The sequence below is a fragment of the Pinus tabuliformis genome, chromosome 3_1, assembly GCF_031772625.1.
Source record: "Pinus tabuliformis cultivar Carrire ecotype Pingquan chromosome 3_1, CPIR1, whole genome shotgun sequence".
NCBI classification, from domain to species: Eukaryota; Viridiplantae; Streptophyta; class Pinopsida; order Pinales; family Pinaceae; genus Pinus; species Pinus tabuliformis.
In genome coordinates this window covers 16,588,513-16,876,870 of record NC_142301.1, presented here as the reverse complement: position 1 = coordinate 16,876,870, position 288,358 = coordinate 16,588,513, and positions in this window count along the sequence as shown.

Here is a 288,358-nt window from a genome sequence, read left to right as displayed (position 1 = left end):
TATGAGTTTTATGTGTTATGCTCTCGCATTGTTTCTTTTCTGCGTTTTAGAATTCGTATGCAGGTAATTTCTGTACGGGGTTAAAACCTACACATTTGCCAATTTTTATAGATCTGGACGAGGTTCATGTATATAAGGGGCATAGGCATTTTCAACTCTTCTATTAGAAATAATATGGTGAGGGTCATATGACCATTTTTCACCCAGCTGTAGCTTCATACCTTCAAGAATCTTTTGCACTTCTTCCATGGCCTGCTTGTTGTTCACAATAAAAGGTCCCACTGTCTTTGGAAATTTGAACAAATGTCCCTTCTTTGCTGGGACAAAATGCACTTGATCAACATTTAAACTTTGCCTGATGAACTCCAAAGAAAACAACCTCATAGGCACAAATATAGGGAGTCTGTAAGGGGCAACTTCAGCTCCATATAGTCTAATCTCAGCATGATCTTCAAACTGGAACCAATCACCCACTTTAACATATTTTCTAAGTTGAAGGAGAGATTGAGCCTTTGGAAAAATACAAGGTATGGGAGAGCTATTGATAATGGAATAAGAAATTGACAAGAAAGAAGTAGTAAAATATATAAACCCCTCATAATCAACATGACTTCTTATAATATCTGTCCAAAACACCATTGATTGCTTGTTTTTATGTAAGTCCATTATATTCAATCCCAAGTGCATGAATCGCTCCACACGAGTATACAAAAAGAGGAACGTTACCAATGAGGGAAATCTAAAACATCCAGTGAGAGCAAGGTCTGTTAATTGTGAATTAATCATTATCCCAATAAGCAGGTATATCAAATATTGTCTCAGGCTGCAACATCAAATTAAACATCCCCAAAATGGCCCAGTCAATGACATGTGTATCCTCCCTTCCTAAAACCTTGGAAATAATTTGCAGAACCAACCTTACATCTTCGGTAAAAGTTTCAAGAGAAAACTCAATAGGTTCCATAGACAAATGTTGTCTCGAGGGCATTAAAAAGAAAGTCATCTGGGCATAGTATTTTGCAGATAGGTTTTGAAAGGTTGACAACAAGATTTCCTCTGAAAATGATGTGTAAGAATTTGAAGAGGGAAAAACTAGGGCTTGTTGAATTAGGAGAGAAGACACTTGGAAAATATTTTCACCTAATTTTTTCATCACAAAGCATTTCTGTGGATAGAGAGAAGAGACCAACCAATAGATGAATTCAGGGAAGACATAGGTTTGGGGAATTATGGCAGCAAGAAGACTAGACCTGATGACTGTATTATACACTGGGGATTATTTCTAGTTGATTAGGATAAATTGGCGAAGTTCCATTAAATCCAGGGAGAAAATTGGGTCGAAAACATCCCTCTCGGTGTCCATGAGAGGAATGTGAGAGGAAGACCCTGCTAACACTGCTTTCTTTGACATTTTGACAACTGGAACAAATAGGAATGACGTGTAAATACCTGGTTACTAGACGATTGATGCTGACTTGAGGTCTGATTTGGACAAGTGCGTCGTATTACAGATACAGTAAGCTAAAAATGATAAAATGAGGGGAATGAGGGTAACGAGATTTATGGAGAAACGAAAAAAAATGGGGGTGGGGGGGGGGAATGATAATAAATGTGCATGTGGTAGATGACATGGTGAAATGAATGGATGATGTGATGAGATGAGTTGGAAATGACATGGTTGTGATAGGGTGAAGTGGCGATTATGGAGTAGTGACGAGGTGGTGACACCATAGTAATACATGCTTGCTTTCTGTGTCACTATGGGGGCACTCATCAGTACAAAGACATCCCACTGGGGTGCTCCCATAATGGATTTTGATTGTTGATCTGGAGTCAACCCCGATCATTGATGGAGGTTTACGGGGCCACCAGATGGCATAAACAAGGTGCATGTTGTGTCGTCAGGTTTGCGCCATCGGATGGGCCCGACAACCTCACTTAAGTCCGCCAGACAAGTTGTTCGAATTTTATCTACATTCAATTTTAACACACTCGGGCCCACCATATTACATATTAACGTTGCAGTTTTGATTTAATCAACAACTAATCCACCATTAGTGTTTAATCATAATCATAATGCTAAAACTTAGTTTTGATTTGTTCTTTTTCTTTTATCTTTTTTTTTAAATACACATACATATATTTTTTCTTTTTCAATATATGAGGAATATAAAACTAGCTACAATAGAGGAGTACATGGACATCTTCACCTCACCCACTAGAGTATCCCTGCACTGTTAGGTCAAACACTCCATCGATTTGACCCCGGGCTACCACTACCCAATGGACTGATCTAACAATGCCATGTTCCAGAGAATGATGAAATTAAGAGGAAAATTTATGATATGTTTTCGAAAGGGCACATTAAGCCAAGTTCATCACCCCGTGGGATCCTGATCGTGTTGGTACAGAAGAAAAACAACACCTGGAGACTCTGTACTGACTATCGAGCATTGAATAAGATCATTGTCTGGAATAGGTATCCAATCCCACTAATTGATGATCTTTTGGACAAACTCAAGGGGCCTAAATATTTCATGAAGATTGATTTGAAGTTCGGTTATCACCAGGTGCCAATCAAACCCTCTGGTGTGTGGAAGACTACCTTTAAATCCAAGAAGATACTTTTTGAATGGATTGCCATGCCTATCAGGTTGACAAATTTCCCCACAACCTTCATGAGGCTGATGGACAACATCTTGTGGTGCTTCACCATCTCATTCATGGTAGTGTATTTATACAACATCCTGATCTTCAGCCAGAGTTGGGAAGAGAACCTACACCATATTCAGTAGGTCCTCGAAACCTTGCGATAACACAAGTTGTGTGCCAATTTGGAGAAATGAACTTTTGGTATGACTGAGGTTCAATAGATGAAGTATATCATTAATGAGAGGGGTGTGCAATTGGACCCAACCAAGATACAATTTATTCACAATTGGCCAGCCCCAACCACTCTAACAGAGCTACAAATATTTCTGGGTCTTGCCAATTTCTACCGTAGGTTCGTGTTGGGTTTCTCTCATATCACTAGGCCTTTGAGTCAAGTCACCAAGGGCAAAGAGAAAGCAAAGTTTTTCTGGTCCAAATCCCAATAGAAGGAATTTGCTGAGTTGAAGCATCACCTATGCTTTGCATTAGTTCTCACATTACTAGATCTGCAGCAACCATTTGAGATTGAGACAAATCCCTTTGACTATGCTATTGGGGTATTTCTTACTCAGTAGGGGCATTCGGTGGCATATCACAGTGATACACTTTTAGACACAATCCTAAAGTATCCCACTTATGAACAAGAGATGTATTCCATATTGTAAGCCTGTCAACAATGGAAGAATTATATTCTGGGGAAGGAAACGATCATCCACACATACCACCGACCCCTGTAGTTCATACAAACACAGGAAAAGTTTTTGTATTTAGGATTCTGTGATCCATAATGAATTAAGCAAAGTCTTTCTGTAGAAATCACATAAGAGAAATTTTTTGGCCGACACGTTTTGAAGCAAGTGTGGTTCATCATCAGGATGAGATGAAGAGGTAGACCATCACAAAGGCTTAAATAGAGAGTAATGTAGAGACATAATTTCAAGTAACGACTATATTTTAACAATAATATTTAAATTATGATATTAATTTATTAATATATTAAAAACAAATATTATTAGTGGCTCCTTTGAGACCCATTGTCAACACGATAGGAGGGCCAACTTATCTTCTTGCTAAATATTTAGCCCAAAAGCTTAAGCTCCTTGTTGGCCATACATAATGCTTCGTCAAGGACTCTGCATCGTTTGTTAATGAGTTAAAGAGTTTCAAGCTTGATCTAGATGACAAGCTTGTGAGATTTGATGTGGTCTCCCTCTACACTAATATCCTTATCAACGAGGCCATCGAAGTCATCAAGCACATCATGGATCCTGATACGGCTTATTTAGTTGGTATTTGTCTTCTACTTTCTTTTCATTCGATGGGGAATTATTTGAGCAAACTTGTGGTGTCGCCATGGGTTCACCCCTCTCCCCTGTGGTAGCTAATCTATTCATGGAGGATTTTGAATCAAAGGCCTTAGCTTCTTCTTGTCTTCTGCCTAAGATGTGGAGGAGGTTTATGATGACACTTGTGTCATTTGGTCCCATGGTAAAGAAGAGTTGGAATTCTTTTTCCTCCATCTTAACAATCAATCTAGTTGTTCCATAAAGTTCACTATGGAATTTGAATGTAATGGTAGTTTTCCCTTCCTTGACGTCATCCTCTCAAGGAATGATGATGACTCTTTTTCTCATCAGGTATTTCATAAGAAAACACATACGGAACAATATCTTCATGCTAATTCTCATTATTTCCCAGCTCAAAATCTTGGTGTTCTCAACACCTTAGCGACTAGAGCTTTAAGAGTTTTTTATGACAACCATCTCAATGAATAGAAAACACATCTCCTAAGTGCTTTCTTTAATAATGGGTATAGTAGACACCAATTTACTAAGGCTTTCCTTAGAGCTGAAAAAGGTTCTAGTACTAAGAAAGATACCAAGGATCAATTTTTTGGTGTTCATCTTCCTTTTATCTAAGAGACCACTGACAATATTGTGAGGATCCTAAGGAAACATAAGGTAGCTTCAACCTTTATGCCTTTATATACCATCTGGAGCTCCCTTAGATATGTAAAATACCCAGTGGACCCCAAGAATATGAAGGGTGTTTACGTTATCCCATGCTCTTGTGGGACTCCCTACATTGGTGAGACTAGTCACTCGATTAATCAAATGATTGGTGAGCATGCCACTAACATCAAGCATGGCAGGACCCGCTCCTCTACTTTGGCAGAGCATGTAGATAAATCTAAGCATCACATCTGCATTAAGGATGCACAAGTCGTCGCTAGTGTTAGTCATTTCCATCATCGGAAATTGAGGTAGGCCCTAGAAATTGAAAAAAGACCCAATAATTTGAATAGAGATGATGGTTGGAATATTAGTAGAAGTTGGATCCTTGTCGTGTCCTCCTAGTTTTTTAGGCTTATTTTTGGGCTCTATTTTGTTTGTTTGTTTATTTATGTAGGTATTGGCATCCTTTTTATAGTATTTGTTGTTGATTTATTCTTCATTAAGGTTTATTTTCTTGATCCTTCGTTTTTTTATGTATTTTATCATCCTATTCGTTCTTAACAGCTTTTAGTATTATTGTTATTTGTTTAATGGGCCTCAGCCCCATATTTTATTGTTGAACATGTTTTATTTATTGATTACTTTTCTTTGAATATATATATATATATATATATATATATATATATATATATATATATATATATATATATATAGATATATATATATATATATTTCTTTTGACTTGTGTGTATTTTTGTTTAATCTATTTATTTTTCCATCAATTATTTTTAATTTAGTTTATTTTATTTTCATTAATTATTTTACTTATTAAATGATCTTGTCTCAATTAGGGTCTTGACTCCTCTTTATAATTTTTTACTTCCCTCGTTGTTTAGAGTTTGACTTTGATTTTTTCTATATTTTTTTTTAATAAATTAATTTAAATATTATTTTTCAAAAACTAGTAATATTTGGTTTTAATAAATTAATTTAAATACTATTATTCAAAAACTAGTCATTTAATATAGCCGTTACTTACTAATATTTTTAATAAATTAATAAACTAATATCATTATTTAAATATTATTTTTCAAAAACCAGTTGTTACCTATTAATAATTTTTAATAAATTAATAAAATAACATAATTATTTAAATATTACTTTTCAAAAACTAACTGTTTAATATAGCCATTACTTAATAATATTTGTTTTTAATATATTAATAAATTAATATCATAATTTAAATATTATTGTTCAAATATAGTCGTTACTTGAAATTATGTAAGCCTTTACAATGGTTTGCCTCTTCATCTCGTCCTAATGATGAACCACACTTGTTGGTTTGAAACATGTCGGCCAAAAATTTCTCTTATGTGATTTCTACCAAAAGACAAGAAAAGTCCCAGAATGATTACCATTAGAAATGGTCCACATACCTACAACAGTTCCATTTGAACATAAAGTACAAGAAGAGACGCACCAATAATGTTGCAGACTACCTCACTTTACCGCTAGTAATAGTGTTGACCATTGTGCTCGACTCTTGTGGACATGACAATTTGGAATGGCCACATCTTTACAAGAGTGATAAAAAATTTGGCATCACATACCAGATGCTCCTGGAAGGTAAGTAAGTTCCAAAATTTCACCTCCAGGACACACTGTTATGCCACCTGGGACACCTATGTGTCCCTTCAAGTGAGCATGCCAAGATGATTTGGGAGGCGCACTACAGTTGGGTCGCTAAACATTTTGGGGTAGAGAAGATAGTGGCAGTGCTGCAAAAGTATTTTTATTGACCGATCCTTCAACACGATGCTAGGAATTACATTAGATCCTACACTTTCTGTGCCATTTCCAAACCTAAAATAGAGAAGCAAGGTCTGTATACTCCCCTCCCTACTCCTAGTTGACCCTGGTAATCCATCTCCATGGATTACATGTCGAGCCTTCCTTCTACCAAGCATGGAAATGACTATGTTTTCATGGCAGTTGACAGATTCTCTAAGATGGAACTTTTGGCGGCCTGCAAGAAGACTATCACAGTGGAAGCCACTACCAAACTCTTGTTTGAATGAGTATGGGTACACTTTGGGATCCCATAGTCCATTATCTCATATCGGGACTGTTGGTTCCTAAGTGAATTCTGGTCACGCCTCTGGTCGTTGTTGGATACCATGCTCACTAAGTCCATGAACTTCCACCCCCAAACTGATGGCCAAACAAAGGTCATCAACAAAATGATCGTGCACATCTTGTGCATGTACAACTTGAAGCACCCATGCACATGGGATGAGAGCCTTACATATGTTCAACACAACTACAACATAGCTCTCCACTGCTCAACTGGCCACAACCCATTTCAAGTGGGATGCAGATTCCAACCACTATTTCCCATTGTTTTTTCCATACCATTTGCAACTACTCAGGAAGATTCAACTCATGTCTAGTTTGAAGCTGACAGGGTTAACAACTTAATTGAGCGCATTCAACACATCTATTTGTAGGTCCATGTTGGGGCCTTCGTTTTTTGGAGGAATTAAGAAGTTTTGGTGATGAGTCAAAAGGGTGACAACAAGTGGTGGAAATGGATGTTGGAGCGCTGCAGGGGTAACAATTAGGGAAAAGGAAGGAACTCATGGAATACTGGTAATTCCGGAGGGACGGTGGGAAGGATCAGACACAACTGAGTGGGAAAGAGCATGGACAATTGAGGAATGAAAACATCGAAGCAAGGGAGAGGGCAAAGAACCCGAGAAGGAACTGGTAGTTGAAGTTGGTGTGCAGAGAAAAGGAAGAACAAGTGAAAAGGTAGAAAGGAGAACACTAAATGGTTGTTTTTGCAGATCTAGGGGGGTCGCTTTGTATCTGTTGTTTAATATGCTTATGTATTGTTATTTCTAGAGTTTTTGTACGTTGGAAAAGAGGCCTTGAGCCTGATGTAATTCTATTTCTACTCATATTAATGATGAAGGCTGCTATTGGAACCATCATGTCTTAGTTGCATCTTAATCTAGATCTTTAAATTATTGATATATGTGTATATTTAAGTAATATCTCTTTTACAAGTATGTATGGCCTATTGCAATCAAACTTCTATGTACAATGATTCAATTTTCATTGTCTCTTAGTTATCTGATATAATTCCTCCCGATACTAAATTCCAACTCCCATCTAACTAAGGTCATGACACACCTCGAGTGAGACTCCTTACCCATTCTGGGTATGGTGAAAATGCCTACGTTGTGATAGACTACAATAGAGCTTTGTTGGCCCCTGTGCCTGAATACAGGGTCTCAACCCTGTTGCTATTTCTACGCCAACAAATGGTTCTGATGCCGAGACCTTGGAATTTCAAAAGGGGGATTGAAATATGGTATCGAGGATCTTTAAGAAAGAACTGCAAAAATGGTGGAATCAACAAGTTGACTAGTTTGTTTCTCAGCAAGCTCAACTCCGCTGATGAAGTATTGGGAAGTTGAAGGAAGAAATCTTGTACTCAGAATTAGCTAGTGATCAATATGAGATCTTCTGGTGTAAATTTTCAAAATAACTTTACAAATGGTTGCAGATATTGCAAGTGAAAGGACAACCCAATGGACAAAATCCATCTCGTCATGCGTAGACTCAAGCATACCTTATTGAACTACACCACCTTGATATAGATCTAACAATAGCGAAAAATTTATGGGTACAGACCACGCTAGAGGGGTACATCATTGAGTTTGCAGTAGAAATTTTTCAGTCTTTTTCAAAAGCTAAAGCCATGTTTTGATTGGGGTTGCGAGGGAAGCTACTGAAGGAGGTTACCCTATGGATTAAGGTTCTAATGGTGGAAGAGAGCTTGTCGGTGTTCTAGAACCCAAGCATGGTAGCGTAAACACCTAGTACTAGGGGAAGGACCTAAAGGGAGGGATGATACCAAGAGGGGAACTATGAGAATGTCATGAGGATGGATGTAGATGAATTTCGAAAGGCCAGGGATCTAAGAGCTTAAATAGAGGAGAAATGGATGGAAAGGGATACATAGGTGATTGAAAGGTGGAAAAAGAGTTTTCAACAAGAAGGAACAGTGTTAAGAGATTCAGAAGAGGAAGAAAGTGTGGCAGAAATTCCAGCACGAAGGGAAGAGATGATTGGAACAATTGTTGGTCTGGAAGGTGACAAGGATCCACCCCCGCTAGTAGAAATGGAAATGTTAGATTGAATGGGCCGCCTAGGTTTGAAGGAAATCCTGGATGATGACATGCACTTTGATATAAGGAGACTATTTGTTGAAGATGATGCGTTGAAAGGAATCAATGATCTACCTCCCCGAAGCTAATGTAGTGTCTCCCCTAAGCTTCTCCTGGTACTCTATCATAATCCTGACAAATTCCTATCTAAATTAATCAAAAATATAAGAGTTCATAGTGTGCATGATAATTACAAATCTAGTGCTAGTAGTAGTGGAACTAGTAGTAGTGGTACAAGTCTGTAAGGACCATTACAACCTAGGTTGCGGGGACTTGTACTCCTATCACAGGCTCAGTAAAAAATGGCGGGATCATTCACTAGGAATATCGAGTTCTCTGGTAAAGGGAACGATGATGTAGAGCAACATTTTTATATGTGCGAACCCATCTAGAGGGTCTGTCAAACGCCAGATGGTGTGAAGTTAATTGAATTCCAAACCAATTTGTAACACCCTCCTCCCACATCCACACAAGTAACCATGCCAACTAGGGTAAACATGAGACAAGAGGCTACTCTGATCAGATTCAACCTCCTATGTGACCTTAAGGAGGTGGAATCGATGGAACATCACACACATTCATCCAACATCATCAACAAAAACCTAAGGAGACAAGTCAGCCACTCAGACAACCTGTCCCTGGGTCCCACTATTGTTCTAGATCTCTTAGTCCATAGTCGATCTGATGCTATGGGCAAGGGAGAGACCAGAAACCCAAATTTTCTCTCACAGGATTTCTTGCTAGCGACCAAAGACTAAAGTTTCTAGTTCTGTGCCAGTGACCCTAGGATATACGACACTTTCTCAGGCCCATAGCCGAGGCCACTACCTAGAATGGAGTGATAGCTTAGAATCAATAAAAATACAAGGAAACAATGATGAAAAAGCAATAAACTGAACAAGACCATAACTAGGTCCCCACTAGCCATGACATGCATTTCGTCAAACACATCATCAACATTAAACCTACATGTGTAAACAACAAAATTAAGTGTATGGATCTCATACTTACCTGAGAAATGCTATGATCTATTGTTCCCTAATGTCAACTGATGCATTATCCTCTATTAGGTCATAGACACATTATCCATTCGTATACAAGTAAAAACATGCCGAGAGCCATACATAGTTGTTGTCATAAAATATACATATAACCAACATAATAGGAACAAAAATACCATAAACATATCAGCTATCAAATTCCACATATACGATACATTTACACATGAAAATAAAGGGAATTAATTTCTAATTAATGAATACAATGAACCAATCAGAGATGGGACTACCACATTCCACCCGACCATAGATTGGCTGAGCCAAGTCTCTCTTCAGCCAATCACCCCCATGCCATATTCCAAGCATGCATGGGGGACTCATAGAACACATCAAAAGCACCAATCAACATGGATGCCACCATAGTTCTCCACCTACACCATGAGAAATTTGAGTGCCTCCTAGTCTCTTAGGCTTTATTGTGCATCCACAATCTGATCCAGGGATCACTAGGCCCTACACCAAGACATACTCTCTAGGCTTTCCTGTGCATCCCATCTTGGGATCACTAGGCCCAAGGGAGAGGAAATCCACCTCTTGGCTTTACCATATATCCCACCATTCATCAGCAAGGATTCCTAGGCCCACCGAGGCACATAATATGGCTTTACCGCAACCCATAGTCTAGTTCAGGGGTTACTAGGCCAGTGGCTTTGTGATCCTCAGTCTGGTTCAGGGACCACTAGACCATGTGTTTGTCAATTCAAAGATTGTGGTGAAGTAAAATTCTAAGTGCAGACACAAACAATTCCTCTAGCCCGAGAGTGGGTCTAGCCACAAACAAGACATTCTATGGAAGATTTCCTTAGGTTAGAACCAATTAAGAGGGCCTACCTCTTAGTATTCTTATCCCGTTTGGTGATGACCTTGTTTCCTCGCTCCAACTATCTCCCATTTCCTTCTTTGAGCACCTGAAACAAGTAAACAACAACAAACAACAACCGTGATAATAGACAAATTGTATTCAACCTACTTAACAAGTCAAGAAACATTAAGCCATAAACATGTGAGATGACATATTATGTAGGAAATCAATCGATAGTTGCATATATATTAAATCAAGAAGAGATTACAACCATTGTCTTGATGTTGTTGTTCTCCTCCGACAAATCCAGGTTCCCACACACTTCCATTAGCATTCCATGATGGCCTCAAAAATGGTAGTTTTAAGGCTCTTCCCTTTAGTGTTCACACTTCTCCCTCACACACAACTAGAGAGCTACAATTATGAATAACTTACTGATTACTCCACAATCAAAACTTCAACCAAAGCTTATTTTGTACTAGCTTGTGCCTGGGAAAAAGGGAGGTTTATATAACATGGATGGGAGGGAGATGGTTCCTCTTCTCATGGGAAAAGGTCTTATCTCTTGAGGTAGTTCCATACTCATAGGGGAAAGGAGCCCAAACTAACCTCCTTGACTCCATCCGGCCTAACCATTTACCAGACTTCTGTTAAGAAGCTTCTAGAGCTGGAAGCTTCAGCTCCTTATTTAAAACCTTTCTAAAAGAGGATCTACATGACTGGAAAAAGGCTCAGTCACTCTAGTCGGTGCTAGGGACAGTTATAATCCCTGCATATTGGTACGACGAGGACACGTGTCATTAGCGCCAATCTTGTAAACTAGGAAAAACAAAAGTTTTTTGGGAAATGATGCAAAAGGGAATTGTTTTGCTCATGAAGAGGGACACAATGGGAGTTTCTTCATGAAGGGAAAGCATGTAGGGTTCACTGTAGAGATCCTCCAGGATCATGGAATGGGGAGTACGGGGACAAGACAAAATGTTGTGTAACAGATGCCGCCTAAAAAGTGAAGGTCGAACTAGAGTGAGGGGTGAAATGCTTTATGAATCAGTGCAGGGAACTAGAGTCTGTCTTCGTAAAAACTGCAAGAAAGTACAAATACATATGCATTACTGAAAACTCTGTCAAATGGTATGGACGCAACCATCCAGAGAATGATCATATAAATGGATCCATGCATGGGCATAGCCATTTGATAAAGAGGATCATATCGAAACCAAGGTATGGTTACAGCCATCCAATAATGGGAAGGATCGCATATGACAACTCATGGTATGGTCGTAGTTGTCCATCTGAGAGAGACATGCATCACCAATTTTTTGTGAAGTAAAATTCTAAGTGAGGACACAAACAATTCCTCTAGCCCGAGAGCGGGTCTAGCCACAAACAAGACATTCTATGGAAGGTTTCCTTAGGTTAGAACCAATTAAGAGGGCCTACCTCTTAGTATGCTTATCTCGTTTGGTGATGACCTTGTTTCCTCGCTCCAACTACCTCTCGTTTCCTTCTTCGAGGACCTGAAACAAGTAAACAACAACAAACAATAACCGTGATAATAGACAAATTATTCAACCTACTTAACAAGTCAAGAAACATTAAGCCATAAACATGTGAGATGACATATTATGTAGGAAATCAATCGATAGTTGCATATATATTAAATCAAGAAGAGATTACAACCATTGTCTTGACGTTGTTGTTCTCCTCCGACAAATCCAGGTTCCCACACAATTCCATTAGCATTCCATGATGGCCTCAACAATGGTAGTTTTAAGGCTCTTCCCTTTAGTGTTCACACTAAATGAAATTCACACTTCTCCCTCACACACAACTAGAGAGCTACAATTATGAATAACTTACTGATTACTCCACAATCAAAACTTCAACCAAAGCCTATTTTGAACTAGCTTGTGCTTGGGAAAAAGGGAGGTTTATATAGCATGGATGGAAGGGATATGGTTCCTCTTCTCATGGGAGAAGGTCTTATCTCTTGAGGTAGTTCCATCCTAATAGGGGAAAGGAGCCCAAACTAACCTCCTCGACTCCATTCGGCCTAACCATTTACCAGACTTCCATTACGAAGCTTCTAGAGCTGGAAGCTTTGGCTCATTATTTAAAAAACTTTCCAAAAGAGGATTGACATGACTGGAAGAAGGCTCAGTCGCTTTGGTCAGTGTTAGGGACAGTTATAATCCTTGCATATCGACGCGAGGAGGACACGTGTCATTAGCGTTGGTCTTGTAAACTAGGAAAAACAAAAGATTTTTGGGAAATGATGCAAAAGGGAATTGTTCTGATCATGAAGAGGGACACAATGGGAGTTTCTTCATGAAGGGAAATCATGTAGGGTTCACTGTAGAGATCCTATAGGATCATGGAACAGGGAGTAGCGACAATGACAAAATTCTTTGTAACAAAGATCCACCCCACTCAGCGTTAAATCCAATCCGACCATCCCACATAAACCGAATAAGAGAACCCATCTCATCAAAGCTATTAGGAAATGACAAGGCTAGGCTAAAAATACTGTCACACCTGGAAAAAACCATGCCATGGTAGAAAACAAATACATGCAATCACATGCATGCAAAATTTAGCAAGGAAAATACACATGCAAGTCGATACTTGCAATGAAGCCTATTGTAGCTGCTTGATCCTACATTTCCCTACTTTATCTTTTCTTCCTCTTGCCTTCTTTTCCTTTATTACTCCAATGCCAAAGTGCTCCAAGAAAATCTAAGTGTCCAAGAGAGAGAGAGAAAGAATAATAAGAGAGCTCCAAAACTCGATTGACAAAAGGTTACCAACTGATCCCCAAAAGCCTTTTTATGAATGAGGCCTCTATTTTCTTCATTTTCCTCCTCACATGCAACCTGTGGCCTTTCACCTCCCTTTTCTCCTAATTTCCATTATTTTCATAAATAAATGTGCCAAAAATGCCATTTTACCTTCCCAAAGCCTTAGTCATTGCCTTTGCAAATTTCCTTAGCCATAAACAATCAAATGAACACCCCCCTGGGATGTCTTGCCCAACATTCAACTTGGAATAAGTGTCCCATCAATTGTGGTTATTGTTTTTAAACTTTATTACATGGAAGTTTCACCAAGGATGTTACACAATCTTAGAGAAAGGGGCTTGAGATGGTTCATAAAGTGGTCAGAGTTACACCAGAATCCAACTGTGGATGATGTTAAAAGAGAATTTGTGCAAGAATTTAAACTTCCCCAAACCAATCAGCAAGGGTTGTCAGAACTATGGGAAATAAAACAGTGGGACGGAGAGACCATATGGGAGTTGATGTACTTATTTAAGGATACAATTGGTAAACTAAGCTACTTGATAGATCCAAATCATCAACAAGACTGGTTTATCAAAGCACTATTGCATGTCACCCTTACGACATTGACACAACATAAAATTGATACGCTACAAGATGCTCTAGAGAAAGAAACTCAGATTGAAGCTATGGTAGGATACCCACATGAGTATCGGGGGGAGGAGAAACACCTCATGATCTGTCCATTTTAGGTCTACAACATCAAATTGTGAATCTGACAGAGAATTTGAAGGATCTGCAACCAACACTCCTGACGTGACCAAATGTATGGTGTACAACCTGCTTAGTGGAAGGTCATGTTGCTACAAAATTCCCAAGGTTGCGAGGCACAAATACTACATCTACACCAGTAGGACCACCTGGGTCTACACCTGCAGTAGGAGTTGTACAAATAGGGTCACAACTTTTATACACAGGGCACATCAAATTTTAGGCATTCTTGAATCAACAAAGTTAAGTGAAACCATAGTATTGTGAGGTATGCATGGAATATGGGTATCCCCCTCGTATGTGCCTGATATTGCAAAAATACTCCAACGTTCCAAATAACACTTACTGTGAATTTTGTGTTTTGATAACTCACCATATTGATCATTGTAGAACATTGGATGCTCTAGCTGATCGATTAGATCAATCAACCTTCCGAATCAACGAGACTCCTCGAGGGCGAGGAGGAGGAGGAATAAGGGGAGGAAGGACATGAGGTAGATGCCCAGTTGGTTTTTACAACTATGATCAGGAAGGGAATGCTATGTGGGATTCCCACTACCAGGAATACCATGGTGCTCTCAGTGTAGGATCAACAAGCATGCAACAAAGGACTATACATAACTGATTACAAGATGGGAAGAGTGAAACCACCAGAGGGGAGAAAATTTAATTAATGTGGAGCCAAGGTTTCTAGAGGCAACCCCCCTCTCAAATATCAATATAGTCACACGTCGATGAAAAAAGGCCAGAGTTGACTTGGGAGACATAAAACAACCCAATATTATAAAATTGGCCTCCTTAATGTGCTCATATGACCCTAGGTAGCAGAAGAAATATTAAAAGGAAGCCACATAAAATTTCAATAATCTAATAGGAGGTGGAGGGCCATAGAAGGAGCAACGAGGATCTCTTAAAGCTAAGAGCCTGAACCTACCACATTTCGATGTTTGTCCCATTGAAGAATGGTTTAGATTATTTCTACAAATCGTGAATGATGACCAGATGTTGGGGAAGTTACGGAAAAGTCTGAAAGTAGCTATCCTAGATGGGGCAGTTGAGGGAGGATTCATCTCTGTCAACCTACTTGAAAGACACTCTAGGAGGGTGCAGAGGAATAAGAAGAGAATGAGAAGAGAGTTCTAGATTGATGCTCAGATTGTGAGGTTCCAGATTAATGACACTATGTTGGATCTAGGCTCAGATGTCAACATTTTGCCAAGAAAAACATGGGAAGCCCTAGGAAAACCTTAGTTGATGTTTTCACCAATCCAACTGCGTATGGCGAATCAGTATTTTATCCTCCCAATTGGATGACTGGAAGTTGTGGAAGTTGATATAGCGGGTGTGAAGACCCATACAGACTTTGAAGTCATAGACATAATGGGGGAAAAGGACCCCTACCCAACATTGCTTGAGATAAACTGGGCCTTTGAGAAGTATACCATAATCGATTTGAATAAGGAACTAATGAATTTTTAAGTAGAAGGGGTTAGGGTGATTCAACCTCTAGAAACCTATCAAGGACCAAGATTTACAGAACTCAAAAATGATAGGGAAGAACCAAGATTGTTGGATCAACTGTATAGACTAACAATAGGAATAAGGGAGGACAACATCAACCCAATGGCTGAAGGGTTGATCCAAAATGGATCCAACATAGACTTCTAAGTCTAAAAATCTTCCTCATAGAGGAAAATGAAAGTCAAAGTATTCTCTTGATAATAGTCTCATTGTGTAGATATTTTCAATATGAATCTACTGTAACTTGAATGGACTAGAATGGACTCTGGACGAAGGAGTTATGGTAAAAAGAAGATTTCCCATTATCCTTAGAAAAGGAGGCAATTTCTTATAAATGGGACTTAATGGCTCCTTAAAGAATATCGCATCGCAAAGGCATAAAGGGCAGGCTCTATATGTAATATCGCATCGCAATGTTAAAGAGCGGAGCAACAGGCCTTAAGGATCCCCGACTATGACCTCTAACATATCGCATCAGAGATAGGTTGCCATGCGATATCGGAACCCGGGTGAGCCGATAAAGTGATTGCGATAGGCGTCAAGCGGTGATCAGCGATCGACGATGTATATCGCATTGGAGCAGTCCACGGGATGTTGTATAGGCCTCGGGCCGTTGCGACTTGCGATTGCGATCAGGCTGATAAAGCGATTGTGATGGCATATTGACCGTCGGATCTAGGAGCAGATCAACAGTCGGGAATTAATCACTAATCGCAATCAGAGGTGTCAAATGATAGCATGTGAGGAAGCGATCGACGATCGACGATTTACGACGGTCATCACATCGGAACAAACCATGGGTTGTTGAATGGACCTCGGGCCAATGCGATGTGCGATTGCGATATGCAATAAAGCGTGGACCCGATGGGATTATAAACATGACTGCATATAATTTTGAAATCCGGATTTTCGGATTTTCAGTGTATTTCCGTGTATTTGGGTTTTTGGACCTTACACAATGCGATTGCGATATGTGATCAAAGCACGGACCCGAAAGGTTTATAGAGCCAGCTTGATATTATTTGAGTTCCGGCTTAAAGGCTTGTAATGTGTTTTCATGAGTTTTGCCTCTGTTTTCCGTTATATTGCTATTTCCAGGATTAAGGCAAAAGAGAGGCCGTTGGTTCCTTTTCAATTGAAAATTGCTCCTATTCTTAAAGCGTTTTGTGCCACGCTATCAGGGGGCATTGTGGAACAAGAATGCGTTATGGAAAAGCCACAAAGATGGAAAGGAATGATTCCTCATGATTGGGGACAGAGGAACAAATGGAAACCACAGAGTCAGAGGATTCCTCAAAGGCCAAAGAGCCAAGCGAAGAAGCTAGTCTCCCTTCAGGGAGCTCACAGCTGGGCAAAAGGGCCACAGAGCTGTAGAGTCGTAGTTCCAGTGAAAGCCAGAGAAGCCACCAGAGGTTGGAGAGATGGAAAAGGGGTCATTTCCCAGAGAGTTAAGCGCAGCAGAGTTGTAGAGCGCAGAAGGCCAGAGAGCCGAGAGCTAGAGCCGAGAGCCAGAGCCACGAGCCAGAGACGAGAGCCAGAGCTGAGAGCCAAGAGTTGAGAGCTGAGAGGAGAGAGAGGGAGAGCCAAATAGCCAGGGATAAATATGGCATTCTAAGTGCATTGATTCAGTTGTAAGCCTATGGATTTGAGTGTGGAACTTGTAAAAGAATTGAAGCCATAATCCCAAAGAGCCTAATCGAGGAGACGTAGCCCAAGATATTAGGGTGAACTCCATATTATATTGTTGTCTTTATGGTTTTTTGATTTGTTGCATTGTGTTGTTATGTGTGTTTATATATATCAACTTAAGCAAATAAAATTAAGGCAATTAAGCAGTTAAAGGAAAACACAAGCATACACCTATTTCAAGTGATTATTTAGGCAAATTATCAATCATCAGCATAGATCTTGGAAATTGTTTAACCTTCAGATCAGGTGGTATCAGAGCATCAGGTTGATACCCCACCTTCAAAGAAGGTGGTATCTGAATTGGTTAGATCAGAGTAAGTTATACCAGAGCAGGTTGTATCATGAAGCAGGTTGTATCATGATGCAAGTGGTATTAGATCAGAATGCTTGATTGCCACAGCAATCCATATGCTTGGTTGACTTGAAAGGTTTTATATTAATTGTAAACTAACTATTGTTTGATTTTGCAGAGATCAAGGAAAAGCTATTGATAGCTAAGTCCAGGAGAGGACAAGAAGGAAGAAGGGCTGAAGGCATTCTTCTTATCCCAAAGGACCTCAAAGCAATCCGTGAAGTACAAGAGGTTTTTTGCAAAAGGTAGATTGAATAAGCTCTTTGTTAAATCTTGTTTGAAGTTCTTTTTTTCATTCTGATAATGAAAACTTCTACAAGTGAGTCCTCAAATTCTTCTTTCTTCACAATATTCTTTGATGAAGACATGAAGCAAGACTTGTTCACGATGATGGATATGGTGAGAGAAATGTATGAGGATGGAAGGAAGAGCATCATACTTAGAAATCAGTTGAATTCCATGAAGGAAGAGAAGCAGTTGCTTTCTTACAAATTGCAGGAAATGGAGAGGCAACTTCATATTGCAAATATGAACCTGAAGAGGATGCATGAGTTGGAGACATAGCTCCTTGTTCCCAAAGAAGCCTTAGTCAAGTATCAGCTTGAAGAAGAGGTAAAAAATTCTTGTTTGTCTTTAAATTCTTCTTAGAATGGTTATGTTGGTTCTTTTGAAAAACATACCAGAGGCATAGGGTCCAAGTTAATGTCCAAAATGGGCTATGAAGGAAAAGGATTGGGAAAACATGCACAGGGTATTGTTGAACCAATAATGGTTGAGGAAAGGCCTAAGTATTTGGGTCTTGGCTATGGACAATCTTATGGAGAAAGTTCCAAAGCTGCCATGAAGACAATTGAAACAGTTCCAAGAAGGAGTTTCATTTCAGGTCTTCTACCTCAAAAGTGTAAAGATTGTATTCATGGGGAATGCAATAGCTTGAAACATCATTTTCAAGAAGAAGATGTTCATAAGCATACACTTGAATCAGAGAGTTGTGGAAACTCTGAAACCATTGAAGAGGTTGATGGTGTTCCAAAGGGAGCCACTTCTTCATTCAATTCACCTCCTCATGAAGGCAATAAAGGTGAAAGAGAAAGGTATAAATCTAGTTCTAATCATATTCCTTTTGATTATGTTAAGCATGATAAATTTCCATATAAGCATTGGAAAAGAATTGCATGTTCCTTTTGTGGGTTGGATAACCATAATGTTTCTAGATGTTGGAAAAGAATGGCCACATACAAGAAACTTTTGAAGGAAAAGAAGCAAGAAGCCAAAGGTCCATTGGACAAGGCAAATCATGATGTCAATAGGATGCACATGTGTTGCACTTACTGCCATAAGCAAGGAAATATTGTTGCAAAATGTTGGACTCTGAATCCAACAATGCTTCCACGAAAGTTGGAGAAGGTGGAAAGAGAAAATGGAAGGAATGGAAAGAACGTTTCCATAAATGATGTGTTTCAGGATGATTCACATGTTGATGCTGATGTGCAGACAAAGGTAGCACCTTTGAAATGGATTGGTAAGAAATGGTTAGATTTCTTATCCAATTAAGGTGTTGAAGCCCCAAAAATCGGGTCTACAACAAGGGGGATACCCACCCGGTCCGGACCTTGAAAGCAGCTCCTTTTCCATTTGGGATGGTGGGTCCGACTGGGGATAATGGGACCAGTTTCCCAATTTGTGTGTGTTGATAAGAATTGATATTTCTGTTTTCTAAAGATTTCTAAGTAAAATGCTTTTAATCTAAGTCTAATTTAAAACATGCAATTGTATTCTAATGAACAGAAATATTTAAGTCTAAAACTAACCTGGGATTCAACTTTTTACTTATGCGATCTAAAATAATTTCTAACAGCAATTGGTAATAAATATCATTCAATCGCTACAAGAAAAGAATTCGATAAAAATGAATTGTTTTGTATAAAAAGTTAGCTGAAACAATTGTGAGAAGCATATCACATAATAAGTCATTCATATATTGAGCATAAACAGAATAGTCATTACCATACAAAAGTGCCAAATAATAACTCAAACATTCAAGCTTTCATATATAAATAACTGAGCATAAAATATTACTTGGACACATAAGCAGAAATCATTAAGAGATAAAAGTACCATTGATAACAAGTTCTACTCATGAGCTTTAGCAATATAGATTTATCTCTTCCTAATTCAACATCTACTAAGAGTACAAAAGTGCATTTCAGTAGCAGATATTAAACACAGATATCAATAAATCTTGTTCCATTCATTCATCAAAACCTCCTCTGAGGGTGCAGAAGTGCATGTTTTGAGGAAATTTTTTTGAAAAATCTCAGGACCCCTCTCTAAATGCATGAGAGGGGTTAAAATACTACTTCCTAAATACTAAAAATAGTTTATTACAAAAAAAGGAGGAGGTTTAAATGACCGTCCTCATCTAAGGCAAAAATAAATCAAAACTAAAACTAAAACTGAATCTGGAATTAACTATCTATGTATCTGTTCTCTGAGATCGCAAGCATTCAACATCGGCTTGAGGAGTGTGAGTTGGCTAACCTTCAATTTTAGTTGCCCTACAAAAACATAATCGGCAAGTGCTGGAACTATCTTCTTGGCAAAGTTTGTAAAGCATTTAAGAGTCATGCATTGACTGTGCGGTTTAACTAAGTACTGCCAGTAAGTTTCCCAATTCAACTTGGTTAACTTCTTGATGGATTTTGCCCTTTCCTTAGCTTTTTGTTTTTAGCTTGTCTACAATTTCTATGCCTTTGAGAGAAATCCCGATGCAGTCTCTGAAATGATGTTTTCTCTGTGCAGGTTTTCATTGACACAGTCAATGACGTTGTTTGCCGCTGTAGCTGCTTCTTCCGCTGCCACGTGTCGGGTGCTGAATGGAATCACTAGGTTTTAGCCAAATCCGCTTACCACCCAAGGGTGCACCCGATATATACCGTCAGTTTTGGAGCATGGGTCCTGCATTTAGCCTTTATCACTTTTCCCTGTGGTTTTTCTAGCTTACAAGCGACTGAGTGCTTGGGGACTTTCCTTCTCGAGGGGTTTTGCCCAGAGACACTAATTGTGCATCTAAAACTGCTTCCTTTTCCCAATCCGGGCTTCCCAGGTGCTAGTTTCACCTCATGTGTGGTCTCGATGGGCCTTGGTTAGCGCACTTTCCCTTTTTCAATGGTTCTTCCCTTACCGACCAGTTCTTGGTGCATTCCGCCAAATCTTCATTTTCTTTGGCAAACTTCTCCACGAACTATTTGTTGTAGGTTGCCTGCAGCTCTGGTAGATGATACATAAGCCTTAAATCTTGTGAAGTGAATGAACCAATGAGGTCTTGGCCTCGAGACTTGAATTGTCTATTTGTTATGTCGGCACTGTCCAGTACCCACTTGACCATGTTTGTGTATGGAAGAATCTTCGGTCTTGCCGCTATTCGATGAAGGAATGAACATGCAAGTTCAGTGATTGATGCCTCAGACGACCCACGTGAGTCTGTTGTTGCTTTAACCTCCATAACTTTGGGCTTTTCTTCTTCGAGCAGACTGTACATGCCTTCCCAAGTAGTTATGCCGACATCTCTATTGCAGGCGGTGTCTGTGTATAAGGGTGTCATCTCTTTGTCCTTTGCTATCAAAGCTTTTCCCTTCTTTCCCATTACGTTCTGCACACTGCTGCATATATTACTCTGCTTGCCGCTCCTGCAAATTTACAAGCAAGGAAAGAATAATGGTAAAAGATAAGGTGACGGGAAAGCTCTTAATGCCGAAATCATATCAAATATATCACCTTACGTGAAATAACCTTTCGATCAGATTTAAATCTTATCTCATAAATGACCATCAACTAACCATTAAATTGACATTAATGCCCATAACTCAGTATTGGATTACGAGAAATACTTTATTGAACTATGAGCCCTGCAGATTTGCGATAAAGCGATTTTGCAATTTGCTTCGCAATATCGCTAATCCGTTTAGTCAACAATCATTTATCACCTTATGCGTCTGTGAGATGTGATTTGCGAGATGCGTTATCGCATATCATCGGATTAGGATATTTTACCTTAGGTGATACTTGCAGCATATGAAATCTGCTATGTGCGATGAGTATTTAAGGCATGCGATCTTGCATCGCGTTTTCGCAATTTCGAAAGCTTGCTTATATGAGGTCCTCCATTATCCTTTACGATGCAATGTTTTATTGTTAAAAGAATGATTTTATTCGGAACTTATCATAAAACTTAAATTTTTTAGGTTTAGCGGGTGTTTTCCTTAGTTTATGATGTCATGTTTTATTCAAAGGGAAACATAAGTGCTGGTTTTTTATTTTTTAGAAGGGTCCCCATGTATTTAGCTTTATTACTAAAACTAAATAAAAGGGGGGTTGTTGTTGGCCACAACAATTGGCGATTCACTAGGAAGAACCAATTATCTTTGGTTATCTTTTGAATTTTCTAAACTTCCAAAACAGAAATGTTTTCTGGAAAACCAAACTTTATTATAGAAATATAAAGTGCATCATGCTTTCAGCTGTCAATGTAGTTTGTTTCTCCTGTGTTAACTCTGATTATTTACTTCCCAAAGCTAGTCATTGTATTTACATCAGCCACTACAGTAAAAAAAACAAAGACTTCTCTGTAGATCAGTTTTAAGTATGCTCATTTGTCGTAGGTAGAGCCTTTGTTGCCAGCAGGCGTTCATAGCCTCGACAAGGTTACCTGTTACCCAACAATTATCATGTATCCTACTTGGAGAAATATACAATTTTCAAAGATAAATCCACATCCACACTTGTTGTTTTTTGTTTTTTTTTTAATTATTAAAGAACAATGTCTTGGTTTGGTATCCAAATTATGACAATTCCAGTCACTTGATTTATAACTTTGTTGAACACGTTGGCTCGTGATGAGACCCCTTGTCTTTTGATTGCAACAATCTTGAGCCATTGCCCTGTTGTGGTATGCAGTTTTGGCAATGTCAGCAAGTCATAATATCTATGATCATGATAAGTCGGCTTGTGATGAGACCTCTTATTCTTTAAGCTTAGAGTGTATCATTGGATTATTCCTTGAAACTCGTAATTCCCTAGGTGGGGAGGAAGTCATTGGTTCCTTAAGAATAGCTCTGGATGACAATTATAGAGTTTTTGGAAACAACTTTTCTACAGAGAACCTTTGTTTTGTTATTGATGCTTTTCATTGACTGATATAAAACAAATTCTCGCTAAAGGTTGTTTTTCATCAAAATTCGTAAGGCTGAAACTAGTAGCATTTTCAGGCTTATAGCATTTGACTGTATTTTTCAATAATAATGGTCAATTTTCCAAATATACAAGCGAAAAAAAAAAAAAAAACAACAACAACAACAACAACAAATCTTTTTCGTGAATTTCCAAAGTTAACCATTTACAACCTGTTTTATTATCAAAATAAAACTATAAAAAATAATTTACAAAAATAGGAGAGTTCATCTTCTATGGAAAGTATTTTTTAAGGCTCTGCCCATTAACAGGCAAATGTTCTTTTTTCCCTGCTAAATCTTGCAACATGAAAGTGGATGGACTTATGATTTTAACAATATGGAATGGGTCGAGCCACATTTGTTGGAATGTTTGCAACCGTCTTAGTTGTAAAGATAAAGTTGGCATTTCGTCGATAAATTGAACTAAGGCCAAAGAAGGAATTGCTAGATGAAATTGGAGAACTACTTCTTTCCCATGAACTAAATTAAAGGGAGAAGTGCCAATGGAAGCCTTTTGGGTTATTCGGTCTACCCATAAAGCATACATCAAAGATTTGTGCCAATTTTTATGATTCTGATCAATGGTTCGCTTAATGATTCTGATTAAGTTTTTATTTGTTGATTCGGCCAACCCATTCCCTTGTGGGTAATAATTGGCAGAATATTTAAGCTTAAAACCTCTTTTAAGTGCAAATTCAGTCATAGCATTGCCAGAAAAATATGATGCATTATCAAACATTAAAGCATAGGGTAAACCAAACTTGGTGATTATGAACTGATCTATGAAATCAATGATATGTTCAACATTGGTTGTCTTGAGTGGAACTGCTTCTACCCATTTAGTAAAATAATCTGTAGTTGTAAGGATATACCTATGCTGTTTAGAAGAGTGAGGAACAATCTCACCTATTATATCCAATCCCCATTGATCAAAAGGTTGATCGATATTGACTGATTGCAAAGGCAATGATGGTTTCTTTTGTCTTCTGGTAGCAGTTTGACAAACTTGACATTTCCTTACATAGCTATGCGCATCTTTAAATAGCGTAGGCCAATAATATCCTGTGCGTAAGATTTTATGTACTGTAGCATCTCTCGCATAATGTCCACCTGCTGGTCCATCATGGAGTTCCTGCAACACATTTTCAGCTTCAGGTTTCTCAAGACATCAAAGGAGAACAAAATCATAATTCATCCTAAAAATTACATCATTTATGAGTTGATATTGCTTAGCCTTCAATCTTAGGGCTCTTTTCTTTGTATAATTCAGATTTGAAGGAGCATATTTGTTCTTTAGATAAAATTATGATATCAACGTATCTTGATTCAATATCGTTTAGGCTAACCTCATACATTTGTACCTCTTGATTTGAAGATGGTAGTTCATAAATAAGCAATGCTCCAGACAACATCTTGCAAAAGCCTTGACCTTTTACAATATTTGTTGGTCTGATCTCAGCGTCATATTCTTGTAAAGCAGTGACCCAATTTGCTCCTTTTTCACCCACATCTTTCTGTACTAAGAGATTTCCTACCACTGGAAATGGCACTGTGATCTTTGTATGGGTTTTAAGAAGAAAGGGTCTAAAGTATTGATCGCTTTGAAAACAACATAAGCTTGTTTCTCAATGTCAAAATAATTTAATTCAACCCCTTGTAGATTTGAAATAAAGAAGGAAATTGGGGCTTCCGCCTTGTCTTGATTGGCCTGAGTGAGTATCGCAGCATATGACTTATCAGAGGCAAATGTATACAAAATAAAAGGATCAGAAAAATTTGGAGTTGCTAAGGATGGGGCATTAATAATCGCTTGCTTAATCAGATTGAACGCTTCATATTCCTCTTGGCCCCATTTGAAAAGTGAATTCTTTTTTATCATTTCTTGTAATGGTGACACAATCCTTGAGAAGTCTGGAACAAATCTTTTAACAAAATTAATCTGGCCAAGGAAGGATTGCATGGCTTTCTTATTATGTGGCAAGGATATTTCGGAAATCTCCTTAATTCTATCAAGATCAATATGGATTCCAGATTTTGACACTATAAATCCAAGAAGTTTTCCTTCACTTAATGAAAAAAAGGAATTTTTTGGGTTAAGTGAAATCCCATACCTTTGGCAACGTTGGAAGATTTTCTTTAAGTCTCTAAGGTGATTACCGCGTTTTTTAGAATATACTGTTATGTCATCCAAGTAAATCACCACTGATTTGTTTATTAATCCCTTAAATGTGATATCCATGGCCCTTTGAAATGTGGCGCCAGCGTTAATCAAACCAAACGGAATCTTTTGATATGCGTAAGTACCCCATTTGGTTCTGATTGTGGTTTTTAGCTAATCATCAAGATGGACTCGAACCTGATTGTAGCTAGAGAAACCATCTAAAAAGGACATTAATTCTGATCCTGCAACTACTTGCAATATTTGTTCCATAGGAGGCAGGGGAAAATTATCCTTTTGACAGGCTTTGTTAAGATTTCGAAAGTCAATACAAATTCTAATATCTCCATTTTTCTTTCTAACTGGGACCATATTGGAAACCCACCTAGAATGTCGAACGGGAAAATAATTTTGGCTTTCAATAATTTATTAAGCTCGGACTTAATATGACTTTCCAGATTAGGATGAATCTTCCTCAACTTTTGCTGGACAGGTTTTTCATCAGCTACCATTGGGATAGTATGTGGAATGATTGAAGTATCGTAAGTCTTAAGATCATCATAGTTCCAGGCAAAGACACTTTTGTATTGTTTTAAGAGCTGAACATAGGCTAATTTTTCTTCTGGGGTTAGGCCAAGACATAAGTTGATGTTCTGTGGCTTGGTATCCATCCCTAGATTTACTAATTCATAGTTTAGAGTTGAAATCTGGAGTTTTGAATTGGTAGATCTTTTAAATCGGTCTTTCAAATCATATAGGTCTTCCAACTTGACTACCGATTTTGGTATAGCATTATTAGTGCTTTCTTGTTGTACCTACTTGTCATGTTGATCCTCATCAATTATCTGATTAGTGTAAGATCCTTAAGATGTCAAGAAACTTACAATATCAGAATCATCGTTGAAAATTCTCCTGTTTGTAACATTATCGGGGTGTTGGCCAGATAAATTGATCTTGCAGACAAGACCGATCTCCCTAGTATCAGAAGATAGTCTAGCAACAAATAGACAAATAAATATATCTTTCTCTAGACATATACGATTTATAAATAAATACTATAAAGGTGTTAAGACCCTATCTTATATCCAACACTTGTTCATAGTAGCCATCCTTCAATCGTTCGAAAGAGTTACGTTTGAGGACATGCAATCACAAAAAAGAAAACATTAAATAGCACCTGCATAGCAAATATCATAGATCATGTCTATTATGGTGATCAAGGAATGCATAAAATAAACCATGAATCAACAGCGTATTGAGAAAAACAAACTTATTTGTATTAACTTTGAAGTAGAAGAACCTTACAACCTTTTTAGCCTTGATGTTGAACAAGCTCTTCCTGGGGCCCGAAATAGGAATTTCCTTTACTTTGACAAGCCTTTCACTCTTCCAAATGAGATCTTAGAGGTATGTAATCTTTCCTCATAAAAACTCAACTAAAGAAGACTAAGTTCCAACAGCATTTCACCTCAAAAATATTCAGCTTCTAACCTCCCAAGTAACCAGCCTAATGCTTCATTTTATAGTGCAAGGGAGGAGGTTATAGGTCCACCTATGAAGGGATAGAATCCTCCTTCAAAGGGATAAGCTCCTCACATCAAGGGGTTAGCTCCTTAAGGTATGGGATGCATGAACCTTAAGAGAGCGAACTTGCCACCTCAAGATTCCTTCCAGAAGCTTCTAGAAATGACTGAAAGTGATTTTTTAGAATATACTTGCGCCTTTTTAACTTTTACAGGGGTCTGCACCCATAACACAAAGACAGAGCGGTCAGGTGCGCAGGAGACATGACCATTAGGTGCGGGACCACAGGTAATGCAAAGAGAAAGTGTGGAACCAGAGTTTTAGAGACTTTTGAGGGCTTTCTCTTATTTTCAAGGCTTGATATGAGGAACTGAGGCTTAAGACTTGCAAAGGAGGAAATTATGAGTGGTAATGGACTCACACAAATTGCAGAATGTCAAGGTGACAATTTTTAGTGCAACAGATTGCCCCCTAAAGTGCGAAGTCTGTGATAGATGAAGATAGAGTCTGTCATTTATGAAGAGTGAAGTACTTTCTCATTTCAAGGATCATCCTGTGGACACCCCAGTCGGAACTTGTAAAAACATTCAATGCAAAATATATATATGTAGACATATCATCGCTGAGGTAGGCATTCCCATACTAGTAGTCTATGTTTATTGTTTGGCCTAGGAATCTGTTATAGACATTTTTGGGCACTGCAACCCAAATAATACATGTCCATAAACCAAGGGCTCCTAAGTCCCTAAAAGTGTTGCTTCACACCCTAAAGGAACAAGATCAGCCGATTACATCATCTCCCAGAAGTTCTCCACAGGCAACTGCTCAGAACTGGTCAAAGCTGGACCATACAGACTGCCCAGTGCAGAGGGTGTGATGCATCTCACCTGCTCAGTGTAAAAGGTGTGATGCATACTGGAAATCCCTTCTGTAGGCTACGATGGGCGAGAGTAGACAAATGGCAGAGACAGTTTGCAAGGTGGATCGTCATGGAATCTTCCAGAAACTTCTCCTGTGACACTTGCCTCTCTGAATTCGCCCAGGGATGAGTAAGAGATCATCAATCTCTAAGTGGAATCAAGAACTATCAGAGAGAGGACACTAATCAAAATCCCAGAAGCTGTCTCACCCCCTTGCAATCATCTATATATGTGTGGAGCGATAAAAAGGTGTCTTATGAACTCCTAATTACCTCACATTAATTATCAACCCAGGGACGACTTTTTATTTCAAGAGTGTACTCTGTCTGAGGCGGCTATTTTCTTAAGAGTAATGTTTTGCAGTATAGTGCTTAAAACCCACAAGTAAATGAATGCTTGAAACAAAATCTAATTGGAATAGCAAGAAACTAAATCATTCGTTCAAACAACCATCAATCGAGGATATAGTAGCAATAACTCTTTCCTCTAGAAATTGATGCAAAAGGAATTAGAGTATGGATCATGGTTCTGGGAGCATAATAGCGTCTGCTGTGTCTCACGACAGCCTTGATCCTCCTCTCACACCAAAGCAATAAATGCAAGAAAAATGAAATGGCAAAAAGCAGCATGAAATGAAATGGACAGCAGTAAAATGAAACAGCAAGAAAGAAACTAAATCTCGCGAGTTCAACACTCTCAATTCTTGGCATCAACTTACATACAAAGAAAGAGCAATCTTTTGTAAATGGAACAGCAAATCATCATCCGTATGTACATGTTCTATACTACTATAGCAATCTGAGAATAACGAATAATATGATTACGTTTCTGAACAAAGTAATATTGTCTTCAAGCCTCGCAAATACTTATTTTATATGAATCCAATGATGATATCATTTATACAAATATCTTGCTATGGAAATAGATGCAATTCAAATAGATTCACTTTGCATAATACAGAGACATGAGTTAAAGAACTTATTCAGATTCAGATATTAAGTATAAAGCATAGTCTATCATATGAAAGATATATCAGATTGCTGAAACAATAGAAATAAGCAAACCAAACACAATTTACCGTATAACAATACAACGGCAAGTGTCCGTTGGAGCCGGGCCCGTAGCTTCCAATGGCACCGCCGTAACTTACTTCAGATGCAGGGACGAATTGAACACCAAATCCTTTATATTAATTGCATTAACAAAAGTATACAAAATCAGATCTCAACAAGACTCCATGATCACAGTTGTTCTGAAACTTATAATTACAACAACAGTCGTCATCTTCCGCCTCCCCTCTCTGATCTTTAGTTTCATTTAAATAGAGAGATCAGAGAGCATAGATAATTACAACATGATTTGTTTTACAAAATTGGATTGATTCTAACTTCATCTCTTCAACAAAAACAAGACGAATTTGGGTTTGCAGCTGAGATTTGGAGGACGGCTGCAACTGCAAATCTAAGAAAATCGTGCTCAAAGAACCCTGTGTTTCTCCCTGTACAAGCCGAATTTGGGCAAACTGTTCTTTATGAAGATAATTGGGCCCGTTCTGGACAAAACCCATGTTCCGGATTTTCCAAATTCGTCTTTATTTGCTCAGAATCTCAACCGCAAAACTGTCACTCCTTAAACCAGCGAATTTCTGAGTTGGTAGATTTTAAAAATCAAATCTTCAATCTGGAAGTTACCTTGGAGGCTAAAAATGGTGAATAATGTTATAACCAACTTATTAGCACTATCATTGGTAAAATAATGCATAATAATCAATTTATTAGAAATAAAGGAGAATAAATAATATTTATTCATGAGAGCATAAATAATTAATAAAATGGATTTAAATGATAAATTATAATAAATGACATGATGAAGAACGGTAGAAATGGGTGGAATAAGTGTTCAAAAGTGACAATAACAATGGCATATTAATGACTCTACACACCCCCACACTCAATATGTTGCATGTCCTCATGCAACGAAAACTGAATATATTGCATGTCCTCATGCAACCCAAAGACAAAAACCACGTGTTAATCAAGCAATAAAAATTTGAGAATAAATGAATGCTTCCTTAATTAATGAATATTCAAGTTTAGCAATCTCGATGAAGGCATAACAATTTTTACATTGACATTCAACTATATGTATGAAGTTGCAGCAAAATATGACATAGATAACAACAAACTTCATTAACCATTTTCCCAAAAACTACAAACCAGATTTTGTTGAAATGTTGCAAGTAGATTTGTAATATATGAAGGCTTCTATGATCCAAAAATCAGATCGTTTTGATGCATGGATCATAAGATATAAACAAAATGGCTGTAGGTGAGAGTGCATGATTTCCGAAATTCTATGAACCAATTTAACTTGAAATGATCTAGGTTTGTATATTTTAATAGTATGTCTGTGTTTCCTAGAGATCACAAGAATTGAGTTCATAGTTTTAAAAATATTATGGAAATCAATTTCTACACTGAAATTGTATGACTGAAATTGCATGCCTTAAATGAGAAAGAAAATAGGAAACATCCATCATGCGTAGCAATTCCTCCCCCTCTCTGAAAAATTAGCATGTCCTCATGCGATGCTAGAAAACAAATAGAGGTGGTTGCTACCAGCTATTGAATTGTACGCTTGGTGTAAAACAAGATGAAATAAGGGAGGTGTTGAGAATGAATAAGAAGAGCAATGGATGATAAAGAATATGAATGACATGGTCATAAGAAAAAAATGAATGAGAGGAACACTCCCCCATACTCGAAAATGATATGCTGCTGAAAAAGGGAAAGTGGTAAAGATGTGAAATGAAGGATGACAAATAATGCTCAAAATGGATTTTCATTAGATTCTCCTAAATTTATAATAAATTAGAAAACTATGCAATTTTACCTCAAGTTTTACCTCCAAAAATGTGGAATGACATATAAATACTGGCAGTTGTTGAAGCTGATGTAGGCAGAGTTGGTGCTAAAAGTGATGCAAAAGGTAGAATCCAGGGAAGCACATCATGTCTGAAGAATTGTTCACGTTCACGAGCCTCTACTGTGAAGTGCAATAGTGTGGTCATGCTACGAATAGAATTCTGCCCATACTTGTTGTTCTCCTGTAAACAAAACACTATTTTGCATACAACGTTCTTGAATCCATAGTGTTAGCTTTGAATAGCAACAGAGAAAATGCATGCAAAATTGCAATTAGAAAAACTTATGTATACATGCAATACTACTATGTTGTCAAATCAACAAGGTATGGCACAATGTAGTAATCATATCGCATGCAATCCCATAATGCATACATTCCCCCCTCCAATTGGAAAAAGGGTTCCATAACCATAAAGCATATGAGAGGGGTGGTGCGGACGGCAAGGCAATGGAATGAACAATATATCAATAAGTGAAGCAGAGTACACGTATTAATGATAGGACGGTGAAATTATGGTTATATTGAGAGCAAAGTGTGTAAAGAGAGTTATGAATAAGAGATAGGACGCTTTGGATTGATGATAGTTTATACAAAACGAAAAAGGACAACAATATGCTAAAAAGATGCTTTGCTGATAGTATTCTAGCTGAAAATGATGCGGTTGATCATAAAACAATTGCTCATGCATAAAGGTTCAAAACAGGGAAAAAGTTAAGGAAATAACTTCTCTGATAAAAAGAAAATAAGAAAAGGGTATTATAATAATAATTGACGAAAAGATATAACTTCAATACCATAAGCAGAGCCGCTGCTGCCAGCAGGCGTCCATAGCCTCGGCAGGGTTGCTTTTTAACCCATATGAGCCAGGATCCTCAATTTATAAATGGAGAGTTTTAGTGCTGTTGTACAGAAGAGATCAGTGTGCTGGCGTGGTAACCAGACAACCACACTGCCATTCACTAGGAGGTAGCAAAAGTGATCAGGCCGGCTCGTGATGAGACCTCCTGTTCCAAGGATAATTTGGCTATCCAATGGATCATAACCCTGGTGTGGTGGCCATAATGGGAATGTCACTTTGTTACAGCCTTATGAACATGGTAGGCTGGCTCGTAATGAGACCCCCTATCCTCCATCTGCGAACAAAATTTTGTTGTTATTACACATTTTTATGATAAAAAGAGGGAGACTCAGTACTCCTTAAGAGCAGGGATGGCGGAAGAAGTTGAACATGTCAATATAAAAAATATACCCATAATCTCATTTATTACAGACAGAGAAGATTATAACCAGGAAGGGTGGAACCAGCATGGTATTAAGATGATCAATCAATATCATGTACAGCAGAAAACAATGCAGTAAAGGAATATATAAATAATTGTGTCCCTTTTAAAAAGAATCTATCATCAAGGAGCTGTCCTTTTAAAGATCATAACGTGAATAATATTAACTTTGCTTCAAAAGAATCCATAATTCCTGTCCTCATAAAAGTAGTGTACTTCATGCCATGAAAGAGAATCAGGAGAATGTGGTTGAGCTGAACTATGAATAATCCCACAAGAGAAAGGAAAGGGTTGCCCTCAAAAATATTCCCAAAGTGTTGCTCTTTTGAATGAACAGCAAAAACACTCAAAAAGTGGTGTTCCGTGTAGGGAACATCAAAGAAAATGCACACCAAAAAACAAAAATACACACAGAAAACGCGAAAATGCAAATGTCGTTCCTTTTGAAAGAGAAGAATCCATGCAAGAAAAAACTCGAACTGCTGTTCCTTTTGAAAAAGGAACAGCAAAAACTCAAACTGCTGTTCCTTTTGAAAAAGGAACAGCAAAAAAACTCAAACTGCTGTTCCTTTTGAAAAAAGGAACAGCAAAAAACTCAAACTGCTGTTCCTTTTGAAAAAGGAACAGCAAAAAAACTCAAACTGCTGTTCCTTTTGAAAAAGGAACAGCAAAAAACTCAAACTGCTGTTCCTTTTGAAAAAGGAACAACAGAAACACACCAAATGCTGTTCCTTTTGAAAAAGGAACAGCAGAAACACACCAAATGCTGTTCCTTTTGAAAAAGGAACAACAAAAACACACCCAACGTGAAAGTGCAGAAGTGTTGTTCCATTTCGAAAAGGAACAGCAGCTGTTCCATTTCGAAAAGGAACAGCAAAATGTGAAAGTGCAAAAAGTGTTGTTCCATTTCGAAAAGGAACAGCAAAATGTGAAAGTGCAAAAAGTGCTTTTCCATTTCGAAAAGGAACAGCAAAATGTGAAAGTGCAAAAAGTGTTGTTCCATTTCGAAAAGGAACAGCAAAATGTGAAAGTGCAAAAAGTGTTGTTCCATTTCGAAAAGGAACAGCAAAATGTGAAAGTGCAAAAAGTGCTGTTCCATTTCGAAAAGGAACAGCAAAATGTGAAAGTGCAAAAAGTGCTGTTCCATTTCGAAAAGGAACAGCAAAATGTAAAAGTGCCAAAAAGTGTTGTTCCATTTCGAAAAGGAACAGCAAAATGGAAAAGTGCAAACGTGTTGTTCCATTTTGAAAAGGAACAGCAAAATGAATTGTGAAAAAGGAACAACAAAATGTACTGTGAAAAAGGAACAGCAAAATGAATGGCTGAACCAAAAAGTGCTATTCCTTTAGAAAATAAATAGCAACACGACAATGATGTCCTTTTGAAAAAGGAACAGCAGGAACGACAAAAAATGCACACAAATGTTGTTCCTTCAGAAAAGGAACAGCAAAATATACAACCATAAAATGCAAGCACGCAAAGAATGAATTAGCTGTTCACTGTATTGAAGCTGAGGATGGGTCACAGTTTGAATGAAGCAACACCTGAAACACAAAATATAAGAGAAATTAGAAAAGAAACAACAAAAATCAGTATGTAAATAAATAAATTGAGTTACAACAACTATGATGTTATGTCAAAAAAATGATCTATTTGAAAAATGTTTTGGCAGCAGTGACAAGACATGAATCTTGAAATTGAAATCAATTCTTCATTTGTTCTATTATGAATCCGTTGGGTAATGATTTGGATAAAATTCCTTTGTTTTATAAAAATTTCTTTGAAAAATCACTCGTCCATAAGTTGACCTTCTTTATTTTCCCAAGACCTGCAAAAAACGAGTATCTACCTGCAATAAAACATTAAATCATGAAGAAAGAGAGGTGTACGGGCTCCCTTAATCCAAGAATTATGTAAAAAACTAACAAGTAGTTACTCTATATAACAAATCCATAGAGAAAATAACAAAGTAAAGTTTATTTGTTACCTGCGGGAGAGCAGTGGCCAATCATACTAACCAGCAGTGTTTTAATCACAACTTCTTTGTTTTTCGTCCAAATTGAGTGATTCCAAAGCCAAATGAAAGCTAATTCAATGGTGTATCTCCAATAGAAACAGGTTTTAAAAACTCAATGATATGATATGTCAAATTTGTTTAGAACAACCTGCATAATAGAGTCATCTTCGATTACCCGGCTTAGACCAACAGTTGATATTTCAAGCGTAACTTTTTCGTTTGATGTCGGATTCAAATGATTCAAATTGTAAATGAAAGTAGATTCATTTATTTATCTCCAATAGAAACATGTTTTGAAGACAAGAAGAATTGATAGGTCAAATATTGTAAGGAACAGCCGGAAAAACATAGTTTTAAGGGTGCTGATTTACGATAGACAGTCAGTATTTTGATCATAACTTCCCCATACGATATCGAAAATGAGTGATTCCAATTGCATTGTAAACTAAATTCATAGGGGAATCTACCATAGAAACAGGTTTTAAAAATTCATCCATTTAGGCCTCCAAAAAGTGACTGTCCCAACTCTGTTCCTGAGCTGCCCGCTAGACATCCGGTCAATGTTTTGGCTCTAACTTTTTCGTTTCAAATCCAAATTGAGTGATTCAAATTGGATTGGAAAGTAGACATCAAGGGCTATTTAGGATAGAAACAGGTTTTAAAAATATTCACTTTTGGTCCCTCAAAACATGACTGTCCCGACTGTTTTTCCAGAAAGTTCATCAAGCCCGCAAGCCAAAAAAATGAAATTCAAGCATTTTTTCAAATTGGTGATAAAAATGAAAATGAGTGTTTGTAGAATTTATTATTTCCATTATGATTCATCTACATACACAAATTATAAAAAAATTATCACCGATGTTGATTTGCATAGCATGTTGCAACAAAAACCCTAGTTTTACAAAAGAACAAAATGCACTTATTTATGTCCTTATTTTGTTTTATTTTATTCACTAACCTACTTTGATTGAAGGATGAATATGACTACGTGTATGAGTACTTCCAGTGAAGCCATTTTCGAAACACGGCTTCACGTATGCACATACCCAAATTTGAAAAATGCATATTAATGGATATTAGGGTATGAGAAGGTGGCTTCCCTTGAAAAAATGATATCAAAAATTGTTGAAGCATAGAGTGATGTTGCAAACAAATGATGGAGTGAAACCAATCTTCAATGTATCCTTTATTTTCTTGATTTCGCATAGCCATCATATCATGAAGTTCTTGAGCTTTTAAAATAGCTTGTTGATGCATAGTAAAAGAAACCTCATTTTCTTCCATAACTTCTACAATTTTTGCATTTGAAACATTTTGAATCTCATTGTAGGTTTTCTCTAATGACACATGTGAGATAGAATGGGTGGGAAGGGTGGGTAAATTTTCCAGCTCAACATTGTAAGCATGTTGTACTGGTTTATTATGGTGGGGGTGTGAAATTAGTTGAGCAGGAGCATTTTGATGATGTGGCTGATTGGGTTGTGTGAATGGGCAAGCAAGGTGTTGTGAAAGAGCTGGTGGAGAATATGGAGAATGTGCTTGTGCTACAAGATGAGGGAGAGTAGTCATGCCATCATAAGATGAACCATGCCCAACTTGTAAACAAGATAGGTGGTTATATTGACATGGCTGCCCTAACACATTAGCATTCCATAATGGATTATGCAAGTATGACGATGGAGAAAAAGTGTTTTGAACCATACTTGTAGGCCATGATTTCTGTGGTTTTGACCTTGTTGCAGCTTCCTTACCTCTTTGATATGCCACTTCCATCATAGATAAGGAAGAGTGAGTATCTATGAGATGCTCCTTTCGGTCATGAGAACAAAACACTTCATCAAATTCTTCATTTTTATGAACCTGCAAAACATCCAATTTTTCTTTTAAAGAGCTAATAAAATCCAATTTAAAATTTTCAAATAAAGCATTGATTTCAGCTCTTATGTCTCCTATTCTTGTAGCATATTTGGAAAAGGAAAAACAAACATCTCTAAAATTCTTACCAGCCTTGGAGATTCCTCTTGAATACCTTATGCACAACTCACAAACATCATCATATGATAACTGAAAAACATCACCTTTTCCTATCAGATTTAGGGTTTCTAAACATTTATCTTTGATTCCTTTAAGAAGGCGTGTTTTTAAGATCTCTTTTTCCAAATGCTTATATTTTGATTTTTGAAGGTTATAATGAAACCGATCTACATAGTCCTCCAAAATTTCATCTTCCCCTTGTATCATATAGAAAATATCTTCATTGGATTTGCAATAGTCTTGGTACTTCTTCAAGAATATGTTCTTCATGTCCTCCCATGATTGGATGCAATTCCCACCTAGGCTCATGAACCATCGGAGAGCTGCTCCTTTTAGAGTAAGAGGAAACACTTTCAATCTTTGATCGTCAGTACAATAATCATATCCTCTACAAAGTATTTCAAACTCAAACAAAAATGTATGTGGATCTTCATTTGCTAAACCATGAAAATTTGGTAAAGATGGGGGAATTATGTGCATTTGTGTCACTCCTAGGTCTTTGATAGGAAATTCAAAAGTAGAAACGTGAGCCATTTCTTACCATAATAGAAGATGTTCTTCATGTGTTTCTTCAAGGCTCCTTCTTCAAATGTTTTTGTCAATTAGTTAATGAAATGGGTGGTGCTTACATCACCACTTAAGTGAAATCATGTGATTCATTTTTTTTAAAAAGAATTTCTATTTTTCCTAATCATTCACACAAAAATTCAAACATCTATCTCTACCCTAGGTTCTTTAACAGTCCTGCTGGAAAGCGGACGGGGGAGCAGGGCTTTTACATGCTCCGTACGCAGGTTCTTACCTTCCGTTTTTAAGATCCAACTCTTCCCTAGCAGGCACTCATCAGATTCACACTACTCTTTAGAAATGGCTACACCCTCCCCGGCAACGGCGCCAAAATGTGGAGCGATAAAAAGGTGTCTTATGAACTCCTAATTACCTCACATTAATTATCAACCCAGGGACGACTTTTTATTTCAAGAGTGTACTCTGTCTGAGGCGGCTATTTTCTTAAGAGTAATGTTTTGCAGTATAGTGCTTAAAACCCACAAGTAAATGAATGCTTGAAACAAAATCTAATTGGAACAGCAAGAAACTAAATCATTCGTTCAAACAACCATCAATCGAGGATATAGTAGCAATAACTCTTTCCTCTAGAAATTGATGCAAAAGGAATTAGAGTATGGATCATGGTTCTGGGAGCATAATAGCGTCTGCTGTGTCTCACGACAGCCTTGATCCTCCTCTCACACCAAAGCAATAAATGCAAGAAAAAGGAAATGGCAAAAAGCAGCATGAAATGAAATGGACAACAGTAAAATGAAACAACAAGAAAGAAACTAAATCTCGCGAGTTCAACACTCTCAATTCTTGGCATCAACTTACATACAAAGAAAGAGCAATCTTTTGTAAATGGAACAGCAAATCATCATCCGTATGTACATGTTCTATACTACTATAGCAATCTGAGAATAACGAATAATATGATTACGTTTCTGAACAAAGTAATATTGTCTTCAAGCCTCGCAAATACTTATTTTATATGAATCCAATGATGATAACATTTATACAAATATCTTGCTATGGAAATAGATGCAATTCAAATAGATTCACTTTGCGTAATACAGAGACATGAGTTAAAGAACTTATTCAGATTCAGATATTAAGTATAAAGCATAGTCTATCATATGAAAGATATATCAGATTGCTGAAACAATAGAAATAAGCAAACCAAACACAATTTACCGTATAACAATACAACGGCAAGTGTCCGTTGGAGCCGGGCCCGTAGCTTCCAATGGCACCGCCGTAACTTACTTCAGATGCAGGGACGAATTGAACACCAAATCCTTTATATTAATTGCATTAACAAAAGTATACAAAATCAGATCTCAACAAGACTCCATGATCAAAGTTGTTCTGAAACTTATAATTACAACAACAGTCGTCCTCTTCCGCCTCCCCTCTCTGATCTTTAGTTTCATTTAAATAGAGAGATCAGAGAGCATAGATAATTACAACATGATTTGTTTTACAAAATTGGATTGATTCTAACTTCATCTCTTCAACAAAAACAAGACGAATTTGGGTTTGCAGCTGAGATTTGGAGGACGGCCGCAACTGCAAATCTGAGAAAATCGTGCTCAAAGAACCCTGCGTTTCTCCCTGTACAAGCCGAATTTGGGCAAACTGTTCTTTATGAAGATAATTGGGCCCGTTCTGGACAAAACCCATGTTCCAGATTTTCCAAATTCGTCTTTATTTGCTCAGAATCTCAACCGCAAAACTGTCACTCCTTAAACCAGCGAATTTCTGAGTTGGCAGATTTAAAAATCAAATCTTCAATCTGGAAGTTACCTTGGAGGCTAAAAATGGTGAATAATGTTATAACCAACTTATTAGCACTATCATTGGTAAAATAATGCATAATAATCAATTTATTAGAAATAAAGGAGAATAAATAATATTTATTCATGAGAGCATAAATAATTAATAAAATGGATTTAAATGATAAATTATAATAAATGACATGATGAAGAATGGTAGAAATGGGTGGAATAAGTGTTCAAAAGTGACAATAACAATGGCATATTAACGACTCTACAATATGGATCCCTCATCCCAGAGATCTAGAGGCTAGAATTTTGTTTCTTGTAAGAAAGTGTTGTTGGTTTCTTGGTGGAATATCATAGTGTTGGGTGATCTAAGATTTTCATGAGGTGAAGAAGGGCTTTCATGCTGGGAGGATGATGCTGGGTTAGGACAATTGGTTTTAATCCTCTTTGCTATTCTTGATATTAATAAACTTATTCAAGTTTTCCTCCACATTCTTGTATGTTTGATGATATATACATTTGTGTGGTCAATATATATCTGGTCCTATATTGTTTATGATTGTAGATCTCTGTTCTTCGATAGTATTATGCTGCTTTGATTCCAGAGGTGCTCTTTCAAGATGGGTAGACGAAGGAAAAGCGGCAAGGATCTATCAGAAGAGAGAGGAACCAAGAAAGGAACTAAGCGCAAGACTGAGGTTGGTGTCCTTTGTTCCCCTCTTATCTACTTCTCATAAAGGAAAGCGAAAGTAGTTTTAGTTTGTTTGTTTCTAAGATAGCTACCAGTATTAGTGGGACTAGCAGCTCCGAGTGGACACTAGATTTCCCGATAACAAAATGGTGACTCCATTGGGGACCGAATAGATTGTTTGCTTGTCTATATTTATTTGTTTTATAAACTTATAGACGGAGCCTGAAGTTAAGCCAGCTAGCCTTTGAACTGCATTTGCTATGCAAGTGCAAAGTAGATCAATGCTGCTTCAGTCTATCTCCGAGTTTTGTTTATAAACTAAAAAATCGATTTGCAAACCTTCTAATTTCTCTAGTGGTGGCTCTAGTAACCTCATTAGATCAACCCCTGTGATTTATATTTACTGAACATCACTTACTCGGCCTAAATCCCTAAACTGAGCTGCAAACTATGACCAAGAGCCAAGTAAAGTCTCGTCCTGGTACCATCACACCCTCTCTTCAAGGAAGTTTGTATGCATCGCACCTCTCGTGTGCAGTAGGTGGGAATCATACTGGTTTCCCTGTGTTACAGGTGCGATGATCAGAAAAGGCTAATTTTGCCTCCAGGTTTTGGTTTTTCTTCACTCTTTTCAACTCTATTTAGGAGTTTCGATGTCTGTGATCAGTATACCACTATGGAAATCCCCTTCCTTTCCATCATTCCGCCTCCATTGTGCAAAGAAGTGTGAATGTTTTTATGTATTGTGTGCCGTTTTCAGTTCTCTTTTACAAAGTAGTAGCGTAATCGAACTGTCGTTTCTTGATTTGGAAGTGTCGCAAGTGTCGTTTTCAGTCATAGAAAATAATTCTATTGTTCTTGGTGGTCGATTATACAGTTACTCTTGTATTTGATTTGAATTAGTAGTTTTTCAAGTGTCGAAAGCAGTTTTCAATTCAAAATCGCAAAGTGTCGTCATTATCTTCCTTTCGTTTTTGAAGAGAAATTTGTTAGTATTGTCGCTTTGAAAAGATAATTCAGATTTGTACTTAGCATTCTTCTTGTCATTCACACATTAAGAACGCTGAAAACAAATACATGCATGTGCATTTTCATTTAGACTGCTTATTGGTTTGATTTAGGATAGTGCATCTAGTGTGCTCTCTGCTCTATGTTGAAAGAATATCATCTCTCTTTCTTTAGTAGCTAGGATTTTCATTGCAAAAAGAAGATTAAACAATTGTTTATCATCTTAGATTGCATTTTAGAAATTATATATCTACATCACGCGGTGAACCTGAAAGGAAAATTTCTTAAGAAAGATCAACTGTAAAATAAATTCAATGAACATAAAAACGCTTTGGAACCTAACGCACAACATCCAGAAGTCTAGGCTAAAGATGTATTCCGGCATCGTAAATCCTGTTAACTGTCGCTTTCACTGTTGGTTGGGTGATTCCTCCTCTTTGAGACGACAAGTTCCAGTACAGACTTGTGCTCCCACGTACCGTCGAGTATATATTTGGAGACCACAATAGGCTATATCCTTTATCCATAGGAAGCCGTGTCTACCGCCCTATCGATCACAATGCACTGAACACGACATTCGGGAAGACTGACTGCCATACCGTAAAAAGTATTCTATAGTTTTGTGATTGGTTTGGTAATCCCTCTATCTAGATTTTTAGAGTAGTCTCTTTCATTCCTTTTCAGACTCCTTAAAGGAAAAGGTCCATCTGAGCACTTGTCACTTCAGGCTCATTAAAAATCGAAGGCGACTAGAGTCATCTTTTGTTTTTTCTCGACTCTTAAAAATTGAAAAAACAAGTTGTGTCAAAGCATCTAAAATTTATTTTAATTGGAATAATATCACCATTCCCGCGTTGGTCTCAGGTTGAGAAAAATGGAGTCCACCAACCAAGGATTTCCACTTGGAGCAAATCCTAGTCCTTTCTCCTCTTGGGGAGATGTTGGTGCACCTCATATGGCCACATTGTCACTTCCAAGATTGACGATTGGCTTGCCAATATGTCTCTTCTCGACCCCTGTCGTTCAGAACATCGTGATTCCCAAATAATCGAGTCAGCAATTGGATGATACTAAAGTTACCCCCCAACCTTCTACTTCATCCGATTCTCCCTCTCCTCCTTCCTCTTCACTTGATAAAGCTGGTAAAGCCAAAAATCAAGTAACTAAGAAGGGGAAGAAGGGGAAGGAGAAGAAAGAGAAGAAGGAGAAGGAGCCAAAGGCAAAAAGGGGTAACTGGGCATCGTCTAGTGAAAATCCACACACTGCACTGTCCAAGCCTAAATCTCCATGTGTCATTTGCAAAGGAGACCACTATCATCGAGATTGTCCTTGCATCCCTCGGATCTTAAGGGATTGGTCTCCTCGTTTGCACAATCCGGTGTCATCAACCTCTGAAAATCATGTTGAAAGTACACCATCAACTAGTGAAAGCGAAGCATTTGGGCAGAAAAGGAAATGTAAATTTCCTTGTAAACTGTGTGAAGGCGATCACGTCGTCCACCGTTGTCCCTTCCTAAACAAAGCTAAAAGAGCCTTGGATAACCGTCCTGCTTCACTGCTACGGCTTCCTCCTGGATACAAGAAACTCTTGCCGAGTCCATCACTAGTTGAAAATCCGACCGACACGTCATTATGGTCGGTCGAAGCATCTATCATTGAAGATAAACCCATTGAGTCCATACTAGACGAAAGTCAAAAGGTTGAGGCGGCAGTCGACCCGGTCTTGTCTTCAGAAGGTCCATCTTCAGATGATACAATCACCGAAGAGAATGAGAACGACACCGTTCAAATTCTTTTCATAGACGCAGACTCCGATGAACACGGGGGAAATCTACCCGTTCCTTTACCATAGGAATGAAGTTCATTGGAGTCATATCCGGCCGTCTATTCGGTCCCACCTCCAAGCAACCTAGTCGTTTCCTTCGATTGGAATCTACTAGGCAAACCCCGTTTACCGGCTAATGTACCATTCTGAATCATTGAACAAGCTTACAAAATGATCATGGTCGGTACCATCATAGATGAAGGGGCTTATGTGAGTATCCTTTCCTCAACTGCTTGGGAAGCGCTTGGTTCGCCATCACTTCTGCCTGAGATGAGAAATCTGACAAGCTTTGACAAAGGAACCAGTCGACCGTTAGGGATCCTTCCCAATGTGCCCATAACATTGAGAAGGAAAACCGTTTACATGAACGTAATGGTAGTCCAAGGACCTCTAGATAATCTACTCCTTGGGCACGACTATATTTATAGCATGGGAGCCATTGTCTCCTCACTCTTTAGAGTAATGTGTTTTCCGCATGAAGGCCGAGTGGTCAAGCTCGTAGACCAACTTTCGTTCCCCGGCTCACACATAGCTGATAGTCAAATGCCATCCCTAAATGGTCTTTTCACGCAAGGAATGTCTCATCAATCTCCAGTCCGTCCACCTGAAGAGCATGAGTGATTTGGGAGGACATGACTGAAACCCAGGGGGCATGCACCCTGGTCTGTTTCAGCAGGAAAACCTTGGGTATAGGGTAGGTTTCCACGAAGGATATATGACTAGTTTGACACACCCGTCCATTTAGGAAAATGGGATTAGACTGGAATAAGATTCCTTCGTCAAAGTTATGTGAGTGGAGGCGATCGTGCCACTCACCTTTGTCTATTTCGGTAGACATCGCCAAGGAAGTGTTTTGTCTACAACGCGGATGGAGCAATCTTATAGTAACTTGGAAACTCTACTTTGCTATGCTTGGGGGCATGCAAACATTTTTGCCTGAAAGTAAAGGGCGACCATTTATTTTCTTAGTTTGTAGTTTCTCAACCCTTTAAACTCGTAGGATTGGTCGTTCCTAGCTTGCATAATGAAAGGATCTGGAGAAAAGTTTTGAATGGTGCAAGCTCCCTAAAAATTGAACCTATCGATGAGACATCCTTATTATACGACCGGCACGAGCAGTTTTTATGTGGAGTTCAAGCTCGTCAAAAATTAAACCTAAGCAATGAGCAAATGTTTCCCCAGAGTTTAAGCTCATTAAAAGATGAACCAATACCTAGTAAATAACCATTGTGAATGCATTATCATCAGCTTTTGAGCCCTGGTCGTGTTCTCATCATCACCTCCACTCTATTTTAGTCGATCATTCACTTCCATTTGATTGTTTACGCCTTTTGAGGAACAACTGCAAAGAGTGATCCTGTTAGCCATCCTTGTGAAACTACCATGATTGGAAAATTCCAAACCTTAGCTGGAATTAGCTGCTACCTGAAATTATCACTCGTTCCTCAAAAGACGAGTCTCCTTTAAGCTCTTTTCATCTGACTCGTAAAATATGAAAAGATTGCCAAGCAGTTAGCCTCTCCAATTTCTTGGAAATACATTCACGCTCCATTCTTTCATGACCGCCACCCTGAACCCTGTATCATCAGATCGTTTTCACCTCCAAAAATCATTTACTCCGTTCCGTGTCGTAGATTTGGGATTCATTAAGGCCTTCCTACGATGGGTCGCTTCTTGTCAACATCAGCTCATTATCCAAGAAGTCGACTTAGGGACAACCCTTTCAGTACTTTGAAGCTTGCATGCCTCAATGGCAAGTTTCTCACTTCCGGCGACAGGTTTACATCAATGACCTTCGACCAAAAGATTTTGCGTGGTGTTCGACGCCAAGTCCCTTTTCACACCACGCAAATTGTACTGTAGTACCTTGAGGGTCATCATCATTATCAGTTATTACTCTCGTGCCTGTTAACAACTTACATCATTGGCTGGTAATCAGGCGATGTCTTTCCATGTTCGAATCCAGAACATATTTCACATGGATCGACTTGTACTCCGAGTGAAGATTGGATGAGTTTGAAGACCCCGGATCTAGTTTCATCCATCCGGGCTGCGATATATTCAGGAAAATAAAGACATCAAATGTACATTGTTGCTGCATAGATGATCATCCAAATCAAAGGATGATGACTCTATCAGAATCATCAGTCTGCCACATAGATGGTTGTCTGTCTTATGTACATGAAAATGAATTTATAAAGCTGAGCATGGGAACGTCGCCTCAGCTAGATCATGAAAAATATTATGAAGATAATGTATTGTATTGTATCTTATTACAGGTCGCCTTCCAGCTCGAAAAAACTTCGGATCCTCATGATAAAGCATTTCACCCGACATCAAAAGATTAACGACCTCATGCTTTAGGGGGCAATTGTTATAGACATTTTTGGGCACTGCAACCCAAATCATACATGTCCATAAACCAAGGGCTCCTAAGTCCCTAAAAGTGTTGCTTCACACCCTAAAGGAACAAGATCAGCTGATTACATCATCTCCCAGAAGTTCTCCACAAGAAACTGCTCAGAACTGGTCAAAGTTGGACCATACAGACTGCCCAGTGCAGAGGGTGCGATGCATCTCACCTGCTCAATGTAAAAGGTGCGATGCATACTGGAAAGCCCTTCTGTAGGGTACGATGGGCGAGAGTAGACAAATGGCAGAGACAGTTTGCAAGGTGGATCGTCATGGAATCTTCCAGAAACTTCTCCTGTGACACTTGCCTCTCTGAATTCGCCCAGGGATGAGTAAGAGATCATCAATCTCCAAGTGGAATCAAGAACTATTAGAGAGAGGACACTAATCAAAATCCCAGAAGCTAACTCACCCCCTGCAATCATCTATATATGGATCCCTCATCCCAGAGATCCAGAGGTTGGAATTTTGTATCTTGTAAGGAAATGTTGTTGGTTTCTTGGTGGAATATCATAGTGTTGGGTGATATAATCGTTTCATGAGGTGAAGAAGGGCTTTCATGCTGGGAGGATGACACTGGGTCAGAACAATTGGTTGTAATCCTCTTTGCTATTCTTGATATTAATAAAGCTATTCAAGTTTTCCTCCACATTCTTGTATGTTTGATGATATATACATTTGTGTGGTCAATATATATCTAGTCCTATATTGTTTATGATTGTAGATCTTTGTTCTTCGATAGTATTATGCTACTTTGATTCCACAGGTGCTCTTTGAAGCTAGGTAGACAAAGGCAAAGCGGCAAGGATATGTCAGAAGAGAGAGGAACCAAGCAAGGAACTAAGCGCAAGACTGAGGTTGGTGTTGGGTGTGGAGCCTGATTATCTTCTATATTCAAAGGTATCGCCACATAGGACCCCAGTTCAAAATTGGGGCAGCAACGCCGCCCGTAAAATATTCGCTGCAGGGGGGGTCCTGGCGGGGGATTTCGGGGGCAGCACCCCCGAAGCTAAAAACAGCTGTCAAATTGCCTTGTAAAAGTATAGTAATTTCTAGTCAATCTGGGTCGTTCATTAGGCGGATGATCTGACAGTAGAACTTATGTTTAGTTTAGGGTTTTTTTGCCCTAGAAGGCAACCCCTCTCTTTGCATGAGGGTATTGTATTTGAGGCTGTGAGATAGATGTGTATTCTGTGAGCGAGAAACAGAGAGGTGAGACTGTGAGAGAAAACAGAGGATATTATAGTGGATTTGCTGTAGGTTGTGTCTATTAATTTTGCTGGATAATAGAAAGGAAGGACTGGTTGTTCGAGGTGGACGTAGCCCAAACTGGGTGAACCAGGTATATCTGTGTCTCTCTTGTTTTGTGCGTTTTCTGTGTTTATATTTCTGCAATATTTTATGTGTTTCATTGCTCCATAATATATAATTTTTCTAACAACTGGTATCAGAGCCGAAGGTCTATTTGGCTGATAAACTCGCAGGAAAGAAGGGTTCCTGGTTCGAGTGGGAGCAATGGCGGAAGATGGTAAGTTTAGGGTCGAGAAATTTAACGGCCAAAACTTCTCGTTGTGGAAGATGCAGATGGAAGATTATCTGTATCAGAAAGATCTATACCTACCATTGGGCGGAAAAACAAATATGCCGACGGGTATGAAAGACGAAGAATGGAACCTTATCGATAGAAAGGCACTCGGAACAATACGGTTGTGCCTTGCTGCGTCAGTCGCCTTCAACATTTCGAAGGAAACCACGACAGAGGGTTTGATGCAGACGTTGTCGAAACTATATGAAAAACCGTCGGCCTCAAACAAGGTATTTCTTATGAAACGGTTATTTAATATGAATATGTCGGAAGGTGGATCTGTTGCAAACCATTTAAATGATTTTAATACAGTTACAAGTCAGTTAAGTTCTGTAGGGGTAAACTTTGATGATGAAGTTAGAGCTCTGTTATTCTTGTGCTCATTACCAGAAAGTTGGAATGGTTTGGTAATGGCCATTAGTAACTCCGTTTCTGGATCTAGTACTTTAAAGTTTGATGATGTTGTCGGTGCTATCCTTAGCGAGGAAATGCGACGGAAAAGCTTCGGTGAGACATCGGGAAATGCTTTGAGTGGAGAGTCTAGAGGAAGAAAAATGGAAAGAGGAAAGAGCTCAGTATATCGCAGTAAATCAAGGAAAGGCAGATCCAAGTCCAGATCGGGGATAGTGTGCTAGAAATGTGGAAAGAAAGGACACCTAAAGAAAGACTGTAGATCTCGGAAGGGAAAAGAAGGAGATGCACAGCAAGAAAACAATCATGAAGCAAATGTGACAGGTGATGTGTTACAAGATGCTTTGATTCTTTCTTTCGAAAATATTACTGATTCCTGGGTGGTAGATTCAGGGGCTTCATTCCATGCCACACCTGATAAGAAATACTTTCATGACTATGTTCAAGGAGATTTTGGACAAGTTCGTCTGGGTGATGATAAACCCTGTAAAATTGTTGGAATGGGTAAGGTTCTCGTAAAACAAAAGAATGGAAACAAATGGCTATTAAAGGAGGTAAGGCATGTTCCAGATCCAAAGAAAAATCTGATTTCAACAGGGCAGTTAGGCGGTGAAGGTTGTGTGACAACTTTCACAGATAAATCTTGGAAGGTCACTAAAGGAGCCCTGGTAATAGCAAAAGGCGAAAAGGTTGGTACATTGTATTTATGCAATGGTATTTGTAACTCTGTTAATGCTTTAACTTCCAGAGGAGCAGATGCAGCATTATGGCATCATAGGCTCGGACACATGAGTGAAAAGGGGATGAAGATTCTTCACTCAAGGAATTTGTTGCCGGGTTTGAAGAATGTTGATTTGGACTTCTGTGAGAACTGCATTTATGGAAAACAGAAGAGAGTCAGATTTCTCAGAGTTGGGAAAGAAAAGAAGAACGAAAAATTAGAGCTTGTGCATACAGACGTATGGGGACCTGCTCAGGTATCATCTCTCGGTGGCTCTCGTTATTATGTTACTTTTATTGATGATGCAACTAGAAAAACTTGGATTTATTGTATTAAGAATAAATCTGATGTATTTGATACTTTCAAGAAATGGAAAGCTTTGGTTGAGATTGGGACAGGAAAGAAATTGAAGTGTCTTAGATCAGACAATGGAGGTGAATATTGCAGCAAAGAGTTTGATAGGTACTGTTCAGAGCATGGAATTCGCAGAGAGAAGACAGTTCCAAGAACACCACAAGAAAATGGTGTGTCAGAAAGGATGAACAGAACAATCATGGAGCGTGCAAGGTGCATGAGATTGCATGCAGGATTGCCTTTACAGTTTTGGGCAGATGTTGTAGATATTGTTGTTTATCTAATAAACAGAGGGCCTTCAAGTTCCTTGGATGGTGGTGTTCTAGAGGAAGCATGGACAGGTAAAAAGGTAAACTACTCTATTTTAAAGCCTTTTGGTTGTGAGGCCTTTGTCCATATTGATAAAGAAAATAGAGCATAGCTTGAGGCAAAGTCAAAGAAATGTACCTTTATTGGATATGGTGTTAATGATTTTGGTTATCGCTTATATGATTATGAAAAATAAAAAAATCATTAGGAGAAGAGATGTAATATTCAATGAAAAGGTCTTGTATAAGAATCAGTTGCAGGAAAAGAAAACAAGGAATACGCAGTTCTTGATGAAATCACTGAAAAGGTAAAGGTGCCTGAAAATAATAATAATCAACAACCACAACAACAGCAACCACCATAATAGCAACAGGTACCCCAAACACCTGAAAGTGGTGTTAGAAGATCTACCAGGATAGGTAGACCCCCTGAACGATACTCTCCTTCATTATATTATTTATTGTTGACTGATTCCGGTGAACCCGAATGTTATGAAGAAGCAATGCAGGTTGAAAGCAGGAAGAAGTGGGAGGTAGCCATGGAAGAAGAGATGGACTCCTTAATGCATAACTAGACTTGGGATTTAGTCAGGTTGCCTGTAGGAAAAACTACATTGAAGAATAAATGGGTTTATAGGCTGAAGGAAGAAGATGGAGGAAAACAGAGGTATAAAGCTAGACTTGTGGTGAAGGGGTTTGCACAGAAGAAAGGTATTGATTTTGATGAAATATTTTCTCCTGTTGTTAAAATGACTTCAATCAGAACTATTTTAAGTCTTGTAGCAGCTGAAGATTTGCATCTTGAGCAGTTAGATGTAAAGACAGCCTTTCTCCATGGGGATTTGGAGGAAGAGATATATATGCAGCAGCCACAAGTATATGAGGTAAAAGGGAAGGAGAAACTAGTGTGCAGTTTGAAGAAGAGCTTGTATGGCTTAAAATAGGCTCCAAGGCAGTGGTATCTAAAATTTGACAAGTTTATGTCTAAACAAGGTTATACTAGATGTCACTCTGATCATTGTGTTTATTTGAAAAAGCAAAATGATGGCAGCTATATTATATTGTTACTGTATGTAGATGACATGCTTGTTGCAGGATCTAACATGCAGGAAATAAATGTGCTCAAAAGAAAATTGGCAAATTCATTTGCAATGAAGGATTTGGGAGCTGCGAAACAAATCCTTGGTATGAGAATAACTAGAGACAGGAAAAATCGTAAATTAACATTGTCTCAGAATGAGTACATACAAAAGGTGTTGAAAAGATTTAACATGCACAATGCAAAACCAGTTAGTACACCTTTTGCTAGCCATTTCAAACTTAGCAAGGAAATGTGCCCAAAGACCCAAGAAGACATGGATTATATGTCTAAAGTTCCATATGCATCAGCAGTTGGAAGCTTAATGTATGCAATGGTATGCACAAGGCCTGATATTGCACATGTAGTGGGAGTTGTACGCAGGTACATGAACAATCCAGGAAAGGAACATTGGATGGCAGTGAAATGGATTCTCCGATATTTGAAAGGTACCACAAATCAAGCATTATGCTTTGGTGGTTCAAACATCTCCCTACAAGGATATGTTGATGCAGATATGGCAGGTGACAGAGATAACAGGAGGAGCACTACAGGATATGTATTTACTGTTGGAGGAATAGCTGTCAGTTGGGTTTCAAAAATCCAAAGTGTTGTTGCACTTTCAACAACAGAAGCAGAGTATGTTGCTGCTACAGAGGCTAGTAAAGAAATGATTTGGTTACAAAGGTTTATGGGTGAATTGGGTAAGGAGCATGATATGGGAACGTTATACAGTGATAACCAAAGTGCCATTCATCTTGCAAAGAACTCAGCATTTCATTCCAGGACTAAACACATACAGCTTAAGTACCATTTCATACGATCAGTGTTGGAAGATGGAGAGTTGAAGCTGGAAAAGATACACACTAGCCAGAATCCTGCAGATATGCTAACAAAAGTTGTAACCAAGAAGAAACTAAGAATATGCTCAGTTTCAGTTGGTCTTCAAGGATGACGATGAAGATGAGAAACAGCCAGGTCCAAAGAGGAGTCATTGTCCAACAAATGGAGCAGCGGTGGAGTTGCTACAATCAGTCTCCAAGTGGGAGATTGTTGGGTGTGGAGCCTGATTATCTTCTATATTCAAAGGTATCGCCACATAGGACCCCAGTTCAAGATTGGGGCGGCAACGCCGCCCGTAAAATATTCGCTGCAGGGGGGGTCCAGGGGGGGGCGGCTGCAACCTTTGGGAGCCCCCCCCCCCTGGCGGGGGGGTTTCGGGGGCAGTGCCCCCGAAGCTAAAAACAGCTGTAAAATTGCCTTGTAAAAGTATAGTAATTTATAGTCAATCTGGGCCGTTCATTAGGCGGATGATCTGACGGTAGAACTTATGTTTAGTTTAGGGTTTTTTTGCCCTAGAAGGCAACCCCTCTCTTTGCATGAGGGTATTGTATTTGAGGCTGTGAGATAGATGTGTATTCTGTGAGCGAGAAACAGAGCGGTGAGACTGTGAGAGAAAACAGAGGATATTACAGCGGATTTACTGTAGGTTGTGTCTATTCATTTTGCTGGATAATAGAAAGGAAGGACTGGCTGTTCGAGGTGGACGTAGCCCAAACTGGGTGAACCACGTATATCTGTGTCTCTCTTGTTTTGTGCATTTTCTGTGTTTATATTTCTGCAATATTTTATGCGTTCCATTGCTCCATAATATATAATTTTTCTAATAGTTGGTGTCCTTTGTTCCCCTCTTATCTACTTCTCATAAAGGAAATCGAAAGTAGTTTTAGTTTGTTTTTTCTAAGATAGCTACCAGTCTTAGTGGGACTAGCAGCTCCAAGTGGACACTAGATTTCCCGATAACAGAATCCCTTGAGCGGTAATGGCGAGATTACAGTAAATATTGGTTGTATAGATGAGGGTTTTGGGCTTATAAATCCCTTTAATGGTAATGAGAGGATATGCGGTAAATATTGAGGAATCCTTGGTTGTTTTGTTGTGAGCCCCACATTCATGCTTGGAATATGGCACGAGGGTGATTGGTTGAATGACAAATTTGGTTCAACCCAATTTATGGTTGGGAGGTACATGGAAGTCCCTGAATTGGATGGCTTTTGATATGTTAATAAGAGATCTTTACTATTGTACTTTATCAGTATTATAATTGTTATTATGTGGCTTTTATGGTTGTTCTATAATTGTTATTATTCTCGTTATATGATGGTTATATGCAGGGTTTTATGACAGACTTTAGTTATGGATCTCATCATGTTTTGATTAGTAAATGAATGTTTGATGAATTCATGGCGTAATGGATATTATTGCAACTATTGTGAGAGGGCATTGGACCTTCTTGATGATTTTCAGATAAGTATGAGACAATTATGTTCAAATATGTAGATATGACCTATAGATTACATGTTCACAATGTGTTTGAGTGCATGTTTGTCATGGTCAGGCCTTATTAGGTCATGTTCTTATATAAGTTTTGTATAAATGGCTTGTCCTTATGCCATTGATCATTCTGGAAATTTCTATAAAGTTTTGGGTAGAGGTCTGGATCCTAGCCCTGAAAATTTATCTTAAATCTCGGGCTCACAAGAAAAAAACTGAGTAAATTAGGCTACATTATGTTGGAAATATATTCACTACTAACAAGGGGGGTGAATCAGTAGTGAGGGAACTTATAAACTTTTTTTCAATTATTTAATCTTTACCATGCATAAATTGAAACATATAATCAAAGATTAGTGCAACACAAATAAACATGCAACCACAAAATCATCAACACAATGACACAAGTGTTTCTGGTGGAAAACCCATCCTGGGAGAAAAACCACCCTACTGTTGTTGCGCTGCTCAATTATATTATTAATAGATAAAAAAATTATACATGGATAATCTCACTCCAATGAGCCTTGAATACTTTCTTTCACAGTATTCTGGTCCTTTCAGACAGGAACTTGTTTCTCTCTTAGATCTTCAGACTACCATCTATTGAAGGCCACCATGATCAGTCGATCCTCGCCCCACTCCAATGGGGCTATCCAAATCCTATTGGATGGAGAAAATCCTTACTTCTATTGAATCCACCAAGTCATTGTCTACTTGAAACATCCATGTCTCCACTACCTCCATGCGAGCCTCCTTTCATCTATTTTCAAACCGGACTCTGAAAACTTGCTCAACATGAGCACTACAGCAACATAATATCAAAGCACAAATAAATTTGTAGCGACTGCTACCATCAAAATGGCATACAAAAATTTCCAACACAATAAGAAAAGAAATCTCCTCAATCACTACATTAATCTAACATTAACACCACACACACTGCATAATGTTATGGTTGAAATGTGCTTCAGTTCACTGCTTCCACAACTACAAACTGATTCAGTAAATATGCATAATATGGCTCACACATTTTTCAAGCTCTTCTCCAAGCTCTCACTCACTCCACACACTAGTGCAATCAACCAACCAAATAGACTCAATGTCTTCCTCTATTTATCAAATTCCTAAGATGATTAACTCAGTAAATGCTACAAGTTATGGAAGACTCAATAACTCCTTTCACATGCTTCAGATTTGGTTTAGGAAGGAATCTTGACCAAATCAAGCACTAATTCCACTATCCCTTTGATATCTTCAAACTTGATCTACTTCTAGAGACACCACGACCTTTTCCGACCACACACTCAAAATTTTCGATCAAGATATAACATAAAAACCAAATAAAACATTTGAGGAGCGTGAGAAACATAGAGAAAACTCATCTACAGGCCTGGACGCTCTCATGACACATTGTGCATGCGTTCAGAGCCTTATACGCTCCCACAAGCCTCTGTGTCAGCCTCCATGGATTTCTAGACGCTCCCACAAGCCTCTATGCCAGTGTCCAGGGCAGAGAACCTTCTTTTTCTCTCAAAATGGACCAAATTTCAAAAAAATGCTCTCAAAGAAGATAATTAGGTTTGTTATGAAAAAATCCCATGTCTAAGAATTTTGATTCATCTTCATTTTCCGAGAAAATCCAATCCAAATCTGCCACTTCTATCCAAACACCATACTCAACAATTGGGCCAAAAACTGAAGTAAAACATTTGTTTTTCAATCCATAACCTCTTCCACTTGATCCATCATCTTCCTCTTCTCCTGTACACTCCTCTAAGCCTCTACAATAGGTATACAACTAATGAATAGGAAATGAAAAAGTCTAATACATGCTAGACCTATTCTTCCAAATTTAGGATCAAGACCAACACCTCCAAGTCCTCAAGAAACAACCTTAATATTTCTAACACCTATAGCAACATCTCTATCCTCTGTAGAAGCATCCTCAATTCTTGCAGCATCAATAATTCTTGACCTACGAGAAGATGCCGGAATACTGAATATACGAAGACATACAACCCAAAACACTGAACAAAATGAGAAAAAATAGCAAGTATTTTATTATTCAGAGATGAAAGAAATGTCCACTTGCCTCTTCAAGGGGGAAACCTCCAACAGAGTAGAGCTTGATTACAAAATAAGACATGATGCTCCTCAATGGGGAGTCTCTATCCTTTATATAGGATTCATACATGCAATACCATGGGTCAGTACCATGGTTCTCTCAATACCATCTATCTAATACCATGGTTCGTTTGTAACTAACTGTGGTCCTTTTATTTAAATGTGGGTCAACCACTTACAATTATTAATACATGCTTTATTGACTCTTTAACTAACTATAACTATGACTCAACCCTATTGTATAAATAAGGGGGTTAGGGTTGGACCCTAACATACCCTCCCCCATAAAAAAAGCCTTGTCCTCAAGGCTGAAGCTGTGCAAACTGCTGAAGAATAGTGGTTGGTTCCCATGTCGCATCTTCTAGAGAGGTGTCTTTCCACTTGACGAGGACTTCCTTGATCGTGCGGCCATGCAGATGTCGTTCTCAGGCATCGAGGACCTTTTCAGGTTGGAGCCAGAGTGAACGTTCTTCATCCAATTCAGGTAGACTGATTTGAATTCTTCAATTATTTCCCACCACTTTCTTGAGGCCTGATACATGGAAGACAGGATGGATTTTTTCAGTTGGTGGCAAGGCTAGCTTGTAGGCTACTTCTCCAATGCGCTAAAGTATTTGATAAGGTCCGTAGAATTTTGGAGCTAATTTCTGACAGCCCTTGTCTTTGAGAGATGTTTTCTTGTATGGTTGTAGCCTCAAGAATACTTGATCACCTTCTTGAAATGTGCGCTTTGAATGATGTTGGTCTGCCTGTTGCTTCATGCGATTATGAGCTTGATGGAGATTATCTTTGAGACGGGCTAGCATGGTTGCACGATTCTGTAGGAGTTGATCCACTGCTTTCACCTTAGAGCATCCAGGGATATAAGGAGTAGGTGAAGGTGGGAGTTGAGAATACACTACTTCATATGGAGTCATCTTGGTGGTGGCATGATAGTTAGTATTATACCACCATTCAGCTAGAGGTAACCACTATACCCATTGATGTTTCTTTTCTGAAGTGAAGCACCTTAGGTAGGTCTCCAAACATTTGTTGACTACTTCAATTTGACCATCAGTTTGGAGATGATAGGAATTACTTAGTTGGAGTTGGGTGCCTTGTAGATTGAAAAGTTCTTGCCAAAAGTTACTGGTGAAGGTCGGGTCACGATTAGACACAATGGAAGTGGGCATGCCATGCAGTTTGAAGATCTAGTCCATGAAAGCTTGAGCCACCAAAGTGGGGGTAAATGGGTGGGGTAGGGTGCAAAAATGAGCATATTTAGAAAGTTTGTCCACAACCACCATGATGACTGACTTGTTGCCTGATTTTGGAAGACTAGTAATGAAATTCATAGAAACATCCATCCAGATTGAGGCAAGGATGGGAAATGGTTGTAAGGTGCCTGGGGACTTGACTGTTTCTCCTTTGTGGCGTTGACACACATCACATTCAGCTACAAAAGTAAGAATGTCAATTTTCATGTTTGTCCAAAAGAAGGAACGATGAGTGTGAGCATAAGTCTTTTGAAAGCATGCATGGCCTACAGTGGGAGATGAGTGCAACTCTTCCAAAATGCGCATTTTTAGGGTGGATGTCAGTGATATCACTACTCTATCCTTATAGCAAAGAATCTCATCCTTCCAAGAGTAGCCCATTGTGGAATTAGGATCTGCTCTCAAGTTATTAATTATTTGGGAGAGAGAGGGATATGAAAACCATTCCTTGCGGGCTTCTTCAATCCAATCTGGAATGGGAAGAGATATTGATAGAAGGGTGTTGTCATCCTAAAATTGGTGTGATAAAGCATCAGCTACTACATTTTCACACCCTTTCTTGTAAATTATCTCATAATCATATCCCATCATTTTGGCCAGCCATTTATTTTGTTGGGGCGAGGATAGACGTTGCTCCAAAAAATATTCTATGCTTTGATGGTCTATGCGGATTTGGAAACGCCGCCACAATAAGTATGGTTGCCAGGCATCTACTGCATGTAAGATGGCCATCATCTCCTTCTGATAAGTAGATTGTACCAGATGTTTCCCACTTAGTTGTTGGCTTGTGAAAGCCAAGGGTAGACCTTCTTGCATTAAGACAACCCCAATATCCATGCCTGAAGAATCACATTCAATCACAAATGATTTGGTGAAGTCGGGTAGTGCAAATATGGGAGTGGAACACATGGCTTGTTTGAGAGCCATAAACGCCTATTGTGCTTCATCAATCCAGAGGAATGAATTTTTCTTGAGAAGGTTAGTGAGGGGTCTAGCAATGCGACCATAATTGCGGACAAATTTGAAATAGTAGCCTGTGAGACCCAAGAATCCCCTCAAAATCTTCAAGGTCTTTGGTTGGGGCCAATCTTGCATTGCCTGGATCTTTTTGGGATCCACCCTGACACCTTCATGACCCACAATGTGGCCCAAATACTCGACTTCTTCCATGCCAAAAGAGCACTTGGACAATTTGACAAATAATTTATGCTTCCGGAGCAGTTGCAAGAGAAATTCTACATGTTGAAGATGTTTTTCCCAGGTGAGGCTGTAGATGAGAATGTCATCAAAGAAAACGAGGATAAATTTTCTAAGATATGGTTTGAGCAGGTGATTCATGAGGCTCTAAAAAGTGGATGAGGCATTACAGAGACCAAATGGCATGACCAAGAATTCATAATGGCCTTCATGAGTTTGTAAAGCAGTCTTGGGAATGTCTACTTCTTTCATGTGTATTTGGTGATAGCCTGAACGAAGATCTAGCTTAGTAAAGAATTGAGCACCATTTAGTTCATCCAGCAAATCATCAACAACCGGGATAGGGAATTTATCTTTGATCGTGAGCTTGTTGAGGCCCCTTGGTCTAGACACATGCACCATTCCCCATCTTTCTTAAGCACCATGACCACTGGTGATGAATAAGGACTGATGCTAGGATGAATGACACCGGCTTCCAAGAGTTCCTTGATGATTTTTTCAATTTCATTCTTTTGGGCGAAAGGATATCTATATGGGTGCACATTCGATGGTTGTGCCCTTGGGACCAAAGTGATGCTATGATCATGTTCCCCTCTAGAGGGTGGAAGCTCTTTAGGTTTGTCAAAGACCTGCTAGTGGTGGTTTAAGACCTGTTGCATCTCAGGATGAATATGAAGAGTAGTGGGCTCGATGGCCTGGATGGAATTAAATTGGGTGATAACTCCATGATGGCCCTTTTTCAACAACTTTTCCATTCGATGTGAGTTGATGATAAAAGGAGCACTTGCCTAGAGTCCATGGAGGGTATGCATTTGGTCATTCTGCTTAAAACTCATATGTAACTCCTGGAAATCCATTGCGATTGGGCCTAGTGTGCAAAGCCATTCAGCACCCAAGATAATGTCACAACCACCCATGTTGATGGAAAACATGTGGGTCTTTAGGTGGTAATCTCCCATTTGAAGTTTGATATTTTCACAGTGGCCTTCACATTTCATTATCCCCCCATCAACAATATGGACCTGGAAATTAGAGACTACCCTGACAAAACAATGAATAGCTTCGGCGACTCTTTGATGGATAAATTTATGAGTGCTGCCACTATCAATCAATACTACTATAGGGAAATGTTTAATAAAACCTCTTATTTTGAGAGTTTGGGGTGCAAAAGTGCCTACCAAAGCATGTAGCGAGATAACTAGTTCTTCTGGCATAGTTAGGAGCTCATTGTCCTGCTGTGTGTCCTCATCTTCCTCCTCTGGTCCCTCAAGGGGTGGGGCTTCCTCAGATGAGCTGTGATCAGTAACATCAATTTGAAAGAATTTGGATTCCTTTTATTTATGCCTCGGGGAGTATTTGTCATCACAGTAGTAACACAATCCTTGTTTTCTTCTTTCAGCCATTTCTGCGGGGGACACCTTTTGAACCTTAAGTGTTTGGGTAGTGCCCTAAGCCTGGGTGGGGCATCCCTTGGCTATGAAATTTGGACGAGGCTACTGGGTAGCTAAAGCACGTTCTACTTCAATAGCCTCTTTACAAGCGTCCATCTAGGTGGGTGGGTGGTGCATCCGAACATGGGCATGGATGGCTTCTTTGAGACCACTTATAAAACATTCCAAGTAGAATTCATCTCCCAGACCTTCTGTGCATATGGCTAATGTCTCAAAGGCTACAATGTAGTCTTTTACTGTGCCTGTCTGTCGGAGCTTAGTAAGACGACCCCAAAAATTACATTCGCGGTCAAAGCGGTCACAAATGGATTTTATGAACACCTACCAAGTAATGTTTGTGAGATAGCATTTCCGCTGCCACTGCCACCATTGCCATCTCTCTTGGTCCAAGTAAAGGCCTCCCACACGTAGTTTAGTTTCATCATCTACAATATGATTTAGAGTGAAATATTGGTCCATTTGTGCTACCCATACTATTGGATTAGAGCCATCAAATTTGTACATGTCTAGCTTGGGTGATTGAGGGTGGAATGTTGGTGATTTCCATGGAAGTGAAGATGATTTTTAGATTCGCCTTCAATGTCTTCATTAAAACCATGTGCCTTCGATTGCAATGCTGACTTGCCCCTTTTGAATGTGTCGATGAATTGTTGCATCTGGTTTGCTAGGATCTTGAAAGAAGCCAACTGTTTTTCCAGGCTCTTGATATTTTCATTGGCCATGGCTTGAACTCTGGTTTCTACCATACACAGATCGTGGTCACTTGTTGTCACTTTGAAAAAAATTGGGACCACCCAAAAATTGAAGTTGACAAATGAATGGTACCACCTCGATCAACTCATCGTCCTGGTTCTTATGGGATAAGTCTATTATAAGCATCCCGAGAAGGCCTCAGACCTTCTTTTTTTTTGTACTCCGAAAGGAGTTTTACTCCTTTCTTATCAATACTATAGTGGTCAATTTCTAGAAAACTTAATCCTACCCAATGTCCTGCGAAATCGTCCTAGGATATAGGAGCCACAAGCATCCTCGCACAAATGGTCAATTCTGCCTACGAAACCCTTACTTCTAAATGTGAGTTGGACTGCGGCGGTGACAGAACCCTAGCTGCTAGATCTGACTGGTACTGTGGCGGTAGACCCTCAACTAGTGGATCTGATTGTTCCAGCGACGACAGAACCCCAACTGTTAGATCTAATATGACAAAGAAGATAATGGGCGATCTTCAGAGAGACGAGGGAACTATGGTCTCAAGGAGTGTTAGGTGCTACAAATCGCAATATACATAAGGGTCCAACAGTAGTACTCGATGCAATCTTTCAGGGTACTAACTAAGGAGGATCAACCGTACCCTTAGCCGTACTATTCGACTATGCTATCGTACGCGTGAGTGATATCCCCAAGTGTTGTTCTCGATGTACTGTAGTAGCAAGACAGCGGACAGTTTATCTAAGGCAAGGTTTCAGGTGAGCCTAGGGGGATTCTGATATACCCAGAGGGTATGTGGAAGATAGTCTGTGCACGATTCTGTCTAATGCGCTACTACTCGAAGGGGTACCCACAGGGGTTACAAGGGAGTCCAACAAGCGTTACCACCTCTTGTATTTCCTGCGTGCACGCCTCCCCAAATCCACAGGTTTATGCGCTCATTGACAAATCCCGTGGTTTAAAGACGCTGGAACACGTCTTTAACCTAAAAAAAAATCTGCTAAAAATGGAGATACCACCAGCCCTAGAAAGCACTCTAATACCACTTGTTATGCTCTTGACCTGCGAGAAGATTCCAAAATACTAAATATACGAAGAAATACAACCCAGAACATAGAACAAAATGAGAAAAAATAATAAGTATTTTATTATTTAGAGATGAAATCAATGTTAACTTTCCTCTTCGAGGGGGCAACCTCCAATAGAGCAGAGCTTGATTACAAAATAAGACACGACGCTGCTCAATGGGGAGTCTTTATCCTTTATATAGGATTCTCTCAATACCATGGTTCTCTCAATACCATCTATCTAATACCATGGCCCGTTTGCAACTAACTGTGGTCCCTTTATTTAAATGCGGGTCAACCACTTACAATTATTAATACGGGCTTTATTGACTCTTTAACTAACTATAACTATGACTCGACCCTATTACATAAATAAGGGGGGTTAGGTTTGGACACTAACAAATAACATGCCATACAACTACCTCCAACACTGGTGGAAGCACCTCCAACACAAGTAGCCTCAAACCATCACATTAAGTAACAAACCAATGTCTCCAAGAAGGGTAGAGACTATGCAATACCAATATATCAACACTCCAACCACTTGTAGTAGCATCATCTCACACCATAAGCATCTCACCATCCTCTTGCAGGTTCAGAGTATATACGCAGGTTCAGAGTATATACGCAGGTTCAGAGTATATATGCAGGTTCAGAGTATATACGCAGGTTCACTATATACCAAGTAGGGCATACACGGAGGTTATACACAGGTTCACTATGTACCAAGTCGCGTATATATGTAGGTTCACTATATACCAAGTAGGGTATACACGCAGGTTATACACGCAGGTTATACACGCAGGTTATCTATATACAAAGACGTGTATACACGCGGAATTTCCGATCAAAAGTCGCGTATGCGTATGCACATACTTTCATGCACGGAAAAGTGCGTACATGTGGGAAAGCTTATTTTTGGGTCTGTGGTATTTAGACCTATGGTTTTGGTCCTTGGTATTGCGTCTGAAGTGTTGAACCCAGGTATTGGGTCCCTAGTATTAGTTCTCAATGGTTTTGAACCATGGTATTGAGTAAGGCCTAAGACTATAAAAGGAGAAGAAGATCATTAGGCAGAGGCATTGAGAAAGTCTTGAATATCTGATGAAGTATGAGATCCAGTATGTAGGTTATGGGTTTATGATTCATTGCTTGATTTAAGCTAAGGAGGAATCTCAACGGTTGATGGAGAACAAGATCCAAGGATAGATTAGTATCTAATGGCTTGGAATGAATCATCTCTATATGATTTGATCTTGTTTATTCTAGATCTATATACTGACGCATGTAATGTTTTGTAAATGTTATGGGTATGACTGATGTCTGGTACAGCTTCAAAGTTATGAGAAAATATTTGTAGATTTGTAAGCGGGTTGGCTTTGGAAAGCGCGTATATATGCGGGTTTGATTCATCATTGTAGTGTATACGTTATAAAGTATGATGGTTGAAGTTGCAGTTGGGTCTAATTGTTGTTACAGAGTTTTGTTGTCTGCTCTGTGTTCTGGTGACTGTGTTGTTGACAGGGTTTTAGTGTTTCAGTGATTCAGAAATTGATGATGCTAGTATTGATTTTTTTGTGCTTCAATGATATTGATGGGTCCAATATGAAAATTGGATGAAACGTGGCCTTCAGATTATAATTTTGTGCTTCAGGAGTATCCAGTCTGAAAATGTATGAAATGTGGTCCCTGGAGGATGAAAGGAGATTGTAGGCCGACGCCTACATACTAGTACATCATCTAGTACAAGAGCAAAGGGGGTGGTTGCTCCCTTCCAGTAGCAGCTGGAGAACGAGTAAAGATTGGAGCATTCAGTAGGCAGGCACCTACGTACTAGTAAATGGATCGGCTAGTACAAGAGCTAAGGGGGTTGTAGCTCCCATCCAGGAGAGTCTAGAAGACGAGAGAGGGTTGTAGCCCTCTGCAGGTAGAAGCTTGCGTACTGGTATAAGAGTGCACCAGTACAAAACTATTGTAAAATGAAGTTTCTTATTAAAATAAGATAGAGACGACTTGCAACAGGTGGTTTTCACCCACATTGGGTTTCCACCTTATATCATGGTGTTCATGTGTGCTTCTTGTGTGTGTGATGATCTGTTCTGTTTTACTGCACCTGCTTACTGTTCATATGGTTAATTAAGTTCTGATGCACTAACTAAAGATCAACATTCAATGGATTAACTGAATCATAAGTATTCTGGATATACGCTAGTTGCATTAGACACAGTTGCGTATACACACGGGTTCTACTAACTGAAGTAGCATATATGTATCTAAGTATGGAAATGAAAAAGTTTTATTGATTTAATAATACTGATTCACCCCCTCTCTCAGTATTATTTCCAACAATTGGTATCAGAGCAGGTCCTTTAGTAGAAGCTTGATCGCTTGAAGGAGATCCATGGATCAATGGGAAAGAAGCTTAAGAAGAAAGCGCCTAAGAAGAAGAAGACATCTCAGAAGAACTATGACAGTGGGAGCATCGATTGGGGATTATGTGGAAGAAGCACTTCAGATTCAGAATCACTTCAGAATGAAGATGAACAAGAGCTATCAGGTATTAATTTGTTATCCTCTGGTGATACATCTATTTATCCATTTGAAGACGATGAAAGTGATAGCGAAACAACTGAATTTGCTCTTATGGGTGAGCAAGAAAGATATCAAATAGAGGCAGAATTTAAAAGGCTAACAGACAAAATTAGAGATCAACAAGATCTATTGAACAAAAGGGAATGTGCCTTCAAGGAAGTAGCTACCAAACTAAAGGCTCAACTAGAGGAAGGTAACAAGGTAAGGAAGCTATTCAAGGAAAAATATCAGAAGTTGTAGGATGAAGTGGCATCATTAAGAAATGAAGTAAATGAAAAAAGCACAACAATCAAGAAACTCAGAGATAGATCCAGTTACTATGAATGGCTTGAAGCTACGATACTCGCTAAAGGAAGATCTTGAAGAATCAAAGAAGCAGAATAAAGAACTACTCCAAGCTCATGAAAAACAAGAAAATGAAGTTCGTGATCTAAGGCATCAGTTGGAAGAAGGAAGAAATGTTGAAAACATGAAGAAGTAGTATCTCGAAAAGGAAGAGCAACATCAGGTTGAGGTAAATATTCTAAAAGATAAATTAGAAGAAAAAGATAAGCTCTTACGATTTCAAGATAGCACTAAGATCTTGGATGGTATCCTTAGTATTCAAAGATCTCCTGCTATCAAAGCTGGTCTTGGTTTTCATGAAGAAGAATCTAGTTTACAAAGTAAGACCAGGGAATCTAATGCAAAATCTAAAATGCTCAACAAGGAGATGAGAGGTCAACCCCATCAACAGCCAAGGAAAGAAATTCTTTAAAGAAAATCTTTTATTCTTCCAATGAATAATGTTGAATGTTATGTATGTCATAATCTTGGACATGTTGCAGCCAGATGAAGAAGAAGAGTGGTTCAAGACTGTCATGTAGAAAGATCATCACATTCCAGGTACTTTAATGGATATTTCTTTTCTTGCAATATGTTTGGTCACAAAGTTGCTGATTGCTACAGGAGGAATATGAAACATATGAGATGTTATGCATGTAACAAGCTTGGACATATAGCAAAGGAATGTAGGAACAAAGTACAAGCACCATACCAAAAGGAGAAAACATCATCACTCTTGAAGATATGGAAGAAGAAGGAAGTACAGTCAGAAAGATGTGGCACAACACAATATAATTAGACACAGCACAGTACAGACATAACAGACTCAGGGGGAGTTGAAAGTGTAAAACTTCAGTGTCCTAAATCTAATACGCAAGTTTCATAAAGGGAAGTCGCGTATATACGCGAGTTAGACACTGCAAAGTCGCGTATATGTCAATTTGAGGAAAAGCAGTGGGGACAGGCTCAGAAAAAGGGACTGATATGATCTAGTCCATTATTTGCTCTGATTGATAATGGTTACAGCCTGCTAATGATGTGTGGAAATGTCTTGATACTTGTAAGATGTTTAGGAATGATTTGATCTTAACTTGATGATGATGATGTCGTGATACTTCTTGATATATGCATGATCAGATCTGACAGTAAACAGATGGCACAGGTTCAGGGGGAGTTTATGTTTTGAATAATGCATTGTTGGCATTATGGTTAGTAGTCCTTGGTAATAATGCTTATATGGATAAATGATATATCTTGCTATGATATGGTTATGAGTTATCCATGACAAAATCTCATATGATTCTTGGGATTACATAGTTGATGTTCAGATCAAATTTGTGGTGATGCATATATAGTGTTTACATGGTGATCTTCATAAGGATAAGGACAAGTAAAAAGCTTGAATACTCTCATATGTTGTTGTCGTCATATGCATAAAGATCATATAATACAGTGATGATGCAGGATTCCTATAGTTCTTGGCGCTCATGTGGCTAAGGGTTGTTGATGTTGATAATATAAAGAAGTCTTGACAAATGATCTTGAGCTCAAGATTCATAGTGCTGGATACATGAATGATTACTCAAAGTTGCATTGTTGGAGACATGATGATGATGAGTTCTTACCTATATGATGATAGGTTAATACTTACATATGTTGATTGATGCAGATGTTCCCAAAGTGATGATACTTGGATCATGCAGATCTTGATGATGATAAGATGACTATGGTGTTTTTCGCAAATGTTATAATGTGAATGATTTTATGATGATGAGTTGATATCTATATGCAGACATACTTGTTACAAGACATCTACAGGTTGTTGATATGGAAATGGTTGTACGCGAGTTTTATGAGGGACATCCGCGTATATACGCATGTTTCGGTGGATACAGTCACGTATATTTTGGAAATCAGTGGGCCAGTCTCAGGATGAGAAAAGTATGTTATGGGTTTGATAGAGACCATCTGGAACAGGTGCAGAGGGAGAACATGATTGCTGGTCTAGATGTTGTTGACATATGCTTATGGAGCAGATCATACATTGTGTATGATAGTTGCTGATGACTATCATGGTCTTATTTAGATGTTTTGTAAAGGTCATATCAAGACTCATGATGTAATAGTGTGTCTCTATCTATTGTAGCCATTTGATGAAATCTCTTCTGGTCATATGATGTAATTTGTACCCCCACTATGCATAGGAAGGATGATGAAATATTTCAGTCATGTATTTCTTTTATTATCAAGGTCATGTAACGGCCTATGTTGGTTTCCCCACTATGCCTGGGATGGATGATGTTATACTCTTGTGTTATCATGTGTAAACCTTGATGTATCCCCACTTGGTTGGGTGGATGAGTCAATATTGGTATATCCCCACTAGGTTGGGAGATGGATGTATGTATGAGTCCTTAGTGATAGGAAGGTCATTTATGATAGAGTCATGTTCTTCTTGTAGAACATCTTTTTGCAGACCTGGCTTACAGCCAGGGGGAGCATGAATAACACACTTCAGCAGAGAAGAGACTTCAGCATGTACTCAGAGGGAGCATGGTCAGATTGGTACACCTTGGCATATACAAAGGGGGAGCTCATTCAGAAATTTCAGCAGGTACCCAGGGGGAGTATGGACAGTGGAATGTTTATCAAGGAAAGAGAATATCTTGGTTCGCCCTTTGCCCTTGATGTCAAAGGGGGAGAGTGATTTGGTGTTGTTGCCATCAAGTCCAAAGGGGGAGATTGTTGGCATTATGATGCATGTATTGTACTTGATGGCAACCCACTTGTAGAAGAACAACTCACTTATATATATCTAGATAAATCTACAGAAGAGATATCAGATGTGACAAAATACATGAGATGCAGGACAGCTCAAAGGAATCAGATGACAATTCTCAGTATGACAAGTTAGCTTTGCCATCAAGTCCAAAGGGGGAGATTGTTGGCATTATGATACAAGTGTTGTCCTTGATGGCAACTCACACAGATGGCAGATCATACTGCAGTAGATCAATAGCAAAGAATTGATGATCAGACTACAAAGAATGAAGAAAGAAGAGTATATATGCAGGTTCAAAGTATATACGCAGGTTCACTATATACCAAGTAGGGTATACACGGAGGTTATATGCAGGTTCACTGTGTACCAAGTCGCATATATACGCAGGTTCACTATATACCAAGTAGGGTATACATGCAGGTTATACACGCAGGTTATCTATATACAAAGACGCATATACACGCAGAATTTCCGATCAAAAGTTGCGTATGCGTATGCACGCACTTTCATGCACAGAAAAGTGTGTACATGTGGGAAAGCTCATTTTTGGGTTCGTGGTATTTAGACCTATGGTTTTGGTCCTTGGTATTGCGTCTGAAGTGTTGAACCCAGGTATTGGGTCCCTAGTATTGGTTCTCAATGGTTTCGGACCATGGTATTGAGTAAGGCCTAAGACTATAAAAGGAGAAGAAGATCATTAGGCAAAGGCATTGAGAAAGTCTTGAATATCTGATGAAGTATGAGCTCCAGTATGCAGCTTATGGGTTTATGATGCATTGCTTGATCTAAGCTAAGGAGGAATCTCAACGGTTGATGGAGAACAAGATCCAAGGATAGATCGGGATCTAATGGCTTGGAATGAATCATCTCTATATGGTTTGATCTTGTTTATTCTAGATCTGTATACTGACGCATGTAATGTTCTATAAATGTTATGGGTATGACTGATGTCTGGTACAGCTGCAAAGTTATGAGAAAATATTTGTAGATCTGTATGCGGGTTGGCTTTGGCGAAAGCGCGTATATACATGGGTTTGATTCATCATAGTAGCGTATACATTATAAAGTATGATGTTTGAAGTTGCAGTTGGGTCTGATTGTTATTGCAAAGTTCTGTTGTCTTCTCTGTGTTCTGGTGACGGTGTTGTTGACAGGGTTTCAGTGTTTCAGTGATTCAGAAATTGATGATGCTAGTATTGATTGTTTTGTGCTTCAATGATATTGATAGGTCCAGTATGAAAATTGGATGAAACGTGGCCTTCAGATTATAGCATTGTGCTTTAGGAGTATCCAGTCTGGAAATGTATGAAATGTGGTCCCTGGAGGATGAAAGGATATTGTAGGCCGGTACCTACATACTAGTACATCAGCTAGTACAAGAGCAAATGGGGTGGTCGCTCCCTTCCAGTAGCAGCTGGAGAACGAGTAAAGATTGGAGCATTCAGTAGGCAGGCACCTACGTACTAGTAAATGGATCGGCTAGTACAAGAGCTAAGGGGGTTGTAGCTCCCATCCAGGAGAGTCTGGAAGACGAGAGAGGGTTGTAGCCCTCTGCAGGTAGAAGCCTGCATACTGGTATAAGACTGCACCAGTACATAACTATTGTAGAATGAAGTTTCTTATTAAAAGAAGATAGAGACGACTTGTAGCAGGTGGTTTTCACCCACATTGGGTTTCCACCTTATATCATGGTGTTCATTTGTGCTTCTTGTGTGTGTGATGATCTGTTCTGTTTTACTGCACCTGCTTACTGTTCATATGGTTAATTAAGTTCTGATGCACTAACTAAAGATCAACATTCAATGGATTAACTGAATAATAAGTATTCTGGATATACGCTAGTTTCATTAGACACAATTGCGTATACACACGGGTTCTACAAACTTAAGTAGTGTATATGTATCTAAGTATGGAAATGAAAAAGTTTTATTGATTTAATAATACTGATTCACCCCCCCTCTCAGTATTATTTCCAAAAGATAAATGTAAGAGACTACTCCGCATGACTGTGGCTCCTATTGACTTTGGACATGATACACAATTCATTAAAATACATAATGCCTCATGAAGCAAATACATGGTTGTGACATATACACAGGACTTGACATATGAATCCTCTATAAAACCTCTTATCACCAACCATGACTCTATGGACCCAAGTTTACATCATTCAACCGAATGTGTGGGGCTACATCAATTATATACATCATAATACATGACTTGGACATCCATTGACCCATACATAGTAAATGACAATACATACTAGCCACCATGGGTCTCTACATGAAAAAATTGCCCAAAAGATGATATAATGACAATACATGGCTTTTACATCCGCACACGATGGTGCTCTCATCAATACATGCCTAATAAATTAAATAACATGAGTACATGGAAAAAGTGAGCAATGAATATGCTCCATATGGCAACAACAATACAATGTGATACATGGCATATTCCTCCAACACAAGGCCTCCATGTGTAATAATATACTATCTCAATGTGTAGAAGCAATATAGAAGCACTATCCAAAACATGTGCTAGTGCATGGCCACTCAACACCTTGGTCAACAACATCCTAACAATGAAGATCTTGCAACAATATCATAAAATCCACTAGCAACTGACACCATACTCCACATGTGCATCGATAAAATCATCTACTAACAACAACATAGGAATATGTCATAGAAGAAATAACAAGTATAGACCACATCATCATTAAGCCCATAAGCATAAAAAATAATGCATCATCAACTAAACATGGATAGCACATCAATAGGTAACAAAAATAAAATATCATGGGAAATCTATCCATGAGTGTAAAGGTTGAGCAATAATATTCATCATGCCAAACATCATGAGCAACAAAAAATGCATAGCCTCATCATATATTAACAACATATTATCAATAAGGCATAAGCGACAAATTGGTGAGCAACAAATCATGTATACTGCATGTTTGAGTAGCCAAATATAAATCATCATGAATACACAATATCTCAACCATCAACGTGCATCGTACTATCATGAACAGTAGAAATTGTCTTCCTCATATCTTATCCATCCAAAAACATAACAACAACATGCATAGTGCATCTAGATAAAAACATGAGCCATAAAGTGCACAATCTAGATGAGCCAACAAATCTCCATGGAAGCAACATACACATGACATAATATCACCTATAAATATGATCATCATCAAAATACCAACTATGTCATGAAAACCATACTATCTCATCCAACATGCAATGTGTGGCAACAACAACAAAAATCTTCCTAAATAATGAACATAATTCCAACACATTCCAAATCCATTTGGAAGCACAAATGCTTCCCATGAATGTGTGATCCCATATCACACCTTAACAATGCATGGCTTCCATATCACATTAGCATCATAAAACCAAAACATATAGCTACTCCAAAACATGGATGCTCCAACTAAAAATATATTGGAATAGAAATAGAGAAAAAATGAAAATAATGCTTCAAACCTAAAGGACTACCCCTGAACACTATCCCATATGGCTGCATAATTAAAAATTTACATGCAAATCATAATGCAACAATATGCTCCCCCTAAGACCATGCAAGCCTTAATTTTTGGTGGGAGTACCTTGTTGCCCTTTTCTCCTCCATACTTTCATTTGTTGATCCTTCTTCTTCTTATGTGGTTGGCTTTGCATAATCTCCTCTCTCTGACTGGATCTTCTGAAATACATGGGCAGTTTGCAATCCTTGGCCTTGTGGCCAATATTGTCACATACAAAACATCTAATGTGACCAAGGAAATGAGGAATAGGATGATATATTATGTTAGTATAATTTTCATTCCTTGCATGTGCCCTACAGTCAATAGCCCCATGGCCAAAATCATTGCATGAGAAACAACAACCATAAAATGGACTATTATAAAAAATTTCTCCAATTATTTGATCTTTAGCATGCATAAAATGAAATATATAATCAAAGATTAGCACAACACAAATAAACATGCAACCACAAAATCATTCAACACAATGACACAAGTGTTTATGGTGGAAAACCCATCCTTGAAAAAAAACCACCCTGCAGCTGCTATGCTACTTAATTCTATTATTAATAATTGAACAAATTATACATGGATAAGCTCAATCCAATGAGCCTTGAAGACTTGTTTCTTTCACAGTATTCTGTTCCTTTCAGACATGAACTCGTTTATCTCTCGGATCTTCAGACAACCATCCGTTGAAGGCCACCATGATCAATCGATCCCCTCCCCACTCCAATGGGACCATCCAACTCCTATTGGAAGGAGAAACGTATTCCTTCTACTAAATCCACCAAGTCACTGTCTACTCAAAACATCCATGTCTCCACTACCTCCATGCAAGCCTCCTTTCAACTATTTTCAAATTGGACTTTGAAAACTTTCTCACAATGAATACTGTAGCAACAGAGTATCAAAGCATAAACAAATTTGCAGCAACAACTGCTATCAAAACTCCATACGAAAATCTCCAACATAATGAACAAAGCAATCTCCTCAATCATTACATCAATCTAACATCAACACCACACACACTGCATTCAACTCACTGCTGCCACAACTATAAACTGATTCAGTAAATATGCATAATATGGCTCACACAGTTTGCAAGTTATTCTCCAAGCTCTCACTCACTCCACACACTAGTGCAATCAACCAACCAAATAGACTCAATGTCTTCCTTTATTTATCAAATTCCTGAGATGATTAACTCAGTAAATGCTACAGGTTATGGAAGAATCAACAACTCCTTTCACATGCTTCAGATTTGGTTTAGGAAGGCATCTTGACCAAATCAAGCACTAATTCCACTATCCCTTTGATATCTTCAAACTTGATCCGCTTCTAGAGACACCACGACCTTTTCTGACCACATACTCGAAATTTCTTATCAAGATATAACATAAAAACCAAATAAAACATTTGAGGATCACGAGAAATACAAAGAAACTCATCTATCGGCCTAGAAACTCCTATGACACATTGTGTATGCGTCCAAAGCCTTAGACGCTCCCAAAATCCTTTGTGCCAGCGTCCATGGATTTCTAGATGCTCCCACAAGCCTCTATGCCAGCATCCAGGGTAGAGAACCTCCTTTTTCTCTCAATCTAGACTGAATTTCGAAAAACCACTCTCAAGAAACTTATTGGGTCTATTCTGCACAAAACCCATGTTTCAGAATTTTGAAATTCATCTTAATTTTATGATAAAATCCAATCCAAAACTTCCACTTCTATCCAAACACCATAATCAACAACTGGACCAAAAACTTATTTAAAACTTCTGTTCTTCAGTCTAGAACCTCTACCACCTGATCCATCATCTTCCTCTACTCCTGTACACTCCTCCAAGCCTCTACAATAGTTATTCAACTAATTAATAGGCAATGAACAAGTCTAATACATGCTAGACCTATTCTTCCAACTTTAGGACCAAGACCAACACCTCCAACTCCTCAAGAAAAAACCTTAATATATATGAGACCTATAGTAGCATCTCTATCCTCTATAGAATCATCCTAAATTCCTGAAAAATCACAACATTCCATACAATTGCCTTCAACACTGGTGGAATCACCTCCAACAGAAGCAGCCTCAAATTGTCACATTAAGCATCTCTACGACAAGTAGAGACATATGCAACACCAAGAGATCAACACTCCAACCACCTATAGCAGAAACATCTCACACCATGAGAAGCTCGCCATCCTCCTGCAGCAGCAACATATCCAATCAACACGTCATGTGGAATCCATGTCCACTCAGTAACCACAACATCATCTCTACTAGGTCTAGTCATAAGTATGTTGACATCAATGCCAACTAAACAAGACCATCACCAACATGCATCCATCACTCATGCATATGACCAACAACACCAAGACCTCGTTGACATCAATGCCAACACCATAATTCCAACACAGTCGTTGGGAGGCATGGTTATCCACGCGACTAGAGGATTACAAGCACTAGCTTTCCTTTTTATGAATGTGACTGGGGGATCACAGACACTAGCTTTCCTTGTTATGCATGCAACTGACAGCCTAGGTTAGTGAAAAAGCAAGTTAACGTAGGGTTATGGCACCTAGAGTGGTTGTTTGGCTCCTGGGGGTCCTGTAGCTCCTGAGGGTGGTCAGTAAAGTTTTAGTTGGATGATTCCACTTCCTTAATTGTACCTAGGAGGTTGAGTCATATCATAGTAACTCTTCGTTACATATTTACCCCAGTGGACTGATGAACTTGGGTAAGTGCGAGAGGAGGGTGTTATAGAAGTCATGTTTGAGACACTTATTCAACATAGGCACTCCATTAAAAAAATTACAATGAGATTAATGTTATTTTTTCCATAATTGAATACCTCTAGACCATGCAATTAGGAGGAAACCATGCATTTCCCTCTTCGACCCATTCATCCACAACATTGCCTCCACAGGGATCTCAATTTTCATTGACGTGAACTCTCTAGCCTCAATTAAAGCATGGAATTGTTGGAAATTTTAGTGGTTTATTATATTAGTTTTAGGCATATCCTACAAATATTATTCAAATTAATCTCAATTTTGAATATATATATATATATATATATATCCACTTTCATTAGTCGGGAACAATGGTAATTTTGAACCAAATTTTCTAGAAACACTCCTAGTTGTACCTCCAAACTTTGTGCTTTTGTTGTGTCCCCTTTACAATGATTTTTCTAATATATGATATCCACTAGTTTCAATGAAAATAATAATAATAATAATAATAAGAATGTGAATAAATAATGAAGATATGGTCTTATAGCTAGAAAGAAAGGCCATAAACGACAATATTATTCCAAGGGGAAGGGCGTGTAATATCTCAATTTTGAACCTTGAATTATAATATGTTGATCATTTATTATTTGAATGATGAGATTATAACATAGTTACCAACTTCAATCCGAAAATGAGAACTCTAGTCCAAAAACCTATATTTTTGGGTTAAAAACACCAAAATAAACTCTCCAATAAAAAAAATGGTGTTACGAGTAAATTTTGATCCTTAAATTATAATATGTTAATCATGTATTACATGAATGATGAGATTATAACATAGTTACCAACTTAGACTTCAAAATGAAGACTCTAGCCCCAAAAACCTAGATTTTTGGGTTAAAAGCACCAAATTTAACTTCATAATAATAAATAATAAATAAAGTGCTAGGAGTAGCACTTTATAAGGGGAAGGGTGCTTAAAAATGTGACTAGTTTGAAGTGTCGGTTTTGCCCAATGGTATTGGTTGTTAAAACTACGATTTCAAACAAGTCACAATTTTAACCATCCCACAAAAAATGGTATTGCTAGTAGAGCCACTTTTTGAAACAAGATAAAAACAACTACTGAATATTACCTCTAAAAAAAGAGCTCAAGAGGGATCTAGTCAAGTTGGTAACTTTGTTAATATGACAAGACCAAAGCCATCTTGGTTGAGTTAAATGATATTGTGTATAAATAATGTATTTGTAGAGTAAATATTCCCAATGTAACACACAAAGACCAAGGCTAGTGAAACAAATGTGAATGAGCTCCAATGGTGAGGTGGGATCATGACATGATTTTTTCATTTTTCATGGTGTGTTGTGTTATGAAATTCATGTTAAAAATAATATAGAAAATAATGTAATATCTACCAAAAATATTGTTTGAAAAGAAACAAAGGGACAACTATACCACAAGAAGGGAATATGAAAGGGGATGCTTTGGTGATAATACTTGACACTTGTCCTTTGAAGAACAACCTTCTTTTCCCATTCTTTTTTACATACATTTCCAATAATATTCGAATTGGGTAGTCCTGTGGATGTTTCTCCATCCTTCTTGAAAAGGATGCACTTGTCTTATGCAAACTCTTGGGAAAAAACCATTATTGATCCTTATGGATGGATCATTCTTACATTCCTTCATTTGCATTAGAAGAAATCCTATCATATATTCTTTCCCCATACTCCCATATGAAGGTTTTTCTTCCCTTTACTCATGAACGGGCTTAGGGAAATATATGGTTGTTTATACCTAGGAATAATAAGAATATTACCATGAAATTATGGTTAGTAGGAGCCCACAGGGACCAAGGACTTGCTATGAGAATTCAAAAAGGAAATGGAATAGTTTTAGGATAAAACAATTGTTTGAATGTCAATCAAAATTGGAAAAAACATCAATAAACTTACATCCCCATTAATGTTTCTCATGGATAGTTGAGCCAAGTGATCTCCTCGAGTCATTTAAAGTAGAAAGCCATTAGTATTGAACTCTCTCTTCTTGCACTAAAATGGAGTAAGACCCCAAAGGACTATGGAGTAGAGAAAGGAAAGATCTTCCTTATGTTGTGAAGAAAAATATAGTGTCATGGCGGATTGATTATTGGATGGATGTTTGAAGTGCTTAAGATTTAGCAACTTGGCTTTGTCATGAAAGAGATAGGTTGCACCAAGTGATATTAGATCCATCTAAGATATTCCTTCACCTGATGGTATCATGGTTTAGGTCGCGAGTGGAATTTGTAGTTGGTTCCTACAGTTGGTAAAAGAATCACTCGTCTACAACTAGTTTAGTAGACTTGCATTTGTTATAGTCAAGTAGTCATAATTAATTTTATGTGGAGTGCTTCTTGATTGTAATAATTATATGAATTCATGTAATGAATGTGTAATTAACGAATTTGATGTATGCATGGTTATTTCCATTGTTATTTATTTGTAAATATGAATTAAATGTTGATTCTAACCTATATTATTATTTGTTGCAAACATATTATTATGAAAAACAGATCAAATGCAATGACATGCGTTCACATGCGCACACACAATCAATACATAAATTTTACCCTACAAATCCAAACTAAAAAACCATAAATCTTTTTCGGTATATTATATCTTTACAATGCAAAAATATAATATGTATATCCCATGACGTTCATAAACCCCTAACTCAATAACTTCAGATTATATTATAGCCATAGTTCTTTCATTAAAATTAGAAAACCATATATTAAACTACCATACACTAAAAAAACTACAAATATATATGTATTGAAAACAACAACAACAACAAAAGACCAAAAAAATATATAACTCCACTTTTTGTGAACTCCATTACCCTAAATACAACATAAAATACATGGAACTAGTCATATCAAAAATATAACCCGTACCCAATATTTAAAATAGTATTATTGTTAGAATTTTATTTGATACCTAAGTAATTGAAAAAAGAATTCTGTAAAGATTCCATTAATGTGGAAGCAAATAATATAAATCATAAAGATTTATGTGTATATTATAAATAATACATATGTGTGATAGATTAATGTAATTAATACATAAAAAATATCTATAGTTTGTTTATATTCACATACACACTTCAAATATAAATCTCATTCGGTAAATATTCATTGATATTGATATAAAGTCTAACTGGGGAAAACTCCACAGTTAAGCGCGCTTGAGCCAGAGGCAATCTGGGATGGGTGACCTCCCGGGAAGTCCTGGTTACTGGGTGCAAGCCCCAAAAGTGATGATTGACGCTATGTGATTCATTTCACTAGTTTCAATCCCACTTCTTCACCCCTGTGAGCATCACCCGATGCAATGAGTGCTAAGTGGACTATTCAAAAATCATGAGAAATTAGTCAGTTACGACTACCTCTCATGGAAATGGTCATAGATGAATGACTTTCTTAACGCAGTTGAATCCCAAAAAATGATATCTAATATAATGCACTGTGAAAGACCCTCAATACTTAAATACATAAGAGTGAAGGGAACTCTACTTGAATGGTTCATGAGGCACAATACTTGCTAAGGTTTTGCAAATGGGGTAGCAAGCTAAGTGGGCTTGATTGTGGGGAAAACTCCACAGTTAAGCGCGCTTGAGCCAGAGGCGATCTGGGATGGGTGACCTCCCGGGAAGTCTTGGTTACTGGGTGCAAGCCCCAAAAGTGATGATTGACGCTATGTGATTTATTTCACGAGTGTTATAGACATTTTTGTGCCTTACAGCATTGAGCATGAAATGTCCATAATCTAAGGGATCCAAAGTCCCTAAACATGTTGTTCCTACCCCTAGAGGAACAAGGCTAACAAACCACAGCAATTCACAGAAGTTCTCCACCAGAAACTGCTCAAAAACAAGTCAATTCAGGATCATTTCAGTGACTACACTAGCTGTTTGCGCTGAATGTCAAAGCCAACACTGGCTACCTGCATTGAATGTCAACTGGAACACTGGCTACCTGCGCTGAACGAGAGTGGACAAGTGGCAGGCTCATTTCTCAAGGTGTCAAAACCCAGGAAGCTTCCAAAATGACACTTGCCTCAGGGAATTCGACTGGTGATGAGTAAGAGGTTCCAAACCTCCAAGTGGAAGCAAGAACCTCCAAGTGGACTCAAGAACTGACAGAGGGAGAGGACACTAGTCAGATCTCAAGCTGACTCATCCTCTCTCCAAACATCTATATATGGATCTCTCCTCCATGAGATCGAGAGGCTGGAATTTTGTTATTGCAAAGAATTGTTGTTGGTTTGAGATTGGAATCATTGGGTGCTTAATGCTTTGAAAGGGGTGAAGATAGGAATTCCATTTGCTGGGAAGGAGACGCTGGATTGGAGCCCTCTGGGTTGTATCTCTTCCTGAACCTTGTTATTCATCAATAAAGCTATCTTGGTTTCTCCTATATGCTGATGTACTTTTGATGTATGAATGTATTAGCATGTTTAGTTTATTTCTAATCCTAAACTAGTTATGAATGTGAACATCTGTCTTTGAGTAGAGTTCTTCTCTTGTCGCAAGTAGCTATTCTCTTGTGATCTTGCAGGAAATTGAAGCTGGAGAAGCAAGAATGCAAGTAGTTTTGAACTCCCAAAGAGAAGAGAGATCGGATCGAGGGACAAACGGAAGACACCGGTAAGTCTATTGATCTCTCTTCTTTCACATTTCATAAAGGAAGAAACCAGAATAGCTGTACTCGTTTGTTGCTAAGGCACTGTCACACCTTAGGTGGATAGGATCGTCGTGCATATGCATTTTTCCCCACAACAAATTGGCGACTCCGCTGGGGAAATTTGTTTAGTCATTTTATTTGTGCTTCTATCATTGATTGTTTAATAGACTTAACAACAACAATCGAACTGCATCTTTCCCGGATGCAAAGTAGACAGTTGTTGCTTTGATCCAATTACTGGACTTGTCTATGATCTGAACAATGGATTCACAAATGATTTGATGATCCTTGTGATAGATCTTAGTATCCCTTCAAAGCATCCCTTTGATTACACCTTGCTTGTTGCTTTTATTTGGCCTAAAACAGTGAATTAAAGAGCAATCTGTGACCCAGAACCTGATGGAAACGAGAGTTTCTCCTTCAGCGCAGACCCAGTGAAGGGATTCTGCATTTCAACGCAGGTCCCGTGAAGGCTACCTGCGCTGAATGTCAAAACCCCTGTGTTGAGGTTGCGCTGAACCAGTTTGTCCTTGTGCAGCTGGGGTTCTCTGCTCTGTTTTGCCTTGTTTTGATCTCTGATTTTTGCAGCCTGTAACCAGCATAGGTACCAGTCTGATAACTCCTTTTCTCTGCTTAGATTCCGCCTCCTTTTGTACAAAAAGACTGTGAGTGTTTTTATGTGTTTGTGGCGTCATTTACAGTTTTCCTTTGCATGAGTGAAATAGTCATCCTGTAGCCCTTGATTCAGATCTGTTGATTGTGATCTTAGAAGAGAGTTCATTGGCTGTTTGCAGATTGATTATACATTTACTTTTGCTTATTGGTTTGAATTTGTCTCTTTTAAGTGTCGAAACAAGTCTTTATTTCGAAAATCGTTAAGTATTGTAATCTCTTCTACCCTCTCTGATTTCGAAAAAGTAAACTTGTTTGTATTGATCATTTAAAAGCAAATTCAAAGTTGTACAAAAAGCTTTCTTTGTAGGCATCAATACTAAGAAAGCAGAAAACAAACACCTGCATTATGCATTTGCATTTGATGGTTTGCATGTTGGATTTAGGAAAAGTGCATTAGAGTGTGTTGATTGCTCTTTGAGAAAAGATGGTGTCTTTCTTTTCCCTTAGTAGCTAGGATTTTCAAAGTTGAAAAGATATAAAGCTTGCTTATCATCTTTAGACTGCATTTAGGAATTTGTATCATACATCTCGTGGTGAACCTTGAAAGGCAAACTTTAAAAAGATCAACCTAAAATAAATTGAATGAACTTAACAACGCTTTGCAACATAACGCACAACATAGAGGTCTAGGCTAGAGACGTGTTCCGGCGTCGTCAAGCCTGGTGACTGTCGATCTCGTGGATGGTGGGTGATTCCTCCTGAGGGACGATAGCGCCAGTATGGATTGTGCTCCCACGTACCGTCGCGTATATATTGGGAGACTCCTATAGGCATAAAACCTTTATCCTTAGGAAGCCGTGTCGGCTGCCCTATTGATCGCAATGCACTGAACACAGCATTCAGGAAGATCAACCGCCCGTACCCTAAAAAGTATTCTACGGTTTTGCGAAAAGTTTGGCACACCCTCTGCCTAGAACTCCAGAGCAGTTCCTTTTGGCCTTTTTCAGGCTCTATAACGGAAAAAGTCCATCCGAGCATTTGTCACTTCGGGCTCGTTAAAACATCGAAGGAGACTAGAGTCATCTTTAGCTTTTTCTCGACTCTTTAAAACTGAAAAAGCAAGTTGTGTCTAAAAGCGTCTAAAAAATTCATTTAATTCAGAAACACACTTTCCCCTTTGTATTTTGGTTGATCGAGTAATCCGCAATCGTGGAAGAAACTAAATTGAAACCCCGTCGTTCGCGGAAGCTTACGAGTCAACCGTCTTTGTCTCCGGAATCGAAAACAGTACGGACAAAGCGAACTCGTTTAACCGGTTCGAAATTTCCTATCAAAGTTAGAACAAGTGTTCCAACCACATCTGAGATTTCGGTTACTCCAAACATTTCTGGAAACCCTGCCTCTATAGAAGAAGTTCAACAGCCACAGAGGGACAATAACACTGATCCTAGTCTAGGAGCAAATACTTGTGTTACTGAACCAGTTCCATCTGTAACCGGTTTAGAGAGTATTGCTCCTCAAACAACTGTCGCTATCGATTCAACCCCTTCTTCGGCACCAGAAATATTTTACGGACCTAACGGTCTTCCTCTTCCACCGGGTTTGATTGCGATAGAGGAAATTGTAGAGGATCCGCAAGCAAGTACTCCAACCCATTTTGGAGTCGGGGTCACTCTATTTCCATCATCAGAAGTTAGTCCACCAACATCAAAATGTCTGAACAACCATCAACATCTAGGACTGTGTTGAACGACACAGCGACAGCAGAAGCCCCTGCCGTCACTCCGACAATGTTTGCCGGCATACCATCTGTCCCGACTAGCTCACAACCGCTAGAAGGAGTCCACCAAGGGACTATTTCGACAGTGTGGTCCGTTCCAGTTTGTTCATCCGGAATAATATCTGGCAACTCTTATGTTGAGACTCGCCAGATTGATCCATTTGGAGGTCAATTTGGGCAATCCAGTCCCTAAGGACAAACAATCCCCTTGAGTTTCGGATTGCTACCGTATGGGGGGCAGTATGCCCTTTCATTACCCCCTCCGAGAGGGTATCCATACGGGAGTTCACAACAGTATTCAGGTTATACTGGAATTACATCAAGTGGTTGGGTACCTATGCTACCTCAACAACCAAGGGTTGTATATTCTATGCAACAGTGTGTACCTATGTCGAACATCCCGACCACACCGGCTATTGTAACAGTGTCACAAGTTCAAGCAATGCCTGTTGTATGTCAGCCTCAGGTTTCTCAGGTTGTAATGCAACAGCCCCTTGACCCTGGGACACAACCACAATCGCCAACTGGTGGGGCGACACAGGTCCAAACGGGTACAATTACCCCACACCTTGGTCCAACGGTTAGTATAGCGCAACAGAACATGGCTTCACAACCGTGGCTGGTGCAATACCAACAACCACAATTCCAGCAAGTGTACCAAGGTTCTGAGCAGCAGATCTTTGCGAATAGTGGACAACCGTATATTCAAAACGGTCAAAACCAACCGCTTTACAGTGGTCAAGTCCACCAATCGTATCAGTCATACCAACATCAATTACATTATGCTGGTATGCAAAGGCCCACTGCTCAGGCAATCCCATCGTACCCTGGGTATGCTTCACCTAACTTGAATCAACAGTTACCATTCGTGGCAACTTTAGAGTTACCCGATTTACACCGGTTAACCAACGATCCGATTGCTTACGCCCCTTGGTGGCCAGCGATTCCTCACAAACTTCCATCTGACATTCCTAAATTCAATGGAAATCCAGGTGAAGACCCATCGAATCATGTGATGACTTTTCATCTGTGGTGTTCATCAAACACCCTAAATGATGATTCGATAAGGCTTCGCCTTTTCCAGAGGACGTTAACGGGTCCAGCGGAAAAATGGTATATTGAATTGCCTAGAGCCTCGTTCGACAATTTTAGCTCCCTAGCCACGACTTTCTTAACACATTTTCAATTACCGATAAGGTATGAAACGGGAACAGAAATATTAACCAACTTCAAGCAGACAACTACCACTCATATATCCGATCATATACATGAGTGGCGTCGTCGTCATAGGATGGTGAAAACATACGTTCCCGATCAGATGTTAGCTGAATGGTTTATAAAGTCGTTACTTCCTTCTATAACAGAAGATGTGGCAAAGGGGGGAGTCGTAACAGAGGAGCAAGTTATTACTCGTGCGCAATATCTAGACTTAGTTTATACTCAGTCTGGCACGCTCTACGACAAAATACCTGACGCCCCTAGACCGGAATTTTCAATTCCTCCTCCTCCTAAATCAAATAGTGACTCTCATGCCGGCGATGGCATGATTGGCATGGCAAACGCGAAATCGACAAAGGCTTCGTCTAAGAAAGCCCATAAGAATTCGGATCAAAATGCAAAAGATGAAATTCTTGCTTCGGAAGTAAATGCCGTATCAGCAGATAAAGGCAAAGAAACCAATCAACCAGGAATCAAGAAGAAGCAAAACAAAGGGAAGAAGAAGAAACAGAGTGAGTCATCCCCCGGAAAAACTTCTTCAAACCCTCCTAGGAAAGGGAAACCAAAAATTCCATGCATGATATGTGACGAGGATCATTGGACAGCCGATTGTCCATACAAAGTTGAGCTTAGAAGGTTCTGCAAAAGTTTGCAAACCTCGGCTGTGTTAACTGATCCGTTCCCAAACCCAGGTCAAAATCTGGTTGATAGTGGAAATGCTTCCCCGTCGCAAGTTCTTATGTTGTCAGTTTCAAAACAGCAGAATGATGCTTTGATTTCGACAAGGAACAAAGATTACGGGAATCCGCAGTTGTCGAACGACAAAGGTAAAGATCAACCAAGTAGTTCGACAACAACTTCGATAGAAGTTGTACCGCCCATCATTCTTGAATTAACAATAAAACCGCCAAAGGGAGTAGTACACAAGTCGACGTTTAATCCTCGCGCCAGAGCGGCGCAGCATTATAACATAGTGGAAGATTTGGCCCAATCGCCATCCGCTATGTCGACTCTTGAAGTACTACAAAATTTCCCATCCCAAAGGCAGGCTTTGTTATCGGCTATTGGTGGGGTTGATCCTAAGGATTCCAATCTTGTATCCTTTGACCACAAAGGATACGATCCTCAGTTACCAGCTCAACTAGCTTTCCTTATTCAAGTGAAAGCCCTCAACAAAACTGTTCACCGAACGATTATTGATGAGGGGCCATCTACATGTATTATGTCGATGAGTTGCTGGAAAACTTTAGGATCTCCAACCTTGTCGCGATCTTCGACGACATTAAAAGCATTCGACGGAAAGACATATACCCCGTGCGGTATCCTTAATAACTTGAAAGTTGAACTAGGAGGAAAAACAATAGAAATAGATGTTGAAGTCATCGATGGGAATCTGGACTACAACATCCTACTGGGAAGACCGTGGATATATGCCATGGCAGCTGTTGTGTCGACTTATTTTAGGAAGATCGCATTCCCTTTTCAAGGAGGGATTACGATCGTCGACCAACAAGACTTCCTCCCTAATGGTTCACAAGTTACAAGAAGCATTCCCATGATCCATGGAAGCAACCACTCGCTTCAAGACATCGGAGTAGGCCTACTGAAAGACCCCACATTAATGGGAACTTTCGCACTTCCGCCTCCATTCTATATAGGAGAAGTAGCATTCGTAAGAGCCTGCAACATGATATCTTCCACGAAGATCTCAGAAGACGATGTCGAAATGGATCATGCAATGGTTTTTCCCCCAAGCCCCATTGAAATATTGTAGCAATCAATGTTTCGAGCATGGGAGGCGAACCCAAATCAACGCTCATCAAGCGTTTGGGTAGATAGGTCTAGAGAATATGGTACCCCGTTAGATCCTTGGTCGAAAGTACATGGGACTGACGAAGGAATCCTACAATCAATGTTGATTGAGGGGGCACCATGGAATGATTGCCACCATCGTTCCCTTCTTCCGGAATATGAAGAAGATACTCAGCATGACCTTTACCACCCTTCAGTTTTTGAATTCCTATCAAATACTGTAAATACGGTGGATTCCAAGCGAAACTTATCCAATATTGAAGAGACTATAGCCATAAATATCTCGACTAAAACAAATGTTGTAGAGAATATTTATGTCGGCAAAGGATGTTCTTCTTCAGAACTGGAAATATATAACGCTCTTTTTCGCGAATTCAGAGATGTCTTTGCTTGGTCATATGATGAAATGCCAGGCATTGACTCGAGTATCGTTGAACATGAAATTAAAATGTATCCTGATGTCAAACCAGTAAGACAACGGCTTCGGCAGGTGCACCCCAAGAAAGTCGCTGCCATTAAGGTAGAAGTTGAAAAACTTCTCCATGCTGGCTTCATCTACCCGGTTCCTCTAACCGATTGGGTATCGAATATTGTCCCTGTTATGAAGAAACAAGGGACAATTAGAGTGTGTGTCGATTATAGGGATGTAAACCAAGCTTGTCCGAAGGACAACTACCCTACACCCTTCATCGACCAGATAATTGACGAATGCGGCGGATGTGAAATCTTTTCATTTATGGATGGATTTTCCGGGTATAATCAAATAAATATCTGCCCATAGGACCAGTCAAAGACTGCATTCATCTGTCCGTGGGGCACATTCGCTTATCGAAAATTACCCTTTGGTTTAAAGAACGCAGGGGCGACGTTTCAGAGGGAAATGAATTATGCCTTCCATGACATCAAGAACATCGTTCAACCTTATCTCGACGACCTTTCGGATCATTCGCGAAAGCAGACTGATCATCTGCAGAATTTAAGAGCGATATTTCTACATTGCCGACACTACAAGATAAGACTCAATCCACACAAATGTGTGTTTTGCGTCGGTTCTGGTCGCTTACTTGGCTTTGTAGTCTCTAAGGATGCGATTCGTCTCGACCCTTACAAGGTTCAGGCAATCATTAATTTGCCTCCACCTTCAAATTTGCTTCAGATTCAAAAACTCCAAGGGAAAGCAAACTTTCTGAGGAGGTTCATTCCAAATTACGCATAACTTGCTAAAGGTTATACTCGTCTTTTGAAAAAGGATGTACCTTTCGTCTGGGATCAGGTGGCGCAAGCTTCCTTTGATGCTCTGAAAGATTCTCTAGTAAAAGCATCATTAATGTATGCCGCGGACTATCAAAGAGATTTTCACCTGTATCTGGCTGCAGCAGATACGACCATTGCGATGGTTTTAGTTCAAGAAGTCAATGGAATTGAACATCCTATATATTATTTAAGTAAAAACTTGAATGATACAGAAAGCAAATATTCTTATGTTGAAAAACTAGCACTCGTTGCTGTTCAAGCGATACAAAGATTTCGACATTACGTCCTCTTTCGGAAAACTACCATTCTATCAGATTGCAACCCCATGACTTATATATTATCGCGACAGTTGCTGGGGGGCAAGTATTCAAAATGGATAGCGATCCTTCAAGAGTTTGATCTGGAATTTGTCAAATCCAAATCAAAGAAAGCTTTAGTTTTCGCAGAATTATTGTGCGATCTCCCATCGTTGTCCAACGATGAAACATCAGAAGAGTCAATCGTGGACGAAAGTTTGTTTCTGATATCTGCAAGAAATAGTGGTATGGGGATATAATAATTTATCTCCAAACCCAAAAATTCAGGCCTGGCACCTCTCACTCAGAACAGAGACGTATATGATACCAAGCGAAAGACTACATGATCGTCGGTGATACGCTTTACCGTCGTGGTATCGATACAGTTCTGAGGAGGTGCCTCACCCGTGAAGAGGCTGAAAAAGCCCTGAATGAGTTTCATTCAGGCGCGTGTGGGGGCATCAATCTGGATATGCTACAGCACAGAAAATCTTACGAGCAGGATACTTCTGGCCAACCATGTTCAAAGATTGCATAACCGCAGTCAGAAGTTGCCATGCTTGTCAAATTTTCGATAGCAAAGCCAGAAGACCACCCGCACCTTTACAGCCAATAGTTGCTGTTGGGCCTTTCGCCAAATGGGGCATCGATTTCATGACATGTAACCCCACCTCGACCGGGGGGCATGGGTATATTATAGTCGTTGTTGACTATCTTACCAAATGGGCCGAGGCGATGCCTACATTAGATAACACTGGTGAAACAGCTGCCCTTTTCTTTTTCAATCATGTAGTCGCCAGGTTCGGCGTACCACAGGCCATAGTTACAGATCATGGATCACATTTTTGAAATCACATGATGGTTGAATTAGCTGCCAAGCTAGGGCTATCTCACGACAACTCTACCCCGTATTATCCGCAAGCCAACGGACAAGTTGAAGCAATCAACAAGGTCCTGAAGCGTATGTTGCAAAGGATGATCGGGGTTCACAAAAGAAGGTGGCACCTAATCCTGTACTCAGCCTTGTGGGCTTACCGAACATCGGTAAAGAACACAACCGGGTTCACACCTTTCCAACTGGTGTATGGCCTGGAAGCAGTCTTGCCAATCCAGTGTGAAATTTCGTTGCTTAAACTCGCAATTGATCTCCTCCCCGGAACTTCGGAAGAAGAGGCTCGTTTCTTGGAATTAATCCAATTGGATGAAACCCGTCATGACGCCGCTTTGGCTAACGAAGCCCATAAGAAACGAGTCAAGGCGCAGTTCGACAAAAATGTCAAACCCCGTGTCTTCTCAGAAGGTGACTTGGTCTTGCTTTATGACCAAGAATCCGATAAATTGGGAGCAGGTAAATATAATTCTTTATGGATGGGCCCCTATATTGTTAAACGAGTGTTAGCAAAAGGAGCCTACGATTTAATGGATTATGACGGAATTCCACTGGCGCAACCCCGTAATGGATTGTACCTCAAGCGTTACTATGCTTAAATAGTAACCTATATGCTTTTGTTGTATTTTGTTTTCGCTAAAGTGTTTGTTTTGGTCGAGTGATCCACCTTTTTACATTTATTGCAGATGTCAAACCTTCTGGAGACATGTGTTGGATATGCCGACGGAGCAAGTCGTAGTTCGCGGAACCTTTCCTCCGCAGCTTGGGCCATTTTTTGATCCAAGCGGCGAGTTAGTAAGTTTCAGAGGTGTATGTATTGGGAAATCAACGAATAACATCGTTGAGTATAGCGCGTTGATAGAACTAATCTCTGATGCCATCACCCATGGTATACGCCGACTAATTTTCAGGCTAGACTCACAACTCGTAATACTACAACTCAATGGTATATATTCCGTTCGCAATCCAGCTATTTATCGCATGATCCTAAGGGTTAAAATTTTGGAAAGACAATTTGATTCAATTCAATACCAGCATATTTCCAGAAACTTAAACACATTAACTGACTCATTAGCAAACTATGTGTTAGATAGACATTTGCAACATTTATAAAAAGAGACACATCATCAATGTTGTACATATGGATCATATAACTCAACCAAAATAAACCTCGAAAACCAAAATATATATGAAAGCTGTTTATCGTTCATACATAATGTTCTGTAACCAAGACAAAAATCGGTCATATGACCCAAAAACTCAAAAATGCTAGGGGGCACCCTAGCCTAGTGATGCTCATGATAGCACGTCACAGCCTGTGCAATCATGCGCAAGAGACGAGTCCATCGTCTAGGCACGCCAGTAGTATGCCGCTGCAACTGTAAAGGTAACTCATCAATCCTCACATCGGGAATGCCGAGAGTAAGGCTCTCAACCTGCTCCTGCACAGCTGTAAGGGTCTCGGCTACGTCAAGATCGCGAAGGATAACTCTCCCAGCAGTCTCCCCTGCTGGGGCAGCAACTGGCGCTCTCGGGCGAACTGTTGGACGAACAGGACCAACATCTGCATGCACACATGAGTTTGATTAAAGTCTTGATAGAATAAAGCACAAGGACATTATAAATAAGAACAGTAAACAGTAATATGGTCGAAGATTTTACCAATAGCGCCCCACTGTTCGCCATCCGGCAGTACCAAATCCGGATCACCTCGGAAATCCATACCAACATATGGATACTCGGAATAGACCATCTCCTGACGCTCGAACCACCTGAAGAAGGTATCAGTGAAAGAAATCTGAGATTGACCAGCATGCCTAGACATGTGATCAACCCATCTCTACATGCGTGGCTCAGTAGGAGAAGGCAAGTCGAGTGCAATATACTGAGGCTGCATCAGTGGTATTTTCTCCAAGGCAAAGGCAGTCAGAATAGAACCAAATCCAAAGTTCTTCAGCTTCCCGTCCTTTACCTTGTTCAACTGACTTTTCATCTGAAGAAGTACTACATCACACCAGTTGAATACTTTCGGTTGGAGACACTCCAAGGCGTGCTTCACATAAGATCTGTTGGCAACATGTAGAGATGCGCTACCGGCCATCCTACCAATAGTATACAGAATGGACCTGAGAGACCTGTCAGTAATCTCACGGATAACAACCTTGTCGTCTCTGCTCAGCTGGGATCCCTCCCTGCAATACTGGCGGACATAATCTCTCACGGAGTCATTCCCTCTGGCTGAACCTGACAAAGAAATGGGGGCACCCCGCCTCGACAAACCAGTCAAGAAGTAAATGTCTACCATGGTCAAAGGGATGGATTTGCTCCTGATCTGAAATACTTGGTTAATAGGATCCCAAGCATCAAGCATATACTGCAGTAAAGAGATCTGTGCTCTCATACTAGAGATACGGAAGAACTTCAGCAGGCCACAGTTCCGCAGCGCGTTCACCGTGACAGGGTCATGGAGGGAAATCATGTCCTCTTCTTCATGTTCTCGTTCTCGCCATGTGAGGGTCATTTTGCTCAAAAGTCCCTGCAAAACAAACAAGAGAAAGAGTAAGATCCTGGATTTGATGAAAAACTGGCAAAATTTCATCAAAAACTGTGCAATAGAACTGCTTTTCTATGATCAACGCAACTGGCTAGTGTCCCACCTGCGTTGAAGGTCAAACTGCCTTCATGCAACTTGACATTCAACGCAGGTTTCGAATGGACTGCCTGCGCTGATGGCAGAGCGCCCTAGCAAAACCCCAGGGGCTCATGGGAACAGGAAAACAGGCACAGAATGGAAAAAGGAAACCATGAAAAGAAAGAGCTAGAGTTTAGCTCCTACCTGGTCCAGACGGCGCCGAAAATCGTCCGCAGGATCTCCCGGAATCAGCTGGTGAAAATCAAGAGGGAAGAGGCACCTCCAAAACTCCAACAAACCAAGTTCAAATGAAATGGTAAAATGAGAGGTAAAAACACCTTTTAATTGCTTTTTACATAGTTCAAAGCGAAATATTAGGGTTCTAATCTCATTTTCATGCAAATGTTATTCATTTCTAACTAGTTTGATGCAGCAATTGAGGATACAGTACTATCTTTGAAAAGGGCAAAGCTAGTGATGGTAAAAATAAAAAATTTGACCATATAATATCAAGCAGTTTTAGCACAAAGTTCATGCTCGTTAAAAAATAAACGCAAGATCCGAGCAGTTTTAAGGCGGACTTCATGCTCGTTAAAAAATAAACATAAGCAATGAGCAAGTGTTTCCACCAGCGTTTAAGCTCATTTTAAAATAAAAAATGAACCTACCCGGTAAATAACCACCGTGAATGTAACCTTATCAGCCATTAAAGCCTTGGTCGTGTTTGCGCCGTCACCTCCACTTTTCATTTGGCCGATCGTTCACCTCCATATGTTTGTTTACCCATTTTGAGGAACAGCTGCGAAGAGTGATTTCACCTAGCCATCCTTGTGACACTGCCGTGATTGGAAAATTCCAACCCGTACCTGGAATCAGCTGCTATCCCTGTTTACCACTCGTTCCTCAAAAGACGAGTCTTCTTTAAGCTATTTTCAACTGGCTCGTAAAATATGAAAAGATTGCCGAGTTTTGGCCTTCAAGCTCGTTAAAGCGACCGGAAGAGCTATCCCTCCTCTAGATTTTAATCTTTTTGGACCTGAGGGATTATTGCACAAAAAGATCGAGCGCTTGTTTTATTCGGCTCGTTAAAACTATCGAAAACTCATCCCTTTTGTATTGTTTTATACTTTTTCATACTTAAGGGATTCGATGACGAAAAAGGACTTTTGGAGTTAACTTTATGTATCTTTTCAGACTCTCTAAAAATGAAAAGAACCGAGTTATCCTTGTCGTTAGACTCGTTAAAATCATTAAATAGCGACAAACTTGTCTTTAGACGAGAACGAGTTTCACTATCGCTAGGCTCGTTAAAACATAGCGATGGGCTTGCCCGAAGGGCAGGTTATAGAACAAGCATATGTTATCCTCCTCAAGCTTGACAAAAATAAAGAGGTACTGGTCAACAATGACTGGGGAAAAATTGGGAGAAACTAAAGAAAACTTTGATGGTAGCAAGTCGCTCTTGAACATGACACTTTTCCTCCGTACCACAATCGGGTTGTGTTGTTTCATTCACCGGTCACATCCATGGTCTCGCCATACCATCCATATTTGGGGTAATGCTACCAATCCATCGCATCAGTGCCGCCATATGTTCAAGAGAAGTCGTTCAGAAAAGTCAACCGTGTCCCATCCACTGCCATACATTATCCTTCATCCTTTCATGACCGCCACCCTGAATCATATGTCACAGATCGTTTTCACCTCCATTAAAATCATTAGCTCCGTTCCGTGTCACTGATGTGGGATTCATCAAGGCCCTCCTTTGACGGATCGCTTCTTGTCGACATCAGCTCATTATCCAAGAAGTTGATCTAGGAACAACCCCTTCAGTACTTTGAAGCTTGCATGCCACAATGGCAAGTTTCTCACTTCCGGCGACAGGTATACATCAATGACCTTCGACCGAAAGATTTTGCGTGGTGTTCGACACCAAGTCCTTTATTCACACCACGTGAATTGTACTGCAGTACCTTGAGGGTCATTATCATTATCGGTGATTCCTCTCGCGCTTGTTAACGGTTTACATCATTGATAGGTAATCAAGCGATGTCTTTCCATGTTCGACTTCAGAACATTTCTCACATGGATTGACTTGTACTTAGAGTGAAGATCGAACGAGTTTGAAGACCCCGGATCTAGTTTCATCCATCCGGGCTGCGATATATATTCAGGAAATATAAAGACATTGACATGTACATCATTGCAGCAGATAATCATCCTACTCAAAGGATGATAATTTCATCAAAATTATCAGTCTACCATCAGACGATTGTCTGTTCTATGTACAGAAAAATGAATTTATAAAGCTGAGCATGGGAATGCCCGCCTCAGCTAGATCATGAAAACAGTATGATAAATAATGTATTGTATTGTATCTTATTACAGGTCTCCTCTTAGCATTGGATGAACTTCGGATCCCCCTGATAAAGCATTTCACCCGATAAACAGCCTCATACTTTAGGGGGAAACTGTTATAGACATTTTTGTGCCTTACAGCATTGAGCATGAAATGTCCATAATCTAAGGGATCCAAAGTCCCTAAACATGTTGTTCCTACCCCTAGAGGAACAAGGCTAACAAACCACAGCAATTCACAGAAGTTCTCCACCAGAAACTGCTCAAAAACAAGTCAATTCAGGATCATTTCAGTGACTACACTAGCTGTTTGCGCTGAATGTCAAAGCCAACACTAGCTACCTGCGCTAAACGAGAGTGGACAAGTGGCAGGCTCATTTCTCAAGGTGTCAAAACCCAGGAAGCTTCCAAAATGACACTTGCCTCAGGGAATTCGACTGGTGATGAGTAAGAGGTTCCAAATCTCCAAGTGGAAGCAAGAACCTCCAAGTGGACTCAAGAACTGACAGAGGGAGAGGACACTAGTCAGATCTCAAGCTGACTCATCCTCTCTCCAAACATCTATATATGGATCTCTCCTCCATGAGATCGAGAGGCTGGAATTTTGTTATTGCAAAGAATTGTTGTTGGTTTGAGATTGGAATCATTGGGTGCTTAATGCTTTGAAAGGGGTGAAGATAGGAATTTCATTTGTTGGGAAGGAGACGTTGGATTGGAGCCCTCTGGGTTGTATCTCTTCCTGAACCTTGTTATTCATCAATAAAGCTATCTTGGTTTGTCCTATATGATGATGTACTTTTGATGTATGAATGTATTAGCATGTTTAGTTTATTTCTAATCCTAAACTAGTTATGAATGTGAACATCTGTCTTTGAGTAGAGTTCTTCTCTTGTCGCAAGTAGCTGTTCTCTTGTGATCTTGCAGGAAATTGAAGCTGGAGAAGCAAGAAGTCAAGTAGCTGTGAACTCCCAAAGAGAAGAGAGACCGGATCGAGGGACAAACAGAAGACACTGGTAAGTCTATTTATCTCTCTTCTTTCACATTTCATAAAGGAAGAAACCATAATAGTTGTACTCGTTTATTGCTAAGGCACTGTCACACCTTAGGTGGATAGGATCGTCCTGCATAGGCATTTTTCCCCACAACAACTAGTTTCAATCCCACTTCTTCACCCCTGTGAGCATCACCCGATGCAATGAGTGCTAAGTGAACTATTCAAAAATCATGAGAAATTAGTCAGCTACGACTACCTCTCATGGAAATGGTCATACGTTTGAATGACTTACTTAACGCAGTTGAATCCCAAAAAAATGATATCTAATATAATGCACTGCGTAAATCCCCCATACTTAAATTCAAAAAGAGTCAAGGGATCTCTACTTGAATGGTTCATGAGGCACAATACTTGCTAAGGTTTTGCAAATGGGGTAGCAAGCTAAGTGGGCTTGATTGTGGGGAAAAACTCCACAGTTAAGCGCGCTTGAGCCAGAGGAGTTCTGGGATGGGTGACCTCCTGGGAAGTCCTGGTTACCGGGTGCAAGCCCCGGAAGTGATGATTGATGCTATGTGATTCGTTTTCCACATTTCACTAGTTTCAATCCCACTTCTTCACCCCTGTGAGCATCACCCGATGCAATGAGTGCTAAGTGAACTATTCAAAAATCATGAGAAATTAGTCAGCTACGACTACCTCTCATGGAAATGGTCATACGTTTGAATGACTTACTTAACGCAGTTGAATCCCAAAAAAATGATATCTAATATAATGCACTGCGTAAATCCCCCATACTTAAATGCATAAATTGCCCTAAATGCAAGCTTATTCTATCATGCAAGCAAAAGAAACTAATCTAAATCCTATCTTAATTAGGCAGATATAGATCTAACCCAACTAAGAGCAAGATAATTAAAATATTGGGATTTAAACATGTCTTGCTTATAATGAATATCAAGTTAATGAAGTAGTTCAATTAACTGATATTATGGATATCAAAACAAATCCTATTGAGACCTTTTAACTGAAATAATAAACCAACAACATTCCAGGAAGTAGTTCACAAAAATGATATTGATTATCAAATCAATAAATCCAATAATTAAACAATAATATGCAGAAATAGTTCATAACACATTACTATTTAATAAATCAATTTTATAAGATAGATTTCTGAGCAAGTAGTTACTCAGAAATCAGAATTTAATTTATAAGAACAGAGATACATAATAACAACATTGAGACAAATTACCCATATTGACAAGAGTGCACAAACATGAATGAAATGAGACATTTCTGTTACCATAAAAATGAAACTGATATTTGAAACAATAGTATTAGAAATACCAATTTATTGCATCCATTTCTCTTACCTTGGTCTCCAATAGTCCTTTACATTGCTTGAACTTCTGCTTTCAAAACTAGAGCCACAATAGTGCAAACTCTGCCTCTCATACATAATTCAAGATGCAAAGTAAAAATCCTCAATAATCCCCAGATCTGAGATTTTCTCTCCTCCCCTCTACAATTTTAAATTCCTATTACAGTAGTGCGTTTAGAAGTCTAAAATTGCAGAGCAGAGCAGCCCCTTATTACATTTTGCAATATGTTATTTATAATATTTACAAAAGAATTCTTGAGAGGAAAGTTTGTTGAAGAGAAATCTGTCACAGAGCTGGTAGGAAGAACAAGAGTCTGTGTACTCCGAGTGGCTTGAGGAATCCAAGAACCACCCTGCCAAGCAAAATTTGCTTCAGGAGAACTCATATTGATTCCCTGCATTGTAATCTCTCTACTGAAAGACACAATAAAACAAGTCCACCACTGAAGTTGGACCGGAGACGTAGCCCTGGAAAGTAGGGTGAACTCCTTATTAAAAACTGCTTGTGTCTTTGTGTTGCTTACTATATTTCTCTGTTGTCTTTCCCTTTATTTTCTGTGTATTGGCAATCTGATTAATTTGTTCTTTCAATAACACAAAACACACACACCATCACGTGGGTCTGTAATACCTTTTTGTTTAATAAATCTTCAACTGAGGTCACTCATAGGGTGATTATAAGATCACTTGGACATCCATTGACCCATACATAGTAAATGACAATACATACTAGACACCATGGGTCTCTACATGAAAAAATTTCCCAAAAGATGATATAATGACAATACATGGCTTTTACATCCGCACACGATGGTGCTCTCAACAATACATGCCCAATAAATTAAATAACATGAGTACATGGAAAAAATGAGCAATGAATATGCTCCATATGGCAACAACAATACAATGTGATACATGGCATATTCCTCCAACACAAGGCCTCCATTTGTAATAATATACTATCTCAATGTGTAGAAGCAATATAGAAGCACTATCCAAAACATGTGCTAGTGCATGGCCACTCAAGACCTTGGCCAACAACATCCTAACAATGAAGATCTTGCAACAATATCATAAAATCCACTAGCAACTGACACCATACTCCACATGTGCATCGATAAAATCATCTACTAACAACAACATAGGAATATGTCATAGAAGAAATAACAAGTATAGACCACATCATCATTAAGCCCATAAGCATAAAAAATAATGCATCATCAACTAAACATGGATAGCACATCAATAGGTAACAAAAATAGAATATCATGGGAAATCTATCCATGAGTGTAAAGATTGAGCAATAATATTCATCATGCCAAAAATCATGAGCAACAAAAAATGCATAGCCTCATCATAGATTAAAAACATATTATCAATAAGGCATAAGCGACAAATTGGTGAGCAAAAAATCATGTATACTACATGTTTGAGTAGCCAAATATAAATCATCATGAATACACAATATCTCAACCATCAATGTGCATCATACTATCATGAACAGTAGAAACTGTCTTCCTCATATCTTATCCATCCAAAAACATAACAACAACATGCATAGTGCATCTAGATAAAAATATGAGCCATAAAGTGCACAATCTAGATGAGCCAACAAATCTCCATGGAAGTAGCATACACATGACATAATATCACCTATAAATATGATCATCATCAAAATACCAACTATGTCATGCAAACCATACTATCTCATCCAACATGCAATGTGTGGCAACAACAACAAAAGTCTTCCTAAATAATGAACATAATTCCAACACATTCCAAATCCATTTGGAAGCACAAATGCTCCCCATGAATGTGTGATCCCATATCACACCTAAACAATGCATGGCTGCCATATCACATTAGCATCGTAAAACCAAAACATATAGCTACTCCAAAATAATCAATAGATGCACATGGATGCTCCAACTAAAAATATATTGGAACAGAAGCAGAGCAAAAATGAAAATAATGCTTCAAGCCTCAAGGACTCCCCCTGAACACTATCCCATATGGCTGCATAATTAAAAATTTACATGCAAATCATAATGCAACAATATGCTCCCCCTAAGACCATGAAAGCCTCAATTTTTGGTGGGAGTACCTTGTTGCCATTTTCTCCTCCATACTTTCATTTGTTGATCCTTCTTCTTCTTATGTGGTTGGCTTTGCATAATCTCCTCCCTCTGACTGGATCTTCTAAAATACATGGGCAGTTTGCAATCCTTGGCCTTGTGGCCAATATTGTCACATACAAAACATCTAATGTGACCAAGGAAATGAGGAATAGGATGATATATTCTGTTAGTATAATTTTCATTCCTTGCATGTGCCCTACATTCAATAGCCACATGGCCAAAATCATTGCATGAGAAACAACAACCATAAAATGGAATATTATAGAAAATTTCTCCAATTATTTGATCTTTAGCATGCATAAAATGAAATATATAATCAAAGATTAGCACAACACAAATAAACATGCAACCACAAAATCATTCAACACAATGACACAAGTGTTTATGGTGGAAAACCCATCCTTGAAAAAAAACCACCCTGCAGCTGCTACACTTCTTAATTCTATTATTAATAATTGAACAACTTATACATGGATAAGCTCAATCCAATGAGCCTTGAAGAATTGTTTCTTTCACAGTATTCTGGTCCTTTCAGACATGAACTCGTTTCTCTCTTGGATCTTCGGACTACCATCCGTTGAAGGCCAGCATGATCAATCGATCCCCTCCCCACTCCAATGGGACCATCCAACTCCTATTGGAAGGAGAAACGTATTCCTTCTACTAAATCCACCAAGTCACTGTCTACCCGAAACATCCATGTCTCCACTACCTCCATGCAAGCCTCCTTTCAACTATTTTCAAATTGGACTTTGAAAACTTTCTCACAATGAGCACTGTAGCAATAGAGCATCAAAGCACAAATAAATTTGTAGCAACAACTGCTATCAGAACTCCATACAAAAATCTCCAACACAATGAACAAAGCAATCTCCTCAATCACTACATCAATCTAACATAACACCACACACACTGCATAATGTTATGGCTGAAATGTGCTTCAACTCACTGCTGCCACAACTATAAATTGATTCAGTAAATATGCATAATATGGCTCACACAGTTTGCAAGTTATTCTCCAAGCTCTCACTCACTACACACACTAGTGCAATAAACCAACCAAATAGACTCAATGTCTTCCTCTATTTATCAAATTCCTGAGATGATTAACTCAGTAAATCCTACAGGTTATGGAAGAATCAACAACTCCTTTCACATGCTTCAGATTTGGTTTAGGAAGGTATCTTGACCAAATAAAGCACTAATTCCAATATCCCTTTAATATCTTCAAACTTGATCCGCTTCTAGAGACACCACGACCGTTTCTGACCACACACTCGAAATTTCTTATCAATATATAACATAAAAACCAAATAAAACATTTGAGGATCACGAGAAATACAAAGAAACTCATCTATAGGCCTAGACACTCCTATGACACATTGTGTATGCGTCCAAAGCCTTTGATGCTCCCAAAAGCCTTTGTGCCAGCGTCCATGGATTTCTAGATGCTCCCACAAGCCTCTATGCCACCGTCCAAGGCAGAGAACCTCCTTTTTCTCTCAATCTAGACCGAATTTCGAAAAACTACTCTAACAAAACTTATTGGGTCTGTTCTGCACAAAACCCATGTTTCAGAATTTTGAAATTCATCTTAATTTTATGATAAAATCCAATCCAAAACTTCCACTTCTATCCAAACACCATAATCAACAACTGGACCAAAAACTTATTTAAAACTTCTGTTCAGTCCAAAACCTCTACCACCTGATCCATCATCTTCTTCTACTCCTGTACACTCCTCCAAGCCTCTACAATAGTTATTCAACTAATGAATAGGCAATGAACAAGTCTAATACATGCTAGACCTATTCTTCCAACTTTAGGACCAAGACCAACACCTCCAACTCCTCAAGAAAAAACCTTAATATATATGAGACCTATAGTAGCATCTATATCCTCTGTAGAATCATCCTAAATTCCTGAAACATCACAACATTCCATACAATTGCCTCCAACACTGGTGGAATCACCTCCAACAGAAGCAGCCTCAAACTGTCACATTAAGCAATAAACCAATGTCTCCAAGACAAGTAGATACATATGCAACACTAAGAGATCAACACTCCAACCACCTATAGCAGAAAAATCTCACACCATGAGAAGCTCACCATCCTCCTGCAGCAGCAACATATCCAATCAACACGTCATGTGGAATCCATGTCCACTCAGTAACAACAACATCATCTCTACTAGGTCTAGTCATAAGTATGTTGACATCAATGCCAACTAAACAAGACCATCACCAACATGCATCCATCACTCATGCATATGACCAACAACACCAATACCTCGTTGACATCAATGGCAACACCATAACGCCAACACAGTCGTTGGGAGGCATGGTTATCCACGCGACTAGAGGATTACAAGCACTAGCTTTCATTTTTATGAATGCGACTGGAGGATCACATACACTAGCTTTCCTTGTTATGCATGCAACTGACAGCCTAGGTTAGTGAAAAAGTAAGTTAACTTAGGGTTATGGCACCTAGAGTGGTTGTTTGGCTCCTGGGGGTCCTATAGCTCATGAGGGTGGTCAGTGGAGTTTTAGTTGGATGATTCCACTCCCTTAATTGTACCTAGGAGGTTGAGTCATATCATTGTAACTCTTCGTTACATATTTACCCCAGTGGACTGATGAACTTGGGTAAGTGCGAGAGGAGGGTGTTATAGAAGTCATGTTTGAGACACTTATTCAACATAGGCACTCCATTAAAAAAATTACAATGAGATTAATTTTATTTTTTCCATAATTGAATACCTCTGGAACATGCAATTGGGAGAAAACCACGCATTTCCCTCTTCAACCCATTCATCCACAACATTGCCTCCACAGGGATCTCAATTTTCATTGACCTGAACTCTCTAGCCTCAATTAAAGCATGGGATTGTTGGAAATTTTAGTGGTTTATTATATTAGTTTTAGGCATATCCTACAAATATTATTCAATTAATCTCAATTTTGAATATATCTATCCACTTTCATTAGTCGGGAAAAATGGTAATTTTGAACCAAATTTTCTAGAAACACTCCTAGTTGTACCTCCAAATTGATTTTTCTAATATATGATATCCACTAGTTTCAATGAAAATAATAATAATAATAAGAAGAATGTGAATAAATAATGAATATATGGTCTTATAGCTGGAAAGAAAGGCCATCAACGACAATATTATTCCAAGAGGAAGGGCGTGTAATATCTCAATTTTGAACCTTGAATTATAATATGTTGATCATTTATTATTTGAATGATGAGATTATAACATAGTTATCAACTTCAATCCGAAAATGAGAACTCTATTCCAAAAACCTATATTTTTGGGTTAAAAACACCAAATTTAACTTCATAATAATAAATAATAAATAAAGTGCTAGGAGTAGCACTTTATAAGGGGAAGGGTGCTTAAAAATGTGACTAGTTTGAAGTGTTGGTTTTCCCCAATGGTATTTGATGGCCCAGCCCTTCGGTGACGTGGACACACAGTCACGTGGTCTCACCTCAGGCCCCGGTGGTCACTTTGCGTGCGGACAAAACTCCCACGGTTTTACCTGGCCCCCAATCCGAGGCTCATTAAATCACGCACCTGCCGGTTGAAAGGTTTAGCCACCGGCTTGTTCCGTTACCTCCCGCCTATGTTAAACCCTAAGGACTTACCTTTGGCTCATTTTCACTTATCACTCTGCCGCTGCTCTCTCTGCGTTCCTGTGGCGATGCTCCCGGTTTCGAACCCTGGTCACTGTTCTGTCCAACAGACGAACCCTGTACTCGGTCAATGGTTACAATGGTTACAGTTTCTGTTGAGGAGCTATTCCTCTGTCTTCGATGCTATCTATCGAGGTGCGTGGACCTGTATGGCTCAGTGGTTCTGTTCTGAGGTTATGGTAAGCTGCTTTATATTTTCGTGGGTTCACTGTAAGAGTCTTTGCGTTCTCTGTTACTGAGCTATAATTTTTGTACAGGTAACTGCGACCTTGAAGCTGCCGCTCTTCCAATCTCTTTCCACCCTCGAAGGTAAGCTAGCGTGCTATGATTCACCCTGCACGGTTATCTTTTATCGACACTTACAGGTTCTGTGCCTTTTTCAGTTTGTGGAATGGGGTTCTGTCTCAACAGCTCTCCGTCGACCTGTGGGTGAGTTTACATCTCCTTCATGCTCGCATTTGTTTGCTCCTTCGTTCTCTTATACTGATGATGATTCTAACCTCTCGTTGTTTCTATGTGCAGGCTTGAACAGAAGGCTCGCTCACGAGGGTTTCAAGTTGTGCAATCTTCGAATCCTTTCGACCCTGGTACCCTTTGCAAACGGGTAGGGTTTACTCCTGCTCCAGTATGTCTGTAGATTGTTCAATATGGCTGTAGATGTAGATACCAGCTTGTTTAGGTTGTCTAGGGTTCGGCCGTGCCCTTTGCCGGCGTTTGCGGTCTCTGTGCTTTGTTCTTTTGCATCAAACTACAATCTTAACGTAACAAGGGTTTGGCAATTTGTGCTTTACGGCGATGCCGGGGTTTATCACATGATACGGTAAGATTTATCGATCTTTCTGTGTGCAATGACTATGAAATACTTTAATTAAGTTAATGGAAACAGAGTGGTTTGGTTTGATACCTCTTTCTTGTAAGCTTGTATATTGATTTTATGTGGCCGCGTTACTCCTCGTGCTTGGCATACTGGTTCTGTGCAATATGGACTCGTGGTCTTGATTTGATGCCTGTAACGTTCTTGAAATTCTAGTTACAGTTAAACTCTTTCCATTTCAATTCACTTTTAAAAATACAGTAGATACACAGTAAACACTTGTGTGCACAATATGGGAAAATGTCAGCAATAGATTATCTCAAACAAATTTACACTAGTTCTGTTACAGAGGGTTTCTTGATCAAGTTTCTATTTCTCTCTTGTTCACGAAGGGAAGAAGTCCCTCTACATTTGCCTATTTTGCTTTTTAATCTACATGGAAACATAACTAATTGACAAACTGCCCTACCTGAATCCTAACTGTCATTTAGTTATTCTTTAACAAAACTTAACTAAACAGTTTTCCCTTCCTGGGCTTAAACAACTTTGTAATTTAAAATGCTATGAGATAAAAGGAAATAAAACAATAATTAAGAAAACAATAACCAACTTGGTGGTCTGTCCACCCAATCCTGTAGCCTCTGACTTGTTTCTGTTCTCCCGTGAATCCGTCAATAGTCATTCGTCTCCTCGGAGCTGGATGCTCCTGCATCAGTATTGGTTGTTAAAACTACGATTTCAAACAAGTCACAATTTTAACCATCCCACAAAAAATGGTATTGCTAGTAGAGCCACTTTTTGAAACAAGATAAAAACAACTACTGGATATTACCTCTTAAAAAAGAGCTCAAGAGGGATCTAGTCAAGTTGGTAACTTTGTTAATGTGACAAGACCAAAGCCATGTTGGTTGAGTTAAATGATATTGTGTATAAATAATGTATTTGTAGAGTAAATATTCCTAATGTAACACTCAAAGACCAAGGCTAGTGAAACAAATGTGAATGAGCTCCAATGGTGAGGTGAGATCATGACATGATTTTTTCATTTTTCATGGTGTGTTGTGTTATGAAATTCATGTTAAAAATAATATAAAAAATAATGTAATATCTACCCAAAATATTGTTTGAAAAGAAACAAAGGGGCAACTATACCACAAGAAGGGAATACGAAAGGGGATGCTCTAGTGATAATACTTGACACTTGTCCTTTGAAGAACAACCTTCTTTGCCCATTCTTTTTTACATACATTTCCAATAAGATTTGAATTGGGTAGTCCTTTGGATGTTTCTCCATCCTTCTTGAAAAGGATGCACTTGTCTTATGCAAACTCTTGGGAAAAAATCGTTATTGATCCTTATGGATGGATCATTCTTACATTCCTTCATTTGCATTAGAAGAAATCCTCTCATATATGCTTTCTCCATACTCCCATGTGAAGGATTTTCTTCCCTTTACTCATGAAGGAGCTTAGGGAAATATATGGTTGTTTATGCCTAGGAATAATAAGAATATTACCATGAAATTATGGTTAGTAGGAGCCCACGGGGACCAAGGACTTGCTATGAGAATTCAAAAAGGAAATGGAATAGTTTTAGGATAAAACAATTGTTTGAATGTCAATCACAATTGAAAAAAAACATCAATAAACTTACATCCCCATTAATGTTTCTCATGGATAGTTGAGCCAAGTGATCTCCTCTAGTCATTAAAAGTAGAAAGCCATTAGCCTTGAACTCTCCCTTCTTGCACTAAAAGGGAGTAAGACCCCAAAGGACTATGGAGTAGAGAAAGGAAAGATCTTCCTTATGTTGTGAAGAAAAATATAGTGTCATGGCGGATTGCTTATTGGATGGATGTTTGAAGTGCTTAAGATTTAGCAACTTGGCTTTGTCATGAAAGAGATAGGTTGCACCAAGTGATATTAGATCCATCTAAGATATTCCTTCACCTGATGGTATCATGGTTTAGGTCGCAAGTGGAATTTGTAGTTGGTTCCTACAGTTGGTAAAAGAATCACTCGTCTACAACTAGTTTAGTAGACTTGCATTTGTTATAGTCAAGTAGTCATAATTAATTTTGTGTGGAGTGCTTCTTGATTGTAATAATTATATGAATTCATGTAATGAATGTGTAATTAACGAATTTGATGTATGCATGGTTATTTCCATTGTTATTTATTTGTAAATATGAATTAAATGTTGATTTTAACCTATATTATTATTTGTTGCAAACATATTATTATGAAAAACAGATAAAAGGCAATGACATGCGTTCACATGCGCACACACAATCAATATATAAATTTTACCCTACAAATCCAAACTAAAAAACCATAAATCTTTTTCAGTATATTATATCTTTACAATGCAAAAATACAATATGTATATCCCATGACGTCCATAAACCCCTAACCCAATAACTTCAGATTATATTATAGCCATAATTCTTTAATTGAAATTAAAAAACCATATATTAAACTACCATACACTTAAAAAACTACAAATATATATGTATTGAAAACAACAACAACAAAACCAAAAAAAAAATATATATAGCTCCACTTTTTGTGAACTCCATTACCCCAAATACAACATAAAACATGGAACTAGTCATCTAAAATAATATAACCAGTACCCAATATTTAAAATAGTATTATTGTTAGAATTTTATTTGATACCTAAGTAATTGAAAAAAGAATTCTGTAAAGATTCCATTAATGTTGAAGCAAATAATATAAATCATAAAGATTTATGTGTATATTATAAATAATACATATATGTGTGATAGATTAATGTAATTAATACATACAGAATATTTATACTTTGTCTATATTCACGTACACACTTAAATATAAATCTCATTCGGTAAATATTCATTGATATTGATATAAAGTCTAACTAATATAATATCATTATGGATTAAATAATTAATTTTAATATATATGGAAAGAAATATATTAAATTTTATATTTTTTTTGAAGGATTAGTTTTTAAGTGTGGTTTTTTAAAGTTTTTAGTGGATTTTTAGTTGGAAACTGATGAAAATATTTGTAGTCAAATTTCGATTTGTGTTGTTTAAACTGGTTTTTTGATTGTATATATGGATTCAACGTCCTCAAAAATTTTTGAGGCACTTTGATTCTGAAGAGTTCACTTATCAAACTTATAATTTCAATTAATCCCTACCGAGTTCTAGGCAAATTAGATTGAAAAATATTCCCAAAAACTTTCCAAAACATCACGCATAAAAACACTCAATTTTTTTAATGTAATAATAATAAATTAATTATCATATAAAATATAATTTTTTATAAATAAAAGATTATACCAAAATATAATCATTGAATACTTATACTTAAAATTAATCTACCCACAATTTTGTAGGATGGAACATAAGAGCAAGAGTGTTAATAGAAGAATAAGGGCCTAAGATATCATTTCGAGACTTGGAATTCATATAATTAGTTGGTAGGTGAGTGTACGAAAAACTATTGCATGCATTTTGTGGCACCAAGATATTAATTGTTGTACATTAATTTACAGCGGCCCAACATTTAACATATAAAATAATATGTCGCAATCATTAAACGCACATAATGATGTCGCATATTTGAAATTTATGAGTAAAATTTTAAAATAATATTTTTTTAATAATGAGAAGTGAGCAAATGCAATAGCAATATTATGTAACATAAAAGACAAGCGAAGGCTAAAAAGTCGTTAAAAATTAAAATGTAATATTAATTTAAAAATCGGTTTATATTTATTTTAATTTCGGATTTATTAAGATCAATTTTTTTCATTTTAAAAAAGATTTGTATTTCAAGAAATTTGATTCTTTGATGCTTAGTAAATCTGAGTTAATATAAATTTAAGATGATTTAATTATTAGTTATAATTATAGTTTTATTTTATTTTTATGTAATTTGATCTGGTCAAAATGTTTTATTAATAATTAATTATTAATTATTTTATTTTGACTTAGTCAGAATGTTTATAGGACATTACATTACATCTCTACCATACTGGGCTAGAGAGCGCCTCTTAGTGCAATAATAAGCAACCTAGACCCATCTTAACTATGAATCTACCAAGTGCCAAGAGGGATCAAATCTCTTTAGATGGAAACATATTTTAGAGTGAACAGAAATTTGATCCCTCTTAGCACTTGGTAGATCCAGAGTTAAGATGGTTTTAGGTTGTTTTAATTCCCCCCTAAATAGGCTATATTCCATATGAATGAGCTCAAAAGCCATTGGTAACTTTGACCAAATCAATTTTATCTTAACTACCTAACAAAAATTAATAAATAAATAAAAAATAACATAATTTATTTATTTATAATTTTTCCCATGTCAAAATGTTTACATTACATTACAACATTTCTTTAGGATAGAGAGCGCCGCTTAACACAATAATAATAATTTAATGTATTGATTTAAAAAAATTAAATAACTATATGAATGTAAGACATAATGTGAAGTTAAATTAATTTCATTTCAGATTTAAAAGTATATTCTTGCTTTGATTTAAAAAGTATAAGATCAAATAAAGTAATAATAATGAATATTGAAATAGAGAATTGCTTTTGATTTTTAATTGTATATTTGTTATTGATATAAAGAATGAGTTTATAATGGCATAGTCTAACTTATAGACAAATGACCTTTTCACGACATTTTTTTCTAGTTAATTTTAATCAAAATCCTGCAAATATTTTAAAAAAAAATTTGAATTTAAGGTGTTTAATAGAATTAGAGTGCCCTAGGGGTTTTCAGGGTGTGAATCCATTTATGCATTCAAAAATTCATTTTAAACAATAACAAAAACACATTTTTTTCTTCAAATTGTTTTTGAATTCCGGTGAAAAAGTCTATTTCGTTTATAAGTTGGATTATGTGGTTTTTAATAGGCCAAGATTAAAGTATGGGCATGGAGTTTGTCCTAAAATTGCTTATGTTGGGCTAATAGTTCGTCTTCCTTGGATGTAAAGAAACAAGTTAATGGCCCAAGAAAGAGTGAAAGTCTACTCCCTTAGGGTAATTCCAAGTGGCGTGGTTTTCCTTGAATAACAATGGCAAGTGAACATGCATTTTCATATAGCACTCACTGATGGTTGTCTTCACTACTGATTTGACAATTGAGTTATGATAGATTTTCTAATGTTAAAAAAAAGGTAAAGATTAAAGTAATGTGAAGGTTTGGTTTGATTTTTTTTTCATTTATAAAATACATGTTTTAGCGTTAGTAGGATAGTTCATTTGACAAGTCCATATTATGAAATTATGTAAGTGATGAGAGATCAATGTTTAATCTTTTGAATTGACTAGTCTATGTGTTGTTTATAGTTTACAAAGACAAAGTGATTGCACCTAAAAATTATAGTGATAACAATCAAAATGAACCCCTAATCACACAGATACAATCCTAACCTAATTATTAATTCTTTTAATATAAAAATATTAATTAATATATGTTTTTGTTTACAATAATAATAATAATAAATATGGCATATATTCTTTTTAAATTTTATATATATATAATTTATTATAATCTAAATTTTAAAAAGGTTTTTATTGAGTTCAGTTGTATAAAGGATATTATACAATTTAGAATCATCATAATGGAATTGTGTGTTCAATTATTTATAAATAACATAATATATACAAAGAAGTAGACAATTAAATGTATTAAATAAAATTATTAATAATAATAATAATAATAAACGATATATATTTTTTAAATCTCAAAAGTTAGTATTTTAGAATGAACATCAAATTTATATTAGTGAGTAGAGAAATTTATTCTATAATCTAGTATGAGGGGATGTGTAAGTTTGTTCGTCTGTCCGTGCCTTCTTAAAATGAAAACAAAAAACAAAAATTATGTTTTAAATAAAAAAATAATGCCGGATATAGTAAAAAAGTGAATATGTTGGAAAGTAATTAGAAATAAGAAAAAATAATATGTTATGACGTAATTAGAAGTAAAAAAATGTGTTAGTAAAATCTTATATTTTTAAAAAATATTTCAACAATAGATTTAAATAAACTATTTGAAGATCAATCTAAAGGAATTTACCTCCACCAAATTTGACTCTATGACCTCCCAACCCATTGACCTAACCCCAAAGGTGTCAAGGAGATTTGACTCCGTGACCTCCCAACTAGCTAACGAAGTACTTAGCAATGGGAACTTGACCAACTGAGCTAACCCTTGGGGCTTTCAACTTCATATATATCTATATATAGAAAAAAATATTTTAATGTTGTATATAATAAAATATTCAATATGGATTATCAATAAAATATTTTAATGCAAATTAATATTAACATATACTTAAAAAAACATTAATAATAAAAAAACCGTTTTAATTTATGTGATAAAATTTCTCGATATACATATTATGTAAAATATTTTTTTTTTTTCTCTGTAAAAACTATCTAAGCATTATATTATATATACAAGAAAGATTACAAACTGCATGACATGCCTTCCAGAGCCTGAAGAGTAACCCTGGGAATCCTGACTGTATTATGTAAAATATTTTAATATCCATTACGTATATATTATATATTATTTAAAAATATATATACTTATATCATGAAAAAATTAAATTTTTATGATTAAAACATTTATTTAATCCTATATATATTTCATTAAACATTAAAAAAACACAATTTAAACCATATAAATAACATTATATTTTCCACTAAAAATTTTGATCTCTCAACTCATATTTAATAGCTCCTTATCTAAACCCAATATATACCTTGAATAATCAAATTAATAATATATCTCTTAAACCTTAAAATTCATTCATTCAGATTTAAGAAAGTCATTCAGAATTAGGGTGTAACTCCCTCGCCTATCACGTGAAACATAATCAACTCCTCACACCGGGATATTAAATTAGGGTACTAACTTCCTCGCCTATCACGTGAAACATAAGCTCATGGTTATCCATTAGAAGTCAAAGGCGGTGGTTGTATAGAAGGAATCATAGAGATGCTTTTCATAGTTTTGGGATTATAAAGGTTTTTGCGCAGTTGTCTATAACGCGACTTTTTGAAAGCTTTTCCGGTGGGTTTTTCGGTCGAAATCCGGCAGGAATTTATTGGAATCGCAAGTTTGATAGCTAGTTTCTGCACAATGAAAGTGTCCCAGGGTTTTCCAGGGTGCTGAATCCAAATATGCAGTTAAAAAACCATTTTAACTGCAACAAATCAAGATTTAACCTCAATTTCTTCCGACGAATTCCGTCACCGGAATCTCCAAAAGGTCGCATTATAGACAACTCCGGTTTTTGGAGTTGATGTTTGCAATTTGTTTTTGGGAATTCGTATCCACTAATTTAAAACTTAGTTTGTGTAGTTTTTTTTTAAATATTTGTGAGTTTATATTTATTTTTATTTTGTATTTATTAAGTATGAGAGGATTAAATTTTTTCATTTTAAAAGATTTTTATATTTCAAGAGATTTGATTATTTTTACGCTAAGTAAATTTAAAGTTGAAATGAATCTAGGCCGGTTATATATATGTATGTATGTATATACGTACATATACATGTACATATATACATATACGTATATATATACACACACACAAATATATATTCTTACATAAGAATGCTATTAGCGAAACCATGGGTTGTCAAAACCTGGAGCCCAAAAACCACCAATGTAAATTAACTAATTTACCTTAATTTTATTTTTATTTTTATTTTTATGTAAATTTATTGAGTCAAAATATTTACATAAGACATGACATTTACAACATCTCTTCCATATTGGGTTGGAGAGCGCCTCTCTGCACAATGACTAAATGGAAGGGTGGCAACTATTTTCAGATCAATGTAGCAATGGGAAGCCCTTAGGTTGTTGACCTATATGAATGCAAGTGAAATTATGGTTAATCATGTTGTTCCATGGCTTTGCAATGTTGAGATGATATTTATTTATTAGTGTGATTATTTTTTTCTTAATATTTTAAGAAAGTTTTGGATTATTATTATTATATTTTGAGAATTGTAACTAATTGTATTACTGCAAAAAGATTACATGTCATTTCTCTCCATAGTCATGCTCAATATATTCAAACATCTAGGCTCATCATTACTAATGAGAGCGCAAAGAACCTCACAACGAACATAGACCAATTTTCGAGCTTCCAGGAGGCCAAAACAAAATGCAATGGCAAATTTAACCCAATTGTGGACGAATAGATCCAAGATATTGACCATAATAAAAAAATCTCATATCCAAAGACAAACACATAACACCAGATACAATCCAAAAAGAGGAGACTCGTGTCCCTTTTGACACAATGCAATAGCCAAATGGAACTTCACCCAAAGATGCAAAGCTTAAACAAGATATCCACTTCACCAATCCAAGGTTGTAGCGAAGGTCACTGCAAGATATGAGCACCAAGTATTGAAGACAGAAAAGTGCTGATGCAGGAGCATCCAGCTCACCATGACCGGGTGAAGTCTCTGCCAAGTTGGAAAGTTGTTTGAGTATTTGGATTGTTTTTTTTTTATGTTTAGTTTATCAGGAAATGGGATAGGATTTTATTTTGTGTTATTGTTAATTGTTGTGTTAGTCAAAGTTAATAGTTGGTTAGGGTTGTTATTTGTCCAACAGAAATAAACAACAGTTTAATAATTGTTCTGTCAACTTAAAGAGGAAAAGGCAAAGTTGTCTAAATGAAGATCTTGTCATGTCAACCGAACTGAGAACTAGTAGTTACACAACCATATTATTTCTGTTCAACTGAAAGCAATTACAGTTTCAATTAACTGTAAACAAACAATGTAGCAATGTAGCAATGTAAAACAGGGAAAAGGTTCAACAGTTTCGGAGTCAAGAAATAAAATAGAGACAGATCATTTTTTCTAAATTTTCCATCTGTGTCATTGCCTACTTACTGTACTATTATATTTCCTTTCACTGAATTGTTAATAACAATGCTAGCAGACAGAGAATGACCACTGTAGGTCGTGTTTCCTTGTGTTCTCATCGAACAACAAACAACATCGAATTCATACATACGTCTAGAATTAGAGCGAAGAACCAACGAATCGAGCCCACGGCCAGAACAGTAAAGCACAGCAAGTCGACTAAGAGGATAAAACCGGAAATAGAGTGCCAGGGAAAACAAACCATAGCAGAGGTACTTTCGAACGAATCTTCATATTTTCATAAGTAAACAGAGATAACAAAATTATGTTCACATTGCTGTTGATCTGAGAAATATAGATGTATTACATTCGTTTATAAACAAAAACAAGTGCGAGCGTCCACAGAGTGGAAAAACCCTAGCCTAGGTTTTGATAATAGTGAACACCCTTAACTCAAACGAACAGCCAACCAGAACAGAAAATGATGCCAGACTTGAGCTTCATCTTCGAAAGCGATTCACACTGAACACGAATGCAAAACGGCAAGTGACAAACCCTACAAAAACTTAAAGACCCTAACTGTAAATTGACAGACTTTAGGAGCCAGAGCCTACCGGTAGAGGGTTGCCACATTTGGAGACCGAACCCGTAAGGAATCTGCATACCCAGGTCGAGCCATTGACCTGCACATACCAAACAGAGCTCAGTCAACATACCTGTATAGTGAGACCTGAAAATTGAAGCAGATTAGAATCAGAAGGGATATATAACTTACTTGAGTGCGACTGGACCAAAGGGATTTGCGGAATAGAGTCGCTGACGAATCGAAGGAGCCTAAGAGAGAAGGAGTAGGCCTGGTCAGTGTCAATGCCAGACGAAGGTCAAATTGAATCAAGGAGAGGACTATTTACCTGTTTGTAGCCACGGAAGACCATCACCCTGTTACCTAAGTTCATGGACACCAGAAGTTAACCGATTTGCATACTGAGTAGAAACAAAGGCGATAATAATAACAGCAAGTGACAATCATCAGATGAGAGACCTTATCCCATAACCAAACCATAGAAGAACGAGCGCACGAAATCAAGAAACTTACTGTGTGAAAAGAGTTCGAGCAAGCGCACCTCTAAAGCTAAGATAGGCTCGTGCCACAGGAGAAGTCCACAGACAACCACAAGTTTGGAAGGTCGGCATTCATTTACAACCATACCCAAAGAAAAACTAGAGATTGCCATACGCATCGAAGCAAAAACCATATAGAGTGACAAACAAACCCTTGCAGAGTCGCTCAACAGAACAGAACCATCGCGAATGACCAAGAAGCAGAACCATTTTGGGCATAGACCAAACAAAGGGAATCCAGCCCGAGGATCATAGATGGGCATTGAATAACGCATTAAATCATTCCGACTTTCCAAAACAAAATATCTGTTATCCACATTACATACAACCGCCGGAAACAACAAACAAACTCAGCACGTTATAAAGCCCGAAACAGGTGTAAAGCCAAGGCTACATGGAAGCGTGAGCTGGGTCACATCAGAGTGGTATCAGAGCAGTTGTTTATGTTAGTAGGAGGAATGGAGAGAGGAAGGCGGGGTCGTGGCAAAGGTGCTTGAAGATTGGCAAAGGAAGGATTAAGAGAGGAGATCAGAATTCTTGCTGCTCGTTTGGAGGCAGTAGAGGCAGGGAGACGCAGAGATCCGGAAATAGGCGATGACAGCGAAGAGGAGACTGAACCAGCAGCAGATGGACCAGAAGGTGAAAGCCCAGAAGTGAGATTGTTGAGATCTGTTTTAGTGGCAAGCAGTAAACCCAAGCCAGAACTCCCGACTTATGATGGCAGCTTGTCTATCGAAGTTTTATTGGATTGGATTAGCAAGATGGATAAGTATTTCGAGTGCGAGGAAGTCAGCGAAGACCGTAGAGTGAGGTTCGCTGCGACGAAATTGAAGGGACACGTAGCCCTGTGGTGGGATAGTGTCCAAAATGAGAGGAAAATATTGAACAAGTTGCCAATTAAAACTTGGTCAAGGATGGTGGCCAAGTTAAAGGGCAGGTTTCTGCCAAAGGACTATCAGATTGCACTGCACAAGCAGGTGCAGAATCTGAAACAAAAAGGATTGACAGTAAGGGAGTACACGAAGGAGTTCTATCGAGTGAATTTGCGAGCCAGATATACAGAGGATACCGCAGAAAGAACAACCAGGTATGTCAATGGGTTAAGGTTAGATATTTTGGACGAAATCAGTATTTTGTCTCCGAAAAACACTGAGGAAGCGTATCAGAGTGCGATGAAAGCTGAAGAGAAAATTACCAGAAGGCAGAATGCCCGGAGAGGACGAGGAACCGACAGGGGAAAAGGCCAGTCATATGGCAGAGGTCGGACTGCTAGTAGCAACGAGGAAGGTAGCAGTTCCAAAGCTTCTGGATCATCAAATAGAGGTGATAGCGTGAGAGGCGGTAGGTCATCCCAGCGAGGCAGGGGAAATGGCCGAGGTAGAGGGGCTGGTTATCAGTGTTATAGATGTCATAAATGGGGACACCGATCGTTTGAATGTCCAGAAGCACATCAAGCTGGACATCGGGGTGCATATGTGGCACAACCAGAGGAAGCAGTGGCACCTCCCTAAGAAGCAGAAAATGCTCCAGAGATAGGGGAAGCTCTGGTGCTGCACAAGGTGTTGTTAAAACTAGTGAAGGAGGTCACCGAACAGACGTAGCGGAAGGCTTTGTTCAGAACAATTTGTAAGTCATGAGGTAAGTGTTGTAAGTTAATTATTGACAGCAGTAGTACTGATAATTTAGTGTCCACAGAGATGGTAGAAAAATTGGATTTGAAACGCTTGAAGCATCCCAACCCTTACAGAGTTTCATGGCTGCAAAAAGGCCATCAGTTACTTGTGGATGAACAGTGCGAGGTGGAATTTCAAATAGGCAGATATAAGGATAAAGTTGTTTGTGACATCATGCCGATGGATGTATGTCACATACTGCTTGGCAGGCCTTGGCAGTACGATAGGAAAGTGGTACACGATGGATTGACAAACTGTTATAAATTTGTTAAGGATGGAATCAAGCATATGCTTGTGCCCATCAAGGAAGAAGGGACAATAGAGACAAGTGAACCAAGAGCATTGTTGGTTAGCGGAAAATAGTTTCTGAAACAGGTTGAGGATAGTGATATAGGTTACACAGTTGTAAAGAAAGAAAGGACAATATTGTTGCATACAGAGGTATCAGATTTACCTACAGAAATCCAGCAAATGTTGCAGGAATTTGCGGACATAGTTGTAGATGACTTGCCAGACAAATTACCCCCCAAAAGGAGCATAAGTCATCATATTGACTTCATACCCGGAGCCAGTTTTCCGAACAAAGCGGCATACCGAATGAGCCCCAAAGACAATGAAGAAATTAGGAAGCAGGTGCAAGAACTATTGGACAAGGGGTTTGTTAGAGTCGGTATTTTCATCCCTCCATCAGGGATCAAATCCTCTTGTTGCATTTCATATTAGGTGTCCCGCCCAGTCATTTGCATTCCATTAGGCGCATAGACCATCTGACAGTAGTGGCATTCCTCCAGTTTCCCTCATGTTATCTACCTGCTGGCTCATTTTTGCTCATTAAAAAGCATAAACAGTCTTCTTTTTATCTTGAAAATTGCAAAGGTTGTCTTTAGGGTTTTATGGTCAATTAGGTCTAGGGTTTCATTAGGGTTTCGTCAAAAAATGTTTTAAAGTGTCCAATAATTACGAGCAGGCCATGAGGAGATTTTAATATCAATAAATTTCATTGCTAAGTGTTCGAAAATGTGTTTTCCTCAAAACTCTTGTTTGAGGAAAAAATAGAGTATTTAGCTTTATTGTACAAAAATCATGAAAATTTTGTTTTCCTCATTGTAAATTTCTTCATCTGTAATCTTGGTTTCCTTCCTTAGCCAGAAGCTCCATCACCTGCAAAACAAGCAAAGCTCAGGTCATTTAGTTCATCACAAACTCAAATGAAGTGAAAAAGTACAAAAAACAGAGTTTGAAGATAAAGTCATTTGCAAAACATTATGAAAGTGGGTTTTGGAAAAATAAAATTTAAAAGCTCCATGTATAAATCATTCCTCCAAGTGTTTGAAGTTCATTTGTACTCCAAGAGCAAAGAGAAGCAAGAAAAAACGATTTTGGTGAGTGAGTGACAAGTGTGGGTGAAAATCGACCGGCGCGGCGCACTGGGTAGGAGGCGCGGCGCACTCACCGGGCGCGGCGCATTGGGCCTCATTTTGCAGTGTAAAACAACACGGGCATGGCACATACGGAGGGCACGACGCATTGGGTTATATGCGCGGCGCACACAGCCAGAGAGCCCGAAACTGCTAGCATTTTCTCCAAATCGCCAAAAATCGCACGGATTTGCCTTGTGACAAGTAGGTAGAGCCTCCATAATTGTTTTTTATCCAAGTTTGTGCTTATATCATGGTGGTTGATGAATGGTAATGGTTTAAAAACAAATCAAACCCTACCATTTGAAATTTCAAGAAACTTGCTGCCTAGGGTTTGATTAACTATTTTGCTACCAAGTTTATCATCCCTCCATCACTCCCTTATCCTATTTATCCCTTGATTTCATTGTTCCCTAAGTTCCCCTACCCCCTAAATTCACTAATCCCCTATCCTAAGTTCCCTTTCCTAAATTTCCAATTGTAAAATCCTAAACCCTAACCCTATACAAAAACTCCCAAAACATCCCATATTTCCCAACAGTCCCAAAATTCCCACTATTTTTCCCTCCCCTTATACTCCCTCATTTCATTGTTTTCCCTTGGTGGCAGAGGTCAAACACATCACCAAAAAGTAGTCCAAGACAGTTTGACATATCAACACCTACTTCTCCAAGGCAGTTTATCTACCAGTAGCTATGGCATCTGATCCTTCATATGATTATGAAGAGGAGACCCAAAGTGACTCACCCACAGAGGGACATGCACCCAGGAGGCCTCATAGAGGTGGCAGACATATCAGAGAGGAACCAACCACTCTTACTGAATTACAGGCCTGCCCTCTTGCCATTTTGTGTTTCCAGCATCAGTCATGTTATGAATTTTGTAAGAAGGTTGCTAATATTCAGTTTCATCATGAGTTAGCCCGCTTATTTGTGTTGCATTTACATGGTGGTCAAGCCACTCTTGCTGGTGTCACTTTCACATTAACACCAGAAACCATTTCATTAGCAACCGGCATACCAAACATTGGAGAACCATGGAACAAGAGGTAGAAGATTGATGGCAGCACTATGAACCATACATCAAACCCGGTTTTTTGAGACAGCTCAAGAGAGTGTTTCCTTTTCGGTGCCTCAAGGATGAATATGCTCCTTTAATGAAACTCGTCATGAAGTATTTCACCTGTGAGGTCCAGTTCTCCCGCTTGTATGCTTATCACATCAGGCTGCTGATGCATTTTACTCGAGTACGGATGATGAATATTCCTTACTTCATATGCCGAAACATAGAGAAGATGACCACTCTTGTGTAGCACAAGACCCCTCAACAGCAGTTCAACAGTATTTATCATTTTGCTCTCATCAAAATTCTAGTCGTTCATCAGCTTGGTTTACAGGGCATCACTTGGGATGACTTCATCTCTTGTGAGTTTTTCAGAGCTTCACAGGGACCTTCAGAGGTTGGGCATGAGACAGGTGGACCTTCTTAGCAGCATGAGGGTCATGAGACTGCTAGTGTGCCGGTGTTCATCTCCTATCATAGGGGCACTAGACGGTTGTTTGCAGCAGCAAAGCAAGTGTTATCTCCACCCGGGGTGGAAGGGGCCTCGCTTCCATCATCAGCACAGCAGGTTCAGGACTGAGGCAAGAGGCCACTACAGGAGGAAGGACCATCAGGTGAGTGGGAGACTGATTTCATCCTCATTGAGGGTGATGATACTAATGCGAGCACAAATCTTAGAGAGATCATTAAGGAGCAGCAGGCAGAAATTGATGCCTTGTCTACCAACTTGGATAGAGCCCAATGGACTATACAGTACTTGGAGCAAAGGAATGAGCAGCTTGAGGATCAGCAGGTGGTTATGGAATTGCAAAACATTTGGCAAAACCGCCAAGTTGCCCGAAGGAGGAGGGTGGAGTTTACTTCATTGGAGAAAGATGTTAGGGTCCCACCCTAACCCCCTTATTTATGTCATGGGATCACATCATAGTCTAGAGTCAATAAAGCCCATATTAATATTTGTAAGTGGTTAACCTGCAATTAATGACAGGACCACAGTTAGTTGCAAATGGGCGGTAGTATTAGATAGATGGTATTAATAAAACCCACGGTATTGGCCCGTGATATTGCATGTATGAGTCATATATAAAGGATAGAGACTCCCTGCGAGGAGTATCGTGTCTTGTTTTTGTAATCGAGCTTTGCTCTATTGGAGGTTGCCCCCTTGAAGAGGCCCGTGAACATTTCTCTCTGAATAATAAAATCATTGCTATTCTGTGTTCTGGGTATCTTTTCTTCGCATATTCTGTGTTCTGGGTATCTTTTCTTCGCATATTCTGTGTTTGGGTATTACTTTGCAGGTTAAGAGCATAACAAGTGGTATCAGAGCACTTTCCAGGGCTCGGTGGGATCTCCAATTTTTAGCGAATTTTTTTTTGGCTAGAGACGTGTTCCGACGTCTTTAAACCACGGGATCCGTTGTTAAGCGCATAAACCTGCGGATTTGGGGAGGCATGCATGTAGGAAATACAAGAGGTGGTCACGTATGTTGGAATCCCTTGTAACCCCTGTGGGTACCCCTTCGAGTAGTAGCGCATTAGACAGAACCATGCACGGACTGTCTTCCACGTACCCTCTGGGTATATAGGAAGCCCCCTAGCTCCCTTGAAACCTCGCCATAGATAAACCTTCAGCCGTCTTGTGGCTACAGTACACCGAGAACAGCACTCGGAGAGATTACTCGCCCGTACGATAGGGTAGTCGGGTTGTACGGCTAAGGGTACGGTCGATCCTCCTTAGTTAGAGCCCTGAAACATTGGGCCGAGTACTACTGTTAGACCCTTATGTATATTGCGATCTGTAGCACCTGACACTCCTCAAGACCATAGTTCCCTTTCTATCGGGGGATCACACATCATCTATTCCAGATCCGCAAGTGCAGCAGTAGAAGACATCAGTCCCGCAGCTCCATCAGATCAGTAGCAGTAGTTGTTCCACCATTCAGATCTCTCAGATCCACCAGATCGGAGTAGTTGTGAAGGGTTCCTGTACCTGGATATACTTTTCGCAGGACTTTTGGCGGCATTGACATTTTGAGGATTTGGCGACTGCAACATTGATCAAGGAGGAGTAAAACTCTGTTAGGAGTTTTCCAAAAAAAAAAAAAAAAGTCTGAGATCTTCCGAAGCGCTTATTTGTGATCTAGCCCATCAGCATCAGGACGACGAGCTGAGCACGGTGGTACCATTCAATTTATTAGAAAAAAAAAAATTGGCGGTCCCAATTTTTCATCAAGTTGGTGTATGGTAGAAACTAGAGCTCAAGCAATGGCCAATGAAAGGCTAGACAAACTTGAAACAGATATGAACGAGCTCAAAAATATGATTAGCGGACTAACTAGCTAGGTACGACAAGCACTCGATAAGGGAAAGGAGCCAGCTCTCGAGGAATCGTATAATGGCCATGAACACCATGAGGGTGAGTCTAGCCACTCTCCTCACGTCTGGCACACCCATTCACCACCCAGTCAACGACCTCCCAAGTTGGATATGCAGAAATTTGACGGTTCTCACACGTCCGCATGGATAGCACAAATGGACCAGTATTTCAAATTGAATCGTCTCCAAGATGATTGGACTAAGCTTATGGTGGGGACCATGTACTTGGACAATGAACGATGGCAATGGGCGGAATGGCATCAACGTCGCAATGAACCTTTTCCAAGTTGGGCCCAATTTTCCAAAGCTCTTCGAGATCGCTTTGAACAAGGAGACTCCTTTTTGGGCCATCTCACTAAGCTCCGACAGACGGGTACAGTGGATGAATATATCACCGCTTTTGAAGACTTAGCCTTCCGCACTCAGAGTCTCTCAGATGAGTTCTACACGGAATGTTTTATCAGTGGTCTTAAAGAAGCCATCAAAGCTCAAGTTCTACTCCACCACCCTCCCACATGTTCGGAGGCTTGCCAGGTAGCCCGTAAGGTGGAACGTGCCATAACAACCCAATACAGCCGCCCCAATTTCCCCACTAAAGGTCGTCCCCCACAAGCTCACAACACGACTCAGACACTTAAGGTCCAAAAGGTGTCACCTCAGGAAATGGCCGAAAGAAGGAAGCAAGGACTATGTTACTACTGTGATGAAAAATATTCCCCTGGTCATAAATGCAATGAGCCCAAGTTTTTTCAAATAGATGCCACTGACTACAGCTCCACCGAGGAAGATCCACCACTTGAGGAACCAGAGGCGATCGAAGAAGACAACCAAAAGGAGATTGTATCTGACGAACTAGTTATTTCGCTCAATGCGTTGGCAGGAATCTCTTCCCCTCAAACTCTCAAAATCAGGGGTTTTCTTAAACATCACCCAGTAGTAGTCTTGATTGATAGTGGAAGTACCCATAATTTCATCCATCAAAAAATCGCCGAAGCAGCGCATTGTTTTGTACGAGCAGTTTCTAACTTCCAAGTCCAAATTGCATATGGGGGCACAATGAAATGTGAAGGCCGCTGTGAAAATGTCAAACTTCAAATGGGGGATTATCAGTTGAAAACCCACATGTTTGCCATACACATGGGGGGATGCGACATTGTCCTAGTGTTGGGTGTGGAGCCTAATTATCTTCTATATTCAAAGGTATCGCCACATAGGACCCCAGTTCGAAATGGGGGCGGCAACGCCGCCCGTAAAATATTCGCTGCAGGGGGGGTCCAGGGGGGGGCAGCTGCGACCTTTGGGAGCCCCCCGCTGGCGGGGGGTTTCGGGGGCAGCGCCCCCGAAGCTAAAAACAGCTGTAAAATTGCCTTGTAAAAGTATAGTAATTTCTAGTCAATCCGGGCCGTTCATTAGGCGGATGATCTGACGGTAGAACTTATGTTTATTTTAGGGTTTTTTGCCCTAGAAGGAAACCCCTCTCTTTGTATGAGGGTATTGTATTTGAGGCTGTGAGATAGATGTATTTCTGTGAGCGAGAAACAGAGAGGTGAGACTATGAGAGAAAACAAAGGATATTACAGCGGATTTGCTATAGGTTGTGTCTGTTCATTTTGCTGGATAATAAAAAGGAAGGACTGGCTGTTCGGGGTGGACATAGCCCAAACTGGGTGAACCACGTATATCTGTGTCTCTCTTGTTTTATGTGTTTTCTGTGTTTATATTTCTGCAATATTTTATGTGTTCCATTGCTCCGTAATATATAATTTTCTAACAACTGGTATCAAAGCCGAAGGTCTATTTGGCTGATAAACTCGCAGGAAAGAAGGGTTCCTAGTTCGAGTGGGAGCAATGGCAGAAGATGGTAAGTTTAGGGTCGAGAAATTTAACGGCCAAAACTTCTCGCTGTGGAAGATGCAGATGGAAGATTATCTGTATCAGAAAGATCTATACCTACCATTGGGCGGAAAAACAAAGATGCCGACGGGTATGAAAGACGAAGAATGGAACCTTCTCGATAGAAAGGCACTCGGAACAATACGGTTGTGCCTTGCTGCGTCAGTCGCCTTCAATATTTCGAAGGAAACCACGACAGAGGGTTTGATGCAGACGTTGTCGAAACTATATGAAAAACCCTCAGCCTCAAACAAGGTATTTCTTATGAAACAGTTATTTAATATGAATATGTCGGAAGGTGGATCTGTTGCAAACCATCTAAATGATTTTAATACAGTTACAAGTCAGTTAAGTTCTGTAGGGGTAAACTTTGATGATGAAGTTAGAGCTCTGTTATTCTTGTGCTCATTACCAGAAAGTTGGAATGGTTTGGTAATGGCCATTAGTAACTCCGTTTCTGGATCTAGTGCTTTAAAGTTTGATGATGTTCTCGGTGCTATCCTTAGCGAGGAAATGCGACGGAAAAGATCCGGTGAGACATCGGGAAATGCTTTGAGTGCAGAGTCTAGAGGAAGAAAAATGGAAAGAGGAAAGAGCTCAGGATATCGCAGTAAATCAAGGAAAGGCAGATCCAAGTCCAGATCGGGGATAGTGTGCTGGAAATGTGGAAAGAAAGGACACCTAAAGAAAGTCTGTAGATCTCGGAAGGGAAAAGAAGGAGATGCACAGCAAGAAAACAATCATGAAGCAAATGTGACAGGTGAGGTGTTACAAGATGCTTTGATTCTTTCTTTTGAAAATATTACTGATTCCTGGGTGGTAGATTCAGGGGCTTCATTCCATGCCACACCTGATAAGAAATACTTTCATGACTGTGTTCAAGGAGATTTTGGACAAGTTCGTCTGGGTGATGATAAACCCTGTAAAATCGTTGGAATGGGTAAGGTTCTTGTAAAACAGCAGAATGGAAACAAATGGCTATTAAAGGAGGTAAGGCATGTTCCAGATCTAAAGAAAAATCTGATTTCAACAGGGCAGTTAGGCGGTGAAGGTTGTGTGACAACTTTCACAGATAAAGCTTGGAAGGTCACTAAAGGAGCCCTGGTAATAGCGAAAGGAGAAAAGGTTGGTACATTGTATTTATGCAATGGTATTTCTAACTCTGTTAATGCTTTAACTTCCAGAGGAGCAGATGCAGCATTATGGCATCATAGGCTCGGACACATGAGTGAAAAGGGGATGAAGATTCTTCACTCAAGGAATTTGTTGCCGGGTTTGAAGAATGTTGATTTGGACTTCTGTGAGAACTGCATTTATGGAAAACAGAAGAGAGTCAGATTTCTCAGAGTTGGGAAAGAAAAGAAGAACGAAAAATTAGAGCTTGTGCATATAGACGTATGGGGACCTGCTCAGGTATCATCTCTCAGTGGCTCTCGTTATTATGTTACTTTTATTGATGATGCAACTAGAAAAACTTGGATTTATTGTATTAAGAATAAATCTGATGTATTTGATACTTTCAAGAAATGGAAAGCTTTGGTTGAGATTGAGACAGGAAAGAAATTGAAGTGTCTTAGATCAGACAATGGAGGTGAATATTGCAGCAAAGAGTTTGATAGGTACTGTTCAGAGCATGGAATTCGCAGAGAGAAGACAGTTCCAACAACACCACAAGAAAATGGTGTGTCAGAAAGGATGAACAGAACAATCATGGAGCGTGCAAGGTGCATGAGATTGCATGCAGGATTGCCTTTACAGTTTTGGGCAGATGCTGTAGATACTGCTGTTTATCTAACAAACAGAGGGCCTTCAAGTTCCTTGGATGGTGGTGTTCCAGAGGAAGCATGGACAGGTAAAAAGGTAAACTACTCTATTTTAAAGCCTTTTGGTTGTGAGGCCTTTGTCCATATTGATAAAGAAAATAGAACAAAGCTGGAGGCAAAGTCAAAGAAATGTACCTTTATTGGATATGGTGTTAATGATTTTGGTTACCGCTTATATGATTACGAAAATCACAAAATCATTAGGAGCAGAGATGTAATATTCAATGAAAAGGACTTGTATAAGAATCAGTTGCAGGAAAAGAAACAGGAAAAGGAAAACAAGGAATACGCAGTTCTTGATGAAATCACTGAAAAAGTAAAGGTGCCTGAAAATAATAATAATCAACAACCACAACAACAGCAACCACTACAACAGCAACAGGCACCCCAAACACTTGAAAGTGGTGTTAGAAGATCTACCAGGATAGGTAGACCCCCTGAACGATACTCTCCTTCATTATATTATTTATTGTTGACTGATTCCGGTGAACCCGAATGTTATGAAGAAGCAATGCAGGTTGACAACAGGAAGAAGTGGGAGGTAGCCATGGAAGAAGAGATGGACTCCTTAATGCATAACCAGACTTGGGATTTAGTCAGGTTGCCTGTAGGAAAAACTACATTGAAGAATAAATGTGTTTACAAGCTGAAGGAAGAAGATGGAGGAAAACAGAGGTATAAAGCTAGACTTGTGGTGAAGGGGTTTGCACAGAAGAAAGGTATTGATTTTGATGAAATATTTTCTCCTGTTGTTAAAATGACTTCAATCAGAACTATTTTAAGTCTTGTAGCAGCTGAAGATTTGCATCTTGAGCAGTTAGATGTAAAGACAACCTTTCTCCATGGGGATTTGGAGGAAGAGATATATATGCAGCAGCCACAAGGATATGAGGTGAAAGGGAAGGAGAAACTAGTGTGCAGGTTAAAGAAGAGCTTGTATGGCTTAAAACAAGCTCCAAGGCAGTGGTATCTAAAATTTGACAAGTTTATGTCTGAACAAGGTTATACTAGATGTCACTCTGATCATTGTGTTTATTTGAAAAAGCAAAATGATGGCAGCTATATTATATTGTTACTGTATGTAGATGACATGCTTGTTGCAGGATCTAACATGCAGGAAATAAATGTGCTCAAAAGAAAATTGGCAAATTCATTTGCAATGAAGGATTTGGGAGCTGCAAAACAAATCCTTGGTATGAGAATAACTAGAGACAGGAAAAATCATAAATTAACATTGTCTCAGAATGAGTACATACAAAAGGTGTTGAAAAGATTTAACATGCACAATGCAAAACCAGTTAGTACACCTTTTGCTAGCCATTTCAAACTTAGCAAGGAAATGTGCCCAAAGACCCAAGAAGACATGGATTATATGTCTAAAGTTCCATATGCATCAGCAGTTGGAAGCTTAATGTATGCAATGGTCTGCACAAGGCTTGATATTGCACATGCAGTGGGAGTTGTAAGCAGGTACATGAACAATCCAGGAAAGGAACATTGGATGGCAGTGAAATGGATTCTCAAATATTTGAAAGGTACCACAAATCAAGCATTATGCTTTGGTGGTTCAAACATCTCCCTACAAGGATATGTTGATGCAGATATGGCAGGTGACAGAGATAACAGGAGGAGCACTACAGGATATGTATTTACTATTGGAGGATCAGCTGTCAGTTGGGTTTCAAAAATCCAAAGTGTTGTTGCACTTTCAACAACAGAAGCAGAGTATGTTGCTGCTACAGAGGCTAGTAAAGAAATGATTTGGTTACAAAGGTTTATGGGTGAATTGGGTAAGGAGCATGATATGGGCACGTTATACAGTGATAGTCAAAGTTCCATTCATTTTGCAAAGAACTCAGCATTTCATTCCAGGACTAAACACATACAGCTCAAGTACCATTTCATACGATCAGTGTTGGAAGATGGAGAGTTGAAGCTGGAAAAGATACACACTAGCCAGAATCCTGCAGATATGCTAACAAAAGTTGTAACCAGGGAGAAACTGAGAATATGCTCAGTTTCAGTTGGTCTTCAAGGATGACGATGAAGATGAGAAACAGCCAGGTCCAAAGAGGAGTCATTGTCCAGCAAATGGAGTAGCGGTGGAGTTGCTACAATCAGTCTCCAAGTGGGAGATTGTTGGGTGTGGAGCCTGATTATCTTCTATATTCAAAGGTATCGCCACATAAAATATTCGCTGCACGGGGGTCCAGGGGGGGGCGGCTGCGACCTTTGGGAGCCCCCCCCCCCCTGGCGGGGGGTTTCGGGGGCAGCGCCCCCGAAGCTAAAAACAGCTGTAAAATTGCCTTGTAAAAGTATAGTAATTTCTAGTCAATCTGGGCCGTTCATTAGGCGGATGATCTGACGGTAGAACTTATGTTTAGTTTAGGGTTTTTTGCCCTAGAAGGCAACCCCTCTCTTTGTATGAGGGTATTGTATTTGAGGCTGTGAGATAGATGTATTTCTGTGAGCGAGAAACAGAGAGGTGAGACTGTGAGAGAAAACAGAGGATATTACAACGGATTTGCTGTAGGTTGTGTCTCTTCATTTTGCTGGATAGTAAAAAGGAAGGACTGGCTGTTCGGGGTGGACATAGCCCAAACTGGGTGAACCACGTATATATGTGTCTCTCTTGTTTTGTGTGTTTTCTGTGTTTATATTTCTACAATATTTTATGTGTACCATTGCTCCGTAATATATAATTTTCTAACACCTAGGCGCTGAATGGCTCCGCACCCTTGGGCCAATCACAATGGATTTCCAGGAGTTATATATGAGTTTTAAGCAGAACAACTCCACACATACCCTCCGTGGCCTCCAGGCGGGAGCACCCTCTGTCATCAGCTCGCATCGGATGGAAAAATTGTTAAAAAAGGGCCATCATGGAGTGGTAGCTCAATTTAATGCCATCCAGGTAGTCGAAACCAGGTCTCTGCCAATTCATCCTGAGATGCAGCAGTTTTTAAATAACCATCGGACGGTCTTTGACAAGCCTCATGAGCTTCCACCCTCGCGAGGGGAACATGATCATAGCATCACCTTGGTTCCAGGGGCCCAACCCCCAAATGTGCGGCCATACAGATATCTGTTCACTCAAAAGAATGAAATAGAAAAAATCATCAAGGAATTGTTGGAAGCAGGTGTCATTCGTCCCAGCATTAGTCCTTATTCATCCCTAGTGGTCATGGTCCTCAAGAAAGATGGGGAGTGGCGGATGTGTCCCGACTTCAGGGCCCTCAACAAGTTGACAGTCAAAGATAAATTTCCCATTCCGGTGGTTGACGATTTGCTGGACGAACTCAATGGGGCTCAATTCTTCAGTAAGTTGGATCTTCGTTCCGGCTACCACCAAATTCGCATGAAGGAAGTTGACATTCCCAAGACGGCTTTCAAAACTCATGAAGGCCATTATGAGTTCCTGGTCATGCCATTTGGTCTCTGTAATGCCCCTTCTACTTTTCAGAGTCTTATGAATCACATCCTCAAACCATATCTCAGAAAATTTGTCCTTGTCTTCTTTGATGACATTCTCATCTATAGTGGCACTAGGGCGGCACATCTTCAGCATGTAGATCTACTCTTGCAACTACTCCGCAAGCATAAATTATTTGTCAAGATGTCTAAGTGTTCATTTGGCATGGAAGAAGTTGAGTATTTGGGCCACATTGTGGGGCATGAAGGTGTCAAGGTGGACCCCAAAAAGATCCAGGCAATGCAAGAATGGCCTCAACCTAATACTTTGAAGAGCTTGAGAGGATTTTTGGGTCTCACAGGCTATTATCATAAATTTGTCCGCAACTATGGCCGCATAGCGAAGCCCCTCACTCAACTCCTAAAGAAAAATTCCTTCTTCTGGAACGAGGAAGCACAACAGGCATTTACCACTCTCAAAAACGCCATGTGTACCACTCCAGTCTTAGCACTATCTGACTTCACCAAATCCTTTGTCATTGAATTTGATGCTTCGGGTACAGGTATTGGGGCAGTCTTAATGCAGGAAGGGCGACCATTGGCCTTCACAAGCCAACAACTCAGTGGGAGGAATCTGGGCCAATCTACCTACGAGAAGGAAATGATGGCCATCTTACATGCAGTCGAGACCTGGTGACCTTACTTATTGGGGCGACGTTTCCAAATCCGCACAGATCATCACAGTCTTAAATATTTTTTGGAGCAACGCCTATCCTCCCCACAACAAAATAAATGGTTAGCCAAAATGCTGGGATATGATTATGAGATCATTTACAAGAAAGGGAAAGACAACAGTGTAGCAGATGCATTATCGTGCCAATTTGAGGAGGAAAGTACTCTGCTCGCAATTTCCCTTCCCATTCCAGACTGGATTGAAGAGGCTCGCAAGGAATGGTTTTCACACCCAGGGCTCTCCCAACTCATTTCTCAATTGCAGGTAGATCCTAATTCCAGCAAGGGCTACTCGTGGCAGAATGATATTATTCGCTACAAGAACAGAGTCGTAATATCACCAACATCTACCCTCAAAAGTCGCATTTTGGCAGAATTGCACTCATCTCCCATTGCAGGACATTCGGGCTTTTAGAAGACGTATGCTCGCACCAGAAGATCATTCTTTTAGACAGGCATGAAAAGGGACGTCCTTACTTTCGTAGCCGAATGTGATGTCTGTCAACGCCACAAAGGGGAAACCGTCAACACACCAGGCACATTACAACCATTGCCCATTCCGGCATCAATTTGGATGGAGGTTTCTATGGATTTCATTACAGGTCTTCCAAAGTCAGGGAACAAGTCAGTCATCATGGTGGTTGTGGACCGACTATCGAAGTATGCTCATTTCTGCGCCCTACCCCACCCGTTTACACCAACCTTGGTTGCTCAATCTTTCATGGATCAGATCTTCAAATTACATGGCATGCCCACTTTTATAGTGTCCGACCACGACCCGATCTTCACCAGCAATTTTTGGCAGGAACTCTTCAGAATACAAGACACTCAACTCAAACTCAGTACTTCATATCATCCGCAAACAGATGGTCAAACCGAAGTCGTCAACAAATGTCTAGAAACCTACCTTAGGTGTTTCACTTTAGAAAAGCAACACCTTTGGGCACAGTGGTTACCTCTGGCTGAATGGTGGTATAACACCAACTATCATGCCACCACCAAAATGACTCCCTATGAAGCAGTCTATGGTCAACTTCCGCCTTCCCCTACTTCTTATCTCAAGGGATGCTCCAAATTACAAGCATTGGATCAACTCCTACAACACCGCGCAACCATGCTCGCCCATCTTCGCGAGAATCTTCATCAAGCTCAGAACCGCATGAAGCAACAAGCCGACCAACATCGCTCAGAGTGCCAATTTCAAGAAGGGGATCAGGTCTTTTTGAGGCTGCAACCATATAAGAAAACATCACTCAAAGATAAGGGTTGTCAAAATCTCTCTCCAAAATTCTACGGACCATACCAAGTACTTCAGCGCATTGGAGAAGTGGCTTACAAGTTGGCTTTGCCACCTACGGCAAAAATCCATCCAGTTTTCCGTGTATCGTGCCTCAGGAAAGTGATTGGGAATAATTGCCGAGTTCAAACCAGTCTACCGGAATTAGACGAAGAAGGGTCAATCTGGCTTCAACCCGAACAGGTTCTAGACACACGAGACAAGCACCTGCGCGGCCGCATGATTAACGAAGTCCTCGTCAAATGGAAAGACACCTCTCCGGAAGATGCAACTTGGGAACCAACCACTATTCTTCAGCAGTTTCCGCAGCTTCAGCCTTGAGGACAAGGCTAATCTTAAGGGGAGGGCATGTTAGGGTCCCACCCTAACCCCCTTATTTATGTCATGGGATCACGTCATAGTCAAGAGTCAATAAAGCCCATTTTAATATTTGTAAGTGGTTAACCCGCAATTAATGATGGGACCACAGTTAGTTGCAAATGGGCGGTAGTATTAGATAGATGGTATTAATAAAACCCACGGTATTGGCCCGTGGTATTGCATGTATGAGTCATATATAAGGGATAGAGACTCCCTGCGAGGAGTATTGTGTCTTGTTTTTGTAATTGAGCTCTGCTCTATTGGAGGTTGCCCCCTTGAAGAGGCCTGTGAACATTTCTCTCTGAATAATAAAATCATTGCTATTCTGTGTTCTGGGTATCTTTTCTTTGCATATTCTGTGTTCTGGGTATCTTTTCTTCGCATATTCTGTGTTTGGGTATTACTTTGCAGGTTAAGAGCATAACACAAGAGATCAATGCCAATAGGGAGTCATGGCTTGAAAGAGTCAATATCCACTTGGAGAGGAAGCTGGAGAAGGCAATCAATGAGAAGAATATTCTTAGAAACTTGTCATATCATTACTTGTCCCGGAACTTGGTGTGTCAAGCGAGAATCAGGAATTTAAAGGCAAAGTTGAAGAGAGCATCAAGAAAGAAAAAAGAGGATGAAGGACTTCAGATCTTGGTTGAGGCTTCCTTGGCCCATCACAACACTTGATAGAGAAGACCCAGCCCAAATTTCAAGAAATTTGGAGCAATTTTTTCATTTTGCAAATTTTTGGCACAAAAAACAAGTTTTCCTGCCCTATGCGTCACGTCACGTGGCGCTCGCTTTTGATAGAGGCCTCCAAATCTCAAAAACTCAGCATTTTTGGATTTTTCATGCAAAATTACACTTGTCTACCTATGGCCAAGAAATTTGGGCAGGTTTTGAGCCCTCAAAAAGGTCAAAAACACTCAAAAAATGACCTCACTGCCCCTATTTTGACACACAGGAAGCAGTGTTGGGAGAATGGACTTTTGGAGGGGCAAATGGAGGCCAAATTGAAAAATTCCACTTGGGTTGGAAAGCAGACAGGTAGACCTTTCTAGCAAGCACACCTAGAGCTCATTTTGACATCGGGAAGGCCTCCAAAAGTTTGTCCAAACAAGCATGATGCATAGAGAATCAGGCGTGGCGCATAGAGGAAAAATTGCCAGTTTGACCAAGTTTTGCTCTGTTTTTCGCCCAGCTTTGCCTAGTTTGACTTTTTCACTTTCCTAATGGAAAATTTATGATGTAATTTGATGAACATTGATGGATCATGATGTAAATATGTTATATTTTCACTTGTATTGGTAGATTCATCAGTTTAAAGGTTGTTTGAAACTGAATGAATCAGTTCCCTTGTTTTTAGAGGCATGTTGTTATGTTGCCTAGTTTCTAGTTCTCAGTTTAGAATCAGTTGGATCAGCTCCTAAACATGTTAGCTTGACCCCTAGAGGAAAGGATGAGCTACGTTTGTCTAGATTGTGTTATTTTTCAGTCATTAGCATGGTTGGACTTTCGAGAAAGCCTTGAGCTTCATTGTACACTCATATCAGCATTTTGGCTAAGGAATTAAGACCAGGATTTGCAGCACTCTTTAGGATCCATGTGTCAATTTGTCTTGGTATAGTGCTTCTCTCTGTAATTGTAAATTTGCTTATGTGTTATGTATGCCATTCTCTATCTTGTTTCTTTTGAACTAAACAAACAAGAGTGCAAGTAGAATTCATTGAAAGTGCAATGCTCTACTTGAAGTTTGCTTTAGTTATTTGATGTTTTCAGCTATTTGGAGAGGATTCATGATTTCTCTTGTCGTCTTCAACACCTCACCTATCTATTCCTTCCATCTCACTAAAATTTAAGTGCCAAAACGATTGCCTACCTTGCCCCATCGAGATCTCTGCAGAAATGAGCCTCAATCCCTGCACCCCAAAATGTGCCTTTCCCTCTGAGCCAACAAAACTCCATTTTATCAAATCAACTCTTTTACACATATACCTAGCCTAAAATCAGAAGATATTTCAGTCATCTCAATCCCCATAGATCATTATTTGCTGAGATTGAACCGGAGAGAGCCCTCTGCTAACCTGGTAGGGCTAGCTACGAGGCTGACCGTGGTTTGATGTTGGCCCTGGATCCTACCTTTTCAGCCTAAGGTAAATCTAGGCACTAATAGGGTTGATAAGGGAAAGCTTAAGCCCTTGTGCTGTTCCAACTTTTCACACCGGGATATTAAATTAGGGTATAACTCCCTCGCCTATCACGTGAAACATAAGCAACTCCTCACATCGAGATATTAAATTAGGGTACTAACTTCCTCGCCTATCACGTCAAACATAAGCTCATGGTTATCCATTAGAAGTCAAAGGCGGTGGTTGTATAGACGGAATCCTAAGTACTTGTTCATAGAGATGCTTTTCATAGTTTTCGGATTATAAAGGTTTTTGGAGTTGATGTTTGCAATTTGTTTTTGGGAATTCGTATCCACTAATTTAAAACTTAGTTTGTGTTGTTTTTTTCTAAATATTTGTTAGTTTATATTTATTTTTATTTTGTATTTATTAAGTATGAGAGGATTAAATTTTTTCATTTTAAAATATTTTTATATTTCAAGGGATTTGATTATTTTTACACTAAGTAAATTTAAATTTGAAATGAATCTAGGCCGGTTATATATATGTATGTATGTATATACTTACAGATACATGTACATATATATATACACACACACACATATATTCTTACATAAGAATGCTATTGGCGAAACCATGGGTTGTCAAAACCTGGAGCCCAAAAACCGCCAACCGTAAATTAACTATTTTACCTTAATTTTATTTTTATTTTTATTTTTATGCAAATTTATTGAGTCAAAATATTTACATAAGACATGACATTACAACATCTCTTCCATATTGGGTTGGAGAGTGCCTCTTTGCACAATGACTAAATGGAAGGGTGGCAACTATTTTCAGATCAATGTAGCAATGGGAAGCCCTTAGGTTGTTGACCTATATGAATGCAAGTGAAATTATGGTTAATCATGTTGTTTCATGGCTTTGCAATGTTGAGATGAAATTTATTTATTAGTGTGATTATTTTTTTTAAATGTTTTAAGAAAGTTTTGGATTATTATTATTATTATTTTGTGAATTGTAACTAATTGTATTACTGCAAAAAGATTACATGTCATTTCCGTCCATAGTCATGCTCAATATATTCAAACATCTAGGCTCATCATTACTAACGAGAGTGCAAAGCGCCTCACAACGAACATAGACCAATTTTTGAGCTTCCAGGAGGCCAAAACAAAATGCAATGGCAAATTTAACCCAATTGTGGACGAATAGATCCAAGATATTGACCATAATCAAAAAATCTCATATCCAAAGAAAAACACATAACACCAGATGCAGTCCAAAAAGAGGAGACTCGTGTCCCATTTGACACAATGCAATAGCCAAATGGAACTTCACCCAAAGATGCAAAGCTCAAACAAGATGTCCACTTCACCAATCCAAGGTTGTAGCAAAGGTCACTGCAAGATATGAGCACCAAGTATTGAAGACAGAAAGGTGTTGATGCAGGAGCATCCAGCTCACCATGACCGGGTGAAGTCTCTGCCAGGTTGGAAAGTTGTTTGAGTATTTGGATTTTTTTTTTTTTATGTTTAGTTTATCAGGACATGGGATAGGATTTTATTTTGTGTTACTGTTAATTGTTGTGTTAGTCAAAGTTAATAGTCGGTTAGGGTTGTTATTTGTCCAACAGAAATAAACAACAGTTTAATAATTGTTCTGTCAACTTAAAGAGGAAAAGACAAAGTTGTCTAAATGAAGATCTTGTCATGTCAACCGAACTGAGAACTAGTAGTTACACAACCATATTATTTCTGTTCAACTGAAAGCAATTACAGTTTCAATTAACTGTAAACAAACAATGTAGCAATGTAGCAATGTAAAACAGGGAAAAGGTTCAATAGTTTCAGAGTCAAGAAATAAAATAGAGACAGATCATTTTTTCTAAACTTTCCATTTGTGTCATTGCCTACTTACTGTACTATTATGTTTCCATTCATTGAATTGTTAATAACAATGCTAGCAGACAGAGAACGACCACTGTAGATCGTGTTTCCTTGTGTTCTCATCGAACAACAAACAACATCGAATTCATACATACGTCTAGAATCAAAGCAAAGAACCAACGAATCAAGCCCACGGTCAGAACAGTAAAGCACAACAATTCGACTAAGAGGATAAAACCAGAAACAGAGTGCCAGGGAAAACAAACCGTAGCAGAGGTACTTTCGAACGAATCTTCATATTTTCATAAGTAAACAGAGATAACAAAATTATGTTCACATTGCTGTTGATCTGAGAAATATAGATGTATTACATTCGTTTATAAACAAAAACAAGTGCCAGCGTCCACAGAGTGGACAAACCCTAGCCTAGGGTTTGATAACAGTGAACACCCTTAACTCAAACGAACAGCCAACCAGAACAGAAAATGAAGCCAGACTTGAGCTTCATCTTCGAAAGCAATTCAGACTGAACACGAATGCAAAACGGCGAGTGACAAACCCTACAAAAACTTAAAGACCCTAACTGTAAATTGACAGACTTTAAGAGCCAGAGCCTACCGGTAGAGGGTTGCCACATTTGGAGACCGAACCCGTAAGGAATCCGCGTACCCAGGTCGAGCCATTGACCTGCACATACCAAACAGAGCTCAGTCAACATACCTATATAGTGAGACCTGAAAATTGAAGCATAATAGAAGCAGAAGGGATATATAACTTACTTGAGTGCGACTGGACCAAAGGGGTTTGCGGTACAGAGCCGCTGACGAATCGAAGGAGCTTGAGATAGAAGGAGCAAGCTTGGTCAGTGTCAATGCCAGAGGAAGGTCGAATTGAATCAAAGAGAGGACTATTTACCTATTTGTAGCCACAGAAGACCATCACCCTATTACCTAAGTTCATGGACACCAAAATTTAACCGATTTGCATACCGAGCAGAAATAAAGGTGATAACTATAACAGCAAGTGACAATCATCATATGAGAGACCTTATCCCATAACCAAACCATAGAAGAACGAGCGCACGAAATCAAGAAACTTACTGTGTGAAAAGAGTTCGAGCAGGCGCACCTCTAGAGCCAAGATAGGCTCGTGCCATAGGAGAAGTCCACAGACAACCGCATCAACAAGTTTGGAAGGCCAGCATTCATTTACAACCATACCCAAAGAGAAACTAGAGATTTCCATACGCATCGGAGCAAAAACCATATAGAGTGACAAACAAACCCTTGCAGAGTCGCTCAACAGAACATAACCATCGCGAATGACCGAGAAGCAGAACCATTTTGGGCATAGACCAAACAGAGGGAATCCGGCCCAAGGACCGTAGATGGGCATTGAATAACGCATTAAATCATTCCCACTTTCCAAAACAAAATATCTATTATCCACATTACATACAACCGCCGGAAACAACAAACAAGCACACCACGTCATAAAGCCCGAAACAGGTGTAAAGCCAAGGCTACATGGAAGCGTGGGCTGGGTCACATCAGAGTGGTATCAGAGTAGTTGTTTATGTTAGTAGGAGGAATGGAGAGAGGAAGGCGGGGTCGTGGCAAAGGTGCTCGAAGGTTGGCAGAGGAAGGATTAAGAGAGGAGATCAGAATTCTTGCTGCTCGTTTGGAGGCAATAGAGGCAGGGAGACGCAGAGATCTGGAAATAGGCGATGACAGCGAAGATGAGACTGAACCAACAATAGATGGACCAGAAGGTGAAAGCCCAGAAGTGAGATTGTTGAGATCTGTTTTAGTGGCAAGCAGTAAACCCAAGCCAGAACTCCCGACTTATGATGGCAGCTTGTCTATCGAAGTTTTATTGGATTGGATTAGCGAGATGGATAAGTATTTCGAGTGCGAGGAAGTCAGCGAAGACCGTAGAGTGAGGTTCGATGCGACGAAATTGAAGGGACACGCAACCCTATGGTGGGATAGTGTCCAAAACGAGAGGAAAATATTGAACAAGTTGCCGATTAAAACATGGTCAAGGATGGTGGCCAAGTTAAAGGGCAGGTTTCTGCCGAAGGACTATCAGATTACACTGCAGAAGTAGGTGCAGAATCTGAAACAAAAAGGATTGACAGTAAGGGAGTACGCGAAGGATTTCTATCGAGTGAATTTGCGAGCCAGATATATAGAGGATACCGTAGAAAGAACAGCCAGGTATGTCAACGGATTAAGGTTAGATATTTTGGACAAAATCAGTATTTTGTCTCCGAAAAACACTGAGGAAGCATATCAGAGTGTGATGAAAGCTAAAGAGAAAATTACCAGAAGGCAGAATGCCCGGAGAGGACGAGGAAACAATAGGGGAAAAGGCCAGTCATATGGCAGAGGTCGGACTGCTAATAGCAACGAGGAAGGCAGCAATTCCAAAGCTTCTGGATCAGCAAATAGAGGTGATAGCGTGAGAGGCGGTAGGTCATCCTAGCGAGGCAGGGGAAATGGCCAAGGTAGAGGGGCTGGTTATCAGTGTTATAGATGTCATAAATGGGGACACCGATCGTTTGAATGTCCAGAAGCAGATCAAGCTGGACAATGGGGTGCATATGTGGCACAACCAGAGGAAGCAGTGGCACCTCCCCAAGAAGCAGAAAATGCTCCAGAGACAGGGGAAGCTCTGGTGCTGCACAAGGTGTTGTTAAACTAGTGAAGGAGGTCACCGAACAGACGCAACGGAAGGCTTTGTTCAGAACAATTTGTAAGTCACGAGGTAAGTGTTGTAAGTTAATTATTGACAGCGGTAGTACTGATAATTTAGTGTCCACAGATATGGTAGAAAAATTGGATTTGAAATGCTTGAAGCATCCCAATCCTTACAGAGTTTCATGGCTGCAAAAAGGCCATCAGTTGCTGGTGGATGAATAGTGCGAGGTGGAATTTCAAATAGGCAAATATAAGGATAAAGTTGTTTGTGATGTCATGCCGATGGATGTATGTCACATGCTGCTTGGCAGGCCTTGGCAGTATGATAGTAAAGTGGTACATGATGGATTGACGAACTGTTATAAATTTGTTAAGGATGGAATCAAGCATACGCTTGTGCCCATCAAGGAAGAAGGGACAACAGAGACAAGTGAACCAAGAGCATTGTTGTTTGGCGGAAAATAGTTTCTAAAACAGGTTGAGGATAGTGATATATGTTACGTAGTTGTAAAGAAAGCAAGGAAAGTATTGTTGCATACAGAGGTATCAGATTTACCTACATAAATCTAGCAAATGTTGCAGGAATTTGCGGACATAGTTGTAGATGACTTGCCAAGCAAATTACCCCCCAAAAGGAGAATAACTCATCATATTGACTTCATACCCGGAGCCAGTTTTCTGAACAAAGCAGCATACCGAATGAGCCCCAAAGACAATGAAGAAATTAGGAAGCAGGTGCAAGAACTATTGGGCAAGGGGATAAGGGAAAGCTTAAGCCCTTGTTCTGTTCCAACAGTCCTCGCTCCCAAGGAGGGAGGAGAGTGGCAAATGTGCACCAACTCAAGGGCCATCAACAAAATCACCATCTGGTACAGGTTTCCACTGCCACAGATGGATGATATGATGGATTGTTTAAGCGGGGAATCATATTTCTCTAAGATAGACTTGAAGAGCGGGTACCATCAGATTCGGATACGAGAGGGGGACGAATGGAAGACAACCTTTAAGACGAATGAGGGGATGTACGAATGGCTGGTCATGTCTTTTGGATTGAGCAATGCGCCCAGTACATTCATGAGGTTAATGAATGAGATGCTAAAGGAGTACATTGGGAAGTTTGTGATAGTATATTTGGATGACATACTTATTTTCAGCAGGACAAGGGAAGAACACCTTCAACACATACGGAAGAAAATGGACACACAACTAAGTTACAGTTTTGCATATCACCTGCAAACCGACGGGCAAAAAACAGGAGTTTGGGAAACCTTCTACGAAGCCTGGTTGGAGAGAATTCGCAGATGTGGGATCAAGCACTTGCACAGGCAGAGTTTACTTATAACAACTCGCCTAACCACAACACAAGTTTCAGCCCATTTCAGATCCTGTATAGCATGCATCCTCATGGAGTGCATAAATTGCGGGATCTTGGACTGCAGCAAAGGCGAAGCGCAGATGGAGAATATTTCACTAACGCGATGATAGATTTGCATGAATATGTAAAAATTAAATTGCAGGACAGCAGCTTAAAGTATAAACAACAAGCAGATTTGAAGAGAAGGGAAGTACAGTTTAACGTGGGGGATGAAGTCCTTGCGCATTTGCGCAAAGAACGCTTCCCTAAGGGTATGTACAATAAATTTAAGTATAAGAAGATAGGACCCTGCAAAGTCCTTCGGAAATTTTCGGGGAATGCCTACGAGATACAATTGCCACCTGGAATAGGAATTTCACCTATCATTAACGTAGCAGACCTGTTCCCCTACATAGCTGACCCAGAAGAGAAGGAAGAAGATGGAACCACGCAACCTATATAGAATACCTAGGATTGAGGAGAAGCTTGGAAGAGACATATGCCTTACGTTCAACCTCTCGAGATCGAGAGCATTCTCGATACTCAGGTGGCTAAACAAACTCGGTGGAAGGAGTATGTGCAATACCTGGTCAAGTGGAAGAACCGTCCTATTGAGGACAGTTCGTGGCTTGATGCCAGGTAGACTGAACAGACAGGTTCTTTAATCGAGAAGCTCATGGACCGGAGCCATGATTTCTTTTTGCCCCGGGAGCCTGATGCAGGAGCATCCAGCTCATCATGACCGGGTGAAGTCTCTGCCAGGTTGGAAAGTTGTTTGAGTATCTGGATTTTTTTTATGTTTAGTTTATTAGGACATGGGATAGGATTTTATTTTGTGTTACTATTAATTGTTGTGTTAGTCAAAGTTAATAGTCGGTTAGGGTTGTTATTTGTTCGACAGAAATAAACAACAATTTAATAATTGTTCTGTCAACTTAAAGAGGAAAAGGCAAAGTTGTCTAAATGAAGATCTTGTCGTGTCAACCAAACTGAGAACTAGTAGTTACACAACCATATTATTTCTGTTCAACTGAAAGCAATTACAGTTTCAATTAACTGTAAAAAAACAATGTATAAATGTAGCAATGTAAAACAGGGAAAAGGTTCAACAGTTTCGGAGTCAAGAAATAAAAGAGAGACAGATCATTTTTTCTAAACTGTCCATCTGTGTCATTTCCTACTTACTATACTATTATATTTCCATTCATTGAATTGTTAATAACAATGCTAGCAGACAGAGAAATACCATTGTAGGTCGTGTTTCCTTGTGTTCTCATCAAACAACAAACAACATCTAATTCATACATACGTCTAGAATCAAAGCAAAGAACCAACGAATCAAGCCCACGGTCAAAACAGTAAAGCACAACAATTCGACTAAGAGGATAAAACCAGAAACATAGTTCCAGGGAAAACAAACCATAGCAGAGGTACTTTCGAATGAATCTTCATATTTTCATAAGTAAACAGAGATAACAAAATTATGTTCACATTGCTGTTGATCTGAGAAATATAGATGTATTACATTCATTTATAAACAAAAACAAATGCTAGCATCCACAGAGTGGACAAACCCTCGCCTAGGGTTTGATAACAGTGAACACCCTTAACTCAAACGAACAGCCAACCAGAACAAAAACTGAAGCCAGACTTGAGCTTCATCTTCAAAAGCGATTCAGACTGAACACGAATGCAAAACGGCGAGCGAAAAACCTATAGAAACTTAAAGACCCTAACTGTAAATTGACGGACTTTAAGAGCCAAAGCCTACTGGTAGAGGGTTGCCACATTTGGAGACTGAACCCATAAGGAATCCGTGTACCCAGGTCGAGCCATTGACCTGCACATACCAAACAGAGCTCAGTCAACATACCTGTATAGTGAGACTTGAAAATCGAAGCAGAAGGGATATATAACTTACCTAAGTGCGACCAGACCAAAGGGGTTTGCGAAACAGAGCCACTAACAAATTAAAGGAGCTTGAGACAGAAGGAGCAGGCTTGGTCAATGTCAATGCCAGAGGAAGGTCGAATTGAATCAAGGAGAGGACTATTTACCTGTTTGTAGCCGCGAAAGACCATCACCCTGTTACCTGAGTTCATGGACACCAGAAGTTAACCGATTTGCATACCGAGCAGAGACAAAGGTGATAACAATAACAGCAAGTGACAATCATCGGACGAGAGACCTTATCCCATAACCAAACCATAGAAGAACGAGAGCACGAGATCAAGAAACTTACTGTGTGAAAAGAGTTCGAGCAGGCGCACCTCTAGAGCCAAGACAGGCTCGTGCCACAGGAGAAGTCCACAGACAACCGCATCAACAAGTTTGGAAGGTTGGCATTCATTTACAACCATACCCAAAGAGAAACCAGAGATTTCCATACGCGCCGGAGCAAAAACCATACAAAGTGACAAACAAACCCTTGCAGAGTCGCTCAACAGAAGAGAACCATCGCAAATGACCGGGAAGCAAAACCATTTTGGGCATAGACAAAATGGAGGGAATCCGGACCGAGGACCGTAGATGGGCATTGAATAACACATTAAATCATTCCCACTTTCCAAAACAAAATATCTATTATCCACATTACATACAACCACCGGAAACAACAAACAAACACACCACGTCATAAAGCCCAAAACAGGTGTAAAGTCGAGGCTACGTGGAAGCATGGGCTGGGTCACATCAGGTGCAACCAAGTTATTTAGACCAAAACCACTGCAATAGTGAGCTTCATGTCCTTGCACTAAGCAAAGTAACTGCAAAACTAAGGAACCAACATATATAACCATCAAGCACCACCAAAACCCCTCGTTGAGATAAAGAAAACCATGAACATAATTGAGACAGTGATATCCATCCAAAAAAAAATAGAGCTAGCCATTTTTCAATCCTATTTAGAGAATGTAACAGCCTCATCCCACACCTACCCAGGTAATTGGCCAGCCAGGGTAAACATGTGATGAGAAGTTACTATGATATGATTCAACCCCCTATGTGTCAGTTAAGGAAGTGGAATCGATGGAAACACACAACACATACCTTCCACATCAACAACAAAACTCCTAGGAGCCATCCCAACTACTTAGGAAACTAGCCCCTGAGACCAACTAAAGTTTTAGTGCATCAAACCCTTGGACGATACCTTGATATGGACAAGGGTGCATCTGGGAGGCTCCAGAAGCTCCCACAACAAGGGAAAGGGTGCTTCTGGGGACCTTTTTCCCCAATGTTGTGCCTGCGACTCCAGGATTTTTTCCACTTTTTCAGGCTCAGAGCCTAGGTCACTACCTAGAACTCAATGACACCTTCAGAAATGAATTTCACAACAGAACAATGATACATTTGAAAAAACATTGATAAGGGAATAGTTTGGATCCCTACTAGCCATGACAGCCATTTCGTCAAACATATCACAAATATGAAATCTACATGTCTTAACAACATAACTAAGCATAGGGGTCTCATACTTATCTGAGATTCACTATGAGGCATTGTTTCCTTATCACATTAGCTGCATTATCATCGATTAGGCCATAGATACATTGTTCATTTATTTACAAGTAAAAACATGATGAGATCCATACATCGCCACTGTCATAATACATATTCAAAACCAACATAATAACAACAAAAATACTAAGGAAACAACAACCATATAATCCACATATGAACTAGTATAATATTCATGAAATAACAAGGAGAAATAACCTCATATTAATGATGCAACGACCAACCAAGTTTGGGACTTCCACGAACCACCTGACCATAGATTGGCTGAACCAAATATTTCTTTCAAGCAATCACCCCCATGCCATATTCCAAGCATGAATGTGGGATTTCATGGAACAATCCATCAAAACCGAACTAGGTCTTCCAGAGGTCAAACCACCTCAACCCATCAAACAATGATTCCACCTCACAGTCGGACATCACAAACCATCACCAGATTGGTCTCTACCCAAGCCTTCTAGGGCTCCAAAGTGTTTGTTCCAACCAAGGCTTCTAGGACTAGTAACTCAACCCACAACTGCCGCCAGGGTTCCAGAGTGTTTGTCCAACCAGGGCTTACAGGACCAGTAACTCAACCCACTAAGGGCCTCCAGAGCATTTTCCCAACCAAGACTTCCAGGACTAGTAACTTAACTCAAGTTTTTACATGGTTTTCAGAGTGTTTGTCCAACCAAGGCTTCCTGGAACTAGTAACTCAACCCAAGCTAAGGAAACATGAGAACCAACTAGAAAAACAAAGAAATGAACCCACAATACCATGGTTATCCCAGAAATGGAAAGGCTAGGCAAATCCAATGTCAATCCAGGAAATCCTCCATGCCAATGACAGATCATGACCAATAAACCACATGCATATGCCATGCATACCAAAACTAGTGAGGAAAACATACATGCAACTTGGTACATGGAAGAAAAACACATTGTAGTTGTTGATCCTGATGTCCTCTTGCACTTTCCTGCTCTTCCTTTTCCTTCTTTCTCCAAGAATCCAAATATTCCACGCTCCCCAAGGGTGCTCCATGAAAACTCTAAGTGTCCAAGAGTATGAGACAGAGAGATAATAGAATGAGAGCTCCAAAATTGAACTGACAAAAAGCTCACACTGACCAAAGCCTGAGCAAAAGCTTGCCAACTAATTCTCAGAAGCCTTTTTATTAATGAGACCTCTATTTTCTTCAATTTCCATTATTTCCTTCATTTTCCTCCTCACATGCAACCTGTGACTCTTCACCTTCCTTTTCTCCTATTTCCATTATTTTCATAAATAAAATGCCAATTAATGCCATTTTTCCTTCCCAAATCCTTTGCCCTTTCCTTTACCAAATTCCTTTAGCCGTAATAACTGAAATAAACACCCACTAAGATGTTTTTCCTACCATTCAACTTGGAATACGTGTCCCATGACTATGGTCTTATATTTTTATATTTATATGGATTTTTTTAACCAGGGTTGTTATAGAACCCTCCCCTTTAGGGGAACACCGTCCTCAGTGTTCAATGACACCTATAACTAGCAAGATTGTTGCAACCGAACATACTGCCTATCGAGCTTTATAAGTTAGCTCGTTGCAGTATTTACAATGACCATCGTTGAAACATGACAAACATATCGTTTACTAGAGATTTATAACATAACTCATTACAGTATTTACAATAACCACATATACACATATGCACATTTTCTAAACAAACAAATAAAAGGATACGATGCCTGCATCAACAACAAGGTAATCCATAGGCTTACACCTCCACCCTCAAAAGTAATTACATAATTCACTTCCTTCCTAGGAAGTCCAAAATCCACTATCAAAGTCAAAGCTACATCCAATGTCCAGCGCTACAATCCTGTGCCACTTTTCCTCTCACTGAACAGTTACTAACTCATTGTTCCAGGGAACACTCCCAACGTGCATCTGATTCCATATGGAAATGTTAATGACTAAAAAAAATCCATCCCTGACCTTTCCTTCTCTGTTACACAGTCCCTCGGGTAATCCGATCACCCCCTTCCATGCAATCACACACCTTCCAAGTTCTATTGGCGCCCCCATCCTGGGTAGTCCATCCCTCGGCAAGATTTCCTCGCATCAGAAGGTCTAGAAACCAAGCCATATCCCTGCCTCAAACAATGATACCGGTCATAGCATGCTCATGGCAATCAATGGACACTATTGTGTACCAGTGTCCCACAATGGCCCTACTCTTGAATGCTTTACCATCATAATGTTGCATGTTCCAATTCCTTTTGTTGTTGTTGTTAATTCTTTCCTTCAGTTTCAACCACCCACCCGAGCATTTCATGCTTTCATGTACCAAGCACATAATTTCCATTAGATTGAAAATAAATTGAAATAACTTCAAATCATACCTCATTGGTGGCTCATCAATAAGGTACACTTGAAATTATGTTCACTTCCTGTCACAAAAAATCAAACTAGCATCTTTGTCCAAATCATAATGTATAAACATATCACATCAGGTTAGCTCAAAACACAACCATCATAGATCAAAATCATAAATCACATGTAACCATCATAAACCAGAATCATAGATCACATGTAATCATCATAGACCAAAATCATAAATCACATGCATAATAAAACTGAAATAAAATATTGATACTTATCCTTTAATCAATCCTTAACTTTTCTTTTTCCTTATCTGTTCACACATAGGATCAGTTGCCACACTCAAAAAATACCTAGTGCTTTCTCCTCGACCATGTGCACATACACATAGTGTTCGTCACACACATACAACCACACACGGCATACAACACCATGCAATACATGCACTTATACCTGACATACCACACATACACCTACACCTAGTGTACAACACAACACAATACATACTCCTACATTCAGTGTACACCACAACACAATACATACACTTACACCTGGTGTACAACACAACACAAATACGTACACATAGTACAACACAATGAATACACATGTCACGATACCATGAATACACAATGCACTTACATAGTACTGCATGCTTGCAACACAACATGTATGACACACACACAATACCACATGTACAACATCTACACAATACCACCTGTACACAACACCATCTGCACAACATCACATGTACATGGCACCACCCTCAAAACACGTACACAATGTCACATGTACACCACACCACCTGTACAACGTGTACACAGTACCACATGCACACAGTACCACATGCCCGACATGTACACAACACCAAATGCACACAACACCACATGTACAATCAGGCACACAACACCATATGTACATAGTACCACTTTCACAACATGCACACAACACCATATGTACATAATGCATATACAACATGTACATAGCATCATATGTAGAGAACATTGCATATCCAACATGTGCACAGTACGATATGTACACAACACTACATATCCAACATGTATATAGCAACATCTATACCTAGCATTGCATATGCAATATGCACACAACACCATAGGTACAATTACTGAATATAAAATATGCACAACATATACACAACAATTGCATTTCACATCCAAGACACCACTTCCTCTACCAAGCAACCTTGCTTCCAGTGTCTCTCCACCATCCATGCTTATCCTAGCATGTCGCAGATCACGTTGTTTTCATTATGCTGATGTATCTCTCAGCATTATCATGTCCATAACATAAACATAAACATAGTATAATCACACTATCAATTCATATCCACATGATATTGACCTCAGAGATCTATCAGACTACTCTTCCCACTTGATTGCTCATGAACCAAGAATCTCTTCATGCCATTAACCTGCATAAGCAATCATTCTTCCACAAGAACGATTCCTGATGACCCTGTCAGACAACAGTATACAAACATACACACACACACACACACATATATACATATAAACATCAACATAAAACAATCATGTTCTTGTCAGACAACAACATACATAATACATATATACATGCATATATATAAACATTGGCATAAAGATGATCACAACATGATTACTAGATAGCATAAGGTCAAGGTTAAGAGAACTCCCTTTATCCATGCACAAATTTGAGAAAAACCATTCCCAACATAGCTAAGGAATCAAATGCCTCACATCCATTCACTTTAGATTTCATGTTAGCTTTCTCATGATTGTCATTCCACCATCCATTTACATTAATGGACCCAACCAACTTAGCCGATTGTCATACTCTTACCTTTAGCTACCTTTACGCATGCACTAGCTTCATCCGAGTCTTTCATTACATGTTGGGTTCCACACAACTCTCCCAGAGTTCCATCAACTTTCTTCTTTCCCAACCAATTCCCAAGACCCTCAAAACATAAAAGGCAAGAAAAAGAAACAAACAAGAAGAAAATCATGAAACCTAATAACAATACGACACCGCAAACAAAGTAGCATGATCATGCAATAGAAATAACAAAACTACAAATCAAGCACAAGAAAATGACAAGGTACCGAAAGCACAAGACTCTCAACAGACACCATGACTCAATCCCCATGGGTTCCTAGTGCTTCCAAGGGAAAGCTCAACCTGAGCCTTCTTCAAGATTCCATGGCAATTTCTTTGCCATGCAATTTTCTGTATCATACCACCATAACACATAACTGTCAGTGCATAAATAAATATAACAATATACCAATTATATTACATTTTTTTGCCAATCATGTTGCCTTGTAACTGAACGCACATGTCAACCACATGTTCCAAAGATCAAGACAATATATCTACTAAATTGAAATTAACATTTACCAAGATTAACAATCATGTCATAATCCATAGTCAACTCGTAGTCATTAGACATAACACTACAACTATCACCTACCTACACTCAAGTACATATCAACTATCTCAACACATATGTGTGAGTAAAACCATCTTAAAACAAGGTCATTCCTTCAAGAAATCTTACATAAACATTGTCATATTATGCAATCCATCACACATTCAACCAACTTGCAAACGCACCATGTTAAATAAATCAACTAGATGACATAATCAAACACTTAACATCAAATAGATGGCATAATCGAACTCATATCTTAATGTCATAATCCTAACCATCTGCATAGGCCAATCCAATTTAGCATGATACATATAACATCAAGATCTTAATGCAATAACCCTAATCATTAACTAGCATATAACAACAACAAGTTAACATATAACATGCTCATCAACAACATATAACATCATCATCAAGTTAAGTATCATAAAACAACAATAACAATGCATACAACCACATGTTACTATCATTCATGACTATTCGACAGATGTGCATATGACTATACTAATCAACTAGCATTTATCATACATGTAACCATAATAATAATATAATGACAAGCATATCACTAACCCTAATGGTTATAACAAACATTAACCAACATACCTGCATTCCCACCATATAAACTTGTATGATGATCTTCTCTTACCCCGAAGTCCATTATTGCAAATTCACTTTAATGATATGCATCTCCTATTCTATATGAGACAACACATTAGCATCATAACATACCAATATGATCATCATGACCTAATTGCATACAATGACCTCATGCACAACAACCTTCACCATGACAATGTATGAATAATAACATATAGACACTGACATGCATAACAAATGCATATACAACCATATACTCATGGCGACACATTCCACAACAACACCATCAACCTTCACATGGCGACATCACTACAATCATTATCAAAACAATGCAAATACAACAAGAACATGGACTACAAGCATAAGGAAAACATATGCAACTTACATGAATGCATGATCAACACACCTCCCATCCAGTTCGAGGGGTGAACTATGCTATGATACCACTCTGTGGTATTAGATATCACCCAAAAATAACGGAAGCCAGACATTCCCCAAAGAGAATGAAACCCACTTTGATACCGCTCTGTGGTATCAGATATGACCCAAATAGAGTGCAACCCGCTTCGATACCACTCTGTAACACCCTCATCCCACCTCTACCCAAGTAACCGAACAACTAGGGTAAACATGTGACGAGAAGTTACTATGATATGATTAGACTCCCTATGTATCAATTAAGGAGGTGGAATCGACAAAAACACACCACACAGACCTTCCACATCAGCAACAAAACTCCCAGGAGCCATCCCAACCACTCAGGTAACCAGCCCCTGAGACCAACTAAATTTTTAGTGCATCAAGCCCCTGGACACTCCCTAGATATGGATAAGGGTGCATCTAGTAGGCTCCATAAGCTCCCACAGCAAGGGAAAGGGTGCTTATGGGGACTTTTCCCCTAGTGTTGTGCCTACAACTCCAGTATTTTTGCCACTTTTTCAGGCCCAAATCCTAGGTCACTGCCCAGAATTTGACACCTTCAGAAATGAATTTACACAACATAACAATGATACATTTGCAAAAACATTGACAAGGAATAGACTCGACCCTTACTAGCCATGACAGGCACTTCGTCAAACATATCAAAAAAATGAAATCTTTATGTCTTAACAACATAACTGAGCATAGGGGTCTCATACTTATCTGAGATTCGCTATGAGGCATTGTTTCCTTATCACATTAGATGCATTATCATCTATTAAACCATAGATAGTCCATAGGGTACGTGGAAGATAGTCCGTGCACAGTTCTGTCTAATGTGTTACTACTCGAAGGGGTACCCACAGGGGTTACAAGGGAGTCCAACAAGCGTGACCACCTCTTGTATTTCCTGTGTGCACGCCTCCCCAAATCCACAGGTTTATGCGCTCAACGATAGATCCTGTGGTTTAAAGACACTATAACACGTCTTTAGCCTTAAAAAAATTCTGCTAAAAATGGAGATACCACCAGCCCTGGAAAGCACTCTAATACCACTTGTTATGCTCTTGACCTGCGAGAAGATTCTAGAATACTGAATATACAAAGAAATACAACCCAAAACACAGAACAAAATGAGAAAAAAATAATAAGTATTTTATTATTCAGAGATGAAATCAATGTTCACTTTCCTCTTCGAGGGGGCAACCTCCAACAGAGCAGAGCTCGATTACAAAATAAGACACGATGCTCCTCAATGGGGAGTCTTTATCCTTTATATAATATTCTCTCAATACCATGGGTCAGTACCATGGTTCTCTCAATACCATCTATCTAATACCATGGGCCATTTGCAACTAACTGTGGTCCCTTTATTTAAATGCGGGTCAACCACTTACAATTATTAATATGGGCTTTATTGACTCTTTAACTAACTATAAATATGACTTAACCCTATTACATAAATAAGGGGGGTTAGGTTTGGACCCTAACAAATAACATGCCATACAACTGCCTCCAACACTGGTGGAAGCACCTCCAACATAAGTAGCCTCAAACCATCACATTAAGTAACAAACCAATGTCCCCAAGACAAGTAGAGACTATGTAACACCAAGATATCAACACTCCAACCACCTGTAGTAGCATCATCTCACACCATGAGCATCTCACCATCCTCCTGCAGCAACAACATCTCTAATCAACACATCATGTAGAATCTATCTCCACTCAGCAACCACAACATCATCTCACCATCCTCCTACAGTAACAACATCTCCAATCGACACATCATGTGGAATCTATCTCCACTCAACAACCACAACATCATCTCAACAGGTCTAGTCATAAGTATGTTGACATCAATGCCAATTAAACGAGATCATCACAAAAAATGCATCCATCACTCATGCATATGACTAGTAGAACCAAGAGCTCATTAACATCAATGCCAACACCATAATGCCAAAAAAATCCCCCTTCGGCATTGATGGCAACCTCAACCCAACATGTGAGGCTAACTCATCAATGGAAAATATCTTCCCCTTTGACATCAATGGAAAAGGGCCATGCAAACATGGAAGTACCATGCCAATAATGTTGTGAAAGAGAAGAGTGCTCCCCTTTCATACTCAACACCATAATTGATGCATCCCAAAGAAGTGTCTCATGTAAGATAAGCATGAAGACAAGGAAATTGGCTGCCAAGACCACTACCAACGCCATGCCAACTCTGAACACTGAACATGCTCCCCCTAAGCATGTAATGAACCTGCAACCATACACTCTGCCTGCTGAAGAAACACCTGCTGCAATAAGCCTCCTTGATAAATGTAAGAGACTACTCCGCATGACCATGGCTCCTACTGACTTTGGACATGATACACAATTCATTAAAATACATAATGCCTCATGAAGCAAATACATGGTTGTGACATATACACAGGACTTGACATATGAATCCTCTATAAAACCTCCTATCACCAACCATGACTCTATGGACCCAAGTTTACATCATTCACCAAAATGTGTGGGGCTACATCAATTATATACATCATAATACATGACTTGGACATCCATTGACCCATACATAGTAAATGACAATACATACTAGACACCATGGGTCTCTACATGCCCAAAAGATGATATAATGACAATACATGGCTTTTACATCCACACACGATGGTGCTCTCATCAATACATGCCCAATAAATTAAATAACATGAGTACATGGAAAAAGTGAGCAATGAATATGCTCCATATGGCAACAACAATACAATGTGATACATGGCATATTCCTCCAACACAAGGCCTCCATGTGTAATAATATACTATCTCAGTGTGTAGAAGCAATATAGAAGCACTATCCAAAACATGTGCTAGTGCATGGCCACTCAACACCTTGGCCAACAACATCCTAACAATGAAGATCTTGCAACAATATCATAAAATCCACTAGAAACCGACACCATACTCCACATGTGCATCGATAAAATCATCTATTAACAACAACATAGGAATATGTCATAGAAGAAATAACAAGTATAGACCACATCATCATTAAGCCCATAAGCATAAAAAATAATGCATCATCAACTAAACATGGATAACACATCAATAGGTAACAAAAATAAAATATCATGGGAAATCTATCCATGAGTGTAAAGGTTGAGCAATAATATTCATCATGCCAAACATCATGAGCAACAAAAAATGCATAGCCTCATCATAGATTAACAACATATTATCAATAAGGCATAAGCGACAAATTGGTGAGCAACAAATCATGTATACTCCATGTTTGAGTAGCCAAATATAAATCATCATGATTACACAATATCTCAACCATCAACGTGCATCATACTATCATGAACAGTAGAAATTGTCTTCCTCATATCTTATCCATCCAAAAACATAACAACAACATGCATAGTGCATCTAGATAAAAATATGAGCCATAAAGTGCACAATCTAGATGAGCCAACAAATCTCCATGGAAGCAACATATACATGACATAATATCACCTATAAATATGATCATCATCAAAATACCAACTATTTCATGCAAACCATACTATCTCATCCAACATGCAATGTGTGGAAACAACAAAAAAAATCTTCCTAAATAATGAACATAATTCCAACACATTCCAAATCCATTTGGAAGCACAAATGCTCCCCATGAATGTGTGATCCCATACCACACCTAAACAATGCATGGCTGCCATATCACGTTAGCATCATAAAACCAAAATATATAGCTACACCAAAATAATCAATAGATGCACATGGATGCTCCAACTAAAAATATATTGGAATAGAAGCAGAGCAAAAATGAAAATAATGCTTTAATCCTCAAGGACTCCCCCTGAACACTATCCCATATGGCTGCATAATTAAAAATTTACATGCAAATCATAATGCAACAATATGCTCCCCCTACGACCATGCAAGCCTCAATTTTTGGTGGGAGTACCTTGTTGCCCTTTTCTCCTCCATACTTTCATTTTTTTATCCTTCTTCTTCTTATGTGCTTGGCTTTGCATAATCTCCTCTCTCTGACTGGATCTTCTGAAATACATGGGAAATTTGCAATCCTTGGCCTTGTGGCCAATATTGTCACATACAAAACATCTAATGTGACCAAGTAAATGAGGAATAGGATGATATATTATGTTAGTATAATTTTCATTCCTTGCATGTGCCCTACAGTCAAAAGCCCCATGGCGAAAATCATTGCATGAGAAACAACAACCATAAAATGGACTATCATAAAAAAATTCTCCAATTATTTGATCTTTAGCATGCATAAAATGAAATATATAATCAAAGATTAGCACAACACAAATAAACATGCAACCACAAAATCATTCAACACAATGACACAAGTGTTTATGATGGAAAACCCATCCTTGAAAAAAAAACCACCCTGCAGCTGCTACGCTGCTTAGTTCTATTATTAATAGTTGAACAAATTATACATGGATAAGCTCACTCCAATGAGCCTTGAAGACTTGTTTCTTTCACAGTATTCTGGTCCTTTCAGACAGGAACTTGTTTCTCTCTCGGATCTTCGGACTACCATCCGTTGAAGGCCACCATGATCAATCGATCCCCTCCCCACTCCAATGGGACCATCCAACTCCTATTGGAAGGAGAAACGTAATCCTTCTACTAAATCCACCAAGTCACTATCTACTCGAAACATCCATGTCTCCACTACCTCCATGCAAGCCTCCTTTCAACTATTTTCAAATTGGACTTTGAAAACTTTCTCAAAATGAGCACTGTAGCAACATAGCATCAAAGCACAAATAAATTTGCAGCAACAACTGCTATCAAAACTCCATACAAAAATCTCCAACACAATGAGCAAAGCAATCTCCTCAATCACTACATCAATCTAACATCAACACCACACACACTGCATAATGTTATGGCTGAAATGTGCTTCAACTCACTGTTGCCACAACTATAAACTGATTCAGTAAATATGTATAATATGGCTCACACAGTTTGCAAGTTATTCTCCAAGCTCTCACTCACTCCACACACTAGTGCAATCAACCAACCAAATAAAATCAATGTCTTCCTCTATTTATCAAATTCCTGAGATGATTAACTCAATAAATCCTACAGGTTATGGAAGACTCAACAACTCCTTTCACATGCTTCAGATTTGGTTTAGGAAGGTATCTTGACCAAATAAAGCACTAATTCCACTATCCCTTTAATATCTTCAAACTTGATCCGCTTCTAGAGACACCACGACCTTTTCTGACCACACACTTGAAATTTCTTATCAAGATATAACATAAAAACCAAATAAAACATTTGAGGATCACGAGAAATACAAAGAAACTCATCTATAGGCCTAGACACTCCTATGACACATTGTGTATGCGTCCAAAGCCTTAGACGCTCCCAAAAGCCTTTGTGTCAGCGTCCATGGATTTCTAGATGCTCCCACAAGCCTCTATGCCAGCGTCCACGACAGAGAACCTCCTTTTTCTCTCAATCTAGACCGAATTTCGAAAAACTACTCTTAAGAAACTTATTGGGTCTGTTCTGCACAAAACCCATGTTTCATAATTTTGAAATTCATCTTAATTTTATGATAAAATCCAAACCAAAACTTCCACTTCTATCCAAACACCATAATCAACAACTAGACCAAAAACCTATTTAAAACTTCTATTCTTCAGTCTAGAACGTCTACCACCTGATCCATCATTTTCCTATACTCCTGTACACTCCTCCAAGCCTCTACAATAGTTATTCAACTAATGAATAGGCAATGATCAAGTCTAATACATGCTAGACCTATTCTTCCAACGTTAGGACCAAGACCAACACCTCCAACTCCTCAAGAAAAAACTTTAATATATCTGAGACCTATAGTAGCATCTCTATCCTCTGTAGAATCATCCTAAATTCCTGAAACATCACAAAATTCCATACAATTGCCTCCAACACTAGTGGAATCACCTCCAACAGAAGCAGCCTCAAACTGTCATATTAAGCAATAAACCAATGTCTCCAAGACAAGTAGAGACATATGCAACACCAAGAGATCAACACTCCAACCACCTATAGCAGAAACATCTCACACCATGAGAAGCTCACCATGCTCCTGCAGCAGCAACATATCCAATCAACACGTCATGCGGAATCCATGTCCACTCAGTAATCACAACATCATCTCTACTAGGTCTAGTCATAAGTATGTTGACATCAATGCCAACTAAACAAGACCATCACCAAACATGCATCCATCACTCATGCATATGACCAACAACACCAAGACCTCGTTGACATCAATGCCAACACCATAATGCCAACACAGTCGTTGGGAGGCATGGTTATCCACGTGACTAGAGGATTACAAGCACTAGCTTTCCTTTTTATGAATGCGACTGGAGGATCACAGACACTAGCTTTCCTTGTTATGCATGCAACTGACAGCCTAGGTTAGTGAAAAAGCAAGTTAACTTAGGGTTATGGCACCTAGAGTGGTTGTTTGGCTCATGGGGGTCCTATAGCTCCTGAGGGTGGTCAATAAAGTTTTATTTGGATGATTCCACTTCCTTAATTGTACCTAGGAGGTTGAGTCATATCATAGTAACTCTTCGTTACATATTTACCTCGGTGGGCTGATGAACTTGGGTAAGTGCAAGAGGAGGGTGTTATAGAAGTCATGTTTGAGACACTTATTCAACATAGGCACTCCATTAAAAAAATTACAATGAGATTAATGTTATTTTTTCCATAATTGGATACCTCTAGACCATGCAATTGGGAAAAAACCATGCATTTCCCTCTTCAACCCATGCATCCACAACATTGCCTCCATAGGGATCTCAATTTTCATTGACCTGAACTCTCTAGCCTCAATTAAAGCATGGGATTGTTGGAAATTTTAGTGGTTTATTATATTAATTTTAGGCATATCCTACAAATATTGTTCAAATAATCTCAATTTTGAATATATCTATCCACTTTCATTAGTCGGGAAAAATGGTAATTTTGAACCAAATTTTCTAGAAACACTCCTAGTTGTACCTCCAAACTTTGTGCTTTTGTTGTGTCCCCTTTACAATGATTTTTCTAATATATGATATCCACTAGTTTCAATGAAAATAATAATAATAATAATAAGAATGTGAATAAATAATGAAGATATGGTCTTATCGTTGGAAAGAAAGGCCATCAACGACAATATTATTCCAAGGGGAAGGGCGTGTAATATCTCAATTTTGAACCTTGAATTATAATATGTTGACCATTTATTATTTGAATGATGAGATTATAACATAGTTGCCAACTTCAATCCGAAAATGAGAACTCTAGTCCAAAAACCTATATTTTTGGGTTAAAAACACCAAAATAAACTCTCCAATAAAAAAAAATGGTGTTACGAGTAAATTTTGATCCTTAAATTATAATATGTTAATCATGTATTACATGAATGATGAGATTATAACACAGTTACCAACTTAGACTTCAAAATGAAGACTCTAACCCCAAAAACCTAAATTTTTGGGTTAAAAACACCAAATTTAACTTCATAATAATAAATAATAAATAATAAATAAAGTGCCAGGAGTAGCACTTTATAAGGGGAAGGGTGCTTAAAAATGTGACTAGTTTGAAGTGTCGGTTTTCCCCAATAGTATTGGTTGTTAAAGCTACGATTTCAAACAAGTCACAATTTTAACCATCCCACAAAAAATGGTATTTCTAGTAGAGCCACTTTTCGAAACAAGATAAAAACAACTACTAAATATTACCTCTAAAAAAAGAGCTCAAGAGGGATCTAGTCAAGTTGGTAACTTTGTTAATGTGACAAGACCAAAGCCATGTTGGTTGAGTTAAATGATATTGTGTATAAATAATGTATTTGTAGAGTAAATATTCCTAATGTAACACTCAAAGACCAAGGCTAGTGAAACAAATGTGAATGAGCTCCAATGGTGAGGTGGGATCATGACATGATTTTTTCATTTTTCATGGTGTGTTGTGTTATGAAATTCATGTTAAAAATAATATAGAAAATAATGTAATATCTACCAAAAATATTGTTTGAAAAGAAACAAAGGGACAACTATACCACAAGAAGGGAATACGAAAGGGGATGCTCTGGTGATAATACTTAACACTTGTCCTTTGAAGAACAACCTTCTTTGCCCATTCTTTTTTACATACATTTCTAATAAGATCTGAACTAGTTAGTCCTTTGGATGTTTCTCCATCCTTCTTGAAAACGATGCACTTGTCTTATGCAAACTCTTGGGGAAAAATTGTTAGGGTCCCACCCTAACCCCCTTATTTATGTAATGGGATCACGTCATAGTCAAGAGTCAATAAAGCCCATATTAATAATTGTAAGTGGTTAACCCGCAATTATTGACGGGACCACAGTTCGTTGCAAATGGGCCGCAGTATTAGATAGATGGTATTAATAAAACCCACGGTATTGGTCCGTGGTATTACATGTATGAGTCATATATAAAGGATAGAGACTCCCTGCGAGGAGCATCGTGTCTTATTTTTTAATCGAGCTCTGCTCTATCGAAGGTTGCCCCCTCGAAGAGGCAAGTGAACATTACTCTGTGAATAATAAAATCATTGTTGTTCTGTGTTCTGGGTATCTTCTCTTCACATATTATGTATTTGGGTATCGTTCTGCAGGTTAAGAGCATAACAAGTGGTATCAGAGCACTTTCCAGGGCCGATGGGATCTCCATTTCTTAGCAAAAAATTTTTTTGGCTAGAGACGTGTTCCGGCGTTTTTAAACCACGGGATCTGTCGTTGAGCGCATAAACCTGCGGATTTGGGGAGGCATGCACGCAGGAAATACAAGAGGTGGTCACATCTGTTGGACTCCCTTGTAACCCTTGTGGGTACCCCTTCGAGTAGTAGCGCATTAGACAGAACCGCGCACAGACTGTCTTCCACGTACCCTCTGGGTATATCGGAAGCCCCTAGGCTCCCTTGAAACCTTGCCATAGATAAACCGTCGGCCATCTTGTGGCTACAGTACACCGAGAATAGCACTCGGAGAGATTACTCGCCCATATGATAGGGTAGTCGGGTTGTACGGCTAAGGGTACGGTCGATCCTCCTTAGTTAGAGCCCTGAAACATTGGGTCGAGTACTATTGTCAGACCCTTATGTATATTGCGATCTGTAGCACCTGACACTCCTCAAGACCATAGTTCCCTTTTCTATCAGGGGATCACACATCATCTCTTCCCGATCCGCTTGTACAAAGGGGTGCAGCAGCAGCAGACATCAGTCCCGCAGTCTCAAGTTCACAGATCAGCCATTCCGATCTATTAGATCCATCAGATCAGCAGCAGCAGTCTGTTCCGCCGCCCAGAGCTATCCGATCCGCCATTCAGATATCTCAGATCCACCAGATTGGAATCGTTGTGAAGGGTTCCTATACCAGGGTATAATTTTCGTAGGACTTTTGGCCGCATTGACATTTTGAGGAATTGGCAACTGCAGTATTGATAAGGAAGGAGTAAAACTTCGTTAGGAGTTTTCAAAAAAAAAAAAGTTTGAGATCTTCCGGGGCGCTTATTGGTGATCTAGCCCATCAGAATCAGGACGACGAGCTGAGCACAGTGGTACCATTCAATTCTTAGTGAAAATTTTTTAGGCGGTCCCAACTTTGTTGGTGTATGGTAGAAACTAGAGCTCAAGTGATAGCCAATGAAAGGATGGACAAACTTGAAGAATCCATGAAAACTGTCCACGTTCAGCTTAACCGACTAAGTAGCCTGCCCGACGGCATGATCCAGAAGGGCAAGGAGCAAGCCCATGAGGAGGTGTATAATGGAAATGGACACAATGAGGGTGAGTCTAGCCACTCTCCTCACGTCTGGCACACCCACCAACCACCCCGTCAGCGACCTCCCAAGTTGGATATGCATAAATTTGACAGTTCTCACCCGTCGGCATGGATAGCCTAAATGGAGCAGTATTTCACTTTGAACCACATCTTAGATGATGAGACTCAGCTTATGGTGGGGAGCATGTACTTGGACAATGAAAGGTGGCAATGGTGGGAATGGCATCAACGTTGCAATGGACCTTTTAGGACTTGGCCAAAATTCACAAAAGCTCTTCAAGACCGCTTTGACCAGGAATCTTCTTTTTTGGGTCGTCTTACTAAGCTCCGACAGACTGGTACAGTGGATGAATATATTACAACTTTTGAAGCCTTAGCCTTCCGCACTTGGGGTCTCTCAGATGTGTTCTACACGGAATGTTTTATCAGTGGTCTTAAAGAAGCTATCAAAGCCCAAGTCCTACTGCACCACCCTCCCACATGGACGGAGGCTTGCAAGGTAGCTCGTAACGTGGAACGTGCATTAGCAGCCCAATACAGTCGCCCAAATTTCTCCGCTAAAAGTCACCCCCCACAGGCTCACAACACGACTCAAACACTTAAGGTCCAAAAGGTGTCACCTGCGGAAATGGCCGAAAGAAGAAAGCAAGGCCTATGTTACTACTGTGATGAAAAATACTCCCCAGGTCATAAATGCAAGGAGCCCAAATTTTTTCAAATTGATGCCACTGACTACAGCTCAACAGAGGAAGATCCACCACTTGAGGAACATGAGCCGCTAGAAGAAGACAACCAAAAGGACAATATCTCTAACGAACCAGTTATTTCGTTGCATGCTTTGGCAGGGATTTCTTCCCCTAAAACTCTCAAAATCAGAGGTTTTATTAAACATTGCCCAATAGTAGTCTTGATTGATAGTGGAAGTACACATAATTTCATCCATCAAAACCTCGCAGAAGCAGTGCATTGTTTTGTACAAGCAGTTTCTAACTTCCAAGTCCAAATTGCGGATGGAGGCACAATGAAATGTGAAGGCCGCTGTGAAAATGTCAAACTTCAAATGGGGGATTATCAGTTGAAAACCCACATGTTTGCCATACACATGGGGGGTTGCGACATTGTCCTCGGCGCTGAATGGCTCCGCACTCTTGGGCCAATCACAATGGATTTCCATGAGTTATATATGAGTTTTAAGTAGAACAACTACACACATACCCTTCGTGGACTCCAGGCGGGAGCCCCCTCTATCATCAGCTCGCATAGGATGGAAAAAATGTTAAAAAAGGGCAATCATGGAGTTGTAGCTCAATTTAATGCCATCCAGGCAGTAGAAACCAAGCCTCTGCCAATTCATCCTGAGATGCAACAGATTTTAAATAACCATTTGCTGGTCTTTGACAAGCCTCATGAGCTTCCACGCTCGCGAGGGGAACATGATCATAGCATCACCTTTGTCATGCCCCTACACCTGCGGTAGTCTTCCAACCGCTTGTAGCAAGGTGCGGCACCACCGAACGCTTTCTTTTCACCAATACTAACATTCGTGGACTACGCCTACTTTCACATTAACATTACTTAGCTTGTGTTTCGCAACCAAGTAAACTTGCAATTATCCTTTATACTTAATGAAGCCCATACTCATTCATTATCATCATGCAATTATACCAAGAACAACAACAATTGCAACAAGTATAAAGGGGAGGGGCAACTCCCCGTAATGTGAGTTTTCCCGACAATTTATTAAGAATATCAGTTTTACAACATACAAGTGTGCCTTGCCAAACCAAGTCTCACACTTAGCCAAATATTACAAAGAGAGGCAACCCTGCCTTTTACAATACATGTACACCTCTTGCACGAAGGGTGGTGCTCACCCGAGCCACCTAGATACCCCTGCCAAGTCCTACACAATTCTACACATCCACCACACCCTGGGCACACCTTGCCCACACCTCGGCCAGCTCAAGACAACCTTTAAGTGCACCCTCAAGTAGAGCGCATGAGATATGCGCAACTCTACTAGAATCTGTGCACTTCTTGTTATCCTCTTCAAGCTATGGGTAGAAGTGTTGGAGAGAATGTGATGATCAAATGAGCTCTAAGGCTCACACATATATAGCCATGCTAGCGTGGGTTTACATGGGGTGTGCAGCCCCGTGACCGACCCCCAAAGCCACCAACAAGCGCCCACAAGACTCTCCTTCAAGTCGGCTTGTAAGCTCTCATATCCATCGTATAAGTTTCGCTCCACACTTAGTCGTATTTCTAAGTGTTTTGCCTTTCGTCGCATTTTGTTCACGGTATCGTCGCATTTCTTCCGCAGCACCGTCGCACTTGCATTTGTCGCGCGCTCGCCCACGCCCTCGTGCACGGTGACTTCGCCCAGCGCCCGTCACACAATCGCCCGGAGGCCTTACATCCTCCTCCACCTGAAATCGTTGTCGTCCTCGACAACATACCATCCTGGTAGCCATCCACCAAGATCATCATCCACGATGTCGACCTTTCCACACAAGGCAAACATCCCTACAACATATGTAGAGTTTCATCTCCATCATATCTCGACTTAGTGACCAACTGCCACCAAGCGCACCATACCAAGGTATGCACCTCAACGGTATGCTCTCCATCAGATATCATCTCAATCCATGATCATCGACCCCTCCACCACAATCTCCATTGCAACATCGCGTGTCAACCTCATCATGTGTCCCTCCTCCATGTAGTCTCTCTGTCAGATGCCAACACATATGTGTTACCATGTCTCGACTAATGTCAACATATCTCCGCACATTGGTACCCCCCATGACTCGAACTAGTCGGGTGATCAGTCCAACCATACGCCCAAACCATAAGAATGCACATCCTTATGCTACAACAAGTCTTTCCCTGACTTCTGCTACATCTCGGACTCATCAAGAATCTATCAATCATCCCATGCTCAGGTCCATGGAACCTCCATCCCATCTGCAACATGCTCCATATAACCAACCTGATGTCCATGACTTTAGTTGTCCATGATGTCCAACCCATGTTGACTCCATCCCAACCTTTGGCCATCTGCATCCAAGTCTGCACCTGTCATAAAGAAGCCTCCTCCAAGGCCCCTTGTAAAGTTGGTGTGGTTCCTTCCTACTAAGGCCTCCACACCAACCTTCCTCCAAGGTTATCTATAGAGAAAGGAAGGCTAGGAAGTTTCCTCCCTGACTTTCATCCACCCATGTGTCAGATTGATGTTGTGTCCTCAAGTATCTATGCACAGCTTCAATCTCCTCACATGTACACCCAAGCTCACCTAGCTTGTCCTTTGTCAACTGAAAGTCATATATGCCCATAACATATCTACAAAAGTCCACTATCCCGACAGGATCTCTACCTCCATAATCCTCATCAACCACTGCTTCTGAAGTAGCACTCAGGCTCCCTTCACTTGTAGCTCCATTGTGAAGATCATCAGTAGAAGATACTCCCAACAAGTGTCTCCATGTTCGTGAAGTTGTCTTCTCACTTACTTCATTCTTCTTTCCAGCTCTTGCAACGAATTCAACTAGCTTCCTTTCCTTCGTTGTTTGAGTCACACTCCCAAGTCCTCTTTGCTCCACATTCTCATGCTTCACATTCGGATCTTTGGGATACAAAGTCATAGAAGCCATCCTTGGTCTATACCCCAAGCAACTTCTTCTATTCATCAGTACCATCATGGTTCTCCCTTTAGCTGTGATCAAGAGGATGTCCCGGTCCACCATTGGTATGGCTTTTGCAAGCTCCATAAAGTCCAGCCCCAACACCATAGAATGATCATCCATGTCCACAACTCCCAAGTCCAACTTTCCAAACCACGATCCTACTTTCACCTGAGTGTCCTTTAACACACCATCAATAGCTCTTATGGTAGAGTTGACTGCTTTGAAAGCACTCCATTCCCTCTCCATCTTTGCTTTCTTCCCAAAAGACTTTGCTGCCTTCCTGCTTAAGAAGCTATGAGTAGCCCCCGTATCCACCAAAGCTGCAAATCTCTTGCCCTTCACAGTCACCTGCACAAAACTTAGCTTCAAGGAATCACCTCCCTCTGTTGGCTTTGTCTTGTGCCTCACATCAGCAACCTTCTTCAAGAATTCGGCCTCAGAAGTGTCAATTGGCTCATGCTCCACCTTGACATTCCTCCTAAGGTACTTCACTTCCTTGCTTGGCTCCTCTAAGCAACCCGATCCTAGTCCAACTTGACTCCCTTCAAGCTTGTCCTTCATCGCATCTTTCTCAAGTGCACCAACCAAGTGTCCACTAATCAAGTTCATATAACTAAACTTCTGAATGTCCTCTGGATGCTCTCGGTAGTGAGTTCCCAACTTGTCAATGTAATTGAGCTCTTCCTGCTCAATTCAACAACCTTCTTACCAAGAAGCTTCTTCTTTATCTCCTCCTCAATTTGCTTGATTTCGGCCTCCACCCTGGCACTTTCCTTCCTCAACCGGGCTCTTTCATCAAAGAGCTCTTGAAGATCAAGACCACTTCGTTGGATCTCCTCATCAAGTTCCTTGAGTTCAACGTCTGTTGTACTTCTGCATTGGCTCTTGAGTTCTTCAAGTTCCCTCTTTAGTTCCGAACAACTCTCTTGAATCTTCATGTTCTCGGCCTTCATCAAAACCCATTCAGAACTCCATCGACTCATATGTTCCAACACTTCGTACCGGAGAGCTTTAACTACACTATGGCTAGATTCACCTTTCGTAGGTTCATCTACCATTACTGCCTTTTCATCCTTCTCCATGTTCACCGAGTCACCTGCAACCTGAACCAACCCTTGTTCCACTTCGTGTGAAACGGTTTCCTTCACCTGCAAGTACCTGTCAAGAGCAACCCTGCTCACCGGCTCTAGACCGAGCTCTGATACTACCTGTCACGAAGTGCAGGTGTGTATCAGCTTCAATGCTTCAACACCCGAACCCGTTCATGAGCTCTAATACCACCTGTCACGCCCCTACACCTGTGGTAGTCTTCCAACCGCTTGTAGCAAGGTGCGGCACCACCGACGCTTTCTTTTCACCAATACTAACTTTCGTGGACTAAGCCTACTTTCACATTAACATTACTTAGCTTGTGTTTCGCAACCAAGTAAACTTGCAATTATCCTTTATACTTAATGAAGCCCATACTCATTCATTATCATCATGCAATTATACCAAGAACAACAACAATTGCAACAAGTATAAAGGGGAGGGGAAACTCCCCGTAATGTGAGTCTGCCCAACAATTTATTAAGAATATCAGTTTTACAACATACAAGTGTGCCTTGCCAAACCAAGTCTCACACTTAGCCAAATATTACAAAGAGAGGCAACCCTGCCTTTTACAATACATGTACACCTCTTGCACGAAGGGTGGTGCTCACCCGAGCCACCTAGATACCCTTGCCAAGTCCTGCACAATTTTGCACACCCACTGCACCCCGAGCACACCTTGCCCACACCTCGGCCGGCTCAAGACAACCTTTAAGTGCACCCTCAAGTAGAGCGCATGAGATATGCACAGCTCTACTAGAATCTGCGCACTTCTTGTTATCCTCTTCAAGCTATGCGTAGAAGTGTTGGAGAGAATGTGATGATCAAATGAGCTCTAAGGCTCACACATATATAGCCATGCTAGCGTGGGTTTACATGGGGTGTGCAGCCCCTTGGCCGACCCCCAAAGCCACCAACAAGCACCCACAAGACTCTCCTTCAAGTCGGCTTGTAAGCTCTCATATCCATCGTATAAGTTTCGCTCCACACTTAGTCGTATTTCTAAGTGTTTTGCCTTTCGTCGCATTTTGTTCACGGTATCGTCACATTTTTTCCGCAGCACCGTCGCACTTGCATTTGTCGCGCGCCTGTCGTGCGCCCGTGCGCCCTCCCGCGTCCTCGTGCACGGCGACTTCGCCCGGCGCCCTTCGCACAATCGCCCGGAGGCCTTGCAACCTTGGTTCTAGGGGCCCAACCCCCAAATGTGCGCCCATACAGATATTCGTTCACCCAAAAGAATGGAATAGAAAAAATAATCAAGGAACTTTTGGAAGCAGGTGTCATTCGTCCCAGCATTAGCCCTTATTCATCCCCAGTGGTCATGGTGCTCAAGAAAGATGGGGAGTGGCGGATGTGTCCCGACTTTAGGGCCGTCAATAAGTTGACAGTCAAAGATAAATTTCCCATCCCGGTGGTTGATGATTTGCTGGATGAACTCAATGGGGTTCAATTCTTCACTAAGCTGGATCTTCGCTCAGGCTACCACCAAATTCGCATGAAGGAAGTCGACATTCCCAAGACTGCTTTCAGAACTCATGAAGGCCATTATGAGTTCCTGGTCATGCCATTTGGTCTTTGTAATGCCCCCTCTACTTTTCAGAGCCTTATGAACCACATTCTCAAACCATATCTCAGGAAATTTGTCCTTGTCTTCTTCGATGACATCCTCATCTATAGTTGCACTTGGGCCGCACATCTTCAGCATGTAGATCTACTCTTGCAACCGCTCCGCAAGCATAAATTATTTGTCAAGATGTCCAAGTGTTCGTTTGGCATGGCAGAAGTTGAGTATTTGGGCCACATTGTGGGGTGTGAAGGTGTCAAGGTGGACCCCAAAAAGATCCAGGCAATGCAGGAATGGCCTCAACCTAAGACCTTGAAGAGCTTGAGAGGATTTTGGGTCTCACAGGCTATTATCGTAAATTTGTCCGCAACTATGGTCGCATAGCGAAGCCCCTCACCCAACTCCTAAAGAAAAATTCATTCTTCTGGAATGAGGAAGCACAACAGGCCTTTACAGCTCTAAAAAATGCCATGTGTTCCACTCCAGTCTTAGCACTACCTGACTTCACCAAATCTTTTGTCATTGAATGTGATGCTTCGGGTACAGGTATTGGGGCGGTCTTAATGCAGGAAGGGCGAACTTTGGCCTTCACAAGCCAACAACTAAGTGGGAGGAATCTGGGCCAATCTACCTACGAGAAGGAAATGATGGCCATCTTACATGCAGTCGAAACCTGACGACCTTACTTATTGGGGTGACGTTTCCAAATCCACACAGATCATCACAGTCTTAAATATTTTTTGGAGAAATGCCTATCCTCCCCACAACAAAATAAATGGCTCGCCAAAATGCTAGGTTATGATTATGAGATCAATTAAAAGAAAGGGAAAGACAATAGTGTAGCAGATGCATTATCTCGCCAATTTGAGGCGGAAAGTACTCTGCTAGCAATTTCCCTCCCCATTCTAGAATGGATTTAAGAGGCTCGCAGGGAATGGTTTTCACACCCCGGGCTCTCCCAACTCATTTCTCAATTGCAGGTAGATCCAAATTCCACCAAGGGCTAATTGTGGCAGGATGATATTCTTCGCTACAGGGACAGAGTCGTAATATCACCAACATCCACCCTCAAAAGTCGCATTTTGGCAGAATTGCACTCATCTCCCATTGCAGGACATTTGGGCTTTCAGAAGACGTATGCTCGCACCAGAAGATCATTTTTTTGGACAGGCATGAAAAAGGACATCCTTACTTTCATAGCAGAATGCGATGTCTGTCAACGCCACAAAGGGGAAACCGTCAACACACCAGGCACATTACAACCATTGCCCATTCCGGCATCAATTTGGACGGAGGTTTCTATGGATTTCATTACAGGTCTTCCAAAGTCAGGGAACAAGTCAGTCATCATGGTGGTTGTGGACCGATTGTCAAAGTATGCTCATTTCTGTGCCCTACCCCACCCGTTTACACCAACTTTGGTCGCTCAATCTTTCATGGATCAGATCTTCAAATTGCATGGCATGCCCACTTCTATTGTGTCCGACCGCGACCTGATCTTCACCAATAATTTTTGGCAGGAACTCTTCAGGATACAAGGCACTCAACTAAAACTCAGTACTTCCTATCATCCACAAACAGATGGTCAAACCGAAGCCGTCAACAAATGTCTAGAAACCTACCTTAGGTGTTTCACTTCAGAAAAGCAACACCTTTGGGTACAGTGGTTACCTCTAGCTGAATGGTGGTATAACACCAACTATCATGCCACCACCAAAATGACTCCCTATGAAGCAGTATATGGTCAACTCCCGCCTTCACCTACTTCGTATCTCAAGGGGTGCTCAAAAGTACAAGCAGTGGATCAACTCCTACAACACCGCGCAACCATGCTCGCCCATCTTCGAGAGAATCTTCATCAAGCTCAGAACCGCATGAAGCAACAGGTAGACCAGCATCGCTCAGAGCGCCAATTTCAAGAAGGGGATCAGGTCTTTTTACGGCTACAACCATATAAGCAAACATCACTCAAAGACAAGGGGTGTCAGAAACTATCTCCCAAATTCTACGGACCATATCAAGTACTTCAGCACATTGGAGAAGTGGCTTACAAGTTGGCCTTGCCACCTACTGCAAAAATCCATCCAGTTTTCCATGTCTCATGCCTCAAGAAAGTGATTGGGAACAATTGCAGAATTCATACCAGTCTACCTGAATTGGATGAAGAAGGGTCCATCTGGCTTCAACCTGAACAGGTCCTAGACACACGAGACAAGCAACTGCGCGGCCGCATGATTAAGGAAGTCCTCGTCAAATGGAAAGACACCTCTCCGGAAGATGCAACTTGGGAACCAGCCACTATTCTTCAGCAGTTTCCGCAGCTTCAGCCTTGAGGACAAGGCTAGTATTAAGGGGGAGGGAATGTTAGGGTCCCAACCTAACCCCCTTATTTATGTAATGGGATCACGTCATAGTCAAGAGTCAATAAAGCCCATATTAATAATTGTAAGTGGTTAACCCGCAATTAATGACGGGACCACAGTTAGTTGCAAATGGGCCATAGTATTAGATAGATGGTATTAATAAAACCCACGGTATTGGTCCGTGGTATTGCATGTATGAGTCATATATAAAGGATAGAGACTCCCTGCGAGGAGCATCGTGTCTTATTTTGTAATCGAGCTCTGCTCTATCGGAGGTTGCCCCCTCGAAGAGGCAAGTGAACATTACTCTTTGAATAATAAAATCATTGTTGTTTTGTGTTCTGGGTATCTTCTCTTCGCATATTTTGTATTTGGGTATCGTTTTGCAGGTTAAGAGCATAACAAAAACCGTTATTGATCCTTATGGATGGATCATTCTTACATTCCTTCATTTGCATTAGAAGAAATCCTCTCATATATGCTTTCTCCATATTCCCATATGAAGGTTTTTCTTCCCTTTACTCATGAAGGAGCTTAGGGAAATATATGGTTTTTTATGCCTAGGAATAATAAGAATATTACCATGAAATAATTGTTAGTAGGAGCCTACGGGGACCAAGGACTTGCTATGAGAATTCAAAAAGGAGATGGAATAGTTTTAGGATAAAACAATTGTTTGAATGTCAATCACAATTGAAAAAAAATATCAATAAACTTACATCCCCATTAATGTTTCTCATGGATATTTGAGCCAAGTGATCTCCTCCAGTCATTTAAAGTAGAAGGCCATTAGTCTTGAACTCTCTCTTCTTGCACTAAAAGGGAGTAAGACCCCAAAGGACTATGGAGTAGAGAAAGGAAAGATCTTCCTTATGTTGTGAAGAAAAATATAGTGTCATGTCGGATTGCTTATTGGATGGATGTTTGAAGTGCTTAAGATTTAGCAACTTGGCTTTGTCATGAAAGAGATAGGTTGCACCAAGTGATATTAGATCCATCTAAGATATTCCTTCACCTGATGGTATCATGGTTTAGGTCGCGAGTGGAATTTGTAGTTGGTTCCTACAGTTGGTAAAAGAATCACTCGTCTACAACTAGTTTAGTAGACTTGCATTTGTTATAGTCAAGTAGTCATAATTAATTTTGTGTGGAGTGCTTCTTGATTGTAATAATTATATGAATTCATGTAATGAATGTGTAATTAACGAATTTAATGTATGCACGATTATTTCCATTGTTATTTATTTGTAAATATGAATTAAATGTTGATTTTAACCTATATTATTATTTGTTGCAAACATATTATTATGAAAAACAAATAAAATGCAATGACATGCGCACACACAATCAATACATAAATTTTACTCTACAAATCCAAACTAAAAAACCATAAATCTTTTTTGGTATATTATATCTTTACAATGCAAAAATACAATAGGTATATCCATGACATCCATAAACCCCTAACCCAATAACTTCGGATTATATTATAGCCTAGCCAAAATTCTTTAATTAAAATTACGAAACCATATATTAAACTACCATACACTAAAAAAAACTACAAATATATATATTGAAAACAACAACAACCAAAAACCACAAATATATATATATATATATCCACTTTTTGTGAACTCCATTACCCATTACCCCCAAATACAACAGAAAATACATGGAACTAGTCATATAAAAAAGTATAACCAGTACCCAATATTTAAAATAGCATTATTGTTAGAATTTTATTTGATACCTAAGTAATTGAAAAAAGAATTCTGTAAAGATTCCATAAATGTTGAAGCAAATCATATAAATCATAAAGATTTATGTGTATATTATAAATAATACATATATGTGTGATAGATTAATGTAATTAGTAAATACAAAATATTTATAGGTTGTCTATATTCACGCACACTTCAAATATAAATCTCATTCGCTAAATATTCATTGATATTGATATAAAGTCTAACTAATATAATATCATTATGGATTAAATAATTAATTATAATATATATGGAAAGAAATATATTAAATTTAATTTTTTTTAGGATTAGTTTTCAAGTGTGATTTTTTAAAGTTTTTAGTGGATTTTTAGTTGGAAACCGATGAAAAAATTTATAGTCAAATCTTGATTTGTGTTGTTTAAACTTGTTTTTTGATTGTATATATAGATTCAACATCCTCAAAAATTCTTGGGGCACTTCGATTCTGAAGAGTTCACTTATCAAACTTATAATTTCAATAAATCCCTGCCAAATTCTAGACAAATTAGATTAGAAAATAAACCAAAAAACTTTCCAAAACATCACACTTAAAAACACTCAATTTTTTTAATGTAATAATAATAAATTAATTATCATATAAAATATAATTTTTTATAAATAAAAGATTATACCAAAATATAATCATTGAATACTTATACTTAAAATTAATCTACCCACAATTTTGTAGGATGGAACATAAGAGCAAGAGTGTTAATAGAAGAATAAGGGCTAAGATATCACTTCGAGACTTTGGAATTCATATAATTAGTTGGTAGGTGAGTGTACAAAAAACTATTGCATGCATTTTGTGGCACTAAGATATTAATTGCTGTACATTAATTTACAATGGCCCATATAAAATAATATGTCGCAATCATTCAACGCACATAATGATGTCGCATATTTGAAATTTATGAGTCTAAATTTTTAAAATAATATTTTTTTAATAATGAGAAGTGAGCAAATGCAATAGCAATATTATGTAACATAAAAGGCAAGCCAAGGCTAAAATTCGTTAAAAATTAAAATGTAATATTAATTTAAAAATCAGTTTATATTTATTTTAATTTTGGATTTTTTAAGTATTACGAGGAGATCAATTTTTTTCATTTTAAAAAAGATTTGTATTTCAAGAGATTTGATTTTTTTGATGCTTAGTAAATCTGAATTAATATAAATTTAAGATGATTTAATTATTAGTTATAATTATAGTTTTATTTTATTTTTATGTAATTTGATCTGGTCAAAATGTTTTATTAATAATTAATTATTTTATTTTGACTTAGTCAGAGTGTTTATAGGACGTTACATTACATCTCTACCATACTGGGCTGGAGAGCACATCTTAGTGCAATAATAACCAACCTAGATCCATCTTAACTATGAATCTACCAAGTGCTAAGAGGGATCAAATCTCTTTAGATGCAAATATATTTTACAGAAATTTGATCCCTCTTAGCACTTGGTAGATCCAGAGTTAAGATGGTTTTAGGTTTTTTTAATTCCCCCTAAATAGGCTGTATTCCATACAAATGAGCTCAAAAGCCATCAGTAACTTTGACCAAATCAATTTTATTTTAACTACCCAACAAAAAATAATAAATAAATAACATAATTTATTTATAATTTTTCCCATGTCAAAATGTTTACATTACATTACAACATTTCTTTACGATAGAGAGCACCACTCAACACAATAATAATAATTTAATGTATTGATTTAAAAAAATTAAATAACTATATGAATGTAAGACATGATGTGAAGTTAAATTAATTTCATTTCGGATTTAAAAGTATATTCTTGCTTTGATTTAAGATCAAATAAAGTAATAATAATGAATATTGAAATAGAGAATTGCTTTTGATTTTTAATTATTTTTTAATTGTATATTTGTTATTGATATAAAGAATGAGTTTATAATGGCATAGTCTAACTTATAGACAAATGACCTTTTTCACGACATTTTTTTCTGTTTAATTTTAATCAAAATCCTGCAGAGATTTTTAAAAACTCGAATTTAAGGTGTTTAATAGAATTAGAGTGCCCTAGGGGTTTTCAGGGTGTGAATCCATTTATGCATTCAAAAATTCATTTTGAGCAATAACAAAAACACATTTTTTTCTTGAAATTGTTTTTTTGGATTTCGGTGAAAAAGTCTATTTCGTTTATAAGTTGGATTATGTGGTTTTTAATAGGCCAAGATTAAAGTATGGGCATGGAGTTTGTCCTAAAATTGCTTATGTTGGGCTAATAGTTCGTCTTCCTCGGACATAAAGAAACAAGTTAATGCCCCAAGACCTAGAGAATTTTAGAAAGAGTGAAAGTCTACTCCCTTACAAATCACTAGTGGGTAATTCCAAGTGGCGTGGTTTTCCTTGAATAACAATGGCAAATGAACATGCATTTGCAGATAGCAGCCACTGATGGTTGTCTTCACTACTGATTTGACAATTGAGTTATGATAGATTTTCTAATGTTAAAAAAAGGTAAAGATTAAAGTAATGTGAAGGTTTGGTTTGATTTTTTTTTCATTTATAAAATACATGGTTTAGCCTTAGTAGGATAGTTCATTTGACAAGTCCATATTATGAAATTATGTAAGTGATGAGAGATCAATGTTTAATCTTTTGAATTAACTAGTCTATGTGTTGTTTACAGTTTACAAAGACAAAGTGATTGCACCTAAAAATGAACCCCTAATCACACAAATACAATCTTAACCTAATTATTAATTCTTTTAATATAAAAATATTAATTAATATATGTTTTTGTTTATAATTATAATAATAATAATAATAAATATGTCATATAATCTTTTTAAATTATATATATATATATATATATATATATATATATATATATAATTTAAATTTTAAAAAGGTTTTTATTGAGTTCAGCTTTATAAAGGATATTATACAATTAAGAATCATCATAATGGAATTGTGTGTTTAATTATTTATAAATAACATAATATATACAAAGAAGTAGACAATTAAATGTACTAAATAAAATTAATAATAATAATAAATGATATATATTTTTTAAATCTCAGAAGTTAGTATTTTAGAATGAACATCAAATTTATATTATTGAGTAGAGAAATTTATTCTACAATCTAGTATGAGGGGATGTGTAAGTTTGTTCGTCTGTCCGTGCCTCTTTAAAATGAAAACAAAAAACAAAAATTATGTTTTAAATAAAAAAATAATGCCAGCTATAGTAAAAAAGTGAATATGTTGGAAAGTAATTAGAAATAAGAAAAAATAATATGTTATGACGTAATTAGAAGTAAAAAAATGTGTTAGTAAAATCTTATATTTTTAAAAAATATTTCAACAATAAATTTAAATAAACTATTTGAAGATCAATCTGAAGGAATTTACCTGTCCGCCAACCCATTGATCTATAGATCAAAGATAAAGTGAACAACTTTTCACACCGTGATATTAAATTATACAAATTAGGGTATAACTCCCTCGCCTATCACGTGAAACATAAGCAACTCCTCACACCGGGATATTAAATTAGGGTATAACTCCCTCCCATATCACGTGAAACATAGATATTAAATTAGGGTACTAACTTCCTCGCCTATCACGTGAAACATAAGCTCATGGTTATACATTAGAAGTCAAAGGCGGTGGTTGTATAGACGGAATCCTAAGTACTTGTTCATAGAGATGCTTTTCATAGTTTTGGGATTATAAAGGTTTTTGGAGTTGATGTTTGCAATTTGTTTTTGGGAATTCGTATCCATTAATTTAAAACTTAGTTTGTGTAGTTTTTTTCTAAATATTTGTTAGTTTATATTTATTTATTTTTTGTATTTATTAACTATGAGAGGATTAAATTTTTTATTTTAAAAAATTTTTATATTTTAAGGGATTTGATTATTTTTACACTAAGTAAATTTAAAGTTGAAATGAATCTAGGCCGGTTATATATATGTATGTATGTATATATGTATATATACATGTACATATATACATATATGTATCTATACACACATATATATATTCTTACATAAGAATGGTATTGGTGAAACTATGGGCTGTCAAAACCTGGAGCCCAAAAACCGTCAACCGTAAATTAACTGTTTTACCTTAATTTTATTTTTACTTTTATTTTTATGTAAATTTATTGAGTCAAAATATTTACATAAGACATGACATTACAACATCTCTTCCATATTGGGTTGGAGAGCGCCTCTTTGCATAATGACTAAATGGAAGGGTGGCAACTATTTTCAGATCAATGTAGCAATGGGAAGCCCTTAGGTTGTTGACCTATATGAATGCAAGTGAAATTATGGCTAATCATGTTGTTTCATGGCTTTGCAATGTTGAGATGATATTTATTTATTAGTGTGATTATTTTTTTTAAATGTTTTAAGAAAGTTTTGGATTATTATTATTATTATTATGTGAATTGTAACTAATTGTATTACTGCAAAAAGATTACATGCCATTTCCATCCATAGTCATGCTCAATATATTCAAACATCTAGGCTCATCATTACTAACGAGAGCGCAAAGTGCCTCACAACGAACATAGACCAATTTTCGACCTTCCAGGAGGCCAAAACAAAATGCAATGGCAAATTTAACCCAATTGTGGACGAATAGATCCAAGATATTGATCATAATCAAACAATCTCATATCCAAACAAAAACACATAACACCAGATGCAGTCCAAAAAGAGGAGACTCGTGTCCCATTTGACACAATGCAATAGCCAAATGGAACTTCACCCAAAGATGCAAAGCTCAAACAAGATGTCCACTTCACCAATCCAAGGTTGTAGCGAAGGTCACTGCAAGATATGAGCACCAAGTATTGAAGATAGAAAGGTGCTGATGTAGGAGCATCCAGCTCACCATGACCGGGTGAAGTCTCTGCCAGGTTGGAAAGTTGTTTGAGTATTTGGATTGTTTTTTTTTTTTTTTTTTTTTTTATGTTTAGTTTATCAGGACATGGGATAGGATTTTATTTTGTGTTACTGTTAATTGCTGTGTTAGTCAAAATTAATAGTTGGTTAGGGTTGTTATTTATTCGACAGAAATAAACAACAGTTTAATAATTGTTTTGTCAACTTAAAGAGGAAAAGACAAAGTTGTCTAAATGAAGATCTTGTCATGTCAACCGAACTGAGAACTAGTAGTTACACAACCATATTATTTATGTTCAACTAAAAGCAATTACAGTTTCAATTAACTGTAAACAAACAATGTATAAATGTAGCAATGTAAAACAGGGAAAAGGTTCAACAGTTTCGGAGTCAAGAAATAAAATAGAGACAGATCATTTTTTCTAAACTGTCCATCTATGTCATTGCCTACTTACTGTACTATTATATTTCCATTCATTGAATTGTTAATAACAATGCTAGCAGACAGAGAACGACCATTGTAGGTCATGTTTCCTTGTGTTCTCATCGAAGAGCAAACAACATCAAATTCATACATACGTCCAGAATTAGAGCGAAGAACCAACGAATCAAGCGCACGGCCAGAACAGTAAAGCACAACAAGTTGACTAGGAGGATAAAACCGAAAACAGAGTGTCGGGGAAAACGAACCATAGCAGAGGTACTTTCGAATGAATCTTCATATTTTCATAAGTAAACAGAGATAACAAAATTATGTTCACATTGTTGTTGATCTGAGAAATATAGATGTATTACATTCATTTATAAACAAAAACAAGTGCCAGCATCCACAGAGTGGACAAACCCTAGCCTAGTGTTTGATAACAATGAACACCCTTAACTCAAACGAACAGCCAACCTGAACAAAAAATGAAGCTAGACTTGAGCTTCATCTTCGAAAGCGATTCAGACTGAACACGAATTCAAAACGGCGAGTGACAAACCCTACAGAAACTTAAAGACCCTAACTGTAAATTGACGGACTTTAAGAGCCAGAGGGATAGAGGGTTGCCACATTTGGAGACCGAACCCATAAGGAATCCGCGTACCCAGGTCGAGCCATTGACCTGCACATACCAAACAGAGCTCAGTCAACATACCTATATAGTGAGACCTCAAAATTGAAGCAGAATAGAAGCAAAAGGGATATATAACTTACTTGAGTGCGACCGGACCAAAGGGGTTTGCAGAACAGAGCCGCTGACGAATTGAAGGAGCCTAAGATAGAAGGAGCAGGCTTGGTTAGTGTCAATGCCAGAGGAAGGTCGAATTGAATCAAGGAGAGGACTATTTACCTGTTTGTAGCCGCAGAAGACCATCACCCTGTTACCTGAGTTCATGGACACCAAAAGTTAACCGATTTTCATACCTAGCAGAGACAAAGGCGATAACAATAACAACAAGTGACAATCATCAGACGAGAGACATTATCCCATAACCAAACCATAGAAGAACGAGCGCACGAAATAAAGAAACTTACTGTGTGAAAAGAGTTCAAGCAAGCGCACCTCTAGAGCCAAGATAGGCTCGTGCCACAGGAGAAGTCCATAGACAACCGCATCAACAAGTTTGGAAGGCCAACATTCATTTACAACCATACCCAAAGAGAATCTAGAGATTGTCATACGCGTCGGAGCAAAAACCATACAGAGTGACAAACAAACCCTTGCAGAGTCGCTCAACAGAATAGAACCATCGCGAATGACCGGGAAGCAGAACCATTTTGGGCATAGACCAAACGAAGGGAATCAGGCCCGAGGACCGTAGATGGGCATTGAATAACGCATTAAATCATTCCCACTTTCCAAAACAAAATATCTGTTATCCACATTACATACAACCGCCAGAAACAACAAACAAACACACCACGTCATAAAGCCCGAAACAGGTGTAAAGCCGAGGCTACGTGGAAGTGTGGGCTGGGTCACATCAGAGTGGTATCAGAGCAGTTGTTTATGTTAGTAGGAGGAATGGAGAGAGGAAGGCGGGGTCGTGGCAGAGGTGCTCGAAGATTGGCAGAGGAAGGATTAAGAGAGGAGATCAGAATTCTTGCTACTCGTTTGGAGGCAGTAGAGGCAAGGAGACGCAGAGATCCGAAAATAGGTGATGAAAGTGAAGAGGAGACTGAACCAGCATCAAATGGACTAGAAGGTGAAAGCCCAAAAATGAGATTGTTGAGATCTGTTTTAGTGGCAAGCAGTAAACCCAAGCCAAAACTCCTGACTTATGATGACAGCTTGTCTATCGAAGTTTTATTGGATTGGATCAGCGATATGGATAAGTATTTCGAGTGCGAGGAAGTCAGTTAAGACCGTAGAGTGAGGTTCGCTATGATGAAATTGAAGGGACATGCAGCCCTTGGTGGGATAGTGTCCAGAACGAGGGGAAAATATTGAACAAGTTGCCGATTAAAACCTGGTCAAGGATGGTGGCCAAGTTAAAGGGCAGGTTTCTGCCGAAGGACTATCAGGTTGCACTGCACAGGCAGGTGCAGAATCTGAAACAAAAAGGATTGACGGTAAGGGAGTACACGAAGGAGTTCTATTGAGTGAATTTGTGAGCCGGATATACAGAGGATACCGCAAAAAGAACAACTAGGTATGTCAATGGGTTAAGGTTAGATATTTTGGACAAAATCAGTATTTTGTCTCCGAAAAACACTGAGGAAGCATATCAGAGTGCGATGAAAGCTGAAGAGAAAATTACCAGAAGGCAGAATGCCCGGAGAGGACGAGGAACCGACAGGGGAAAAGGCCAGTCATATGGCAGAGGCCGGACTGCTAGTAGCAACAAGGAAGGCAGCAGTTCCAAAGCTTCCGGATCAGCAAACAAAGGTGATAGTGCGAGAGGCGGTAGGTCATCCCAGCGAGGCAAGGGAAATGGCCGAGGTAGAGGGGTTGGTTATTAGTGTTATAGATGTCATAAATGGGGACACCGATCATTTGAATGTCCAGAAGTAGATCAAGCTGGACAACGGGGTGCATATGTGGCACAACCAAAGGAAGCAACGACACCTCCCCAAGAAGCAGAAAATGCTCCAGAGACAGGGGAAGCTCTGGTGCTGCACAAGGTGTTGTTAAAACCAGTCAAGGAGGTCACCGAACAGACGCAACGGAAGGCTTTGTTCAGAACAATTTGTAAGTCACGAGGTAAGTGTTGTAAGTTAATTATTGATAGCGGTAGTACTGATAATTTAGTGTCCACAGAGATGGTAGAAAAATTGGATTTGAAATGCTTGAAGCATCCCAACCCTTACAGAGTTTCATGGCTGCAAAAAGGCCATCAGTTGCTGGTGGATGAATAGTGCGAGGTGGAATTTCAAATAGGAAAATATAAGGATAAAGTTGTTTGTGACATCATGCCGATGGATGTATGTCACATACTACTTGGCAGGCCTTGGCAGTACGATAGGAAAGTGGTACACGATGGATTGACGAACTGTTATAAATTTGTTAAGGATGGAATCAAGCATACGCTTGTGCCCATCAAGGAAGAAGGAACATCAGAGACAAGTGAACTAATAGCATTGTTGGTTAGCGGAAAAAAATTTCTGAAACAGGTTGAGGACAGTGATATAGGTTACGCAGTTTTAAAGAAAGCAAGGACAATATTGTTGCATACAGAGGTATCAGATTTACCTACAGAAATCCAGCAAATGTTGCAGGAATTTGCGAACATAGTTGTAGATGACTTTCCAGACAAATTACCCCCCAAAAGGAGCATAAGTCATCATATTGACTTCATACCCGGAGCTAGTTTGCCAAAAAAAGCGGCATACCGAATGAGCCCCAAAGACGATGAAGAAATTAGGAAGCAGGTGCAAGAACTGTTGGACAAGGGGTTTGTTAGAGTCGGTATTTTCATCCCTTCATCAGAGATCAAATCCTCTTGTTGCATTTCATATTAGGTGTCCCTCTCAGTCATTTGCATTCCATTAGGCGCATAAACCATCTGAAGGTAGTGGCATTCCTCCAGTTTCCCTCATGTTATCTACCTGCTGCCTCATGTTTTCTCATTAAAAAGCATAAACAATCTTCTCTTTATCTTGAAAATTGCAAAGGTTGTCTTTAGGGTTTTATGGTCAATTAGGTCTAGGGTTTCATTAGGGTTTCATCAAAAAATGTTTTAAAGTGTCCAATAATTACCAGCAGGTCATGAGGAGATTTTAATATCAATAAATTTCATCGCCAAGTGTTCGAAAATGTGTTTTTCCTCAAAACTCTGTTTTGAGGAAAAAACAAAGTATTTAGCTTTTATTGTACAAAAATCATGAAAATTTGTTTTCCTCATTGTAAATTTCTTCATCTGTAAAATATATTTCAAGATATTTGATTATTTTTACACTAAGTAAATTTAAAGTTGAAATGAATCTAGGTCGGTTATATATGTATGTATGTATATATGTACATATACATGTACATATATACATATACGTATATATACACACACACACACACATATGTATTCTTACATAAAAATGCTATTGGTGAAACCATGGGTTGTCAGAACCTGGAGCCCAAAAACCGCCAACTGTAATTTAACTATTTTACCTTAATTTTATTTTTTATTTTTATTTTTATGTAAATTTATTGAGTCAAAATATTTACATAAGTCATGACATTACAACATCTCTTCCATATTGGGTTAGAGAGCGCCTCTCTGCACAATGACTAAATGGAAGGGTGGCAATGATTTTCAGGTCAATGTAGCAATGGGAAGCCCTTAGGTTGTTGACCTATATGAATGCAAGTGAAATTATGGTTAATCATGTTGTTCCATGGCTTTGCAATGTTGAGATGATATTTATTTATTAGTGTGATTTTTTAAAAAATATTTTAAGAAAGCTTTGGATTATTATTATTATTATTATTATTATTTTGTGAATTGTAACTAATTTTATTACTGCAAAAAGATTACATGTCATTTCTGTCCATAGTCATGCTCAATATATTCAAACATCTAGGCTCATCATTACTAACGAGAGCACAAAGCGCCTCACAACAAACATTGAATAATTTTTGAGCTTCCAAGAGTCCAAAACAAAATGCAATGGCAAATTTAACCCAATTGTGGATGAATAGATCCAAGATATTGACCATAATAAAAAAATCTCATATCCAAAGACAAACACATAACACCAGATGCAATCCAAAAAGAGGAGACTCATGTCCCATTTGACACAATGCAATAGCCAAATGGAACTTCACCCAAAGATGCAAAGCTCAAACAAGATGTCCGCTTCACCAATCCAAGGTTGTAGCGAAGGTCGCTGCAAGATATGAGCACCAAGTATTGAAGACGGAAAGGTGCAACCAAGTTATTTAGACCAAAACCACTGCAATAGTGAGCTTCATGTCCTTGCACTGAGCAAAGTAACTGCAAAACTAAGGAACCAACATATATAACCATCAAGCACCACCAAAACCCCTTGTTGAGAGCAGGAAAACCATGAACATAATTGAGACAGGGATATCCATTAGAAACAAAATAGAGCTACCCATTTTTTCAATCCTATTTAGAGAATGTAACACCCTCATTCCACACCTACCCAAGTAATCGACCAACCGGGGTAAACATGTGATGAGAAGTTACGATGATATGATTCAACTCCCTATGTTTCAGTTGAGGAAGTGGAATCAATGGAAACACACAACACATACCTTCCACATCAGCAACAAAACTCCTAATGGCCATCCCAACTACTTAGGTAACCAGCCCCCGAGACCAACTAAAGTTTTAGTGCATCAAACCCTTGGACGATACCTTGATATGGATAAGGGTGCGTTTGGGAGGCTCTAGAAGCTCCCACAATAAGGGAAAGGGTGCTTCTAGGGACTTTTTCCCCCAATGTTGTGCTTGCGACTCCAGGATTTTTTCCACTTTTTAAGGCTCAGAGCGCAGGTCACTACCTAGAACTCAATGACACCTTCAGAAATGAATTTACACAACTAAACAATGATACATTTGCAAAAACATTGACAAGGGAATAGTTTGGATCCCTACTAGCCATGACAATCATTTCGTTAAACATATCACAAATATGAAATCTACATGTCTTAACAACATAACTAATCATAGGGGTCTCATACTTATCTGATATTCACTATGATGCATTGTTTCCTTATCACATTAGCTGCATTATCATCAATTAGGCCATAGATACATTGTTCATTTATTTACAAGTAAAAACATGATGAGAGCCATACATCACCACTGTCATAATACATATTCATAACCAACATAATAACAAAAAAAATACCAAGGAAACAACAACCATATAATCCACATATGAACCAGTATAATACTCATGAAATAACAAGGAGAAATAACCTCATATTAATGATGCAACGACCAACCAAGTTTGGGACTTCCATGAACCACCTGACCATAGATTAGTTGAACCAAATATTTCTTTCAGCCAGTCACCCCCATGCCATATTCCAAGCATGAATGTGGGATCTCATGGAACAATCCATCAAAACTGAACCAGGTCTTCTAGAGGTCAAACCACCTCAACCCATCAAACAATGATTCCAACTCACGGTCGGACATCACAAACCATCACCAGAGTGGTCTCTACCTAAGCCTTCTAGGGCTCTAAAGTGTTTGTTCCAACCAAGGCTTCCAGGACTAGTAACTCAACCCACAGCTACCGCCAGACTTCCAGAGTGTTTGTCCAATCATGGCTTACAGGACCAGTAACTCAACCCACCAATGGCCTCCAGAGCATTTGTCCAACCAAGACTTCCAGGACTAGTAAATCAACCCAAGTTGTTACATGGTTTCCAGAGTGTTTGTCCAACCAAGGCTTCCTGGAACTAGTAACTCAACCCAAGCTAAGGAAACATGAGAACCAACTAGAAAAACAAAGAAATGAACCCACAATACCATGATTATCCTATAAATGGAAAGGCTAGGCAAATCCAATGTCAATCCAGGCAATCCTCCATGCCAATGACAGATCATGACCAATAAACCACATGCATATGCCATGCATACCAAAACTAGTGAGGAAAACATACATGAAACTCGATATGTGCAAGAAAAACCCATTGTAGTTGTTGATCCCGATGTCCTCTTGCACTTTCCTGCTCTTCCTTTTCCTTCTTTCTCCAAGAATCTGTTATGAAACCAACTCAAGAAAAGATAGAAAAGATAGATCAACGCCTTAGAATTTAGCCTCTTCGAGGGGGCAACCTTCTTTACATTACATAAATGAACAATTCTTGGATGATACAAATGAAAAGACCTCCTTTCTACATATAGGAGTCCAAGGGGTTATAACATAATCAGAGCTGGCATAACAATAATAATGTAAGGGCACAATAATAACAATAGTGGGCTTCTATGGGGCACAATAGTAACAATATGGGCACTACATGGGTACATCAATATAATAAGTGGGTTTTACTAATAACAATAAGGGGTTACACTAGTAGTATAGGGGCCTAACATGCCCCTCTCTTTCAAAAAGCATTGTCCTCAACGCTTGAGTAGTTCTTGACGCTTCTGTATAAAATTCTTGTCCTCCCATGTGGAATCTTCAGCGGGTAAGTTCTTCCACTTGATGAGATACTCTGAAATTGATCGATTTCGTAGCTGTCGGGTTCTTGTTTCTGTGACAGCTCTAGGTTCCAATATGATTTTTCCTTCCTCTTCAATTTCTGGCAATATTGTTTGAATTGGGATATTTTGCAACTTTTGAATAAGTGGCCATACTTCTTCGTCCTTCTTCCATTCATCCCTTGCTTCATTTATCCAATCTGGCTGGATAATAGAAATAGCACAAAACAATGCTTTCACATCCTCATCCTTGAAGAGTCTTCCCATTCGATAAGGTCGCCATTTTTTAAGTGCATGTAGCATTGCCAACATTTCCTTCTCATAAATAGCTTGCTTGAGATGTAGCAGTAAAAATACCCAATCACCTACATTAAAAAAATTTCACTACGATGTTGATCTACTTGTTGTTTCGTTTGATTTTGCACCGAAGTGGCGTTATCCTTTAAAATTTGGAGAAATTGTTGTTGATGCTCAATGTGATCTTTCACTGCTTGAACCTTTTTCTTCTTGATATGTCCTTCTATCTCTGGAGTTTGAGGAGTGGTAATTTCTTCCAATCCTTTACAAGATATGGTTAGATTCATTTCTTGATGCTCGATGTGATCTTTCACTTCTTGAACATTTTTCTTCTTGATATGTCCTTCTATCTTGATAGTTTGAGGAGTGGTAATTTCGACCAATGAATTACAAGATATGGTTGGATTCATTTCTTCTTTATCGATGTGATATTTCACTTCTTTCACCTTTTTCTTCTTGATATGTCCTTCTATCTTGAGAGTTTGAGGAGTGGTAATTCTTGCCAATGATTTACAAGATATGGTTTGATTCATTTCTTCTTTCTCTGGGGTGGGGTCCTGGCGTATATCTTCTTCTTTTGATGTTTCTTGATCCTTTTCTTCCTCCTCTTCATATTCTATGTAAAATAATTTCTTCTCAGCACACTTATGACCTTTAGTGCATTTGCTATCACAATTGTAACAAAGCCCTTTTTCTCTTTTTTCTTCCAATTGTTGTGGTGTAACCCTTGTAGGTTGTGGAAGGCTAGGAGAAACAACACTTCCATATTTATAGTTGTGAGGAGTATGCTTCCTAATTTCCATAATTTTTCTTTCCAATATGTCACAAAGCCCTTTTACTCTTTCCAATTGTTGTGGTGTTTCTCTAAAGAAGGTGTTGCTCTTTGTATCCTCATAATGTGCTATCATTTCCTCCGTGAAAATTGACCACGTAACAAGTTGTTTACGAGAACAAAGCCCTTCATACCATAAAAATTGATCTGGTTCTAAATATGAAGATGCAATACATACCTTTTGTAACAGTGGTACACCATGTAGATCAAAATATTGCTCCATCTGAAGTATCCAATTTACCGGATCCTTGCCATCAAACTTCCTCATCTTGTTTTTTCTTGATTTTAGGAGCTTGATCTTGAAATGACTCTAACTCTGTAATTTTAGATCTTTAAGTTCTGAAATTGTGACCTGTAGTAGCCCTTTGTGTCCTCTTTCCAATGCCACAAGTCTGACCCAAATTGGATTCTCCAAGGAAGAGTTATGCGAAATCTCCCACAGTGACTTGATTATAGACTAGTTCAGTAGAGCGAACTTGTACGACGTGCCACGAGTCACTGTTTCAACCTTTGGATCTGAAAACTGCATACAAGAAACTACAATCCATCCTCTTTTTGTACCTTCAATCCGATCCCTAGAGAGAAATTTATGATGATTTTCCCCAGGTCACCTATTTGGAATGTAATTCAGGAGTCTGCAAAAAGACCAACTTCCTTAGATCATATCTCCGCAAATATAGCGCGAAAAGCTTTGAAATTAGGACTTGAGGTTTAGCGCGATGTCTTCTCAAATGGGTTTTTTTTGCAACTTCTGAAACGTCGCAGAAAAAAGTTATATCAAAAATGCCATGATGACCTGTTTGGAGCAGCAAAACCCTAGAATCCAAAGCTCTGATACCAAATGTTATGAAACCAGCTCAAGAAAAGATAGAAAAGATAGATCAATGCCTTAGAATTCAGCCTCTTCGAGGGGGCAACCTCCTTTACATTACATAAATGAACAATTCTTGGATGATACAAATGAAAATACCTCCTTTCTATATATAGGAGTCCAAGGGGTTATAACATAATCAGAGCTGACATAACAATAATAATGTAAGGGCACAATAATAACAATAGTGGGCTTCTATGGGGCACAATAATAACAATAGTGGGCTTCTATGGGGCACAATAGTAACAATATGGGCACTAGATGGGTACATCAATATAATAAGTGGGTTGTACTAATAACAATAAGGGGTTACACTAGTAGTATAGGGGCCTAACAGAATCCAAGTATTCCACGCTCTCCAAGGGTGCTCCAAGAAAACTCTAAGTGTCCAAGAGTATGAGGGAGAGAGATAATAGAATGAGAGCTCCAAAATTGAACTGACAAAAAGCTCACACTGACAAAAGCCTGAGCAAAAGCTTGCCAACAAATTCTCATAAGCCTTTTTATTAATGAGACCTCTATTTTCTTCAATTTCCATTATTTCCTTCATTTTCCTCCTCACATGCAACCTGTGACTCTTCACCTTCCTTTTCTCCTATTTCCATTATTTTCATAAATAAAATTCCAATTAATGCCATTTTTCCTTTCCAAATCCTTTTCCCTTGCCTTTTCCAAATTCCTTTAGCCGTAATAACCGAAATAAACACCCACTAGGATGTTTTTCCCACCATTCAACTTGGAATACATGTCCCGTGACTGTGGTCTTATATTTTTATATTTATATGGATTTTTTAAACCAGGGTTGTCATAGAACCCTCCCCTTTAGTGGAACACCGTCCTCGATGTTCAATGACACCTATAACTAGCAAGATTGTTGCAATAGAACATACTGCCTATGGAGCTTTATAACTTAGCTCGTTGCAGTATTTACAATGACCATCGTTGAAATATGACAAACATATCGTTTACTAGAGCTTTAAAACATAACTCATTACAATATTTACAATAACCACATATACACATATGCACATTTTCTAAACAAACAAATAAAAGGATACGATGCCTGCATCAACAACAAGGTAACCCAGAGGCTTACACCTCCACCCTCAAAAGTAATTACGGAATTCACTTCCTTCCCAAGAAGTCCAAAATCCACTATCAAAGTCAAAGCTACATCCAATGTCCAGCGCTACAATCATGTGCCACTATTCCTCTCACTGAACAGTTACTAACTCATTGTTCCAGGGAACACTCCCAATGTGCATCTGATTCCATATGGCAATGTTAATGACTAAAACAAATCCATCCCTTACCTTCCCTTCTCTGTTACACAGTCCCTCGGGTAATCCGGTCACCCCCTTCCATGCAATCACACACCTTCCAAGTTCTGTTGGCACCCCCATCCTGGATAGTCCATCCCTTGGCAAGATTTCCTCGCATCAGAAGGTCCAGAAACCAAGCCATATCCCTGCCTCAAACCATGATACCGATCATAGCATGCTCATGGCAATCAATGGACACTATTGTGTACCAGTGTCCCACAATGGCCCTGCTCTTGAATGCTTTACCATCATAATGTTGCATGTTCCAATTCCTTTTGTTGTTGTTGTTAATGCTTGCCTTCAGTTTCAACCACCCAACCGAGAATTTCATGCTTTCATGTACTAAGCACATAATTTCCATTAGATTCCAAATAAATTGAAATAAGTTCAAATCATACCTCATTGGTGGCTCATCAATAAGGTACACTTGCAATTATGTTCGCTTCCTGTCACAAAAAATCAAACTAGCATCTTTGTCCAAATCATAATGTATAAACATATCACATCAGGTTAGCTCAAAACACAACCATCATAAATCACATGTAACCATCATAAACCAGAATCATAGATCACATGTAATAATCATAGACCAAAATCATAAATCACATGCATAATAAAACTGAAATAAAATATTGATACTTATCCTTTAATCAATCCTTAACTTTTCTTTTTCCTTATCTGTTCACACACAGGATCGGTTGCCACACTCGAAAAACACCCAATGCTTTCTCCTTGACCATGTGCACATACACATATTGTTCGTCACACACATACAACCACACTCAACATACAACACCATGAAATACATGCACCTATACCTGACATACCACACATACACCTACACCCAGTGTACAACACAACAGAATACATACTCCTACATTCAGTGTACACCACAACAAAATACATACACTTACACCTGGTGTAAAACACAACACAAATACGTACACATAGTACAACACAATGAATTCACATGTCACGATACCATGAATACACAATGCACTTACATAGTATTGCATGCCCGCAACACAACATGTATGACACGCGCACAATACCACATGTACACCAGTACCATATGTACAACATGTACACAATACCACCTCTACACAACACCATCTGCACAACATGTGCACAACATCACATGTACACATCACCACCTGCAAAACACATACACAATGTCACATGTACACCGCACCACCTGTACAACGTGTACACAATACCACATGTACACAGTACCACATGCCTGACATGTACATGATACCACATGTACACAACATCACATTCCCGAAAAGTACGCATCACCACCTGCACACAACACCACATGTACAACATGTACACAACACCAAATGCACACAACACCACATGTACAATCATGCACACAACACCATATGTACATAGTACCACTTTCACAACATGCACACAACACCATATGTACATAATACATATACAACATGTACATAGCATCATATGTAGAGAACATTGCATATCCAACATGTGCACAGTACGATATCTACACACACTACATATCCAACATGTATATATCAACATCTATACCTAGCATTACATATGCAATATGCACACAACACCATAGGTACAATTACTGAATATAAAATATGCACAACATATACACAACAATTGCATTTCACATCCAAGACACCACTGCCTCTACCAAGTAACCTTGCTTCCAATGTCTCTCCACCATCCATGCTTATCCTAGCATGTCATGGATCACGTTGTTTTCATTCCGCTGATGTATCTCTCAGCATTATCATGTCCATAACATAAACATATACATAGTATAACCACACTATCAATTCATATCCACATGATACTAACCTCAGAGATCTATCAGACTACTCTTCCCACTTGATTGCTCATGAACCAAGAATCTCTTCATGCCATTAACCTGCATAAGCAATCATTCTTCCACAAGAACGATTCCTGATGACCCTGTCAAACAACAATATGCAAACATACACACACACACACACACACACACACACACATATACATATAAACATCAACATAAAACAATCATGTTCCTGTCAGAGAACAACATACATAATACATATATACATGCATATATATAAACATTGGCATAAAGATGATCACAACATGATTACTAGATAGCATAAGGTCAAGGTTAAGAGAACTCCCTTTATCCATGCACAACATGCACAAATTTGAGAAAAACCATTCCCAACATAGCCAAGGAATCAGATGCCTCACATCCATTCACTTTAGCTTTCCTGTTAGCTTTCTCATGATTGTCCTACCACCATCCATTTACATTAATGGACCCAACCAACTTAGTCGATTGTCATACTCTTACCTTTAGCTACCCTTACACATGCACTAGCTTCATCCGAGTCTTTCATTACATGTTGGGTTCCACGCAACTTTCCCAGAGTTCCATCAACTTTCTTCTTTCCCAACCAATTCCCAAGACCCTCAAAACATAAAAGGCAAGAAAAAGAAACAAACAAGAAGAAAATCATGAAAACAAATAACAATACGACACCGCAAACAAAGTGGCATGATCATGCACTAGACATAACAAAACTACAAATCAAGCACAAGAAAATGACAAGGTACCGAAAGCACAAGACTCTCAACAGACACCATGACTCAATCCCCATGGGTTCCTAGTGCTTCCAAGGGAAAGATCAACCTGAGCCTTCTTCAAGATTCCATGGCAATTTCTTTGCCATGCAATTTTCTGTATCATACCACCATAACACATAACTGTCAGTGCATAAATAAATGTAACAATATACCAATTATATTACATTTTTTTGCCAATCACGTTGCCTTGTAACTGAACGCACATGTCAGCCACATGTTCCAAAGATCAAGACAACATATCTACTAAATTGAAATTAACATTTACCAAGACTAACAATCATGTCATAATCCATAGTCAACTCGTATTCATTCTAAGAAATAACGCTACAACTGTCACCTATCTACACTCAAGTACATATCAACTATCTCAACACATATGCGTGAGTAAAACCATCTTAAAACAAGATCATTCCTTCAAGAAATCTTACATAAACATTGTCATATTATGCAATCCATCACACATTCAACCAACTTGCAAACACACCATGTTAAATAAATCAACTAGATGACATAATCAAACACTTAACATCAAATAGATGGCATAATCGAACTCATATCTTAATGTCATAATCCTAACCATCTGCATAGGCCAATCCAATTTAGCATGATACATATAACATCAAGATCTTAATGCAATAACCCTAATCATTAACTAGCATATAACAACAACAAGTTAACATATAACATGCTCATCAACAACATATAACATCATCATAAAGTTAAGTATCATAAAACAACAATAACAATGCATACAACCACAGGTTACTGTCATTCATGACTATTCGACAGATGTGCATATGACTATACTAATCAACTAGCATTTATCATACATGTAACCATAATAATAATATAATGACAAGCATATCACTAACCCTTATGGTTATAACAAACATTAACCAACATACCTGCATTCCCACCATATAAACTTGTATGATGATCTTCTCTTACCCCGAAGTCCATTATTGCAAATTCACTTTAATGATATGCATCTCTTGTTCTATCTAAGCCAACACATTAGCATCATAACATACCAATATGATCATCATGACCTAATTACATACAATGACCTCATGCACAACAACCTTCACCATGACAATGTATGAATAATAACATATAGAAACTGACATGCATAACAAAGGCATATACACCCATACACTCATGACGACACATTCCACAACAACACCATCGACCTTCACATGGCGACATCACTACAACCATTATCAAAACAATGCAAATACAACAAGCACATGGACTACAAGCATAAGGAAAACATATGCAACTGACATGAATGCATGATCAACACACCTCCCATCCAGTCCAAGGGGTGAACCATGCTATGATACCACTCTGTGGTATTAGATATCACCCAAAAATAACGGAAGCCAAACATTCCCCAAAGAGAATGAAACCTGCTTTGATAGCACTCTGTGGTATCAGATATGACCCAAAGAGAGTGCAACCCGCTTCGATACCACTCTGTAACACCCTCATCCCAGATCTACCCAAGTAACCGACCAACTAGGGTAAACATGTGACGAGAAGTTACTATGATATGATTTGACTCCCTATGTATCAATTAAGGAGGTGGAATCGACAAAAACACACCCCACAGACCTTCCACATCAGCAACAAAACTCCCAGGAGCCATTCCAACCACTCACGTAACCAGCCCCTGAGACCAACTAAATTTTTAGTGCATCAAGCCCCTGGACACTCCCTAGATATGGATAAGGGTGCATCTAGTAATCTCCATAAGCTCCCACAGCAAGGGAAAGGGTGCTTATGGGGACTTTTCCCCTAGTGTTGTGCCTACAACTCTAGTATTTTTGCCACTTTTTTAGGCCCAGATCCTAGGTCACTGCCCATAATTCAATGACACCTTCATAAATGAATTTACACAACATAAAACTGATACATTTGCAAAAACATTGACAAGGAGTAGACTGGACCCTTACTATCCATGACAGGCACTTCGTCAAACATATCACAAATATGAAATCTATAAGTCTTAACAACATAACTGAGCATAGGGGTCTCATACTTATCTGAGATTCGCTATGAGGCATTGTTTCCTTATCACATTAGATGCATTATCATCTATTAAACCATAGATACATTGCTCATTCATTTACAATTAAAAACATGATGAGAACCATACATCACCAATGTCATAATACATATTCATAACCAACATAAAAACAACATAAATACCAAGGAAACAACAACCATATAATCCACATATGAACCAATATAATACTCATAAAATAACAAGGAGAAATAACCTCATATTAATGATGCAACTACCAACCAGGTTTGGGACTTCCACGAACCACCCTACCATAGATTGACTGAACCAAATATTTCTTTTAGCCAATCACCCTCATGCCATATTCCAAGCATGAATGTGGGATATCATGGAACACTACATCAAAACCGAACCAGGGCTTCAAGAGGCCAAACTACCTCAACCCATAAAACAGTGATTCCACCTCACAGTCGGACGTCACAAACCATCACTAGATTGGTCTCTACCCAAGCCTTATAGGGCTCTAAAGCATTTTTTCCAACCAAGGCTTTCAGGACTAGTAACTCAACCCACAAATATCATCGGGCTTCCTAAGCATTTGTCCAACTAGGGCTTCCAGGACTAGTAACTCAACCAACCAAGGGATTCTAGAGCATTTTTCCAACCAAGGCATCCAAGACTAGTAACTCAACTGAAGTTGTTACAGGGCTTCTAGAACATTTGTATAACCAAGGCTTCCAGGAGCTAGTAACTCAACCCAAGCTAAGGAAACATGAGAACAAAAAAAACAAAAAACAAAAACAAAATGAACCCACAACACCATGGATATCCCGTAAATGGAAAGGCTAGGCAAATACACTGTCAATCTAGGCAATCCTCCATGCCAATCATAGATCATGACCAATAAACCACATGCTGATCCAAAATGGCTTTTGGATAGACTCCTAAGTCTAAGTGTTCCTCACTGAGGAAATTGAAAGTCCAAGGAAGTTCCTATACATAGCCCCATTGCATAGATCTTTTCATTCTGAATCTACTGCAACTTGAATGGGAAAAAATGGACTTAGGATGTAGAAGTTATCACCAAAAGAAGATGCCCTATGTTCTTTAGAAAAAGAGGAAAAATCCTCTAAAATGAGCAAAAACCCTTATAAAGGGAAATCACATTGGAGAAGGGCCAAAGGCGGACTTAAGCGGAGAGCGAAGCCACCCCCGATTGCCGATCCCCGACATATCGGGTCGGAGGCAAGCTTGTGCATATAACATAAGGTAAGGACCCCCCGGGCCGATGTGATATGCCGATTGCCAAAATCGGCGTCGGCGATGGCATGGGACTTAAGGTGGGACCCGGGGCCGAGCTATATTACAATCGCCAAAATTGGCAGATCGGGAGATTAGCCATCCCCGATACACAGGGCCGATGCGATGAGCGATGCCGATAAAAAGGATGGACCTGATAAGTTTTCAAAGCCCGATTATATAAAATTTCAGATCCGGGAATTCAAATTTTCACATATTTCCCATGTATTTGGAATTTTACCCAAAACACATATGCGATGCAATAAGTGATGAATCCAGACCTAGAAAGGTTTATAAATTCAAATGTGTATTGTTTGAAGTCCACCATAAATCCATTTGACGGTATTTCAGTGTTTTAATGTATTCTTACAAATACAAAGGAAAACACCCAAAAGCGATAAAAATGGACCCGAAGGGGAATTTAGGTGCTATCTATATAATTTGAGTTCTGTAAAGTCAGATTTCAGGCGGGCCTCAACCGATAAATGGTTTTGTACTGGCTCCACCCAATCCCACACAATGAACGATGTGTGGCTTGGCGGAGGAACAAGGAAATTGCCTTTTCGGGCGGGTAACCCCCGTACTCCTAAGCCGCTTGAAAATGCATGGTGACCGTTGGATCAGAGATCCCGTAGATCGATGGTGGAGAGCGCGATAGTGGCCAAAGGCAGACCCAATGCAATATTAGGGTGGATGCGATATAATTTGATGTCCAATAGGCTACGTTTTGGCGGATTTTCCTGCATTTTATAGTGTTTCTCCGTGTAAACAGGGAACGGTTGTTTCTGTGGATTTCAAGCGCTGATGGTTCCTTCCGTTACAGAACAGGTGGACACCATCCCTGAAGGCAGTTAACAATGATTGTTAATGCTCAGAGGGGGATTTGAGTGGAAAAAGGTCGGGAGCTAGAGAGCCCAGTAGAGGAAACAAACGGACATTGTCGATTGGCTTCAAAGCCACAAAATGACAGAGACAAAGGGGGCAGTGCTAAGATAGGAGCGTAGAAAGCTAAGCCAAAGCAGGAAGTAGAGGCAAAGAGAGCCAGAGCCAAGAGCTAGAGCTAAGATCCATAGCCAAGAGCCAGACCTGAGAGACAGAGCGAGAGCCAAGAGTTAGAAGAGCCAAGAGCTTCAAGAGTCGGGGTTAAAACGATGTCTAAACCCATTGTTTCTGTGTAAAACAGTGGAGTTGAGCCAAGAGCTTGTAAAAGGACGTTGCCATAATCCTAGAGAGCCTAGTTGAGTTGACTAGAGCTCCAGGAGATGTAGCCCAAGAGTTTTGGGTGAACTCCATATTAAATTGTTGTTTTGTATGTGTTTTATTGCTGCATTGTATCTGCTGTTTTATTTGTTGTTATATGTTTTACATCAACTCAAGAAAATAAATTTAAAAGCACATAAACAGTTTAAAACAAACATAAGCATACACCTATATTTTCAAGCATATTATCAATTCTGCATTGGTTAATTGATAACACTTGGGAATATTTAAAGCTTTGGAAGTGGAAGAGGTTCTTGAAAATTAGCCAAGAAGCCTTAGTGCCCCATTTTCAGATCAGGTGGTATTATAGCTTGAGATTGATTAACCCCACCTTCAAAGAAGGTTATATCAGAATGCTTGATTGACAGAGCAAAGATTGCTTGTCTAAAAGGTGTTTAAACAGTCATAGGTTGATTGTATGCTTGTTGCAGACTGACTATTGTTTGAGTTTGCAGAGGTGAAGGGAAAGCTATTGATAGCTCAGTCCAAGAGGGACAAGAAGGAAAAAGAGCTGAAGGCATTCTTCTATTCCAAAGGCCCTCAAAGCAATCCTTGAAGCACAAGAGGTTTGTTGCAAAAGGTTACTTAATAAAGCCCTTTATTAATCTTGTTTGAAGTTCTTTTGTTCATTGGTATAATGACAACTTCTACAAGTGAATCCTCAAATTCCTCCTTCATCACAAGACTCTATGATGGAGACTTGAATAAAGACTTGTTCATCATGATGGACAAGCTGAGAGAAATGTATGAGGATGGAAAAAAGAGCAACATACTTAGAGAGTAGTTGAATTCCATGAAGGAAGAGAAGCAGTTGCTTTCTGATAGACTACAGGAAATGGAGAGGCAACTTCATATTGCAAATATGAACATGAAGAGGATGCACGAGTTGGAGTCACAGCTCTTTGTTGCCAAAGAAGCCTTGGTCAAGTATCAGCTTGAAGAAGAGGTAAATCATTCCAATTTGTCTTTAAATTCCTCTAAGAATGCTTATATTGGTTCTTTTGAAAAACATACTAAAGGCATAGGTTCCAAGCTAATGTCCAAGATGGGCTATGAAGGAAAAGGCTTGGGTACATGCAAAAGTTATTGTTGAGTCAATAATAATTGACAAAAGGCCTAAGTATTTGAGTCCTGGCTATGGACAAGCTTATGGAGAAAGTTCCAAAGCTGCCATGAAGACCATTAAAACAGATCCAAGAAGGAGTTTCATTGTAGGTCTTCAAGAGTGTGAAGATTGTATTAAGGATGGATGCAATAGCCTGAAACATCAATTGCATGATGCAGGTGTTAAGAAGCACACACTTGAACCAGAGAGTTGTGGAAACTCTGACAACCCTGAAGAGAATGATGGTGTTCCAAAGGGAGCCACTTCTTCATTTGCTTCACCTCCTCATGAAGGCAATAAAGGTGAAAGAGAAAGGTATAAATCTGGTTCTAAACATTTTCCTTTTGATTGTGCAAAGCATGATAAATTTCCACATAGATATGGGAAAAGAATTCCATGTTCCTTTTGCGGTTTGGATAACCATAATGTTTCTAGATGTTGGAAGAGAATGGACACATACAAGAAACTTTTGAAGGAAAAGAAGCAAAAATCCAAAGGTCCATTGGACAAGGCAAATCATGCTGTCAAGAGGATGCACATGTGTTGCACTTACTGCCATAAGCAAGGGCATCTTGCTGAAAGATGTTGGACTCTGAATCCAACAATGCTTCCACAAAAGCTGAAGAAAGTGGAAAGAGAAGATGGCAGAAATGGAAAGGAAGATTCCATGACTGATGTGTCTCAGGATGATTCACATGTTGATGCTGATGTGCAAACAAAGGTAGTACCTTTGAAAGGGATTGGTGAGAAATGGCTAGAGTTCTTATCCAATTAAGGTTGCATGTCTATTGATGCATCTATTTGCATTTCTTTGTTAATGAGATGCAAGTTGCAGGTTCTTACCAAGAAGGTGAATGGAAAAGTTGAGTAGGAGACTCACTTTATTGCTGCAACATTATATTTCATTTCAGCTTCAAAAGTACAGTGTACTTAAGTGAAATTTGAAGGATGAAATGCATGCATGAGCATGATGTGCATGGACACAGGGATGTTGATGTTTTCCTTGTTTTGAACATGTATGTGTAATTAACTTGTAGGGTTGATTTCTTTGACATGCATGTGATGCAATGTTGACTTGGGAGAAGTTAACTTGGTCTCCAAGATGGAGATAATAATGAAGTGTTTCATCTTTTGAAAAGAGTCCTAATGGTATTTTTCTACATGCTTGAATTGAAGAGTCATTTCTTTAAAGGCATGTTTTGTGGGCTTGTTATCTAGTCCATCATTTGTATGCAGATGTAAGACATGGAGGTGTTCACATGCTATGAAATCTATTTCTTTTGTTGAAGTAGGAGTTTAAGCCATCTAGTTGTTGTTTGTATTTCTGTTGTTGTTAACAGTTGTTGTTGACAGCTTGTCAAACAGATACAAATGAAAGTTTTGTGGAGCAGATGAACTTCACATTTTTTTGAGCCACCTTGGATCAGTGATCAAGGCAAAGAAATTCAAACCACCTTCTATGACCATTTCAGCAGAAGTTCTGTAGGAAGGCAAGGAGGGAAGACAGTTCTTCCCAGGAAGACCAACCCATCCAGGAAAGGAAGTGGTCAGAGACTTTGGTTCAGAGGCACTGTGGAAGGAATGTGTGTGGAGGCTAAAAGAGGAGGGTGTTGTTACTCTTAGGTACTATTAAAATTAGTATATCGGTCTTTTGGAGACCAAAATTTCTTTTAGTGAGAAGGCGTGATCCAAAATGGATTTTGGATAGACTCCTAAGTCTAAGTGTTCCTCACTGAGGAAAGTGAAAGTCCAAGGAAGTTCCTATACATAGCCCCATTGCAGAGATATTTTCATTCTGAATATACTGCAACTTGAATGGGCAAAAATGGACTTAGGATGCAGAAGTTATCACCAAAAGAAGATGCCCTATGTTCTTTATAAAAAGAGGAAAAATCCTCTACAATGAGAAAAAACCCTTATAAAGGGAAATCGCATCGAAGGAGGGCCAAAGGCAGACTTAAGCGGAGAGCGAAGCCACCCCCAATTGCCAATCCTCGACATATCGAGTCAGAGGCAGGCTTGTGCATATAACATAAGGTACGGACCCCCCGGGCCGATGCGATATGCCGATCGCTGAAATCAACAGATCGGCGTCGGCGATGGCATGGGACTTAAGGTGGGACCCCAGGCCGAGCGACATTGCGATTGCCGAAATCAGTAGATCGAGAGATCGGCCATCCCCGATACATAGGGCCGATGCGATGAGCAATGTCGATAAAAAGGCCGGACCAGATAAGTTTTCAAAGCCTGATTGTATAAAATTTCAGGTCCGGGAATTCGGATTTTCACGTATTTCCCGTGTATTTGGGATTTTACCCAAAACACATATGTGATGCGATAAGCGATGAATTCAGACCTGAAAGGGTTTATAAATGCAAATGTATATTGTTTGAAGTCTGCCATAAAGCCATTCGACAGTATTTTAGTGTTTTAATGTATTCTTACAAATACAAAGGAAAATGCTTGAAAGCGATAAAACCGGACCCAAAGGGGAATTTAGGTGCAATATTTATAATTTGAGTTCCGTAAAGGTGGATTTCGGGTGGGCCTTAAGATAAAAAAAAAATTTGCCACTGAATTTACCAATGGTATTTTAAGTGGCATCCACCCATGGTATTCATCCACCCATGGTATTCATCCACCCATGGTATTTATCCACACATGGAATTTACCCAAGGTATTTTAAATGACATCCACCCATGGTATTGTAAGTGGCATCCACCCATGGTATCCATCCGCCCATGGTATTTATCCACCCATGGAATTTATCCATGGTATTATAAGTGTCGTCCACCCATGGTATTCATCTACCCATGGTATTTATCCACCCATGAAATTTACCCATGGTATTGTAAGTGGTATCCAACCATGGTATTCATTCACCCATGGTATTTACCCACCCATGGAATTTACCTGTGGTATTGTAACTAAAAAATCCTATAAGTAACAAGTCGCATTTTGTAAAAGGACATATTGTCCACCACAATGTAGCTTTTATAGTTATTCTCTATTTTAATAAAAAGTTTCTTGGTGGTTTTGTTTACTGTGTGTTCTCATATTTTTCTGGCATTTCAATTTTTCAATTCCCCCAAGATCCAGATCAGTCTCATCTCTTTATAGCATTTCAAATTTTTATATCTTGGGGGCCTTCCCCCAAGATCTGGATCAATGGTATCAGAGCAGGTTACAACTCCATTTGAATGAGGGTTTGAAGCACAATAATGGATGAAACACATAGAAAAAAATTTCAACAAACTTCATGCAAGTTACATGACCTCCACAAAGCATTTTATAAGGTTAAAAATAACTCATGTGAAAATAATTTTTTTTATATCAAATGGGTTTTTTACGGAATTTTATTTCGTTTCTCGGTTTGAGAGATATGAGCAATTGAAGTTACATATGTCTGGATTGTTGGGTGGCCATGTGTACCATGAGTTTCCGGAATCATTTTCTCTCTCCATAGGTCATAAAATTTCAAGTGTTTTATGTCAATAGAAATATATATTCAATACCTCAAATGTGACTTTAACATAATTTGATTTCATCACATGTAGCAGAAGTTATCGATGAAGTTGCAACAATAGGTCTATTAATAGAAAAATAATAATTTGAAAGAAGTCTTTACAACATGTCATTGGATAGGAGAATCTACCATACAAGCCACCATAGTAAAAAACATTACGGTTATGGGCCACCCACAAACCCAAGGTTATGGGTCAAATAAACAAAACCCTTGTCATTGAAGTCCATTTGCTAGACCACACACTGTTAGTATCACATTTGGTCACAAGAATTATAGGGCATCTCTATCATCGAATCTTCATTTGTCATGGTTATGGGCCATCCACAAACCCATGATCCATCGAAGTCCATTTGCTAGGATGCACATTGTTATTATCACAGTTGGTCACAAGCATTACATGGTATCTTTGTCCTCGGATATTCGTTCATCACGGTTATGGGTTAACCACACAAAACCCTTCTATTTAGTGACTCTTCATATTCAACAAAGGCTTCTCAAGAGGGAACTTTTCGTAATGGGGACCATTGCTTCTTAAGGAGGGAGGAATGATCTGAATGGAAAGTGGCATCCAACCATGGTATTCATCCACCCATGGTATTTAGCCACCCATGGAATTTACCCATGGTATTTAGCCACCCATGGAATTTACCCATGGTATTCATTCACCCATAGTATTGTAAGTGGTATCCACCCATGGTATTCATTCACCCACCCATGGAACTCATTCACCCATGGTATTTACCCACCATGGTATTTACCCATTGTATTCTAAGTGGCATCCACCATGGTATTCATTCACCCATGCTATTTACCCACCCATGGAATTTACCCATTGTATTGTAAGTGACATCCACCATGGTATTCATTCACCCATGGTATTTACCCACCCATGAAATTTACATGCAGTATTGTAATTAAAAAATGCTATAAGTAACAAGTCACATTTTGTAAAAGGATAGTTTGTCCATCACAATGTAGCTTTTACAGTTATTCTCTATTTTAATAAAAAATTATTGGTGGTTTTGTTTACTATGTGTTCTCATGTTTTTTTGGCGTTTCAATTTTTTAGATCTTTGGGGCCTCCCCCCAAGATCTAGTCAATATTATCTTTTTATTGCATTTCATTTTTTTTAGATCTTGGGGACCTCCCCCTAAGATCCAGAACAAGGAATGACCAGGCTAATGTTGCTATTAAACTTTGATCCTTTAGCTTTGTGATATGCCACAAACTTTTACTCGCCTCTATCTTGTTTGGTCATCTCCTTTTGACCACCAATGACCTGTTTTACTCATGTTTTCATTAATATGACTGAAGGGGAGGACCACAAAGTTTAACAAAAAAAAATTATGCATCACTCACATTTTTTTCTACAGTCCATCTTTCATTAACATTGAAAAAGAGATTATTATGCCAATAATTTTGGTATACTAACTCCTCCATGGCAAATGCCTTTATTTGAATAACATAGTCATTTATGGTAAAATCTATCATTAACATTGATAAAGAGATTATTATGCCAATATATACTAACTCCTCCATGGCACATGCCTTTATTTGAATAACATAGTTATTTATGGTAAAAGTTTTGGGTTTTGATATCAGATAACTCCCAAGGTTGCAAGCGCAATGGTTATATTATATATATCTGTGTATGTGGGGTAAATATATGTTAATTCCACTCAAATATATCTCACTTATTGAAAATATTTAATCGACACATATGTTTGGACATATGATATTATATGCATTGCAAAAACACATATTATATGAAATATTGATAATGCTCAACGCATTGTTATATTGCTAACCCTTATGTTGCAATTTTGTTACTATGGGTTAAGTATTATATGGTTCGTTTACTAGTACAGTGTTTTAAATAATTGAAAGACTTTATTCATATATTTGCTTTGTAAAAGAGGGTTTAAAACCCATATTGCGAATTTTGCTATGCTATTATGAAAATTTCGAAGCTATTTCCCTAATGGAAAATAAAAGGGGCAAAAACCTTGTTACAATTATAAAAATACTTAGCTGGGATATTCAAAACCCATGCTAAATTCTAGTTATGCATAATATTTTGCTCGACTCCTTTTACGCACCCATGTTTTCTATTATAAGTTATAAATTATGTTCAATACCCTAAGAATTTCAAAAAGTCTTGTATAATTCATTGCTTTTATACAAGGGTTATTATGTCATTTAAAAAAAAAAGGGGTTCTGAAGACGTTCCTTGAAAGAATGAAGAGCATTATTTTTATGATATTACAAAATGGAAATGTAATTGACAAGGAAAAATAAGAGTTGAACTTATTGTTTCACGCCCTACAAATTCCCTCCATTTACCTTGCTTTTTGATAAAACCCTAACCTATCATTAAAGAGTAAAATGAGCAATTCTAAGTGTGATGCACTTCTATTTTCTACTATTTAGTTTCCCTCCTTTAATCTGCCTTTGGCCAGTAACCCTACAAGTATGAAAAAATAATTAACTTTAGAAGTGAATTTTATTTGCAACAATTTTAAAAGAGAAATGAGTTATTTTTTGCTTCCCGTTATCGGTTTTAATTTTGTTTGGATTATTACATAATGAATTCAAGCTCACAAGGTTCAGGTAGGGCCATGGGAAGAATAAATAGCCCACTAGGCTAGTGGGATTCTGATGGGAACAAGAAAATTTGGTTGTATATCCATTTTAATGCTGACACTAATGAATTTCATAAACTTTCCGCTACTGGTTATGTTAATTTATGGCCCCCTAACATGTCAAGCATTCCTCCAGTTTATCAAAATCGTTCATATCCCTCACTCGAACCTCATCCTAACATCTAAGAAATTCCAGAAGGTGTCCATGTTGGCCCATGTCATTCCACCTGTAAATGCAAATGACGGTTGGGACCATATCGAAAATCATCCTAAACATGTTTGTGATGCATGGGGAAAGATTACAAAATTCCCTAATCCTATTTCTAGCTCTCGTTCCACTACTAGTAATGCTCTCCCTCTATCAAGAAAGCAAGTTATTCATGCACATTCTAGAGCTACTTCTGCTAGTCACACTTATCAACACTTTGCAACTCCTTCAAGTCCTTTAATCTTGTCTCCTATTAATCCTCCCTCTGTAGAAGATCCTGAACATAATCCTTCAACGGGTTCTAGACCTGATCCTACTATCACTCTTCTGGAGATTACTCAAGATTAACCACAAAAAGAGGAGAAGAAAATCAGTTTTTCTATGGAAAAGTTTTTATCAGAGGCTAACCACAATGCCTCTCCCTTTGGTTACAAGAATGTTGTGATGCTATATTTTGGTATTTGGTTGGATAGAAAGGAAACATTCTCACAATTTTGGGCATGATTTTATGTAGCCACCTTATGATATTATGAGCATGAATTTTAATTAATTGGCTAATTTATTTTATGTAATGCACACTTATTTTATAGGCTGATTATTGTGCATCATTATATGATTAACATATGATAGATGTGGGTCCTCCTATCTCTAAGTCATTCCTACTTTTTAGTGGCACACCTATTAGTCTTACCTTCAATTAAGTAAGCCTGATTTAGATGCGTTTTTTAAAGTGTTTGCAGCTGCATTTTTAATATTAGGAACAAACTTCCCCGGATGCAGGTGACCATTAATGTGTTAATAGTGAGGAGATTGGATGACGACGGTTGGGCTGGCCACTTGGCCCTCAACAATCTTCCCAAGACCAGAGTCAATAATCCCCAGGGTACCTTGCAGGCGGCATTAAATGCCCGCTACAGTCGAGGCAGAGCCATGTCTTGTTTAACCATGGCGTCCGATCACAATCCAGGCATTCTACCCCTGTTCCATTGCGCTTGCCCTCCACAGGCGGCAGAGCCTATTGAGAGAACCAGCACAGGGCGACGTTGTTGGATTGTCTGTTGTCTTGATTCGGGCAATGGTTACCACCATTCCCAAACAATTCTCTGCAATTCAGCTCCTGTCCTCCATCATTCTGATTCCACTGTGCAAAATTCCCTTGATTATTCCCCTTCAGCTTGCCCTGACTCATTCTCTGCTCCTCTTACCACCATGGTTCGCCACCGTATGCTTAGCAGACGCGGCAACACGTGCGGTGGTAGCTCTCGGTCTCAGGCTTGGCAACGAAATACTTCGGATTCCCCGACTTCCTCGACGGAAAATCCCCACTATCTGAACACCAGAAGCAGACGAGGCAGAGCAGGCCTCCACCACTCTGGTCGCAATGAGGCGGCTGTGCACACTGCTCCCTTCCCTCTGCCCCTGCACCAGGTCCCCCATACCATGCAATTCCGGTTCCATAGCTCTCTGAACCACCCGGTCATTGTCGCCACCGTCTCCATCTCCATTTCTGAAGAAGCTGAGCAGAACATCCCTATGACCATATCCATGGAGGAGACACACAGAGCTGGTCCAAGTCGAAACAGAGGCAACGACGAAGAACAAGGTGGTGATGATGGTCGGAACAGAATGCTTGGGAAGACTGTTGTTGGCTGCTCGCATGAGGACTTGGGCATGCAGAGCGACACGCAGGCAGTGGACAGCCTCATGGCGGACACGTCAGGCTTGCAGCTGGAAGCCGACAGCAAGGAAAGTGCTCAGCAAGTGGTGGGCAATGCTGAGTCAGACAACCCAGATGATTGGGCTTGCCCGATTGTGGAGGAACCCGCCACGGAGGAATTCGTTGCGCAAATCGCGTCTGCCAGGTGGCACTTCACCTAGTTCTTGGTCTTTTCTGTCTTGTTTTGTCCAGGTTGGTGGTCCAGTGTGCACGCACTGTTGGTTTTTGGGTGGGTTTGCAATGTTGGCTTTTTGGTTTTCTTCAAAAAACTGTGGGTTTGCAATGGTGTCTTTTTGTATCTCTTCCTCTCTTTCAGACTGGTTTCCCCTCTGTTGGGGCAGTCTCAGATCTTGTTAATGACAGCATGCTGATTCAGGCCGAGTCCCTTTCCGGCCAGGACACTCTGTAAATACTTTTTCTTTTATTAATAGATTACTCTTACTTAGAAAAAAATATTAGGAACAAACTTAATGTTAAAAGATATAAATGAAGAAATAAGCCTTCATACCTCTTGTTGATAGCTTTTAAGATTAGGTGAAATGTAGTGAATTTTATTTCGTACCTGACACTTGAAAATATATGAATCACCTATTACCTTTAATGCCTCTACCTTGAGGTCGATGGCCTTATTCATCCCAAGAATGAGTGCTTCATATTCTGGAACATTATTCATGCACTTAAACTCCAATCGACATGAAATCAAATTTTTTTTATTTCAAGGGTGGATCAAGATGCAACCTGCTTCGATACCCTCCTATGCCTTGGACCCATCAAAGTACAAAGTCCAAAAGTCGCTAGCAATTGGGTTAGATTCTACACTAAAAATATTTACATCTACACTACAAAGGCCATTATCACCAGTTGGAGTGCTAGGAAGAAGTTCCAACTGGATGTCTAATGGTAATAAAGATGTTTATGCAATATAACATTCGATATCAGTTTCTAAAAAATAATTTCAAAATATCTCTTAAGCTAAAATGATTGGCTCATTATATGCTTCTAACTCTGTAACAATACTTCATTAGAGGCTCACCATCAACTCGAATCTGATTGTTCTTCCCCTTGTAAGGTAACCATAAGTGGGACCAGTCTATAGAAAAATAACCATGTAACTTACTGGACCAATCCCTACTTAGTAGTAACCCATAGGCCTCCAGAATGTCCACACCTACAATGTCTATGCATTGATGAACTCTATGATTAGAAGATAATCGAATTATGACATTATTGAGTTCACCAATAGCTTGTACTTGTGTTCTATCTAATTGAATTATTTTGGCATTCGTATTTTCTCAATTCGAATGATTTTCTTAGCGAGAGACAAAGGCATAACATTTGTTGATGCCTCAAAATCAACAAGGAAATTATGGACATTATAGTTAAAAATTTCAAATGTTAACTAGAAAGGGGGGCAAAAGGATATTGCATTCACGTTAGCAGCATTAACTACAGATTTAAGGATAACACTGGACTTACCAGATGAAGCTTTAGAAGCAATAGTTGTCTTACTTGATGAAGGCATGGATTCAAAAGATTTAGTGATCAATTCTTACTCGCCTACCAATTTTGCTAGCTCATAGATGGAAATATTAGCACGAGCTTTCTTCATGTCTTCAATGATGTTATACTCAATATCTCACACCGTATCTTCATCCTTAGAAGGATTTGTTGTTGAAGTAGGTGGATAAACCTTATCAGATGCTTTAAGGGTGGTGGACTTTCCCTTATTATTCCCAGAAGTGTTTTTAGGAGGTTGGTCACTTTTGGCTTTAGACTAAAAGTTCTGAGATGGATTACTCGGAGGCAAAATCTTCCTTAGGAATCGATTCCTTTATTTATCCTCTTCCAACTAAGAAATTGGTCCTTTTCTCCTAAGATTATACATCTTAGCCTATTGTTTCAGAGGAGATTCACCCACTGAGGCTTCACTAACACCTTCTTGTTCATTATTCCAAATAATATTAAAATAAAAAATTGACTCACCAACACTTGCATTATCCTTTGAAGGAGCAGGCCCATTTGCTTCCTTTGTCTGTTCAGGTTTCTCTTCTATAGCTTGTCCTTCCAAGACATTAGTAATCATAGAAATCATGTTATGTCTCCATTGTGGGCACGTATTTTCAAAATGAGCTTCTTGATGAAGCGTACAATAATTATCCATACCCACATCTTTGACATTAAATATCGTATTGGAGCTCTGAGCATATTTGGCTGGTTGATTGTTATTCTTCTTGAAAAATGGCTTAAAGATCTTGGTACCAGTTGATGCCTCACTTGAATTCCTCTTCAATTCATATAGTTCATTAGTTAGTTGCTTCAAGGACTTAGTCAATCTCTCCATGTTGAATGAATCCTTTTCCTTAGTTTTACTTGAAGAGGCTTGAGGTTTCTTGCCAATATCTTTAGAATCTTCTTGATCAGTGATCACTCCTATTGTTTGCAAGTCCTTTTCGACAACAAAAGATTCTACAAAATTTTGAGCCAATGATTCTTTTTCAGCTCTCTTCACAAATACATAAGTATTTGTTGGTAACGTAGACGTATAATAGTCGTTAGTAATAGTAATTAAATCGTGATGATTGATCCAGATTTAAACAAGAACGCAACAAATTACAGAGATAACCATATACACAAAGATGCAGCAGAAATAATACTTCATTTCATTAATGGAAAATACTGACATATGCTTACAAACAGAAATGGCAATAAACTAGCTAGGAAGATGGTAGCTTATCTCTGAGAAGAGATGTGATGGCTACATGCCTCTGAACTGTTCTGAACTCTATTACAATGAGGCTCGAAGGCCTATTTATTGTTGAGAAACAATGGAAAACCCTTCACATACCGAAACCTAACCCTAGAAGATGAAACGCCAAATTGTGGGCCCCGTTTGGGTAAATTGGTACATCAATTTCCCGGGGTCGTAACTTTGGCATACGATCTCCGTTTGACGCGTACGATAGCTCGTTAGAAAGATCTATCTCAGTACTACCACTTTGGGAGGCAACGTAGGGCTCGGTAAGCCCTTGGTAAAGCCACCCAATGGTGTATGGTTGTGGATGTGCTGTGGTCGGTAAGCCCAACCGCTTCACGACCTCTGCCGAAATGAGGTTCTTTTGACTCCCGCTATCAACAATGAACTGTATCAGGGAGCCCTTGACCCACATCTGGGAGTGGAAGAGACGCTCCTCCTCCTCTGGATCTTCGGGTTCATTTTTCTGGATCTTTGCGGTAGCAATAGTGGCGCTGGGATCCGCATCAATGATCTGCTTCCCTTTTTCATACCCCTTATCGGGTTCTGACTCAGAGTCGGAACATGCATCTGATTCTGAAACCTTTAGCTCAGCCACCAGTGACTGTTTGGCCCGACACTCACTTGTGTTGTGAGTGGAGCTCTTATGGAACTCGCACCATTTTCCAGTGTCCTTTCTCGGCTTCGCGGCGTTGCTCTTTGCTTGCAGCTTCAGCTGGTTGTCTTGGGCTGTCCCCCCTTGGCTTTGTCCTTTGTTCTGTGGTTTAGGGGCACCTTTCCCCTGCTTTGGATTCGCAGATCCAAAGTCTCGCTTCTTTTGTTTAAACTTCTGCTCGACTTTGACGGCATACCGGTATGCTGCGCCGAGCGAGGGGATGTTTAGGAACTGTATTTCTTCCTGGATGTACTTGTGCAGGCAGCCACGGTATTTGAGTATCAAATGTTGCTCCGAATCCTTGATACCCAACTTTGTGCGAAGGGTATGGAAAAGATTGGTGAACTCCGGCACATCTTGGTCCCTTCCCTGCCGCAGCGTGGTCCACTTTATGTATTCATCCTCATAGCTTCCGACAGGGTAGTACTGCTCCTTGATGGCATCCCGGAATGAATCCCAGGTGGGTGCGGCTGAAAATAGTGAGCCAGTACTTTCATCCTTCTGCTCGCAGTAGGTTTCCCACCAGTCCTTGACGTGGGGGGCTGCTTTGAGAAGAGCAAAAACAATCTTTTCCCGACTCGAAAATTCATGAACAGAAAAATAACCCTCTAGCAGATTTAACCATTTATCTACGGCATCGGCGTCTATCTGACCCTCGAATATGGGGATTTCAATATTAACTTGTACCTTAAAGGGTGTGGCGTTTCCAGAGGAGCTGCTGGAAGCCGATGCGCCGCTTCTGGGTAGCCGCTGAAGGATCTGCGCAAAGCTGTCCATCATCGCGTTCCGTTGTCGCTCGAGCGCTTCTTCGAGCAAGATTTTGATGGGATCTCCTGCCCCCTCGTCTTTCTTCTCGTCCGCCATGGGAGGCCGTCGGGATTTGCGAGGCTGGTCTTGCAAAGGTTCAACCAGTTCAAGCCTAACTCCTTATATCCTGACCTTGTTGGGGACATGCAAAGAAAAACAGAGAAAAAGCAGACCGCTCTGATACCACTGATCCAGATTTAAACAGGAACGCAACAAATTACAGAGATAACCATATACACAAAGATGCAGCGGAAATAATACTTCATTTCATTAATGGAAAATACTGACATATGCTTACAAACAGAAATGGCAATAAACTAGCTAGGGCGATGGTAGCTTATCTCTGAGAAGAGATGTGATGGCTACATGCCTCTGAACTGTTCTGAACTCTATTACAATGAGGCTCGAAGGCCTATTTATTGTTGAGAAACAATGGAAAACCCTTCACATACCGAAACCTAACCCTAGAAGATGAAACGCCAAATTGTGGGCCCCGTTTGGGTAAATTGGTACATCAATTTCCCGGGGTCGTAACTTTGGCATACGATCTCCGTTTGACGCGTACGATAGCTCGTTAGAAAGATCTATCCGAGTACTACCACTTTGGGAGGCAAAAAACGTCGTTTAGGGCCTCAAAACGGCTCCGGAAGTTCAGGACCCGAAAAACTGCTAAAAATAGTAAACTGTGCTACAATTAAGGAAACTGAAAATGCTGAGAAAGACAATGGTGGGGGTCCAGGTGGACCTGGCAGGTGGCCACCAATATCCACCTGGATCATTCCTCCCCCCTTAGGAAGCAATGGTCCCCATTGCGTTGAGCTCCTCCATGAGATGAGGAAACCTCTGCTGAACTTGTTCCCTGGTGAGCCACTTGCCCTGCTGAAGGAGTTGGCCTGCTTTGACAACTCGATACAGTTGGATATGCTGTTGGCGAGTGTTCTTGATCTGTGTGTCCATGATCCGATCAGTTGCAGCTTGTTCCATGCAATCTGGATTTAATTCTGTGGGTTTGAGCTGTTCTGCAATGTCGGATGTGTCTAGCAATGGTGGAAAGTATGGCCGAAGGCGGTCCACATTGAACACTGGGTGCAGGCCAAGGAATGGGGGAATGCTGAGCTCAAATGCATTGTCTCCCATAGCCTTAGTAATGGTGTAAGGACCATATCGAAGTGGTCTCAATTTCCGATAGGCTCCAGTAAGGCGTTCCTTTTGCAAATGCAACCAGACTTTGTCGCCCACCTGAAACTTGTGTGGCACCCGGTGTTGATCATGTCGCTGCTTGTACTTGGCATTTGATTTCTCAAGAATGTCATGGACCTGCTGGCGAATATGTTGGATGCGCTCAATGAAGCTGGTGGCCTTATCTGTTTCGGACTGGACATGAGCTGAATTCATGTGAGTAGCTGCAAGTGGCATGGCCACATCAATGGGGCATAGTGGCTGGAATCCTAAACCCACCTGAAAAGGGCTATGGCCAGTGGAGCTGTGAAGAGCTCGGTTGTAGCTGTGCTGAACATAGGGGAGGCTCTCGTCCCATGTGCGTGGATGCTTTGAGTTATACATGCGCAGAATGTGCACAATCATCCTGTTGACAACCTCTGTCTGGCCATCAGTTTGAGGATGGAAGGCTGTGGACTTCGTGAGTTTGGTGTCCAGCATTGACCAGAGACTGGACCAAAATGTGCTGAGAAACCGACTGTCCCGATCTGAGATGATAGACTGTGGGATCCCAAAGTGCACCCACACTCGTTCAAAGAAGAGTTTAGCAGTGGCTTCTGCTGTGATATTCTTCTTGCAGGCCATCATAATGGCCATCTTTGAGAACCTGTCGACGACCACAAAAACACAGTCATTTCCATGCTTAGTGGAAGGAAGGCCTGACATGTAATCCATGGAGATGGATTCCCAAGGTCGACTAGGGGTAGGCAACGGGGTATAGAGGCCTTGCTTCTTAATGGTCGGTTTGGCAATGGCACAGGCAGTACATGATCGGATGTACTTCCCAACATCCTGTCGAAGATTCGGCCAATAGAAATAGTTTTGCAGTACTGCCACTGTTTTCTCGACCCCGAAATGCCCAGCAGCCCGACTGTAGTGTGCTTCCCAAATCATCTTGGCACGCTCGCTTGAAGGAACACAAAGGTGACCGAGGTGGCATAATAGGGCATCCTGGAGGTGAAAATCTGCAACCTGCCGACCCTCCAAGAGTGTCTGGTATGTGTGGCCGAATTCTGGGTCGCTTTTGTAGAGAAGTGGCCAATCAGAAGTCTCGTGCCCGCAAGAGTTGAGCACGGTGGTTAGCGCCATGATCGGTGGTCGACTGAGGCAATCTGCAACATTATTGGTGCTGCCCTTTTTATACTTGATATTCAAGTGAAACTGTTGCAGGTATGTAGACCACTTCTGATGGCGATCATTCTGCAATTTCCCTTGGGTCTGTATGAACTGCAGAGGTCGGTGGTCTGTGTGGATGACCGTTTCCTTCCCCAAAATGTAATGCTTCCATTGTCGGCAGGCCTGTACAATGGAATACATCTCTTTATCATAAGTGGGGTACTTCCGGACTGTGTCTGAAAGTGTTTCACTGTGATATGCCACTGGATGTCCATGTTGAGTAAGGACTGCCCCAATAGCATAGTCAGAGGCATCTGTCTCGACCTCAAATGGTTGTTGTAAATCTGGTAACGCGAGCACTGGTGCCGTGCAGAGGCGATCCTTCAACTCCCTGAATGCCTTCTGTTGAGATTCAGACCAAAAGAATTTTGCTTTCGCCCCGCCCTTGGTGACTTGACTCAAGGGCCAAGAAATATGAGAAAATCCCAACACAAACCTGCGGTAGAAGTTGGCAAGACCTAGAAAGCTGCGGAGCTCTGTTAGAGTGGTTGGAGAGGGCCAATCCCGAATGACTTGGACCTTGGCTGGATCGACATGCACCCCCTGTTCATCAATGATGTATCCCAGATACTGAACCTCGGTCATGCCAAAAGTGCATTTCTCCAAATTGGCACATAGCTTGTGTTGCCGCAGTGTTTGGAGAACCTGTCGGATGTGGTGGAGGTGCTCTTCCCAACTCTGGCTGAAGATCAGAATGTCATCCAAGTATACTACTACAAAGGAGTTGGTGAATGGCCGCAAGATGTCATCCATTAGCCTCATAAAGGTTGCAGGAGCATTCGTCAATCCGAAAGGCATGACCAACCATTCGAAGAGGCCCTCCTTGGATTTGAAGGCAGTCTTCCACACATCTGAGGGTTCAATTGGTACCTGGTGATATCCTGACTTCAGATCGATCTTGCTGAAATATTTCGCCCCCTTTAGTTGGTCTAGGAGGTCATCAATCCGCGGGATCGGGTACCTATTACGGACAGTGATCTTGTTCAGCGCCCGATAGTCAATACAGAGTCTCCACGTCCCATCCTTCTTCTGTACCAACACTATCGGGCTCCCACAGGGCGAAGAACTCGGACGGATGTGACCTTTCTGCAGGAGCTCCTGAATCTGCCTCTTGATTTCATTGTTCTCCAGAACGGAGCGCCGATAAATTGGTCCATTGGGTAGCGGCGCACCTGGGGTCAGATCGATGGAGTGCTTGACTTGACAGTGCAGAGGAACCCCTGCCGGGGAGGTGAAGATGTCTTTGTACTCCTCCACAATCTTGTCCATTTGTAGCTGCCGTGCAGAGGGACCTCGTTTGGAGGCCGCGGCCACTGTCTTCTTCTTCCCTTGAGGGCGTATCATCAGGAAAACAAATTTCCTGGTTTTGGAAATGATCTTACTGCATTGTTTTGCAGTAATCAAAGAGATGGCGGCAGGTGGTGCTACCTCTGGTATCCTGAACAACTTATTTCCCAATGTAATAATAACAGCACGGGGCCTTGATTCATACACAGCATGTCGCTTCCACAAGTATGGTTGTCCTAGTAATACATCACAAACTTCAAGGGGAGCAATGTCACACAATACCTCATCCGTGAAGGGCTTGATGTTGTATGGAAGGCGACACTGCTGGCTCACGCGAAGATCTCGCCCTTGGTGAAGCCACCCAATGGTGTATGGTTGTGGATGTGCTGTGGTCGGTAAGCCCAACCGCTTCACGACCTCTGCCGAAATGAGGTTCTTTTGACTCCCGCTATCAACAATGAACTGTATCGGGGAGCCCTTTACCCACATCTGGGAGTGGAAGAGACGCTCCTCCTCCTCTGGATCTTCGGGTTCATTTTTCTGGATCTTTGCGGTAGCAACAGTGGCGCTGGGATCCGCATCAATGATCTGCTTCCCTTTTTCATACCCCTTATCGGGTTCTGACTCAGAGTCGGAACATGCATCTGATTCTGAAACCTTTAGCTCAGCCACCAGTGACTGCTTGGCCCGACACTCACTTGTGTTGTGAGTGGAGCTCTTATGGAACTCGCACCATTTTCCAGTGTCCTTTCTCGGCTTCGCGGCGTTGCTCTTTGCTTGCAGCTTCAGCTGGTTGTCTTGGGCTGTCCCGCCTTGGCTTTGTCCTTTGTTCTGTGGTTTAGGGGCACCTTTCCCCTGCTTTGGATTCGCAGATCCAAAGTCTCGCTTCTTTTGTTTAAACTTCTGCTCGACTTTGACGGCATACCGGTATGCTGCGCCGAGCGAGGGGATGTTTAGGAACTGTATTTCTTCCTGGATGTACTTGTGCAGGCAGCCACGGTATTTGAGTATCAAATGTTGCTCCGAATCCTTGATACCCAACTTTGTGCGAAGGGTATGGAAAAGATTGGTGAACTCCGGCACATCTTGGTCCCTTCCCTGCCGCAGCGTGGTCCACTTTATGTATTCATCCTCATAGCTTCCGACAGGGTAGTACTGCTCCTTGATGGCATCCCGGAACGAATCCCAGGTGGGTGCGGCTGAAAATAGTGAGCCAGTACTTTCATCCTTCTGCTCGCAGTAGGTTTCCCACCAGTCCTTGACGTGGGGGGCTGCTTTGAGAAGAGCAAAAACAATCTTTTCCCGACTCGAAAATTCATGAACAGAAAAATAACCCTCTAGCAGATTTAACCATTTATCTACGGCATCGGCGTCTATCTGACCCTCGAATATGGGGATTTCAAAATTAACTTGTACCTTAAAGGGTGTGGCGTTTCCAGAGGAGCTGCTGGAAGCCGATGCGCCGCTTCTGGGTAGCCGCTGAAGGATCTGCGCAAAGCTGTCCATCATCGCGTTCCGTTGTCGCTCGAGCGCTTCTTCGAGCAAGATTTTGATGGGATCTCCTGCCCCCTCGTCTTTCTTCTCGTCCGCCATGGGAGGCCGTCGGGATTTGCGAGGCTGGTCTTGCAAAGGTTCAACCAGTTCAAGCCCTAACTCCTTATATCCCGACCTTGTTGGGGACATGCAAAGAAAAACAGAGAAAAAGCAGACCGCTCTGATACCACTGATCCAGATTTAAACAGGAACGCAACAAATTACAGAGATAACCATATACACAAAGATGCAGCGGAAATAATACTTCATTTCATTAATGGAAAATACTGAAATATGCTTACAAACAGAAATGGCAATAAACTAGCTAGGGCGATGGTAGCTTATCTCTGAGAAGAGATGTGATGGCTACATGCCTCTGAACTGTTCTGAACTGTATTACAATGAGGCTCGAAGGCCTATTTATTGTTGAGAAACAATGGAAAACCCTTCACATACCGAAACCTAACCCTAGAAGATGAAACGCCAAATTGTGGGCCCCGTTTGGGTAAATTGGTACATCAATTTCCCGGGGTCGTAACTTTGGCATACGATCTCCGTTTGACGCGTACGATAGCTCGTTAGAAAGATCTATCCGAGTACTACCACTTTGGGAGGCAACATAGGGCTCGATCACCCCAGAATTCCAAAAAAACGTCGTTTAGGGCCTCAAAACGGCTCCGGAAGTTCAGGACCCGAAAAACTGCTAAAAATAGTAAACTGTGCTACAATTAAGGAAACTGAAAATGCTGAGAAAGACAATGGTGGGGGTCCAGGTGGACCTGGCAGGTGGCCACCAATATCCACCTGGATCATTCCTCCCCCCTTAGGAAGCAATGGTCCCCATTGCGTTGAGCTCCTCCATGAGATGAGGAAACCTCTGCTGAACTTGTTCCCTGGTGAGCCACTTGCCCTGCTGAAGGAGTTGGCCTGCTTTGACAACTCGATACAGTTGGATATGCTGTTGGCGAGTGTTCTTGATCTGTGTGTCCATGATCCGATCAGTTGCAGCTTGTTCCATGCAATCTGGATTTAATTCTGTGGGTTTGAGCTGTTCTGCAATGTCGGATGTGTCTAGCAATGGTGGAAAGTATGGCCGAAGGCGGTCCACATTGAACACTGGGTGCAGGCCAAGGAATGGGGGAATGCTGAGCTCAAATGCATTGTCTCCCATAGCCTTAGTAATGGTGTAAGGACCATATCGAAGTGGTCTCAATTTCCGATAGGCTCCAGTAAGGCGTTCCTTTTGCAAATGCAACCAGACTTTGTCGCCCACCTGAAACTTGTGTGGCACCCGGTGTTGATCATGTCGCTGCTTGTACTTGGCATTTGATTTCTCAAGAATGTCATGGACCTGCTGGCGAATATGTTGGATGCGCTCAATGAAGCTGGTGGCCTTATCTGTTTCGGACTGGACATGAGCTGAATTCATGTGAGTAGCTGCAAGTGGCATGGCCACATCAATGGGGCATAGTGGCTGGAATCCTAAACCCACCTGAAAAGGGCTATGGCCAGTGGAGCTGTGAAGAGCTCGGTTGTAGCTGTGCTGAACATAGGGGAGGCTCTCGTCCCATGTGCGTGGATGCTTTGAGTTATACATGCGCAGAATGTGCACAATCATCCTGTTGACAACCTCTGTCTGGCCATCAGTTTGAGGATGGAAGGCTGTGGACTTCGTGAGTTTGGTGTCCAGCATTGACCAGAGACTGGACCAAAATGTGCTGAGAAACCGACTGTCCCGATCTGAGATGATAGACTGTGGGATCCCAAAGTGCACCCACACTCGTTCAAAGAAGAGTTTAGCAGTGGCTTCTGCTGTGATATTCTTCTTGCAGGCCATCATAATGGCCATCTTTGAGAACCTGTCGACGACCACAAAAACACAGTCATTTCCATGCTTAGTGGAAGGAAGGCCTGACATGTAATCCATGGAGATGGATTCCCAAGGTCGACTAGGGGTAGGCAACGGGGTATAGAGGCCTTGCTTCTTAATGGTCGGTTTGGCAATGGCACAGGCAGTACATGATCGGATGTACTTCCCAACATCCTGTCGAAGATTCGGCCAATAGAAATAGTTTTGCAGTACTGCCACTGTTTTCTCGACCCCGAAATGCCCAGCAGCCCGACTGTAGTGTGCTTCCCAAATCATCTTGGCACGCTCGCTTGAAGGAACACAAAGGTGACCGAGGTGGCATAATAGGGCATCCTGGAGGTGAAAATCTGCAACCTGCCGACCCTCCAAGAGTGTCTGGTATGTGTGGCCGAATTCTGGGTCGCTTTTGTAGAGAAGTGGCCAATCAGAAGTCTCGTGCCCGCAAGAGTTGAGCACGGTGGTTAGCGCCATGATCGGTGGTCGACTGAGGCAATCTGCAACATTATTGGTGCTGCCCTTTTTATACTTGATATTCAAGTGAAACTGTTGCAGGTATGTAGACCACTTCTGATGGCGATCATTCTGCAATTTCCCTTGGGTCTGTATGAATTGCAGAGGTCGGTGGTCTGTGTGGATGACCGTTTCCTTCCCCAAAATGTAATGCTTCCATTGTCGGCAGGCCTGTACAATGGAATACATCTCTTTATCATAAGTGGGGTACTTCCGGACTGTGTCTGAAAGTGTTTCACTGTGATATGCCACTGGATGTCCATGTTGAGTAAGGACTGCCCCAATAGCATAGTCAGAGGCATCTGTCTCGACCTCAAATGGTTGTTGTAAATCTGGTAACGCGAGCACTGGTGCCGTGCAGAGGCGATCCTTCAACTCCCTGAATGCCTTCTGTTGAGATTCAGACCAAAAGAATTTTGCTTTCGCCCCGCCCTTGGTGACTTGACTCAAGGGCCAAGAAATATGAGAAAATCCCAACACAAACCTGCGGTAGAAGTTGGCAAGACCTAGAAAGCTGCGGAGCTCTGTTAGAGTGGTTGGAGAGGGCCAATCCCGAATGACTTGGACCTTGGCTGGATCGACATGCACCCCCTGTTCATCAATGATGTATCCCAGATACTGGACCTCGGTCATGCCAAAAGTGCATTTCTCCAAATTGGCACATAGCTTGTGTTGCCGCAGTGTTTGGAGAACCTGTCGGATGTGGTGGAGGTGCTCTTCCCAACTCTGGCTGAAGATCAGAATGTCATCCAAGTATACTACTACAAAGGAGTTGGTGAATGGCCGCAAGATGTCATCCATTAGCCTCATAAAGGTTGCAGGAGCATTCGTCAATCCGAAAGGCATGACCAACCATTCGAAGAGGCCCTCCTTGGATTTGAAGGCAGTCTTCCACACATCTGAGGGTTCAATTGGTACCTGGTGATATCCTGACTTCAGATCGATCTTGCTGAAATATTTCGCCCCCTTTAGTTGGTCTAGGAGGTCATCAATCCGCGGGATCGGGTACCTATTACGGACAGTGATCTTGTTCAGCGCCCGATAGTCAATACAGAGTCTCCACGTCCCATCCTTCTTCTGTACCAACACTATCGGGCTCCCACAGGGCGAAGAACTCGGACGGATGTGACCTTTCTGTAGGAGCTCCTGAATCTGCCTCTTGATTTCATTGTTCTCCAGAACGGAGCGCCGATAAATTGGTCCATTGGGTAGCGGCGCACCTGGGGTCAGATCAATGGAGTGCTTGACTTGACAGTGCAGAGGAACCCCTGCCGGGGAGGTGAAGATGTCTTTGTACTCCTCCACAATCTTGTCCATTTGTAGCTGCCGTGCAGAGGGACCTCGTTTGGAGGCCGCGGCCACTGTCTTCTTCTTCCCTTGAGGGCGTATCATCAGGAAAACAAATTTCCTGGTTTTGGAAATGATCTTACTGCATTGTTTTGCAGTAATCAAAGAGATGGCGGCAGGTGGTGGTACCTCTGGTATCCTGAACAACTTATTTCCCAATGTAATAATAACAGCACGGGGCCTTGATTCATACACAGCATGTCGCTTCCACAAGTATGGTTGTCCTAGTAATACATCACAAACTTCAAGGGGAGCAATGTCACACAATACCTCATCCGTGAAGGGCTTGATGTTGTATGGAAGGCGACACTGCTGGCTCACGCGAAGATCTCGCCCTTGGTAAAGCCACCCAATGGTGTATGGTTGTGGATGTGCTGTGGTCGGTAAGCCCAACCGCTTCACGACCTCTGCCGAAATGAGGTTCTTTTGACTCCCGCTATCAACAATGAACTGTATCGGGGAGCCCTTGACCCACATCTGGGAGTGGAAGAGACGCTCCTCCTCCTCTGGATCTTCGGGTTCATTTTTCTGGATCTTTGCGGTAGCAACAGTGGCGCTGGGATCCGCATCAATGATCTGCTTCCCTTTTTCATACCCCTTATCGGGTTCTGACTCAGAGTCGGAACATGCATCTGATTCTGAAACCTTTAGCTCAGCCACCAGTGACTGTTTGGCCCGACACTCACTTGTGTTGTGAGTGGAGCTCTTATGGAACTCGCACCATTTTCCAGTGTCCTTTCTCGGCTTCGCGGCGTTGCTCTTTGCTTGCAGCTTCAGCTGGTTGTCTTGGGCTGTCCCCCCTTGGCTTTGTCCTTTGTTCTGTGGTTTAGGGGCACCTTTCCCCTGCTTTGGATTCGCAGATCCAAAGTCTCGCTTCTTTTGTTTAAACTTCTGCTCGACTTTGACGGCATACCGGTATGCTGCGCCGAGCGAGGGGATGTTTAGGAACTGTATTTCTTCCTGGATGTACTTGTGCAGGCAGCCACGGTATTTGAGTATCAAATGTTGCTCCGAATCCTTGATACCCAACTTTGTGCGAAGGGTATGGAAAAGATTGGTGAACTCCGGCACATCTTGGTCCCTTCCCTGCCGCAGCGTGGTCCACTTTATGTATTCATCCTCATAGCTTCCGACAGGGTAGTACTGCTCCTTGATGGCATCCCGGAACGAATCCCAGGTGGGTGCGGCTGAAAATAGTGAGCCAGTACTTTCATCCTTCTGCTCGCAGTAGGTTTCCCACCAGTCCTTGACGTGGGGGGCTGCTTTGAGAAGAGCAAAAACAATCTTTTCCCGACTCGAAAATTCATGAACAGAAAAATAACCCTCTAGCAGATTTAACCATTTATCTACGACATCGGCGTCTATCTGACCCTCGAATATGGGGATTTCAAAATTAACTTGTACCTTAAAGGGTGTGGCATTTCCAGAGGAGCTGCTGGAAGCCGATGCGCCGCTTCTGGGTAGCCGCTGAAGGATCTGCGCAAAGCTGTCCATCATCGCGTTCCGTTGTCGCTCGAGCGCTTCTTCGAGCAAGATTTTGATGGGATCTCCTACCCCCTCGTCTTTCTTCTTGTCCGCCATGGGAGGCCGTCGGGATTTGCGAGGCTGGTCTTGCAAAGGTTCAACCAGTTCAAGGCCTAACTCCTTATATCCCGACCTTGTTGGGGACATGCAAAGAAAAACAGAGAAAAAGCAGACCGCTCTGATACCACTGATCCAGATTTAAACAGGAACGCAACAAATTACAGAGATAACCATATACACAAAGATGCAGCGGAAATAATACTTCATTTCATTAATGGAAAATACTGACATATGCTTACAAACAGAAATGGCAATAAACTAGCTAGGGCGATGGTAGCTTATCTCTGAGAAGAGATGTGATGGCTACATGCCTCTGAACTGTTCTGAACTCTATTACAATGAGGCTCGAAGGCCTATTTATTGTTGAGAAACAATGGAAAACCCTTCACATACCGAAACCTAACCCTAGAAGATGAAACGCCAAATTGTGGGCCCCGTTTGGGTAAATTGGTACATCAATTTCCCGGGGTCGTAACTTTGGCATACGATCTCCGTTTGACGCGTACGATAGCTCGTTAGAAAGATCTATCCGAGTACTACCACTTTGGGAGGCAACATATGGCTCGATCGCCCCAGAATTCCAAAAAAAACGTCGTTTAGGGCCTCAAAACGGCTCCGGAAGTTCAGGACCCGAAAAACTGCTAAAAATAGTAAACTGTGCTACAATTAAGGAAACTGAAAATGCTGAGAAAGACAATGGTGGGTGTCCAGGTGGACCTGGCAGGTGGCCACCAATATCCACCTGGATCAATGATGGACATTGGTGGGAAAATTATTCAATATATGTATGAACTTTTGATTAAAGTCCTTCACTTTTTCTTTGTTTCTCATCTTGATATTGTTGAGTTCCTTTAGTATGATGGTGGTAGTTTTGTCATTGGAAATTTCTATAAGAAGAGCTTCTTAAATTTCCTCCAGTTATGGATTTAATTTCCTAGAAGGATGTGGTACCATGTTGATTCCCTGCGTTCAAGAGTATAAGGAAATAGTTTACAGGCGTCATCATCATAGTAGACCTCTAACATCCTTAAGTGTAAGTAGAAATAACCGATATGTTCCTCAAATTTTGTTGCTTTATCTGGATCATACTTCTTTAAAATATTCTTCGAGTGCTTAGGAAAATGGTGAAGTTGACCCAAAAGAGAAAGAGGCCCTTGAGCCATCCAAACCAACTGATCATCAGACATGTCCAAGTTTTTCTCCTCCTCTTCACTATTTGAGTCATAAGAGTCTTCCTATTCACTATTAAGATTTTCGTTATTGTTGAATTTATTGTTATCTCTCACCTCTTTGTTATCTGAAATATGAAAGTTATCCCTGTATTCCTCTAGATTTTCTGTGTTAGGTGATGATACGCTCCATTGGTGTGAATTTTGTTTAAGTGAGTCAGCCAAATCATTAAGTGAAACATTAACTAAGTCTTGGACTAAAGAGACTAGAACACCACCATGAATTGTTTCTTTCTTTTATCGTTTATGATGAAGAATGGATGTAACAAGGAGTAATCCAAGTGCTCTCACAAACTGACGAGTGATAACATGTATCTCTTGGAGTTGTTCATAAGTGACCTCGTAAGCACGCTCCAGCCCGTGAGGAGATGATTTTTCTTTCTCATATATGTGCATTGGATTTGGAATAAGACAATTTATGCCTTGAAATGAAGGTTCTTGATGTGAATATGTTGAGTGATCAACCATACATTTGTATCCCTCTTTCTAGCACCAAAATGTTGATGGTGCTGGAAATTTCGCCAACACACGAAGATCTCCCCAGTATAAATTCCCAATTAAACTCTATGTTTTTTGGAGTAGGATTCACATTCTGAATGATGTCTTAACCTCCATTTTAACTTAAATATTTTCCTTGGTTGCAATAAACAACATAAGAGAGCACACACATAACTTTTGAGACAAGCAAGTAGTGTTAGCTTTGTGAAACATACAATTGTAATGTGTATAAAGTAATTTCGTGGACAGAGTAAATGAAGTGAGCCTTTAGAAGAATAATAATAGTGCCACTCTAATAAAGACACACATGTATATAAAGAATTGTTAATTAGTTTGAAAAGTAGTTCTCAAAATAACAATGATCATGAAAGAAAATAAGGCATGTGTTTCAATTAAGATGTGCACTAAAGCTAATAAAATAGTTCATTCTCTTTAGTACATATAAACATAAACATATACCGAAAACATCAAAATAAAAGTCTTACAACATTCTCAATACATGCATGAAAGTACCTCCATCTTTGAGAGCTTCAAGATATTAAGTGAAAGTGCAAAGATACAGAATTACAAAGATGCATCACTTGTTCCAACAGTGGAACATGAAGCCCCACCTTGCTCCTCAAAATAATGATCTCTCTCTCTCTCTCCTATGCTTAGCTAGAGAAGCCAAGGCCAAAATTCCTTTGCTTGAGGCATGCAGGTTTATTTATAACAAATGAGGTGACCTTTCACCTCCCATGTGACTCTTGAACTTCCTCATGGCTCTTGAGATCCCCTATGACCTTTGGACTTCCTAGTGACTCTTCACATTCCACATGTGACCTTTGGATTTCCACACTCATTTTTCATTTTATTAATTTTTCAAATACAAAATTACATTTGACAAAATTGTGGAAAAATACAAAATAAAAAATATACTCATTTGCATTCACACTAGGGAAACCGTATTTCAACAACTGTGACATGCAACTCCATTGTGACATATTGATACCAAGATTTATATTCTATTGTTATATCTCTAACCTTTATGGTAGATCTAGATTATACCTAATCTTGACCTCCAGATCATATGGATATATAGTTTTGGATCTTGATTGTACATTGTTCCACAACATAACTAGCTTCATATGTAACTTCACTCGCTTAACTACATATTGTAGAACATAATCTTTAGTCACTTCCAAGTCATCTCCTGTGGTTTCCCGTGTGATATAGTTCAATAATTCTTCTAGCTCTCGCCTAATAATATTCTTATGTTTTACATCTCCTAGTGCACCTATAAAAGGTATTTTGTGTACCCACACCAAGGCTTCCAATCCATTGTGCAACCACATATAGGATTTCATAGTGTTGGTTATATGAGTGTTGAGTTGGTCATAAGTATGCATAATAATTATTATCACTGCTTTATCCATCTCAAATTCATACCTATATTTTCTAACCAACACTACAGATGCATTTGAATACTTGGCACCCCATGCTTGGATCACATCTATAGTTGCATAAGCTAACTTTAAGATCCTCAAGTTCTCATGCGATCCTTTATGAACTTCATATAATGACACCATTGCATTATGCAAAGAGATCATCTCTCCATATAATTGATTCATTATGTCCTCTAATGGTTTGATCTCCTCATGTATAGCTAACTTTAACGCTTTTCTGCTAGAACTAGTGGAAGACAATCTTTGATTTTGAACCAAGAGGTGATCAATTTACTACTTTGCATTAGCCAATTCCTTCTCCAATTGTTCCTTCTTTTGCATCAAGAAATCTGTATTCTTCTGTGTGGCTACTACAAAGGTTGTGTTTGCTGAAGTGACTTCTCTAGGATTGGTCTTGGTGTTTGACACAATGACCCTTTCTATGTGGATGGAAATAGGTCGGTCTGGTTCATTTGGGAAATACCTCCTTCTTTCTTGAATGATCTTATTCTTTAGCTCATCAAAGGTGAAGTTGGATATGTCCATAATTCTATCATCATGTGGAGGTAGAATCCCCAACTCACTAAATGGAAGATTCCCACCGATCATAGGAGTTGAAGGTTAAATATTTAGAGGAGCTATGATTGGCTCAGTTTGCACTGTTTAGTTCTCCTCCTCTTGTTCATCATCTATGTCTTGGGCCTCTAAATCTTCTTCTAACTTTCTCACAAACTCCTCTTCATGTTTCCTCATGTTTTCTTCTTCATCTTGTAGCTTGTTCTGCTCCTCTTCTTCCCTTTGTTTTCTGAGAGCTTCTCCTTGTTCCTTCTTCCGGGATTATTCATGTTTTCTTTCTTTAGATCTTCTTTCTTCTTCTGCATGTACTCCCACTTCTTATTTTCTTTCTCTTCTTTCTTCTTACGCCCTTCTTCTTTTTTATTTTTACTTACTTCTTCTAATTCTTTCCTTTTCTTCTCTACCTCGATTGCTCCTTTAGTGCATGGATCAACCTTGAATTTCTCACTCCTTTCTTCCTCAACATCATGTCTCTACTTCCTCTTTGGCTCAAAATTAACCTGAGTAATCGCTTCCTTCTAGGTCCCTTCTTAATCATAATTTTGAAAATGTATTGTATGAGAACAACCTACTTCATCACCAAGTCCAACTGCTTGGAAGTTGGGAAGCATTATACCAATTATTTATATTATCTTCATCTTTGTAAGAGTCAAAATCATATGGCCATGTGTATCTCATGCTTACACAATGTTTCTTGCAAACAACTCTAGGGTCATATCAATGGAAATAATTTATCTATCCAAATATGAGTTGGCGAAGTTCTTCCATCTCTACCTCTATTTCCCTTAGTTAATTTAGTTTGTAAGACCTTATTTTCATAGGGAAGAATGACCAAGGTTACTTCCTTGACTTATGCAACTGCAGTGATAACCCTATGCATAACTCATAAACAATCTATTGCATGATTACCTTATCCATTACATACTTCGACATAAGATGTGGAGGCTTGTAAGCCCTGAAGGCTCTGATAAATGTGCCTTGAGAAGAAGTAAACCAATCTACGACTTCTGCAATAGCTTCTTTGGACTGGTCAATCATGCAAGGTGCCTCAACTTCAAATATCATAAAATAAAGCACAACAATGAAGTGCTCAACTATTTTCACATACACTCCCCTATAACTAACCTTAGATAATATCTTGTAATAGGTGTGAACAGGAGGTTGCTTCTTGGTCCATTTCCACTCTAGGCCTCAGAATTCATTCTGAGCACAGATCCCGTCGAGCAAGAAGGATGACATGTAGAACTTAGGCTACTCGCCTTGTGAAACATTATTCGCCTTTGCAACATTCCTTTGCAATTGTTGGGCTAATATATCTAACTAGTTGAAAATATTTCCCTTGAAAACACATGGGTGGACCATTAGAGGAAAATTGATTTTAAAAAGTTAACATTGAATTTCCATGTCATAATGTGTAAGCCAATCAAAATCCTTTAAAATTCAAAAGAGATATAGAGATGATTAGGCACCAACAAATTTCTTAATAATATAATTTACCTATCTTAAGCGCAAATGGTGCCCAAGTGGCCTAGAACTACATTAAATATTAAAAATAAAATCAATATCGTATTCTATAAAAGTTTTAATATCGAGAATAATTTTAATAAAGGGTAAATCATAGGTTGAGTGTGCTTTTAATGACGTGTAACTAATATAATATATATATATATATATATATATATATATAATTTATTAAATTTTATGTAAATAAACTTATATGTGTGTGTGTGGTGGGAGCGGGGCGTAGTTATTTTGATAAAAGTGCATTTATTTGGGTAATTTAAATTTTAAATTTACTTTTTTAAATTTAATTTATTAAATCTTGTGCTTATATATATATATATATATATATATATATATATATATATATATATATATATATATATATATATATATCGTTTTTGATAAATCTGACATTTATTTAGGTAATTTTGATAAAAGAAAAATAATAAAAATGATAAATTAAAAAATTAAGTAGTCTTTAAGTGTGACTTTTCGGAAAGTTGTCCAGCTTATCTTTTGATCTAATTTGTCTATAATACGACAGGGATTCATTATTATCACAAATTTGATAGATGAACTTTTCAAAATGGAAGTGCCCCCGGGGTTTTTGAGTACATTGAATCCATAAATGCAATAAAAAAAAACCATTTTAAACAACACAAATCAAGATTTGGCCACTAATGTTTTCACCGGATTCGGATGAGAAATCCACTTGAAAGTCAAAAAGGTTTCATCTAAAGACTACTCCTTAAAAAATTGTCTACATGACATTATTTTATTAATTTCTTGTTTTTTTCTTAAGTGGCTATTTTTTAGTTGAAATTTTCTCATATAGACCCATCCTTCTTTAAAGAACTTTGTGCTTTCACTTCCATGCAACCTGTAACACACAGCCATAAGGTATTGATACACCTTTTGAAATGACTTTGTTCTATAGATTCCATCGGGGTTTTTGTGGAATTTTCTTGGCTCTTGTGACCATGCCTTGAGAATGTATTTTGTAACAAACTACAAATAGCAAGATTCATAGAATTTTGAGTTCAAGTACTCCTTTGGCTTTGCAGCTTGTAATAAGAGTGAAGTTCATGGGGCTGATACATAGTGACCTCTTGCCCACTTTAACAATTGAGGATCATATTCTTGGAATCAATATGTTGCAGTATCCATCCTATCACTCCTGCATAAGGTAAAACTGAATGTCTACTAGCAATCCTATAGAATCTAGACTTTTTGACATTAATGTAAACTTCCATGTCCTCTAGGTATTCTAGGAACTCATATTTGATAAACTCTCTAAAAATCATATCCCATGTTATGGTGGTAGAATTATCATTAAAACATTTTGTATCTATCATAATGGGCACTTTAGATCTCCAACTGTCTATGATACCTTCGATACTACTTTCAGTAACCTCTCTAGTTGGTCCTTTACTTGTAATTGGAGGCATAAAGTCTATGGAAGATTACAAATTGATAGGGTCTGAATTAGCAGTACCTGGAAATTGGAATTCACTCATGGTAAACAACAATTAGTCCCACAAAACCACCTATTCTACCTTGTTTATTTATGAAAAATAAGTCACTATGAAGGGACAATGTGCTAGTTCCGAGTATAAGAGAACATGCTTGAGGCAAGGGAAATTTCACTAGCTACTAGAAGTGTGCTTTACGCTAAGTCTTAGAAGAGAGACATAGTTTGAGCATAGGTCATGTTATCACTCAGGTTGTTCCCAAAAGTTGTAAGAAAGGGAATATGGCCTAGGTAACCACAGACCAATCTTTTAGATACAGAATCTAGCCAATCTGTATCCAGAGAGGGCTCTCTCTTTATGATTTAGCTTTGTTTTTTTAAGGTATTAGGCTAGTTATGAAGTACAAGGGTTTTGTTTTGAGTTTGGGTGGTGAGATTCAATAGAACAGTGAGGTAAAACAGAACAGTTCAGTCCATTGAGCATGATGGAGTCAAAGAAGGATGGCTTTCTGGATTAGGTTTCTCAACATAGGATGGCATCACAGAGCAAGGTAGTCAAACAGGGAACCAATTAAAGAGCTGAAAATGGATGGAATGGGCTCAAATAGGTGAAGGGCAGTTAAGAATCCTTCAACATATTGAAAGAGGGAAAATGGATGCTTACCGACAAAGAGCAGTTAAGAATTCTTTATCAAATAATCAATATGAGAGAATCAGGAAACAGGAGAAATTAAGAATTCATTGTTTGTACTAATCCTAAAGAAAACACAGATAATAATAAAGACTAAAAACAGAGTGCAGTCAAGCAAATTCTGAATTAATCTTTTTCTTTATCATTCACATCATGAAACACCAATGATATAAAAAACTCAGAAAACTATAAAACATAAGATATAGGGGACTTATTGATCCAGAGTTTGATTCAAGAATTCTGTGACAAGTCCTCTGCATTTATTCTTCATCCAATAGGCCAGACAACAATTTGTTTCCAACAACTTTTTATTCCAAAAGTTCAGTATTTACAGCAAAGTCTAGGAAATCTACACATACCTAACCTGTTCAAAACTCTGATGAAGGGGGTATTTATACAACAAAATATGTACAACAGGTATCTCATCAACGTTGTGAGATAATATCTGGATTTTAACCTAAATTAATTTACAAGAAAAGTAGAAACAAGTAACTTATGCTATGCTAGAGGCAGGCTTTTAGGGTTCGGCTTGCAGCTGTCCTGTAGTAGCTTTGCGACGACTGCCTGTCTTAAATGGGCTCTTTAATTCTGATTTTCCAGTCTTTATTGTTGAACTGATATTCTTTGACTTTGATCTGATATTCTTAAATGCTCCTCTGATACTCTTCAATGCTGAACCGACCTTGCTCACCGCTGTCTTAGCAAAATAGAACTGCCGACGTGTCCTCTGAGTACCTTTCCTCTGGTAAATCATGTCTCTGATGGTCCACTGGTTAGGGAAACAAGTATCTCTGTATATCCCTTTATTTCTTTTTCTGCGAACTCGGAGTACTCTGTTTGCTTTAAACTGTTCTAGAGAGGAAAGCTGCTCCATGCAGGTTGAATGGCTGGCCGCGGAGTTCGTTCGGAGGCAGTCGAAAACCTGAACTAAGAACTTAGTCGCTTTTATGCCCGGAGCGCAATATGCAGGAAAACATAACAGAAATGACCTTTTTACCCTTTATTTGAAAAAATTAATTTTGGTGGGAATTTTTTGGTTTGAAGGACGGATGACGTCAGCATGACATCAGTGGGAGTATGGGACAGACAATGTGGCAGGTGACATGGCAGTATGGATGGTGACATGGTGGGTGATGTGGCAAGCGACGTCAACAAAGGACAACTGACATCAACGGATGATGTCAACGAGGGGAAGGGCGGTAAATGGTTTTTCCCACACCGCTTTTTGGCTTGGGTGGTTTTTGGCGAAGGGGCAGCGAACACGCCGAGAGAGCAACGCGTGTCCTCAGTACGACGCCAAAACCACCGTTTCCCCGCGGCTTAACGTTCGGCGGCAAGGGGGGTCACGAAATGGTCGTCGACCGTTGGATGTGGCGACGGAGATTTGACGGCGGGCGCTCTACGGAGATGGCGGAACGTTAATGCACAGGACCGACACAATTAACATTTAATAAATCATATGGGGCGCATTTTCATTGGTTTGCGAGGTGATTTGGTTTATTAATTAACGTGGAGTTAATTAATCTTTGGATGGCGCGGTAAGGGTTATTAATAGGTTTCTGATAAACTTATTAATTCCCGATAAACAGATATATGGTTATATTTCAACCAGGGGCGGGATATTAATATTTGCAATCGGGGTTTTTGTTATAAATACATAATACGGGGATTGGGTTTATTTTGCATGGGATTTATATAATATAAAGTTAGTTTGTTAATATGAAAGAAATGTAAAATAATGCACTAAGTTATAAACTTAGGCTTAGGGTGAAAAGGGGTTTTGAGGTGAGAGAATGTATTTTTCCTAAGTAAAATGGGAATTCACTTAGGCAAATGATGAAATGGAATGAGTGGCTTAGTGATATTAAGAAGATCTTAATATCATTGGGGAAGTTAGTAAATGTTTTGGGGAAAAACATGAGGGGAGTTAGTCATGCCTCACTTGAGCTGCTCCAAGAGTGATGTCTGCCATAGTACTTGTGATAGGGATAAGATTAACACATTTTTCAGAGACAAATTCAATCACAAGTCTCATTCTGCAACATCATCTACCTACCCAGCCTATTTTGCCTAACATTTTTTCTTCTTTCTTTGGGTGCACTTAGACTAGCAAACCCTCATAAATCTTCTTTTATTTGCATGATAATCCTACCTAAGTCTACACTTATTTCTTCCAAGGGCTCAGATTAAACTGTTGAGCTCCTTTGCTTCTCTACCTATCTACTTATATGCCAAGATTAAACAGTTTGGACATATTTTATTCTCTATCTCTAAAACATGAAATTCAAACATGAACTAGCCAAGATTAAGTTGTTTGGCCATTCATCAATTGTGGCAAAAAGTTTCAACAAGTTGTACATGATGCTTTATTTATAGAAAATGAAATAGTAGTGGCATTTGGACTTGCACACTTTCCTAGTCTTTCTTATTTGGGGTTCATTTTTCTCATTTTTTCTTTTGACCATTTATTTTTTTCACCCTTTGATTTTTCTTTTAGAGTATACCCTCTTTACATTTTTAAAATTTTTTGATTTTTTGATAATATGGAAACCTTTACAGCAAGGAAAGGTAGAACATATTATAGAGCTCAACCAGTCAATCATGAAATATGACACCTATAACTATAGGAGTATAACACTGGCTCCACTTGGGGATGGCTTTCCGTCGAGGAAAGTCAAGAACAACAGGTCAGCTGGCCTTCTGCATGACTCTTGCTCTGCTCTGAAATCTTCCTTCGCTGGTTGCTTTATTTATATGTATGACAGCACACTTGTGGAGCTTAGGGCCTTCTCTTCGGGCTTCAACTGCAGGAAGTTACCATCCAATCCACATTTAAACACATTTTTTCATTTTTTCTTCCTCCTTGAATCCTGCTTGAGCACATTGTTACTTGGGTAGGACCTTGCAGCCTTTGGTCCTTTTATCAAAATCTTCTTTTGACTTTCTCCTGCACAACTTGAGATCTGGCTTAAAACAAAAAGTGCTGCAACTTTCAAAACAAATTAGTAAATCATCAAGATCTTGGATTCAAACATTTAAGGATTTATTTTCTAACTTACTGAAAACTGAATTAAAACAAATTGAAATCCTACCTACTTTACTCTATTTAGCCTTCTAACTACTGGTTAGGTAAAATGAAACAACCAATGCAACCACTTAGGCATTATATACATCAGTGACCTTTGTTGCTTGTGTTTGATGGTGTTTAAAATTGAGATCTTGCAATCATATTTGGCTTTGTTAAACTTTGAGAAGATAAGGAAATTCCTTATCTCCCTTGCTGAATCTAGAAACTGTACAAAAGGATCCTACAAAATATATACACTATTCTTGAGTTGATTCAAACAACAACTGTACAAATGTCCTGGATAGCTTTCATGCCTTGGAATTGAAAAATCACTTTTGTCTTTATCACCATGTATGTTTTCAACTGTTCTTTGTGGTGATATTTTTACTAATTGTAATGCCTGTCTTGTAAAACCATTATCATCTTGTTTTTGATCCTTATAGTCTGTTAATGGAGAAGAATTCTGATTTCTTTCATCATTCAACCTGTCAGCTGATGGATCATAAAGAACTTGGAAGGTTTCTTGCAACCCATTACATATAGGTTGAAATGGAATTTCACAGATTTCTACAAGCTGCTCTTCTTTTTCTTTAAACAATTCAGATGATTCAAAACAAAGGGGCAAGGAATCAACTCAGATTGTTTGATCATATGTTCCTGCTTCCAAGTTTTCTTTTGCAATCTGATATTCAATGGAATTTTGGGGCTGTAAATCTAGATATGATAAGTTTTGAACAAAGATTTGATTGCCCTCTAGGTGGTTAATATCATGACTTGTTGACATTTGATTTTTAATTGCATGATAGTTATCTGTGATAAACTAAAAAGAATCAAAACAAAATGGTAAAGTTCCTACACTGATTTCAAAATTTTTTGCACTTTCCTCCTCATTCTCACTGCTACAATGAACAAGCTAATCAATACTTTCAAGCTGTTGAGCCTGAATTTCCTTGTTCCCCAAATTAGCTTCTGGTTCCTCTGCAAGGTTAAATTGGATTTGAGAAACATAATCATCATCATATTGATCATATTTGGGTGAATCATTGAAAGAACCAATGTTATCAAATGCACACATTAGATCAAGAGATTGCTCCTCCACATATTGCTCTATGAATCTATCTTCTGATCTATGGTAGATCGGGTTGGTAGGAATTTGTTCATGAATATCAACCCTTTCCTCTTGTGAAACAAATGTGTCATGATGATTTTGAACAAAAAATTTGACTTTCATTGTGATCTACTGCATCATTTCCTTTGCTTTCTTTATCAAAATGTAAATTTTTTCCTCTTTCTCTGTTTTCAATTTCTCTTTTCTGATTTTCAGATTAACCTCTACATCCACTGCCATGTTCTGCATCTATTCCATAGTGGAGGGGTTTCTTTCTCTCAGATGAAATTCTATCTCTGAATCAAATGCTCTTGGGTAATGCAGTAGAGCTGAATCAGGGGGAGGTCTTATATTTAATGGTATCGAATGATAGATTTGATTGAATCTGTCTGAAAATTGTTGTATTATTTCATCTGGATGTCTTCTTAACTAATTATATTCTTCTATGATCATGAGGAGATTGACTTTGATTATCCATCTATCAAGGAAGAGTTTGAGAAACTGCTCAAGATTTGAGATGCTTGCCTCAGGTAGAGTTTTGAACCAACTCCTGACTTTGCCTTGCAAAGAAAGAGCAAAAAGCCTAATACTAACATCCTCTTCATCTACTTCAAATAATTTAAGGTAATCTTCAACAACTTGGATATGTTTTTTGGCAGTGACACCATTCTCTCCATCAAATCTAGGGAGATACTTGGGATAATCATTAGGGAAAGCATGGAGTGTAGGAGGCAAAATGAGTGGTTTATACCTATCAAGAACTTTATGAGGTACCAGAATATGTTCAGGGATTGGCTGATTAGTCTCAATTTTTGGGTTCTCCTTAATTAAAAAATGATCTTCATAAGAATTAGAAGACTGTTGTTCAAATGTGTAAGGAGACTTTTCATCTACATTTTTCAAAGGAAAAAAAAAAAATAATCTAAAGTCATCTCTAAAATAAAATATACATTGAAAAATCTTATCAATGAGAAAGAACATAATGTCTTCGATAACAATCCAAGTCAAAAGCCTGATCTTTTCATACAGTTCTTTCAGGTTCATTTCTCCAGTGGAGTCTTGATTGTGAAATTGATGTGGAGTCACCAGGTGGATGATTTTAACCTTTATGTGTCTGATCCTTGTCCACCATCACAGATCAGATCTAAACCTGTAAAATAATTCTAAAGAAAAGGTTCAGTTTCTCCAGGAAACCAAATTTTCTGATTATTTCGATTTTTTATGATTTTTCAAAACAACTTTTATGATTTCTTTAAGAGGCTTTAGATATGAGATTTAAACTTTCTTAAAGACTTTATTTGACAAGAAGAACTGATCAAGTATTTGAAACTAGATGTTCAATCCATAAACTAGACCGGAGATAGACTGAAGTAGCATTTATTTACTTCTACAATTGCAAAGCAAAAACAGTTTCAAAGGCTACCTGGCTAACTTCAGGCTCCATCTGTAGCTTATGAAATAAACAACAGTAACAAACAATTATTCAGGTCCCCAGTGGAGTCACCAATGATGTTATCACTCAGGTTGTTCCCAAAAGTTGTAAGAAAGGGAATACGGCCGAGGTAACCACAGACCAATCTTTTAGATACAGAATCTAGCCAATCTGTATCCAGAGAGGGCTCTCTCTTTATGATTTAGCTTTGTTTTTTTAAGGTATTAGGCTAGTTATGAAGTACAAGGGTTTTGTTTTGAGTTTGGGTGGTGAGATTCAATAGAATAGTGAGGTAAAATAGAACAATTCAGTCCCTTGGGCATGATGGAGTCAAAGAAGGATGGCTTTCTGGATTAGGTTTCTCAACAGAGGATGCCATCACAGAGCAAGGTAGTCAAACAGGGAACTAATTAAAGAGCTGAAAACGGATGGAATGGGCTCAAATGGGTGAAGGGCAGTTAAGAATCCTTCAACATATTGAAAGAGGGAAAATGGATGCTTACCGACAAAGAGTAGTTAAGAATTCTTTATCAAATAATCAGTATGAGAGAATCAGGAAACAAGAGTAATTAAGAATTCACTATTTGTACTAATTTTGGAGAAAACACAGAGAATAAAAAAGAATGAAAACAGAGTGCAGTCAAGCAAATTCTGAATTAATCTTTTTCTTTATCATTCAGATCATGAAACACCGATGATATAAAAAACTCAGAAAACTGTAAAACATAAGATATAGGGGACTTATTGATCCGGAGTTTGATTTAAGAATTCTGTGACAAGTCCTCTGCATCAATGATCTAGGTGGATATTGGTGGCCACCTGCCAAGTCCACCTAGACCCCCACCATTGTTTCCCTCAGCATTTTCAGTTTCCTTAATTGTAGCACAAATTACTATTTTTAGCAGTTTTTCGGGTCCTAGACTTCCGGAGCCATTTTGAGGCCCTAAACGACGTTTTTTGGGAAATCTACGATAACATGGATCTATTACCTCCAAAAGTGGTGGTGCTCGGATAGATCTTTCTAACGAGCTATGGTACGCGTCAAACGGAGATCGTATGCCAAAGTTACGACCCCGGCAAGTTGATGTACCAATCTACCCAAACGGGGCCCATAGTTTGGCGTTTCATCTTCTAGGGTTAGGTTTTGGAATGTTAAGGGTTTTCCGTTGTTTCTCAACAATAAATAGGCCTTTGAGCCTCATTGTAACACAGTTCAGAGGCATGTAGCCACCACATCTCTTCTCAGAGATAAGCTACCATCGCCCTAGCTAGTTTATTTCCGTTACTGTTTGTAAGCATATTTCAGTGTTTTACATTAATGAAATGAAGTATTATTTCCGCTGCATATTTATGTTTATGGTTATCTCTGTAATTTTTTGCATTCCTGTTTAAGTCTGGATTAGTGGTATCAGAGCGGTCTGCTTTTTTCTCTGTTTTTCTTTGCATGTCCCCAACGTGGTCGGGATATAAGGAGTTAGGGCTTGAACTGGTCGCACCTTTGCAAGACCAGCCTCGCAAATCCCGACGGCCTCCCATGGCGGATGAGAAGAAAGACAAGGGGATAGGAGATCCTATCAAAATCTTGCTCGAAGAAGCCCTCGAGCGACAACGGAACTTGATGATGGATAGCTTTGCCCAGATCCTTCAGCGGCTACCCAGAAGTGACGCATCGGCTTCCAGCAGCTACTTTGGAAATGCCACGCCCTTTAAGGTACAAGTTAATTTTGAAATCCCCATATTCGAGGGTCAGATAGATGCAGATGCCGTAGATAAATGGTTAAATCTACTAGAGGGTTATTTTTCTGTTCATGAATTTTCGAGTCGGGAAAAGATTGTTTTCGCTCTTTTCAAAGCAGCCCCCCACATCAAGGACTGGTGGGAAACCTACTGCGAGCAGAAGGATGAAAGTACCGGCTCACTATTTTCAGCCACACCCACCTGGAATTCATTCCGGGATGCCATCAAGGAGCAGTACTACCCTGTTGGAAGCTATGAGGATGAATACATAAATTGGACCACGTTGCAGCAGGGAAGGGACCAAGACGTGTCGGAGTTCACCAATCTTTTCCATACCCTTTGCACAAAGTTGGGTATCAAGGATTCGAAGCAAGATTTGATACTCAAATACCACGGCTACCTGCACAAGTACATCCAGGAAGAAATGCAATTCCTGAACATCTCCTCGCTCGGCACAGCATACCGATATGCCGTTAAGGTCGAGCAGAAGTTTAAACAAAATAAGCGAGACTTTGGATCTGCGAATCCAAAGTAGGGGAAAGGTGCCCCTAAACCACACAACAAAGGATAAAGCCAAGGCGGGGCCGCCTAAGACAACCCGCCAAAGTTGCAAGCAAAGAACAGCACCGCGAAGCCGAAAAAGGACATGAGAAAATGGTGTGAGTTCCATAAGAGCTCCACTCACAACACAAGTGAGTGTCGGGCCAAGCAGTCACTGGTGGCTGAGCTAACGGTTTCAGAATCAGATGCATGTTCCGACTCTGAGTCAGAACCCAACAAGGGGAATGACAAAGGGAAGCATATCAATGATGCAGATCCCAACGCCACTATTGCTACGCCAAGATCCAAAAAAATGAACCCGAAGATCTAGAGGAGGAGGAGGGTCTCTTCCACTCCCAGATGTGGGTAAAGGGCTCCCCACTACAGTTCATTGTTGATAGCGGGAGCCAAAAGAACCTCATTTCAGCAAAGGTCGTGAAGCGGTTGGGCTTACCGACCACAGCACATCCACAACCGTACACCATCGGGTGGCTTCACCAAGGACGGGATCTTCGCGTGAGCCAGCAGTGTCGCCTTCCATACAACATCAAGCCCTTCACAGATGAGGTATTGTGTGACATTGCTCCCCTTAATTTTTTGATGTATTATTAGGACAGCCATACTTGTGGAAGCGACATGTTGTGTATGAATCAAGGCCCTGTGCTGTTATTATTACATTGGGAAATAAGTTTTACAAGATACCAGAGGTAGCACCGCCTACCGCCATCTCTTTGATTACTACAAAACAATGCAGTGAGCTCATTTCCAAAACCGGGAAATTTGTTTTCTTGATTATACACCCTCAAGGAAAGAAGAAGACGGTGGCCATGGCCTCCAGACAGGGCCCCTCCACACGACAACTACAAATGGACAAGGTCGTGGAGGAGTACGAGGATATCTTCACCTCCCCCGCAGGGGTTCCTCTGCACTGTCAGGTCAAGCACTCCATCGATCTGACCCCGGGTGCGCCACTACCCAATGGACCAATTTATCGGCGCTCCGTTCTGGAGAACGATAAAATCAAGGGGCAAATTCAGGAGCTCTTGCAGAAAGGTCACATCCGTCCGAGTTCATCGCCTTGTGGGAGCCCAATCGTGTTGGTACAGAAGAAGGATGGGACTTGGAGACTCTGTATTGACTATCGGGCGCTGAACAAGATCATTGTCCATAATAGGTACCCGATCCCATGGATTGATGACCTCCTGGACCAACTAAAGGGGGCGAAATATTTCAGCAAGATCGATCTGAAGTCAGGATATCACCAGGTACCAATCAAACCCTCTGATGTGTGGAAGACTACCTTCAAAGCCAAGGAGGGCCTTTTCGAATGGTCGGTTATGCCTTTCGGATTGACGAATGCTCTTGCGACCTTCATGAGGCTAATGGATGACATCTTGAGGCCATTCACCAACTCATTTGTAGTGGTATACTTGGATGACATTCTGATCTTCAGCCAGAGTTGGGAAGAGCACCTCCACCATATCCGACAGTTTCTCCAAACACTGCGACAACACAAGCTATGTGCCAATTTGGAGAAATGCACTTTTGGCATGACCCAGGTTCAGTATCTGGGATACATTATTTATGAACAGGGGGTGCACGTGGATCCAGCCAAGATCCAAGTCATTCAAGATTGGCCATCTCCAACCACTCCGATAGAGCTCCGCATCTTTCTAGGTCTTGCCAGCTTCTACCGTAGGTTCGTGTTGGGATTTTCTCATATCACTTGGCCCTTGAGTCAAGTCACCAAGGGAGGAGCGAAAGAAAAATTCTTTTGGTCTGAATCTCAACAGAAGGCATTCATAGAGTTGAAAGATCGGCTCTGCACGGCACCAGTGCTTGCGTTACCAGATTTACAACAACCATTTGAGGTCGAGACAGATGCCTCTGACTATGCTATTGGGGGCAGTCCTTACTCAACACGGGCATCTAGTGGCATATCACAGTGAAACACTTTCAGACACAGTCCGGAAGTATCCCACTTATGATAAAGAGATGTATTCCATTGTGCAGGCCTGCCGACAATGGAAGCATTACATTTTGGGTAAGGAAACGATCATCCACACAAACCGCCGACCCCTGCAATTCATACAAACCCAAGGGAAATTGCAGAATGATCGCCATCAGAAGTGGTCTACATACCTACAACAGTTCCATTTGAATATCAAGTATAAGAAAGGCAACACCAATAATGTTGCAGATTGCCTCAGTCGACCACCGGTCATGGCGTTAACCACCGTGCTCAATTCTTTTGGGCACGAGACTTCTGATTGGCCACTTCTCTACAAAAGCGACCCAGAATTCGGCCACACATACCAGACACTCTTGGAGGGTCGGCATGTTCCAGATTTTCACCTCCAGGATGCCCTGTTATGCCACCTGGGTCACCTTTGTTTTCCTTCAAGTGAGCGTGCCAAGATGATTTGGGAAGCACACTACAGTCGGGCTGCTGGGCATTTCGGGGTCGAGAAAATAGTGGCAGTACTGCAAAAGTATTTCTATTGGTTGAATCTTCGACATGATGTTGGGAAGTACATCAGATCATGTACTACCTATGCCATTGCCAAACCAACCATCAAGAAGCAAGGCCTCTATGCCCCACTTCCTACCCCTAGTCAGCCTTGGGAATCCATCTCCATGGATTACATGTCAGGCCTTCCTTCCACTAAGCATGGAAATGACTGTGTTTTTGTGGTCATCAACAGGTTCTCAAAGATGGCTATTATGGCGGCCTACAAGAAGAATATCACAGCAGAAGCCACTGCTAAACTCTTCTTTGAACGAGTGTGGGTGCACTTTGGGATCCCACAGTCTATCATCTCAGATCGGGATAGTCGGTTCCTTAGTACATTCTGGTCCAGTCTCTGGTCAATGCTGGACACCAAACTCACTAAGTTCACAGCCTTCCATCCTCAAACTGATGGCCAGATAGAGGTTGTCAATAGGATGATTGTGCACATTCTGTGCATGTACAACTCAAAGAATCAACGCACATGGGATGAGAGCCTCCCCTATGTTCAGCACAGCTACAACTGAGCTCTTCATAGCTCTACTGGCCACAACCCTTTTCAGGTGGGCTTGGGATTCCAACCACTATGCGCCATTAACGTGGCCATGCCACTTGTAGCTAGTCACATAGATTCAGCTCATGTCCAGTTCGAAACAGATAAGGCAACTAGCTTCATTGAGAACATCCAACATATTTGCCAGCAGGTCCATGACATTCTGGAGAAATCAAATGCCAAGTACAAGCAGCGACATGATCAACATCGGGTGCCACACAAGTTTCAGGTGGGCGACAAAGTTTGGTTGCATTTGCAAAAGGAACACCTTACTGGAGCCTATCAGAAACTGAGACCACTCCGATATGGTCCTTACACCATTACTAAGGCTGTGGGAGACAATGCATTTGAGCTCAACATTCCCCCATTCCTTGGCCTGCACCCAGTGTTCAATGTGGATTGCCTTCGGCCATACTTTCCACCATTGCTAGACACATACGACATTGCAGAACAGCTCACACCCACAGAGTTAAAACCCAGATTGCATGGAACAAGATGCAACTGATCAGATCATGGACACACAGATCAAGAACACTCGCCAACAGAATATCCAACTGTATCGAGTTGTCAAAGCAGGCCAAATCCTTCACCAGGGCAAGTGGCTCACCAGGGACCAAGTTCAGCAAAAGTTTCCTCATCTCATGGAGGAACTCAACGCAATGGTGACCATTGCTTCCTAAGGGGAAGGAATGATCTAGATGGATATTGGTAGCCACCTACCAAGTCCACCTGGACCCCCACCATTGTTTCTCTCAGCATTTTCAGTTTCCTTAATTGTAGCACAACTTACTATTTTTAGTAGTTTTTCAGGTCCTAGACTTCCGGAGCTGTTTTGAGGCTCTAAACGACGTTTTTTGGGAAATATAGGGAAACATGGGTCCATGTTGCCTCCCAAAGTGGTAGTGCTTGGATAGATATTTCTAACGAGCTATGGTACGGGTCAAACGAAGATCGTATGCCAAAGTTACGTCCCCGGGAAGTTGATGTACCAATTTGCCCAAACGGGGCCACAGTTTGGCGTTTCATCTTCTAGGGTTAGGTTTTGGAATGTTAAGGGTATTGTTTCTCAACAATAAATAGGCCTTCGAGCCTCATTGTAACACAGTTCAGAGGCATGTAGCCACCACATCTCTTCTCAGAGATAAGCTACCATCGCCCTAGCTAGTTTATTTCCAGTACTGTTTGTAAGCATATTTCAGTGTTTTACATTAATGAAATGAAGTATTATTTCCGCTGCATATCTGTGTTTATGGTTATCTCTGTAATTTGTTGCGTTCCTGTTTAAGTCCAGATCAATCAATTCTTCATCCAGTAGGCCAGACAACAGTTTGTTTCCAACTACTTTTTATTCCAAAAGTTCAGTATTTATAGCAAAGTCTAGGAAATCTACACATACCCAACCTCTTCAAAACTCTGATGAAGGGGGTATTTATACAACAAAATATGTACAACAGGTATCTCATCAACGCTGTGAGATAATATCTGGATTTTAACCTAAATTAATTTACAAGCAAAGTAGAAATAGGTAACTTATGTTGTGCTGGAGGCAGGCTTTTAGGGTTCAGCTTGCAGCTGTCCTGTAGTAGCTCTGCGCCGACTGCCTATCTTAAATGGGCTCTTTAATTCTGATCTGCCAGTATTTATTGCTGAACTGATGTTCTTTGACTTTGATCTGATATTCATAAATGATCCTCTGATACTCTTCAATGTTGAACCGACCCTACTCACCGCTGTCTTAGCAAAATAGAACTACCGATGTGTCCTCTGAGTACCTTTCCTCTGGTAAATCATGTCTTTGATGGTCCACTGGTTAGGTCAACAAGTATCTCTGTATATCCCTTTATTTCTTTTTCTGCAAACTCGGAGTACTTTGTTTGCTTTAAACTGTTCTAGAGAGGAATGCTGCTCCATGCAGGTTGAATGGCTGGCTGCAAAGTTCGTTGATGGAGTCCTTCCTAGTCGGAGGCGGTCGAAAACCTGAACTGAGAGCTCAGTCGCTTTTACGTCCGGAGCGCAATATGCAGGAAAACAAAACAAAAATGAATTTTTTACCCTTTATTTGACAAAATGAATTTTGGCGGGAATTTTTTGGTTCGAAGGACAGATGACGTCAGCGGGAGTACAGGACAAACGACGTGGCAGGTGACATGGCAGTACGGATGGTGACATGGTGGGTGATGTGGCAAGCGACATCAGCAAAGGACAGCTGACATCAGTGGATGATGTCAGCGGGGGGAAGGGTGGTAAAAGGTTTTTCCCACACCGCTTTTAGGCTTGGGTGGTTTTAGGCGGAGCGACAGCGAACACGCCGGGAGAGCGACGTGTGTCCTTGGTACGACGCCAAAACCACCATTTCCCCACGGCTTAACGTTCAGCGTCAAGGGGGGTCGCGAAATGGTCATCGACCATTGGATGTGGTGATGAAGATCTGATGGTAGGTGCTCTACGGAGATGGCGGAACGTTACTGCGTGGGACTGACACAATTAACATTTAATAAATCATAGCGGGTGCGTTTTCATTGGTTCGCGGAGTGATTTGGTATATTAATTAACGTGGGGTTAATTAATGTTTGGATGGCGTAGTAAGGGTTCTTAATAGGTTTATGATAAACTTATTAATTCCCGATAAACAGATATATGGTTATATTTCAACCAGGGGCGGGATATTAATATTTACAATCGGGGTTTTTGTTATAAATACATAATATGGGGATTGGGTTTATTTTGCATGGGATTTATATAATATAAAGTTAGTTTGTTAATATAAAAGAAATGTAAGTGAATGCGCTAAGTTATAAACTTAGGCTTAGGGTGAAAAGGGGTTTTGAGGTGAGAGAATGTATTTTTCCTAAGTAAAATGGGAATTCACTTAGGCAAATGATGAAATGGAATGAGTGGCTTAGTGATATTAAGCAGATCTTAATATCATTGGAGAAATTAGTAAATGTTTTGGGGAAAAAAATGAGGGGAGTTAGTCATGCCTCGCTTGAGCTGCTCCAAGAGTAATTTCTGCCATAGTACTTGTGATAGGGATAAGATTAACACATTTTTCAGAGACAAAATCAATCACAAGTCTCATTCTGCAACATCATCTACCTACCCAGCTTATTTTTCCTAACATTTTTTCTTCTTTCTTTGGGTGCACTTGGATCGGCAAACCCTCATAAATCTTCTTTCATTTGCATGATAAGCCTACCTAAGTCTGCACTTATTTCTTCCAAGGGCTCAGATTACACTATTGAGCTCCTTTGCTTCTCTACCTATCTACTTATCTGCCTAGATTAAATAGTTTGGACATATTTTATTCTCTATCTCTAAAACATGAAATTCAGACATGAACTAGCCAAGATTAAGCTGTTTGGCCATTCATCAATTGTGGCAAAAAGTTTCAACAAGCTGTACATGATGCTTTATTTACAGAAAATGAAATAGTAGTGGCATTTGGACTTGCACACTTTCCTGGTCTTTCTTATTTGGGGTTCATTTTTCTCATTTTTTCTTTTGACCATTTATTTTTTTCACCCTTTTATTTTTCTTTTAGGGTATACCCTCTTTACATTTTTTAATTTTTTTGAGTTTTTGATAATATGGAAACCTTTACAGCCAGGAAAGGAAGAACATATTACAGAGCTCAACCAATCAATCATGAAATATGACACCTATAACTATAGGAGTATAACAGGTCACATAAACAAGAGACAATGGTTAAATGATTGAGGTCTGGAGCTAAGCAATGCCCTCTTATCGGCAGATAGGATCCTCTTGAGTGTAGGTTGTATCATGAGTGGACAAGGGGTTTCATGCTTGTTTCCTAGGAATGCAATTTGTGCTACATGAGGTAAGGATACCAAGGTTGGGTGGAGGTTACAAACCTAGTGGATAGAAGGTTGGAAACTGTGGCTTGGAAGTGTTCTCTGTGCTTTGATGGATAGACAAGTTCTTTGATGGGTGTAGTTGTTAGCTCTGCTACAGTTTGCAACATTTGATGGGTTGAATCAGGTCAAACAGTGCTGGTTTGGGTTGCAGAGGGTTTGCAGTTGGTTATTTTGGCCTTCCCCTTCATTTGCATTATTCCCTTATAGCTCCCGTCACCTCCATTTCCTCCTTCCCATAAATCATCCTTATTCTCTTTAAACCCCTTTATCCTTGTTTTGGTTACAAATCCCTGCCTAAACCTTTTCTTTACCAATCCCAGGGATATTTTGTTTTAACCGCATAAACTTTATTTAAAGGGCTTTTGGGAATTTTGTGTGTAAATATTATAAACCCCCATAACCCTTTATAAAACCCCGACAATTTATAAACCCCCATAAACCTTATAAAATCCCATATTAATTAATTTTTATTTAAATCTTGACGCTAAGGCCCTAACCCATTATAATGCGCGGATATAATAAAACATAACCCAGCGGGCCCTTTACCTGTCACGTGCCTATCACATCAACCCCGAAGCACATGTTCATTACCCTGACCGTCCGATCGCGCCCTCTTCATCATCCGACGATAGACGCTTCCCCTGCTTCGTCAACCTGCACATGCGATAACTCCCGGGGAAAGTCATTTCGCGCCTATCAAATCAGACACGTGGCACTCGCTGACTCATATCGCACCCTCCATGTATGATTACTGCCATTGCCCATAAGCGGTGCGGGGAAACCTCTTTCCGCCGCTGTACCTATTTCCCTATGCATTATCACCCGCGCATATTAACCGCCCGTCGACCGTCCGATCACCCATCCCATGATCTGACGACCCTCATTCATTCCGCTTCTCGCCTGTTTATATGTCTCTCACTCATTAATGTTCACGCAACTCCCACTCCCGATAGCCGTCCGACCTCTCTCGCCGCGATCTAACGGCCCACATCTGTCTCTGCCCATTTTTCTTGTTAAGCTTCCTATGATCAAATCTCTGTCGTCCATTTCTCAGATCTAACGGCTCATGTTCAATCGCGCCTCTGTGCCTTCCCATCGCCTCCTGCCAACAGATCTCGGCCGTCCGTCTGAGCAATCCAACGGCTGGTGTTCGTTCTCAACTCCTGGTTCATTGTTCATGCATTTTACGTGTTTTGGGCCTGTTCTGTGCGGCCGAAGGAGGAAGGAGACCGCGATCCAGCACTCTGCGCGTTAAATTCTCAGCTACCTGCATTCAAGAACAGCACGGTCAAGGACAAGAAGGATGGCTTCGAGCAAATCCAGATATAAATCAGTCATGGAGCCTTGTACACATCACATACCATATACTCAGAAAGGACATCAGAGTACAAAAGGAGCCATTTTGTTCATTAAAAACAATCAAACTGTTGTCAGAGACCCATATCTAACTGTAAATGTGTTTGGTGGTCAATTAAGACACCTTCATGCATAGCTTAGCAGAGTAATTTTGTAAACAAATCCTATATATACCCAGAAAAACAATGTAATCAGGTTGATGAATGTAATTCAGGTGTAAACTTCAACTTCTGGAGACTGTAACTATTATGAGACCTGCAACTTATGGTCTTCATTTCCAGCTAATACAAGCTTCTTTTGCTGTTGATTGCTCACTTTCCACTTCTTTTTCTTTGTTCTAGGCTATGCCTGTTTTGCATTATTTCATGTGCTGTTAATTTTAGCATTAGAGGGGCTGTCATCCCACCTCTGTGTTAGGATTTAGCATGCATCATTGAATTTGTTTGCAGGTTTTTGTTGTTTTAATGCCAGAGAGCTGTCATCCTGTCTGTGTATTAGAAAACAAATTTATAGACCTTTAAACTGGTTGCAGCTGGCCATCACAGGGTCCTGTGCATCTGCTGGTGTGATCAGTGTTCTCCATCATCACATTGTCTCTAAAACTGTGAGTAATTGGTGGTTAAAAACCTTATAGTCTGGGGTTGTTCACCCATTTCTGGGGTTAAGCATAGTAGGAGTGGTTATCTGGCTTGAATACGCAACATTTGTTTCATTCATCCACCAATTTATCCAACTTTTTGTTGAGTTTGTAATGTTCCCGAGCATCTCTGATATACAACCTAGGAGAGTTTCTTGGGGTGATAACATTAATTGGCGTCGCTGCCGGGGAGAGGAGAATCAAAGCTTAGCTTCCATGGGAGAATGACACAACTTCAAGCTTTGATGACAGACAAGGTTTGAACACAGTTTCTGGTTGTAATCACCTATCTGGCGACTCCATTGGAGGAAGACCATCCTTTGGCAACTCCACATTGAAGTTCTGGCTCAGTTTGTGAGAAATACTCGAAGAAATCCTCAAAAGCTGCCAGCTAAACCAGTTCCTGAACCTGAGAGGACTGTTAGATCAAAGAAATCTTCACAAAAAGTAGCATTAGGATCAGGTAAGGCTAAAAAATCTCATTCATCTCTGAAAGATACAGTTATTGCTGAAGATATACAGATTGAGGATCTAGAAATCAGCACTGCTAATAAGGAAAAAACTTCAGACATTAGTTCAGCCCCTTTTGCAGTTAGTTCCCCTTTGAATCTCAGTCCAAAGAAAGCTTCCCATTCAGTCCAAAACATCCCTTTATCTCTGTCATCCATCACATTAGTCCCTACCATTCAATCTGCTAGTATTCTTTCGAATATTCCAATCATGACAGGACAACAAGCACCTATGAGGATAGAAAGAATTGTAGATGCCAGATATGGACCATTGGTATTGCTCCTGCCTTTAAATCCTATGCCTATGGGGGAATACCAAAAATATATGCCTAAATTCACTGGTACAGAGGGAGTAACAGCAGAAGAACATCTTGAAGCTTTTTACAGTTATGATGATAATTTAGATACAAGTGAAAATGATGTGTAGATGAAAGTTTTTGTCTAGAGCCTTGATGGAGAGGCTAGGAAGTGGTTCAGAGAATTACCCCAAAGATCAATAATATATATTGAAGCGTTAGATGATGCGTTTTTGAAGCAATGGGGAGATAAAAAGGACTTGTTGTATTATCATACTGAGTTTGGTAATATGAAGAGGGAAAATGGTGAATCTTTGCCTGATTTTAATAAAAGATTCAATCGAATGTATAGTAAGATACCATCTGAGGTAAAGCCTACTCCTACCTCTACCAAACTCACTTATGCCAATGCTTTTGACTCTAATTTCTGCTTGTTGTTGAGAGAAAGGAGGTGTGCCACTCTAGCTGATATGCAAGATGTAGCACTAGAGGTGGAATCTAATATCCTGGCTACAGAAAAACTAAAAAGTCAAGCTGATAGAAGGAGGCAGAGAGGTCAGGCTTCTACTTCCTCTGCATCATCTTCAGACCCAAAATTTGATGAAATGACTAAAATGATAGAGTCATTGGCTGCTAAGATATCTAAGCTGGAGGTTGAGTAGAATTCAGGAAAAACAAGGCAACAGAAAACATTTGCTCCAAGAAACCCAAATCCTTTAAGAAGAGAAAATGAGCAATTACAAATTATTCAGAGGGGTGAAGAATCAAAAGAAGATCAAAAAGTTAAAGCTCCTTTTCAAAATGTAATCATGGAGGAGGAACAATTTGAAGAAGATGAGGATGAAATTCACTGTATGGAAGATAAAGGCAGCGCTGCATTTTTGACATTGGCTGAGTATGAACAATCATTGCTGCATGAACAAGACAGCCAAGAATGGGACAGAGGAGCTGTTCTACAAACTGGTGACCAACAGAGATATAATCTGAGGTCCAATGCAAAAAATGCCAAGGAGAATCCTGCCCAAAGAGCTATTGTCCAAGCAGAATCACAGAATGTCAAGCAGAGAAAGCCAACAGCTGATCCAGTCATCTTCAAAGCTCCTGTTCAAGAGGTAAAAAGTTCTGATAAGTCATCTTCTTCTTTCAACTTTGAGTCAGAAGTTCAGAAATTGAAAATATATGTGCCTCTATTTGAGTTGGTTAAGAGTGAAGTATTTAGGAAGCCTATCCTTGAAGCCCTTGAGCTAGAAACCAAACAAACCTCCATTGATTCTGTTAATTTGCAAGATGACAAGCCTGCCATTGTGCTCAGCCCTATGATAGAATCTGCTGATGATAATTCTCCATCTGTTTATGTCTCATTGACCATTCATGACAAAATCCTTCACAACTGCCTGCTAGACATAGGGTCCAGCCACAATCTAATGCCTAAAGCTGTCATGGAAGAGTTAGGCCTTGATATCACTAGACCCTATCATGATTTATTTTCTTTTGATTCAAGTAAGGTGAAATGTCTTGGATTGATTAAGGATCTGGCCATTACCTTAACTCAGCTGCCCATGAAGAGTATGATGATGGATATTGTGGTAACAAATGTCCCTCCTAAGTTTGGCATGCTGTTGTCCAGAGGGTGGATTAAGAGACTAGGTGGGACACTACAAAATGATCTATTTTATGCCACTGTCCCAGTGTTTGGAGGAGAAAATAGGAGATTGTACAGAGAGGAACAGTTGGCATATATTATCAGTGATGAGAAGAATCCTACAAATCATCCTATATATGCAGTGGACACTAATTTTGGGGCATGCATTCTCCAAATAGAAGAATCTCAAAAGGTCGAAATGCAGCTCAGGAAATCAACAATTCAGGTTGAGCAAGAGCAAGGAGGTCAGTTTTGCGAGATGTTCTTTGATGGAGCATGTCCTAGGGAGATTGTAGGAGCAGGGGTGGTGCTAGTATCTCCACAACAAGAAAGAATTCAACTGTCTTTTAAGCTGGTTTTCTAAGTCACAAACAACATAGCAGAATATGAAGCATTGATGTTGGGCCTTGATGCAGCCAAAGATAGAGGAATCAAGAATTTAAAGGTATTTAGAGATGCTGATATGATAATTCAGCAAGTAAATAAAACATTTCAAGCAAAGCACCCAAGGCTAAAAGCATACAGAGATGAGGTATGGAGAATTAGAGATTCTTTTGATTATTTCTGTATTTCATATATTCCTAGAGCCCAAAATCAGCTTGTTGATTCCCTTGTTGTTTCTACTAGTCTGTTTATACCTACCATGCCTCCCAGATTAGTGTATGAAGTCCAAATGAAGTACAGACCCTCCTTGCCTGATAATGTCCACCATTGGAAAGTTTTTGATGATGATGATGAATTGAATAGGTTCCTTCAAGTCATTGATGAGTTCTCTGAGATGCAAATTGACCAAGGGTATGATGTCTTGTTAGAGAAACCCTAGTCCCAGCTTAGAAATAAAATTGGTAAAAATAGCATTGTCGAGCTTCCTAGTAATCATATTCCCAAGGGCCTAATTCCTATTGAAAGAATGTTTGATCAAAATGATGTGCCTTACAAGGCTGCCCAAAAAGAAGACCAATCTGCAGTTTATAAGCATGATATAGGAAGTCCAGGTTGGCCTAGGTATGTGAATTTTTCCACTCATTTGTCAGCTGATCAAAGTGCTAAATACTGCAATTTAATGAGGCAATTTGCTGATGTGTTTTCTTGGGAGTATAATGACCTGAAAACTTATGATAAAAATATAATTCAGCACAAAATCCCTCTGGAGAAAGACACCATTCCTTTCAAACAAAAACTGAGACCAATAAATCCTATGCTTTTTCCTTTAATTGAAAAAGAAATTAAAAAATTGTTGGCTGCCAAGATCATTGTTCCTCTCAGATACTCAAAATGGGTAGCCAATCTAGTGGTGGTGAGGAAGAAGAGTGAAGAAATCAGACTGTGTGTTGATTTCTGAAATTTAAACAACTGTTCCAAGAAAGACAACTATCCTTTGCCCAAGATGGAGCATTTGTTGCAGAAGGTCTCAGGAGCTAAAGTAATGTCATTTTTGGATGGATTTTCAGGCTTTAATCAGATTGTTGTTCACCCAGATGATCAAGAAAATACTGCATTTACCACTCCTTGGGGCACTTTTATGTATGCCAAAATGCCATTTGGATTGATGAATGCTGGAGCCACTTTTCAGAGAGCTATGAATATAGCATTTGTGGGAGAGAAGGACAAGTTTGTGCTCATCTACCTTGATGATATAACAGTTTACTCTAGTAGCCATCAAAATCATTTGCAACATTTGAAAAAAGTGTTCTTGAAGTACAGGAGGTTTGGAATATCAGTCAATCCCAAGAAATCTCAACTTGCTTTGAATGAAGGCAAGCTGTTAGGACATGTTGTATCTATTGTAGGTGTTCATATTGACATAGAAAGATTCAGAGCAATACAGTCTTTGTCTGTCCCAAGATCAAAGAAGGATATCCAGTCCTTTTTGGGTAAAATAAATTTTGTAAGGAGGTTTATTCCAAAATTTTTCGAATTGGTTAAGCATGTGACCTCCATGTTAAAGAAAGAAGCAGAGGTAAGATGGACTGATACCGCAAGACAATCATTTGAGTCTATTAAAAAGGCTGTTATGGAGGCTCACACATTAATAAGTCATGATTATAGCAAGGAGTTCCACATATTTTCTTTTGCCTTTGAACAATGAAGATACTATTGCAGCAGTTTTATTGTAGCAAGATGAAGAAGGTTCAGAACATCCAATGGCATTTTTCAGCAAGAATTTGAGGGATGTTGAATTGAGGTATGATATTATAGAAAAACAGGCATATGCTCTTATTAAATCCTTAAAAGCTTTCAGAGTTTATATCTTGCATTAAAAAATAATTGCATATGTGCCTTCTACTGCAATAAAAGATGTCTTGACACAACCTGATGCTGATGGAAGAAGGGAAAAATGGATTGCAAAGATGATAGAATTTAACATAGAGCTGAAGCCCACCAAGATGGTCAGAGGTCAGGGGCTTGCCAAGCTATTAGCTGAAGAAAATTGCAGGTCTTTAAATATTGATTTCTTATGCACAATGGCAGAAAATGGTCAGGCAGAAAATGAAGAAACAAATAAATCACAGAGGAAGCAGTTAATGGCCAAGAATCTAGCTTCATGTAACTGGTATGCTGAAATAATTAATTTCTTGCTGAAGCTAGAAATCCCTTCAGGATTAAGTACAAGTCAAGCTAGAACTTTAAAACTTAGAGCAGCAAAATATTGCATCAGTAATGATCTTCTCTACTGGAGGGATCCATCTGGGGTGCTTTTAAGGTGTCTGGACAAAGAACAGTCAAAAGAGGTTATGCAGCAGTTTCATAACAGCATGTGTGGAGGGCACCACTATTGGAAGACTACAGCCCATAAAATTCTCAAAGCTGACTACTATTGGCCCACTTTATTTTCTGATTTATTTTCTTTTGTTAAATCTTGTGACAGGTGCTAAAGATTTGAAGGAAAACAACAGTTGAAATCCTTGCCCCTAAAACCAATTCAAGCAAAAGGGCCCTTTCAGTAGTGGGGTTTGGATTTCATTGGAGAAATTAATCCACATTCCAGTGGCCAACACAGATGGGTATTAGTAGCCACTAATTACTTTACTAAGTGGATTGAGGTAGTCCCTACAAGGAAGGCTGATCATGATGTGGTCATCAAGTTTTTAATAGAGAATATTTTCAGTAGATTTGGTTTTCCACATAAACTAATCACAAATAATGCAACAGCTTTCAGGGCAAAGAACTGGTGGAAATGTGTGATTCAATGGGTATCAAACTTGTTCATTCCACTTCATATTATCCACAGGGAAATGGTCTAGCAGAATCCTCTAATAAAAGTCTGATCAGAATAATTAAAAAACTGTTAGAGGACAATAAAAACAATTGGGATTCAAAGCTCAAGTATGCACTGTGGGCTGACAAAGTGACCGTTAAGAAATCCACATGCAATTCTCCTTTCAAGCTGGTACATGGCACTGAGGCTGTATTTCCAATTTAGCTAACTCTCCCTGTGGCAAAATTCCTTCAAACAGAGCAGGATGAGGAAGAAGACATGGCAAAGAGGATCACTGATTTAGCAAAAATACATCAGATTAGAGAACAACTGGTTGAAAAAGCTGCAGCACATCAAAGAAAGGTCAAAGAAGCCTTTGACAAGAAGGCAAAAATCAACAATTTTCATATTGGTGACTTGGTTTTGAAGTGGGATGCATTGAAGGAAAAGAAAGGCAACCATGGGAAATTTGATGCTTTCTGGACAGGGCCTTTCATTATTTCACAAGTTCAAGGGAACAACACCTTCATACTGAAAAGTATGGGAGAAGAGACAGTTTTTGGTGGCCCAGTCAATGGGCGGTTTTTGAAAGTTTATGTTGTTTAAGGTCTTTGGCCTTAAAAGTTGTAAATATTTTGTTTTTATTAGTTTTGCAGGCAAAGTAGACTCCATGCCCGATGGAACACTAGGAATTTTGGTAAATTTGTTTCAGTTGGTGTTATCACCTAGAATTTCAGTCCATGTACATAATGTTTTCCCAAACAAAAAAAATTTCATTGTCAAAAAAAATGTGTGTCAAATGGTTATGGTCCTATGTGTGTTACTTAGGGATCATGTTTTAAAAAGGTATTGATGTGAGTCATTTTCAAAAACCATTAGTCATCCTCCATCATAATTCTTTAAGGCATGTCTTGTCTTGTTTGCATCATTGGTCCTTTTCGCAGTTTCGCAGCGCAGTCTGATTGGCCAATTTGGCAGCGTAATGATGTTTCCGCCTTTTCGTAGCGTGTCATCTATCAGCCATTTCGTAGCGAATTCTGTCTATTTATAGCTGTTTGCGCTACGGAATCGGGGATTCGGGGTTTCTGCAGCGCGTTTTCTTGAAATGTCAAGTCTGGGGGGATGAGTCATTAGGTCCGTCCATATATTGTCAGTTGATGTCCTCTCCAGGTCATTATGGGTCATCATTCCGCTATGAGGTTCAAAACCACGCACATAAACATCATTCAAAGTGATTTTATGATGTATGGTAGTGTCATGATATTTGTTATTAGTGCGTAAACTGACTTGCTTGTATGACAAGATTATTGAAGCGAAAAGGAGCCCGAGTTTTCATTCAAAGGACCTGATTGCAAGCGAGCCTGCATTCCAAAGTTTGAAGTTGCTTTCTGAGTTGAAGCTGCTGCTAGTTCTCTGTCCGAAAGTTTTCAAAGTAAAATGGAGAAAAGGGAACATCGATCCGGTAGGTGCCAAAGAACAGAACCGGAGGGGCTTGATATTACGTTAAAGGATGAAGGTGTAGCAAGAGCTTTTAAAAATGCTGGTTGCTGGAGGTTTTGTGAGAAGTTGCAAGGAGGGCACGCAGAGGTAACAAAAGCTTTTGCATTGAATTTTACTGGTTTAAACTCTAAGGTGTCAATGCTAGAATTCCCTGTATCCCCAGAAGCCATTTCTAGTGTGACTGAGATTCCTAGAGGTGGACATGAATGGTTCAAAAATTTTAAATTCGACATGAGCCCCTGTAAGGAATTCTTGAAGGAGCCTTATGTAAATGAAGACCTCACAAAGGCTGTGCCAAGGAGTTACGTGAAGGAACATTTTGCCCTGCTCCTCACATGCATCCAAAAATATTTAACATGCGAAGGGAGGTATAACAAAGTTTATTCATACCATTTTAAACTTTTGTTACATTTCACAGGCAAAGCATCAATTGATATCCCTTTCTACTTGTTCAGAAGCCTAAGTAAAATGTGTGATAAAATTCAGCTGAAAAAAGATGACTGTGAAACATCACTGTTCCATCATGGTTTGGTGAAGTTGTTAGTGTTAGATGGTTTGCAGAAGATTGGTAAGGATTGGAACTCCTTTATTTTTATGGCTGGCTTTCAGAGCAAGACGGGCCTTACTCCATTGCCTGTTAGGGAAAGGGAAAAAACAATTGAAGAACCTACTCTTGCTGAGCTCAGAAAGGAGGTGAAAGATCAGAAGAAGTCCAAAACCAAGTTGAAGAAACCAGTGAAGCCTTTGGTGATCAAGGAGACACCTCAATCATCATCAAAAGAGAAGGTCAAACAGAAGAAGGATGCACCTGCACCAAGTGAAGTTGAAAAGGTATCAAGAGTAAAAACCAGAGGTCAGTTAAGCAAGGAGAAGGGTAAGTCAATTGCTGTTGAAGAAAGTCCTGTGTCAAAAGCTAGTTTAACTGATTTACTTGAAGCAATTGAACTTGAACAAGATCAGTCAGTGCAGATTGAGCCAATGGAGTTTGAGCAGGACCAGCCAGTGCAACCAATGCACATTGACTTAACCCAATCCTCACCAGAGAGCATGAAGAAATCAAAGGCTTCGAAAAGGTTACGGTTTGAGGAGCCAAGTGAAGAATATGTGTTCAAGCCACGGAGGCCAATTACAAGAAGACAAATGAAAGAGGCCGAGAAAGTGCATAAAGAGGAGGCAGCTGTAAAAATGCCTAGTACAGAGTTTCTTGAAGTTTTGACTAAAACAGTGCATGCAGCCAAGAGTAAAGACAAGAATAAAAAGGTTATTATTAGCCAAGGAGGGAATGTCATAGCTATCAAGAACCAGGCAGGAAAAACCCAGGAAAAGGTGGCTCAGATAAAGAGTTTTTCTAGAGAATGTGCAATGAGATATGCTAGTTATAGAAGGGCTGTATTAAAAGGCAGCACAAGTCTACTGAGGCAAGCTGGCTCAGGGTCTGATGTATTTTCGTGGATGGTACCAGCACTTAAGCAAGCAAAACTCATAAGAAAGCTGAACATGAGCCTGAGATCAGAAAATAATGCTTTGAAGAAAGAGGTTAGCAGTTTGAAGAAGAAGCTAGGTAAACTAGCTCACTGACTTAAGAGGAAAGGTACTTTTCAAAGTTTTGATAAATTTTGGTTCAACTTCCATCATTTTGAAGTTATTTAGGTCCCTAACACCTGTATAAAATGTCTGAAGAAATCATGAGTTTAAGCAGAAAGCGCTGCAAGATAAATATGTTTTGTTTTGACAAAAACAGTAGTTTCGTAGCGCGCTATGAAACTACTGTAGATGTTGTTTTATAAGAAAACAATGAAATTTGATGATGAGGTCAGCGAATTTTGAAAGGAATGCCTCGAGGACAGGAGGGAGATCATACAAGGCTATCATAAGCAATTCAAACAGTGACAGGTGTAAGTTTTGAAGAAAAAGTGAAATATTTTGGTTTTTTGCTAAAGTTTTCCTAAAGGCACTTTATGACCGAATTACTAGGGTTCTGGTAGGGTTACCGGGATTTTTGGTTTGTACACCTGTTCAGTCCACAAGGCATCCAGATCATGAGGCATATGGTGTTATGCGTTGTTATTGAAGGATTAAAGAGCTTGGAGCGTGGTCTTTAAATAGTAAAGAAGAATGGAAGACAGGGACCGTGAAAATAGGGTACTCATGTTTACTAATTAATGAGCCATCTACACAGCTAGCACCCGAAGGCCAGCTCGTTCAGTGAATGTTCCTCCAACATATCTCAGCCACAACAGAAAATGTACAGCTGTCAAGGATCCAAGAAGAATCATGCATACGAGGAGATAGAGTTAGAATTTCAATGTAATTAGGACTCTATGTATTTACAGCACAATACCTTATGTATTTAATAAGTTTGTTTAAAATAGATAAGGTTAGTTAATGCTAGACCATCGAGCTCTCCACTCATGCTTGAGGAGGAGACTCAAGGTAGTTTTAGTTTTGGTTTTCCTATATATAGTGAAAACTCTGATGTAAGTAGGGTTGGAGATTTATGAAAAAACAGAGTTTTTATCAGCTTATGTAAAAGACTTTTGACAGTAATATAAAGATTACTTTTTCTTCCCAAGATTCATCATGTGTTCAATGCTCAGAATATGTGTGGTTTTGTCATTATCCTTTATATATTTTACAGCTCACTAAATATGAAATCACTCTGAATTCACCTAGTGCTTAGACTTCTTGTGTATATTTATGAGTTGAGGTTCTTTTTGAGAAATGTTTTGAGTGTTAAACATTATATGCCTTGGCTTTCATGATTGAGTGGTTAATAGTTTACTGCAGAAGTGTTTGACTCCATGAGCCCAATGGAAGAAGTGTTATTTTGTTGTTCCAACCAGCTTATTTTCATGTACTGTTTGAAGAGTTAGCCATCTGTTCTTGTTATTAATTCCTATCAAAAATCTGTGAGAGAGCCCTCTCTGACTAAGGAGGCTAAGCCTTAGTCTAAAGCCTGGTTTGAAGTAGTTGCATGAGATCTTGCTAAGTAGCAGCCCTTAGTACACGATTTTGTGATAACAGTTGGAAAGGCAGTGGTCTGCAGGTTCTTGAGACCTCACAGGGAGGATCTCATCCCCAGAAGGAGCCAGTGTTAGCTCTGCTATAGTTTGCAACATTTTATGGGTTGAATTAGGTCAAATAGTGCTGGTTTGGGTTGCAGAGGGTTTGAAATTGGTTATTTTAGCCTTCCCCTTCATTTGCATTATTCCCTTATAGCTCCCATCACCTCCGTTTCCTCCTTCCCCTTAAATCATCCTTATTCTCTTTAAACCTCTTTATCCTTGTTTTGGTTACAAATCCCCGCCTAAACCTTTTCTTTACCAACCCTGGGGATATTTTGTTTTAACCGCATAAACTTTATTTAAAGGGCTTTTGGGCATTTTGTGTGTAAATATTATAAACCCCCATAACCCTTTATAAAACCCCGACAATTTATAAACCCTCGTTAACTTTATAAAATCCTGTATTAATTAATTTTTATTTAAATCCCGGCGCTAAAGGCCCTAACCCATTATAATGCGCGGATATAATAAAACATAACCTGGCGGGCCCCTTACCTATCATGTGCCTGTCACATCAACCTCGGAGCACATGTTCATTACCCCGACCATCCGATCACGCCCACTTCATCATCCGACGATAGACGCTTCCCCTGCTCCGTCAACCTGCGCATGTGATAACTCCCGGGGAAAGCAGTTTCGCGCCCGTCAAATCAGACACGCGGCATTCGCTGACTCGTATCGCACCCTCCCTATACGATTACCGCCATTGCCCATAAGTGGTGCGAGGAAACCGTTTTTCGCCGTCGTACTTGTTTCCCCGCGCGTTATCACCCGTGCATGTTAACCGCCTGTCAATCGTCTGATCGCCCATCCCATGATCTGATGGCCCTCATTCATTCTACTTCCCACCTGTTTATATGTCTCCCGCTCGTTAACATTCACGCAGCTCCCACTCCCGATAGCTGTCCGATCTCTCTCGCCGCGATCTGACAGCCCACATCTATCTCCGCCCATTTTTCCTGTTAAGCTCCCTATGATCAAATATCCGCTGTCCATTTCTCAGATCTAATGGCTCATGTTCAATCGTGCCTTTGTGCCTTCCCATCACCTCCTGCTAATAGATCGCGGTTGTCCGTTTGACCAATCCAACGACTGGCGTTCGTTCTCAGCACTTGGTTCATTGTTCATGCATTTTACGTGTTTTGGGCCTGTTTTGTGTGCCTGAAGGAGGAAGGAGACCGCGATCCAGCACTCTGTGCGTTAAATTATCAGCTACTTGCATTCAAGAATAGAACAATCAAGGACAAGAAGGATGGCTTCGAGCAGATCCAGATATAAATCAGTCATGGAGCCTTGTACACATTACATTCCATATGCTCAGAAAGGACATCGGAGTATAGAAGGAGCCATTTTGTTCATTAAAAACAATCAAACTATTATCAGAGACCCATATCTAACTGTAAATTCATTTTGTGGTCAATTAAGACACCTTCACGCATAGCCTAGCAGAGTAATTTTGTAAACAAATCCTATATATACCCAGAAAAACGATGTAATCAGGTTGATGAATGTAATTCTGGTGTAAACTTCAACTTCTAGAGACTGTAATTATTATGAGACCTGCAGCTTCTAGTCTTCATTTCCAGCTAATACAAGCTTCTTTTGCTATTGATTACTCACTTTCCACCTTTTTTTCTTTATTCCAGGCTGTGCCTGTTTTGCATTATTTCAAGTGCTGTTAATTTTAGCATTAGAGGGGCTGTCATCCCACCTCTGTGTTAGGATTTAGCATGCATCATTGAATTTGTTTGCAAGTTTATGTTGTTTTAATGCTAGAGAGCTGTCATCCTGTCTGTGTATTAGAAAACAGATTTACAGACCTTTAAATTGGTTGCAGCTGGCCATCACAGGGTCCTGTGCATCTGCTGGTGTGATCAGTGTTCTCCATCATCACATTGTCTCTAAAACTGTGAGTAATTGGTGGTTAAAAGCCTTGTAGTCTGGGGGTGTTCACCCATGTCTGGGGTTAAGCATAGTAGGAGTGGTTATCTGGCTTGAATATGCAGCATTTGTTTCATTCATCCACCAATTTATCCAAATTTTTGTTGAGTTTGTAATGTTCCCGAGCATCTCTGATATACAACCTAGGAGAGTTTCTTGGGGTGATAACAATAGTGTTGGCATTATGACACAGGTTTGGCGCTATGACACAGGTGTTGTCCTTGATGGTAACTCACTCAGATGACAAATCATAGTTCAGGCTCTCAGAATGAAGGAAAAGAGATATACGTAGGTTCCCCTTGACCAAGTTGTGTATACACGCGGGTTAGAAGTCCAGAAGGCATGTATGCGTATACACGCACTTTCACGCAAGGAAAAGTGCGTACATGTTGGAAAACTTGGTTTTGGTCCGTGGTATTTCGTCCCTGGTATTTTGACCCGTGGTATTGGTCCAAGGTATCTTGACGGAAGTGTTAACCCCAGGTATTTGGTCCAAGGTATTGCTTCTAAGTGGTTTTGGACCATGGTATTGAGTAAGGCCTAAGACTATAAAAGGAGGAGGATATCATTAGGCAAAAGCACTCAAGCATTGAATATCTAATGAAGAGAAAGATCTAGAATACTGGTGATTGGGTTATGGTGCATAGCTGGATCTGAATCAAGGAGGAACCTGAGCGCTAGAAGAAGGATAAGTTTTATTGATGGGTCAAGATCTTAAGGCTTGAAGAGAAGTATCTTTATGTGATTTTGATCTTTTATATTTGGCACATGTCTTGATCTGTAAATTTGATGATCTGGATATAACTGATGTCTGAATAGTTGAAAAGGGTAAATTATCTTTTACAGATCTGTACGCAGGTTCAGTATAGAAAAGGCACGTATACACACTGGTTCGGTAATTCAAAACAACGTATACACAGGTTTGCCTTCATATAGCAGCGTATGCACACATGTTCTACATATTGAAGTAGCATACGTCTCATAAAATATGTTTTAAATACTTCTGTTTACTGTTGCAATTGTTAGTGTCAGTCTTTGTAGCCTTCCTCCAGTGATCAAACATGCTCTTACAAAGTGATTTTAAGGTGTCAAGGTCAAATTTTGTCATTTCAGTGAGTCTTCAAGTAAAAGTTGGTCACTAGGTATTAGGTTTAGGGTTTGCTTTTACTCCTGTCAAAGTTGTCCAAATGTCGGTCCATTTCACCATTCAGCTGAGTGTACCATCATTCACAGGGTTTTCATCATCATGTCAGGTTCCAATGGGTCATTTTATACCTTGTTCATGCTTCAGTTGCGCCTAGGTAAGGTTCATTTCTCTCTCCTAGGGTTTTGAAGGTAATTTCTCTTGGATGGTCAAATCATCAGCAAAAATTGTATCCTGATGTTCATACACCTTCCCCTATCCTTAATGTACCTTATTAAACACTTCTCATCACTGAGACCCCCCAAATTCCTCATTTTCGCACAAACCCTAGTTTCTTGCTACAACTTGATAATTTTCTAGGTTGGGCCCGTGTTTAGCCCTTCTGGAACCCTTCCCCTCACTCAATATTTGAAATTCCACTTTCCCCTACTTCCTAACATCCCTCCCTACTTCCCAAAATTTTCTCAAGAATTTAGAAGCCCCTTATCCCCTTCATCTCGCTTCATTTCGACAAATCCCCTGTTCCACACATCAGGATAGGTTTTACTCCAAAGATGTTTCTGAGCAAGAAAAGATGAATTTGGGAAAACTGAGAGAGGTGTTTGTCCAAAATAGGCCAAGGAAGAAAAAACTCCTTCACTTTTTACACAAGTGTCATGGTTTTAGATAAATGTCAAAAATACAGTTGCCTCAGGAGAATTGAAGCACCTCTGAAGTGACCTTGGAAAAATCAAGATTTCTCCTGGCTTGGTTGGCCAAATGACTTTCTTGATGAGTCAAATGATAACTAGACAAAAATAAATTTCCAATGAGCTATCATGAGCTCAATTTGGAGTAGAGGAAGACCTTGAAACGTTGACTACAACAGCACTCTGCCTTGAGGCAGCCTCATTTGGCACATTTTGACCAGTCTTGGAAGATTTGATTTTTTATAGGGAGTATTAACTCCAAATTGAAAAATTCTAGTTGGGTTGTAAAGTAGACTCAATAACCTTTCCAACGAGCTATCCCGTGCCCAATTTGGACACCAGAAAGGTCTCCAAAAGTCTCCTGTAAAAAGCGTGATGCATTGGGTCACTGGCGTGGCGCATAGAGCTGGCGCGGCGCATTGGGCCGCCCTCCACAGTGCAAAAAATACACTGGCGTGACTCATAGAGAAGGCGCATCGCATTGGGTTTGTGGCACGGTGCATAGAGCTTCCAAGCCCAATTCTCTCAAAAACTCCCTCAAATTGCCAAAATCACTCAACTCTTCTAGTGTGCAAGTAAGTCAAGATCTTTTCCTTACTAGTAAAGGAGTTTTTCTTAAAGTTTATGGTGGTTGTGTAAAAGAAAATTCAAACCCTAATACCTTGCAATTTCTCAAAATCCATTTCCTAGGGTTTGTACTTGTCATTTTTCTGCCAAGTTTGTTCTACCACTCCCTCATTTTTTCACTCATCCATTCATTTTCTCAACTTATCCACCCATTCCCTAACTCCCATATTTAGTCATCCCTATCCCAAATTCCCATTTTCCCAAAACATAACTACAAATCCCCAAACCCTAATTGCCATCCCAAACCCTAAATATCATCCCCTAAACCCTTTCATTCCCTAAAACCCTACAACTAGCATCAAACCCTCCCCTCATTAGTCCCACTCATCCATGGCGCTCAAAAACATGAAGGCAAAACCGGCAAGCTGCCAAGAGGAGGAAAATCAAATTGACCACACTTGAGCAAGAAATTCAAGCTGATCGTGAATCTTGGCTTGAGAGAACAAAATTTCACTTGGGAAAGGGGGAGAAGACATTGTTGAGACATATGGCCCATCATTACTTGGCGAGAAACAAGGTGTGCCAAGCTAGAATCAGGAGCTTGAAGGCAAAGTTGAAGAAGAGATCGAGGAGGCAAAAAGCGCAAGATAAACTTCAGATCTTGGCTGAGGCTTCCTTGGCCCATCACAGCACTTGATGGAGAAGACTCAACCCAAATTTCAAAAAATTTGGGACACTTTTTGCATTTTTGAAAATTTTGGACTAAAACACAGAATTTTCTGCCCTACGCGCCGCGCCACCTGGCGCTCGCTTTTGATGGGAGCCTCCAAATGATAAAAACTTAGCATTTTTGGATTTGGCATGGAAAAATATGCTTGCATACCAATGGCATTTGAGCCCTCAAAAAGGTCAAAAACACTCAAAAAATGACCTTACTGCCCTTATTTTGACACACAGGAAGCAGTGTTGGGAGAACTGAATTTTGGAGGGGCAAATGGAGGCCAAATTGAAAAATTCCACTTGGGTTGGAAAGTAGATAGGAAGACCTTTCCAACAAGCACACTTGGAGTGAATTTGTGATGTAATGTAATGTACATTGATGGATCATGAGGTAAATATGTCAAATTTTCACTTATGGAGGTAGATTCATCCATGAAAAGGTAGTTTGCAACTGAATGTATCAGTTCCCTAATTTATAGAGGCAAGTTGTTCCACTGCCTAATTTGTAGTTCTCAGTTTAGAATTAGTTGGAACATCTCCTAAACTCATGATCTCGACCCCTAGAGGCTAGGATGAGTTGTTGTTTGCCTATATCTTATGTTTTTTTAGTCATTAGCATGGTTGGAATTTTGAGAAAGCCTTGAGCTTCATTGTACACTCATATCAACATTTTGGCTAAGGAATTGAGACCAGGGTTTGCAACACTCTTTGGGATCCATGTGGCAATTTGTCTTGGTACAATGCTTTCTTTTGTAATTGTGAATTTATTTATGTGATTGTATGCCATTATCTCTCTTATTTCTTTTCAGCTAAATCAAACAAGAGTGTAAGTAGAATCCATTGAAATTGTAGTGCTCTACTTGAGTTTTACTTTAGTTTCTAGATGTTTTCAGCTGTTTGGAGAGGATCCATGATTTTTCTTGCCCTCTTCATCTCCTCACCTGTCTAATCTCTCCATCTCATTCGATTTGAAGTGACAAAATCAGTTGCCTACCTTGCCCCATTGAGATCTCTGCAAGACTGAGCCTCAATCCCCGCACCCAAAATTTACCTTTCCATCTGAGCCAACAAAAACATCATTTTATTCAATCAAACCCTTTGCACATATACCTAGCCTAATATCAGTAGTTAAATCAGTCATATCTCAAGCCCTTAGTGATCATAATTTGCTGAGATTGACCAGGAGAGAGCCCTCTCCCAACTTGGTAGGGTTAGCTACCAAGTTAAGCGTGGTTTGATGTTGGCCCTAGATCCTACCTTCCTCAGCCTAAGGTAAATCTAGGCACTAACAACAGTGTTCTGGGTTCTAGTACTGTTACTGTATTCTGGTTACAGCATTCAGAGAAGTGATTGTTTGATTCAATTTTGGTTAGTGCAAGGGAGATTGATTGATGCAGAGATATTTTGATGTTTGATTGATGCTATTGATGGATCCAGTTTGAAAATTTATGAAACGTGGTCCCTGGAAGAAAAGAGAAGGTTGTAGCCTTCTATAGGTCAGCACCTAAGTACTAGTACATCCGCTAGTACAAGAGCTAGGGGGTTGTAGCTCCCTTCTAGGAGAAGCTGGAGAACGAGAGAAGGTTGTAACCTTCTACAGGTAGAAGCCTATGTACTGGTATAAGACTGCACCAATATAGAAATATTGTAAAAAGAAGTTTCTTATTAAAAGAAGATAGAGACGAATTGCAGCAGGTGGTTTTCACCCACATTGGGTTTCCACCTTATATCTTGTGTTCTTGTGTGTGATTGTCTGCTCTATTTTTTTATTGTACCTGTTACTGCTTATATGGTTCTGATACATAGATTAAAGATCAACTAACTAAATTATAAGTTTACAAGGTGTACGCTGGTTGCTCTAAACATAGTTGTGTATATACACAAGTTTCATTAACCGAAGTAGCGTATATAAATCTGTTCATGGAAATGAAATATTATTAAATTGATAATACTGATTCACCCCCCCTCTCAGTATTATTTCCAACAATTGGTATCAGAGCAGGTCCTTCAGAAGAATCTTGATCGCTTGAAGGAAGATCTATCATCATGAGCAACTACGAAAAAGAGGCATCCATCAGGCCACCAATCTTTGATGGGAGCAACTTCATTTACTGGAAGGTAAGAACCACAACTTATCTTCAATCTCTTGGAACATAAGTTTGGGATATCGTGGAAGGAGGATACACATTTCCATCAGCAACTCCTACAGATACGACAGGCAAAAAGTAGTGTGAAACAAATGCGAAGGCTATCAATACTCTATTGGGGAGTCTATCACAATCAAAATTCATCAAGATTATGCAGCTCAAAACCGCCAAAGAAATATGGGACAAGATCATTCTAAGCTATGAAGGAGACGATCAGGTAAAACGTGCAAAACTACAATCTCTCAGAATTCAATATGGAACTCTCAGAATGCACAATGATGAAAGTGTAGCTAATTATTTCCTACGTATAAATGAGATTGTTAATCGCATGCAAAACTTGGGTGAAGAGATAAAATAAGTTACTTTAGTTGAAAAGGTTCTAAGATCCTTGTCCTCTAAGTTTGAATCAAAAGTTTCTGCCATAGAAGAAAACCAGAATCTTCAGAGTATTACTATGTCACAGCTGCACAGAATCCTATCTGCTTTCGAAATGAGAAAAGGGGGTCCATCAGATATGAGAGAAGCCACATTAAAAGCTTCAAGAAAATGAGAATTCAATGAGTCAGGACATACGTCAGAAGGAGAGGAAGAATCAAACTTTGTCAAGAACCTTCAATGGGGTTCTAGAAGATTCAGAGGTAAACTACCTTTCAAATTTTTTGCTTGTGGAAGAGTAGGTCATTATGTGGCCAAATGTCCTCACAAAGATAAGGTTGATAAAGGTAAGGAATCAGAAAAATGGAATAGAAAACAAAGTGTAAATAAGAAGAGCTACTATACACATGAAGATAGTGATGGTTTATCAAATAGTGATGAAGATGAAAATAGTAATGATTATAGACTTCTAATGGCTTCTGAAGATGATGATTTCTTCGATGCTTTAGATGAAGATGGTCTCTATGAAGAAATTTCTAAACTTAAAATCTATTTAGAAGAAAAGAGTATGATTATAGATACTCTTACATTCCAACTTGCTGAAAGGGAAAAACACAATGAAAAGTTAGAATGTGAAATTGTGGGTCTAAGAAAAGAAATTGAGAAAACAAAAGATTTCAATCTTAAGTTTGCTAAAGGATCAGAAAATTTAGATGAAATTATCAAAGTGCAGCGTTCTCCTCTGATAAAGACAGGTCTTGGATATACTGAAGAACCATCTCAAGCACAGAAGCCATCAACCTCCAAAAGCTATCTTGATGCAGCAAGGAGAAATGAACAGGTTGACAATCGTTAGCAGAGGCTTAAAGCAGATCACCAGGTAAATCGAGTTCAATCTACTTCAAGGATGAACAAAAGCTATAACCAACCATAGGTAAATCATTCTCAATTTGCTTCAAGAATGAATTTTAATGGAAACTACAATCATCAGGTCAGTAGATTCGATAATCGCATGAATTTCTTTAATGGCCAATGTTTTTCTTGGCATAACTTTAGACACAAAGCTGCTCACTGTGTTGCTTACAAGACATTCATGACTAGAGAAGCACGAAATCAAAGGAATGTGACTGGGATCACAAAAAGGACCTACAATAACTTTTCTATTCTTGAAAATGAAATAGAATGCTCTATCTATAATAACTTCCGTCATGAAGACTCTGAATGCAGGAGTAAATTTCGGTAAACATCTCAGAAGGAGCAAGATTCCTTGGGTTCCAAAACTTGGAAAAAGAAATAACCGCAGACCGAAAGATTTGGTATAACCTTATATGCAGAAGGACAAGAAAATCAATGGTACATCGACAGTGGATGCTCGAAACGCATGACAGGTGATAAAGAAAAACTTCAGTCATATAGTGCCTTAGAAAAGGAAAGGAAGGTCTCATTTGGAAATGACACCCCTGCAATCATAAAAGGTAAAGGCTCTGTTCTCTTAAAAGAAAAGGTCAAAGCTAGGAATGTTATGTATGTTGATGGTTTAAAGCATAATCTATTGAGTGTTAGTCAAATGTGTGATCAAGGAAATGAGGTAGTATTTCGATCAAATGGATGTGTTGTTCGTGAGCTTGATACAGGAGAAATAGTGATCAAAGGCATAAGAAATCCAAACAATTTATACATACTCAAGGGAGGACAACAACAATGCTATCTAAGAAAAAATTATGAACACTAGCTATGGCACAAAAGATTGGGGCATATAAGCTTCCCTCAGATAAGGAAAGCATGCAAATTCCGGGCTATATGCCATCTTCCTGACATCAGAATTCTAGAAAATACAATATGCAAATCATGTCAATTTGGTAAGAAAACTAGAACACATTTCCCTGAGAAAGAAGGATTAGCTAGTAAGCCGCTTGAACTTGTCCATACTGATTTATGTGGTCCATCAAGGAAAAAGTCACCTCGTGGAGAAGAATACTTTATATTGTTCATTGACGACTTTTCCAGAATGTGCTGGATAGGACTTCTAAAGCATAAAGACGAAGCATTTGAAAAGTTCAAAGCCTTCAAAGCTTTGGTTGAAAATGAATCAGATCGCAAAATCAAATGTCTCAGATCTGATCGAGGAGGGGAATTTACCTCGGATGAATTCTTCGACTTCTGTGAAGAACATGGAATAAGAAGGGAATTCTCTACCGCAAGGACTCCTCAGCAAAATGGAGTGGTAGAAAGGATGAATAGAACTGTTCAACAAATGGCTCGTGCTATGCTAGATGAGTTTGGAACTCCTGCAACCTTCTGGGGTGAAGCTGCATTTGCTGCCGTCACTATTCTCAATAAAATGAATGTTCAGGTAAACATCACTCAAACTCCTCATGAACTTTGGTATGGTAAGACTCTTACTATAAAATACTTCAAATTTTTTGGAAGAAAATTTATATCAAAATGACTGATGAAAACCTTGGCAAGTTTGAACCTAGAGAAGATGAAGGCATTCTCCTTGGTTACTCTTCCCAAAGTAAAGGATACAAGTGTTATAATAAAAGACTTGGGAAAATTGTTGAAAGTATTGATGTTGTGGTTGATGAAGTAGGAGAAAATCCAAAGCAGGTAAAAACTGAAGAGTGGGAAGAAGATGAGGATTATCCTTCCACATCAAATCAGACTAATGCTGAAGAAGAAGAAACCAATGAAGCACCAGAAGAGCAGATAATGGTAGAAGAAAAGAATCCATCCAGATATGTTCAGAAAAATCATCCAGAGACTCAAATTTTGGGACAGAAAGAGGCAGGTGTGCAGACAAAAAGAATTATTACAGAAGCTTCAAGCTATCTAGCATTTCTTTCCTCCATTGAACCACAAAATGTACATGAAGCATGCAAAGATGAATGTTGGGTCAAGGCTATGAATGAAGAGATTGAGCAAATTGAAAAGAATAATACTTGGGAATTAGTTCCTAGACCTCATGATAAGAATGTCATAGGAACCAAATGGATATTCAAAAATAAGCTGAATGAAAATGGAGAAGTAATTAGAAACAAGGCCAGACTTGTCTGTAAAGGGTATGCTCAACAAGAAGGTATAGACTTTGAAGAAACTTTTGCACCTGTTGCTAGACTTGAAGCCATAAGAATGTTCCTTGCTCTTTCTAGCTTTTAGAAGTTCAAAGTATATCAAATGGATGTGAAATCTTCCTTTCTTAATGGAGATCTAGAAGAAGAAGTATATATTGAGCAACCAGATGGATTCATCCTTGGAAATGATCCAAAACTTGTATGCAGACTCAGAAAGGCTCTCTATGGTCTAAAACAAGCTCCAAGGGCCTGGTATTATCATCTTGACAAATATCTTCATCAACAAGGTTTTTCAAAAGGATCAGCTGATAGCAATTTATATATAAAAATTGACAATGATAAATTGCTAATACTTGTTGTGTATGTTGATGATATCATTTTTGGTAGCAATGAAGAAGCCATGAGTCACAACTTTGCTTTGGTAATGCAGAAAGAATTTGAAATGTCCCTGCTTGGTGAGCTCACATATTTTCTTGGTTTACAAGTTCAACAAAATAAAGACGGTATCTTTCTATCACAAACCAAGTACCTCAAGTAGATCTTGAAGAAATATGGCATGGAAGATTCTAAACCAGTATGTACCCCTTTGGTAACAAGATGCAACCTTAGCACAAATGATGAATTAGCAGCAGTACATCAACCAACCTAAAGATCCATGATTGGTAGTCTGCTCTATCTAACAGGTACTCGAACAGACATCAAGCATGCAATGGGAATAGTTAGAAGATTCCAAGAAAATCCAAAGGAATCACACCTGCAAGCAGTCAAAAGGATCTTCAAATATCTTCAAGGAACTCAGTATTTTGGCTTATGGTATCCTAGGGACACAGATCTTACAGTTCATGCATACACAGATGTAGATTGGGCAGGAAGCGTGGATGATAGAAAAAGCACTAGTGGTGGTGCATTCTATATGGGTTCCAGATTAGTGTCTTGGTTCAGCAAGAAAGAAAGTTCAATTGCATTATATACAACTAAAGCAGAATATGTGGCTGTTGCATCTTGATGCACACAACTCCTTTGGATGATGCAAACATTGCAAGATATTTAGATCACATGTACTCCACCCATCTCCATTCTATGTGATAATACAAGTGCGATCAGTGTTTCAAAGAATATAGTCATGCATTCCAAGACCAAGCACATACCTATCAAATATCATTTTCTCAGGTAACAAATGCTTGAACAAAAGGTCAAATTGGAGTATGTTCCCTCCAAGGAACAAGTTGCTGATATATTCATGAAACCATTTCCCAGAGAGACATTTGAATACCTCAGACAGAATCTAGGAGTAGTTGATGCATCATCTTGCTGTTGACACTTATCTGTTTTAGAGAACAGTGGTTGTACGCGAGTTTCATGAAGCATATCCGTGTACATATGCCGGTTTTTGTGGATATAGCCATGTATATGTTGGTTTGAAGAATATTAGTTGGCTAGACTCAGGTTAAAAAGAGTCTGATATGGATCTATCAATGATCATCTGGCACAGGTTCAGGGGGAGCATATAATGCATTATCATTGTTGGCATTCCCTTAGAAGATCTTGGTACAGTTTCATAGTTGTTTTTGATTCAGGTGGAACAGGTGCAGAGGAAGATCGTGGTTGCTGGTCTGGATGGTGATTGACAGATGTTGTCGATGATAGTTTCTGATGACTATCATAGTCTTGTTTTAGATATTTTGTCTCTATGTCATGTATATCTTTTATTATCAACGTCATGTAACGACCTATTTTGTTTCCCCACTATGCCTGGGATAGATAATGTAAGGTTCTTATTTTATCATGTATAAACTTTTGGTGTATCCCCACTTAGTTGGGTGGATGAGTGAATCTTGGTATATCCCCACTTGGTTGGGAGATGGATATATGTATGAGTCTTTGGTGATAGGAAGGTCATTTATGATGTATAGAGTCATGTTCTTCTTATAGAACATCTTTTTGCAAACCTTTCCTTCAGTCAGGGGGAGCATGAACAGTACACTTCAACATATCTGAAAATTTCAGCATGTACTCAGGGGGAGCATAACCCTTTTCCCTTGATGACAAAGGGGGAGAATGACTTTGAGTGACTTGGGGTTGCCATCAAGTCCAAAGGGGGAGATTGTTGGCATTATGACACAGGTTTGGCACTATGACACAGGTGTTGTCCTTGATGGAAACTCACTCAGATGACAGATCATAGTTCAGGCTCTTAGAATGAAGGAAAAGAGATATACATAGGTTCCCCTTGACCAAGCCGCGTATACACGCGGGTTAGAAGTCTAGAAAGTGCGTATGTGTATACACGCATTTTCACGCAAGGAAAAATGCGTACATGTTGGAAAACTTGGTTTTGGTCTGTGGTTTTTGGTCCTTGGTATTTTGACCCGTGGTATTGGTCCAAGGTATCTTGACCGAAGTGTTGACCCCAGGTATTTGGTCCAAGGTATTGCTTCGAAGTGGTTTTGGACCATGGTATTGAGTAAGGCCTAAGAATATAAAAGGAGGAGCAAATCATTAGGCAAAAGCACTGAAGCATTGAATATCCAATGAAGAGCAAGATCTAGAATACTGGTGATTGGGTTATGGTGCATAGTTGGATCTGAATCAAGGAGGAACCTGAGCGCTAGAAGAAGGATAAGTTCTATTGATGGGCCAAGATCTTAAGGCTTGAAGAGAAGTATCTTTGTGTGATTTTGATCTTTTATATTTGGCGCATGTCTTGATCCATAAATCCGATGATCTGGGTATAATTGATGTCTGAATATTTGAAAAGGGTAAATTATCTTTTACAGATCTGTACGCAGGTTCAGTATAGAAAAGGCGCGTATACATGCTAGTTCAGTAATTCAAAACAGTGTATACGCAGGTTTGCCTTCATATAGCAGCATATGCATGCAGGTTCTACATATTGAAGTAGCGTACGTCTCATAAAATATGTTTTAGCTACTTCTGTTTACTGTTGCAGTGTTCTAGGTTATGGTTGGGTTCTGGTACTATTACTGTATTCAGGTTACATCATTCAAGGAAGTGATTGTTTGATTCAGTTTTGGTTAGTGCAAGGGAGATTGATTTATGCAGATATATTTTGATGTTTGATTGATGCTATTGATGGATCCAGTCTAAAAATTTATGAAATGTGGTCCCTGGAAGAAAAGAGAAGGTTGTAGCCTTCTGTAGATTAGCACCTACGTACTAGTACATATGCTAGTACAAGAGATAGGGGGTTGTAGCTCCCTTCTAGGCAAGGAAAATTTTAAGGACGGAAAATTTTCTTGAAGTTTAAAAACATTGGCGAATCTCACTAATCCCTAATATGCAAACTATAAATTTTTTAATGATATATTTGCAAAATTATTCAAATTTATAATGATTTTATATATAGTCTCTATATAATGTTGGCGATTTTTAAGGTAAAATAATTTTATATTCTAAAATTTGGGCGAATCATCTTTTATAAAAATTGGAAATTGGCGAATCATTTTTTGGAAAAATCATGGAAAATTAGCCCACTGGGCGAACATTAGCCCCTAAAATTTTCCATGCTTCCAGGAGAAGCTAGAGAACGAGAGAAGGTTGTAGCCTTCTGCAGGTAGAAGCCTACGTACTGGTATAAGACTGCACCAGTACATAAATATTGTAAAAAGAATTTTCTTATTAAAAGAAGATAGAGACGAATTGTAGCAGGTGGTTTTCGCCCACATTGGGTTTCCACCTTATATCTTGTGTTCTTGTGTGTGATTGTCTACTCTGTTTTTTTTACTATACCTTTTACTGCTTATATGGTTCTGATACACAGATTAAAGATCAAATGACTAAATTATAAGTTTACAAGGTGTACGCTGGTTGCTCTAAACATAGTTGCGTATATACACAAGTTTCATTTACTGAAGTAGTGTATATAAATCTATTCATGGAAATGAAATATTATTAAATTGATAATACTGATTCACCCCCCTCTCAGTATTATTTCCAACATGTAGGTCACATCTCTAAGAAGTGAGGACTCAATGGCTTAGTTTCTAGGAAAGCGCAATACACTGGTGAAGGATTGAATCATTAAGAGCTATCAAAATACAAGAAGACGAAGATCTACTCAAGAAAATCAACAAAGTGTTTGATACGAGAAATCAAGGGGAAACATATGGATGAAAAGGATGACATGCATACTCATATATACAACCATAATCATGAATTGAATGTGAAAATACTTTATAACTTTAAAATACATTGAAATCATTGTGCAAGAACTAAAGAAACATTTGTAAGAGCGAAATTTCAAAGTGTGACGGTAGAGAAATATTACCCGAAAGATGGTGCACTTGCAACCAAGAGTGGAGAATGCTCCTTCTGCTCCAAAAGTGTGTAGAGCTCAAAAGAAAAAGATAAGTGTGTGGAATGAGCTCTAGGCTAGGCTCTTTATATAGGGAGAGCACAAATTAGGGTTTGAGAGTGCGCTATTGCATGATGCAAAAATCAAGGGATAAGGATAAGATAACTACCACTAGAGAATGCGATAGCACTATCATTAGAAAAAACACTCTAACTATCTTTAGAAAGTGTGCTATCACTATCTCTAGATGATGCACTCACACTATTACTAGAAGATGCGCTCTCAATGTAATAAACGAGTGCGCTCTAACTGTCATCATGGAGTGTGCTAGGATTGCTCCCAAGAAGTGTGCTCTGACTGTTGATAGGAAGTGCGCTCTGCTTATTGACAAGGAGTGTGCTCCACTGTCTCCAAGAAGTGTGCTAGGCCTATCTTGAGAGAGTGCACTATGACTAAGGCTTGTGAATGCATGGTGCACTGACACTTATATTTTCTAGGGGAATACTTGAACACTTAGAAAAATATGACCACACATGAATTTGATGACTCAAAATGACAGTTCACATGACCTTTACAAGGCTCCAAAATTTAAATGAAGGAAAAATTTTGGAGGGTGTTGTAGCAATTACAACAGGAAGTTAAGGTACTTGAAGGAAGTGGTCAACCCTTAGCTAGAAGATCAAAAATATCTCTTAGTTATGACTATTACACAAAAGAAATTCAACATTGTTAAAATTCAAACCAAATATCATGAGCTACATAGAGAAATGAGGTATTAGACAATTCCCAAGACACTAAGGGATGAAAAAGTCTGTCATCTTTATGACACTATGAGGATTGGAGATGAAAGATACCTTCTCCCAGATTGTTTTGCAAATACCCGAATTAGATCTTGATTTTAGAATATTCGTTACAATATTATTGACCTTCCTAACCTCTTATGTCATTGAAACTATGATGATCCTGGAATGCTGCTATTAATGTTTTTTGAGTGTAGAAAGAATACTGTAAGGAAATATAAGTAATATCTTACATTTTCTAAGGTCTTATAGAGTAATTCTAGTCTTAGTGAACATTAACATCATCATCAACATCGATACCATCATTATGATTTTTAATCGAAAGGGTGAAAAAATATATGTAATGTTTTTAAGTTTAATTTATTATGACATGGTATATGGAGTATTCATATTGTTCCCTTTTTTATGATATTTTTGGATTCTCATGAACATACAATTATTGAAATCTCAAAAAAAATTCATCTTTTTGGATGATTTAGAGTGTCGTTTTATCTAAGATTATAGTTTAAAAAGCATGAGATTGCAATGTCAACTTCTAAAAATTTCCAGAAGTGCATTCTAACCATTTCATGCAAGAAAAATCATACAAAAGAGAGTCATAATGATTCCATTTTATTCCACAATGTTAATTATAAAGTGTTTGTGCTAAATTTACGAATTAAAATACATTAAATTTAATTTTACATCAGTTAATACATACTTAAATATTTGATCATCCTTAAGTTGAGTCATTATAAAGAGTTGTGCTTAATTTATTGGGTAAATATGTTAAATTTGATATTGTTTTTAATGTTGAATATCCATTTTACAAATATTTGAGTCCATTATCCACATTCCACATACATAATGCAAAGCACAAATTCAACTCTATAAATGACCTTTGTTTTTCATCTGACAATTTGCATTCAATATTTTGCATATACAGTGTAGAGTGTGAGTATTTTACACTTTGTTGCTTGTTAGAGTGTAGAGTGTGAACACCTTTGCCTCACTAAGTTCCTTGCCCCTACATTCCACATACATGGGGAATTGTCACCTTCAACCTCTCTTATTTTCATTTATGTCTTGTTATATCGATCATAATGTTGCAATTAAGGAACATTGTCATGTATTAAAAAATATCTCTTCAAAGTTAATATCAAATCTCTAAGGTGGTGAGACTTTATTAAAGAACATCATGCCACTCAAATTTTATACAAAGAAAAGGATAAAATCAAGACATTACTATTCATTAAGAGTACTCAAACTTGGGTTTTACAGTTGTTGTGTGAATGATCAGAGATGACTTGTAGAAAGAGTAATGAACCATATTGTTGTGGAGATACATTAAATAGTTTAGATGAAAAAGGGAAGGAATTTCACTAGTCTTCAACTTATAGGTTCTATTTAGATATGAAAGAGAGCTTGTAGATGGATTGTAAAGTTTGTATGTTAGAGTTTTCCAAATATTTATATGCCCTTGAAGTGTATAATTTCTAAGAGGTCATCGATTGGTGCTCTAGAAATTTCAATTCCATGCATTGTACTGTGAAAGTGGATGAAGCTAGTAAGTCCCTTGTGTCTTTGATATCCACCACCTTTAGAATATGCTAAGACGACCTACACCAACTTGTGTTCTTAAGGTTAAGGATGTAGATGTTGTCATGAATGAAAATGGTGATAAGGATTTTTTTATGAGGAAATGGTTGACGAATTCAACAACTAAGAATGTAATGAGCTTCTAAATTGATATTATTGATTTGATGGAACCATATTGTAAGACCCTCATGTTATAGTTGTTATTATGAGGCTTTGATGGTTGTTATACCATTGTTATTATTGACTTGATGGAACCATATTGTAACACTGGGGTAAATATGTGACGAACAATTACTATGATATGATTCAATCGCCTAAGTAATGTTAAGGAAGTGGAATCGACAAACTGAAACTTTACTGGCCTCCCTCGGGAACTACAAGACCCCCAAAGGCTAAACAATCACTCAAAGTGCTCAGACCCTGAGCTAGACTTATTTTTCACTTACCTGGAATCCCAGACACAAGAATAACACTACCTAAATTTGACTGTAACCCTCTAGTCGCATGGATGACCCTTCCTACCAACGATTGTAGTCTAATTTACTATGTTCTGTGAATGTGACCTCAATATCTGAGCCACTTTTTTAGGGCTAGTCTCTAGGCCACAACCCAGAACTTGATGAGACTTTTCAAAACAATATATGACACAGAGACAAAAACTTTAACTTAAAACTCACTCAATAACTTGATCTAACCAAGCTTAACCATGACAATCATTTCGTCAAACACATTGTGAACATGTAATCTATAGGTTATAAATGCATATATGAACATATGGGTCTCATACTTATCTTAAAATCATCAAGAAGGTCTAACGCCCTCTCACAATTGCTGTAATAACACCTATTAGGTCATGCATTCATTAACCATTCATTTTCTAGTCAAAACATGATGAGAGCCTGCAACTAAATTTTGTCATAAAACCATGCTTATAACCAACATATAACTAGAATAATAACAATGATAGAACAACTATAAAATCCTCATAATAACAAGTATAAATATCCATGAAGTGCAAGGGAAAAATATCTCTTATTAACATATCCAAAAGCCAACCAAGTCAAGTACTTCCATGTATCACCTGACCATAGATTGAGCTTAACCAAATATTTCTTTCAACTAGTCATCCCCGTGCCATATTCCAAGCATGAATGTGGGACTCACATAAAAACAAGCATGTATTCCTTAGGCTTTACCGCATATCCTATAATTACCAGTCAAGGGATTTATAGGCCCAAAACCCTAATTTATACAACTAGGATTTACCGCAATCCGTCATTACTGGTCAAGGGATTCCTAGGCCAAATAATAAACCTACACTACCAGGATTTACCACAGTCCCACCAAAATAGGTCAAGGGATCACTAGGCCCTAAATAAGCTTGGATGTCTACAGATTTATTCACCAATACCTTGAGGAATTTTCCTGCCTCCATCCTCAGGCTTTACAGTGTATCCCGCCATTACCGGTCAAGGGATTCTTAGGCCCTTGGGAATTTTCCTAATACCAACTTACCTGATTCCAAAACCATCCGACAGTCCAAAGCTCAACCAAATGAAAGAACCCCATCACACCATGGCTCTCTTGAAATGGCAAGGCAAAGTTGAAACCATTGTCACACCTAAAAAATCCCATGCAAATTACAAAAATAGAACCAAATACACACGTGCATATACCATGCATGCCAAAACTAGCAAGGATGTCATACATGCAACTCGATACCTACAAGTAATCCCTCTGTAGTCGCTTGATCCAACTCTTCCTTGCTTGATATTTTCTTCCATATGCTTTCTTTTCCTTACTTTTCCTTCCTTTCTCCAATGCTAGAGTGCTCTAAGAATGCTCTTAGCGTGAAAGAGTATGAGAGAATAAACAAAATAAAGAGAATAGAGAGAGAGCTCCGAAATTGAACTGACAAAAGGTTAAAGTGACAAAAGTTGTGAACTGATCCTCATAAGCCTTTTTATCATTAAGGCCTCTATTTTCTTCAATTTCCATTCTTTTTCCTTCATTTTCCTCCTCACATGCAACTTGTGACCTTTCACCTTCCTTTTCTCCTATTTTCCATTACTTTCATAAATAAATGCCAATTAATGCATCTTTGCCTTTTCAATGCCTTTTTCAATTTCCTCTTAGCCATAATAAACAAATGCACACCCACTAGGATTTTTTTCCCAACATTCATCTTGGAATAAGTGTCCCATGAACTTGCTCTTATTTTGCCTTTATTAGCTTTACTACATGATATTTTAACCCGGGGACGTTACAAACCCCTCCCCCTTATGGGAATACTATCCTTGATGTTCAATGACACGTATAACCCTCAAGACTGTTGAAAACCAAAAAATACTGCCCATGGAGCTTTATAACTTAGCTCAATGCAATATTTACAATGAACAACCTGTTGAAAGGTAAACCAACATGACAAACATGACAACCATACCACTTATTGGAGCTTTATAACATAGCTCATTGCAATATTTACAATAACAACCATACATAAATATGTACATATACCAAAACTCATTTTCCTTCACTGAAAAAAATGGAGGATACATAGCTCACATCTGATCTTCCATCTCCCTTGTAACTTCATCAGGCCCAAAGTGCTTCCACTGCATTTTAACTTGATTGATTGCTTGGTTCTAGAACATGAGTTGTTTCCCCTTCAAAAGGACCTGAGGTTATGGCTGGAATTCGCCTTATGGCTCCACCTACAATACAGACCAATCAATCACATGATCAATATCCTGTACATATATTTTAAGCAATGAAACATGGAAAACATCATGGACTTTCACTGTTGGAGGCAGTGCAAGTCTGTAGACCACTGGTCCAATCCTCTCAAGGATCTCAGAAGGCTCGTAATACTAAGGTGCCAATTTTTCACATGACCCAATCCTCAAGGAGATCTTCTTAGGCTTGATGCGCAAGTACACCTATTCCCCAACCTGAAATTCCTTAAACAACCTGTGTTGGCCCACATAGTTGTTTTGTTTATCCTATGTTACCTTTGTATTCTTCTTTGTAACTTGCATATCATGTTCCATATCTTCCAACATGTCTAGTACAAGCAATACCCTGTTCACTGGATCACTCCAACAGATAGGAGTATTACAAATATGCCCATATAGTGTCTCAAACATAGTCATCCTCAGTGACTCCTGATACCCATTCTTGTAAGAAAACTCGACCAATGGAAGATACTCTTCCTACTTTCATTGTTGATGCATAACATACATTCTCAACATCTCCTCCAACATCATGTTGATTCCCTTTGTCTATCCATCTATCTGCGGATGATAAGCTGTGTTGAAGGCCAAATGCATACCCAAACCTACAAATAACTCCTTCCGAAACCTTGAAGTGAACTTAGCATCTTTGTCTGACACAATATTCTTAGGAATACCATGCAATCTCATTATCTTCCTAATGAATACCAGTGCTACCTCACTAGCTAAATAAGCAGAATTAACTGGAATAAAATGAGCTACCTTGGTCAACATGTCAACCACAACCATGATGGAATCATGTTGTATAGATGTACTAGGAAGAACTGTAATGAAGTCAATGGAAATGACCTCCCATTTCCACTCTGGAATCATAATCAGTTTTAGTATACCACATGGATGCTTACATTTTTATTTTACTTGTTGAGAATCCAAGCACCTAGCCACAAACTTTTCCACGTCTTTCTTTAGATTCAACCCATAGTGGAATTTCTTCACTGTTGTCAATGTATTATGATATCTGGGTGACCTTAATAAGACTTAACATGAAATTACCAATCTTATTGAGTTCACTATTGTCCAACACATAGATCATGTCCCTAAATCTCACTAAGCCATCTATCATAATATGATAATCTACACCCTATTCACTTGTACCTTGTTGTTGTAACCTGTGCCTAAGCTCCCTATATCTACCATCCTATTGTCCTACTTGCAAGATCTGATCATGTAAATATGTCCCATATGAGCTCATAGCTGCTATGTGATTCACCTGTATTCTTCGGCTAAGAGCACCTGCAATCCTGTTCTCCTTACCCTTGATGTACCTGATCTCAAAGTCAAACTCACTGATCATGGCCAAACATCTAGTTTCCTGGCATTCATATTTGGTTGGTCGAACAAGTACATCAACCCATTGTGATCACTCATCATAATGAACCTCCTACCAAGAAGATAATTCCTCCACATATGCAATGCATGAATGATCACTGCCAACTCAAGATCATGTGTCACATAGTTCTACCCATGCTCATTCATTTTCCTTGACTTGTAGCATACCACTGATCCGTCTTGCATCAAGAATCTACCAAGTCATGTATTTCAAGCATATGTACACACCACAAACTCGTTATCCGGATATGCAATTTTTAGAACTAGAGCATTTGTAAGGAACTACTTCAACTGCTCAAAACTTGATGCACATTCTCTTGTCCATTCAAATTTCTTTCCCTTTCGCTACAATGATGTAATAGGATACACAATCTATGAAAATTTCTTGATGAACCACTTGTAGTAACCTGCTAATCCCATGAATGATATGACCTCATCCACATTTATAGGAACTTTCCATTCTATGATAGCTCTTATATTTTCTTGATCCAATGTTATTCCTTCCTTGGAAACAACATGCCCCAAGTAATGTACCTATGCCTGAAATAAACTTCACTTACTAAGCTTGGCATACAACTGATGCTCTCTTAGAAACCTCAATATTGTTGCTAAGTGTTCGATATGCTCTTCCTCATTCTTAGAATATATCAATATATCATCAAAGAATACAATAACACACTTGTCAAGCTAAGGACACAACACGTTATTCATCAAATACATGAAAGTAGATGGACCGTTAGTCAAACCAAAAGGAATCACGACACACTCATAATTCACATACTTGGTCCATAAATTAGTTTTGTAGATGTCATCCTCCTTAATGCATACCTGATGGTATCTTGATCTCAAATCAATCTTTGAGAACATTGCTGCTCCCTCCAACTAATCAAACAAGTCATCGACCCTTGGCAACAAATACCTGTTCTTGATGGTCACCTTGTTCAATTTCCTATAAGCATTTCACAATCTAAGAGTACCATCCTTATTCTCCACAAACAATATTGGTGCACCAAATGATGATACACTTAGCCTAATGTATCCGTTATCAAGCATTTCCTTCAACTGCAACTTCAATTCCACTAACTCTAGCATGCTCATCCTGTATGGTGACTTTGATGTTAGTGCAACCCCTAGTACCAACTCAATAGAAAAGTCAACTTCCCTATGCAGCAACAACTCTGAAATCTCTACTGGTAACACATCCTGAAACTGATGCAAGATTGGGTACCTCTTCAAGACTTCCGCATCCTCAACATCCTTACCTTTATCACTGGAAATATACACTGCAAATAACACACACCATTTCCTGCAGCTGTTCTTTTCCTGCATAGATGTAACCATTATTATTGATGTATTATTCTTCTTACCCTGCAAGATTCTCTACTCCCCATTGTCATCCAGGCACTCAATATCCTTATCATAACAATCTACTTTGTTCTTGTGAAGGTACAACCAATCCATACCCATAATCATATTGTATGATCCCAATGGAAGTACATTTAGATGTGTTGATGTAGGAATACCATTCAACTCAAGTGCACAAGCTCTTACCCAATGATGAACACTCTTCTTAGTACCTATAGTAAACTGCACTAACCAAGATTCTACATGCACTTCTTTTCTCAAACCACACTTATCCACTAGGTGAGGGTTAACATAACTATAATTAGATCCAGGGTCAATCAAAATAGAAACAACTTGATCACAAAGCTTATCTTCCATCTCAATAATAGATTCTTGGTGATCCACCTGCTTGTTATCCAATGTTGCATAGCTCCGAGGAATACTCTGCCCAACATCCCCAACTGTTTGCACTTCATGTGCACTATAAATTTGAGGCCTTCCACCCTGATATGACGGAAAATCCTTCTGGAGATGCTCCTTGCCACATATCCAACAATGCAATTGTCCCCTACTGTTGCCTCTATTTTTCTTCTCTCCAGGCTATGACCCATGTCCATTCTCAACTGCATTAAACTTCTTGTAAGGAACAACTTCTCTTTACCACCTACATTCCGATCTCTTGTTCACTTTGGTGGCCATTTACCTTTAGTTTTGTCTTTCCCTTTCCAACCCTTCTAAGACTCTGTCTTATGCTTTGATTGCTCATAATAGTGTTTCAAGTTCCCAGTGACTTCTTCCAGTGACCAAGGATCATCATACTCAATCCGATCCTTAATTTCTAATGGTAATCCACTAAAAAAAACTCTAAAATTTGGCTTTCTCATCCTTAAGATACAATAAATACCTCACTAAATCCAAGAACTTAGTTGTGTACTCCTCTTCGGTCATCGATCCCATATTTAACTCATAGAACTCCTTGGATTTACTGTCATAATACTTCTCTGACAAGTACTTCTTTCAGAAAAGCATTTTGAACTCATGCCACCAGATGTATGCTTTTTCTTTGAGGATGAAAATAACTATCCTAGACTTCATGTCCTCGGTGTAATCATGTAACTCAAATAACTTCTTCATCCCAAGTAACCATGCCTATGCATCCTCATGCTTCTTCAATTCTCCATCAAATGTTGGTGGCTTGGCTTTCTTGAACTCATCTCACAAATTTCCCCCGCCATTCCTCTTGTCGGCATGATAGTGATGATGACCATGATACCTATCTGAACCAAAACTAGAATAGAACCCATGTCCATCACCTCTCCCATCAGGTGTATCCAAGAACCTCCGATCTTTTTCCTTGTTATCTCTATTCGACTTGTGCCCACTGTTAGTGTCGGTATCTTCATCCCTCCATCAGTGATCAAATTCTCTTGTTGCATTGCATGTTAGGTGTCTCACTCAATCAGCTGCATTCCAATAGGGTCATGGATCATCTGATGGTAGAGGCTTATTATACATTTTCCCTCATGTTATTTACATGCTGGCCCATTTTCATTCATCTAGATCAGTTTAGGTCTCATTAGGTCTAGGGTTTCGTCAATAAAGTCTTGTAAACGCTCAATAAAGGTCAGCAGGCGCATGAGGAGGTCAAGGAAAGTTTCAACAACAATAATTTCCATAATCACATTCTCAGTGTTTGATTTTTCCTCAAAACCCTATTTTGAGAAAAAACAGAGTTTTTTTTTTTATGTTTTCTTGTACAAATTTGATGTAATTTCATTTTTTCCATATGTAATAACTTCAGAGGCAACCCTGGTCACCTTTCCAAGCTTCTGCAACTCCATCACCTGCAAGGCAAACAAAAAGTCAAAGAATTCAGTCCATCAAAGGCAAAATAAAGCAAATTGCCCAAAAACAGAGTTGTAAAAGCAAGTCAAAGGCAAGCATTAGAAAAATGGGTTTTGTAAGTGAAAAATCAAAACTATATGTATATAAACCATTTTTCATGTTTAAAGAGTTCATTTGTATCCAAGGGAGAAAGAGTGAGTAATAGAAAGGTCGTGTTGAAGCAAAAGAGCAAAAATTGCAGCGAGTTTGGCATTTTCAGTGGCGCAGCGCACTGGGTTTGGAGCGCAGCGCATTGGGCAGCGCTCTGCAGTGTAAATCTTAAATGGGTGCGACGCATTGAGAGGGCACGACGCACTGGGTTTGTGGCGCGGCGCACAGGGCCACAAGGCCGATTTTACTCACAACCTCCTCCAAAATTGCAAAATTGCTAAATCCTCACCTTGTCCAAGTAAGTTAACATTCCTCCATGACCAATGAATGAGTTTATCTTGGTGCTTATGGTGATTTAATGGGAAAAAATTGAAACCCTACCTCCTTGCATTTCTTGTCAAAAACAATTGCATAGGGTTTATAAATTGTATTTCTTGTTGCTAATTCCACTCCTAGCCATTTCTCACTCCCTCACTCCTTCATTCCCTCATTCATTTTCTCCCTCTCTTTACATTCTCATCTACCCACTCCCTAAACCCCATATCCCTAAAATCACTAATCCTAAATCCTTAGTCCTATTATCCCAAACCCTAGTTAAAGATTCCCAAACCCTAATTGTTGTCCCAAAGCCTAAATACTATTCCCTAAACCCTTCTATTCCCCAAAAACCTGATAGCAATATTCCCAAAACCCCTCATACACATTCCCTCCACAGTCCCTCATACATTCTTACCTTTAGCAACAAAAACCTAAAGACACCATAAAATCTCTTCATACTCATCTAAAAAAACTCAAACATTGGCAAACATGGAATCAGATTCTTCCTATGACAGAGATGAGGAGACAGTTAGTGATTCTTCTAGATAAAGGAATGCACCAAGGAGACCTCACAAGGGTGGTAAACATAAACGGGAGGAGCCTACTTCACTTGCCGAGCTACTGGCCTGTCCTCTTGCTGTTACATGGTTTCAACACCAATCTTGTTATTAGTTCTGTGAGATGGTAGAGAGAGTCAAGTACCACCATGAGCTGGCCAGATTGTTTGTGCTCCATCTTCATAATGGTCAAGTCACTTTGGCAGGTGTGACATTCACCTTGACACCCGAGACTATTTCTCAAGCAACTGGCATTCCAAATGTCGGTGAGCAGTGGAATAAAAGGCAGCTGATTGACAGAGAGCATTATGAGCCTTACATCAAGGCTGGTTTTCAGAGACATGTCAGTAGATTTTTTCCCTTCAGGTATCTGAAGGACACATATGCTCCCTTGATGAAACTCATAATTAAATATTTCAGCTGTGAGGGCAGATTTTCTTGCATGTATGCCTATCACATTAGATTGTTGATGCACTTCACTAGGGTGAGAATGATGAATCTCCCCTATTTTATTTGCTAGAACATTGAGAAGATGACCACCTTAGTGCACAGGAAGCCTCCTCAGCAGCAGTATAACAGCATATATCATTTTGCACTAATCAAAATTGTGGTCTTGCATCAGCTTGGTTTACAGAACATCTCATGGGAGGATTTCATTTCACATGAGGTCTTTATAGGTCCTCAAGTACCCCCAACAGTTTTTCATGAGATAGGAGGGCCTTCACATCAGCAGGAGATTCATGAGACACAAACCACTAGTGTGCCAGTGTTTGTCACCTACCAAAAGGGCACTAGAAGGTTGTTTGCAGCAGCAAAACGAGTACTATCTCCACCCAGGGTGGAAGGGGTCTCATTTCCTCCATCAGCAGAGCAGGTACAGGACAAGGGAAAGCAGCCATTACATGATGAGGGGCCTTCAGGAGGACAAGAGACAGATTTCATTCTTATTCAGGATGATGACACCGATTTGGGCTCACAAAGCTCAAAGCTTAAAGAGATCATTCGGGAGCAGCAAGAGGACATTCATGATTTGTCTCTCAACCTAGAAAGAGCCAAGTGGATAATCAAATATCTAGAGAAAAGAAACAAATAGCTAGAGGATCAGCAAACCATTATGGAGCTACAAAACATACGAGAAAACCGGCAAGCTGCCAAGAGGAGGAAAATCAAGCTGACACCACTTGAACAAGAAATTGATGCTGATCATGAATCTTTAATTAAGAGGGCAGATATCCACTTGGAAAAGATGCTAGAGAAGGCCAACAGAGAGAAAACGATGTTGAGGCACATGGCCTACCACTACTTGGCGAGAAACAAGGTGTGCAAAGCAAGAATCGGGATTTTGAAGGCCAAGTTGAAGAAAGCATCGAGGAAGTGAAAAGAGAAAGATAGACTCTAGATCTTGGTTGAGGCTTGCTTGGCCCAACACAGCACTTAATGAAGGACACTCAGCCCAAATTTCAAGAAATTTGGGACACTTTTTGCAATTTTGATTTTTTTGGCCTAAAAAAAAAGATTTTTCTGCCTGATGCGTCGTGCCACTTGGCGCACACTTTTGCTAGAGACCTCATTTTGAGGAAAAATCAGCATTTTTGGATTTTTCATGAAAAAATATGAACTCCCTCACATGGCCAAGAAATTTTGACAGGTTTTGAGCCTCCAAAAAGGTCAAAAACACCTCAAAAATGACCTTTCTGCCCCTTTTTGGACACACAGGAAGCAGTGTTGGGAGAACTCAGTTTTGGAGGGGCAAATGGAGGCCAAATTCAGAAATTCCACTTGTTCTGGAAAGTAGACAGATAGACCTTTCCAACAAGCCCACTTGGAGAAAATTTGGTGCACGAGAAGGCCTCCAAAATCAGCTTCAAAAAGGCACTATGCATAGGGAAATCAGTGCGGTGCATAGGATGAAATTTGCTCATTTTGGCCAAAAAACTCTGTTTTTCACCTAGTTTCTTCATAGTTTGACTTTTCTCTTTCTAATAGTCAAACTCATGATGTAATTTAATGTGAATTGATGGATTTTGATGTAATTATGCTAAATTTTCACTCATAGAGGTAGATTCATCCATGAAAAGGTAGTTTGCAACTGAATGAATCAGTTCCCTAGTTTTTAGAGGCAAGCTGTTCCACTGCCTACTTTTTAGTTCTCAATTTAGAATTTGTTGGAACAGCTCCTAAACTTATGAGCTCGACCCCTAAAGGCTAGGATGAGTTGTTTATTTCCTATATCTACTTGTTTTTCAGTCATTAGCAAAGGTTGGACTTTTGGGAAAGCTTGGAGCTTCATTGTATACTCATTTCAGCAGTTTGGCAAAGGAATAGACCAGGGTTTGTAGCACTTTATGGGATTCTTGTGGCATCTTGATTTGGTATTGTGTTTCCTTCTGTAATTGTAAGTTTACATGTGTTTTATGTATGCCATCATCTCTCTTTTCTTCATCTTAACTAAATCAAACAAGGGTAAAGGTAGAATTCATTGATTTGCAGTGCTCTACCTAGGGTTTTGTTTAGTTATTTATGTTTTCAGCTGTTTGAAGAGGATCCCTGAGACTTTCATGCCCTCTTCAACTCCTCACCAGTCTAAAAGCTCTCCATCTCACTCAATTTGAAGTACCAAACCATTTTCCTACCTCGCCCCATAGAGATCTCTGCAAAACTGAGCCTCATTCCTTGGACCCAAATCTGCCTTTCACATTTGAGCCAAAAAAACATCATCAAATTCAATCAAACTCTTCTGAACACATACCTAGCCTAAAATCAGTCTTCACATCAGTCATCTCAAGCCTCATTGATCATATTTTGCTGAGATTGACAAGGAGAGAGCCCTCTCCCGACCTAGTAGGGCTAGCTACCACGTTAAGCGTAGTTTGATGTTACCCTAGATCCTACCTTTCTCCGCCTGAGGCAGATTTAGGCTCTAACACCCACCATGATACCTACAGCCATATGCCCCATTAGTCTTATCCTTCTGCCCATAACTGATCTATGGTTGTCCATGTACCTACAAAGCTAACAAGACCTCTGCTTGTTTCTCCTGTGCCTTGAAAAGTCTCTCTTGTGATTGAATGATCATGTCATTATCTATTTTTCAACTTCTTATCTCTGCCTTCAAACTTCTCAAAGTGTCTGCTATGTTAGGAGAGTACCCATCACCATGTTGCCCATCTGATTTGTAAGGAGAGTCTCATGAACTCTAATCCACCATTTTTCTAGTCATCTTTGATCCTCTTCTTCATGCAAGTATATCATGTCAACTAAACTAAACATAAACATAGCCAACATACCTCAGTATAGTTCAGGGAAGGATATCATCTACAAGATCAACCATATTAACATGATACATGTATAATAATAGTCATAGCAATACATCGATATCATGCATGAAAATACCGACTGCATACCATAACCACATGCATAAAAACCATGACCATAACAATGCATGCATAACAACATATAGACACTGACATGTGTAACAAATGCACATACAACCGACATGCATTCATGACAAACACATCCCAACAACAACAACAACAAATTATACATGTCAACAAAACTGTGGCAATGACCACCACCATTCATACATAAACATATATACAACCTTCATGCATGCATGACAAACACATTATGCCCATATAGTCCAAGTGTTGAACCATGTTTTTATACCACTTTGTGGTATCATATATCACCGAAAGAGAACAGAAACCCACTCTCTAATACCACTCTATAACACCCTCCTTCCACACTTACCCAAGTTCACTGGTCCATTGGGGTAAATTTGTGACGAATAATTACTATGATATGGCTCAACATCCTAGGTACATTTAAGGAAGTGGAATCTATAAACTAAAACTTTATTGACCTTCCTAAGGAACTATAGGACCCCTAGAGGCTAAACAATCACTCCAAGTGCCCCAAACCAGAGCTATACTACCTTTTCACTAACCTGGACTCACATATGCATGCATAACATTGCCTGAATTTGACTGTAACCCTCCAGTCACATGGATGACCCTTCCTCCCAATGATTTTAGTCTAGTTTTGTGAATGTGACCCTGAGATATGAACCACTTTTTCAAAACTATTCTCCAGACCACTGCCTAGAACTTGATGGGACTTTCCAGAACAATATATGATACAGAGACAAAGACTTTAACACAAAAATTATTCAAGAACTTTACCTAACCAAGCTTAACCATGGCAACGATTTTTTCAAACACATTGTGAACATGCAATCTACAGATTATAAATGCATATATGAACATAAGCGTCTCATACTTATTTGAAAATCATCAAGAGGTTCGGATGCCCTCTCATAATAGCTGCAATAACACCTATTAGGTCATGTAGTCATTAAACATTCATTTTCTAGTCAAAATACGATGAGAGACATAACTAAATTCTGTCATAAAACCATGCTTATAACCAACATATAACCATAATAATAACAATGATAGAACAACCATCAAAGCCTCATAATAACAAGTATAAATATCCATGAAGTGGAAGGGATCTTATTAACATATGCAAAAGCCAACCAAGTCAGGGACTTCCATGTACCACCTGACCATAGATTGAGCTGAACCAAATATTTCTTTCAGCCAGTCACCCCCATGCCATATTCCAAGAATGAATGTGATATTAACAACAAAACAACCAGGGCTTCCCCAGGATTTATCGCATATCCCTCCATTGTCAGTCAAGGGATTTCTAGGCTTGAGACCTTCATCTATACAACTAGGCTTTACCACAATCCTGCCATTACCAATCATGAGATTCCTAGGCCAAACAATAAACATACACTACCATGATTTACCACAATCCCGCCAAAATTGGTTAAGGGATCACTAGGCCCTAAAAATATTGGATGCCTTCGGATTTATTCACCAATAACTTGAGGAATTTCCCTATCTCCACCCTTAGGCTTTATCATGTATCCCACCATTATTGGTCAAGGGATTCTTAGGCCCTAGGGAATTTTCCTGAGACCACCTCACCCGGTTCCAAAACCATTCGAAAATCTAAAGCACAACTAAATGAAATAACCCCATCACACCATGGCTATCTAGATTGGAAAGGCAAAGCTAAAACCACTATCACACCTATCAAATCCCATGCCAATGACAAAAAGAGAACCAAATGCACACATGCATATACCCTGCATGCCAAAACTAGCAAGGAAATCATACATACAACTCGATACTTGAAAGTAATCCCATTATAGTCGCTTGATCCAACTCTTCATTGCTTGATATTATCTTCCCTTTGCTTTCTTTTCCTTTGTTTGCTTTCCTTTCTCCAATTCTAGAGTTCTCCAAGAATTCTCTAAGTATGCAAGAGTATGAGAGAATAGTGAGAATAAAGAGAGAGTTCCAAAAATGAACCAACAAAAGGTTAAACTGACAAAAGCTGTGAACTATCCTCATAAGAATTTTTATCATTGAGGCATCTATTTTTTCAATTTCGATTATTTTTCCTTCATTTTCCGCCTCACATGGAACCTGTGACCTTTCACCTTCCTTTTCTCCTCTTTTCCATTATTTTCATAAATAAATGCCAATTAGTGTCTCTTTTCCTTTTTAATACCTTTGTCATTGCCTTTTCCAATTTCCTCTTGGCCATAATAAACCAAATAAACACCCACTAGGATAATTTTCCCAAAATTCATCTTGGAATAAGTGTCCCATGACCTTGGTCTTATTTTTCCTTTATTAACTTTATTACAAGAACTTTTAAACCGGGGTTGTTACACATGCAAGGACGTTGCATGTATTTTTACTAGGATTGTTGGTTGTAAAAGCAAGTGGAAGGTTCCTAATTACATTTTACATGCTATGCACTATGTGATAAATGATAGTGCAATGTTTGATTGGGGTGAGCTAATATCAAATGAGATTTCCCACTAGCTAGCCAATTTTTAGAAACCTAAAGATTCTTCATGCCTTTCTATTTGGTATATGTAATCCTCTTTTTCAAGGCCCCGTTTGAATATTTATCTCACAAAGGGGATTCTCATATAGATTCAAACCCCATTCCATTATGGTATCTTATGTTTTGGAGGCACAAGGCCCCTTTTATTTCTTACAAATTCCAAGATTGGTTTCAACAAGATTAAAATTAAATATTGAATGGGAATTCCCCATATATATTAATTAAATAAGCCTAAGACTTTCTTTTAGGGAGGGTTGAATTTATTTATGGGAGAAGAAATACATGCATTCAATTACTTGATTTGAAGGGGAAACCATATATATTACTTAGGTTCGTGACTAATAGGATTTATCTCTACAGAGAATACCATAAGTATTCATCATTTTTCAAGGGCAAGAAAAGAAATAAATTCATTACTACTCCATTCATATTCAAAAGTATCATAGTGAGAAGTATGGTTCTCATGATAGAGTTAGCTCAACCTTTGCAAGAATTCAATTTGAAAGGGGAAGAGAATATTGTGGGTTACGAACCTAAAATGATTTTTAAATATTTCATAACCAAATAGAAGTATGGAGCTTATTTTCCTTATTCCAATGAAATTCCAAGGGTGGCGAAGATAATGAAGGTATTGAGGTTAAGTAGGGACTTGGTGGTTCTCATAGTGATGAATTTCCAACTCATAGTTATTTACACACCTCGATAATTTCCACTACTAGTCCTAGAGGCAAAACAATCCAAGGAACTATCGATGATGATGGTAGGAATTAAACCAAATGGGAAGAAAATAAGTCAATGATCAACCAATGGGAGAGGTTGTTATGTGTACCATTATAGGAGATATTTCACTGCCTCTTTTGGGAAACTTACTACTACTACTTCCCTTAAGGATGATGTTAGAGGTACTAGTGGTCCTAATTGATGAGGTTTGTAAATCCTCTTCACTTGCACATTATGCCATTCTATTTTCCTATAATACAATATTTTTCTTATAATATTTCCTCATTTCACCTTATTTCACTCAAAATAATTACTACATTCATCACGGATGAATTTTGTGCCAAAGAAATGAGTTTTTGATAGAAAATTATCAAGATGACATGTTTAGTACATTGCATTGGATAATGTGTGTATTGCAGTATTCTCAGTGGGACACCCATTTAATTCATTAATAAGAAGAAGATGTTGCAAAATTTCTCATTTAGAAACCATAGATACATGGTTTCACATCAACAACAACTTTTGTAGAATTCTTCATCAATGTTATGGGCCATTTTGTCACATATGGTCAATAGCATGAAAACTGGATCATTCAACATCCATATACCTTTTGTAATCATCCCTTCACAAAGTCCTAAGCATCATCTCTCCAAGAAAGTCCGAGTTTCTAGGATTCACTGCCCTAAAAACATTATTTTTAGCCCCAATGCACCTTTTCTCCTTAGCCATCTGTGTTCAGTGCATGTTGCATGCTTAATCACCAACGTTGATCAACACTTGTTGCTCCCTTTTGTAGGTGTATTGATTCTAGAAATTCGGGAAAATTAAAAAATATTTATGAATCTTCCTCTTCAAGAAGCTTCCAAGGTAGTTTTAACCATTTACCATGGATAGAGAAATCAAATCCTATCTTGGATACTTTATCTCTTATCCCTTGAGCTCATCTTACCCTCTTAAGTGGCTCTCAAGCCTAGATTGTTAATTGGATAAGAATTCCCAAACTAACACACTCCTCCTATAAATTTACTTCCTCCCATAAGGCCTCGGTTGGATTTTGGAGACTGATATTTCCCTCATGTTGTTGCTTTGAACATAGAGGAGTCATTATATTCATGCATTAGGGTTGATCTTGAGGTGTGCTTTGTGACAAGGAAGGACAAGTCAACTTGGGGTGTCATCTACAAAATCAACTGCCATTTATGGTTGTAAAATCTCTCATATTTATATTAATACAACAAGTATCTTGTTTTCCTATGTGTTGTGTTATGTTTACATTCATGTATTTCAATGGCATGTTGATTCACTGATTAGATATGTTAGATTTTGCTACATAGATGTAGTGGATCCCTTGCTTGTTTTAGTCATGTGTGCAAGTTCTAATTATAGCACATATAGCTACAATTGGAGCTTACAATCGAGGAGAAAAGAGAAGCATGCTACAGATTCAAGGTAGGATTCATTCCCATACTCTAATCTCTATAAGGAAAACTTTATTTTATTTTCCTGATGTTCTTTTGGACTATGCCCTAAGTCTAGGGAATTCACTTTTTCCGCAATCATAATTCCACATAAAAAATTTGTGACTCCACTGGGAATCGATTCTTCCCTTAGTGGTTTCCTTGACCTTAGCACTTTTTTTTACCTCTTAAAGTGACCTTGATTGACTCACTCAGACTTTGATTGACCTTAGGAAAACACTGGTTTGAGCTTGGCTACATTTCTTGTGTCGTATTTTGACTGAAATTTCTCCAGTGCACTCCCTGATTTGGAGATAGAGCACTTCAATGCACTTCCTCCTTTTCTGTACCTGCACTATAATGCACTACCCTTGTTCTACACCTACCTTGATCTAGTAGGATGCAAAAAAAAATGCATTTCTTTGCCTTGCTCTTTTTTTCTGCTTTGGTCCAAAAAGTTTTCTTGAGTCTCTAAGTTTGTCATTGTCTTTGTAAAGCCCCTTGTGTCAAATTGTGTATTTTTTCTTTCATTTTTGTAAAATATTCCCCTCCTCTATCTTCGGGGGGTGGCTCACCTCTGAGTGCCATCACCTTTTCATAAGATTTTGTTTCGTTCTTTCTTTCTTCTTATCAATTCGGGTTTGTATGCATAAATTGATTGTTGACTTTGCAATGTACCTTTTAAATTACAATTAAATTTTGTGTGGTTTCCTTTTGTCAGTGATCAATTTCCATTCATACGTTTCTTTGCATTTAAAACATTAAAAGCAAAGAAAAGAAAAGGAATTATTTGCATTGCATATAGGGCTTTGATTTTGATTGGAATAGTGAAGTTGAGGAGATCGATTGTTGCATCACTTGCTTTTTTCATTGTTGATTGATTTCTTCTTCCCCTACTTAGTTAGGCCTTTCATTGTTAAAAGGAAAATGAAAATAGTTCTTTTTATCATATTAGTTGCATCATAGGTGTGTTTAGGTGACATTCACGTGACATCGAGTTTTGAGCCTTGAAATTGAAACATAATTCAAGATAAACTCTAAGATTCACTTAATTAACCTATTTTCCAATCAAATAACTTTCTTCAAGAATGCATTGCATAACAGAACATTAAAATGGAGTATGTCAATACTAAGGAACAAATTGTAGATATCTTCACAAAACCTCTACCTCGAGAAGCTTTTAAATATCTTTGTCAAAAGATGGGGGTCATTTCTCTTGCATCCCAGTAGAGCATCCATTTTCTATTGATGTCAAAGGCGGAGAACATGAAGATAGAAGGAGTAGCACAATGACAGGGGAAGTAGCACGATGATAGGGGGAGCAACACGATGACAGGGGGAGAAACATGGTGAGAAATGTTGCCATCAATAAAAAAGGGGGGAATTATTGGAGAGAATAATTATTATTGATGTCAAAGCTTGTCCAATTGAAGAAGAAAATCGCATAGTCTTAAATAGGACTTTAATATGTTTCTAACAAGTACTTGCATGCCTCCTAACTCTGTCTCATTGAAGAGGAATTCAATTTAAAAGTTGAAAAATACCTATTTTTTTTAATCTTTGTTGAGTCAACCTACATAAGTACAAGTCGACTGCCCTCCTCAATAGTCGTGATGATTCAATGTGATTAAAATTGTATAAATACAAATGATTCCTCCTCCATTTTGTCCAGCAACTCGACCATGTATAAAACAAGAGGCAATTCGATATGAGTAAGAAGTAAATAATGTTCGTATCTCATGAACCTGGAGGAAATTTGAAGTTTTTAACTCTGTTTTGGGTTAAGTTTTTTTGGTGGGTTCATCTAATAATTTTTTTTTGGAAGATTATTAAGCAAATATATTGTCTTGAATTTGGTCCTCTTGTAGCACATATCTCTGCAATTATTGAGGGTTAAGAACTAGGCTTACATTGTGACATAACTCGACCATACCTTGGATCTGTTAAGAGATAGAATTCGGCCTAACTTTGTATGAAGTTCAGCCCCTACAACTCATATTTGGCCTCCTCTGGCCTATTTCGACCCTAAAATTAAGACAAATTTTAGCCTAGTGGAAGGCACAAAATTCAGCCTACGAAAGACACATAATTCAACCTTGTATTGTTTCAGTTTTAAACCTTCTATTCGACCCTACTTTGGGACAAATCTTCTGCCTAGTGAGTAACAATTTTTGAGGTTGATCTGATCAAATTGAAAGGATCTTGAGGCTATAACATAAATGGTCCAAAAAGTAGGCTTTGAAGCAGCCTTGAAGATAATTTGAAGCCATACTGACACAAATTTGAAGAACCCTTTTTAGCAGTCTTGGAAAGACTTGGAGTAGATTTGTTGCATATTTGAAGGAATTCCTCAAGAAGACCATGGAGTAGAATTTGACCTCATATTATATTTTGAAGTGCATTTTTGGAGAAAACTTGAATACTTTTATTTTAAGCAGAATTGACACCATTTGAAGTGCCTTGAAGCATAGTTTTTTTTTTTTTTTCTCTTTTTAAAATCAGAGTAGGTCCACCCAAATGGATGACATGCCTGACCAAATTAATCTGAGCCTAACCTCAATGGAATTGAGGAGAATTTAACCTATGACCTACCAATGGAAATGTTCTTTAGCAATGGGACCTCGACCAATTGAGATAACCCTCGGGGCTACCTTGAAGCAAAATTGTTGAAGTAAACTTGAAGACATTTTTGTAGAAGTTTTTGAAGACATCTTGAAGCAAGTTTTTGGATCAGATCTTGAAGAAAGGTTTTGGATTAGACCTTGAAGCTATCTTGGAGACATATCCGCAAAAATTTGAAGTATACTGGAAGTCTTTATTTAGGTTGGAGCCTAAAAGGATTGATGTCCTCATTGAAGCCAAGTTGGTGCCTGGATTTGTGTTTGAGGATTGGATTCCTCACTATCTTCATCTATCTATCTATATATATATATATATATATATATATATATATATATATATATATATATATATATATATATATATATATATATATATACATATATATATATACATATATATATATACATATATATATATACATATATATATATACATATATATATATACATATATATATATATATATATACATACATATATATATATATATATATATATATATACATATATATACATATATATATATATATATATATATATATATATATTATTTTCTTTTCTTTTCTTATTTTTTGGTTTAACTTGTGATAAAAACCTTAACTGACATAATATAATAATTGAAATAAATATCGATTTAGCCCCCTCTTAGTATTTCCAATAGATACACCCATAGATAAAACCAAATAATTAAAAACACAATTTTTCCAAGAAACCCTAGGATAAACTCCTCCCACAAAGAAAAATCCACAGATCTCTTCGGTTTAGAAGCTTGATACCATAGTTCCAATGAGGAGCTACATAACTGAGAAATTCTCAGGCTAGGGAAGAGCAACAAGAACGCCTCAAGAGGGCCATCAAAATACTATCCCCCTACACTGTAATAGTAAGAAGAAAACGTAGAAGGAGCCCACTCCATTTTATAACTCGTACATGTAGGGTGCTGGGAGGTCTAAGCATGTTCCAAACAAGAGTCAAAACAGGAAATTAACCAGAGAAAGTTATCAACAATGAGATTATTCGACCATGCAAATTCCCAAACATTAGAATTCCAGACAGATTTAGGGAGATTCAAGTAGGGAAAAGAGAGAGAGAGAGAGAGAGCTGAGATACAACATACCCCTGAATCAACATGCACAACAGGTGAGTTCAATCCCTAGGCACTGGTGTCAGTGTATGGTCCCAAATCTAGATTTGATTAGTGTTGCACAACCATAACTTTCCCAAACACCAATAGTTGTGATACATGCAAATTGACTACTCGACCTTGGTTGCAAAGTTGAGCGAGTATAAAAACTAGCATTGCCAAATGATAGAGAAAAACTTGGTAAGTTGGGGAAAACACCTCCAATACCTTGGCAAACCAACTAACACAAGTGAGCCCGAATCCAAACACTTCCTTAATTCACATCGCATGCAACAACGTACATAGGACTGGCCATGCCACCTTGAGGAGTTAATGTTGCACATTCTCGAACCGCCCAGGGTGGTGGGAAAGAATCCCCACTAAGTGCATATTTCTATTATTCACCCCATTAAAGAATCATAATAGTAATATTATTAATAAATTATTTCTTATTATAGTAAGGTTTATTGAATAAATAAAAAATATTATTAAAAATAATATGTATATATTTAAATATGGTGGAAATGAAAGTACTAAGCTTATTTTAGTTTTTTTAAACCAAGATCTAAGTCATATGATTATGAAGTGGGGTAAAGTTATGGGTTATATTATTAAGGGTAGGGTATGTTAAGAAGAAATGATGCTCATTCTCATCTTCCTTTGTATGACGAATTTTACAAATTCACTTACTTTAAGGTGTTTTTTAACTACTTCAATAATCAATTTAAGTATGGAAATCATGAACATTAATACTAGGTTTAGAAATATTTATTCTGTTTTTTTAAATCCACAGTCTTAGAAAAATAATTTTGATTTGTGAAATGTGGATTAATAAGATCATTATAATATTTCATGTTTTAGGTTTATAATGATTTCATTGTCATTCCAAGATATTACCACAAAATCTGTCACCCACAAAGTGTAAAGTTGCCAAGCACTTGCATATAAACTTGTGTAACTAAGAAGTTGACCAGTGTTACCTCACCAACTCTCTTTTGCACTCTAGACTTAGGAAATTGGGTCCTAACCAAGGGGGGATTTCCTATTAGTTATTAGGATTACTTCATGTAATCTAGAGTGAGAATAAAGATAACTTAACTACTTAGGAAAACGAAAAAAGGTTTTGGGAATGGTGGATGGAAGGAAAACTAGTGCCTTATTTGTTTGGGCTATGGAGGTCATACATGCAATTTTAAAGGTTGGTTCTAATGAAGGATTAGGGGTTACACACAACCAAGGTGGCATGCTCTACAATATACCTAGTTTGGGTGCTTGATACTACAAATTTATGAAGGGAAGGGATTTTTTATGAAAAGCTCCACAACCAAATTTTTATAAGGAAGGCCTTATTTGAGGAAAGGAACCATATTTTAGCCACTAAGAATGTCTGTGACATAAAATTCCATTGCTTGTAGATAAAGTAACCGGAAGATAAAATATTTTACCTTTTTAAATATAGCTAGGCTTCTCTCTATGGCTTTATTATTAATTCTTACAATCAAAACCTATAATAAAATGTTTTCAATGGTGAACCTAGAACATGTAGCCACACATAACAAAGTTGTACATGTAATTTTACCATAACTCATAGGGAAACCCTCCTTGACTAGGATTCTGTTTTTCTTAATATAGAGTGTAGAAAAGAGTTGTTGAGGTAATGGTAGCCAACCTCATAGTTATAAAAATTTACACTTGGCTAATGATTAATAGTAAAAGTTTAATATATGGGTGTGGGAAATATCGCCATAAATCACTATAATATGGTAAGCGTGAGTAATGCATAAAATATAAAACATTAAATTAAACCCACTTGACTTTATTATAACTTCTTCAATGCAAATTATTGCATCAATTGGCATAAAGGAAAACGCAACATAAAGATAAAGCCAAAGTGAAGTGAAGTGAACCAAACACTTTAGGTATCCAAATGTATAGTCAATGTCAAAAGTCATATTAATTAAGGAACCAAATGTATAGTCAATGTCAAAAGTCATATTAATGGTTTTAAATGGAGTAATTTATAATATATAAATAAAAGAAATAAGAGCAAGTTTGGCGTGAATGGAGTAATGAGTGTGTCATAGACCACTGAGGTTGTAACTTTTTGGGTTGGACTCCTTTTTGATTGGACTCCACCATCATTCTTACGAAAGAGATGATGCCCTCCCAATTACCTATCCATTTATATATAAACTTATCCTTTTATACATACATATATTAATAATTATGTATATTTTTTAATTTAATTATTATATTATATAAATAAATTTATAAATCAAATAATATAAAAATATTTTTTATGATAATATTGTAAATTAAGTATATATTTAATCATTATAATATCTTAGTAATGATAACCATCCTTAATTAAAATTTATAAATTTAAATTAATTATCTTAAATTATTATATTGTTTTTGTTAATAAATAATAGTGAATGAAATTTTCAAGTTTTTTTTGGAAACAAAGAATACAAGTATTATATTAAAAAATAAGATACCCAATACATAGTTTAACAGTTTACAAATGAATTTCATCATGTCACTGATCAATATATAAAACTCTTTGAGATATCTAAAATTTATCTGCCTTATATATTAGCAATATTATAGGTTTCATCTTCTATATACTTAGTATTCTAAAATAAAACTAGCACAGAAAGTGCCCAAAGCATATTACCTACGCGAGCCACTAATTTATTGATTTGCTGATGAATAGATTGACCATCATAAAAACAAAAATCATGTACCCACACATATCCATCCAAAAGATAGGAAAAATCACACTTTTGGGAAAGTTCCATCATCCTGCGACACGCCATTGCAATAAACATTGAAGTGAAAACACCCTGACACTGAAGTAAGACCTTTTTTAAATAGTGCATCAGCGACAGAGTTGTGTTCCTCATACACATGCTCAAACGTTATGCTATGAAAGGAAATCCTTAAGCCCTCGACCTGACACACCTAATTTAGCAGGGAGGGAGAGGAAAGAGATGCCCATTTGTTGATCCATTCAATAATGATCCAGACATTGCAAAAAAATGAAATCTCATCCATTTTTAGCCTCCTTGCTCAATATAGTAGTCCCCACAGGGCAAGAATTTCTACTCTAGTGTTTGTACCATAGCCACTATTCCAAAAGTAATGAATCTGGAGATATTGGGTCACCTTAATTACAATACCACATCCAAAACAACCTTGTTGAGAAACTCCATCAAAATATCTACCCAGAGACACAACATTTTGAGCAGAGTCCAAAAATACAGGAGGTTTTAATTTGTATAACTTTTTGTCATATTCTACAGAGTGGGCACAAATTCTATCACTGATGCAACCTATATCAAAAGGTTGTTCTTCAAAATCAAAGTATTCCTACCTATCCAAATAACCCAAATAATAAAGTGCAGAAGAGACCGATGTGCACTGCATCCTCACATCCACCACTTGAAGCATGCCTTCAATGAGCTAAAATGTTATCCTTGTTTTAAATTAAAACTCTATAAAACGTTGCCCCATATTGCAATGGTGAAAGGGCATTGTAAGAAAAGACAGAGAACATTTTTTGTAGCATCCCTACAAAGATAGAACCGACCAGGACCAATATATCCTCTCTTGCACAATTTTCCCGTGTTAGGATCATGTCTTTCCAAGCCAACCATTTGAAAATTTTAATCTCCAAGGGCATATTCCATGACCAAACAAACCTGAACCAAGATTGAGACACTTTCTCTTGGAGTGAGAGAAATGTAATTATAAACCTTCGATGCCACAATTTGATCTAAAATTAAAATTGAAGGTTTCATGTAAAGTTTTGCAAGCTAGTTTATGTCATTACGAGCAATGGATCAAAATTAAAAAAGCACATAAACTAAGTAAATTTTTCATATTTTAATAGTGAAAAATAGACAACAAGCAACATCACAAAACAACAATTTGATGACGGAGTTCACCCCTCCTGGGCTACATCTTCGGGTCCAACTTCCAATGTTGGCCCTTTAAATTATATGCTTAAATATGTAATTGCATCAACATACAATGTCGAGATTGTAAAACTAACACTGCAATTGTGTCGAGAACACCCAAAAACCCATGTGTAGGTTCTTCTTGGGCTCAAAAAGACTGAAAAGTGGCCAAGTAAGGCCTCCTGCTTCATCTCCCTACTAACTATTCTACAAAATTGACCTTCTGTCAAAACTGGCAACGAATTCGGACTTTGGCAGTATTGCACAATGACATTTTTGCAAAAACAGGTGGCATGATTGGCCACGAAACCCACCAATAATAGTGCAAATTTCCGGTCAATTAATTTGACTCTCGCACCCTTGTTTTCTGCCCTCCGGTCGGTCACATGGCAAACAATATGACCGGGGGTGCGAGCCAGAGGCCATGCGCCCTGCCGACCTTGCTCTTGGTCACGTAACGATTAATATGACTATGGGTTGGGCATAGGAAAGGTGCCATGTGCTCGCCCATCCTATTGATCCCGCTAGTGGTTACGTTGATAACACAGAACTGGAGCTAAAGCCTTGCCCCCCTCCCCCTCCCCCTTCCCCCCCCCACCCAAAAAAAACGCCAACCATTAGTTTTTAAATAAAACTCGCCTACTATGTATATTAAGAATAAGACATGGCATAGTGTTGGAATGGAGGTTTTTGTTGCCAGAGGTCACCGAGTCGAACCCCGGGGAGGTCGGTTGGTTGAACAAACAAAATTTTGGCGCCAAACACTAAGCCACATGGTGGCCTTCCATAGGGCCACGTGGCAATCTTTCATTGGGCCACGTAGTGGCATGTGATTGGCCCAACCAAAATCACCACCAACCAATCAAATCATGCCAAATGCCTCTGTACGGTTGAGCCACTTGTCCAATTCTAATTTTCTCTATGATGCATAGTCACCTTCTGATATGAGCACCACATCAGCATACAGACTGCCGCGTTGCATCAGTACACTACCTAGTCAATCCTTCAAGTTGTTTTTTTTAATGTTTTCCAAAAATTCCAGAATGAGAAACTTCCTCATATGGTGTCAGATTGAGGTGATTCAAGCATCATTGGAATCAGAACAATGAGATCTACGATTTGGCATCGATTTCAATTGAATTTGAGTACCTTTAGTTTTGAGCTTATTTTTGATCCCCTGGATCACAATTTGTCCCTGGTGAAGTGCTCCATTCCAACGGAGTTCAACTTCACGATCACTGATAGAAATCACTGCCAATTGAAGTTCAAAAATGTATTTGTCCCAAATCACAGCGTTCTCATCAAATAGACTCACCACCTCCACTGATGTCCAAGTGATGTATGTATGTATCATATCAATACCATCTAGAACCTGTGATAAGAGAAAAAATCCCTTGTAGTGCAATGCTTTTGTTAGCGCAACAGGCAGGATATAATTACCACACATGTCATGAATGGGATCGATTCCTACCAATATCTTAGAACCAGTGCCAATCGCCCACTGAAGATGACCAAATAACCAATTATTAATTTTCAAAAAACCATTCCAAATATGAGAGTCATTCTGGGTAGAACATTGTCTATCTCTATACCCATCCATGATAGATAACTTTTTCATATATTTTTCTTTCATTATTCCCTGCCATATTCCACAACCATTTATGGCCCTCCAAAAACTCATTGTTAATAAATTCCACCTGAATACCTTGATGTCCTTTAACCCCCACCCTCCAAATTTCTTCACTCTCATAATCACTTGCAGTTGGACCAGGTGAATGTTTTTCTCACCCTTAGCCATAGACCACAAGAAATTTGCAATAATGGCCTTAATATTTTGTATAATCTTGCAAAGGATCAAGAATAAGTGCATCCAATATACGGATATGTTATGTTACACTAATTGCACAAGAATACATCTACCACCCATAGTTAATCATCTGTGAGCCCAGAGTGACAACCTACATTCAAATTTGTTAATAAACCACTGTTAATCCTTGAGCCGATATTTTTTTGGTTTCATCTTGAAACCCAAAAATGTGAAACCTTCGTCAAATGTTTCCACCTCAAAATAATTAGCAATCTCATATACAATGTCATGTTTGTTGGATGAATGAATAAGATTAGATTTATGTTTGTTCGTAAATAATCCAGACACGTCCCCAAACTTAGAAAATTTAGAAATGATGATATAAAGGTGTTACCATTGGGACATAGAAACCTATCCAAAAATGAGCATGTTGTGGACAAACATCAAATGTGAAACATATACATTCCTTGTTATCTGTAGACCATGAAAAATTCCATCATCTCTAGATTCCTTAATCTTCCCGCTGAACCCATCAATAACTAGTAAAAACAATAATGGTGATAAAGAATAACCCTGTCAGAGATCCCTGTATGCCCTCAAGAAATATGTTAGAACTCCATTAATCAACACGACATAGTTAACAGAGGTTACACATGCCATGGTCCAATCAACGATACCAAGAGATATCCCCAATCTTTGTTAGGATCATCCGTAGCAATTCCAATCTACACAATCATATGCCTTCTGTAAGTCCAACTTCAAGACAAGATATCTTTTTTTTTTAGTTTTAATTGAGTGGATATACTCCTATGCAATGTAAAACTCATCTTGAATTTGTCAGTTATGAAGAATTACAAATTGTTCTACAAAAATATACACAAATAATTTCTCTTTTATCTAATTAGCAATTATTTTAGAGATCAATTTATATGTTATATTGCATAAAGAGATTGTATGGAAATCCCTGAAAGATGAAGGGAAAGAAAACTTAAGAATGAGAGAAATGAATGGCATATTGATCGCCCCAACAATCTATCTATCACACTTGGATTCCTATGTCATCTTCAATAGATCACTAACCATAAGTAGAGAAATGAATGAAAATTTCCATTGTCCACCCATTCAACCAAGGGAATTTGTCCTGGGAAAAGGATCGTAGGACAGTAGAAATCTCCTCCACTGTGATCAACTGGTCAATTTCAATGTTATAATCAGCCGTGAACATCATGGGATATGACTCAATAAAACCTAGTTGATTATTGATGTCCACCAAGGACCAAGCCTAGAAAATACCTCCAAAATATTTGGTAGGCTCCCTATGAATATCCTTTCTGTAGGTGAATTTTTCTCATATTGTATTCATATTGTGTCTGTGTGTGGCATATTGTTGGAAGAATCTGGAATTCCCATCTCTGCTTTGCTTGCGAAGTATGAGGATGTGTATGAGTAGCATGTCCACCCGGTTTTGCACGATCATATCCCATTGCACCATCGCTAAAGAAAACGACCAGCGAAAACTGCCTATAAGTACCCAAGCTATGTCCTATGGAAATTACGGAGAGGAGAATCCATTGCTTCGGTCGTTGTTGTTGCTAATGCCAAGTTTGGAAACTGTAATGGAAGAAAAGTTTGGAAAATAGGTCAAGACTAATAGGTTTATTGGATGGAAGAAAAATGATCAACTCAAAGTGACATGTTATCATCCAGATTGTATGCCTTGACATCTCTTGCGATAATCTAGTTTCTCAATAGTGACTTCCATCCTCAACCCTTTCCATAAGATTTGAATCCGAAATAGAGCAAGAACTAAACCACAAACATCTTGTAAAAAAAAGAAATCATTAATATTATATTTTTCATTCAATGTTTGAACTATTTTCATAGCATGAATAATTTGTTGTCCTCCTTTCTTAATCTATTAAGGATGTCATTAATGTACAAATAATATTTTATGTATCAACTTAATATTTAATGTCTATATTAATATATAACTATAAAGATATTACAAATAGATTGAGTACAAATTTGGAAGCAATATGATAAGGTTAAGGAATCTAGAAAGATCTTTCTATATCAGTTTAATAATATATTGGAATAAATTAAAATTTAAATGAAAATATGATTTTAAATACTATTTCTTCCCAATTTAAAAATGCATTTGTGAAAATGATATGTAAAATTTATAATAAATAAATAAATGAGTGACAATTTCAATATATATATATAATTTCAAAATTTTCAAATTTACATATAATTTAATAATATTAAAAAATTATTATTTTGATATTTTTCTAAATAGTTAGCATATTTAATAGATATAAATGATAGGTGTAGTTATTGATAGGATTTGCAAAAAAGTTGGAATAGATAATATGATTTTTTTTTTTTTAATATATAGGGTATTTGATCATTGATGCAATGTTTTGAGTGGCTCTCTTTCACCCATTTCTACAAGAAGTGTAACTAAAAAGTGGGCGCTCCTCATGCCTTCAGATTATAAACTTCTAGAAGGTGAGGAGGTAGATGCTATGGAATTTTATCTCTAGCCCAA